This window comes from Salvelinus fontinalis, chromosome 29, assembly GCF_029448725.1.
Source record: "Salvelinus fontinalis isolate EN_2023a chromosome 29, ASM2944872v1, whole genome shotgun sequence".
Lineage (NCBI taxonomy): Eukaryota > Metazoa > Chordata > Actinopteri > Salmoniformes > Salmonidae > Salvelinus > Salvelinus fontinalis.
The window spans coordinates 1,015,890-1,304,247 of NC_074693.1; the positions used below are offsets into that span (position 1 = coordinate 1,015,890).

The 288,358-nt window shown below is 43.7% G+C and overlaps 4 protein-coding genes across 11 annotated transcripts in view; 1 reads left to right on the forward strand and 3 right to left on the reverse strand.

Moving 5' to 3' along the window:
- Nucleotides 1-5,077: 5,077 nt before the first annotated feature.
- On the reverse strand, nt 5,078-9,006 carry LOC129827314 (transforming growth factor beta activator LRRC32-like). The gene is made up of 2 exons (XM_055888046.1): nt 8,736-9,006; nt 5,078-8,308 (listed from the first exon to the last, which is right to left on the reverse strand). Exons 1-2 carry the CDS (start codon nt 8,859-8,861, stop codon nt 6,395-6,397), a joined length of 2,040 nt encoding a protein of 679 aa, XP_055744021.1. The 5' UTR covers nt 8,862-9,006; the 3' UTR covers nt 5,078-6,394.
- A 2,167-nt stretch (nt 9,007-11,173) lies between these two features.
- Nucleotides 11,174-30,357, reverse strand: LOC129827315 (tumor necrosis factor ligand superfamily member 13B-like). 2 transcript variants are annotated; one of them, XM_055888047.1, is made up of 6 exons: nt 30,115-30,357; nt 29,767-29,896; nt 29,115-29,174; nt 28,810-28,922; nt 12,783-12,918; nt 11,174-11,575 (listed from the first exon to the last, which is right to left on the reverse strand). In XM_055888047.1, exons 1-6 carry the CDS (start codon nt 30,295-30,297, stop codon nt 11,460-11,462), a joined length of 738 nt encoding a protein of 245 aa, XP_055744022.1. In that variant the 5' UTR covers nt 30,298-30,357; the 3' UTR covers nt 11,174-11,459. The 2 variants fall into 2 exon arrangements, with proteins under 2 accessions (XP_055744022.1, XP_055744023.1); XM_055888048.1 differs by having other exon boundaries at nt 11,175-11,575; nt 29,776-29,896; nt 30,115-30,355.
- Nucleotides 30,358-57,485: 27,128 nt separating this feature from the next.
- LOC129827316 (transcriptional regulator ATRX-like) lies at nt 57,486-175,097 on the forward strand. Of its 7 annotated transcripts, XM_055888052.1 has the most exons (34): nt 57,486-57,658; nt 67,489-67,541; nt 67,575-67,634; nt 67,863-68,010; nt 68,506-68,598; nt 69,480-69,589; nt 75,925-75,992; nt 76,302-76,802; nt 76,909-79,028; nt 80,620-80,683; nt 82,742-82,875; nt 83,008-83,184; nt 85,635-85,891; nt 86,030-86,215; nt 88,560-88,725; nt 97,575-97,684; nt 99,124-99,270; nt 99,434-99,611; nt 100,624-100,761; nt 103,685-103,860; nt 105,695-105,812; nt 109,505-109,635; nt 110,683-110,777; nt 112,061-112,197; nt 115,975-116,122; nt 118,369-118,469; nt 123,185-123,293; nt 128,009-128,186; nt 138,718-138,909; nt 158,259-158,408; nt 161,174-161,293; nt 167,709-167,804; nt 170,904-171,032; nt 171,200-175,097. In XM_055888052.1, the coding sequence occupies exons 1-34, from the start codon at nt 57,643-57,645 to the stop codon at nt 171,428-171,430; spliced, it is 6,837 nt and encodes a 2,278-aa protein (XP_055744027.1). In that variant the 5' UTR covers nt 57,486-57,642; the 3' UTR covers nt 171,431-175,097. The 7 variants fall into 7 exon arrangements, with proteins under 7 accessions (XP_055744027.1, XP_055744025.1, XP_055744024.1 ...); XM_055888050.1 differs by having other exon boundaries at nt 57,486-57,662; nt 67,489-67,634; XM_055888049.1 differs by having other exon boundaries at nt 67,489-67,634.
- A 23,003-nt stretch (nt 175,098-198,100) lies between these two features.
- The window catches only part of LOC129827232 (fibroblast growth factor 16), a 136,579-nt gene continuing 46,321 nt past the window's right edge, over nt 198,101-288,358 (reverse strand). Inside the window, exon 3 of the mRNA XM_055887970.1 lies at nt 198,101-198,376. Within this exon, the coding sequence (XP_055743945.1) occupies nt 198,131-198,376 (246 nt within the window). The 3' untranslated portion in view covers nt 198,101-198,130. The remainder of the gene's footprint in view (nt 198,377-288,358) is intronic.

The window sequence follows — 288,358 nt, forward strand, 5'->3', positions numbered from 1 at the left end:
CTAATGGTGTTATAACATGGAGTCAACCTAATAGTCTAATGGTGTTATAACCTGGAGTCAACCTAATAGTCTAATGGTGTTATAACCTGGAGTCAACCTAATAGTCTAATGGTGTTATAACCTGGACTAAACCTAATAGTCTAATGGTGTTATAACCTGGAGTCAACCTAATAGTCTAATGGTGTTATAACCTGGAGTCAACCTAATAGTCTAATGGTGTTATAACCTGGAGTCAACCTAATAGTCTAATGGTGTTATAACCTGGAGTCAACCTAATAGTCTAATGCATTGATGTTATAACCTGGAGTCAACCTAATAGTCTAATTGTGTTATAACCTGGAGTCAACCTAATAGTCTAATGGTGTTTTAACCTGGAGTCAACCTAATAGTCTAATGGTGTTATAACCTGGAGTCAACCTAATAGTCTAATGGTGTTATAACATGGAGTCAACCTAATAGTCTAATGGTGTTATAACCTGGAGTCAACCTAATAGTCTAATGGTGTTATAACCTGGAGTCAACCTAATAGTCTAATGGTGTTATAACCTGGAGTCAACCTAATAGTCTAATGGTGTTATAACCTGGAGTCAACCTAATAGTCTAATGGTGTTATAACCTGGAGTCAACCTAATAGTCTAATGGTGTTATAACCTGGAGTAAACCTAATAGTCTAATGGTGTTATAACCTGGAGTCAACCTAATAGTCTAATGGTGTTATAACCTGGAGTAAACCTAATAGTCTAATGGTGTTATAACCTGGAGTCAACCTAATAGTCTAATGCATTGATGTTATAACCTGGAGTCAACCTAATAGTCTAATGAATTGATGTTATAACCTGGAGTCAACCTAATAGTCTAATGCAGTGATGTTATAACCTGGAGTCAACCTAATAGTCTAATGCATTGATGTTATAACCTGGAGTCAACCTAATAGTCTAATGCAGTGATGTTATAACCTGGAGTCAACCTAATAGTTTAATGGTGTTATAACCTGGAGTAAACCTAATAGTCTAATGGTGTTATAACCTGGAGTCAACCTAATAGTCTAATGGTGTTAGAACCTGGAGTCAACCTAATAGTCTAATGGTGTTATAACCTGGAGTCAACCTAATAGTCTAATGGTGTTATAACCTGGAGTCAACCTAATAGTCTAATGGTGTTATAACCTGGAGTCAACCTAATAGTCTAATGGTGTTATAACCTGGAGTCAACCTAATAGTCTAGTGGTGTTATAACCTGGAGTCAACCTAATAGTCTAATGCATTGATGTTATAACCTGGAGTTAACCTAATAGTCTAATGGTGTTATAACCTGGAGTCAACCTAATAGTCTAATGCATTGATGTTATAACCTGGAGTTAACCTAATAGTCAAATGGTGTTATAACCTGGAGTCAACCTAATAGTCTAGTGGTGTTATAACCTGGAGTCAACCTAATAGTCTAATGGTGTTATAACCTGTAGTCAACCTAATAGTCTAATGGTGTTATAACCTGGAGTCAACCTAATAGTCTAATGGTGTTATAACCTGGAGTCAACCTAATAGTCTAATGGTGTTATAACCTGGAGTCAACCTAATAGTCTAATGGTGTTATAACCTGGAGTCAAGCTAATAGTCTAGTGGTGTTATAACCTGGACTAAACCTAATAGTCTAATGGTGTTATAACCTGGAGTCAACCTAATAGTCTAGTGGTGTTATAACCTGGAGTCAACCTAATAGTCTAATGGTGTTATAACCTGGAGTCAACCTAATAGTCTAATGATGTTATAACCTGGAGTTAACCTAATAGTCTAATGGTGTTATAACCTGGAGTCAACCTAATAGTCTAATGGTGTTATAACCTGGAGTCAACCTAATAGTCTAATGGTGTTATAACCTGGAGTCAACCTAATAGTCTAATGGTGTTATAACCTGGAGTCAACCTAATAGTCTAATGGTGTTATAACCTGGAGTCAACCTAATAGTCTAATGGTGTTATAACCTGGACTAAACCTAATAGTCTAATGGTGTTATAACCTGGAGTCAACCTAATAGTCTAATGGTGTTATAACCTGGAGTCAACCTAATAGTCTAATGGTGTTATAACCTGGAGTCAACCTAATAGTCTAATGGTGTTATAACCTGGAGTCAACCTAATAGTCTAATGGTGTTATAACCTGGAGTCAACCTAATAGTCTAATGGTGTTATAACCTGGAGTCAACCTAATAGTCTAATGGTGTTATAACCTGGAGTCAACCTAATAGTCTAATGGTGTTATAACCTGGAGTCAACCTAATAGTCTAATGGTGTTATAACATGGAGTCAACCTAATAGTCTAATGGTGTTATAACCTGGAGTCAACCTAATAGTCTAATGGTGTTATAACCTGGAGTCAACCTAATAGTCTAATGGTGTTATAACCTGGAGTCAACCTAATAGTCTAATGGTGTTATAACCTGGAGTCAACCTAATAGTCTAATGGTGTTATAACCTGGAGTCAACCTAATAGTCTAATGCATTGATGTTATAACCTGGAGTCAACCTAATAGTCTAATGCAGTGATGTTATAACCTGGAGTCAACCTAATAGTCTAATGCATTGATGTTATAACCTGGAGTCAACCTAATAGTCTAATGCAGTGATGTTATAACCTGGAGTCAACCTAATAGTTTAATGGTGTTATAACCTGGAGTAAACCTAATAGTCTAATGGTGTTATAACCTGGAGTCAACCTAATAGTCTAATGGTGTTATAACCTGGAGTCAACCTAATAGTCTAATGGTGTTATAACCTGGAGTCAACCTAATAGTCTAGTGGTGTTATAACCTGGAGTCAACCTAATAGTCTAATGCATTGATGTTATAACCTGGAGTTAACCTAATAGTCTAATGGTGTTATAACCTGGAGTCAACCTAATAGTCTAATGCATTGATGTTATAACCTGGAGTTAACCTAATAGTCAAATGGTGTTATAACCTGGAGTCAACCTAATAGTCTAGTGGTGTTATAACCTGGAGTCAACCTAATAGTCTAATGGTGTTATAACCTGTAGTCAACCTAATAGTCTAATGGTGTTATAACCTGGAGTCAACCTAATAGTCTAATGGTGTTATAACCTGGAGTCAACCTAATAGTCTAATGGTGTTATAACCTGGAGTCAACCTAATAGTCTAATGGTGTTATAACCTGGAGTCAACCTAATAGTCTAGTGGTGTTATAACCTGGACTAAACCTAATAGTCTAATGGTGTTATAACCTGGAGTCAACCTAATAGTCTAATGGTGTTATAACCTGGAGTCAACCTAATAGTCTAGTGGTGTTATAACCTGGAGTCAACCTAATAGTCTAATGGTGTTATAACCTGGAGTCAACCTAATAGTCTAATGATGTTATAACCTGGAGTTAACCTAATAGTCTAATGGTGTTATAACCTGGAGTCAACCTAATAGTCTAATGGTGTTATAACCTGGAGTCAACCTAATAGTCTAATGGTGTTATAACCTGGAGTCAACCTAATAGTCTAATGGTGTTATAACCTGGAGTCAACCTAATAGTCTAATGGTGTTATAACCTGGAGTCAACCTAATAGTCTAATGGTGTTATAACCTGGAGTCAACCAAATAGTCTAATGGTGTTATAACCTGGAGTCAACCAAATAGTCTAATGGTGTTATAACCTGGAGTCAACCTAATAGTCTAATGAATTGGTGTTATAACCTGGGGTCAACCTAATAGTCTAATGGTATTATAACCTGGAGTCAACCTAATAGTCTAATGGTGTTATAACCTGGAGTCAACCTAATAGTCTAATGGTGTTATAACCTGGAGTCAACCTAATAGTCTAATGGTGTTATAACCTGGAGTCAACCTAATAGTCTAATGGTGTTATAACCTGGAGTCAACCTAATAGTCTAATGGTGTTATAACATGGAGTCAACCTAATAGTCTAATGGTGTTATAACCTGGTGTCAACCTAATAGTCTAATGGTGTTATAACCTGGAGTCAACCTAATAGTCTAATGGTGTTATAACCTGGAGTCAACCTAATAGTCTAATGGTGTTATAACCTGGAGTCAACCTAATAGTCTAATGGTGTTATAACCTGGAGTCAACCTAATAGTCTAATGGTGTTATAACCTGGAGTCAACCTAATAGTCTAATGGTGTTATAACCTGGAGTCAACCTAATAGTCTAATGGTGTTATAACCTGGAGTCAACCTAATAGTCTAATGGTGTTATAACCTGGAGTAAACCTAATAGTCTAATGGTGTTATAACCTGGAGTCAACCTAATAGTCTAATGCATTGATGTTATAACCTGGAGTCAACCTAATAGTCTAATGGTGTTATAACCTGGAGTCAACCTAATAGTCTAATGGTGTTATAACCTGGAGTCAACCTAATAGTCTAATGGTGTTATAACCTGGAGTCAACCTAATAGTCTAATGGTGTTATAACCTGGAGTCAACCTAATAGTCTAATGGTGTTATAACATGGAGTCAACCTAATAGTCTAATGGTGTTATAACCTGGTGTCAACCTAATAGTCTAATGGTGTTATAACCTGGAGTCAACCTAATAGTCTAATGGTGTTATAACCTGGAGTCAACCTAATAGTCTAATGGTGTTATAACCTGGAGTCAACCTAATAGTCTAATGGTGTTATAACCTGGAGTCAACCTAATAGTCTAATGGTGTTATAACCTGGAGTCAACCTAATAGTCTAATGGTGTTATAACCTGGAGTCAACCTAATAGTCTAATGGTGTTATAACCTGGAGTCAACCTAATAGTCTAATGGTGTTATAACCTGGAGTAAACCTAATAGTCTAATGGTGTTATAACCTGGAGTCAACCTAATAGTCTAATGCATTGATGTTATAACCTGGAGTCAACCTAATAGTCTAATGGTGTTATAACCTGGAGTCAACCTAATAGTCTAATGGTGTTATAACCTGGAGTCAACCTAATAGTCTAATGGTGTTATAACCTGGAGTCAACCTAATAGTCTAATGGTGTTATAACCTGGAGTCAACCTAATAGTCTAATGGTGTTATAACCTGGAGTCAACCTAATAGTCTAATGGTGTAATAACCTGGAGTCAACCTAATAGTCTAATGGTGTTATAACCTGGAGTCAACCTAATAGTCTAATGGTGTTATAACCTGGACTAAACCTAATAGCTGAATAGCTGCTAATAACTTCCAACAACAAAACAGCTGTGTTCGAATACTCATCCAAGCGCACTAGCCATACTATTTGTGAGGTAATTTGAGTATGTAGTATGCTGATTGGTCATAGTATACAAGCAGTGGACACTATTTCCGTGCTTTTAGGTGCCATAATGTAATTCTTCAGAAAATGGGAGTGGAAAATATGCAGCTGATGTCATAAGAGAGCGGAAATGTTGAGCAATTTAATAAAGTAATGACTTTTCAAATAAATTACGTTACATGTTATTTTGACTGTCAATTTGTTAAATTTAGAACAGACAATCTGACAACACAATGGCATACCAGAGTGAATTTACGAACACACCCAGGGTGTGCCAGAGCGCAGAATAACTGATCAACGTCGGCAAAAAAAGCATAATTAAATTGTTGCGGTCCGAACAGTTACAGTCACCGACGCTCTGGATAACATGAAAACAGCTCTGCTAGGGGGAGTAAAATGGTCAGAGTGAGGTGCTCTCTCATTTGTTTCTGGAAGTCGCTAGCCAACGTTAACCAGCAAGTCTACTCCTCGGACAGAGCGTCCAGTGTGCGCTCTGAATTTACGCCTAGAGCGCACTCTCCGGTAGTCCCTCTCCGGTAGTCCCTCTCCGGTACTCTTCGGTAGTCACTCTCCGGTAGTCCCTCTCCGGTACTCTCCGGTAGTCACTCTCCGGTAGTCCCTCTCCAGTAGTCCCTCTCCGGTACTCTTCGGTAGTCCCTCTCCGGTACTCTTCGGTAGTCACTCTCCGGTAGTCCCTCTCCGGTAGTCACTCTCCGGTACACTTCGGTAGTCCCTCTCCGGTAGTCCCTCTCCGGTACTCTTCGGTAGTCACTCTCCGGTAGTCCCTCTCCGGTAGTCACTCTCCGGTACTCTTCGGTAGTCCCTCTCCGGTAGGTCGAACTAGTAATATGTTACCGTAGCAAGAGGTTGCATAGCAACAGCATCACCTTCCGGTAGACAGGCGATGCGCTACTACGCTCGGTATACTAAAATAAACTAATAGTATGTAGTATATACTCATTAAGTATGTAGTATACATTATACTAAAATGAACTAATAGTATATATTATATACTCATTAAGTATGTAGTATACAGTATACTAAAATGAAGTAATAGTATGTAGTATACACTCATTAAGTATGTAGTATACAGTATGTTAGTGTGGGTATTGGAACACAGATCTTGGTTTTAAATGCACAATCATTACACAATGAATGACCCCGTGTTGCAACAAACCTTCTTCACAAATACAACTAATGTTATCAATACTGTCGACACAAACAAAATGATGATTATTATTTGCCCAAGGTTTGGTTCTGTTATCTTTGGGCTAAGTTCCAATGAACAGTGCAGTGAATGGTTAGGCAGAAGGCCAGTCAACAGAGTACCATTGACACTGAGGCACACAGCACGGTCAAGGTCCGGTATCTTCACTTTCTCTCTGTTTAGGGCTTTGAGCCATTTGGTGTCACAGCAGTTGAACGAGTTGCCACTGACATACAACACATCAAGATATAGAGACAAACGATCAACCAAAGATTCGTTCATAGACGTTAGGACGTTATTTCTCAGGTCAAGTTGGGTCAAAGGAGAACAGCTGATGATGCTCGGGAGGACGTCCACGTTGTTGTTGGACATGTTGAGTTGTCTCAACGCTTTCAGACAAGGCAGAGACAAGGCAGAGGTTGTCATGTTGTTCCCACTGATGCTCAGAGACTGGAGACTACTCTGCAACCCTTCGAGAGCGCCATTATCCAAGATTATATCTACATTGCTGGCCAGGTTGAGAGAAACCAAAGGGGTTCTTTCAAATGTGTTCTGATGGAGTGTTTTGATGCCGTTGTCTTGGAGATCTAGACTTCTCAGAGTTTTGATATTCCAGAAGGAAACACAGGAGGACATGCTATTAAGACTAACTCTCGTTGTCTCAGATGGTCCCAGTTGGTCCTTCGGATCACACGGCCTCACAGAGTTCTCCTTCAGGTTTAACGTCTCTATGTTTGGTAGGGCTTCCAGGAAGTAGGTGGAGAGTTGTCGAAGACCGTTGTTCTGCAGGTCCAAGTAGCGTAGGGACGGAAAGGTCAAGGAAGGTCGGTGGTAGCCTCCATCATGGCCGCTGCCGCCCTTCGTTGTGTTATAGCTGATGTCCTGTAGACAGTTCTTGCTGAGGTTCAGCGTCACCAAAGACGTCAGATGGCTCAGAGTCTCCACAGGTAAAGACCTGAAGTGGTTACTACTGAGGTCCATGTAAACTAACGGCATCAGTCTCCAGTTAGAGTATATGTTGCTGTTGGCTGCAGCATCATTTACCTCATCTTCACTTGTTAGTTCTCTGTACAGAGAGTCTGCCTCTGATATCAGGGTGTCTGTCTCTAAGGTCCCCACCATGTTGCTCTGTAGGTGGAGGTATCTCAACCGGTTGGTCTTGGGGACCATGGGGAAATAGAGGAGGTTGTTGAAGCTCAGATCTAAGATCTCCAGCTCGTATGGATGACCGTCCTCACGGGTGACAAAGAACTCTATGGAATTCCTGCTAAGATTCAAGAGTTTCACCTGATGGAGTTTAAAATCACAGATGTAGACTAGATTATTTCTGGCTAAATTTAAGATCTTGAGTTTCTTCAACAGTTCAAACGTTCCCTCCTCTATTGCCGTGATCAGATTGTTCTCGATGCGAACGCTCGTCACGCTCAGGCTCTCTGCAAACAGCTTGGGCGTGAGTCGCGTCAAACCGTTGCCCGTGAGATCTAGGCGTTCAAGAATTGATTTGTCACGAAGGTAAAGTTCCGCCGCGTCATCATCCAGACCGTTCATAGAGATATCCAACCTCCTCAGTCTGCGGAGAGACCCAAGAGCTCGGCTGTTACTGTCCACATTGTGGCTCAATGCATTCCTGGCCAAGTTCAGCTCTTGAAGCTGGGCCACATCTCTGAAAGCCCCTTCAGATATGATCTCTAGCTGGTTGTAGCTGAGGTCCAGACTCAGTAGGGATGGAAGACCCAGACTCTGGCTGTTTATATGTCTTATAACGTTGTTGGACAGATCCAGCTCCCTCAGCTTCACGTCCAGCCCCTCAGGAACAGACGAAAGGTTCCTGAACCGCCAGGAAGTCGTCTCCTTGAAACGAGAAAGATGAGAGAAACTACAACGCTTTTAACACCGTCTATAAAGGCTTTTGATGTACGAAATATAATGAAGCAGAAATGTACTATCCATCGTCAAAATAACAATGTCTGTTTGACACGCTATTTCAGCAAACCAAAAGCCTTCCCGTGACCAAAACCTGTCACTCAATAGTTGAATTCCATAGATGTAAAATCAGCCTAAGAAGCCATGACAGTACAGTGTTCCTGAGCTCTGTATTCAGATGTGTCAGAGGTGAGACCAACTGGGTTTAAACACTGGTCTCCCGCCACCAGAACATGTTATTCCTCTGAGTTAATCCCTTCACATTATCTCTAAAGCTAACACAAGTGTTCAGGTCTCAGGCAAGGTTACTCATCAGGTGAGAATGGTTAATTGAATCGGATTTTCTCCAGCCTACCTGTTGGTCATCATGTATCCTTCCAGTCACAGTGTTGAACTGTATGAGACTGTGAGACAGGGAGCAGTACAGCAGTAGGACTAGCAGTAGCACTAAGCTGAATGTTGTCTCTGTAGGTCTGATCATTCTCCTGTCTCTGTCCTGACGACACGACACTGGGCTACATCAGTCCTCAAACACCCCTCTCTGCCATTTATAGCTGACAGTCATTTAAAAAAAAGACGGAGACGAAAAAGTCTGTGGACACCAGATACGCTTTGTGAACCTTCTGTTTACTCAACCAACTCATTACTCATGACACGTTGTTACACCACAGAGATACATATCCACAAGTCTGGAGACGGACAGAAATTACACATCTTATTATTGACACGTTTGTTATTAGTTTATAAAAAATAAGCTCGTTATAGAATAGAAATATAAAAAATACAATAAAATGTGCTGTGGCATTCATAATAACCATAAAACATTTCATTACATTTACATTTACATTTAAGTCATTTAGCAGACGCTCTTATCCAGAGCGACTTACAAATTGGTGCATTCACCTTATGACATCCAGTGGAACAGCCACTTTACAATAGTGCATCAGATCTTTTAAGGGGGGGGGGGGCAGAAGGATTGCTTTATCCTAGGTATTCCTTGAAGAGGTGGGGTTTCAGGTGTCTCCGGAAGGTGGTGATTGACTCCGCTGTCCTGGCGTCGTGAGGGAGTTAGACACGTTTAGACACGTGACGTGTTTGATAATCACAATTATTGTGTCATTAGATTAGATATTATGTCAACCGGTCTGGAAAGTCTGTCCTCCTAGCCAGGTATATTTATCCTCTGTTTGTTCCTGCTATCGTGCTGGGAAAATAGAAACCTTTCCGAAATAGAAAGAGAGGAGTGGAAATAAACGAGAGGAGAGTGGGAGGAAGGAAATCCTGAAAGGCATCAACACACACATACAGAAATACTCTGTAATGACAGAACACACACACACACACACACACACACACACACACACACACAGAGAAAAAAAACCTGTTGATTGAGTAATGCATAGCACACAACCAACCAGGTGGATCAGGACTACCCAGAATACTTTATTACATTTGAACTATTGACACATACCGACACCAATCATTTAACGTAAGCTGGACATCACCCATACTCAGCACAACAGCATTCAAGGTCTATTTCATATTGTCAGATAATTCAGATTAAAATAGTTTAGAAAAATTATAGTTCTGCTCCCAGCCGTCTTCCACTCTCTGTGGATGAAACTCTCTGTGGATGAAACTCTCCGTGGATGAAGGACCTCATCCTGTAAGAGGAGGACATCCACTAGAGACCTCATCCTGTCAGAGGAGGACATCCACCAGAGACATCATCCTGTAAGAGGAGGACATCATCCTGTCAGAGGAGGACATCCACCAGAGACATCATCCTGGAAGAGGAGGACATCCACTAGAGACCTCATTCTGTAAGAGGAGGACATCCACCAGAGACATCATCCTGTCAGAGGAGGACATCCACTAGAGACCTCATCCTGTAAGGGGAGGACATCCACTAGAGACCTCATCCTGTAAGAGGAGGACATCCACTAGAGACATCATCCTGTAAGAGGAGGACATCATCCTGTAAGAGGAGGACATCATCCTGTCAGAGGAGGACATCATCCTGTCAGAGGAGGACATCATCCTGTCAGAGGAGGACATCATCCTGTAAGAGGAGGACATCCACTAGAGACCTCATTCTGTAAGAGGAGGACATCCACCAGAGACATCATCCTGTCAGAGGAGGACATCCACTAGAGACCTCATCCTGTAAGGGGAGGACATCCACTAGAGACCTCATCCTGTAAGAGGAGGACATCCACTAGAGACATCATCCTGTAAGAGGAGGACATCATCCTGTAAGAGGAGGACATCATCCTGTAAGAGGAGGACATCATCCTGTCAGAGGAGGACATCATCCTGTCAGAGGAGGACATCATCCTGTCAGAGGAGGACATCATCCTGTAAGAGGAGGACATCATCCTGTAAGAGGAGGACATCCACTAGAGACATCATCCTGTAAGAGGAGGACATCATCCTGTCAGAGGAGGACATCATCCTGTCAGAGGAGGACATCATCCTGTCAGAGGAGGACATCATCCTGTAAGAGGAGGACATCATCCTGTCAGAGGAGGACATCATCCTGTCAGAGGAGGACATCCACTAGAGACATCATCCTGTAGGAGGAGGACATCATCCTGTCAGGGGAGGACATCCACTAGAGACATCATCCTGTCAGAGGAGGACATCATCCTGTCAGAGGAGGACACCATCCTGTCAGAGGAGGACATCCACTAGAGACCTCATCCTGTCAGAGGAGGACATCATCCTGTCAGAGGAGGACATCCACTAGAGACCTCATCCTGTAAGAGGAGGACATCCACTAGAGACATCATCCTGTCAGAGGAGGACATCATCCTGTAAGAGGAGGACATCATCCTGTAAGAGGAGGACATCATCCTGTCAGAGGAGGACATCCACTAGAGACATCATCCTGTAAGAGGAGGACATCCACTAGAGACATCATCCTGTAAGAGGAGGACATCATCCTGTCAGAGGAGGACATCATCCTGTCAGAGGAGGACATCATCCTGTCAGAGGAGGACATCCACAAAAAAAAGCATAGTCCTGCTCATGGCATCAAGTCCCACACCTCCTGCTGGTGACTTCTGTCTCCTGGTAGTCAGTTCAGCCGTATGATGCCAAAGAAGGTTGAGTCTGCGTCCATGGAGACCTGGGCTTGGGGTCGATCTGGGATCACCAGCTCCAGCTCGTCTTCTCTCTCCAGCTTCACCATGCCTGAGACAGGACAGACAGTCATACACAAGAGGACCTCATAGAGACACTGTCCACAGAGTGGCATGGAAGTAGCTCTGCAGGGCAGCACAGCCCCAGAAGTGACTCTTCATACCAACTGTATTCAAGATGATGCTATGTGTTGTCTTAGGAATTCAACACTCTCTGTGTTGGTCTCACCAACCTCCATTGGCTCACCTCTGAGAAGCAGAGGTTACATCCTGTAAGTCTGATATCTGACTGGAAGTTAACTTTACAGTAATACTATTGGTCAACAACTCAGATGCTTAAATAAAGGGTCTAAGATTCATTGTTCTTTCTCTTATGTGTTCCTGACGTGCTGTGGGGAGATTCTCTCCCTCTCCACCCGATTACTGTAACTATAGTGTTCTATTACTGTAACTATAGTGTTCTATTACTGTAATTATAGTGTTCTGTTACCGTAGTCATAGTGTTCTATTACTGTAACTATAGTGTTCTATTACTGTAACTACAGTGTTATATTACTGTAACTACAGTGTTCTGTTACTGTAGATATAGTGTTATATTACTGTAACTATAGTGTTCTATTACTGTAACTATAGTGTTCTATTACTGTAACTACAGTGTTCTGTTACTGTAACTATAGTGTTCTAATACTGTAACTCAACTATAGTGTTATATTACTGTAACTATAGTGTTATTTTACTGTAACTGTAGTGTTCTATTACTGTAACTACAGTGTTCTATTACTGTAACTACAGTGTTCTATTACTGTAACTACAGTGTTCTGTTACTGTAACTACAGTGTTCTATTACTGTAACTACAGTGTTCTATTACTGTAACTACAGTGTTCTATTACTGTAACTATAGTGTTCTATTACTGTAACTATAGTGTTCTATTACTGTAACTATAGTGTTATATTACTGTAACTACAGTGTTCTATTACTGTAACTATAGTGTTCTATTACTGTAACTATAGTGTTCTATTACTGTAACTATAGTGTTCTATTACTGTAACTCCACCCTAGTCTCTTGCTTATTTTCTTTATGTAGTCAGATCAACATTTTAATATGCTAATTGCTTAGTCTCATTACGAGTCACGTGAGGTATTTATAGTATCATACATGATAAATATTACTGTCCACTACAACTCAACTCCCGTTTCCACAACGTTGATGGAAGTACCACCAAAGCCCGTATCCCACTAGTGTTGTGTTGGGTTCACCTCCAGTGTAGCAGGTATTGGCACAGTTGGTCTGGGGCATCTCCTGTAGACAGCGGAGCAGCTCTGTGGATCTCTGACCGGTTCTTCGACTACGCACTATGTGCCCCATGATGGTGCCTGGACTCTGGAACAACACCTGGGAAACAACAGGACGAACCACGGAGTCATCGTCAGGTAGGACACTGGATGACAGGCTTCCGACCCAGGTCTCCTGTGTCCCCACATTAGCCCGCTGAGCCAAACGCCTAGGGCCTCAAGCAAGGTTAGCATGGTGACCGAATCGTTCACAAACATTGGCACATTCTAAGATCCCATGACAGTATCGGTAATGTGTTTTCGGACCCTCCCTTGGTCGTATTCTCGTGGGGCAGAAATCTCAGAGATCAATTGGTCAACTCTGATTTAGCACCCCAAGATATCCCTGCACAACGTCTATTTGCGCCCCTAATGGATGGAAACTACAAGTGTACTGGCTGTACTCAATGCAATGGCACTTATAAATGCAGATCCTTCAAACACCCACAAACAGGGAAATCGATCCCAATCAAAGGTGTTATCACATGCTCCACTAAGGCAGTTATTTATCATATAACTTGTCCTTGTGGGAAAAATTATGTGGGTAAAACAAAGTGTGAATTAAAAGTACGTATCTCAGAGCATCGTAGCACCATTAGGTGCAGGAACTCGACTTACACAGTTGCGGCCCACTTTTTGGAATCAAACCACTCGATTCGTCCCTATGTTATATTGGCATCGAACACGTCACCCTCCCTAGGAGAGGGGGTGACCTCGACAATTAAAACGAGAGGCTTCCTGGATCTTTAATTTAAAGACCCTTTGCTCCCTTCGGTCTCAACGTAGACTTTGATCTGAAGCCATTCTTGTGATTATTGTGATTTTGCCATTGTAAAAATTTTTAGGCTTATGGAGCCTAATTGTATCTATGATCGTATGCTATCCATTTATGTTTTTTTGTATACTATTTTAATATATGGTAATTAACCAATGATATCAGGCCACATCCGGCCATGATTACAGACACCTGTGTGTGTCCTTTGACACGATATGAACGAGTGACCTCGCAGTGTTTGTCATTATACCCTGATGAAGACAGAAAAGTCTTCATCAGGGTATAAAAAAAGTTGGTTATTCAATTATTACATCGGAGTTCCTAGAGTGTGCAGATCTCCTTTAATTGTTCAAGTGTTCTACTCCGCTAGCCAGCACCTCACCTAAACAGGTGTTCTACTCCGCTAGCCAGCACCTCACCTAAACAGGTGTTCTACTCCGCTAGCCAGCACCTCTCCTAAACAGGTGTTCTACTCCGCTAGCCAGCACCTCTCCTAAACAGGTGTTCTACTCTGCTAGCCAGCACCTCTCCTAAACAGGTGTTCTACTCCGCTAGCCAGCACCTCTCCTAAACAGGTGTTCTACTCTGTTAGCCAGCACCTCTCCTAAACAGGTGTTCTACTCCGCTAGCCAGCACCTCTCCTAAACAGGTGTTCTACTCTGCTAGCCAGCACCTCTCCTAAACAGGTGTTCTACTCCGCTAGCCAGCACCTCTCCTAAACAGGTGTTCTACTCTGCTAGCCAGCACCTCTCCTAAACAGGTGTTCTACTCTGCTAGCCAGCACCTCTCCTAAACAGGTGTTCTACTCTGCTAGCCAGCACCTCTCCTAAACAGGTGTTCTACTCTGCTAGCCAGCACCTCTCCTAAACAGGTGTTCTACTCCGCTAGCCAGCACCTCTCCTAAACAGGTGTTCTACTCTGTTAGCCAGCACCTCACCTAAACAGGTGTTCTACTCTGCTAGCCAGCACCTCTCCTAAACAGGTGTTCTACTCCGCTAGCCAGCACCTCTCCTAAACAGGTGTTCTACTCTGTTAGCCAGCACCTCACCTAAACAGGTGTTCTACTCCTCTAGCCAGCACCTCACCTAAACAGGTGTTCTACTCTGTTAGCCAGCACCTCTCCTAAACAGGTGTTCTACTCCGCTAGCCAGCACCTCACCTAAACAGGTGTTCTACTCCGCTAGCCAGCACCTCTCCTAAACAGGTGTTCTACTCTGCTAGTCAGCACCTTTCCTAAACAGGTGTTCTACTCCGCTAGCCAGCACCTCTCCTAAACAGGTGTTCTACTCCGCTAGCCAGCACCTCTCCTAAACAGGTGTTCTACTCCGCTAGCCAGCACCTCTCCTAAACAGGTGTTCTACTCTGTTAGCCAGCACCTCTCCTAAACAGGTGTTCTACTCTGCTAGTCAGCACCTCTCCTAAACAGGTGTTCTACTCCGCTAGCCAGCACCTCACCTAAACAGGTGTTCTACTCTGCTAGCCAGCACCTCTCCTAAACAGGTGTTCTACTCTGCTAGCCAGCACCTCTCCTAAACAGGTGTTCTACTCTGCTAGCCAGCACCTCTCCTAAACAGGTGTTCTACTCTGTTAGCCAGCACCTCTCCTAAACAGGTGTTCTACTCCGCTAGCCAGCACCTCTCCTAAACAGGTGTTCTACTCTGCTAGCCAGCACCTCTCCTAAACAGGTGTTCTACTCTGCTAGCCAGCACCTCACCTAAACAGGTGTTCTACTCCGCTAGCCAGCACCTCTCCTAAACAGGTGTTCTACTCCGCTAGCCAGCACCTCTCCTAAACAGGTGTTCTACTCCGCTAGCCAGCACCTCACCTAAACAGGTGTTCTACTCCGCTAGCCAGCACCTCACCTAAACAGGTGTTCTACTCCGCTAGCCAGCACCTCTCCTAAACAGGTGTTCTACTCTGCTAGCCAGCACCTCTCCTAAACAGGTGTTCTACTCTGCTAGCCAGCACCTCTCCTAAACAGGTGTTCTACTCCGCTAGCCAGCACCTCTCCTAAACAGGTGTTCTACTCCGCTAGCCAGCACCTCACCTAAACAGGTGTTCTACTCCGCTAGCCAGCACCTCACCTAAACAGGTGTTCTACTCCGCTAGCCAGCACCTCACCTAAACAGGTGTTCTACTCCGCTAGCCAGCACCTCACCTAAACAGGTGTTCTACTCCGCTAGCCAGCACCTCTCCTAAACAGGTGTTCTACTCCGCTAGCCAGCACCTCACCTAAACAGGTGTTCTACTCCGCTAGCCAGCACCTCTCCTAAACAGGTGTTCTACTCTGCTAGCCAGCACCTCTCCTAAACAGGTGTTCTACTCTGCTAGCCAGCACCTCTCCTAAACAGGTGTTCTACTCCGCTAGCCAGCACCTCTCCTAAACAGGTGTTCTACTCCGCTAGCCAGCACCTCACCTAAACAGGTGTTCTACTCCGCTAGCCAGCACCTCTCCTAAACAGGTGTTCTACTCTGCTAGTCAGCACCTCTCCTAAACAGGTGTTCTACTCTGCTAGCCAGCACCTCTCCTAAACAGGTGTTCTACTCTGCTAGCCAGCACCTCTCCTAAACAGGTGTTCTACTCCGCTAGCCAGCACCTCTCCTAAACAGGTGTTCTACTCTGTTAGCCAGCACCTCTCCTAAACAGGTGTTCTAGTCCGCTAGCCAGCACCTCTCCTAAACAGGTGTTCTACTCTGTTAGCCAGCACCTCTCCTAAACAGGTGTTCTACTCCGCTAGCCAGCACCTCTCCTAAACAGGTGTTCTACTCTGCTAGCCAGCACCTCTCCTAAACAGGTGTTCTACTCTGCTAGCAAGCACCTCTCCTAAACATGTGTTCTACTCTGCTAGCCAGCACCTCTCCTAAACAGGTGTTCTACTCTGCTAGCCAGCACCTCTCCTAAACAGGTGTTCTACTCTGCTAGCCAGCACCTCTCCTAAACAGGTGTTCTACTCTGCTAGCCAGCACCTCTCCTAAACAGGTGTTCTACTCCGCTAGCCAGCACCTCTCCTAAACAGGTGTTCTACTCTGCTAGCCAGCACCTCTCCTAAACAGGTGTTCTACTCTGCTAGCCAGCACCTCACCTAAACAGGTGTTCTACTCCGCTAGCCAGCACCTCTCCTAAACAGGTGTTCTACTCTGCTAGCCAGCACCTCTCCTAAACAGGTGTTCTACTCCGCTAGCCAGCACCTCTCCTAAACAGGTGTTCTACTCTGTTAGCCAGCACCTCTCCTAAACAGGTGTTCTACTCTGCTAGCCAGCACCTCTCCTAAACAGGTGTTCTACTCTGCCAGCAACTCTCCTAAACAGGTGTTCTACTCTGCACCTCTCCTAAACAGGTGTTCTACTCTGCTAGCCAGCACCTCTCCTAAACAGGTGTTCTACTCTGCTAGCCAGCACCTCTCCTAAACAGGTGTTCTACTCTGCTAGCCAGCACCTCTCCTAAACAGGTGTTCTACTCAGCTAGCCAGCACCTCTCCTAAACAGGTGTTCTACTCTGCTAGCCAGCACCTCTCCTAAACAGGTGTTCTACTCTGTTAGCCAGCACCTCTCCTAAACAGGTGTTCTACTCTGCTAGCCAGCACCTCTCCTAAACAGGTGTTCTACTCTGCCAGCAACTCTCCTAAACAGGTGTTCTACTCTGCACCTCTCCTAAACAGGTGTTCTACTCCGTTAGCCAGCACCTCACCTAAACAGGTGTTCTACTCTGTTAGCCAGCACCTCTCCTAAACAGGTGTTCTACTCTGCTAGCCAGCACCTCACCTAAACAGGTGTTCTACTCTGTTAGCCAGCACCTCTCCTAAACAGGTGTTCTACTCTGCTAGCCAGCACCTCTCCTAAACAGGTGTTCTACTCTGCTAGCCAGCACCTCTCCTAAACAGGTGTTCTACTCTGCTAGCCAGCACCTCTCCTAAACAGGTGTTCTACTCTGTTAGCCAGCAGCTCTCCTAAACAAGTGTTCTACTCTGCTAGCCAGCACCTCTCCTAAACAGGTGTTCTACTCTGCTAGCCAGCACCTCTCCTAAACAGGTGTTCTACTCTGCCAGCAACTCTCCTAAACAGGTGTTCTACTCTGCACCTCTCCTAAACAGGTGTTCTACTCTGCTAGCCAGCACCTCTCCTAAACAGGTGTTCTACTCTGCTAGCCAGCACCTCTCCTAAACAGGTGTTCTACTCTGCTAGCCAGCACCTCTCCTAAACAGGTGTTCTACTCCGCTAGCCAGCACCTCTCCTAAACAGGTGTTCTACTCCGCTAGCCAGCACCTCTCCTAAACAGGTGTTCTACTCTGTTAGCCAGCACCTCTCCTAAACAGGTGTTTTACTCTGCTAGCCAGCACCTCACCTAAACAGGTGTTCTACTCTGTTAGCCAGCACCTCTCCTAAACAGGTGTTCTACTCTGCTAGCAAGCACCTCTCCTAAACAGGTGTTCTACTCTGCTAGCCAGCACCTCTCCTAAACAGGTGTTCTACTCTGCTAGCCAGCACCTCTCCTAAACAGGTGTTCTACTCTGTTAGCCAGCACCTCTCCTAAACAGGTGTTCTACTCTGTTAGCCAGCACCTCACCTAAACAGGTGTTCTACTCTGTTAGCCAGCACCTCTCCTAAACAGGTGTTCTACTCTGCTAGCCAGCACCTCACCTAAACAGGTGTTCTACTCTGTTAGCCAGCACCTCTCCTAAACAGGTGTTCTACTCTGCTAGCCAGCACCTCTCCTAAACAGGTGTTCTACTCTGCTAGCCAGCACCTCTCCTAAACAGGTGTTCTACTCTGCTAGCCAGCACCTCTCCTAAACAGGTGTTCTACTCTGTTAGCCAGCACCTCTCCTAAACAGTTGTTCTACTCTGCTAGCCAGCACCTCTCCTAAACAGGTGTTCTACTCTGCTAGCCAGCACCTCTCCTAAACAGGTGTTCTACTCCGCTAGCCAGCACCTCTCCTAAACAGGTGTTCTACTCCGCTAGCCGGCACCTCTCCTAAACAGGTGTTCTACTCCGCTAGCCAGCACCTCTCCTAAACAGGTGTTCTACTCTGCTAGCCAGCACCTCTCCTAAACAGGTGTTCTACTCTGCTAGCCAGCACCTCTCCTAAACAGGTGTTCTACTCCGCTAGCCAGCACCTCTCCTAAACAGGTGTTCTACTCTGCTAGCCAGCACCTCTCCTAAACAGGTGTTCTACTCTGCCAGCAACTCTCCTAAACAGGTGTTCTACTCTGCACCTCTCCTAAACAGGTGTTCTACTCCGTTAGCCAGCACCTCACCTAAACAGGTGTTCTACTCTGCTAGCCAGCACCTCACCTAAACAGGTGTTCTACTCCGCTAGCCAGCACCTCACCTAAACAGGTGTTCTACGCTGCTAGACAGCACCTCTCCTAACCAGGTATTCTACTCCGCTAGACAACACCTCTCCTAAACAGGTGTTCTACTCCGCTAACCAGCACCTCTCCTAAACAGGTGTTCTACACCGCTAGCCAGCACCTCTCCTAAACAGGTGTTCTACTCCGCTAGCCAGCACCTCTCCTAACCAGGTATTCTACTCCGCTAGACAGCACCTCTCCTAAACAGGTGTTCTACTCCGCTAACCAGCACCTCTCCTAAACAGGTGTTCTACTCCGCTAGCCAGCACCTCTCCTAAACAGGTGTTCTACTCCGTTAGCCAGCACCTCACCTAAACAGGTGTTCTACTCTGCTAGCCAGCACCTCACCTAAACAGGTGTTCTACTCCGCTAGCCAGCACCTCACCTAAACAGGTGTTCTACGCTGCTAGACAGCACCTCTCCTAACCAGGTATTCTACTCCGCTAGACAACACCTCTCCTAAACAGGTGTTCTACTCCGCTAACCAGCACCTCTCCTAAACAGGTGTTCTACACCGCTAGCCAGCACCTCTCCTAAACAGGTGTTCTACTCCGCTAGCCAGCACCTCTCCTAACCAGGTATTCTACTCCGCTAGACAGCACCTCTCCTAAACAGGTGTTCTACTCCGCTAACCAGCACCTCTCCTAAACAGGTGTTCTACTCCGCTAGCCAGCACCTCTCCTAAACAGGTGTTCTACTCCGCTAGCCAGCACCTCTCCTAAACAGGTGTTCTACTCCGTTAGCCAGCACCTCTCCTAAACAGGTGTTCTACTCCGCTAACCAGCACCTCTCCTAAACAGGTGTTCTACTCCGCTAGCCAGCACCTCTCCTAAACAGGTGTTCTACTCCGCTAGCCAGCACCTCTCCTAAACAGGTGTTCTACTCTGCTAGCCAGCACCTTTCCTAAACAGGTGTTCTACTCTGCTAGCCAGCACCTCTCCTAAACAGGTGTTCTACTCTGCTAGCCAGCACCTCTCCTAAACAGGTGTTCTACTCCGCTAGCCAGCACCTCTCCTAAACAGGTGTTCTACTCTGTTAGCCAGCACCTCTCCTAAACAGGTGTTCTACTCTGCTAGCCAGCACCTCTCCTAAACAGGTGTTCTACTCTGCACCTCTCCTAAACAGGTGTTCTACTCTGCTAGCCAGCACCTCTCCTAAACAGGTGTTCTACTCTGTTAGCCAGCACCTCTCCTAAACAGGTGTTCTACTCTGCTAGCCAGCACCTCTCCTAAACAGGTGTTCTACTCTGCCAGCAACTCTCCTAAACAGGTGTTCTACTCTGCACCTCTCCTAAACAGGTGTTCTACTCTGCTAGCCAGCACCTCTCCTAAACAGGTGTTCTACTCTGCTAGCCAGCACCTCTCCTAAACAGGTGTTCTACTCTGCTAGCCAGCACCTCTCCTAAACAGGTGTTCTACTCAGCTAGCCAGCACCTCTCCTAAACAGGTGTTCTACTCTGCTAGCCAGCACCTCTCCTAAACAGGTGTTCTACTCTGTTAGCCAGCACCTCTCCTAAACAGGTGTTCTACTCTGTTAGCCAGCACCTCTCCTAAACAGGTGTTCTACTCTGCTAGCCAGCACCTCACCTAAACAGGTGTTCTACTCTGTTAGCCAGCACCTCTCCTAAACAGGTGTTCTACTCTGCTAGCCAGCACCTCTCCTAAACAGGTGTTCTACTCTGCTAGCCAGCACCTCTCCTAAACAGGTGTTCTACTCTGCTAGCCAGCACCTCTCCTAAACAGGTGTTCTACTCTGTTAGCCAGCAGCTCTCCTAAACAAATGTTCTACTCTGCTAGCCAGCACCTCTCCTAAACAGGTGTTCTACTCTGCTAGCCAGCACCTCTCCTAAACAGGTGTTCTACTCTGCCAGCAACTCTCCTAAACAGGTGTTCTACTCTGCACCTCTCCTAAACAGGTGTTCTACTCTGCTAGCCAGCACCTCTCCTAAACAGGTGTTCTACTCTGCTAGCCAGCACCTCTCCTAAACAGGTGTTCTACTCTGCTAGCCAGCACCTCTCCTAAACAGGTGTTCTACTCCGCTAGCCAGCACCTCTCCTAAACAGGTGTTCTACTCCGCTAGCCAGCACCTCTCCTAAACAGGTGTTCTACTCTGTTAGCCAGCACCTCTCCTAAACAGGTGTTTTACTCTGCTAGCCAGCACCTCACCTAAACAGGTGTTCTACTCTGTTAGCCAGCACCTCTCCTAAACAGGTGTTCTACTCTGCTAGCAAGCACCTCTCCTAAACAGGTGTTCTACTCTGCTAGCCAGCACCTCTCCTAAACAGGTGTTCTACTCTGCTAGCCAGCACCTCTCCTAAACAGGTGTTCTACTCTGTTAGCCAGCACCTCTCCTAAACAGGTGTTCTACTCTGTTAGCCAGCACCTCACCTAAACAGGTGTTCTACTCTGTTAGCCAGCACCTCTCCTAAACAGGTGTTCTACTCTGCTAGCCAGCACCTCACCTAAACAGGTGTTCTACTCTGTTAGCCAGCACCTCTCCTAAACAGGTGTTCTACTCTGCTAGCCAGCACCTCTCCTAAACAGGTGTTCTACTCTGCTAGCCAGCACCTCTCCTAAACAGGTGTTCTACTCTGCTAGCCAGCACCTCTCCTAAACAGGTGTTCTACTCTGTTAGCCAGCACCTCTCCTAAACAGTTGTTCTACTCTGCTAGCCAGCACCTCTCCTAAACAGGTGTTCTACTCTGCTAGCCAGCACCTCTCCTAAACAGGTGTTCTACTCCGCTAGCCAGCACCTCTCCTAAACAGGTGTTCTACTCCGCTAGCCGGCACCTCTCCTAAACAGGTGTTCTACTCCGCTAGCCAGCACCTCTCCTAAACAGGTGTTCTACTCTGCTAGCCAGCACCTCTCCTAAACAGGTGTTCTACTCTGCTAGCCAGCACCTCTCCTAAACAGGTGTTCTACTCCGCTAGCCAGCAACTCTCCTAAACAGGTGTTCTACTCTGCTAGCCAGCACCTCTCCTAAACAGGTGTTCTACTCTGCCAGCAACTCTCCTAAACAGGTGTTCTACTCTGCACCTCTCCTAAACAGGTGTTCTACTCCGTTAGCCAGCACCTCACCTAAACAGGTGTTCTACTCTGCTAGCCAGCACCTCACCTAAACAGGTGTTCTACTCCGCTAGCCAGCACCTCACCTAAACAGGTGTTCTACGCTGCTAGACAGCACCTCTCCTAACCAGGTATTCTACTCCGCTAGACAACACCTCTCCTAAACAGGTGTTCTACTCCGCTAACCAGCACCTCTCCTAAACAGGTGTTCTACACCGCTAGCCAGCACCTCTCCTAAACAGGTGTTCTACTCCGCTAGCCAGCACCTCTCCTAACCAGGTATTCTACTCCGCTAGACAGCACCTCTCCTAAACAGGTGTTCTACTCCGCTAACCAGCACCTCTCCTAAACAGGTGTTCTACTCCGCTAGCCAGCACCTCTCCTAAACAGGTGTTCTACTCCGTTAGCCAGCACCTCACCTAAACAGGTGTTCTACTCTGCTAGCCAGCACCTCACCTAAACAGGTGTTCTACTCCGCTAGCCAGCACCTCACCTAAACAGGTGTTCTACGCTGCTAGACAGCACCTCTCCTAACCAGGTATTCTACTCCGCTAGACAACACCTCTCCTAAACAGGTGTTCTACTCCGCTAGCCAGCACCTCTCCTAACCAGGTATTCTACTCCGCTAGACAGCACCTCTCCTAAACAGGTGTTCTACTCCGCTAACCAGCACCTCTCCTAAACAGGTGTTCTACTCCGCTAGCCAGCACCTCTCCTAAACAGGTGTTCTACTCCGTTAGCCAGCACCTCACCTAAACAGGTGTTCTACTCTGCTAGCCAGCACCTCACCTAAACAGGTGTTCTACTCCGCTAGCCAGCACCTCACCTAAACAGGTGTTCTACGCTGCTAGACAGCACCTCTCCTAACCAGGTATTCTACTCCGCTAGACAACACCTCTCCTAAACAGGTGTTCTACTCCGCTAACCAGCACCTCTCCTAAACAGGTGTTCTACACCGCTAGCCAGCACCTCTCCTAAACAGGTGTTCTACTCCGCTAGCCAGCACCTCTCCTAACCAGGTATTCTACTCCGCTAGACAGCACCTCTCCTAAACAGGTGTTCTACTCCGCTAACCAGCACCTCTCCTAAACAGGTGTTCTACTCCGCTAGCCAGCACCTCTCCTAAACAGGTGTTCTACTCCGCTAGCCAGCACCTCTCCTAAACAGGTGTTCTACTCCGTTAGCCAGCACCTCTCCTAAACAGGTGTTCTACTCCGCTAACCAGCACCTCTCCTAAACAGGTGTTCTACTCCGCTAGCCAGCACCTCTCCTAAACAGGTGTTCTACTCCGCTAGCCAGCACCTCTCCTAAACAGGTGTTCTACTCTGCTAGCCAGCACCTTTCCTAAACAGGTGTTCTACTCTGCTAGCCAGCACCTCTCCTAAACAGGTGTTCTACTCTGCTAGCCAGCACCTCTCCTAAACAGGTGTTCTACTCCGCTAGCCAGCACCTCTCCTAAACAGGTGTTCTACTCTGTTAGCCAGCACCTCTCCTAAACAGGTGTTCTACTCTGCTAGCCAGCACCTCTCCTAAACAGGTGTTCTACTCTGCACCTCTCCTAAACAGGTGTTCTACTCTGCTAGCCAGCACCTCTCCTAAACAGGTGTTCTACTCTGCTAGCCAGCACCTCTCCTAAACAGGTGTTCTACTCTGTTAGCCAGCACCTCTCCTAAACAGGTGTTCTACTCTGCTAGCCAGCACCTCTCCTAAACAGGTGTTCTACTCCGCTAGCCAGCACCTCTCCTAAACAGGTGTTCTACTCTGTTAGCCAGCACCTCTCCTAAACAGGTGTTCTACTCCGCTAGCCAGCACCTCTCCTAAACAGGTGTTCTACTCTGCTAGCCAGCACCTCTCCTAAACAGGTGTTCTACTCCGCTAACCAGCACCTCTCCTAAACAGGTGTTCTACTCCGCTAGCCAGCACCTCTCCTAAACAGGTGTTCTACTCCGCTAGCCAGCACCTCTCCTAAACAGGTGTTCTACTCCGTTAGCCAGCACCTCTCCTAAACAGGTGTTCTACTCCGCTAACCAGCACCTCTCCTAAACAGGTGTTCTACTCCGCTAGCCAGCACCTCTCCTAAACAGGTGTTCTACTCCGCTAGCCAGCACCTCTCCTAAACAGGTGTTCTACTCTGCTAGCCAGCACCTTTCCTAAACAGGTGTTCTACTCTGCTAGCCAGCACCTCTCCTAAACAGGTGTTCTACTCTGCTAGCCAGCACCTCTCCTAAACAGGTGTTCTACTCCGCTAGCCAGCACCTCTCCTAAACAGGTGTTCTACTCTGTTAGCCAGCACCTCTCCTAAACAGGTGTTCTACTCTGCTAGCCAGCACCTCTCCTAAACAGGTGTTCTACTCTGCACCTCTCCTAAACAGGTGTTCTACTCTGCTAGCCAGCACCTCTCCTAAACAGGTGTTCTACTCTGCTAGCCAGCACCTCTCCTAAACAGGTGTTCTACTCTGTTAGCCAGCACCTCTCCTAAACAGGTGTTCTACTCTGCTAGCCAGCACCTCTCCTAAACAGGTGTTCTACTCCGCTAGCCAGCACCTCTCCTAAACAGGTGTTCTACTCTGTTAGCCAGCACCTCTCCTAAACAGGTGTTCTACTCCGCTAGCCAGCACCTTTCCTAAACAGGTGTTCTACTCTGCTAGCCAGCACCTCTCCTAAACAGGTGTTCTACTCTGCTAGCCAGCACCTCTCCTAGACAGCTGTTCTACTCCGCTAGCCAGCACCTCTCCTAAACAGGTGTTCTACTCCGCTAGCCAGCACCTCACCTAAACAGGTGTTCTACTCTGCTAGTCAGCACCTCTCCTAAACAGGTGTTCTACTCTGTTAGCCAGCACCTCTCCTAAACAGGTGTTCTACTCTGCTAGTCAGCACCTCTCCTAAACAGGTGTTCTACTCCTCTAGCCAGCACCTCTCCTAAACAGGTGTTCTACTCTGCTAGCCAGCACCTCTCCTAAACAGGTGTTCTACTCTGCTAGCCAGCACCTCTCCTAAACAGGTGTTCTACTCTGCTAGCCAGCACCTCTCCTAAACAGGTGTTCTACTCTGCTAGCCAGCACCTCTCCTAAACATGTGTTCTACTCTGCTAGCCAGCACCTCTCCTAAACAGGTGTTCTACTCTGCTAGCCAGCACCTCTCCTAAACAGGTGTTCTACTCTGCTAGCCAGCACCTCTCCTAAACAGGTGTTCTACTCTGTTAGCCAGCACCTCTCCTAAACAGGTGTTCTACTCTGCTAGCCAGCACCTCTCCTAAACAGGTGTTCTACTCTGCTAGCCAGCACCTCACCTAAACAGGTGTTCTACTCCGCTAGCCAGCACCTCTCCTAAACAGGTGTTGTACTCTGCTAGCCAGCACCTCTCCTAAACAGGTGTTCTACTCTGCTAGCCAGCACCTCTCCTAAACAGGTGTTCTACTCTGCTAGCCAGCACCTCTCCTAAACAAGTGTTCTACTCTGCTAGCCAGCACCTCTCCTAAACAGGTGTTCTACTCCGCTAGCCAGCACCTCTCCTAAACAGGTGTTCTACTCTGCTAGCCAGCACCTCTCCTAAACAGGTGTTCTACTCTGTTAGCCAGCACCTCTCCTAAACATGTGTTCTACTCTGCTAGCCAGCACCTCTCCTAAACAGGTGTTCTACTCTGCTAGCCAGCACCTCTCCTAAACAGGTGTTCTACTCTGCTAGCCAGCACCTCTCCTAAACAGGTGTTCTACTCTGCTAGCCAGCAGCTCTCCTAAACAGGTGTTCTACTCTGCTAGCCAGCACCTCTCCTAAACAGGTGTTCTACTCTGCTAACCAGCACCTCTCCTAAACAGGTGTTCTACTCTGCTAGCCAGCACCTCTCCTAAACAGGTGTTCTACTCTGCTAACCAGCACCTCTCCTAAACAGGTGTTCTACTCTGCTAACCAGCACCTCTCCTAAACAGGTGTTCTACTCCGCTAGCCAGCACCTCACCTAAACAGGTGTTCTACTCTGCTAGCCAGCACCTCTCCTAAACAGGTGTTCTACTCTGCTAGCCAGCACCTCTCCTAAACAGGTGTTCTACTCTGCTAACCAGCACCTCTCCTAAACAGGTGTTCTACTCTGCTAGTCAGCACCTCTCCTAAACAGGTGTTCTACTCTGTTAGCCAGCACCTCTCCTAAACAGGTGTTCTACTCTGCTAGTCAGCACCTCTCCTAAACAGGTGTTCTACTCCTCTAGCCAGCACCTCTCCTAAACAGGTGTTCTACTCTGCTAGCCAGCACCTCTCCTAAACAGGTGTTCTACTCTGCTAACCAGCACCTCTCCTAAACAGGTGTTCTACTCTGCTAGCCAGCACCTCTCCTAAACAGGTGTTCTACTCTGCTAACCAGCACCTCTCCTAAACAGGTGTTCTACTCTGCTAGTCAGCACCTCTCCTAAACAGGTGTTCTACTCTGTTAGCCAGCACCTCTCCTAAACAGGTGTTCTACTCTGCTAGCCAGCACCTCTCCTAAACAGGTGTTCTACTCTGCTAGCCAGCACCTCTCCTAAACATGTGTTCTACTCTGCTAGCCAGCACCTCTCCTAAACAGGTGTTCTACTCTGCTAGCCAGCACCTCTCCTAAACAGGTGTTCTACTCTGCTAGTCAGCACCTCTCCTAAACAGGTGTTCTACTCTGTTAGCCAGCACCTCTCCTAAACAGGTGTTCTACTCTGCTAGTCAGCACCTCTCCTAAACAGGTGTTCTACTCCTCTAGCCAGCACCTCTCCTAAACAGGTGTTCTACTCTGTTAGCCAGCACCTCTCCTAAACAGGTGTTCTACTCTGCTAGCCAGCACCTCTCCTAAACAGGTGTTCTACTCTGCTAGCCAGCACCTCACCTAAACAGGTGTTCTACTCCGCTAGCCAGCACCTCTCCTAAACAGGTGTTCTACTCTGCTAGCCAGCACCTCTCCTAAACAGGTGTTCTACTCTGCTAGCCAGCACCTATCCTAAACAGGTGTTCTACTCTGCTAGCCAGCACCTCTCCTAAACAGGTGTTCTACTCTGCTAGCCAGCACCTCTCCTAAACAGGTGTTCTACTCCGCTAGCCAGCACCTCTCCTAAACAGGTGTTCTACTCTGCTAGCCAGCACCTCTCCTAAACAGGTGTTCTACTCTGTTAGCCAGCACCTCTCCTAAACATGTGTTCTACTCTGCTAGCCAGCACCTCTCCTAAACAGGTGTTCTACTCTGCTAGCCAGCACCTCTCCTAAACAGGTGTTCTACTCTGCTAGCTAGCACCTCTCCTAAACAGGTGTTCTACTCTGCTAGCCAGCACCTCTCCTAAACAGGTGTTCTACTCTGCTAGCCAGCACCTCTCCTAAACAGGTGTTCTACTCTGCTAGCCAGCACCTCTCCTAAACAGGTGTTCTACTCTGCTAACCAGCACCTCTCCTAAACAGGTGTTCTACTCTGCTAGCCAGCACCTCTCCTAAACAGGTGTTCTACTCTGCTAACCAGCACCTCTCCTAAACAGGTGTTCTACTCTGCTAACCAGCACCTCTCCTAAACAGGTGTTCTACTCCGCTAGCCAGCACCTCTCCTAAACAGGTGTTCTACTCTGCTAGCCAGCACCTCTCCTAAACAGGTGTTCTACTCTGCTAACCAGCACCTCTCCTAAACAGGTGTTCTACTCTGCTAGCCAGCACCTCTCCTAAACAGGTGTTCTACTCTGCTAACCAGCACCTCTCCTAAACAGGTGTTCTACTCTGCTAGTCAGCACCTCTCCTAAACAGGTGTTCTACTCTGCTAGTCAGCACCTCTCCTAAACAGGTGTTCTACTCTGCTAGTCAGCACCTCACCTAAACAGGTGTTCTACTCCGCTAGCCAGCACCTCTCCTAAACAGGTGTTCTACTCTGCTAGCCAGCACCTCTCCTAAACAGGTGTTCTACTCTGCTAGCCAGCACCTCTCCTAAACAGGTGTTCTACTCTGCTAGCCAGCACCTCTCCTAAACAGGTGTTCTACTCTGCTAGCCAGCACCTCTCCTAAACAGGTGTTCTACTCCGCTAGCCAGCACCTCTCCTAAACAGGTGTTCTACTCTGCTAGCCAGCACCTCTCCTAAACAGGTGTTCTACTCTGTTAGCCAGCACCTCTCCTAAACATGTGTTCTACTCTGCTAGCCAGCACCTCTCCTAAACAGGTGTTCTACTCTGCTAGCCAGCACCTCTCCTAAACAGGTGTTCTACTCTGCTAGCCAGCACCTCTCCTAAACAGGTGTTCTACTCTGCTAGCCAGCACCTCTCCTAAACAGGTGTTCTACTCTGCTAGCCAGCACCTCTCCTAAACAGGTGTTCTACTCTGCTAGCCAGCACCTCTCCTAAACAGGTGTTCTACTCTGCTAGCCAGCACCTCTCCTAAACAGGTGTTCTACTCTGCTAGCCAGCACCTCTCCTAAACAGGTGTTCTACTCTGCTAGCCAGCACCTCTCCTAAACAGGTGTTCTACTCTGCTAACCAGCACCTCTCCTAAACAGGTATTCTACTCTGCTAGCCAGCACCTCTCCTAAACAGGTGTTCTACTCTGCTAGCCAGCACCTCTCCTAAACAGGTGTTCTACTCTGCTAGCCAGCACCTCTCCTAAACAGGTGTGCGTTTTTATCACCTCTAGATTAGCATGGTGACCGAACCATCTCCCAAGCCCAGGGCCTCAAGCAAAGTTAGCATGGCGACCGAACCATCTCTCTTACATTTGCCGCATAAACCATGAAGTACATTGATATGCGAGACAAAGGGGTGGTATCTCTGACAGTATACCTGACCAAACACTATGAAGAGGCCTTCTTGTTGGATGATAATTCTGTCTCCCGTGGAAGAGATGGCCTCCCCTTGATGCAAGGCAACTGTCCAAGGAATCACCGTCACATTTCCTGGGGAAGAAAAATAACATAAATCGCACATAAAAGTCCCATCTGGGACATGAACCAACGACTAACAACCCAACACAATTAGCTGTTACACCAAGAGATCCTAACTCCTTTGTTCGTTGTTTTGTTAAGGTTGTTAGAACACGTTTTAAGCTTGTGATGGAGATTAAAAATGAAAATGAGTAAAGTATTTACCTCTGACAAATGGCTGTTCCTTTGTGTTGGCTGACAGCTGCAGAAACGACTGCTGTACGACTGACAGAAAAGGAAGTGAGTTACTTAAGGTGGCATAAAAACATCAACCGTTGTCACGATCGTTCTCCTCCTCTTCGTCTGAAGAGGAGAAGCATGGGTCGGACCAATACGCGTCAAGGTATGCAGTCATAATGAATTTATTTAAATGAAAGACGAACACTTAATACAAACTATACAAAATAACAAAACGACCGTGAAGCTACAAACGTTGTGCATAGACAGACAGGCTACAAACGTTCTGACATAGACAATTACCCACAATTAATGAGAGCCTATGGCTACCCTAAATAAGGCTCCCAATCAGAGACAACCGACATCAGCTGTCTCTAATTGGGAACTCATTCAGGTAACCATAGACTCTCCTAGATAACTAAACATACATAGACAACGCTAGACATCTACACTCAACACAAACCCATATACTACACCCCATAACCCCTTTACCATATAAACACCCAAAACTAACAAAACATAAACATTCCCCATGTCACACCCTGACCTAACTAAAATAATAAAGAAAACAAAGAATACTAAGGCCAGGGCGTGACAACCGTCCTCAAAGACATAAATGCTCAATGACACTAACTCATACCTACTGTACCTCCACTGCAGCCCGCCGACTCCGGTTTCATTCTCAGAGAGGACGCTGTTGACGAACACAGAGTCTGAGAGTCTTTCTCTGTCTGTCTCTGTGAATTTAGGGAAGTTGCTTGCTTTGATCTCTGACAGGAAACAGAAGGCAAATAGAAATATCTCCCTTTTATACATGTCATCCTCAGAACATAAGACAATGCATTAAACATGATGTTCCCTAGAGCTTTTAAACAACAGTGGAGTAAATTATCCCTACGTTATCCACACGTTAGTCTTGTGCAAGCTATCCTCAGAACATGAGACTGTGGAGTAACTGATACCTATAATAGAATTGAAAATCACATACCTCCCATGTTCTGGACATACCCGTTCTCATTCCATCTGTGGATTCGTTAGAATGTGGCTTTAGGTTTGAAATATCTCCTCTGAGTTTGCTGATGTCATCTTCGAGAACTGTTACTTTGTATACAAGGAAGAAGCTAAAAAACACAGTTAATGTTGATACTAATAGTAAAGCATGGTACAGCATGGTTAGACTTAGAGACGTGTCACACTGACAGGGTGTAGTCACACTTCATAATGGTCCACTTCCCAATGGAACTCTATTCACTCTTTAGCGCACTACTTTTGCTCAGGGCCTGTAGGCATTTGGGATGCACCCTAACATTTTCTTGACCCCGGACGCTTAGAGTGTGTTTCCGTTTTAGAATTAAAACATAAATGAGGAAGTCTTTTTAAGACAGCCAATGTTATTGTTTCTGTAGAATTGGCTCTGGTCAAAAGTAGTGAACTATAAAGTGGAAAGGGTGCATTAGGGAGGCACCCTGTATATCCTGTTTAGAGTGAGTTCAGATTAGGGCAGACAGCAGAGTGAGTTCAGATTAGGGCAGACAGCAGAGTGAGTTCAGATTAGGCCAGACAGCAGAGTGAGTTCAGATTAGGGCAGACAGCAGAGTGAGTTCAGATTAGGGCAGACAGCAGAGTGAGTTCAGATTAGGCCAGACATCAGAGTGAGATCAGATTAGGGCAGACGCAGAGTGAGTTCAGATTAGGGCAGACAGCAGAGTGAGTTCAGATTAGGACAGACAGCAGAGTGAGTTCAGATTAGGGCAGACAGCAGAGTGAGATCAGATTAGGGCAGACAGCAGAGTGAGATCAGATTAGGGCAGACAGCAAAGTGAGTTCAGATTAGGGCAGACAGCAGAGTGAGTTCAGATTAGGGCAGACAGCAGAGTGAGTTCAGATTAGGGCAGACAGCAGAGTGAGTTCAGATTAGGGCAGACAGCAGAGTGAGTTCAGATTAGGGCAGACAGCAGAGTGAGTTCAGATTAGGGCAGACAGCAGAGTGAGATCAGATTAGGGCAGACAGCAGAGTGAGATCAGATTAGGGCAGACAGCAGAGTGAGTATACAGTTGATTGTGAAACTCCCAGACTCACATTCAGAAAGTTTTCAGACCCATTCCGTTTTTCCACATTTTACAGCCTTATTCTAAAATGGATTCAATAACAAATAATCCTCATCAATCTACACACAACACCCCACAACGACAAAGAGAAAACAGGTTTTTAGAAATATAGAAATACCTTATTTACATAAGTATTCAGACCCTTTGCTAACTTTTATCAATCAATACCACAGGCTGGGAGAATTCAGACACCATACAAATGTTATAAAACAGATTTTATTTTATTTTATTTAACGTCATACATCACATTCTTTTCCAAAAGGATATCCCATGTTCTATACATATGTAGGGAGACATATAAACATATGAACTGAATTACTTCAATGTGTACTCGTTGATACGGTAACTAGGTGGTAACTAGGAACTACATCAGCATCATAACAGAATGATGGGACTTTGTTAGTCTGCTGCATGAGTGACATGGTGGCAGCTGTGTTCAAACACAGTATGTATAAAGACATTGTTAATACACACAGTATCTATAAAGACATTATTAATACACACAGTATGTATAAATACATTGTTAATACACACAGTATGTATAAATACATTGTTAATACACACAGTATGTATAAATACATTGTTAATACACACAGTATGTATAAATACATTGTTAATACACACAGTATATATAAATACATTGTTAATACACACAGTATGTATAAATACATTGTTAATACACACAGTATGTATAAATACATTGTTAATACACACAGTATATATAAATACATTGTTAATACACACAGTATGTATAAATACATTGTTAATACACACAGTATGTATAAATACATTGTTAATACACACAGTATGTATAAATACATTGTTAATACACACAGTATGTATACATACATTGTTAATACACACAGTATGTGTAAATACATTGTTAATACACACAGTATGTATAAATACATTGTTAATACACACAGTATGTATAAATACATTGTTAATACACACAGTATGTATAAATACATTGTTAATACACACAGTATGTATAAATACATTGTTAATACACACAGTATGTGTCAGCGCAGTATCCTTCCTGTTTATAAATACGTGTTTATCTTTCAGATTAGAGAACCAAGGCTACAGTGAATAAAAACTTTTGACTGGCTAGAAACAGAACTGTCTAAAATGGCCTCCTGTCTTCATCAGAGGGCTCAGGAAAGCATTATTAAACTAAACTGGCCTCCTGTCTTCATCAGGGGGCTCAGGAAAGCATTATCAAACTAAAATGGCCTCCTGTTTTCATCAGGGGGCTCAGGAAAGCATTATTAAACTAAAATGGCCTCCTGTCTTCATCAGGGGGCTCAGGAAAGCATTATTTTGGGAAAATTGAAAGTAATCAACTGGTTTCAGCACTATGATGATCTGAATCAGGTGTTTCATGGCAGAGCAGGGACAACGATCTGCTGTAGTACTGTAGTAGTATGATCTGCTGTAGTACTGTATTAGTACGATCTGCTGTAGTACTGTAGTAGTATGATCTGCTGTAGTACTGTAGTAGTATGATTTGCTGTAGTACTGTAGTAGTATGATCTGCTGTAGTACTGTAGTAGTATGATCTGCTGTAGTACTGTATTAGTACGATCTGCTGTAGTACTGTAGTAGTATGATCTGCTGTAGTACTGTAGTAGTATGATCTGCTGTAGTACTGTAGTAGTATGATCTGCTGTAGTACTGTAGTAGTATGATCTGCTGTAGTACTGTAGTAGTATGATCTGCTGTAGTACTGTAGTAGTATGATCTGCTGTAGTACTGTATTAGTACGATCTGCTGTAATAATGTAGTAGTATAATCTGCTGTAGTACTGTAGTAGTATGATCTGCTGTAATAATGTAGTAGTATGATCTGCTGTAGTACTGTAGTAGTGTGATCTGCTGTAGTACTGTAGTAGTATGATCTGCTGTAGTACTGTAGTAGTACGATCTGCTGTAGTACTGTAGTAGTATGATCTGCTGTTGTACTGTAGTAGTATGATCTGCTGTAGTACTGTAGTAGTATGATCTGCTGTAGTACTGTAGTAGTACGATCTGCTGTAGTACTGTAGTAGTACGATCTGCTGTAGTACTGTAGTAGTACGATCTGCTGTAGTACTGTATTAGTACGATCTGCTGTAGTACTGTATTAGTACGATCTGCTGTAGTACTGTAGTAGTACGATCTGCTGTAGTAGTATGATCTGCTGCATTACTGTAGTAGTCTGATCTGCTGTAGTACTGTAGTAGTCTGATCCGCTGTAGTACTGTAGTAGTATGATCTGCTGTAGTACTGTAGTAGTCTGATCTGCTGTAGTACTGTAGTAGTATGATCTGCTGTAGTACTGTAGTAGTATGATCTGCTGTAGTACTGTAGTAGTATGATCTGCTATAGTACTGTAGTAGTATGATCAGTAGAGAGTAGTTCAGTAGATAATAGTTCAGTAGATAATAGTTCAGTAGATAATAGTTCAGTAGATAATAGTTCAGTAGAGAATAGTTCAGTAGAGAATAGTTCAGTAGAGAATAGTTCAGTAGATAATAGTTCAGTAGAGAATAGTTCAGTAGAGAATAGTTCAGTAGAGAATAGTTCAGTAGAGAATAGTTCAGTAGAGTAGAGAATAGTTCAGTAGAGAATAGTTCAGTAGAGTAGAGAATAGTTCAGTAGAGAATAGTTCAGTAGAGAATAGTTCAGTAGAGAGTAGTTCAGTAGAGAATAGTACAGTAGAGTAGAGAGTAGTTCAGTAGAGAATAGTTCAGTACAGAATAGTTCAGTAGAGAATAGTTCAGTAGATAATAGTTCAGTAGAGAATAGTTCAGTAGAGAATAGTTCAGTAGAGAATAGTTCAGTAGAGAATAGTTCAGTAGAGTAGAGAATAGTTCAGTAGAGAATAGTTCAGTTCAGTAGAGAATAGTTCAGTTCAGTAGAGAATAGTTCAGTAGAGAATAGTTCAGTAGTTTAAAGTTCAACCAGCCTGATTCAAATGATCAACTCATCATCAAGCTTCAAGTGGTATTTATGTGTTCATTTGTGATCCTATCCTTGATATGATCCTGTTATTGTCACATGCACATGTGCGTGTGCACATGCATCTATCAAGCCAATGTTATCATGATTTGTTATCAGGGATATTATACTTTAGTAATCCACAATGACCTGGTGATGTAAAAGTCTAATAATGACATTGTCTTCCATATTCCTACAGATACCTTGTAACTGGAGATTCCTTCAAAACGATTGCCTACAGTTACCATGTAGGGCACTGCAAGGTTGGGTGACCAGGGTCATCTGGGACTGCCTCCTGGAGGAATTCAGGTGTGTGAAGGCTACCTGTGTCCTGCGTAACTTCATGAGGATGGACACGAGGACCAGGAGGGGATCTGCAGCTGGCCGCCGTGTCCCAGAGGAGGAGTCTGCTGCTCTGCAGGATGTTTCAAGGATGGGGTCCAACAACACAGCAAGAGAGGCAATCCGTGTGCAGGAGATCTTCACCTCCTACTTCTTCAAAGAGGGGGCTGTTCCCTGGCAACACCATAGACTACACTATGCACAACCAAAGGCTCTTTTAAGAGGGTGCTGTTCCCTGGCAACACCATAGACTACACTATGCTCAACCAAAGGCTCTTCAAAGAGGTTGCTGTTCCCTGGCAACACCATAGACTACACTATGCACAACCAAAGGCTCTTTTAAGAGGGTGCTGTTCCCTGGCAACACCATAGACTACACTATGCACAACCAAAGGCTCTTCAAAGAGGTTGCTGTTCCCTGGCAACACCATAGACTACACTATGCACAACCAAAGGCTCTTCAAAGAGGGTGCTGTTCCCTGGCAACACCATAGACTACACTATGCACAACCAAAGGCTCTTTTAAGAGGGTGCTGTTCCCTGGCAACACCATAGACTACACTATGCACAACCAAAGGCTCTTCAAAGAGGTTGCTGTTCCCTGGCAACACCATAGACTACACTATGCTCAACCAAAGGCTCTTTTAAGAGGGTGCTGTTCCCTGGCAACACCATAGACGACACACAACCAAAGTCTCTTTGGATAACTGCAGTTATTCAATTCAGTTTCTCTCCCTTTGATATCTACTTCTCAGGTGAGGGTGCGGTTTAGGTAAGGGTGTGATGACTGTACAAAAACAAAACAGGCTGTTTTAAATCACTAATATTGAAAACATGTAGAACAATTAGACACCCTATAACCCACACCTACACACTCATGTATCAATCTGATTGATGGATTGTGTTGTGCAGTAAGCAGGCTCAGGTGTATAACTGTGGCTCCTTCCACCTTCAAAGAATAGGCAAGAGGGCCAACCATGGAGAATAGTAAGACACTTCATTATTTCTATAACTACGCTGTATTGTTTGTCCCTGTGTGTCCATGTTTTTCAGCATAAAGTACTCTGCAGTCACTTAGTGTGGTGGACACCAGGTGAGGCCACACACAGATTTCAGTTGAACTCTCTTTAACTGCCTTATTTTCTCAATAACAGTCTCTCTCCTTCACTTCATCCCTCTCTCCTCTTCTCCCTAAATCCTCTAGGTTATATCAGCTGTGTCAGTGAACCCCTCCCGCATCTGAACTAGCTACATGGAGGGCACAGCATGATCAGACGTGAGAGGTCACTTGGTCAGGTCAACAGGAAGTATTATTAAAGAGATGCTTTACATTGAAATACAGACAGAGATGTAGTAGTCCCAGAGTTAATGACCCAAGGTCAGTTTTGCATTTCACCTCCTGATGATTATGATGACCGTGTTAGAATAATAAAAACAGGGCTTAAACATGCTCTCTCTATCCATCTGTCTCTCGTCTGCAGGTATGTTTTGATGTGAGAGAGGATGCCAACCCCCAGTTCCGTCATTGCCACCTCATCCGCTCTTAAGATAACATTCGAGCCGACTAGACACTATTATGTAATTGTGATGAACTGAGAGAATATTTGGGTAGCACTGTGATTCATTAATCATATGCTGTCTGCCTCTGTTCTTACCTATTTCCCTTTCTGTCTTCTACACCTCTCTTCATGTTTTTATATTGAACAACAGATGTGCATTGAAGTACAAATTGAACTTATTTATAATAATTATAATGTTTATAATATGTATTTATAACACTTGGATAATGAACTTCTTTCAATAAAGCGTTTCACATTCTCTACTGGTTGAAATTAAGTCTCATGTGATGAAATACTCCACCTATCCTGTGTTTATCAGATCAATGCAGATGAAGGCCATTAGATGTTGAGATGAACCGGTTTTAGAGTATTTACATAATGCATAGGAAGTGCAGTGTACTATTTTTCTGTATATATGAATTACAAATCAGCCTTTAAACTATTTAAATCCCGTTTCTAGCCTATTAGTTACAATGTGTAACCATTGATGTCCCAGGAGCAGGAGTGGTAAACACTGTTGAAGTGTATAATTGTGAAACAAGCAGACACATTATCATTTAAAGACTGGAGTTTGTTACTCCTGGTATTGGATATGACTGAACAATAATCTCACAGACATTCATACCTGAACTGTACCTTTATTTTCCAAGGTAGATCACATGATCAGTGAATATATTAAATGTACAGGCCACAATGCATGGTAATAACTACATGTATATACGACTTGCATCCTTGGCCCAGTTATATTATATTCTACTCAATCCATAGGCTTCATTAATGTCATTCAGACTGTTTTGAAGTTGATACAACTGGCTATGATAGCTGAGGTTCTGAACTAATATGTTTACCAAACGTTTGGGTCCATACACAGATCGGCTAGATAGCTAGCTACACATCCATAGGCATACAGGGATTTGTATCCTCCACTGCACAATAAGCAAGACCAAAGATAGTTACTTTATTTCAAAAGTTACGTTATTTCATCTATGCATTGCATGGCAAATATCAGCAAGACAAGCTTACAAAATTGTACATTCAATTAGCAGTAAATGCTTTAGCTAGCTACACATCCATAGACAGTTATATTTATTTATTTATTTAGCTAGCTCGATTCTTTACATCCACAAGATGACAGCCTGGTTTTCTGGTTGTTTCAGGAGTCCCTAAAACATTAAACAACCAGAATTACAATTTCATACTCATGTCACAACACCCATAAAGCTAGCCAGCTAGCTTGCAAAATAGCGATTTTTGTAAATGAACTTTATGATTTAAAAAAATACATTAACCCAACAAATTCCTGTCAACTGTACATGTTTTGCATGATTCATTATGACGTTATAATCACTTACATTTGCTTCCATCCTCGCATTTTTTGAAGAGAGGAAAGAGAGGAATTAGGCAAGGTTGTCCCATCTCTCCGTACCTGTTTTTATTAATCATCCAACTTCTTACAAATTCTTTAAATAATAGTCCTGTACAAGGTATTTCCATAGCTGGTAAAGAAATGATTATAAACCAGCTGGCTGACGATACTACACTTCTTCTGAAAGACGCAAACCAACTTCCCATATCGATCAATGTGAAACAATCCTGTTCCAAAGCCTCTGGTCTGTATCTAAACATTAATAAATGTGAACTCATAGCTGTCAAAGATTGTGTGACACATTCATATTAGTGAAAGAAGAACGTACATATTTAAGCATAACCATTACAAAGGATCAGAAGTCTAGAGGCTTACTACATTTTAACCCTCTTATTTAAAAAACCCAGAAGAGGCTAAATCAATGGCTGCAGAGGGACTTATCTTTAAAAAGAAGAGTCCTAATATCCAAGGCTGAAGGTATCTCTAGACTAACGTATGGCGCTCTATCTATATATCTTGACGGTAAAATAAGCAAGGAGATAGACCAGATGCTTTTCAACTTTCTGTGGAGAAACCGTACCCATTAGGAAAACTGTTGTAATGGACACTTATGAGAATGGTGGGCTGAATTTTCTGGACTTTACTACCTTAAATAATACTTTTAAGATCAATTGGATAAAACAATTCCTAAGAAGACCCACTTCTATCTGGGATTTTATTCCTCATCATGTCTTCTCTACTTTCGGTGGCCTTAACTTCATGTTGGTTTGCAATTATAATATTGACAAAGTTCCAGTGAAACTTTCTGCTTTTCATCGGCTGGTTTTCTTGTCATGGTCCTTAATTTATAAACATTATTTTTCTCCACACAGATATTATATATGGAATAATTGGGATATATTGTATAAAAATACTTTGTTTTTAGAATATTGGTTCTGAAATAATATCCTATTGGTGAGTCAACTGGTACATGCAGAGGGTCTTTTACTCAGTTATAAGGAATTCTTATCACTTTACAAGGTCCCTGTAAAGCCTAAAGATTTTGCAAGTGTCTTAGATGCCATTCCCTCAGGTGTTGCTTTATTATTCAGGAACGTGTCAAGACCCTCAGAGCCTACCTTCCGTTGACCCTGTTGACTCATCAGTAGGAATGATTTGTTTCTCTTTTGGTCCATTCAACAACAATAGAGCTGTTCAACAACAATAGACCTACGATAGAAATAAGCTGAAACCTTTATGTAATTAATTTCATTATTGTTTTGGCCAAATTTCATATTCACAATATTCACAAAACACCACATTCTTACCTTGCAAAAAAGAAATTGAACTGTATTTTAAGACAATTCAATTCTCTATCAAAAAAGCTGTTAGAATGAAAAGTGTCTGTATGTCCCTTACGGTCCTTGTGTAATGTGATATTGTACGCCCTAGCCCTGCCCCCAGCCCCGCCCCGTATACCCCCTAGCCCAATTGTCCTTTGTATATTATTATTATTATTATTATTTTTATTTTTTTTTGGGGGGGGGGGTGGATCAGCTTAATATTGCGGAAAGAATGTTGCTTCCAATGTAATTGTCTGCATCATTTCCAATCCCCCATATTTTTTGGAGTAAATATATATATCCATTCACGTATGCATACATATACACATATATACATACACATACCTATATAGACATACATACTTTTTTAAAAGAGTATACCTTTATTATTATTCCCCGCAACCCTACCACCGCTCCCCCAATTGGAGTAAACTGATAAACATTTCTGTTTTTACCTTCAATTTATATCTTATACACATTTTACAGACACAGTCTACTTTATAATAGTTCTTTCTTGTTTGTTCTTAGTCCTTCCTCTATTTTTGTTGTCCATCCAGTTTGATTTCCACTTGTAACTGTGCTATTTCACAATAGCTCCGCACCTATACACATTTCACAGATCCCGTATGCCCTACATTGTTTATCTTGTTATTAGTCCCACCCTTCAGCTCCACTCAACCTTTCCCATCTATCTTCCAACATCATCCATTTCGGATTTTTATTTGACATATATTTTTCAACTGTGCTGTGATGCTTCACAAAAGATTTGAATCTTCCTATTCTCATAGCTTCCACGGATTGTACATTAAAAATAAACATTTTTGCTAAAATAATTATTATATTATTGATTGATTGACTATGGCTTTTCAAATCCCCCAGTATTGCTATCTGTAGCGTTAGTTCTACGCAAATGTTGCAATTCTTCAACCATTCCTGGACCTGTGACCAAAAACGAGCTACATGCGGACAATACCAAAATAAATGGTCTAATGACTCTGCCTCCTCACAGCATAATCTACAGAGCTGAGAAGATTGTATCCCCCATATATATAACATTCTATTAGTTGCAAGAATTTTGTACAATAATTTTAATTGAAAAATTCGACGTTTTGAATCCGCCGTTGTTTTGCGTATCAATTCATAAACCATGTGCCATGGAATGGGTACATCGAAAATCTCTTCCCAACTATTTTGCAATTTATATGGCACAGCTGTAAGTTTTTTGGTCCTTAAATGAAATTGGTATATGTTTTTATTTATCACACTTTTCTTTAACCATTTATGTTCTTTAATACAGGGCCGACATACAAGTTCCTTACTTTTTTCCCCTTCTACTTGCCTCTTCCATTTTTGTGGTAATGCTGCAATTAATTGGTTGTAATTTTGGGTAGAGCAGACATTTCCATATGTCTGTGTTAGCTGCATGTGTGACATTACTCCACCAGTCCTATTTATGATATCATTCACAAAAATTATACCTTTTTTAAACATTTCTTCGATAAATACAGTTTTTTTATCAATTACTATATTTGAATTTAACCATAAGATTTGTTGTACTATTTGTTCCGTCCTTTCAGGTGGATTCAACTGAAATTGCAACCAACTTTCTAAGGCTTGTTTAAAAAATAAAGATATTTTGGAGATTATTTTCTTTTCAAGCAACCGAATGTGAGCAGGTGTAATCTGAATAAAGGGAAAAAGGCCCTTCTTGAACATAGGATTAGACATTCGTACCAATCTACTAGAGAACCAGTTTGGATTTAAGTATAACTTTTGTATGACTGATGCCTTTAGTGAGAGGTCTAATGCTTTAATATTTAATAATTTCTGCCCTCCGAATTCATATTCGTTATATAAATAGGCCCTTTTAATTTTATCTGGCTTGCCATTCCAAATAAAATTGAATATTTTTTGTTCATATAATTTAAAAAGCAGGTCAGTAGGTGTAGGCAAATAGGTAAACTGTGATATGATTAAAGAGTTAATCAGGGTGATTTTCCCACAAATAGACAGGTATTTTCCTTTCCATGGTAGCAAGATCTTATCTATTTTTGCTAACTTTCTATAAAAATTTATTGGAGTGAGATCATTTCTTTCTTTTGGGATTTGTATATCGAGTATGTCCACATCACCGTCAGACCATTTAATTGGTAAACTACATGGCAATGTAAAATGTGTATTTTTTAGTGATCCAATACGTAATATGGTACATTTATCATAATTTGGTTTTAATCCAGAGAGGATAGCAAATGTATCTAGATCCTCTAAGAGGCCGTGGAGAGATTCTAGTTGTGGTTTTAAAAGAAAACATGAATCATCAGCGTACAATGACACCTTAGTTTTTAGGCCCTGGATTTCTAATCCCTTAATATTAATGTTTGATCTAATTTTAACAGCTAACATTTCGATGGCAATAATAAATAGATATGCCGATGGTGGACAACCTTGTTTTACTCCTCTAGAGAGTTTAAAACTTTCTGAGATGTAGCCATTATTTACTATTTTACACCTAGGGTTACTATACATAATTTTTACCCATTTTATAAGAGATTCCCCAAAATTGAAATATTCTAGGCATTTATATATAAACTCCAGTCGTACTTTATCAAAAGCCTTTTCAAAATCAGCTATGAAAACCAGGCCTGGTGTCCCCGATATTTCATAGTGTTCTATTGTTTCCAGTACTTGCCTTATATTATCTCCAATGTATCGTCCATGTAAAAAACCTGTCTGATTAGGATGAATAATATCTGACAAAACTTTTTTTATTCTATGCGCCAAGCATTTTGCTAGGATTTTTGCATCACAACACTGAAGTGTAAGAGGTCTCCAATTTTTTAAATGGACTGGATCTTTATATATACCACTTGGGTCCTGTTTCAGTAATAATGATATCACACCTTCTTGTTGCGTGTCTGATAATCTATTATTTATATAGGAGTGGTTAAAACAAGCTAATAATGGTTCTTTGAGTATATCAAAAAAATGTTTGTATACTTCCACTGGTATGCCATCCAGTCCTGGAGTTTTCCCATCCTTAAAGGCCCCAATTGCATCAAGTAGTTCCTCCTCTGTAATTAGGCCTTCACATGAGTCTTTCTGTACAGATGTTAATTTTACATTATTATTAGGGAAAAAATCCATACAATTAGTTTCAGTTAGTGGAGCTGGAGGAGCCTGAAACGAAAATATATTCTTAAAGTACTTTACTTCCTCTTTCAAAATATCATTTGGTGAATCATGCGTGACTCCATCATTTGTAACAAGTTTTAATACGTTTTTTTTTGTAGCATTTCTATATTGAAGATTGAAAAAGAATTTGGTGCATTTTTCCCCATATTCCATCCAGTTCGCTTTATTTTTGTAATATATTACACTGGATCTTTCTTGAATAAGTTCCTCCATTTCTTTTTGTTTTTCCTCTAACTTATTCTGTGCCTCTATGGTTCCGTTTTTATTGTTATCTAACTGTACTGTTAGTCCTTCAATTTCCTTTGTTAATATGGACTCTTTTGATCGAAATTGCTTTGTTTTATAGATGAGTACTGAATTGCATGGCCTCTAAAGGCACACTTAAAAGTGTCCCATACAATATGGGGATCTGCTGTACCTATGTTATGTCTAAAAAAGTCAGTTATAAATTCTTCTGTCCTAGTTCTAAACAATTTATCATCTAGTAGGCTTTGATTAAATTTCCAATATCCTCGCCCACGTGGAAATTCTGTAAGAGTAATATATATGCCAATTACGTGATGGTCCGACCGCATTCTGTCCCCTATCAAACACTTTTTAACTTTTGGTGCCAGAGAGAATGATATAAGAAAGTAGTCAAGGCGACTAGCTTGATTAAGCCTCCGCCATGTATATCTCACTAGGTCAGGGTATTTAAGTCTCCATATATCCACTAATTCCAATATATCCATGACATTCCTGATTTCCTTTAGTGCCTGAGGGTGATAGTTTGTAGTGTGATTTCCTTTCCGGTCCATAGAGGTATTTAAGACCGTATTAAAATCTCCCACTATAATAATAGAGTCTAGTGTTGCTTGTAGAGTTGATACATTCTTATATATATTGTCAAAGAAGCTTGGATCATCATTATTCGGACCGTATAGGTTAATAAGCCATATATGTTTATTGTCCAATAACATATTTAAAATAATCCATCTACCTTGAGGATCTGTTTGGACAAGTTGCACATTTGGATCAAAGTTATTATTAATTAAAACCATCACCCCTTTTGAATTTCTTTGCCCATGGGAGAAATATATTTTGCCCCCCCAGTTCTTTTTCCACAAAACTTCATCTAAAACTGTTGAATGGGTTTCCTGTAAACAGTAGATATTATAATCCTTCTCTTTTAGCCAGGTAAATACTGATCGTCTTTTCTTATTATCTGCTAAGCCATTACAATTGTAACTGGCTATACTTATTTCACCACTTACCATAATGAGACACACCTTTCAATTATTTTTATCAAAATATATGTTTGTAAGCGTCCTATTAAAAAGTAACATAATGATTGAGTCTCTATATAGTTGTACCATGACATTTGCATCTCCACTAAGCAAACCTCCAATTGGTCCCCACTATTCCACCCGCCAAAAGCCCCCATCTCGAGTTGGGTTGTCATCCCAATGCCCGGCAGACCACCCCCGACCCCCCGCATCGCACAGCCCCGGACCGACTGGGATCCATTCTTCGAAAAGTGCACACAGCACCATCCACCGAACCGAAGCAGATCCATTGCCAAATGCATTTCCATCGCCCTCACCTCTATTTTTATTACATATTGCTGTGAATCATCCTCTATAGTCCCTAACATCTTTTACTTCTTCCTTTGCAACAGTTGTGGGATACACACATACACCCACACACATTCAGCCCTTACCCCCACACAACCATAAGCTCACCCTCTCAACAATTGCACCATCCCAGAGCCCAACTCAAGATGGGTCATGATTTACAAATGTACTTGCAGTTGCAGCTGCATGAGAAGGCCTGCAAGACCGCGCAAAAAATTAGCATAAATGTAGAGATTTATTTACCATTGTCACATCCTAGATGATGGAGGTCAAATGTACACCTTCTTCCTGAAACACCCACAATACGGTCATCCGTTTTGACCATGTTCGCAAGCATCTCCATGCAGTCCGATTGGTTTCGTGCCACCAGGGCCACAATAATATACCCCCTCTCTGAATGTCCGAGTGTGACCCCGTCCCCATGGGTTACTGCAGCTAGTGTTGCCAGCACTGACACTGCCTGGGTGGGGGCACCCCACCGGAATCCCCACCGGCTAGGTACAAGGTCGTCAAGGTTCTCATTAGCAGCTTTGAGAATTTCCTTGTTTATTATGCTCTCCCTTTAGGGGGCTTTGGCTTTGCAGGACCAACCCTGCCAAGCAGGCTCAGAATCTTGAGAGGGCAGTGCTGCTCATGGTCCCTGTCCTCATTTTGGCTGCATACAGACCGTTTACAGCATGCACATAAAACAGTTAGGGACTTCTCCTTAGTATCTGGGCCATTCATGTGGGTGTCTAGGGTATAGGGCCATGGACCGTACCATTAAAATAGGATAATAAATAATTAGATATAATTTATTTTAAAAATGTAGTTCCCCATGATAGGACAATAAATAAATAAGACGTGTAATTCATTATAAAAGTATATCCATAATCTGAACAACATTGAAAGCCCTCTCATACCCGGCCCACAGCAATACACTGTCTCTGGGATATGCAACTATTTCATTACTCACTCACTCAACTTTCCAAACATAACAAATAAAAATAAACACACACCACACCATCCACAAATACTGTGCCTTCTGATTACTTAGTTTTTTATCTTCACTTTGTAGAATTAGTGCTTGTGTTCAATTATATGTGAAGATTTATAGAAAAGCTATATTTTGTATTGTATTGTTACAATCAGTAACCGGGCTTGAATTGTGTTTATTTTCCTCATCTATGAGAACTTTGTAATTTTTAAAATAACCATGGAGTAATCTTTGTGTCTCTGAACAACTGGTTATCAATATATAGTTTATCAACGACGAGAGCTACTCGTTTCGCTTTTAATCTGTTTTCTTTGAAAATTGGATACAGAACTTTGCGCCGTTCTGCAATTTCTTTCGGAAACTGATCATTCATGCCAATTTTGGTCTCAGCAAGTCTTTTACCTAGGCTTTTAACCATTATTTTATTTTTAAATGAAGCAAATTTGGCAACGATTGGGCGTTCGTACCTCTGCCCTCTCTGTCCGAGGCGGTGTACACTTTCAAGTTGGATCTTATCGATAACTTCGGAGGTATCTGAAGCGCTGCAAAAAGGAACTCTCTAACTACAGATTCAGGAACCTCTCCTTCTTTCTCCTGGATACCTGTAAGTACCAAATTCTCTCTCATGGATCTAGTTTGTATGTCCAGTAAGCATTCCTTCAGAACATTGTTCTCCTTTTTAAATTCATTCATTTCGGTTTCAATCTTATTGACCGTCCCTTTTAGCGCGTGTGTTTCCTTCTCCAAAGTCGCAGCTTTTTCATCACTCATCTCTAGGCTTGCCTTCAACTCTTTTATATCTTTACTAACTAATTCAAGTATACCCAGTTTGTCATTTATTGATTTTAACAGATCGGTTTCGACCTTTACCATTGCCGGTGGTGAGAATATTAGATCATCAGTGTCGGTTGAGGAGTCACGTTTTTGTTTTTGATTCGGTTCCCCTGTCTTATTCTCCGTCATGTTTGGGTGTTGCTTGTTTTCGTAATATTTGTCGATAAATGTCTCTAGTCTTAGGATTTGTTTTGTGTTATTATCCAGATTGAAGGTTATCACCCACCAGATTATTTAGTGCTAATATTTTAGTCTAATTTAGCAGATATTTCGAATATTATGTTTTATCTTGAGGTGCTCTACATAACTTCGTTCAGTCCGCCATTACCTTTACGTTACCTTTACGTCCGCCGTCTACGTCCTACCTGCGCCTATGTCCTTTGTATATTATTTATATATACTTGTTTTCTCACATGTACTTCCTGTATTGAGTTGTTGTTAATAAAAATACATTTTAAAAAGGATTTGCGTCAGCCATCTTCGCTGACGAAAGTCTAACAGTCACTAGCATCAGCCTCTGCAGCAGCAGCTTCCCCCAGGTCCTTGTGCCGGCCAAGTAAAACATTTAAGATGTGACAGAACGGTTGAAAGGAAAAAATTTAAAAAATTCAATTTAAATAAATTAAATTTAAAAAAATTAAATATTTTTTTTTTTAAATCGCAGAAAATATATTGACTGATATATTGATTTAAGTAGGGGGGGCAAATAGGCCTAGCGACGTCCCTGCTAACAACGATACTACAATCTCAGGTCAGTGCAAACTTCACGCATGTCTGAGTTCTGACGACCACGCCTCCGGAGTATATGATTGGTTCCCGCTTACTTTACAGCTGTGACTCCGCCCACATTGTGCATGAAGAAAGCTGCCACCAGCCCGAGACAGACGCTGATCTGTGATCAGTTTGGCATTTTTCCCACCAAGGGTTAATGTTTGGCGTTGTTGAGAGTGAACTGATCCTAGAAAGGCAAACACTAAAGTTAAAGGAACATGTATGGCTCTAGTATCTACAGAACATTAGCGACATCTGCTGGACAATGGGCTTTCCTGCAACTACATTTACATTACATTTAAGTCATTTAGCAGACGCTCTTATCCAGAGCGACTTACAAATTGGTGCATTCACCTTATGACATCCAGTGGAACAACCACTTTACAATAGTGCATCTAAATCTTTTAAGGGGGGGGGGGGGCAGAAGGATTGCTTTATCCTATCCTAGGTATTCCTTAAAGAGGTGGGGTTTCAGGTGTCTCCGGAAGGTGGTGATTGACTCCGCTGACCTGGCGTCGTGAGGGAGTTTGTTCCACCATTGGGGTGCCAGAGCAGCGAACAGTTTTGACTGGGCTGAGCGGGAACTGTACTTCCTCAGTGGTAGGGAGGCGAGCAGGCCTCCTACAACTAATGCCATGTGCATTGTTTGTGCATTATTTTCATACAGGAAGCTCTATCTGATCATTCCAAAATACTTCACTTCCCTCTTCTGTAAATAATATAACTCTGTATAGCCCTGACCGTACTCAACATGGGTGACCAACTATTCATTTTTAGTTATCCAGTTAGGATCAACCTGGTCATAGGCATTTAGCCTAGCGGTTAGACTAGAGTGTTGGGCTAGTAACAGAAAAGTCACTCGTTTGAATCCCCGAGCCGACAAGGTGAAAATTCAGCCGATGTGCCCATGAGCAAAGCACTTAACCCAAACTGCTACAAGATGGCCGTTGATAATGGCAGGCCCTGGCTGTGATTTCTAAATCAAATCTAACTTTATTGGTCACATACACAGATTTGCAGATTAAATGCTTGTTTCTAACCCCAACAGCGCAGTAATAATACCTTGCAATACACACATAATTGGAAAAGTTAAAAGAAAGAAAATTGTCAGAGTCCGGAATATGAATATAGAGATATACACTGCTCAAAAAAATAAAGGGAACACTTAAACAACACAATGTAACTCCAAGTCAATCACACTTCTGTGAAATCAAACTGTCCACTTAGGAAGCAAAACTGATTGACAATAAATTTCACATGCTGTTGTGCAAATGGAATAGACAAAAGGTGGAAATTATAGGCAATTAGCAAGACACCCCCAATAAAGGAGTGATTCTGCAGGTGGTGACCACAGACCACATCTCATTCCTATGCTTCCTGGCTGATGTTTTGGTCACTTTTGAATGCTGGCGGTGCTTTCACTCTAGTGGTAGCATGAGACGGAGTCTACAACCCACACAAGTGGCTCAGGTAGTGCAGCTCATCCAGGATGGCACATCAATGCGAGCTGTGGCAAAAAGGTTTGCTGTGTCTGTCAGCGTAGTGTCCAGAGCATGGAGGTGCTACCAGGAGACAGGCCAGTACATCAGGAGACGTGGAGGAGGCCGTAGGAGGGCAACAACCCAGCAGCAGGACCGCTACCTCCGCCTTTGAGCAGGAGGAGCACTGCCAGAGCCCTGCAAAATGACCTCCAGCAGACCACAAATGTCAATCAGTGTTGCTTCCTAAGTGGACAGTTTGATTTCACAGAAGTGTGATTGACTTGGAGTTACATTGTGTTGTTTAAGTGTTCCCTTTATTTTTTTGAGCAATGTATATACACAGTTGAAGTCGGAAGTTTACATACACCTTAGCCAAATCGATTTTTTTTTTTTTTTACAATTCCTGACACGTCCGGTGAACCCTGACCTGTACACCGGACGTGCTACCTGGCCCAGACCTGCTGTTTTCAACTCTCTAGAGACAGCAGGAGTGGTATAGGTGCTGTCCTGTTCATCCTCGACAACTACTGTGATTATTATTATTTGACCCTGCTGGTCATTTATGAACATCTTGGCCATGTTCTGTTATAATCTCCGGCACAGCCAGAAGAGGACTGGCCACCCCTCATAGCCTGGTTCCTCTCTAGGTTTCTTCCTAGGTTTTGGCCTTTCTAGGGAGTTTTTCCTAGCCATCGTGCTTCTACACCTGCATTGCTTGTTGTTTGGGGTTTTAGGCTGGGTTTCTGTACAGCATTTTGAGATATCAGTTGATCTAAGAGCTTTATGAAAAAATAACATTTGATTTTGATTTGATCCTAGTAAAAGTTCCCTGTCTTCGGTCAGTTAGGATCACCACTTTATTTTAATAATGTGAAATGTCAGAATAATAGTATAGAGAATGATTTGTTTCAGCTTTTATTTCTTTCATCACATTCCCAGTGGGTCAGAAGTGTACATAAACTTGTAGCGGTATTTATTAGAGAGGGGTAAAGAAAGATTTTGTTCGGGTGCCAGGCAGGTATTAACCATGCCGAAAGGAAAAGAGTAGAATAGAGAGAGTACCACTACCAGACCCACACACATCAGCAGAAGAGACTGTCTAGAGTGTAGCCTGTTGACCAGACAGCCAGTGGAGAGAATACACACATCAGCAGAAGAGACTGCCTAGAGTGTAGCCTGTTTACCAGATAGCCAGTGGAGAGAAGAGAATATAAAACCCTATAAAACCCACATCACAGCGCAGGGGTAACCCCACCAAGAAAACCTCATACAATAATAATGGCAGAGCAATTGAACAGCAACTTCATACAAGAAAGAACCCAGTCATCAACAGAGGATTTGCAGTCATCTGTATTCTCTTCCAGTGGAGGAGTGCAGAGGGTATGAATGTGGTAATCTGTATTCTCTTCCAGTGGAGGAGTGCAGAGGGTATGAATGTGGTAATCTGTATTCTCTTCCAGTGGAGGAGTGCAGAGGGTATGAGTGTGGGGGGTGTTCATAGACACAACGGCCTTAAAAATGTCCACAATCTTCTCGGCCACATGTCTTTAGTACACCCCACCTCAATACAGTTCAAATAACAATACACAACTTTAACGCAACCTCCCTTTTAACTAAAATGTCCACCCAAATACTTCTGGCAGGGCAATAATAGTCCAGCTCCAATGAACTTCAAATGGGAAGTGCATTAGGAAAATAGAGTCTGTTGCAGGGTAAATTGTATATAGATATATATAGATTCTCTTTTTTTTCTACCATGTTATTGACTTGTTTATTGTTTACTCCATGTGTAACTCTGTGTTGTTGTCTGTTCACACTGCTATGCTTTATCTTGGCCAGGTCGCAGTTGCAAATGAGAACTTGTTCTCAACTAGCCTACCTGGTTAAATAAAGGTGAAATAAAAAAATAAAAAATAAAAAAAAACACTGGAACGATGGAGGGAAGAGTAAAAGAGAAAGGGAACCAGAGAGATCTTAGCTGTGGTCTTCAGGCGTGCCGGTGTACTGTCTAACTGTCCAATGGTTTGTTGGTTTGTGGGTTAAAGCTTCGCACCACTGTTGCTCCTAATCCCTGGATCCATAACCGTCGCGGTCCCAAACGAAAACAACCGCGACGTAGAGCGATCACACCGATGATTGAGTTAAATACTTTATACCTACATACGCTGAAAACAAACAAAACTTCTGCAGCATCGCACACACAATCAAACTGTCGCGCCACCCAAGAGCTCCTCCCCAAAGAGCTGAACGAGCTGTCTTTATTTCCTCCTTTCTACTGCTCATGCGCTCTTAAAGTGGCAGCGTACGGTGAAGGCTCCGTGCAGGATTTCGCCATACACTCAATTAGTATTTGGTACCACTGCCTTTAAATTGTTCAACTTGGGTAGAACGTTTTGGGTAGCCTTCCACAAGCTTCCTTCAGTAAATTGGGTGAATTTTGGCCCATTCCTCCTGACAGAGCTGGTGTAACTGAGTCAGGTTTGTAGGCCTCCTTGCTCGCACACACTTCTTCAGTTCTGCCCACAAATTTTCTATAGGATTGAGGGCTTTGTGATGGCCACTCCAATACCTTTACTTTGTTGTCCTTAAGCCATTTTGCCACAACTTTGGAAGTATGCTTGGGGTCATTGTCCATTTAGAAAACCCATTTACAACCAAGCTTTAACTTCCTGACGGATGTCTTGAGATGTTGCTTCAATATATACACATAATTTTCCTGACTCATGATGCCATCTATTTTGCGAAGTGCACCAGTCCCTCCTGCAGCAAAGCACCCCCACAACATGATGCTGCCACCCCCGTGATTCACGGTTGGGATGGTGTTCTTCGGCTTGCAAGCCTCCCCCTTTTCCCTCCAAACATAACCATGGTCATTATGGCCAAACAGTTACATTTTTGTTTCATCAGACCAGATGACATTTATTCTAAAAAAGTGCGTCTTTGTCCCCATGTGCATTGCAAACCGTAGTCTGGCTTTTTTATGGCGGTTTTTCCTTGTTGAGCAGCCTTTCAGGTTATGTCGATATAGGACTCGTTCTTACTGTGGATAAAAATACGTTTGTACCTGTTTCCTCCAGCATCTTCACAAGGTCCTTTGCTGCTGTTCTGGGATTGATTTGCACTTTTTGCACCAAAGTACATTCATCTCTAGGAGACAGAATGCGTCTCCTTCCTGAGCGGTATGACGGCTGCGTGGTCCCATGGTGTTTATACTGCATACTATTGTTTGTACAGGTGAACGTGGTACCTTCAGGCGTTTGGAAATTGCTCCCAAGGATGAACCAGACTTGTGGAGGTCTACAATTATTTTTCTGAGGTCTTGGCTGATTTCTTTAGATTTTCCCCTGATGTAATGCAAAGAGGCACTGAGTTGGAAGGTAGGTCTTGAAATACATCCACAGGTACACCTCCAATTGACTCAAATGATTTCAATTAGCCTATCAGAAGCTTCTAAAGCCATGAAATTTTTGGAATTTTCCAAGCTGTTTAAAGGCACAGTCAACTTAGTGTATGTAAACTTCTGACCCACTGAAATTGTGATACAGTGAATTATAAGTGAAATAATCTGTCTGTAAACAATTGTTGGAAAAATGACGTGTCATCCACAAAGTAGATGTCCTAACCGACTTGCCAAAACTATAGTTTGTTTACAAGAGATTTGTGGAGTGGTTGAAAAACAAGTTTTATTGACTCCAACCTAAGTGTATGTAAACTTCCGACTTCAACTGTATATATATATATATATAGTGCATATGGAAAAGTATTCAGACCCCTTGGCGTTTTCCCACATTTTATTACAGACTTTTTCTAAAGACGAAAAGAATTCCATAACAGAGTACAATTACATAACAATAACGAGGTTACCGAGTCAGTGTGCACAAACAGGTAAGTAGTCAAGGTAATTTGTACATGTACAAGTACATGTAGGCCTAGGGGGGACAGCTTGATGATAAGGCAGAGAGGGGGATAGCTTGATAAGGCATAGGCCTGGGGGACAGCTTGATGATAAGGCAGAGAGGGGGATAGCTTGATAAGGCATAGGCCTGGGGGACAGCTTGATGATAAGGCAGAGAGGGGGATAGCTTGATAAGGCATAGGCCTAGGGAGGGACAGCTTGATGATAAGGCATAGGCCTAGGGGGCGACAGCTTGATGATATATGCACAAACAGCGAGTAGCAGAAGTGTAAACACAAAGGGGGGGGGGGGGGGGGGGTCAATGTAAATGGTCCTGGTGTTCATTTGATTAATTGTTCAGCAGTCTTATGGCTTGGTGGTAGAAGCTGTTAAGGAGCCTTTTGGACCTAGACTTGGTGCTCCTGTACAGCTTGCTGTGTGGTAGCAGATAGAACAGTCTATGACTTCGGTGACTGGAGTCTTTGAAAATTTTTGGGGCCTTCCTTTGACACCACCTGGTACAGATGTCCTGGATGGCAGTACTGGGCCGTACGCACTACCCTCTGTAGTGCCTTGCGGTCGGAGGCCGAGCAGTTGCCATACCCGCCAGTGACGCAACCAGTCAGGATGCTCTTGATGGTGCAGCTGTAGAACCTTTTGAGGATCTGGGGATCCACGCCAAATCTTTTCAGTCTCCTAAGGGGAAATAGGTTTTGTCGTGCCCTCTTCACGACTGTCTTCGTGTGCTTGAACCATGTTAGTTTGTTGGTGATGTGGACACCAAGGAACTTGAAGCTCTCAACCTGCTCCACTACAGCCCCGTCGATGAGAATGGATCTGTCCTCCTTTTCCTGTAGTCCACAACCATCTCCTGGTTGTCTTGATCACGTTGAGGGAGAGGTTGTTGTCCTGGCACCACAAGACCAGGTCTCTGACCTTCTCCCTATAGGCTGTCTCGTCGTTGTTGGTGATCAGGCCTACCACTGTTGTGTCATCGGCAAACTTGACGATGGTGTTGGAATTGTGCCTGGCCATGCAGTCATGAGTGAACAGGGAGTACAGGAGGGGACTGAGCACACACCCCTGATGGGCCCCCTGTGTTGAAGATCAGTGTGGCAGATGTGTTGTTGCCTACTCTTACCACCTGGGGGCGGCCCATCAGGAAGTCCAGGATCCAATTGCAGAGGGAGGTGTTTAGTCCCCGGATCCTTAGCTTAGTGATGAGCTTTGAGGGCACTATAGCGTTGAAAGCAGAGCTGTAGTCAATGAATAGCATTCTCACATAGGTGTTATTTTAGTCCAGGTGGGAAAGGGCAGTGTGGAGTGGGATTGAGATTGCATCATCTGGGGATCTGTTGGGGCAAAAAGCTAATTGGAGTGGTTCTGGTGTTTCTGGGATAATGGTGTTAATGTGAGCCATTACAAACCTTTCAAAGCATTTCATGGCTATGAATGTGAGTGCTATGGGTCTGTAGTCATTTAGGCAGGTTGCCTTAGTGTTCTTGGGCAAAGGGACTATGGTGGTCTGCTTGAAACATGTTGGTATTACAGACTCAATCAGGGACATGTTGACAATGTCAGTGAAGACATCTGCCAGTTGGTCAGCACATGCCCGGTGGACGTGACTATGACTAACAGTGACTATGTTCAGGGCAGGGTACTGGTCCGAGGCCAGCTGTTTCTCAGTCTCTCGGTCCCAGCTTTGATGCACTATGTTCAGGGCAGGGTATTGGGCCGAGGCCAGCTGTTTCTCAGTCTCTCGGTCCCAGCTTTGATGCACTATGTTCAGGGCAGGGTACTGGGCCGACGCTCGAGTGGCTGAGGTCCTTGATGATCTTCTTACCCCGTGGCTCGAGTGGCTGAGGTCCTTGATGATCTTCTTACCCCGTGGCTCGAGTGGCTGAGGTCCTTGATGATCTTCTTGCCCCGTGGCTCGAGTGGCTGAGGTCCTTCATGATCTTCTTGCCCTGTGGCTCGAGTGGCTGAGGTCCTTGATGATCTTCTTACCCCGTGGCTCGAGTGGCTGAGGTCCTTGGTGATCTTCTTACCCCGTGGCTCGAGTGGCTGAGGTCCTTGGTGATCTTCTTACCCCGTGGCTCGAGTGGCTGAGGTCCTTGATGATCTTCTTACCCCGTGGCTCGAGTGGCTGAGGTCCTTGGTGATCTTCTTACCCCGTGGCTCGAGTGGCTGAGGTCCTTGGTGATCTTCTTACCCCGTGGCTCGAGTGGCTGAGGTCCTTGATGTACTTCTTACCCCGTGGCTCGAGTGGCTGAGGTCCTTGATGATCTTCTTACCCCGTGGCTCGAGTGGCTGAGGTCCTTGATGATCTTCTTACCCCGTGGCTCGAGTGGCTGAGGTCCTTGATGATCTTCTTACCCCGTGGCTCGAGTGGCTGAGGTCCTTGATGATCTTCTTACCCCGTGGCTCGAGTGGCTGAGGTCCTTGATGATTTTCTTGCCCCGTGGCTCGAGTGGCTGAGGTCCTTCATGATCTTCTTGCCCTGTGGCTCGAGTGGCTGAGGTCCTTGATGATCTTCTTACCCCGTGGCTCGAGTGGCTGAGGTCCTTGATGATCTTCTTACCCCGTGGCTCGAGTGGCTGAGGTCCTTGATGATCTTCTTACCCCGTGGCTCGAGTGGCTGAGGTCCTTGATGATCTTCTTACCCTGTGGCTCGAGTGGCTGAGGTCCTTGATGATCTTCTTACCCCGTGGCTCGAGTGGCTGAGGTCTTTGATGATCTTCTTACCCCGTGGCTCGAGTTGCTGAGGTCCTTGATGATCTTCTTACCCCGTGGCTCGAGTGGCTGAGGTCCTTGGTGATCTTCTTACCCCGTGGCTCGAGTGGCTGAGGTCCTTGATGATCTTCTTACCCCGTGGCTCGAGTGGCTGAGGTCCTTGGTGATCTTCTTACCCCGTGGCTCGAGTGGCTGAGGTCCTTGATGTACTTCTTACCCCGTGGCTCGAGTGGCTGAGGTCCTTCATGATCTTCTTACCCCGTGGCTCGAGTGGCTGAGGTCCTTGATGATCTTCTTACCCCGTGGCTCGAGTGGCTGAGGTCCTTGATGATTTTCTTGCCCCGTGGCTCGAGTGGCTGAGGTCCTTCATGATCTTCTTGCCCTGTGGCTCGAGTGGCTGAGGTCCTTGATGATCTTCTTACCCCGTGGCTCGAGTGGCTGAGGTCCTTGGTGATCTTCTTACCCCGTGGCTCGAGTGGCTGAGGTCCTTGGTGATCTTCTTACCCCGTGGCTCGAGTGGCTGAGGTCCTTGATGATCTTCTTACCCCGTGGCTCGAGTGGCTGAGGTCCTTGATGATCTTCTTACCCCGTGGCTCGAGTGGCTGAGGTCCTTGATGATCTTCTTACCCCGTGGCTCGAGTGGCTGAGGTCCTTGATGATCTTCTTACCCCGTGGTTCGAGTGGCTGAGGTCCTTGATGATCTTCTTACCCTGTGGCTCGAGTGGCTGAGGTCCTTGATGATCTTCTTACCCCGTGGCTCGAGTGGCTGAGGTCCTTGATGATCTTCTTACCCCGTGGCTCGAGTTGCTGAGGTCCTTGATGATCTTCTTACCCCGTGGCTCGAGTGGCTGAGGTCCTTGGTGATCTTCTTACCCCGTGGCTCGAGTTGCTGAGGTCCTTGATGATCTTCTTACCCCGTGGCTCGAGTGGCTGAGGTCCTTGGTGATCTTCTTACCCCGTGGCTCGAGTGGCTGAGGTCCTTGGTGATTTTCTTGACCCAGATGATGCATTGGGTTGACCGGAACACCCTCTGGAGAGCCCTGAGGTTGTTCTCAATGGTGCATCTGCTATACGTCCGTGAGGGACTTAGGAGCCTCCACGGGTGTCTTATGGGAGAGTTGGGGGGGGGGGGGGAAACAAATTTCCAATTCACACATGATTATAATACCCACGGGTACATGTGTGAAATAGGACAAATATAAGCATCCATCTAATTATTATTGGGGAAAAAACTAAAGGCTGATCTGGGAGAACCATGAGGAACACTAGTAGAGAGATATAGGGGCCAGTGGATAGGATTCAGCCACCACAGGTCTGTCCGGCAAGAACAAGTCCAAGATATCTTCAGACAGGTTTATTAAAGATAAAGGTTCACCACAGCACACTCCTCTGTAAGAGAAGAAAAGAATCACCATTACATGTGGGAGAGAACCAGGCCCTCAAACTATTCATTATGACAGGTGTTAATGCAACAGGGCTGTAATAACTGAGGACAGCAGGACGGCTCTGATTGGGCACTGGGAAGACGATGGATGATTTCCACTGAGCTGGTACAGCGTTCTCCCTCAGTGAGCGACAGCTCACAGAACACACCCACAGGATTATTCAGAACATTGTTGTTGATGTTATCTGGGCCAATGACTTTGTTGACTGATATTAGTTTTAATAGCCTGTCAACATCTGCTTCCTCGATAACCAAATCAGCTTCACCTTGTGATAAAGATAACAGTTCACACAACTCCTTACTAAAGATAACAGTTCACGCAACTCCTTACTAAAGATAACAGTTCACACAACTCCTTACTAAAGATAACAGTTCACACAACTCCTTACTAAAGATAACAGTTCACACAACTCCTTACTAAAGTCCAGGCTCTGATTTTTATATATTTGTTATTCCCCTCTATCTGGTTTAATGTTTATAAACATTGTTGGTACGTTTTACCCCTTTTTCTCCCCAATTTCGTGATATCCAATTGGTAGTTACAGTCCCATCGCGGCAACTCCTGTACAAACTCGGGAGAGGCAAAGGTCGAGAGCTATGCGTCCTCCGAAACACGATCCCGCCAAGCCGCACTGCTTCTTGACACACTGCTCGCTTAACCCGGAAGCCAGCCGCACCAAACACCGTACAGCTGGCAACCGAAGTCAGCGTGCATGAGCCCGGTCCGCCACAAGGAGTCGCTAGAGAGCGATGGGACAAGGACATCCCAACCGGCCAGACCCTCCCATAACCCGGACGACGCTGGGCCATTTGGCGCTGCTTCATGGATCTCCCAGTTGCGGCCGGCTGCGACACAGCCTGTGATTGAACCCGGTCTGTAGGTACGCCTCTAGCTCTGCAATGCAGTGCCTTAGACCACTGCACTACTCTGGAGGCCAGAATCTCAAATCTGCAATAAAAATAGTTCAGACTCTGCAAACTCAATGCATTTTATTTTGAATGGACATTGAGCTCAGTGTTGTTGGTTGCTAATCCAGAGTAGGTTTTTAGGCTTTCCAAGCATCCCTCATAATAGTGTGTCCTGGTTTTATAACATACTTTTAGTAGGACTACCTGAGGGGACAGGCCAGGCTCTGAGTGGGGAATACGTAGGCCTACCTGAGGGGACAGGATAGGCTCTGAGTGGGGAATACGTAGGCCTACCTGGGTGGACAGGCCAGGCTCTGAGTGGGGAATACGTAGGCCTACCTGAGGGGACAGGCCAGGCTCTGAGTGGGGAATACGTAGACCTACCTGAGGGGACAGGCCAGGCTCTGAGTGGGGAATACGTAGGCCTACCTGAGGGGACAGGCCAGAATCTGAGTGGGGAATACGTAGGCCTACCTGAGGGAACATGCCAGGCTCTGAGTGGGGAATATGTTTGGCAGCGCAATAGACTAAAGTTAAGAGTCTAGCACAATAAAGTTTGGAAAGCAAGACAGAACAGAATGCAACCTGCCTCTATGGAAGGCTCAGATTATCAGAGAAAATATTGGCACTTCCATGTGTCATTTCCATTGTAGAATGTGAATGAATCAAAAATAAAAACCAGAGCAAAGAGGTGGAACACAAAAACACTAAATTCTAAACCTATGGGAATGCTCAAAACGATTTGGCCAATCAGAAAGCCATAATTCCCTGACTCAACAACCAATAGGATAACAGATAGGATTTGGGCTAGATGCGCCATTTTAGTGCGTCTCGAGCCATCCGGTAAAATGGCGCCTTTGCTTTGTCTCCACTGAAAGGGTTGCTTCAATATTCTAACATTTTTCTAAAATAGAAATTACTGAGAATTATCAGTTTTGCATCTCCGGGACGACGTCCCAAGAACTACACGTGTCTCAGTCATTCGAGAAATGACAAAAGAGTACAGTAGGTATTAACTTTTCCTCAAAGCAGTGCCTAACGTTAGCAGCTTTGCAGTGATGCTCTGGGCTAGGCTAGTTAGCTAGCTATGTACCGGTGTTACGCAGCGGAGCCGGAACAGTTTCCCATGGTACCAACGTAGCTAGCTACAGTATGAAAAAGGCTACTGCTGTTATAATGGGGGATTTATAACCTAGCTAGCTAACTTAACCACTATTACTAAGTGAGTCTTTTTGAAATGGTAAACGTTGTAGCACAAATCATTTCAGCGTGTGCGGTCGAATTCCACCTGTGTTTTGCCCGGGAATGTATAAACTAGCTGCAGCTACCTAGCATGCTAACTAATGTGAGATCTGACATTTATTCTGGCGAGGGGGATAAACTGATGCATGCATTACGTTGCATGCCTCTGAATGCACTGGACCATGCATGAAACGGTATTACAGGGTTGCCCGGAAATCTGATGTCTGAAATATTGACATACTGCAGTGATGTGAGATTTTTGTATATACAGTTTGATCACACTGTTTTCTATTGTGTTATTGACTTGTATGCTTGTTTATTCCATGTGTAACAATGTTGTTGTTTGTGTCGCACTGCTTAGTTTTATCTTGGCCAGGTCGCAGTTGTAAATGAGAATTTGTTCTCAACTAGCCTACCTGGTTAAATAAAGGTGTTCTCAACTAGCCTACCTGGTTAAATAAAGGTGTTGTCAACTAGCCTACCTGGTTAAATAAAGGTGTTCTCAACTAGCCTACCTGGTTAAATAAAGGTGTTGTCAACTAGCCTACCTGGTTAAATAAAGGTGTTCTCAACTAGCCTACCTGGTTAAATAAAGGTGTAATAAATCATGTTTGTTGACGTCGACTAACCTGTACCCCGCACATTGACTCGATACCGGTACACCTTGTATATCACCGCGTTCTTGTTGTTTTATTGTTTAACTTTTTGGGGTGGTTTATTTAGTAAATATGTTCTTAAGTCTTATTTTCTTAAAATGGCATTGTTGGTTAAGGGTTCGTAAGTAAGCATTTCGCGGTAAGGGTCTAAACCGTTGTAATTCGGTGCATGTGACAAATAAAATGTGGTTTTGATAGCTGTCAGGCTGACTTAGTGCACAGACAACCCGTTAGTTAGTTCGCCTTTGATGGGATGAGGCCCTGTTTTTGTATTACGTTTTTTTCCAGCTCGCCTGATTTCTGTGTACTCTGTGCATGTCAGAAAACATCCATTGTAGCAGACACGGTCCATGTTAGTTAGTTTATTCGCGCCAGACAGGAAACCGATGCATTCTGGGGATGCTCAACAGAATCACATCGCGCCTATGATGACGCAGAATGTCAATAAACATGGCTAGATAATGGCTGGAGTTAAACCTTTAGGTAGCTCACACACGGGGCTTTTTTCTTTACGACGAGCTGTTGTAACTGCATTTTTAGCTCAAATAGTGACCTGACATTAGCTGGCTTTAGTAATAATACGAATAGTTAAAAAAATCACGTAGGCTACTGTTCATCAGTCACTTTATTGTTCTGTTTTGGGATCCTGAGTGGTGCAGCGGTCTAACATGCGCTTCCGCATGAGACATCGTCCGCATGTTGATGTTGTCCCCCCACACCAGAGGGGATCAGGACATGCAGGTTGAAATATCAAAACTAACTCTGAACCAAACATAATAATTTGGGGACAGGTCGAAAAGCATTAAACATTTATGGAAATCTAGCTAGCTTGCTGTTGCTAGCTAATTTGTCCAGGGATATAAACATTGGGTTGTTATTTTACCTGAAATGCACAAGGTCCTCTACTCTGACAATGAATCCTCACATAAAAGGGTAAACCAATTTCATTTCTAGTCATCTCTCCTCCATCAGGGTTCTTCTTTGAACTTTTATATGGTGGTTGGCAACCAACTGTAAGGTGCTTTACCACTACCAGCTGGACTGGAGTGTGGACCTCAGTTCATCTTTCAATGCTCCCAAAAACCAATGAGGTGATGGGAGAGGTGGGATTTGCAGCACGTCATGCTTCACAAACAGAACTTGGTTCTATTTCAGCGCCTAACCAGGAGTAGTGTGGGTGCAATGATTGAATAACATGTAAATATATTTTGCACTACTCGCGTCGCATGGTCAGCATATAAGGCACTGCAGTGCAGCGCTAGAGGCGTCACTACAGACCCATGTTCGATCCCGGGCTGTGATCAGGAGTCCCATAGGGCGGCGCACAATTAGCACAGTGTCGTCCGGCCGTCATTGAAAATAAGAATTTGTTCTTAACTGACTTGTCTAGTTAAAGGTACAATATATAAATCTCAATTACCTGATACTCATTGACTCAGTACTGGTACTCTGTGTATTTGGTCAGGTTACTTATTGACTCAGTACTGGTACTCTGTGTATATAGTCAGGTTACTCATTGACTCAGTACTGGTACTCTGTGTATATAGTCAGGTTACTCATTGACTCAGTACTGGTACTCTGTGTATATAGTCAGGTTACTTATTGACTCAGTACTGGTACTCTGTGTATATAGTCAGGTTACTCATTGACTCAGTACTGGTACTCTGTGTATTTAGTCAGGTTACTCATTGACTCAGTACTGGTACTCTGTGTATATAGTCAGGTTACTCATTGACTCAGTACTGGTACTCTGTGTATTTAGTCTAGTTACTCATTGACTCAGTACTGGTACTCTGTGTATATAGTCAGGTTACTCATTGACTCAGTACTGGTACTCTGTGTATATAGTCAGGTTACTCATTGACTCAGTACTGGTACTCTGTGTATATAGTCTAGTTACTCATTGACTCAGTACTGGTACTCTGTGTATTTAGTCAGGTTACTCATTGACTCAGTACTGGTACTCTGTGTATATAGTCAGGTTACTCATTGACTCAGTACTGGTACTCTGTGTATATAGTCTAGTTACTCATTGACTCAGTACTGGTACTCTGTGTATTTAGTCAGGTTACTCATTGACTCAGTACTGGTACTCTGTGTAATAAGTCAGGTTACTCATTGACTCAGTACTGGTACTCTGTGTATTTAGTCTAGTTACTCATTGACTCAGTACTGGTACTCTGTGTATATAGCCAGGTTACTCATTGACTCAGTACTGGTACTCTGTGTATATATCCAGTTTACTCATTGACTCAGTACTGGTACTCTGTGTATATATCCAGGTTACTCATTGACTCAGTACTGGTACTCTGTGTATATAGTCAGGTTACTCATTGACTCAGTACTGTTACTCTGTGTATATAGTCAGGTTACTCATTGACTCAGTACTGGTACTCTGTGTATATAGTCAGGTTACTCATTGACTCAGTACTGGTACTCTGTGTATATAGTCAGGTTACTCATTGACTCAGTACTGGTACTCTGTGTATATAGTCAGGTTACTCATTGACTCAGTACTGGTACTCTGTGTATTTAGTCAGGTTACTCATTGACTCAGTACTGGTACAATGTGTATATAGCCAGGTTACTCATTGACTCAGTACTGGTACTCTGTGTATATAGTTAGGTTACTCATTGACTCAGTACTGGTACTCTGTGTATATAGTCAGGTTACTCATTGACTCAGTACTGGTACTCTGTGTATTTAGTCAGGTTACTCATTGACTCAGTACTGGTACTCTGTGTATATAGTCAGGTTACTCATTGACTCAGTACTGGTACTCTGTGTATATAGTCAGGTTACTCATTGACTCAGTACTGGTACTCTGTGTATATAGCCAGGTTACTCATTGACTCAGTACTGGTACTCTGTGTATATAGTCAGGTTACTCATTGACTCAGTACTGGTACTCTGTGTATATAGTCAGGTTACTCATTGACTCAGTACTGGTACTCTGTGTATATAGTCAGGTTACTTATTGACTCAGTACTGGTACTCTGTGTATATAGTCAGGTTACTCATTGACTCAGTACTGGTACTCTGTGTATTTAGTCAGGTTACTCATTGACTCAGTACTGGTACTCTGTGTATATAGTCAGGTTACTCATTGACTCAGTACTGGTACTCTGTGTATTTAGTCTAGTTACTCATTGACTCAGTACTGGTACTCTGTGTATATAGTCAGGTTACTCATTGACTCAGTACTGGTACTCTGTGTATATAGTCAGGTTACTCATTGACTCAGTACTGGTACTCTGTGTATATAGTCTAGTTACTCATTGACTCAGTACTGGTACTCTGTGTATTTAGTCAGGTTACTCATTGACTCAGTACTGGTACTCTGTGTATATAGTCAGGTTACTCATTGACTCAGTACTGGTACTCTGTGTATATAGTCTAGTTACTCATTGACTCAGTACTGGTACTCTGTGTATTTAGTCAGGTTACTCATTGACTCAGTACTGGTACTCTGTGTAATAAGTCAGGTTACTCATTGACTCAGTACTGGTACTCTGTGTATTTAGTCTAGTTACTCATTGACTCAGTACTGGTACTCTGTGTATATAGCCAGGTTACTCATTGACTCAGTACTGGTACTCTGTGTATATATCCAGTTTACTCATTGACTCAGTACTGGTACTCTGTGTATATATCCAGGTTACTCATTGACTCAGTACTGGTACTCTGTGTATATAGTCAGGTTACTCATTGACTCAGTACTGTTACTCTGTGTATATAGTCAGGTTACTCATTGACTCAGTACTGGTACTCTGTGTATATAGTCAGGTTACTCATTGACTCAGTACTGGTACTCTGTGTATATAGTCAGGTTACTCATTGACTCAGTACTGGTACTCTGTGTATATAGTCAGGTTACTCATTGACTCAGTACTGGTACTCTGTGTATTTAGTCAGGTTACTCATTGACTCAGTACTGGTACAATGTGTATATAGCCAGGTTACTCATTGACTCAGTACTGGTACTCTGTGTATATAGTCAGGTTACTCATTGACTCAGTACTGGTACTCTGTGTATATAGTCAGGTTACTCATTGACTCAGTACTGGTACTCTGTGTATTTAGTCAGGTTACTCATTGACTCAGTACTGGTACTCTGTGTATATAGTCAGGTTACTCATTGACTCAGTACTGGTACTCTGTGTATATAGTCAGGTTACTCATTGACTCAGTACTGGTATTCTGTGTATATAGCCAGGTTACTCATTGACTCAGTACTGGTACTCTGTGTATATAGTCAGGTTACTCATTGACTCAGTACTGGTACTCTGTGTATATAGTCAGGTTACTCATTGACTCAGTACTGGTACTCTGTGTATATAGTCAGGTTACTCATTGACTCAGTACTGGTACTCTGTGTATATATCCAGGTTACTCATTGACTCAGTACTGGTACTCTGTGTATATAGTCAGGTTACTCATTGACTCAGTACTGGTACTCTGTGTATATAGTCAGGTTACTCATTGACTCAGTACTGGTACTCTGTGTATATAGTCAGGTTACTCATTGACTCAGTACTGGTACTCTGTGTATATAGTCAGGTTACTCATTGACTCAGTACTGGTACTCTGTGTATATAGTCAGGTTACTCATTGACTCAGTACTGGTACTCTGTGTATATAGTCAGGTTACTCATTGACTCAGTACTGGTACTCTGTGTATATAGTCAGGTTACTCATTGACTCAGTACTGGTACTCTGTGTATATAGTCAGGTTACTCATTGACTCAGTACTGGTACTCTGTGTATTTGGTCAGGTTACTCATTGACTCAGTACTGGTACTCTGTGTATTTGGTCAGGTTACTCATTGACTCAGTACTGGTACTCTGTGTATTTGGTCAGGTTACTCATTGACTCAGTACTGGTACTCTGTGTATATAGTCAGGTTACTCATTGACTCAGTACTGGTACTCTGTGTATATAGTCAGGTTACTCATTGACTCAGTACTGGTACTCTGTGTATTTAGTCAGGTTACTCATTGACTCAGTACTGGTACTCTGTGTATATAGTCTAGTTACTCATTGACTCAGTACTGGTACTCTGTGTATATAGTCAGGTTACTCATTGACTCAGTACTGGTACTCTGTGTATATAGTCTAGTTACTCATTGACTCAGTACTGGTACTCTGTGTATATAGTCAGGTTACTCATTGACTCAGTACTGGTACTCTGTGTATATAGTCAGGTTACTCATTGACTCAGTACTGGTACTCTGTGTATATAGTCAGGTTACTCATTGACTCAGTACTGGTACTCTGTGTATATATCCAGGTTACTCATTGACTCAGTACTGGTACTCTGTGTATATAGTCAGGTTACTCATTGACTCAGTACTGGTACTCTGTGTATATAGTCAGGTTACTCATTGACTCAGTACTGGTACTCTGTGTATATAGTCAGGTTACTCATTGACTCAGTACTGGTACTCTGTGTATATAGTCAGGTTACTCATTGACTCAGTACTGGTACTCTGTGTATATAGTCAGGTTACTCATTGACTCAGTACTGGTACTCTGTATATATAGTCAGGTTACTCATTGACTCAGTACTGGTACTCTGTGTATATAGTCAGGTTACTCATTGACTCAGTACTGGTACTCTGTGTATATAGTCTAGTTACTCATTGACTCAGTACTGGTACTCTGTGTATATAGTCAGGTTACTCATTGACTCAGTACTGGTACTCTGTGTATATAGTCTAGTTACTCATTGACTCAGTACTGGTACTCTGTGTATATAGTCTAGTTACTCATTGACTGAGTACTGGTACTCTGTGTATTTGGTCAGGTTACTCATTGACTCAGTACTGGTACTCTGTGTATATAGTCAGGTTACTCATTGACTCAGTACTGGTACTCTAGTTTCTAGCCAGGTTACTCATTGACGTGTTTTACTTTTCTATTATTTCTCTATTTTCTTTCTCTCTGTATTGTTGGGAACGACCGTCAGTCAGCATTTCACTGGTAGTCTACACCTGTTGTTTACCAAGCATATCACTGTTAGTCTACACCTGTTGTTTACCAAGCATTTCACTGTTAGTCTACACCTGTTGTTTACCAAGCATTTCACTGTTAGTCTACACCTGTTGTTTACCAAGCATTTCACTGTTAGTCTACACCTGTTGTTTACCAAGCATTTCACTGGTAGTCTACACCTGTTGTTCATGAAGCATTTCACTGTTAGTCTACACCTGTTGTTTATGAAGCATTTCACTGGTAGTCTACACCTGTTGTTCATGAAGCATTTCACTGTTAGTCTACACCTGTTGTTTATGAAGCATTTCACTGTTAGTCTACACCTGTTGTTTATGAAGCATTTCACTGTTAGTCTACACCTGTTGTTTATGAAGCATTTCACTGTTAGTCTACACCTGTTGTTTATGAAGCATTTCACTGTTAGTCTACACCTGTTGTTTATGAAGCATTTCACTGTTAGTCTACACCTGTTGTTTATGAAGCATTTCACTGTTAGTCTACACCTGTTGTTCTAGTGACAAATAACATTTGATTTGAACTATCTAGTTACTGGCTATTGTTGCTAACTTCGCATGTTCATAAAAACAATGGCGGAATGCCGATTTTTATTTCTATGTTGTTTTTTACAGTGGGCCTGGCTAATCTGGCTTATTTAGGTCCAATTTTAATAGAGCCAAAGTTCCACTCAAACTCCCATTGGTGCTGCCGGGCTGCTTGTTGAGTACAGTACTGAATACAGTTACAGTAGTTATAGTTTAGATTCTAGCCTTGCTGTTAGTGAACTTTAGTTTCTAACAGCTAACATTATATCTAGTGTTGCATCTGAATTCGCACCCTATTCCCTAAATAGTGCACTACATTTTGCCAGGGCCCTATGGCACCCTATTCCCTAAATAGTGCACTACATTTGGCCAGGGCCCTATGGCACCCTATTCCCTAAATAGTGCACTACATTTGGTCCAGGGCCCTATGGCACCCTATTCCCTAAATAGTGCACTACATTTGGCCAGGGCCCTATGGCACCCTATTCCCTAAATAGTGCACTACATTTGGCCAGGGCCCTATGGCACCCTATTCCCTAAATAGTGCACTACATTTGGCCAGGGCCCTATGGCACCCTATTCCCTAAATAGTGCACTACATTTTTTTTTAACTAGGCAAGTCAGTTAAGAACAAATTCTTATTTTCAATGACGGCCTAGGAACAGTGGGTTAACTGCCTGTTCAGGGGCAGAACGACAGATTTGTACCTTGTCAGCTCGGGGATTTGAACTTGCAACCTTCCGGTTACTAGTCCAACGCTCTAACCACTAGGCTACGCTGCCGCCCCATTTGGCCAGGGCCCATAGAGAACAGGGTGCCATTTGGTACAAAGCCCTTGATCTCTATGAACCCCCCCCCCCCCCCACAACATTCCGCTGAAAAGGCAGCGCGGGAAATCCCCAAATATTTTTTTGAAATATGTAACTTTCACACATTAACAAGTCCAATACAGCAAATGAAAGATAAACATCTTGTTAATCTACCCATCGTGTCCGATTTAAAAAAAATAAAAAAATAAATGCTTTACAGCGAAAACACAACATATGATTATGTTAGATCACCACCAAGTTCAAAAAACACAGCCATTTTCCCAGCCAAAGATAGGAGTCACAAAAACAGAAATAGAGATAAAATTAATCACTAACCATTGATCTTCATCAGATGACACTCATAGGACATCATGTTACACAATACATGTATTTTTTGTTCGATAATGTGCATATTTATATCCAAAAATCTTAGTTTACATTGGCGCCGTGTTCAGAAATACCTCCAAAATATCTGGAGAAATTGCAGAGAGCCACGTGAAATAACGGGAATACTCATCATACACTTTGATGAAAGATACATGTTTTACACAGAATTAAAGATACACTTGTTCTTAATGCAACCGCTGTGTCAGATTTAAAAAAAACTTTACGGAAAAAACACACCATGCAATAATCTGAGACGACGCTCAGATAGAAACAACATTTCTCCACCATGTTGGAGTCGACAGAAATACGAAATTACATCATAAATATTCCCTTACCTTTGATAATCTTAATCAGAATGCATTCCCAGGAATCCTAGTTCGACAATAAATTGTTGTTTTGTTCGATAATGTCAATTATTTATGTCCAAATAGCTACTTTTGCTAGCGCGTTTAGTACACATAACCAAACGCTCGTGCAAGTCACGCATAACGTCGGAAAACTTCAAAAAGTTATACCACAGGTCGAATAAACTTGTCAAACTAAGCAGATAATCAATCTTCAGGATGTTGTTATCATATATATCCAATAACGTTCCAACCGGAGTCTGTAAAAGTAATGGAACGCAAGGCAATATCATGAGGAATGCGCGTGACCAGGAACTGGCAATCTGCCAGACCACTGACTGAAACACCTCCCATCCGGTCCCACATCACAGTATAAACTTCGTTCAATGTTCTACAGACTGTTGACATCTAGTGGAAGGCGTAGGAAGTGCAAACAAATGCATATCTTACTGGGATTTGAATAGGCGATGAATAGAAAAACAACCAGCCTCAGAATTTCCACTTCCTGTTTGGAAGTTTGCCTGCCATATGAGTTCTGTTATACTCACAGACATAATTCTAACAGTTTTAGAAACTTCAGAGTGTTTTCTATCCAATAGTAATAATAATATGCATATATTAGCATCTGGGACAGAGTAGGAGGCAGTTCACTCTGGGCACGCTATTCATCCAAAGTGAAAATGCTGCCCCCTATCCCTAAAAAGTTAAGATCAGGCTGTTTTGCTTCTGATTTAACTTTTACTTACAAAAAGGAAAGAGCCTATAACCTGATGGTAATTTAGTCCGCTCTTCACCCCCCCCCCGTCCTTTTTAATTGTATAATTTCCGACCTAATAGTGGGATTTCTTGTTGTTGGCAGGTAAAATGAGTAAGGCCTCAACTGAATCTACAGACCAGATGATGGAGGAGGAAGTAGATCAACATCCGATTACAGACCAGATGGAGGAGGAGGAGGAGGAAGTAGATCAACATCCGATTACAGACCAGATGATGGAGGAGGAGGAAGTAGGTCAACATCAGATTGTCTGTCTATTTACCTGCTCACTTTTTCAAATGTATCCACCTGAGAACAAACCATTAATGTCTTACCAGAGCTGGTTAAAAGTAGTGCACTAGATAGGGTGCCATTTGGTACATAGCCGGCCTGTAGCTTCTGTAGCAGATAACAGGACGATCACTCAGGGTCTATTCTGAGGTTTTTCATTAGACTCATGTTGACTGTTTACTCCTCAGCCTGGGAGCTCAGCAGAGACTGAGAGACCCTCCTCTTCTCACACCAAGAGGAAGCCTGCTGTCGCAGCCAAGCACACTGGAGGGAATAAGTCTGACGCCTCGGACCAGAGTGGACAGGAAGATGGGGACTCTGACAACCCCTCAGATGGTAAGGTCTACCACGACCCGGGGACAGCATGTGTTTTAATGCCTCTTCATATCATTGTGGAGCCAGAAGGTGCATTTACACACTTTGTGGATAATGTTTTTGCTGGTCTATTCTGAGTTGATGTTCAAGGTTTATGTGGTGGTGAAAAAAGTAGTGCACTATATAGGGAATAGGGTGCCATAGGGCCCTGGTCAAAAGTAGTGCACTATATAGGGAATAGGGCCCTGGTTTAAAGTAGTGCACTATATAGGGTGCCATTGGGCCCTGGTCAAAAGTAGTGCACTATATAGGGTGCCATTGGGCCCTGGTCAAAAGTAGTGCACTATATAGGGTGCCATTGGGCCCTGGTCAAAAGTAGTGCACTACATGGGGAATAGGGCTCTGGTCTAAAGTAGTGCACTATCTAGGGAATAGGGCCCTGGTCTAAAGTAGTGCACTATGTAGGGAATAGGGTTCCATTTGGGATGAACATTAAGTGCTTGTCCTCTACTTCAGGCATGTTGGTGGTACGGCCTCCTGCTGGGACTGACAACAAGGAGAGCAGAGGAGCCATGAAGCTCCGAGTGGACCTCTCAAGGAGAAAGACAGGTTCGTCTCTCACACACAGGCCATGTCTAAAATCCCAATTACCTACTTTGTACTTAAATGGAATTTTTTAAAAGCATACTCAATTTATACATTTTACATACTATAAAACTTGTTTAGCATACCCAAAATACCTACTATTTGGAACGCAATTACAAGTACTCAGATATGGCCCACACAGACACAAGCCCAGGGTGGGGACCCCCTCCAGGGGGGGCCCCTCAGTCAAAAACACAGGTTGGTCTCCTCACTGTGTATATCACACTACTACTAACCAGTGGATGATAAACACCTGGTCAAAAGTAGTGCACTATGTAGGGAATAGGGCCCTGGTCAAAAGTAGTGCACTATATAGGGAACAGGGTGCCATAGGGCCCTGGTCTAAAGTAGTGCACTATATAGGGAATAGGGTGCCATAGGGCCCTGGTCAAAAGTAGTGCACTATATAGGGAACAGGGTGCCATAGGGCCCTGGTCTAAAGTAGTGCACTATATAGGGTGCCATAGGCCCTGGTCTAAAGTAGTGCACTATATAGGGAACAGGGTGCCATAGGGCCCTGGTCTAAAGTAGTGCACTATATAGGGTGCCATAGGCCCTGGTCTTAAGTAGTGCACTATATAGGGAACAGGGTGCCATAGGGCCCTGGTCTAAAGTAGTGCACTATATAGGGAACAGGGTGCCATAGTCAGATAAACACATGCAAACTGTTTCATCTGTCTGAATGCTCCCATCGTTTTCTTAAACAGGTTTTTGACAAGGAATGGGTCTTCCTACAGCCTAATATCCAGAACTGTTACCAGTTTAATGAAATCAATCAGTTTGGGATTGATATTGGATGTAAACGAAACATGTTTGTGTCCCGGTCTTCCTCTGTGTTTATCCAGATACCACTCTGCAGGAGAGAATAGACTGCACCGCCTGTGGACAGCAGGTTAACCACTTCCAGCGCCACTCAGTGTTTGAGCACCCCATGCTCCATGTGCTCCTCTGCAAGGTAGATACACCTGCAACACCTTCACCTGCCCCCTCTGTCTGCCCCCTGTCTCTGCCTGTCTGTCTTTCTCTCTGTTTGAGCACCCCATGCTCCATGTGCTCCTCTGCAAGGTAGATACACCTTCACCTGCCCCCTCTGTCTGCCCCCTGTCTCTGTCTGTCTGTCTTTCTCTCTCTGTTTGAGCACCCCATGCTCCATGTGCTCCTCTGCAAGGTAGATACACCTTCACCTGCCCCCTCTGTCTGCCCCCTGTCTCTGTCTGTCTGTCTTTCTCTCTCTGTTTGAGCACCCCATGCTCCATGTGCTCCTCTGCAAGGTAGATACACCTGCAACACCCTGTCTGTCTGTCTTTCATCTGTCTCTCCTATCGGGCTAGACATCTTTCCATCTGTCTGTCTGTCTCTCTATCAAAATTCTGTCTATCTGTCTGTGTCTGTCTTTCACACATATCCTTTCCTCTCTTTTAGTCTGATTGTGGGATGATTGTCTCTGCCTGTCTTTCTCTCTGTCTGCCTGTCTTTCTCTCTGTCTGCCTGTCTTTCTCTCTGTCTGCCTGTCTTTCTCTCTGTCTGCCTGTCTTTCTCTCTGTCTGAGCACCACCATGCTCCTTTAGGGTTGGGCCATATATACACTGCTCAAAAAAATAAAGGGAACACTTAAACAACACAATGTAATTCCAAGTCAATCACACTTCTGTGAAATCAAACTGTCCACTTAGGAAGCAACACTGATTGACAATAAATTTCACATGCTGTTGTGCAAATGGAATAGACAAAAGGTGGAAATTATAGGCAATTAGCAAGACACCCCCAATAAAGGAGTGGTTCTGCAGGTGGTGACCACAGACCACATCTCATTCCTATGCTTCCTGGCTGATGTTTTGGTCACTTTTGAATGCTCGCGGTGCTTTCACTCTAGTGGTAGCATGAGACGGAGTCTACAACCCACACAAGTGGCTCAGGTAGTGCAGTTCATCCAGGATGGCACATCAATGCGAGCTGTGGCAAGAAGGTTTGCTGTGTCTGTCAGCGTAGTGTCCAGAGCATGGAGGTGCTACCAGGAGACAGGCCAGTACATCAAGAGACGTGGAGGAGGCCGTAGGAGGGCAACAACCCAGCAGCAGGACCGCTAGCTCCGCCTTTGTGCAAGGAGGTGCACTGCCAGCGCCCTGCAAAATGACCTCCAGCAGGCCACAAATGTGCATGTGTCTGCTCAAGCGGTCAGAAACAGACTCCATGAGGGTGGTATGAGGGCCCGACGTCCACAGGTGGGGGTTGTGCTTACAGCCCAACACCGTGCAGGACGTTTGGCATTTTCCAGAGAACAACAAGATTGGCAAATTCGCCACTGGCGCCCTGTGCTCTTCACAGATGAAAGCAGGTTCACACTGAGCACATGAGCACATGTGACAGAGTCTGGAGACGCCGCGGAGAACGTTCTGCTGCCTGCAACATCCTCCAGCATGACCGGTTTGGCGGTGGGTCAGTCATGGTGTGGGGTGGCATTTCTTTGGGGGGCTGCACAGCCCTCCATGTGCTCGCCAGAGGTAGCCTGACTGCCATTAGGTACCGCGATGAGATCCTCAGACCCCTTGTGAGACCATATGCTGGTGCGGTTGGCCCTGGGTTCCTCCTAATGCAAGACAATGCTAGACCTCATGTGTCTGGAGTGTGTCAGCAGTTCCTGCAAGAGGAAGGCATTGATGCTATGGACTGGCCCGCCCGTTCCCCAGACCTGAATCCAATTGAGCACATCTGGGACATCATGTCTCGCTCCATCCAACAACGCCACGTTGCACCACAGACTGTCCAGGAGTTGGCGGATGCTTTAGTCCAGGTCTGGGAGGAGATCCCTCAGGAGACCATCCGCCACCTCATCAGGAGCATGCCCAGGCGTTGTAGGGAGGTCATACAGGCACGTGGAGGCCACACACTACTGAGCCTCATTTTGACTTGTTCTAAGGACATTACATCAAAGTTGGATCAGCCTGTAGTGTGGTTTTCCACTTTAATTTTGAGTGTGACTCCAAATCCAGACCTCCATGGGTTTATAAATTTGATTTCCATTGATAATTTTTGTGTGATTTTGTTGTCAGCACATTCAACTATGTAAAGAAAAAAGTATTTAATAAGAATATTTCATTCATTCAGATCTAGGATGTGTTATTTTAGTGTTCCCTTTATTTTTTTGAGCAGTGTACATATTCAGTGGGGAGAATTTGATACACTGCCGATTTTGCAGGTTTTCCTACTTACTAAGCATGTAGAGGTCTGTAATTTTAATCTTTATCATAGGTACACTTCAACTGTGAGAGACGGAATCTAAAACAAAAATCCAGAAAATCGCATTGTATGATTTTTAAGTAATTCATTTGCATTTTATTGCATGACATAGGTCTATAAATGGAAATATCACATTTACATAAGTATTCAGACCCTTTACTCAGTATATTGTTGAAGCGATTGCAGCCTTGAGTCTTCTTGGGTATGACGCTACAAGCAGCAACACTGTCCATAGAGGTAGACCTGTAGTAGTTTAGATCCACCTGTAACACTGTCCATAGAGGTAGACCTGTAGTAGTTTAGATCCACCTGCAACACTGTCCATAGAGGTAGACCTGTAGTAGTTTAGATCCACCTGTAACACTGTCCATAGAGGTAGACCTGTAGTAGTTTAGATCCACCTGTAACACTGTCCATAGAGGTAGACCTGTAGTAGTTTAGATCCACCTGCAACACTGTCCATAGAGGTAGACCTGTAGTAGTTTAGATCCACCTGCAACACTGTCCATAGAGGTAGACCTGTAGTAGTTTAGATCCACCTGTAACACTGTCCATAGAGGTAGACCTGTAGTAGTTTAGATCCACCTGTAACACTGTCCTGTAACACTGTCCATAGAGGTAGACCTGTAGTAGTTTAGAGATACCTGCAACACTGTCCATAGAGGTAGACCTGTAGTAGTTTAGATCCACCTGCAACACTGTCCATAGAGGTAGACCTGTAGTAGTTTAGATCCACCTGCAACACTGTCCATAGAGGTAGACCTGTAGTAGTTTAGATCCACCTGTAACACTGTCCATAGAGGTAGACCTGTAGTAGTTTAGATCCACCTGCAACACTGTCCATAGAGGTAGACCTGTAGTAGTTTAGATCTACCTGTAACACTGTCCATAGAGGTAGACCTGTAGTAGTTTAGATCCACCTGCAACACTGTCCATAGAGGTAGACCTGTAGTAGTTTAGATCCACCTGCAACACTGTCCATAGAGGTAGACCTGTAGTAGTTTAGATCCACCTGTAACACTGCCCATAGAGGTAGACCTGTAGTAGTTTAGATCCACCTGTAACACTGTCCATAGAGGTAGACCTGTAGTAGTTTAGATCCACCTGTAACACTGTCCATAGAGGTAGACCTGTAGTAGTTTAGATCCACCTGTAACACTGTCCATAGAGGTAGACCTGTAGTAGTTTAGATCCACCTGTAACACTGTCCATAGAGGTAGACCTGTAGTAGTTTAGATCCACCTGCAACACTGTCCATAGAGGTAGACCTGTAGTAGCTAAAAATGCCAACATCGGTATCTGACCGATGTCTAGTGAACACATCGGAATCTATGTCTAGTTTTAGCGCCGGCGTGCAAAACCGATGTCAAAGCTGACGTGCATACCTATATACGCGGGGGAGAGCTTTGTATGTGGAGTAAAGGTGGTCTAGAGTTTGTTTTCCTCTGTTTGATGGCCTTATACAGCTGGTTGAGTGCGGTCTTAGTGCCAGCATTTGTTTGTGGTGGTAAATAGACGGCTACGAAAAATATAAAATGAAAACTCTCTTGGTAGATAGTGTGGTCTACAGCTTATCATGAGGTAATCTAAAGCAATACCTCGAGACTTCTTTAATATTAGACAATGCGCACTAGAAGTTAGACAAATAGATCCATCCCTTCGAGGTGAATAATCACTGTTCTGATGTCCTGAAGATATTTTCGGTCATAAGAGACGGTAGCAGCAACATTATGTACAAAATAAGTTACAAACAATGCGAAAAACCAAACAAAATAGCACAGTTGGTTAGGAGTAGGGATGCACAATATATTGGTGAACATATCGGAATCTATGTGTAGTTTAACGCCCATGTGCAAAACCGATGTCAAAGCTGACGTGCATACCTATATAACGTAGGTACATGACGTAATGATGCCACGTAAAATGTTGCGCTACACGTGCCCACAATGTCTGACATGTGGATCGAGCCGTCAACATCTCGAGCAGTCATTTGAAAGAGTAACAACTCAAAGGTCGAAATCCATAACGCCAAGATAATGGAATTCATTGCCCTTGACAATCAACCCTTCTCTGTCGTGGGTGATGTTGGCTTTCGCCGACTGGTTGATCACCGGTACACACTAGTGCGCTATTTTTCAGATGTTTCCCTACCGCAGTTACACAGTAATAGCGTCACTGCTATTAGCTTCACGACATACTATGGAACGCCGTGTGGGTCTTTGCGTGTCAAAAAATATACAATAGCACTGTGTTAAAGCTGTACAACAAAAGTCTGCAAACAAACAAAACAGCTATGTGTTAATACAATACTGTTATTGTTAATAAAGCATCATTTGTTTGACCGCAACTTCTGGGGTAGCTAGCTAGCTTTAGCTTGGTACCTAGCTAGCACCAATACAACCAGCCTGAAAACAATGACCAGTAGAAACTGCAGTCATTTTCATTATTCTTAGCAATGATTTAGGAATCCTTGTGAGTATTGTTGTTCGCCTATTGAAAATGAACTTCAGTTTGTGAAAATATATCGCTAGCCAGCTACTTAACCCTGTTGCCCAAAGCTAGCTTCATCTGGCTAGTGAGGCTCGATCGGGCCGGCTTATGTGTTATGAAGCTAGCCACAATAAGGATTAGGCACAATAGTGGAATCTGTGGTTTGCCTTCAAAATAAAAGTATGTAATTAACAATGATGCAAATGAATACATATTGTAGAATTATGCCTTTTATTTTGAAGGCTAACCGCAAATTCCACTTGTGGCTACTCCTTATTTTGGCTAGCTTCACATAGATGGGTCCAACCACCATTAATCAAATAATAACTGCCGTATAAATTAGGGTTATTTTAGATGACGCCACCTAGCTATATAGTTAGCTAGCTATATAGTCACCTAGCTATATAGAAAACCACCATTAATCAAATAAGAACTGCCGTATACATTAGGGTTATTTTAGATGACGCCACCTAGCTATATAGTTAGCTAGCTATATAGTCACCTAGCTATATAGTCTGACCACCATTAATCAAATAAGAACTGCCGTATACATTAGGGTTATTTGAGATGATGACACCTAGCTATAAAGTTAGCTAGCTATACAGATAGCAAGGTAAATAGTCACCTAGCTATATAGTTAGCTAGCTATACAGATAGCAAGGTAAATAGTCACCTAGCTATATAGTTAGCAAGGTAAATAGTCACCTAGCTATATAGTCCGACCACCATTAATCACAATACATTTGGGTTATTTTAGATGACGCCTAGATTGTCGTGTTACTATGTTTTTGGGGGAGAACATTGTTTAGCTAGCTAGCTTTTTTTATGACCAGAACTGTAGGTACGCGAGACAACTTTACCAGCATCATAGCATACGTATCGATGAATCGTTGTGAGGCATGAAATATGAGTGATATTCAATGTGTAGTAACTACGTACATTTTTTAATGAACCGGTTCAATTATTATGTGACGTGGAGTCATATTCAGATCCTGATTCAGATCGGTCAACCAGCTTATTTAACACGTCAAATAGTGTATATTTTTTGACACGCAAAGACCCAAACGGAGTTCCATAGAGATCCTGGTTGAGAATGAAACGACCGAACAAATGAACAACGAGTAAGTAAGTGAAAGAAAAAGGTTTTGATTGTTTTACTGGTAATGGGGACATACGGAAATGCCAACAAAATAACTTTTTGGTCAGTGTGGTGTGTGTAACCTTTATTTAACTAGGCAAGTCAGTTAAGAACACATTATTATTTACAAAAACGGCCTACCCCGGACGACGCTGGGCCAATTGTGTGCCGCCCTATGGGACTCCCAATCACGTCCGGATGTGATACAGCCTGGATTCAAACCAGGGACTGTAGTGACGCCTCTTGCAGTGCCTTAGATCGCTGCGTCCAAACTATTTAACTGTACTAGAATGCTTAAAAGGCTAAAACTGTAAATATCGGTTATCGGTATCGTTTTATTTAGGCAAGGACAATATCGTTATCAGCCCAAAATGTAACATCTGTGCATCACTATGTTCCTCCCTGGTTGTCTTCTTCTCCTCTAGTCGTGCTATAAGTATTACACCAGCGATGACATCAATAAAGACGAGGACGGCATGGACGAACAGTGCAGGTAGGTCACCTCAAACGGTCTCCGTTGTTCTAGCTGCCATAAGGTCTCTGTTCTACTGCTTGAGTGTCGCCACCTCTTGTACAATATTGTCTCTCGATTACGAGTACCTACATTCGAAGAGTCCCGGCACCTATTTTAGTCCACACCAAGGGCTATGTCCCCACTGGTACCCTATCCCCTATATAGTGCACTACTTTTGTCATTTTTTTTAGAAGGATTCATTACTTCCCAACAACAGCTGCAAATCCCAATTTAAGATACGTCACGTTTTGAAGTTGACTTTCCTCGCTATCTTAACTCCGCCCCAAGGTGGTGTGCTGAAGGGGGCAACCTGATCTGCTGTGACTACTGCCACAACGCCTTCTGTAAGAAGTGTATCCTGCGTAACCTGGGGCGCAAGGAGCTGTCCATGATCACCGACGACGACAGTAAATGGTCCTGCTATATCTGCAGCCCTCAGCCCCTCTCAGACATCGCCTCCAACTGCTCCAACATCATGACCAAGCTGGAGAGCTTCTGGCGTACGGGACGCAAGAAAGAGAGGGAGGTGAAAGGGCACAGTAAGGGTAAAGGTCACCACCACCATGGTAAAGCTGTGGTGAACGGTAAGGAGCATTCAGACGGGTCAGGGACCCTCACCTTCTCCTATAAGACCCTGAAAGTCCCCAAGGAGCTTGTGAAGAGGACCAAGAAGCTGATTGAGACGACCACAGGGCTCAACAACACCTTCATCCATTTCATCCAGCAGGCTGAGGAGGAGCAGGGAGCAGGAGGAGGTGGCAGCGGGACCAGACACCTCAAGGCCTTCAGGTATCCTAACACATGTTAATATTATGACTGCTACAAAGTAAGTGAGGCAGCCCAATTCTGTTCTTCTGGCTAATCTATCCATTCATCCATCTATCTCTCTCTCTAGGTCTGTTCTGGCTGATCTGAAGAAGGCCCACGCTGCCCTAGAGGAGGACTTGGAGTCACAGTTCATTTCCCCGGACCAGGGGCTGCAGAACGGGGATGCTGTCTCCAACACCGACGGCCACGACCAGATTGACAACATGGTTGAGGATGGACAGGAGGCAGAAGAGGATAAAATGGCCGACACTGAAGATGGGAAGGAGCTAGAGGAGGATGGGGGCTTGTCAGAGGACGCAGAGATGGAGGGGAGCCCTACGCCTCAGGACCACTCGGACACAGAGACAGACAGCCAGGCCAAAGACCAGACAGCAGTGAAAGTGGAGGAGGAGGAGGAAGAAGAAGAAGAAGAGGAGGAGGATGGAGAGGAGGGTGACCGGGATAAAGACATTGCGTCCGTCGGGCCGTCCGTCCCTGACGAGCTCTTCCAAATGGTAGAGAGTCTGGCGGACTCCGCAGGGTTAACGCCCGGCAACGACGCCATGGAACCCACAGCTGCTAGCCAATCCGAGAGCCCCGCCGCCGGCTCAAACAGGAAGTCACTTGAAACCCATAAGGAGAAGGCCATGCCCAAGGTGAAGAACCTGATCGTGAAGCTGACGCCCGTTCCTGTGGTTACCACACGCACCTCCAGGTCTAAGAGCAAGGATAAGGATGGAGGGAAGGAGAGGAGTAAGGATGGAGGGAAGGAGAGGAGTAAGGATGGAGGGAAGGAGAGGAGTAAGGATGGAGGGAAGGAGAGGAGTAAGGATGGAGGGAAGGAGAAGAGTAAGGATGGAGGGAAGGAGAAGAGTAAGGATGGAGGGAAGGAGAAGAGTGAGGATGGAGGGAAGGAGAGGAGTGAGGATGGAGGGAAGGAGGAGAGTGAGGATGGAGGGAAGGAGGAGAGTGAGGATGGAGGGAAGGAGGAGAGTGAGGATGGAGGGAAGAAGGAGAGTGAGGATGGAGGGAAGGAGGAGAGTAAAGATGGAGGGAAGGAGAGGAGTAAGGATGGAGGGAAGGAGGGGGAGAGGATTAAGGATGGAGGGAAGGAGAGGGAGAGGAGTAAGGATGGAGGGAAAGTGAGGAGTAAGGATGGAGGGAAGGAGAGGAGTAAGGATGGAGGGAAGGAGAGGAGTAAGGATGGAGGGAAGGAGAGGAGTAAGGATGGAGGGAAGGAGAAGGAGAGTGGTGAGAAGGAGAGGAGTAAGGATGGAGGGAAGGAGGAGAGTGAGGTGGAGGAAGGTGCGGGCTCTGAGGAGGACAGCCGTCGCTCCAGCCGCACAAAGACCACACCTCTCAGGAAGTCACCGGACGGGAAGAACAAGATGGCCGAATCCTCTCAGGAGAACAGCAACTCAGAGGGCAAGAGTCCCAGCAGGCTGAAGAGTAGAACCAAAGGCAGCTCGGAGAAGGAACGTGAGGAGGAGGAGGAGGAGGAGGAGGAGGAGCAGAGCAATGCCTCCACCAAGGTGACCGCTGACCCTTCTAAACAAGAAGTGGACTCTGACTCTGACGAGGTTCCGGACATCCTGCTCCAGACTGCAGCGGTGGAACGCAGCTCGGACGAGGACGCGCAGCAGGACGCCGATGGTAACGAGGGCAACAGGAGCTTCAAAAGGTGCCAGTTCAAACTCAGCAAGAAAGACGGAGAGGAGGAGGAGAAGAATGACAAGGTGAAGACTGAGAAGAAGCTGGCGGCCAAACGCAAACTGAAAGTCGACGATTCAGACAACTCAGAGTCCGACTCAGACGAAGACGCGAAGAAGAAGAAGAAGTCCTCCACGGCTTCTGCCAAAAAGACATCCAAGAAGAAGAACTCGGACGGCTCCTCTAACTCCGACTCTGACCTGGAGAAGGAGATGAAGGGACTCAGCAAACTGGGGCCGGGGAAACAGAGGAGCAGCCGTGTGAAGAAAGAAAGAGAGGAGAAGGAGAAGAAGGGCGGGGATCGGAGGCGGTCGTACGAACTGAAACGCAAAGCCAGAGGTCGAGGAGCCAAGCAACAAGATTCATCGTCTGATGACGAGGAGGATGAGGAGGAGGGAGGAGGAGGGTCTGGAGAGGAGAGTGGAGACCAGCAGAAGATTAAACCCATCGTGGAGGAGACGGTGGTAGCAGGGAGGGGAACCTTCCGCCAGTCCTCAGGTCAGTAGAGGTGTCGTTTCTGAAAGCTGTATATTGGACTCTCCGTTTCTACAAGGCAGATGGTACACTGTGTTGTCAATACATCTTGACCTAAACTCCACTGAATTAACCCCTGACCTCTGCAGTTTTTTCTACAAGTACATAGAGTAGCCATCCAAATGGAAAAAGTAGCCAGCCAGGTGCCCCCGGGTCTGAGGCTGGACACCCAGGGTTGGCATTTTGGGCCAAAGGAACTCTAGAATGTACCAGATTCCTTCTGAAATAGACAGTGAAATTATTTTACACTTTTTCTTGTTTACCTCCCAGATTGGAAGAATGAGTTGTGGTTTTGTGTAGAACAGGGCTCTCCAACCTTGATTCCTGGAGAGATACCCTCCTGTAGGTCGTAACTCGAACCTCAGCTGTAACCGAACATGATTCAGTTTATCAACCAGCTAATTATTAGTCAGGTGCGCTAGATTAGGGTTTGAGTGTGAACCTACAGGCCTGTAGCTCTCCAGGAACAGAGATATAGAGCTCTGGTAAAGAAAGACTTTACAATTTCAATGACATTGTATTGTTGTTTTGAATACGATCTGGGCCGATATGAGCAGGATTATTTTCTAAATGAGACATTTCAACCTGTCTTCTCTTGAGTTTAGGTGTCTTTAAAGTTTTACTACAAGATATGAGCTAGCCCAATGATGTTTGTTCTTTAAATGATGTATTATATTAAAAATGAATTAAGTAGCCAGCTTCATTAAATTAAGGTTGCATTGAACAAATTACAAGGTTTTCAGTATTATCATTCTGATTTTACATATCCTAATTCATGTGAAATTATCATTAGTTAGAACCCTATAAAATTAGTTTTTTATTTTGTCTGATTCCATTTTCTTTCCCAAATTCCGTTTTCTATAGTTTTTCTGTTTTTTATATCGAAATCACACTTTTTAAAATACTTAAACAACTAATTGGATGTTCTAAGTCCACATCATTGCTCAAACCTCATCAGGAGACTTTGATATCTGGGAAAAACCTGATCCATTCAAATGTTTGGGTGTAGCGGCGCGCCCGGCGAGAGACTGTTTGGATAGGAGATCAACTTTATTCAGTTCTTCACCTTTTATAAAATAGTCAACACTTGCTGTTCAGTTGTCAAAGCACAGTAAATAGCCTGCCGTGACTCCGCGTGGCTCGCTATGTGAAACAGGCCAAAGAAAATACATGTGCCAGAAAACAATTAGGCCAAGTGGATTTTCACTCGTCATTACCATTTACGTTACATTCTAATTCACCAGCATGCTCTGTAAGGAAATTAAACTGCAACCACAGTGTGCAGAAATTGTACCGGGGGGCGGGACATATGGCAGAATGCGTTACCCTGTCATCTCTCGCTTTGTGACGGACAGGACTATCCTATCAATAGATGGCTAGTAGATGCATATTATTCATTATAGCAGGAGACGGTCCAACAGACTGGCAAACTAAGACTTTTAAATTAAAAGTATCCTAGTTTATCTGAAGTGTAAAATGTAGCTGATTAACTGACGTCCGTCTCTTATGGGAAAACACTGTCTCTAACCCCTGACCCTTCTCTGTGTGTCTGAAGGAGATGAAGGTAACCATGACGCCTCTCAGATGGCTGATGAGGAGGACGATGATCCAGAGAACAGGTATTAAAAAGTATTTTCATTCAAGACAAACCAAATATGTCCTGAACTGCGTGCTTCTCTACCAGCTGACAAACATCTTATTTCCTTTCCTTATTTCCTTTCCTTTTCTTATTTCCTTTCCTTATTTCCTTTCCTTTCCTTATTTCCTTGACTTACGGGATGGCTGCTGTTTTACAGGCTCCTAACCAGTTGTGTTATTTTGTACATAATGTTGCTGCTACTTTCTCTTATGATCGAAAAGAGCTTCTGGATATCAGAACAGCGATTACATTCCTCGACTGGACAAAGACTTTTTAATGAGTCCGACGCAAAGGATGTACTGCTTCTCCGAGAACAGGTCCAAATCCTCGTAATTCGTGTTAAGAGAAGATGGAGGTACAAGGGGTGGAGATCTGGGTGCCTTGTGAGAATTCGTCTGCGAGTGGGTAATCCGCCTCTACCATCTGTTCTATTGGCCAACGTGTAATCACTGGAGAATAAACTGGATGAGCTCCGTTCAAGACTATCCTAGTCGTGGCTCAACGACGAGATGGATAATATACAGTTGGCTGGGTTTTCCGTGCATCGGCAGGACAGAGAAGCTAAGTCCGGCAAGACGAGGGTGGTGTGTATTTGTCAACAGCTGGTGCGAGATGTCTAATATTAAAGAAGTCTCGAGGTATTGCTCGCCTGAGGTAGAGTACCTCATGATAAGCTGTAGACCACACTATCTACCAAGAGTTTTAATCTATATTTTTCGTAGCCGTTTATTTACCACCACAAACCGATGCTGGCACTAAGACTGCACTCAACCAGTTGTATAAGCAAACAAGAAAATGCTCTCCTGGTGGCTGGGTACTTTAAACTCTAGACCACCTTTACTCCACATACAAAGCTCTCCCCCGCCCTCCATTTGGCAAATATGACCATAATTCTATCCTCCTGATTCCTACTTACAAGCAAAAACTAAAGCAGGAAGTACCAGTGACTCGCTCAATACCGAAGTTGTCAGATGACGCGAATGCTATGCTACAACTGTTTTGCTAGCACAGACTGGAATATGTTCTGGGATTCCTCCAATGGCATTGATGAGTACACCAACTCAGTCATCGGCTTCATCAATAGGTGCATCGACGACGTCGTCCGCACAGTGACCGTACGTACATATCCCAACCAGAAGCCATGCATTACAGGCAACATCCGCACTGAGCTAAAGGCTAGAGCTTCCGCTTTCAAGGAGCAGAACTCTAACCCGGAAGTTTGTAACGAACCATCAAACAAGTAAAGCTTCAAGAGTCAATACAGGACTAAGATTGAATCCAACTATACCTGCTCTGATGCTCGTCGGATGTTGCAGGGCTTGCAAACAATTACAACTACAATGGGGATCCCAGCCACGATCTGCCCAGTGACACGAGCCTACCAGACGGGCTTAATGCCTTTTATGCTCGCTTCGAGGCAAGCAACACTGAAGCATGCATGAGAGCACCAGCTGTTCCGGATGACTGTGATCACGCTCTCCGTAGCCGATGTGAGCAAGACTTTTAAATGGGTCAACATTCACAAGGCCGCTGGGCCAGACGGATTTCCACAACGTGTACTCAGACGCGGACCAACTGGCAACTGTCTTCACTGACATTTTCAACTTCTCCCTGACCAAGTCTGTAATACCTACATGTTTCAAGCAGATCACCATAGTCCCTGTGCCCAAGAAAGCGAAGGTAACCTGCCTAAATGAGTACCGCCCCATCACACTCACGTCAGTAGCCATGAAGTGCTTTGAAAGGCTGTATCTACACTGCTGCTACACGCTGTTTATTATCTATGCATAGACACTTTACCCCCTACCTTCTGGTACAAATTACATCAACTAACCTGTACCCCTGCATATTGACTCGGTACCGGCACCCCCTGTATATAGCCTCGTTGTAATTGTTTTTTTGTGAATATTTTAACTCTATTTCTTGAATTGCATTGTTTAAGGGCTTGTAAGTAAGCATTTCACTAAGCTCTACTACACCTGTTGTATTCGGAGAATGTGACAAATAACATTGATTTAAATGTCTTCCTCCTTAATAGAATTGCCAAGAAGATGCTGCTGGCCCAGATCAAGGCTAACTACTCTTCAGGAGCGGAGGAGAGCTCTGACGAGGACGGAGACGGAGAAGAGAAGGAACAGAAGAAGGGGAAGGGAGGCGAGGAGGAGGAGGAGGGTGAGCTACATTCACTTCTAAATTTCATACTCGTTGATACAGTGATTCTGCAGTGCCTCTTTCCACCACTAATGGTTTATGTCACTAGACTAGATGTAGAAACCATAAATAACTGCTTGTTCCACTCAAAAGAAGAAGACGATGATGACGATGATGACGAAGGGGGCTCTGACGTGGATGTGAAGAAGAGTGTGGGGCGTCGCCACCGGCTGCTCCGCCACAAACTGACGCTGTGCGAAGTGGAGTCGGGAGAGAAGGAGAAACCAGCCAGCAAGGGGAAGAAGGAGACCAAGAGGACCAGACGGAAAGGTACGAGGGCTGTCTGGCTGTTTGGCACGGTCTGGCTGGCTGGCCTGGTCTCTCTAGCTGGCCCGGTCTGTCTCGTCCGGTGTATTAACCTGTCTAGGATGAGGGTGCCGCTAGCGGCACTCCCCCCCCACCCCCACTGAAAAACCAGTGCCGCGAAATTAAAAAAAAATATTTTTTTAAAATATTTAACTTTCACACATTAAAGTCCAATACAGCTAATGAAAGACACAGATCTTGTGAATCCAGCCAACATGTCCGATTTTTAAAATGTTTTACAGGGAAGACACAATATGTAAAGATGTACATCTATTACCTAAAAACACATTAGCATAATCCACCATCTTTTATTTGTCCACCAACACCAGTAGCTATCACCAATTCGGCTAAACTAAGATATTTATAGCCCCTAACCAAGAAAAAAACTCATCAGATGACAGTCTGATAACATATTTATGGTATGGGATAGGTTTTGTTAGAAAAAAGTGCATATTTCAGGTATATGGCATAGGTTACAATTGCACCCACCGTCACAAATGGACTAGAAAAACTACATTGAGCAACGTGTTTACCTACTTACTAATCATCAAACATTTCGTAAAAATACACAGCATACACTAATCGAAAGACACAGATCCTGTGAATACAGACAATATTTCAGATTTTCTAAGTGTCTTACAGCGAAAACACAATAAATCGTTATATTAGCATAGCACATAGCACATAGCAGCCCAGCATTGATTCTAGCCAAAGTGAGCGATAACGTCAACATCGCCAAAATATATGAATTTTTTCACTAACCTTCTCAGAATTCTTCCGATGACACTCCTGTAACATCATATTACACAATCCATATAGAGTTTGATCGAAAATGTTTATATTTAGCCACCAAAATCATGGTTAGACAATGTGAAATGTAGCCCAGCTGGTGAGAAAATGTCCGTGCGCCACTTAGACAGTGATCTACTCTTATACATAAATACTCATAAACGTGACTAAAAAATATAGGGTGGACAGGGATTGATAGACAATTTAATTCTTAATACAATCGCGGAATTACATTTTTTAAATTATCCTTACTTTTCAATACAGTTTGCGCCAAGCGAAGCTACGTCAAAAAACATGGCGTCCTAAGCCACTAACATTTTTCGACAGAAACACGATTTATCATAATAAAAATGTCCTACTTTGAGCTGTTCTTCCATCAGTATCTTGGGCAAAGGATCCTTTCTTGGGTCCAATCGTCTTTTGGTGGAAAGCTGTCCTCTTGCCATGTGGAAATGCCAACTGCGTTCGGGATGAACTGGAAGCGTGCCCAGCAATTCACAGCGTTTCAGAAATAAATGTCCCAAAATCGCACTAAACGGATATAAATTGCTATAAAACGCTTTAAATTAACTACCTTATGATGTTTTTAACTCCCATAACAAGTAGAAACATGACCCGAGTAATATTACTCCCTCCACTAATGCTTGGAACAGGTGCGGGTCGGTGTCCTCTAGGCGCATGACGCAGCAAGAAAAGAGTGACTAGCCTCAGGGTTTTTTAATTTGTAGTGCCTGTGAACGCGCAATCGACCCCATTCAAATCGTCATCACGTAAAGGCATCTAGGGGAAGACGTGAGCAGTGTCCGTATACTCATAGCAATAACAGTGCCCTTTTAACTGACTCCAGATCAGGGGCCAAAATTTCTGAAATCTGACTCCATGTCAGGGAAATTGCTGTAGAATGGGCTCTGTTCCACTTAGAGACAAAATTTCAACTCCTATAGAAACTATAGACTGTTTTCTATCCAATAATAATAATAATATGCATATTGTACGATCAAGGATTTTGTGGGAAGCCGTTTCAAAAATTACACGATTAGCATAAATAGTCACAACAGCGCCCCCATCCTCAACAGGTTAAAAAGGTAAATGATCCTAGAGCCAAAACAGAGACAGTCTTAGTTAAAGTGGTAAATGATCCTAGAGCCAACACAGAGACAGTCTTAGTTAAAAAGGTAAATGATCCTAGAGCCAACACAGAGACAGTCTTAGTTAAAGTGGTAAATGATCCTAGAGCCAACACAGAGACAGTCTTAGTTAAAGTGGTGAAACTTCAGAGTGTTTTCTATCCCATAATACTAATAATATGCATATATTAGCAACTATGACATAGGAGCAGGCCGTTTATTCAGGGCACCTCTGTGCACCTTTCAGCCAAGCTACTCAATACTGCCCCTTCAGCCATAAGAAGTTAACACCTATGGAACAGAATGAAAGTCCTACTCTGCAAACTGATGACTGTTTTCAATCAACTCTACCTCCCGCCTCTCTCTCTATCCCCCTCTTTCTCCCTCTCCTCTCTCTCATTCTTTCTCTTTCTCCCTCTCCTCTCTCATTCTTTCTCTCACTCCCCTTAACCTCTCCCTGTCTTCTCTTCTCCTCCCCTCTTCTCTCCCCCTCTCCAGTGGGTAGTGATGACTCAGCAGACTCAGACTTTAAGGAGGCAGCTAGCAGCAGTGAGTCAGGAGTTAGTGAGGAGATCAGTGAGAAGGAATCGTCGTCAGAGGAGGAGTCGGAGTCTGAGAAGGAAGGCGGTAGCCACAGGAGGACCACTCGCTCCTCCAAGAAGAAGAAGAAGAAGAAGAAGAAGGAGGAGAGGAGCTACGCCCAGAAGAAGAAACGGCGTCGCATCAAGGTCCAGGATTCTTCATCTGACGAGAAGGTATCGGGAAGGAGAGGATCTTCTCCTTACTCCTAAACAATTCTACATTTGTGAATATGGTCTGGAATTCATTGATTGGTCAGTTCCCTGGGGGTTGAAGTTGAAAGGTCAGAGGTTAACCCTCATTCTCTCCTCCAGAGCGGGTCAGGAGAGGACGGCTCGGGGAAGGAGGATGGAGACACTCCTAAAGGACAGAGGAAGAAGATCAGAAAAATCCTCAAGGACGACAAGCTGAGGATGGAAACGAGGGATGCCCTGAAGGAGGAGGAGGAGAGGAGGAGACGCATCTCTGAGAGGGAGCAGCTCAGGGAGAAACTCAGAGAGGTAAAAAGTCAACTGTGTGAGCTGTTGTCATGGCATCGAAATGAAGATAGACTCAGTCTATCATTGAGTCAACTACTCCTTCTGCCCGATGGTACGCTAAGGAGCCAGAGGGATGTGTGGTGCATTGTGGTTCAGATAAGAGCATGGTAGCAGCCATGTTTCCACAGTGAGTTTTAAATGTACTGAATGAACTCGTTGAATAGAGTGGAAGATGCTGAGCATTTCCTTAGTATGAAGGTTTGAATGCTTGTGGACTAGAAGTTCAGCTGCCCTGTTCTCCTAGTAACATAACCTGTCCCAACCGCCCTGTACTCCTAGGAACATAACCTGTCCCAACCAGCAGAACAGTCTCCCTGCTGCCCTGTACTCCTAGGAACATAACCTGTCCCAACCAGCAGAACAATACTCCTAGGAACATAACCTGTCCCAACCAGCAGAACAGTCTCCCAGCTGCCCTATACTCCTAGGAACATAACCTGTCCCAACCAGCTGCCCTATACTCCTAGGAACCTAACCTGTCCCAACCAGCAGAACAGTCTCCCAGCTGTCCTGTACTCCTAGGAACATAACCTGTCCCAACCAGCAGAACAGTCTCCCTCCTAGGAACACAACCTGTCCCAACCAGCAGAACAGTCTCCCAGCTGCCCTATACTCCTAGGAACATAACCTGTCCCAACCAGCAGAACAGTCTCCCAGCTGTCCTGTACTCCTAGGAACATAACCTGTCCCAAACAGCAGAACAGTCTCCCTCCTAGGAACACAACCTGTCCCAACCAGCAGAACAGTCTCCCAGCTGCCCTATACTCCTAGGAACATAACCTGTCCCAACCAGCAGAACTATACTCCTAGGAACATAACCTGTCCCAACCAGCAGAACTATACTCCTAGGAACATAACCTGTCCCAACCAGCAGAACTATACTCCTAGGAACATAACCTGTCCCAACCAGCAGAACTATACTCCTAGGAACATAACCTGTCCCAACCAGCAGAACAGTCTCCCAGCTGCCCTGTACTCCTAGGAACATAACCTGTCCCAACCAGCAGAACTATACTCCTAGGAATATAACCTGTCCCAACCAGCAGAACAGTCTCCCGGCTGCCCAAAACTCCTAGGAACATAACCTGTCCCAACCAGCAGAACAGTCTCCCAGCTGCCCTGTACTCCTAGGAACATAACCTGTCCCAACCAGCTGCCCTATACTCCTAGGAACATAACCTGTCCCAACCAGCAGAACAGTCTCCCAGCTGTCCTGTACTCCTAGGAACATAACCTGTCCCAACCAGCAGAACAGTCTCCCAGCTGTCCTGTACTCCTAGGAACATAACCTGTCCCAACCAGCAGAACAGTCTCCCAGCTGTCCTGTACTCCTAGGAACATAACCTGTCCCAACTAGCAGAACAGTCTCCCAGCTGCCCTATACTCCTAGGAACACAACCTGTCCCAACCAGCAGAACTATACTCCTAGGAATATAACCTGTCTCAACCAGCAGAACAGTCTCCCGGCTGCCCAAAACTCCTAGGAACATAACCTGTCCCAACCAGCAGAACAGTCTCCCAGCTGCCCTGTACTCCTAGGAACATAACCTGTCCCAACCAGCAGAACTATACTCCTAGGAACATAACCTGTCCCAACCAGCAGAACTATACTCCTAGGAACATAACCTGTCCCAACCAGCAGAACAGTCTCCCAGCTGCCCTGTACTCCTAGGAACATAACCTGTCCCAACCAGCAGAACAGTCTCCCTGCTGCCCTATACTCCTAGGAACATAACCTGTCCCAACCAGCAGAACTATACTCCTAGGAACATAACCTGTCCCAACCAGCAGAACTATACTCCTAGGAACATAACCTGTCCCAACCAGCAGAACAGTCTCCCAGCTGCCCTGTACTCCTAGGAACATAACCTGTCCCAACCAGCAGAACTATACTCCTAGGAATATAACCTGTCCCAACCAGCAGAACAGTCTCCCAGCTGCCCTGTACTCCTAGGAACATAACCTGTCCCAACCAGCAGAACAGTCTCCCTGCTGCCCTATACTCCTAGGAACATAACCTGTCCCAACCAGCAGAACTATACTCCTAGGAACATAACCTGTCCCAACCAGCAGAACAGTCTCCCAGCTGCCCTGTACTCCTAGGAACATAACCTGTCCCAACCAGCAGAACTATACTCCTAGGAACATAACCTGTCCCAACCAGCAGAACTATACTCCTAGGAACATAACCTGTCCCAACCAGCAGAACAGTCTCCCTGCTGCCCTATACTCCTAGGAACATAACCTGTCCCAACCAGCAGAATAAATGTATTTGTATGTACAGACTGTAATGCTTTTAGACTAGACTCTATATGTCCCTCCCGACCAGGTACTCGTGGTGGAGGAGGCGTCTGCCGTGGCTTGTCCAATCACAACCAAGCTGGTGCTGGATGTAGACGAGGAGACCAAGGAGCCCATGGTGCAGGTCCACCGCAATCTGGTCACTAAACTCAAACCACACCAGGTCGACGGTGAGAGACACATGTTGTTAGCAACAGTAGGAGCAGTAGTAACAGTAGTAGTAGCAGGAGTAGCATCAGTAGTAGTAACAGTAGTAGTAGTAACAGTAGCATCAGTAGTAGTAACAGTAGCATCAGTAGTATTAGCAGTAGTAGTATTAGCAGTAGTAGTATTAGCAGTAGTAGTAGTATTAGCAGTAGTAGTAGTATTAGCAGTAGTAGTAGTATTAGCAGTAGTAGTAGTATTAGCAGTAGTAGTAGTATTAGCAGTAGTAGTAGTATTAGCAGTAGTAGTAGTATTAGCAGTAGTAGTAGTATTAGCAGTAGTAGTAGTATTAGCAGTAGTAGTAGTAATAGCAGTAGTAGTAGTAACAGTAGTGGTAACAGTAGTGGTAACAGTAGCATCAGTAGTAGTAACAGTAGTAGTAGTAACAGTAGTAGTAGTAACAGTAGTAGTAGTAACAGTAGTAGTAGTAACAGTAGTAGTGGTAACAGTAGCATCAGTAGTAGTAACAGTAGTAGTAGTAGTAGTAACAGTAGTAGTGGTAACAGTAGCATTAGTAGTAGTAACAGCAGTAGTAGTAACAGTAGTAGCACTAGTAGTAGTAGTATAAGTAGCAGTAGTAATATTAGTAGCAGCAACAGTAGTAGTGGTAGTAGTAGTAGCATCAGTAGTAGCAGTAGTAACATTAGTAGGAGCAGCAGCAACAGTAGTAGTAGTAGCAGTAGTAACAGCAACAGTAGTAGCAGTAGTAGCAGCAACAGTAGTAGTAGTAGTAGCAACAGTAGTAGCAGTAGCAACAGTATTAGTAGTAGTGGTAGTAGTAGTAACAGTAGTAGTAGTAGCAACAGTAGTAGTAGTAGTAGTAGTAGTGGCAGTAGTAGTAGTAGTAGTAGTAGCAACAGTAGTAGTAGTAGTAGTAGCAATAGTAGTGGCAGTATTAGCAGCAGTAGTAGTAGTAGTAGTAGTGGTATTAGTAGTAGTAGCAACAGTAGTAGTAGTAGTAGCAACAGTAGTAGTAGTAGTAGCAACAGTAGTAGTAGTAGTAGTAGTAGTAGCAACAGTAGTAGTAGTAGTAGTTGTAACAGTAGTAACAGCAACAGTAGTAGCAGTAGTAGCAGCAACAGTAGTAGTAGTAGCAACAGTAGTAGCAGTAGCAACAGTATTAGTAGTAGTAGTAGTAGTAGTAACAGTAGTAGTAGTAGTAGTAGCAACAGTAGTAGTAGTAGTGGCAGTATTAGTGGCAGTAGTAGTAGTAGTGGCAGTATTAGTGGCAGTAGTAGTAGTAGTAGTAGTAGCAATAGTAGTGGCAGTATTAGCAGCAGTAGTAGTAGTAGTAGTAGTAGTAGTGGTATTAGTAGTAGTAGTAGTAGTAGCAACAGCAGCAGTAGTAGTAGTAGTAGCAACAGTAGTAGTAGTAGTAGCAACAGTAGTAGTAGTAGTAGCAACAGTAGTAGTAGTAGTAGCAACAGTAGTAGTAGTAGCAACAGTAGTAGTAGTAACAGTAGTAGTAACAGCAGCATCAGTAGCAGTAGCAACAGTAGTAGTAGTAGTAACAGCAACAGTAGTAGCAGTAGCAACAGTAGTTGTAGTAGTAGCAACAGTAGTAGTAGTAGTAGCAACAGTAGTAGTAGTAGTAGCAACAGTAGTAGTAGTAGTAGCAACAGTAGTAGTAGTAGTAGTAGCAACAGTAGTAGTAGTAACAGTAGTAGTAACAGCAGCATCAGTAGCAGTAGCAACAGTAGTAGTAGTAGTAACAGCAACAGTAGTAGCAGTAGCAACAGTAGTAGTAGTAGCAACAACAGTAGTAGTAGTAGTAGTAGCAACAGTAGTAGTAGCAACAGTAGTAGTAGTAGTAGCAACAGTAGTAGTAACAGCAGCATCAGTAGTAGTAACAGCAACAGTAGTAGCAGTAGCAGCAACAGTAGCAGTAGTAGTAGTAGTAACAGTAGTAGTAGTAGTAACAGTAGTAGTAGTAGTAACAGTAGTAGTAGTAGTAACAGCAGTAGTATTAGCAACAGTAGTAGTAGTAGTAGTAACAGTAACAGCAACAGTAGTAGTAGCAGTAGTAGCAGCAACAGTAGTAGTAGCAGCAACAGTAGTAGTAGCAGCAACAGTAGTAGTAGCAGCAACCGTAGTAGTAGCAGTAGTAGTAACAGTAGTAGTAACAGTAGTAGTAGTAGTAACAGCAGTAGTATTAGCAACAGTAGTAGTAGTAACAGTAACAGCAACAGTAGTAGTAGCAGTAGTAGCAGCAACAGTAGTAGTAGCAGCAACAGTAGTAGTAGCAGCAACAGTAGTAGTAGCAGCAACAGTAGTAGTAGCAGCAACCGTAGTAGTAGCAGTAGTAGCAGCAACAGTAGTAGTAGCAGTAGTAGCAGCAACAGTAGTAGCAGTAGTAGCAGCAACAGTAGTAGTAGCAGCAACAGTAGTAGTAGCAGTAGTAGCAGCAACAGTAGTAGTAGCAGCAACAGTAGTAGTAGCAGCAACAGTAGTAGTAGCAGTATTAGTAGTAGCAGCAACAGTAGCAGTAGTAGCAGCATTAGTAGTAGCAGCAACAGTAGCAGTAGTAGCAGCAACAGTAGTAGCAGTATTAGTAGTAGCAGTAGCAGCAACAGTAGTAGTAGCAGTAGTAGGAGCAACAGTAGTAGTAGCAGTAGTAGCAGCAACAGTAGTAGTAGTAGCAGTAGTAGCAGCAACAGTAGTAGCAGCAACAGTAGTAGCAGTCGCAGTAGTAGCAGCAACAGTAGTAGTAGTAGCAGTAGTAGCAGTATTAGTAGTAGCAGCAACAGTAGTAGCAGTAGCAGTAGTAGCAGCAACAGTAGTAGTAGTAGCAGTATTAGTAGTAGCAGCAACAGTAGTAGCAGTAGTAGCAGCAACAGTAGTAGTAGTAGCAGTATTAGTAGTAGCAGCAACAGTAGTAGTAGCAGCAACAGTAGCAGTAGTAGCAGTAGTAGCAGCAACAGTAGTAGTAGCAGCAACAGTAGTAGTAGCAGTAGTAGCAGTAGCAGTAGTAGTAGTAGCAACAGTAGTAGTAGTAGCAACAGTAGTAGTAGCAGCAACAGTAGTAGTAGCAGCAACAGTAGTAGTAGCAGCAACAGTAGTAGTAGCAGCAACAGTAGTAGTAGCAGCAACAGTAGTAGCAGCAACAGTAGTAGCAGTAGCAACAGTAGCAGTAGTAGGAGCAACAGTAGTAGTAGCAGTAGTAGCAGCAACAGTAGTAGCAGTAGCAGTAGTAGCAGCAACAGTAGTAGTAGCAGCAACAGTAGTAGTAGCAGCAACAGTAGTAGTAGCAGCAACAGTAGCAGTAGTAGGAGCAACAGTAGTAGTAGTAGTAGTAGCAGTAGTAGCAGCAACAGTAGTAGCAGTAGCAGTAGTAGTAGTAGCAGCAACAGTAGTAGTAGCAGCAACAGTAGTAGTAGCAGCAACAGTAGTAGTAGCAGCAACAGTAGTAGTAGCAGCAACAGCAGTAGTAGCAGCAACAGTAGTAGTAGCAGCAACAGTAGTAGTAGCAGCAACAGCAGTAGTAGCAGCAACAGTAGTAGTAGCAGCAACAGTAGTAGTAGCAGCAACAGTAGTAGTAGCAGCAACAGCAGTAGTAGCAGCAACAGTAGTAGCAGTAGCAGTAGTAGCAGCAACAGTAGTAGTAGCAGTAGTAGCAGCAACAGTAGCAGTAGTAGGAGTAGCAGTAGTAGCAGCAACAGTAGCAGTAGTAGGAGCAACAGTAGTAGTAGCAGTAGTAGCAGCAACAGTAGTAGTAGTAGCAGTAGTAGCAGCAACAGTAGTAGCAGTAGCAGTAGTAGCAGCAACAGTAGTAGTAGCAGCAACAGTAGTAGTAGCAGTAGTAGCAGCAACAGTAGTAGTAGCAGCAACAGTAGCAGTAGTAGGAGCAACAGTAGTAGTAGCAGTAGTAGTAGCAGCAGTAGTAGCAGCAACAGTAGTAGTAGCAGCAACAGTAGTAGTAGCAGCAGTAGTAGCAACAGTAGTAGTAGTAGCAACAGTAGTAGTAGTAGCAACAGTAGTAGTAGTAGCAACCGTAGTAGTAGCAACCGTAGTAGTAGCAGTAGTAGCAGCAACAGTAGTAGTAGCAGCAACAGTAGTAGTAGCAGCAACAGTAGTAGTAGCAGCAACAGTAGTAGTAGCAGTAGTAGCAGCAACAGTAGTAGTAGCAGCAACAGTAGTAGTAGCAGTAGTAGCAGCAACAGTAGTAGCAGTAGCAGTAGTAGCAGTAGCAGTAGTAGCAGTAGCAGTAGTAGCAGCAACAGTAGTAGCAGTAGCAGTAGTAGCAGTAGCAGTAGTAGCAGCAACAGTAGTAGTAGCAGCAACAGTAGTAGTAGCAGCAACCGTAGTAGTAGCAGTAGTAGCAGCAACAGTAGTAGTAGCAGCAACAGTAGTAGTAGCAGCAACAGTAGTAGTAGCAGTAGTAGCAGCAACAGTAGTAGCAGTAGCAGTAGTAGCAGTAGCAGTAGTAGCAGCAACAGTAGTAGCAGTAGCAGTAGTAGCAGCAACAGTAGTAGCAGTAGCAGTAGTAGCAGTAGCAGTAGTAGTAGTAGTAGCAGCAACAGTAGTAGTAGCAGCAACAGTAGTAGTAGTAGCAACAGTAGTAGTAGTAGCAACAGTAGTAGTAGTAGCAACAGTAGTAGTAGTAGTAACAGTAGTAGTAGTAGTAACAGTAGTAGTAGTAGTAACAGTAGTAGTAGCAGCAACAGTAGTAGTAGTAGCAACAGTAGTAGTAGTAGTAACAGTAGTAGCAGCAGTAGTAGTAGTAGCAACAGTAGTAGCAGTAGCAACAGTAGTAGTAGTAGTAGCAACAGTAGTAGTAGTAGTAACAGTAGTAGTAGTAGCAACAGCAGCAGTAGTAGTAACAGTAGTAGTAGTAGTAGTAGCAACAGCAGCAGTAGTAACAGCAGTAGTAGTAGTAGTAGTAGTAGTAGTAGTAGTAGCAACAGTAGTAGTAGTAGTAGCAACAGTAGTAGTAGTAGCAACAGCAGCAGTAGTAGTAGTAGTAGCAACAGTAGTAGTAGTAGCAACAGTAGTAGTAGTAGTAGTAGTAACAGTAGTAGTAGTAGCAACAGCAGCAGTAGTAGTAACAGTAGTAGTAGTAGTAGTAGTAGTAGTAGTAGTAGCAACAGTAGTAGTAGTAGCAACAGTAGTAGTAGTAGCAACAGTAGTAGTAGTAGCAACAGTAGTAGTAGTAGCAACAGTAGTAGTAGTAGTAGTAGCAACAGTAGTAGTAGTAGCAACAGTAGTAGTAGTAGTAGCAGCAACAGTAGTAGCAGCAACAGTAGTAGCAGTCGCAGTAGTAGCAGCAACAGTAGTAGTAGTAGCAGTAGTAGCAGTATTAGTAGTAGCAGCAACAGTAGTAGCAGTAGCAGTAGTAGCAGCAACAGTAGTAGTAGTAGCAGTATTAGTAGTAGCAGCAACAGTAGTAGCAGTAGTAGCAGCAACAGTAGTAGTAGTAGCAGTATTAGTAGTAGCAGCAACAGTAGTAGTAGCAGCAACAGTAGCAGTAGTAGCAGTAGTAGCAGCAACAGTAGTAGTAGCAGCAACAGTAGTAGTAGCAGTAGTAGCAGTAGCAGTAGTAGTAGTAGCAACAGTAGTAGTAGTAGCAACAGTAGTAGTAGCAGCAACAGTAGTAGTAGCAGCAACAGTAGTAGTAGCAGCAACAGTAGTAGTAGCAGCAACAGTAGTAGCAGCAACAGTAGTAGCAGTAGCAGTAGTAGGAGCAACAGTAGTAGTAGCAGTAGTAGCAGCAACAGTAGTAGCAGTAGCAGTAGTAGCAGCAACAGTAGTAGTAGCAGCAACAGTAGTAGTAGCAGCAACAGTAGTAGTAGCAGCAACAGTAGCAGTAGTAGGAGCAACAGTAGTAGTAGTAGTAGCAGTAGTAGCAGCAACAGTAGTAGCAGTAGCAGTAGTAGTAGCAGCAACAGTAGTAGTAGCAGCAACAGTAGTAGTAGCAGCAACAGTAGTAGTAGCAGCAACAGTAGTAGTAGCAGCAACAGCAGTAGTAGCAGCAACAGTAGTAGTAGCAGCAACAGTAGTAGTAGCAGCAACAGCAGTAGTAGCAGCAACAGTAGTAGTAGCAGCAACAGTAGTAGTAGCAGCAACAGTAGTAGTAGCAGCAACAGCAGTAGTAGCAGCAACAGTAGTAGCAGTAGCAGTAGTAGCAGCAACAGTAGTAGTAGCAGTAGTAGCAGCAACAGTAGCAGTAGTAGGAGTAGCAGTAGTAGCAGCAACAGTAGCAGTAGTAGGAGCAACAGTAGTAGTAGCAGTAGTAGCAGCAACAGTAGTAGTAGTAGCAGTAGTAGCAGCAACAGTAGTAGCAGTAGCAGTAGTAGCAGCAACAGTAGTAGTAGCAGCAACAGTAGTAGTAGCAGTAGTAGCAGCAACAGTAGTAGTAGCAGCAACAGTAGCAGTAGTAGGAGCAACAGTAGTAGTAGCAGTAGTAGTAGCAGCAGTAGTAGCAGCAACAGTAGTAGTAGCAGCAACAGTAGTAGTAGCAGCAACAGTAGTAGTAGCAGCAGTAGTAGCAACAGTAGTAGTAGTAGCAACAGTAGTAGTAGTAGCAACCGTAGTAGTAGCAACCGTAGTAGTAGCAGTAGTAGCAGCAACAGTAGTAGTAGCAGCAACAGTAGTAGTAGCAGCAACAGTAGTAGTAGCAGCAACAGTAGTAGTAGCAGTAGTAGCAGCAACAGTAGTAGTAGCAGCAACAGTAGTAGTAGCAGTAGTAGCAGCAACAGTAGTAGCAGTAGTAGCAGCAACAGTAGTAGCAGTAGCAGTAGTAGCAGTAGCAGTAGTAGCAGCAACAGTAGTAGCAGTAGCAGTAGTAGCAGTAGCAGTAGTAGCAGCAACAGTAGTAGTAGCAGCAACCGTAGTAGTAGCAGTAGTAGCAGCAACAGTAGTAGTAGCAGCAACAGTAGTAGTAGCAGCAACAGTAGTAGTAGCAGTAGTAGCAGCAACAGTAGTAGCAGTAGCAGTAGTAGCAGTAGCAGTAGTAGCAGCAACAGTAGTAGCAGTAGCAGTAGTAGCAGCAACAGTAGTAGCAGTAGCAGTAGTAGCAGTAGCAGTAGTAGTAGTAGTAGCAGCAACAGTAGTAGTAGCAGCAACAGTAGTAGTAGTAGCAACAGTAGTAGTAGTAGCAACAGTAGTAGTAGTAGCAACAGTAGTAGTAGTAGTAACAGTAGTAGTAGTAGTAACAGTAGTAGTAGTAGTAACAGTAGTAGTAGCAGCAACAGTAGTAGTAGTAGTAGCAACAGTAGTAGTAGTAGTAACAGTAGTAGCAGCAGTAGTAGTAGTAGCAACAGTAGTAGCAGTAGCAACAGTAGTAGTAGTAGCAACAGTAGTAGTAGTAGTAACAGTAGTAGTAGTAGCAACAGCAGCAGTAGTAGTAACAGTAGTAGTAGTAGTAGTAGCAACAGCAGCAGTAGTAACAGCAGTAGTAGTAGTAGTAGTAGTAGTAGCAACAGTAGTAGTAGTAGTAGCAACAGTAGTAGTAGTAGCAACAGCAGCAGTAGTAGTAGTAGTAGCAACAGTAGTAGTAGTAGCAACAGTAGTAGTAGTAGTAGTAGTAACAGTAGTAGTAGTAGCAACAGCAGCAGTAGTAGTAACAGTAGTAGTAGTAGTAGTAGTAGTAGTAGCAACAGTAGTAGTAGTAGCAACAGTAGTAGTAGTAGCAACAGTAGTAGTAGTAGCAACAGTAGTAGTAGTAGCAACAGTAGTAGTAGTAGCAACAGTAGTAGTAGTAGTAGTAGCAACAGTAGTAGTAGTAGTAGTAGCAACAGTAGTAGTAGTAGTAGTAGCAACAGTAGTAGCAGTATTAACAGTAGTAGTAGTAGCAACAGTAGTAGTAGTAGCAACAGTAGTAGTAGTAGCAACAGTAGTAGTAGTAGCAACAGTAGTAGTAGTAGTAGTAGCAACAGTAGTAGTAGTAGTAGTAGCAACAGTAGTAGTAGTAGTAGTAGCAACAGTAGTAGCAGTATTAACAGTAGTAGTAGTAGCAACAGTAGTAGTAGTAGCAACAGTAGTAGTAGTAGCAACAGTAGTAGTAGTAGTAGCAACAGTAGTAGTAGTAGTAGCAACAGCAGCAGCAGTAGTAGTAGTAGTAGTAGTAACAGTAGGAGTAGTAGTAGTAACAGTAGTAGTAGTAGGAGTAACAGTAGTAGTAGTAGTAGTAACAGTAGTAGTAGTAGGAGTAGTAACAGTAGTAGTAGTAGGAGTAGTAACAGCAGTAGTAGTAGGAGTAGTAACAGCAGTAGTAGTAGGAGTAGTAACAGCAGTAGTAGTAGGAGTAGTAACAGTAGTAGTAGTAACAGTAGGAGTAGTAACAGCAGTAGTAGTAGGAGTAGTAACAGCAGTAGTAGTAGGAGTAGTAACAGCAGTAGTAGTAGGAGTAGTAACAGCAGTAGTAGTAGCAACAGCAGTAGTAGTAGCAACAGCAGTAGTAGTAGTAGCAACAGTAGTAGTAGTAGTAGTAGTAGCAACAGTAGTAGTAGTAACGGTAGCAGTAGTAGTGATAGTAGCAGCAACAGTAGTAGTAGCAACAGTAGTAGTAGTAGTAGTAGCAACAGTAGTAGTAGTAGTAGTAGCAACAGTAGTAGTAGTAGTGGTAGCAACAGTAGTAGTAGTAGTAGCAACAGTAGTAGTAGTAGCAACAGTAGTAGTAGTACTTACAGTAGTATTAGTAGCAGCAGTATTAGCAGTAGTAGTAGTAGCAGCAGTAGTAGTAGTTGTAGTAGTAACAGGAGTAGTAACAGTAGTAGTAGTAGTAGTAGTAGATGCTTCATGAGTTCAGTGCTGCCAACAATGGCAGGATTTCTGTGGTCTGAGCTTTGGGTGATGAGTGAGATGTCTGTCTCTCTAGGGGTCCAGTTCATGTGGGACTGCTGTTGTGAGTCGGTGAAGAAAACCAGCAAGAACTCTGGTTCTGGATGTATCCTGGCTCACTGTATGGGCCTGGGAAAAACACTGCAGGTCTGTACCACTCATTCCTTTACCTATTTCTCTGGCTGGTGGACTGGTCTCTGGCTGGTGGACTGGTCTCTGGCTGGTGGACTGGTCTCTGGCTGGTGGACTGGTCTCTGGCTGGTGGACTGGTCTCTGGCTGGTGGACTGGTCTCTGGCTGGTGGACTGGTCTCTGGCTGGTGGACTGGTCTCTGGCTGGTGGACTGGTCTCTGGCTGGTGGACTGGTCTCTGGCTGGTGGACTGGTCTCTGGCTGGTGGACTGATCTCTGGCTGGTGGACTGGTCTCTGGCTGGTAGACTGGTCTCTGGCTGGTAGACTGGTCTCTGGCCGGTGGACTGCTGGGGTCTCTGGCCGGTGGACTGCTGGGGTCTCTGGCCGGTGGATTGCTGGGGTCTCTGGCCGGTGGATTGCTGGGGTCTCTGGCCGGTGGACTGCTGGGGTCTCTGGCCGGTGGACTGCTGGGGTCTCTGGCCGGTGGACTGGTCTCTGGCCGGTGGACTGGTCTCTGGCCGGTGGACTGGTCTCTGGCCGGTGGACTGGTCTCTGGCCGGTGGACTGGTCTCTGGCCGGTGGACTGGTCTCTGGCCGGTGGACTGGTCTCTGGCCGGTGGACTGGTCTCTGGCCGGTGGACTGGTCTCTGGCCGGTGGACTGGTCTCTGGCCGGTGGACTGGTCTCTGGCCGGTGGACTGCCGCGGTCTCTGGCCGGTGGACTGCCGGGGTCTCTGGCCGGTTGTCTTCCTATAGAGCGGGATGTTTCTGGGTTGTGGGAGGAGCATAATGTCTACCTCCACTCCTAACCATTTATCTCATCTGAACCTCTCATTACATACTTTGACCACTAGGTGGTAACCCTACTCCACACTACTGCTGTGTGACAAGTTAGACCTGTCTATATCTATACTGTATCTAACTCTGTTTCTATCACTAGGTGGTAACCCTACTCCACACTACTGCTGTGTGACAAGTTAGACCTGTTTATATCTATACTGTATCTAACTCTGTTTCTATCACTAGGTGGTAACCCTACTCCACACTACTGCTGTGTGACAAGTTAGACCTGTTTATATCTATACTGTATCTAACTCTGTTTCTATCACTAGGTGGTAACCCTACTCCACACTACTGCTGTGTGACAAGTTAGACCTGTTTATATCTATACTGTATCTAACTCTGTTTCTATCACTAGGTGGTAACCCTACTCCACACTACTGCTGTGTGACAAGTTAGACCTGTTTATATCTATACTGTATCTAACTCTGTTTCTATCACTAGGTGGTAACCCTACTCCACACTACTGCTGTGTGACAAGTTAGACCTGTTTATATCTATACTGTATCTAACTCTGTTTCTATCACTAGGTGGTAACCCTACTCCACACTACTGCTGTGTGACAAGTTAGACCTGTCTATATCTATACTGTATCTAACTCTGTTTCTATCACTAGGTGGTAACCCTACTCCACACACTACTGCTGTGTGAAAAGTTAGACTTTTCCACGGCTCTGATCGTTTGTCCTCTCAACACGGTTCTCAACTGGCTCAATGAGTTTGAGAAGTGGCAGTACGGCTTCAAGGATGAGGAGAGTTTAGAGGTACACACTTACTCTTATATACCTGTGTGTGTCTTTACGCTGTCTGTGTGTCTGAATGGTGTGTGTCTTTACGCTGTCTGTGTGTCTTTACGCTGTCTGTGTGTCTTTACGCTGTCTGTGTGTCTTTACGCTGTCTGTGTGTCTTTACGCTGTCTGTCACTAGGTGACGGAGCTGGCCACGGTGAAGCGACCTCAGGAGAGAGCAGCTGCTCTGCAGCAGTGGCAGGAGGATGGGGGGATCATGATCATTGGCTATGAGATGTACCGTAACCTCACACAGGGTAGAAACATCAAGAGCAAGAAACTCAAAGAGACCTTCCAGAAGACCCTGGTTGACCCAGGTAGGTAGAGGACACACACACAGTTTCTTTTAACTTCTCTGCGCTACGAATCCCGTTAGCGGGATCACTTTCCTAAACCGCTGAATTGCAGGGCGCCAAATTCAAAAATATTACTAAAAATATTTATAATCATGCAATCACAAGTGAAATATACCAAAACACTGCTTAGCTTGTTGTTAATCCACCTATCGTGTCAGATTTTGAAAATATGCTTTGCAGCGAAAGCGATCCAAGCTTTTGTGAGTCAATGCTAGAACAGTTAGCCTTATATTAGCTTGGTCAGAAAAGCAATAAAATGAATCGCTTACCTTTGATAATCTTCGGATGTTTGCACTCACGAGACTCCCAGTTACACAACAAATGTTATTTTTGTTCGATAAATATTACTTTTATAACAAAAAACGCCATGTGGGTTGCACATTATGTTCAGAAAACCAAAGCCTCGTTCCGCTCGAACAAATTCCAAAAAGTATCCGTAATGGTCGTAGAAACATGTCAAATGTTTTTTATAATCAATCCTCAGGTTGTTTTTAACAAACATAATCGATAATATTTCAACCGGAACCTATTCAATAAGAGAGAAAAAGAAAATGGAGAGCTACCTCTCTCGCGCGCAGGAACTATTCGGAGGACACTTGACTAGTTTTGAAAAATCTCACTCATTTTTCAAAATAAAAGCCTGAAACTATGTCTAAAGCCTGGTCACAGCCTGAGGAGGCCATTGGAAAGTGAATCTGGTTGATACCCCTTTAAATGGGAGAAAGACGGTCCAGGAAACACAGGTTTTCGCCTGCAGAATCAGTTTTGTTATACTCACTATTTTGACAGTTTTGGAAACTTTGGAGTGTTTTCTATCCTAATCTGTAAATTATATGCATATTCTACGATCTGGACCGGAGAAATAGTCCGTTTACCTTGGGAACGTTATTTAAAAAAAACAATAAAAATACAAATCTGACCCCCTAGCGTTAAGAGGTCAACTCTCTCTGCTCTGTGCTCCCTCCCTCCCCAGGCCCAGACTTTGTGATCTGTGATGAGGGCCACATCTTGAAGAACGAGGCGTCGGCCATCTCTAAAGCCATGAACTCCATCAAGACCCGACGGAGAGTGGTGCTCACCGGCACACCGCTGCAGAACAACCTCATAGAGTGTATGTCCGTTACTTCCTGTTATATCCAGACCGCTAGCCTACAGGGCATTGGGAAAGTATTCTGACCCCTGGACTCTTAACACATTACTTCCTGTTATATCCAGACCGCTAGCCTACAGGGCATTGGGAAAGTATTCTGACCCCTGCACTCTCTGTTATATCCAGACCGCTAGCCTACAGGGCATTGGGAAAGTATTCTGACCCCTGCACTCTTAACACATTTTGTTACGTTACAGCCTTACTCTAAAATGGATTCCCCCCTCATCAATCTACACATAATACCCATAATGACAATGCCAAAACAGGTTTAGAAATGTTAATTCATAAAAAATACACAACTGAAATCACATTTAGTATTCAAACTCTTTACTCTGTACTTTGTTGAAACACCTTTGGCAGCGATTAAAGCCTTGAGTCTTCTTGTGTATGACGTTACAAGCTTGGTACACCTGTATTTGGGGAGTTTCTCCCATTCTTCTCTGCAGATCCTCTGGTTGGTGGAGGGCCCAAGCCCTCCCAGGTCCACCCATTACTGTGCCACTGCCCAGCCAAGTGAAATCCATGGATTAGGGCCCAATTAATTTATTTAAATTGATGTTCTTTCTATGAACTGTATCTCAGTCAAATATTAGAAATTGTTGCATGTTGATTTTGTTCAATATAGTAAGTTATATGGACTCTTGTGTTAAATAGTAGGGGTTGACATAATTGTTTCCATGACTACCACTTCCTCTGTCCCCCATACATACAGTTGAAGTTGGAAGTTTACAAATACATTTAAACACATTTTTTCACAATTCCTGATATTGAATCCTAGTAAAAAGTTCCCTGTCTTAGGTCAGTTAGGATCACCACTTTATTTTAAGAATGTGAAATGTCAGAATAATAAGAGAATGATTTATTTCAGCTTTTATTTCTTTCATCACATTCCCAGTGGGTCAGAAGTTTACATATACTCAATTAGTATTTGGTAGTGTTGCCTTTAAATTGTTTAACTTGGGTCAAACGTTTTGGGTAGCCTTCCACAAGCTTCCCACAATAAGTTGGGTGAATTTTGGCCAATTCCCTCAGACAGAGCTGGTGTAACTGAGTCAGGTTTGTAGGCCTCCTTGCTTGCACACATTTTTCAGTTCTGCCCCCATAAATTTTCTAGAGGATTGAGGTCAGAGCTTTGTGATGGCCACTCCAATACCTTGACTTTGTTGTCCTTAAGCCGTTTTGACACAACTTTGGAAGTATGCTTGGGGTCATTGTCCATTTGGAAGACCCATTTGCGACCAAGCTTTAACTTCCTAACTGATGTCTTGAGATGTTGCTTCAATATATCCACATAATTGTCATTTTTCATGATGCCATCTATTTTGTGAAGTGCACCAGTCCCTCCTGCAGCAAAGCACCCCCACAACATGATGCTGCCACCCCCGTGCTTCACGGTTGGGATGGTGTTCTTCGGCTTGCAAGCTTCCCCCTTTTTCCTCCAAACATAACGATGGTCATTATGGGCAAACCTTTCAGTTTTTGTTACATCAGACCAGAGGACATTTCTCTAAAAAGTACGATCTTTGTCCCCATGTGCGTTGCAAACCGTAGTCTGGCTTTTTTATGGCGGTTTTGGAGCAGTGGCTTCTTCCTTGCTGAGCGGCCTTTCAGGTTATGTCGATATAGGACTCGTTTTGGATATAGATACTTTTGTACCTGTTTCCTCCAGCATCTTCACAAGGTCCTTTGCTGCTGTTCTGGGATTAATTTGCACTTTTCTCACCAAAGTACGTTCATCTCTAGGAGACAGAATGCGTCTCCTTCCTGAGCGGTATGACGGCTGCGTGGTCCCATGGTGTTTATACTTGCGTATTATTGTTTGTACAGATGAACATGGTACCTTCAGGCGTTTGGATATTGCTCCCAAGGATGAACCAGACTTGTGGAGGTCTACAATTTTTTTTCTGAGGTCTTGGCTGATTTCTTTTGATTTTCCCATGATGTAATGCAAAGTGGCACTGAGTTTGAAGGAAGGCCTTGAAATACATCCACAGGTACACCTCCAATTGACTCAAACGATGTCAATTAGCCCATCAGAAGCTTCTAAAGCCATGACATAATTTTCTGGAATTTTCCAAGCTGTTTAACGGCACAGTTAACTTAGTGTATATAAACTTCTGACCCACTAGAATTGTGATACAGTGAATTAAAAGTGAAATAATCTGTCTGTAAACAATTGTTGGAAAAATGACTTGTGTCATGCACAAAGTAGATGTCCTAACCGACTTGCCAAAACTATAGTTTGATAACAAGAAATTTGTGGAGTGGTTGAAAAATGAGTTTTAATGACTTCAACCTCAGTGTTTGTTAACTTCCGACTGTACATCTATAATTCACATAGAATCTTGAGTTCTAGATATGTCACTGAAAGCAAGTCTAAGCAGATCTGTTCTATGTGAGATAATTCTACGCCTTCGTTAAGTTTGATTTTTTTCTACCTTACATTTTTTTTGCACCAGCTTCAAACCGCTGAAAAATACAATATTTTACAACAGTTTAGATTGTACAGTGATTCTCTGCGCAATGACTTTTTGTGCCGAGAATTTTGAAAAGACGAATGGGACAATACAGTATTTTACAATCCAGGTGTACAAAGCTCTTATGAGAGTTAACCAAGACGACGCCCAGCTCGAATCGCTGCCAAATATGATTCTAACATGTATTGACTCGGGTGAAAACTTATATAATCAAGATATATTACGGTTTCATTTCTCATATTTTAAATTTTTATTTTAGGGATATAATTCTACATTGGCATTACCAAGATTGTTGACAAAAAAAGGACAATGGAATCAACTTTAATCCCCACTTCGTAACACAACAAAATTTGAAGACATCTGGGGGGGGGGTGTGAATACTTATGTTGTGTGTTTTCCCTGTCCAGACCACTGCATGGTGAACTTCATCAAGGAGAACCTGCTGGGGTCAGTGAAGGAGTTCAGGAACCGCTTCGTCAACCCCATCCAGAACGGGCAGGCAGCAGACTCCACGGACCAGGACGTACGGATCATGAAGAAGAGGGCTCACATCCTCTATGAGATGCTCAATGGATGTGTACAGGTAACACTGTGTGGTGTACGCCTCATGAAGGAGAGGGCTCACATCCTCTACAACATGGATGTGTAGCTGGCGGCCCACAGCCTCCCTTTTCTAGGCGGGTCCTGACCCCCAGAGGGCTCCCCATTTTTGATTTTGTTAGTCGCTCTCACGCTGATATCGTATTTACGTGACAAAATTGATTAGAATTACAGGAAATTGGCTATTAACCTCTACCGAGCACCTACCCCGGGTCCGGGAGCACCCCCCACCCCCCCCACACTGATTAGCATCGCTAGCATAGCGTCACAATTAAATAGTAGCATCTAAATATCATTAAATCACAAGTCCAAGACACCTAATGAAAGATACAGATCCTGTGAATAAAGCCACCATTTCAGATTTTTATAATGTTTTACAGGGAAGACACAATATGTAAATCTATTAGCTAAACACGTTAGCAAAAGACACAATTTTTTTACTCCAACAGTTTTTTCCTGCGTCAGTAGCTATCACTAATTCGACTAAATAAAAATATATATAGCCACTAACCAAGAAACAAGTTCATAAGATGACAGTCTGATAACATATTTATGGTATAGCATAGTTTTTTTTTTTTTAAATGTGAATTTTTCAGGTATAAATCACAGTTCTACATTGCAGCTGCAATCTGAAATAGTGCTGATGCAGCCAGAACAATTACAGAGACCAACGTCATATAACTAATTACTTGTCTTAAAACATTTCAGAAAAAATACACAGCGTACAGATATTGAAAGCCCAACATCTGGTGAATCCAAACAATATTTCTGATTTATTAAATGTTTTATAGCGAAAACAAAATGTAGCGCTAAATTAGCATAGCCACGCCAGCCAGAACCAGCTGGGCGCCCCCGACCAGTTCACATGCACGACAGATATATGAAATAACATCGTAAATTGGGTCTTACTATTGCTGATCTTTCATCAGAATGTTGATCAAGGTGTCCTTAGTCCTGATGAGTCGTTCAATCCATTCATAATGGCAACTTTCCCTCTTCATTTAGCATAGGTACTGGTCGACTGGCCAAAGTAAAAAAAGTCACAGAACGGAACACGGCAAAACTCCCGAAAAAATTCAAATAATCTGATTAAACTATATTGAAAAAACATCCATTAAGATGATATGGTCACATGTATCAAACAAACTTCGAGACGGAGATAGTTTTCATCCGTAACGGCAGCAAAACAGAAGACAATCACACCTACAAATCGCGCGATTCAGAGAACCGGAAGTTGTCGGTCACGCCAAAGAAATAGGTCTTATTTCACGGCAGTACAAGATAAACAAAAAATTTCTCCTCTGACGTCCTCTTGACACCCAGAGGAAGACGAATGAAGTGTGTTTCGGGTCATAGGTGGCGTGACCATATATAGGCAGAGCGTTGAAGCGAGCATACACATCTTGCATTCTTCTTCTTGGTCAGGGAAAGTGCTGTCAAATGACTTCTGTTTCACTTACAGACAAAATTGAAATGGTTTTAGAAACTATAGATTGTTTTCTATCCAATGGTATTAATTATATGCATATAGTAAGAGCAATAATTGAATAAGAGGCAGTTTAATCTGTAGAGGAAATTATGCTAATGCAAAAACAGCACCCCCTGTATTCTCAAGAAGTTAAACTGTCCCTCTCCACAGAGAAGCGACAATTGTGTTAACCTCTCTTTCTCTGCTTTCTCTCTGCTCTCTCTCTCTGCTCTCGCTCTTTCTCTGCTCTGCTCTCTCTCTCTCTCTGCTCTGCTCTCTCTCTCTCTGCTCTGCTCTGCTCTCTCTCTCTCTCTCTCTCTCTCTCTCTCTCTCTCTGCTCTCTCTCCAGAGAAGAGACTACTCTGCCCTGACCAAGTTCCTGCCTCCTAAACATGAGTACGTTGTGTCTGTCAGAGTCACGCCCATCCAGTGTACTCTATACCGACACTACCTGGAGCACCTAACAGGTACACACTAACCCCTACATTATCTAGTGTACACTACAGATCCTATCTGGAGCATTGTACTTCTGTGGGTTTTTAGAGAGAGAGGAGGAGGTTACCAGAGGCCTGGTCTCTAGTCTAAACCGTTAATTATGACCCATATTACCCAGAGGTCTCTAGTCTAAACAGTTCAATATGACCCATATTACCCAGAGGTCTGGTCTCTAGTCTAAACAGTTCATTATGACCCATATTACCCAGAGGTCTCTAGTCTAAACAGTTCAATATGACCCATATTACCCAGAGGTCTGGTCTCTAGTCTAAACAGTTCAATATGACCCATATTACCCAGAGGTCTCTAGTCTAAACAGTTCAATATGACCCATATTACCCAGAGGTCTGGTCTCTAGTCTAAACAGTTCAATATGACCCATATTACCAGAGGTCTCTAGTCTAAACAGTTCAATATGACCCATATTACCCAGAGGTCTGGTCTCTAGTCTAAACAGTTCATTATGACCCATATTACCCAGAGGTCTCTAGTCTAAACAGTTCAATATGACCCATATTACCCAGAGGTCTCTAGTCTAAACAGTTCAATATGACCCATATTACCCAGAGGTCTCTAGTCTAAACAGTTCAATATGACCCATATTACCCAGAGGTCTGGTCTAGTCTAAACAGTTCATTATGACCCATATTACCCAGAGGTCTGGTCTCTAGTCTAAACAGTTCATTATGACCCATATTACCAGAGGTCTCTAGTCTAAACAGTTCAATATGACCCATATTACCCAGAGGTCTCTAGTCTAAACAGTTCAATATGACCCATATTACCCAGAGGTCTCTAGTCTAAACAGTTCACTATGACCCATATTACCCAGAGGTCTGGTCTAGTCTAAACAGTTCAATATGACCCATATTACCCAGAGGTCTGGTCTCTAGTCTAAACAGTTCAATATGACCCATATTACCCAGAGGTCTCTAGTCTAAACGGTTCATTATGACCCATATCACCAGAGGTCTGGTCTCTAGTCTAAACAGTTCAATATGACCCATATTACCAGAGGTCTGGTCTCTAGTCTAAACAGTTCAATATGACCCATATTACCCAGAGGTCTCTAGTCTAAACAGTTCAATATGACCCATATTACCAGAGGTCTGGTCTCTAGTCTAAACAGTTCAATATGACCCATATTACCCAGAGGTCTCTAGTCTAAACAGTTCAATATGACCCATATTACCAGAGGTCTGGTCTCTAGTCTAAACAGTTCAATATGACCCATATTACCCAGAGGTCTCTAGTCTAAACGGTTCATTATGACCCATATTACCCAGAGGTCTCTAGTCTAAACGGTTCAATATGACCCATATTACCCAGAGGACTGGTCTAGTCTAAACAGTTCAATATGACCTATATTACCCAGAGATCTCTAGTCTAAACAGTTCAATATGACCCATATTACCCAGAGGACTGGTCTAGTCTAAACAGTTCAATATGACCCATATTACCCAGAGGTCTCTAGTCTAAACAGTTCAATATGACCCATATTACCAGAGGTCTGGTCTCTAGTCTAAACAGTTCAATATGACCCATATTACCCAGAGGTCTCTAGTCTAAACAGTTCAATATGACCCAGAGGTCTGGTCTCTAGTCTAAACAGTTCAATATGACCCATATTACCCAGAGGTCTGGTCTCTAGTCTAAACAGTTCAATATGACCCAGATTACCCAGAGGTCTGGTCTCTAGTCTAAACAGTTCAATATGACCCAGATTACCCAGAGGTCTCTAGTCTAAACAGTTCAATATGACCCAGAGGTCTGGTCTCTAGTCTAAACAGTTCAATATGACCCATATTACCAGAGGTCTGGTCTCTAGTCTAAACAGTTCAATATGACCCATATTACCCAGAGGTCTCTAGTCTAAACAGTTCAATATGACCCAGAGGTCTGGTCTCTAGTCTAAACAGTTCAATATGACCCATATTACCCAGAGGTCTGGTCTCTAGTCTAAACGGTTCAATATGACCCATATTACCCAGAGGTCTCTAGTCTAAACGGTTCAATATGACCCATATTACCCAGAGGTCTCTAGTCTAAACAGTTCAATATGACCCATATTACCCAGAGGTCTGGTCTCTAGTCTAAACAGTTCAATATGACCCATATTACCCAGAGGTCTCTAGTCTAAACAGTTCATTATGACCCATATTACCCAGAGGTCTGGTCTCTAGTCTAAACAGTTAATTATGACCCATATTACCCAGAGGTCTCTAGTCTAAACAGTTCAATATGACCCATATTACCCAGAGGTCTCTAGTCTAAACAGTTCATTATGACCCATATTACCCAGAGGTCTGGTCTCTAGTCTAAACAGTTCAATATGTTCCCAAAGCATGATGCTGCCACCACCATGCTTCACCGTAGGGATATGGTGCCAGGTTTCGTCCTGACGTGATGCTTGGCCTTCAGGCCAAAGAGCTCGATCTTCAACAGACCAGAGAATCCTCTTTTTCATGTTCTGAGAGTCCTTTCGGTGCCTTTTGAGGGCTGTCATGTGCCTTTTACTGAGCAGTGGCTTCCTCTGGCCAATCTACCATAAAGGCCTGATAGGTATTTCTGTTTGTTATTTGAAATTTGCGTATAATTTTAAACCTGTTTTTGTCACTAATGTAGATTGAGGAAAACATTTAATTTCATCCATTTTAGAGTAAGATGAACGTTTAACAAAATGTGTTACGAGTCCAGGTTTCTGAATGCACGGTATATTTTAGTTGTTGAGGTGTTACGTCTCTTACGTTGTTCTGGTGTTGATGTGAGGGAGTGGTACCTTATTCAGCTGTGGTGGGTTTGACACACGTTCTCCCCCTCCTCTCTTTCTCTCTCCTCTTTCTCCTCTCTCCTCTTTCTCCTCTTTCTCTCTCCTCTCTTTCTCTCTCCTCTTTCTCCTCTCTCTCTCTCTTTCTCTCTCTTTCTCTCTCCTCTTTCTCCTCTCTCCTCTTTCTCCTCTTTCTCTCTCCTCTCTTTCTCTCTCCTCTTTCTCCTCTCTCCTCTCTTTCTCCTCTTTCTCTCTCCTCTCTCTTTCTCTCTCCTCTTTCTGCTCTCTTTCTCCTCTTTCTCTCCTCTCTCCTCTCTTTCTCCTCTTTCTCTCTCCTCTCTCCTCTCTTTCTCTCTCCTCTCTCCTCTCTTTCTCTCTCCTCTTTCTCTCCTCTTTCTCTCCTCTTTCTCTCCTCTTTCTCCTCTCTTTCTCCTCTCTCTCTCCTCTTTCTCTCTCCTCTTTCTCTCTCCTCTCTCCTCTTTCTCTCCTCTTTCTCCTCTCTTTCTCCTCTCTCTCCTCTTTCTCCTCTCTCCTCTTTCTCTCTCCTCTCTCTTTCTCCTCTCTTTCTCCTCTCTCTCCTCTTTCTCTCTCCTCTTTCTCTCTCCTCTCCCCTCTCTCTCTCCTCTTTCTCTCTCCTCTCTCTTTCTCCTCTTTCTCTCTCTTTCTCCTCTCTCTTTCTCCTCTCTCTTTCTCCTCTCTTTCTCTCCTCTCTTTCTCTCTCCTCTTTCTCCTCTCTCTTTCTCCTCTCTTTCTCTCTCCTCTTTCTCTCTCCTTTCTCTCTCCTCTTTCTCCTCTCCTCTTTCTCCTCTCCTCTTTCTCCTCTCCTCTTTCTCCTCTTTCTCTCTCCTCTTTCTCCTCTCTTTCTCCTCTCTTTCTCTCTCCTCTCTCTCCTCTCAGGTGCGGGGAACGCGGTGGAGGGGGGTCGGGGTCGAGCCGGCACCAAACTCTTCCAGGACTTCCAGATGCTCAGCAGAATCTGGACCCATCCCTGGTGCCTGCAGCTGGACTACATCAGCAAGGAAAACAAGGTACAGACAGACGGACTCACACACTCTGAGGGGAACGAGACGGGTCTGCATCAGCTGCACCCCCACCAACACACACGCTTCACTGAACCCCAGGAGAACATGCTAACACACGCTTCACTAAACCCCAGGAGAACATGCTAACACACGCTTCACTGAACCCCAGGAGAACATGCTAACACACGCCTCACTGAACCCCAGGAGAACATGCTAACACACGCCTCACTGAACCCCAGGAGAACATGCTAACACACGCTTCACTGAACCCCAGGAGAACATGCTAACACACGCTTCACTGAACCCCAGGAGAACATGCTAACACATGCCTCGCTGAACCCCAGGAGAACATGCTAGCACACGCTTCACTGAACCCCAGGAGAACATGCTAACACACGCTTCACTGAACCCCAGGAGAACATGCTAGCACACGCTTCACTGAACCCCAGGAGAACATGCTAACACACGCTTCACTGAACCCCAGGAGAACATGCTAACACACGCTTCACTGAACCCCAGGAGAACATGCTAACACACGGGTCTTGGGGGGGGGGGGAGGCCTGACTGTGTCTTGGGGGGGGGGGGAGGCCTGACTGTGTCTTGGGAGGGGGGGGGGGGGGGGGGCCTGACTGTGTCTTGGGGGGGGGGAGGCCTGACTGTGTCTTGGGGGGGGAGGCCTGACTGTGTCTTGGGGGGGGGGGGGGCTGACTGTGTCTTGGGGAGGGGGGCCTGACTGTGTCTTGGGGGGGGGGGGAGGCCTGACTGTGTCTTGGGGGGGGGGGGAGGCCTGACTGTGTCTTGGGGGGGGGGGGCTGACTGTGTCTTGGGGGGGGGGGGGGGGGCTGACTGTGTCTTGGGGGGGGGGGGCTGACTGTGTCTTGGGGGGGGGCTGACTGTGTCTTGGGGGGGGGCTGACTGTGTCTTGGGGGGGGGGCTGACTGTGTCTTGGGGGGGGCTGACTGTGTCTTGGGGGGGGGGGGCCTGACTGTGTCTTGGGGGGGGGCTGACTGTGTCTAAGGGGGGGCTGACTGACTGGGTGTCTTTTGTTTTTAGGGGTACTTTGATGAGGACAGCATGGATGAGTTCATCGCTTCGGAGACCGAGGAATCTTCTTTAAGCATGACCTCTGAAGACGAGAAACAGAAAAAGTAACACCACATGATATTTACAGGGACACAAACTCGTCACTTTTCGCCATCGTGTTCATCCATAAAAAATAACGCAGTGTATCACCCATTGAGCTATAACAGAGGCCCAGGGTGTATCACCCATTGAGCTATAACAGAGGCCCAGAGTGTATCACCCATTGAGCTATAACAGAGGGCCCAGAGTGTATCACCCATAGAGCTATAACAGAGGCCCCCGGAGAGCGGGGCGGGCGGACGAGCCGGTGGAAGTTGAGTGTGTGTAGGCTGTGTGTAAAATGGTTTCATATAGGCCTGGTTTGTTTTCCTCGTACTGTCACAATGAAAATACAGATCACTATGCATTTACTGAGCGTACAAAACATTAAGAACGCCTGCTCTATCCGTTACAGACTGTTAAAGAAGGATTTTTAAGCTTGGAGACAATTGAGACATGGTTTGTGGTATGTGTATCATTCGGAGGGTGAATGGGCAACAAAATATTTAAGTGCCTTTGAACGGGGTGTGGTAGCAGGTGCCAGACGCACCGGTTTGTGTCAAGAACTGCAACGCTGCTGGGTTTTTCCACACTCAACAGTTTCCTGTGTGTATCAAGAACGGTCCACCACCCAAAAGGACATCCAGCCAACTTGACACAACTGTGGGAAGCATTGTAGTCAACATGGGCCAGCTTCCCTGTGGAACGCTTTCAACACCCTGTAGACGCCATGCCCCGACGAATTGAGTCTGTTCTGAGGGCAAAATGGCGTGCAACTCAATATTAGGAAGGTATTCTTAATGTTTTGTCCACTGTGTATATTCCTTATTACATTCATCCTGCCCAATCACAGGTAGGCATTTGGATATGAGCAAAGCATCCGTTTTCTGCAGTAGCCTTTTTGTCTTTTACTGTGAAGTGGGAAGTTGAGTGTGTTCGTATTGAGTAGAGGTGTGAAGATCAGGGCTTTGTGCAGCCCACGGGCAGAACCGACAGGAAACCGGGACATCTTGTGGGGGCGGGGCCAACTCCGTGGTATCACCATATTACTCTGTATCGTGATACTTGGTCTGACATCACTTTGTTGGTTGGAAAATAGGCACATTTTGTAGCAGTTTATTTTTGTATATTTTTTTGGCGTTTCTGTTCGACATTTGTCACCCTTTTTTAGGTCCCTCACCAGCTTCGCATCTTTGATTTAACGTTACGGTATCGATCATAATGTAGTATACGGCCTTTCACTGTTGACTGTCTTATCATACTGCAATATACAACCTGTCACTGCTCTGCCCCCCCCCCCCCCCTGTAGGAAGAAGAAGCGGGGGAAAGCCAGGAAGAAGGACAGCGACTCAGACAGTGATGCTCTGGAGGTAATAAAGGAATGGAACACCAGCTCCCGCGGAGGAGACCCTTCCAGCCGTAACCGGGCGGAGCCAGAGGAGGAAGGTATAGAAATACAATTATAGAGCCTGTAGATTGTTACCAGACTAAAAATGTACAGTTATAATGTTACGGTGTTATATATATATATATATTTATTTATTTTATATATATATATTTATTTATTTTATATATATATATATATATTTTTTTAAAGGTTAATTCAGATTAAATAACTAAAATAGTATAACTAAAATAGTAATTTAATAACTAATAATAGTAAAATAATAATAATAATAATAGTAAAATAGTAACTAAAATAGTAATAACTAAAATAGTAATTTAAATAAATATTCAGCTCTCTGAGTCAATATATGTCAGAAACACCTTTGATAGCGATTTCAGCTGGGAGTCGTCTTGGTTAACTCTCATAAGAGCATTACACCTGGATTGTACAATATTTTGTATTTGCCCATTTTTAGTCTTTTCAAAATTCTTCAAGCTCTGTCAAATTAGTTGTTGATCATTGCTAGGCAACCATTTTCAGGTCTTGCCATAGATTTTCAACTAGATGTAAGTAAAAACTGCCACTCAGGAACTGTCACTGTCTTCTTGGTAAGCAACTCCAGTGTAGAATTGGCCTGTCATGCTGAAAGGTGAATTCATCTCCCATGTGTCTGGTGGAAAGCAGACTGAAGCAGGTTTTCCTCTAGGTTTTTGGCTGTGCTTAGTTCCATCCCGTTTCCTTTTTGTCCTAAAAAAAAAACTCCCCGGTGTTTGCCACTTACAAGCATACCCATAACATGATGCAGCCACCACGCTTGAATACTTAGGTAAATGTGATATTTCATTTTTTTTTATATATAAATTTGCAAAAATGCATAAACTTGTTTTTTCTTTGTCATTATGGGATATTGTTTGTGTATTGATGAGGAAGAAAAACGATTTAATGCATTTTAGAAAAAGGCTGTAACCTTAAACGTGATGATCTGAATACTTTCTGAATATATCGATCGCATCTTTACTAATACTGTAGAACTTGGTTCTGAGGCTGTATCCGTTCCCATTGGATGCTGTGATCACAATATAGTGGCTATATCCAAGAAAGACAAAGTTCCAACAGCTGGAACTAAAATAGTGTATGAGATCATACAACAGATGATATTAAACATATATTTGTTGGTCTGATGCGATTTGATAAGGAACATCCAGACGCTGCACTTGATGAATTCATGAATTTGCATCCAATTAGTAATACACATTCACCTGTTAAGAAACTGACAGTTAGAACTGTTAACTGACTGATAGAACTGTTAACTGACTGGTAGAACTGTTAACTGACTGGCTGGTAGAACTGTTAACTGACTGATAGAACTGTTAACTGACTGGTAGAACTGTTAACTGACTGGTAGAACTGTTAACTGACTGGTAGAACTGTTAACTGACTGGTAGAACTGTTAACTGACTGGTAGAACTGTTAACTGACTGGTAGAACTGTTAACTGACTGGTAGAACTGTTAACTGACTGGTAGAACTGTTAACTGACTGGTAGAACTGTTAACTGACTGGTAGAACTGTTAACTGACTGGTAGAACTGTTAACTGACTGACTAGAACGGTTAACTGACTGACTAGAACTGTTAACTGACTGACTAGAACTGTTAACTGACTGACTAGAACTGTTAACTGACTGACTAGAACTGTTAACTGACTGACTAGAACTGTTAACTGACTGACTAGAACTGTTAACTGACTGGTAGAACTGTTAACTGACTGGTAGAACTGTTGAGGTTCCATGGATTGATGAGGAATTGAAAAACTGTATGGTTGAAAGAGATGGGGGCAAAATGAGTGGCTAATAAGTCTGGCTGCACATCTGACTGGCTGACTTACTGCATATGGATTAATTATGTAACTAAACTCAAGAAAAAGAAGAAGAAACTGTATTATGAAGCCAAGATAAATGATATTTAGAATGATGGGAAAAAGACTTTGGAGTACTTTAAATTAATTTATGGGCAGAAAGACAAATTACACTTCATCTTTCATCCAATCAGATGGCTTATTCATCACACAACCATTTGATGTTGCCAGTTATTTTAATGATTACTTCATTAGGCAGGGAAATGCCAACAACGAACAGTGAGGCATCGTATTCATTCATTTAAAAAAACTAATAATGAAAGAAAACCATTACAAGTTTGAATTTTGTAAAGTTAGTGTGGGAGAGGTGGAAAACTATTGTTACCGATCAATAATGACAAACCTCCTGGCATTGTCAATTTAGGAGTGGCTATAGTCAGCTACCATCCTCAGTAGCTTTCCATCTATCTGCCATATCTTTAATCTGAGCCTAGAGCAAAATCTTTGTCCTGGAGGGAAGCCAAGGTAATTCTTCTACCCGACCTGGCTTGCGTCCAGCTCGTAGCAAACTTTTGGACATTTTTTTTGACCAAATATAATGCTATTTCTCTAAACAATTTAACAGACTTTCAACGTTCTTATAGAGAAGGGCACTCTACATGTCCTGCACTGGCACAAATGACTGATGATTGGTTGAAAGGAATTGATAATAAGAAGATTGTGGGAGCGGTACTGTTAGATTTAAGTGCAGCCTTTGATATTATTGACCAGAACCTGTTGTTGAAAAAAAACGTATGCGTTATAGCCTTTCAACCTCTGACATATTGTGGATTCAGAGCGATCTATCTAATAGAACTGTGGGTTTTCTTTTAATGGAAGCTTCTCTAATGTCAAACGTTAAGTGTGGTGTACCACAGGGCAGCTCTCTAGGCCCTCTACTCTTTTCTATTTTAACAAATGACCTGCAACTGGCATTAAACACAATGTGTGTCCATGTATGCTGATGATTCAACCATATACACATCAGCAACCACAGCTAATGAAGTCACTGAAACCCTTAACAAAGAGTTGAGGTCTGTTTTGGAATGGGTGGCCAGTACTTAACTGGTCCTGAACATCTCTAAAACTAAGAGCATTGTATTTGGTACAAGTCATTCCCTATGTTCTAGACCTCAGTTGAATCTGGTAATGAATGGTGTGGCTGTTGAACAAGTTGAGACTAAATTACTTGGCGTAACCTTAGATTGTAAACTGTCATGGTCAAAACATGTAGATTCAATGGTTTGTAAAGATGGGGAAAGGTCTGTCTGTAATAAAGAGATGCTCTGCTTTCTTGACGCCACACTCTTCAAAGCATGTTTTGCAGGCTCTAGTTTTGTCTACTCTTGATTATTGTCCCGGTCGTGTGGTCCAGTGCTGCAAGGAAAGACCTCGTTAAGCTGCAGCTGGTCCCAGAACAGAGCGGCACGTCTTGCTCTTCATTGTAACTAGAAAGTTAATATAAAATACTATGCATGTCAGGGTCTTGGCTGAGAGTTGAAGAAAAGACTGACTGTGTCACTACTTGTTATAATAAACATGGTTGGAAATTCCAAATTGTTTTTATCGTAATCAGCTTACACACAGCACTGACACACACAGTTACCCCACCAGACGTGCCACCAGGGGTCTTTGCACAGTATTATACAGAGCCGTGATTGCATGGGACTCCCTTCCATCTTATATAGTGAACAGCAAACCTGGTTTCAAAAAAACAGATGAAGCAACACAACTCCTCTCTGTGATCTACTTGTTGTGTTTCTGTACATGTATGTGGAACTGATAGATGCACACACACACACATGTTAATGATTTAAAATGTATGTAAATTAAGTATTTTGTCAAATTTTTTCGATATGTGTCGGACCCTAGTAAGACTAACTGTCACTGATGGGGATCCTAATAAAAAATATATAAATTCTTACCCTCTGCCCCCCCCCAGTGCGTCCAGCCTCCAGCCCTGGCACCAGGAGTCCTGACTGGCACAAAGAGTTTGTTACGGAGGCCGACTCTGAGATCCTGGAGCATTCTGGGAAAATGGTGCTGCTGTTTGAGATCCTCCGCATGGCCGAGGAGGTGGAGGACAAAGTGTAAGTAACTATAATCTACATTTGAGGTGGAGGAAGAACCAGAAACCCACCAATTCAGACAAACAAAGAGATGACATGTTGCATTAAACTTCATTATTACATTGTTTTGTATTATTTTCACTGCATCAGGGATACGTACACAGATTTTTCGGCTTTACAGCCTTCAGTGTGTACAATTTTATTTAAATTCAAAACAATGTTTGTAAATAACAACCTATGAGCACCAGGTGCTAGTCTGTCACCAGCTTCATCAATAAGTTTATCGATGACGTCATCTCCACAGTGACTGTACGTACATATCCCAACCAGAAGCTATGGTTAACAGGCAACATCCTCACCGAGCTAAAGGCTAGAGCTGCGGTTTTCAAGGAGCAGGACACTAATCTGGACGCTTGTAAGAAATCCCGCTATGCCCTCAGACGAACCATCAAACGGGAAAAGCATCAATACAGGATTAAGATCGAATCCTACTACACCTGCTCTGATGCTCATCGGATGTGGCAGGGCTTGCAAACTATTACGGACTTCAAAGGGAAACTTGCCGTGAGCTGCCCAGTGACACGAGCCTACCAGATGCCCTTTTTTGCTCGCTTTGAGCAAAGCAATACAGAAGCATGCATGAGAGCACCAGCTGTTCCGAACGCCTGTGTGATCACGCTCTCCGTAGCCGATGTGAGCCAGACGTTTAAACAGGTCAACATTCACAAAGCCGTGGGGCCAGATGAAATACCAGGACGTGTACTCAGAGCATGTGTGGACCAACTGGAAAGTGTCTTCACTGACATTTTCAGCCTCTTACTGACTGAGTCTGTAATACTTAAGTTTCATAGACCACCATTGTCCCTGTGCCCAAGAATGCGAAGGTAACCTGCCTAAATGACTACTGCCCCGTAGCACTCACGTTGGTAACCATGAAGTGCTTTGAGAGGCTGGTAATGGCTCACATCAACATCATTATCCCAGAAACACTAGATCCACTCCATATTTGTATACCGCCCCAACAGATCCACAGATGATGCAATCTCTACTGCACTCCACACTGCCCTTTCCCACCTGGACAAAAGGAACACCTGTGTAAGAATGCTATTCATTGACTACAGCTCAACGTTCAACACCATAGTGCCCTCAAAACTCCTCACTAAGCTAAGGACCCTGGGACTAAACACCTCCCTCTGCAACTGGATCCTGGACTTCCTGACGGGCCGCCCCCAGGTGGTAAGGGTAGGCAACATTACGTCTGCCACGCTGATCCTCAACACTGGGACCCCCCAGGGGTTTGTACTCAGTCCCCTCCTGTACTCCCTGTTCACTCACGACTGCGTGGCTAGGCACGACTCCAACACCATTAAGTTTGCTGACGACACCGAGGTTAGGCCTGATCACGAACAACGATGAGACAGTATATAGGGAGGAGGTTGAGAGCTTCAAGTTCCTTGGTGTCCACATCACCAACAAACTAACATAGTCCAAGCACACCAAGACAGTCGTGAAGAGGGCACGACAAAACCTATTCCCCCTCAAGAGACTGAAAAGATTTGGCATGGGTCCCCACATCTTCAACAAGCTCGACAGCTGCACCATGAAGAGCATCCTGACCGGTTGCATCACCGCCTGGTATGGAAACTGCTCGGCCTCCAACCGCAAGGCACTACAGAGGGTAGTGTGTACAGCCCAGTACATCACTGGGGCCAAGCTTCCTGCCATCCAGGACCTCTATACCAGGCGGTGTCAAAGGAAGGCCCTAAAAATGGTCAAAGACTCCAGTCACCCTAGTCATAGACTGTTCTCTCTGCTACCACATGGCAAGCGGTACCGGAGCGCCAAGTCTAGGACCAAAAGGCTTCTTAACAGCTTCTACCCCCCAAGCCATAAGACTCCTGAACAATGAATTAAATTGCCACCCGGACTATATGCATTGAATGTGACAAATAAGATTTGATTTGCTTCTAATCTGCCAATCAGGAATGGGGTTTTTAGTCACAAAGAAATACTGAAGGAGAACTCTCAAGTCATCTGCTCCAGGTGTCCGCTCACCTAAATACGCCACATCAATTCATGAGAGCCCACCACAAAGGAGGATGTGGAGGACAAATTGTAAGGAGCCAAGCTCTGAGAACATGCTACACATTGAGACAAGAAGTGTTGAATTGGATCAATGCTAAGTGCTTGAATGAAACATGTTCTGTTAACATGACAGACTGTCCAGTGATGATGTGATGTTGACGTGTCTTCTATCCCCTCATCAGTCTGGTGTTCAGTCAGTCTCTGATCTCTCTGGACCTGATCGAAGATTTCCTGGAGCTGGCTGGCCGAGCCAAAGAGGAGGAGAAACCCTCTCCCTACAAAGGTACTGTACTACCCTACACCCTAACCCCTCTAACATAACCCCCTACCCCCTAGCAGAGAGGGACAACCCTCTCATTACAGAGGTAGTCCCTGGACACACTGTCCACTAACAACCCCTAGCCTAGTGTTACCCAACCTTGTCCGTTATGTACACCACCTGCTCATTGGACCATGACACAATAACATGCTGACCACATTGCTCGTGTCGGGTGTTATAAAATAAATGTACACATACATATTATTCCGTCACACTGATCTCCCACATCAATGACTGTCTGCGTAGCCAGTCTCTAAAATAGGACTTGGTTCTATTTGTGAAGCATGACGTGCTGCAAATCCCACCTCTCCCATCACCTCATTGGTTTTTGGGAGCATTGAAAGATGAACTGAGGTCCACACTCCAGTCCAGCTGGTAGTGGTAAAGCACCTTAAAGTTGGTTGCCAACCACCATATAAAAGTTCAAAGAAGAAGCCTGATGGAGGAGAGATGACTAGAAATTAACTTGGTTTACCCTTTTATGTGAGCATCAACATGCGGACGATGTCTCCTCCGGTACCAACACACCCCGGTCTCCTCCGGTACCAACACACCCCGGTCTCCCCCGGTACCGGAGTTGGTACCGGAGGAGACTGGGGTGGGGTCGTAATGAGAGAAAACAACACACTCTGAAGACATGCAACATGTGTACTGGTACATGCAACATGTGTACTGGTACATGCAACATGTGTACTGGTACATGCAACATGTGTACTGGTACATGCAACATGTGTACTGGTACATGCAACATGTGTACTGGTACATGCAACACACTCTGAAGACATGCAACATGTGTACTGGTACATGCAACATGTGTACTGGTACATGCAACATGTGTACTGGTACATGCAACATGTGTACTGGTACATGCAACATGTGTACTGGTACATGCAACATGTGTACTGGTACATGCAACATGTGTACTGGTACATGCAACATGTGTACTGGTACATGCAACATGTGTACTGGTACATGCAACACACTCTGAAGACATGCAACATGTGTACTGGTACATGCAACATGTGTACTGGTACATGCAACATGTGTACTGGTACATGCAACATGTGTACTGGTACATGCAACATGTGTACTGGTACATGCAACATGTGTACTGGTACATGCAACATGTGTACTGGTACATGCAACATGTGTACTGGTACATGCAACACAGTATTTCTCTCTGCCCTTCTCAACAAACACCCAGCCTCTGGCGTTAGGTCATCTTCTTAATTAAGCCTTGGCATCTGGTTTTGCTTACGTTTTGAAAGTGATTAGACCTTGACTCTTTAAAAAAAAAAGATATATTACACAAAAAAATTTTGCTTAAGGGTTAGCAATTTGTAATGAAAAGATCAGTGAAGTAATTGGAACCATACTGGATGTTAGTTGTGTAGCAGGAGGCATGTGCGTGTGTTTAGCAGGCTATATTAAAAGGCTGAACACTTGTGGCCTGAGAGCCCTCGTTTGGCCTGGCCTCCACTACCGCTGTTCTCTCAGTACTTTAGTTTACATCTCTCAAATCAATTTCAATTCAAGGCGCTTTATTGGCATGGGAAAACACATGTTAACATTTGCCAAAGCAAGTGAAGTAGATTAATAAACAAAAGTGAAATTAAACAAGAAAAATGAACAGTAAACACTACACTCACAAAAGTTTCAAAAGATTAAAGACATTTCAAATGTCATATTATGTCTATATACAGTGTTGTAACGATGTGCAAATAGTTAAAGTACAAAAGGGAATTTACAATGGTGTTTGTTCTTCATTGGTCACAAATCTTGCTTCTGTGAGTTGATCAACATTTAATTGGTTTTCTAATTCTTTGTGGATCTGTGTAATCAGAGAGAAATATGTGTCTCTAATATGGTCATACATTTGGCAGAAGGTTAGGAAGTGCAGCTCAGTTTCCACCTCATTTTGTGGGCAGTGTGCACATAGCCTGTCTTCCCTTGAGAGCCAGGTCTGCCTACGGCGGCCTTTCTCAATAGCAACACTATGCTCACAGTCTTCTCTCTCTCTCAGTACTTTTAACTTACATTTCTCCTCTCCGTTCTCCTCTCTTCCCTCTTCTCTCTCAGCACTTACATCTCCATATGGTGTCATGCTCAGTTTGATCTACTCCAGGAAGTGATGTTAGTGATTTTCTCAGTGAAAATTCTCTCATTGAGTACACTACATGACCAAAAGTATGTGGACTGCTCGTCCAACATCTCCTACACCTTTGCTGCTATAACAGCCTCCGCTCTTCTGGGAAGGCTTTCCACTAGATGTTGGAACATTGCTGTTATAACAGCCTCCACTCTTCTGGGAAGGCTTTCCACTAGATGTTGGAACATTGCTGCTATAACAGCCTCCACTCTTCTGGGATGGCTTTCCACTAGATGTTGGAACATTGCTGCTATAACAGCCTCCACTCTTCTGGGAAGGCTTTCCACTAGATGTTGGAACATTGCTGCTATAACAACCTCCACTCTTCTGGGAAGACTTTCCACTAGATGTTGTAACATTGCTGCTATAACAGCCTCCACTCTTCTGGGAAGGCTTTCCACTAGATGTTGGAACATTGCTGCTATAACAGCCTCCACTCTTCTGGGAAGGCTTTCCACTAGATGTTGGAACATTGCTGCTATAACAGCCTCCACTCTTCTGGGAAGGCTTTCCACTAGATGTTGGAACATTGCTGCTATAACAGCCTCTACTCTTCTGGGAAGGCTTTCCACTAGATGTTGGAACATTGCTGCTATAACAGCCTCCTCTCTTCTGGGAAGGCTTTCCACTAGATGTTGGAACATTGCTGCTGTAACAGCCTCCACTCTTCTGGGAAGGCTTTCCACTAGATGATGGAACATTGCTGCTATAACAGCCTCCTCTCTTCTGGGAAGGCTTTCCACTAGATGTTGGAACATTTCTGCAGGGGACTTGGTTCCATTCAGCCACGAGAGAATTAGTGAGGTCGGGCACCGACGTTAGTGAGTCCTGGCTCGCAGTCGGCGTTCCCATTCATCCCAAAAGTGTACGATGGGGTTAAGGTCAAGGCTCTGTCCATTTCTGTATGGACCTCGTTTTGTGCATGGGGGCATTATCATGCTGAAATAGGAAAGAGCCTTGGAAGCACAGAATAGTCTAGAATGTCATTGTATGCTGTAGCGTTAAGATTTCCCTTCACTGGAACTAAGGGGCCCGAACCATGAAACACAGCCCCAGACCATTATTCCTCCTCCACCAAACTTTACAGTTGGCAGTTGGGGCAGGTAGCGTTCTCCTGGCATCTGCCAAACCCAGGTTCGTCCGTCGGACAGCCAGATAGTGAAGCGCGATTCATCACTCGAGAGAACGCGTTTCCACTGCTCAAGAGTCCAATTGCGGCGAGCTTTACACCACTCCAGCTGACGCTTGGCATTGCGCATGGTGATCTTAGGCTTGTGTGTGGCTGCTCTGCCATGGAAACCCATTTAATGAAGCTTCCGACGAGCAGTTATTGTGCTGACGTTGCTTCCAAAGGCAGTTTGGAACTCGGTAGTGAGAGTTGCAACCGAGGACAGATGATTTTTACGCGCTTCAGCACTCGGCGGTCCCAACTGTGAGCTCGTGTGACCTACCACTCTGCGTCTGAGCCATTGATGATCCTAGAAGTTTTCACGTCACAGTAACCAGCCCTTACAGTTGACCGGGGCAGCTCTAGCAGGGAAGACATTTGACCCCTGACTTGTTGGAAAGGTGGCATCCCATTAGCCACTAAATGGCGCTCATGACATCAGCACATCTGATGTAATAGAAGTGTCTTATTTACAGGAAGATCACTAGTTTCCCTTCCGCGATAATGGGGATCCTGTTTACTACAAATAATGCCTGCAGTACCGTGGTTGTCCTTTGAACTTCGGGGCTTCAGTGAGGGAGCAGTCATTCTCCCCTGGCCATTTTGAGTGATTTGGTTTGGACCTGGGCCTGTCTAGGGATTGGTTTGGACCTGGGCCTGTCTAGGGATTGGTTTGGACCTAGGCCTGTCTAGGGATTGGTTTGGACCTGGGCCTGTCATGGGATTGGTTTGGACCTAGGCCTGTCTAGGGATTGGTTTGGAACTGGGCCTGTCTAGGGATTGGTTTGGAACTGGGCCTGTCTAGGGATTGGTTTGGAACTGGGCCTGTCTAGGGATTGGTTTGGACCTGGGCCTGTCTAGGGATTGGTTTGGACCTGGGCCTGTCTAGGGATTGGTTTGGACCTGGGCCTGTCTAGGGATTGGTTTGGACCTGGGCCTGTCTAGGGATTGGTTTGGACCTGGGCCTGTCTAGGGATTGGTTTGGACCTGGGCCTGTCTAGGGATTGGTTTGGACCTGGGCCTGTCTAGGGATTGGTTTGGACCTGGGCCTGCCTATTGGCTACCTAAACTGAAGCTGACAGGAGAATAAGGTCTCCCGAGTGGTGCAGTGGTACTAGAGACGTCACTACAGACACCCTGGTTCCAATCCAGGCTGTATCAACCGGCCGTGATTGGGAGTCCCATAGGGCGGTGCACAAATGGCTCAGCGTCGTCCGGCTTAGGGTTTGGCCGGTGTAGGTCGTCTTTTTTAAATAAGAGTTTGTTCTTAACTGACTTGCCTCGTAAGATTTAAGAATGCCAAAATGTATGATGACTACTTTTTGAAGACTGTCTAACTACACGATGTGTTTACCTGTGCAGGTGAAGGGAAGTGGTTCCGGAACATAGACTACTACCGTTTGGACGGCTCCACCAACGCCCTGAACCGGAAGAAGTGGGCCGAGGAGTTCAATGACTACAGCAACGTCCGGTAAACTACGCCCCGCTCTCCTCACCTCTGCTACGCCCCTCTCTCCACACCTCTGCTACGCCCAGCTCTCCACACCTCTGCTACGCCCCTCTCTCCTCACCTCTACTACGCCCCGCTCTCCTCACCTCTACTACGCCCCGCTCTCCACACATCTACTACGCCCCGCTCTCCACACCTCTGCTACGCCCCGCTCTCCACACATCTACTACGCCCCGCTCTCCACACATCTGCTACGCCCCGCTCTCCACACATCTACTACGCCCCGCTCTCCTCACTTCTGCTACGCCCCGCTCTCCACACCTCTGCTACGCCCCTCTCTCCACACCTCTGCTACGCCCCGCTCTCCACACCTCTGCTACGCCCCGCTCTCCACACCTCTACTACGCCCCGCTCTCCTCACTTCTGCTACGTCCCGCTCTCCACACCTCTACTACGCCCCGCTCTCCTCACTTCTGCTACGCCCCGCTCTCCACACCTCTACTACGCCCCGCTCTCCTCACTTCTGCTACGCCCCGCTCTCCACACCTCTGCTACGCCCCGCTCTCCACACCTCTGCTACGCCCCGCTCTCCACACCTCTGCTACGCCCCGCTCTCCACACCTCTGCTACGACCCGCTCTCCACACCTCTACTACGCCCCGCTCTCCACACCTCTCCTACGCCCCGCTCTCCACACCTCTCCTACGCCCCGCTCTCCACACCTCTGCTACGCCCCGCTCTCCACACCTCTGCTACGCCCCGCTCTCCACACCTCTGCTACGCCCCGCTCTCCACACCTCTGCTACGCCCCGCTCTCCACACCTCTGCTACGCCCCGCTCTCCACACCTCTGCTACGCCCCGCTCTCCACACCTCTGCTACGCCTCGCTCTCCACACCTCTGCTACGCCCCGCTCTCCACACCTCTGCTACGCCCCGCTCTCCTCACCTCTGCTACGCCCCGCTCTCCACACCTCTGCTACGCCCCGCTCTCCTCACCTCTGCTACGCCCCGCTCTCCTCACCTCTGCTACGCCCCGCTCTCCTCACCTCTGCTACGCCCCGCTCTCCACACCTCTGCTACGCCCCGCTCTCCACACCTCTGCTACGCCCCGCTCTCCTCACCTCTGCTACGCCCCGCTCTCCTCACCTCTGCTACGCCCCGCTCTCCTCACCTCTGGAACGCCCCGCTCTCCTCACCTCTGCTACGCCCCGCTCTCCTCACCTCTGCTACGCCCCGCTCTCCTCACCTCTGCTACGCCCCGCTCTCCACACCTCTGCTACGCCCCGCTCTCCACACCTCTGCTACGCCCCGCTCTCCTCACCTCTGCTACGTCCCGCTCTCCTCATCTCTGCTACGCCCCGCTCTCCACACCTCTGCTACGCCCCGCTCTCCTCATCTCTGCTACGCCCCGCTCTCCACACCTCTGCTACGCCCCGCTCTCCTCATCTCTGCTACGCCCCGCTCTCCACACCTCTGCTACGCCCCGCTCTCCACACCTCTGCTACGCCCCGCTCTCCACACCTCTGCTACGCCCCGCTCTCCTCACCTCTGCTACGCCCCGCTCTCCTCACCTCTGCTACGCCCCGCTCTCCACACCTCTGCTACGCCCCGCTCTCCTCACCTCTGCTACGCCCCGCTCTCCTCACCTCTGCTACGCCCCGCTCTCCACACCTCTGCTACGCCCCGCTCTCCACACCTCTGCTACGCTACGCCCCGCTCTCCTCACCTCTGCTACGCCCCGCTCTCCTCACCTCTGGAACGCCCCGCTCTCCTCACCTCTGGAACGCCCCGCTCTCCACACCTCTGCTACGCCCCGCTCTCCACACCTCTGCTACGCCCCGCTCTCCTCACCTCTGCTACGCCCCGCTCTCCACACCTCTGCTACGCCCCGCTCTCCACACCTCTGCTACGCCCCGCTCTCCACACCTCTGCTACGCCCCGCTCTCCTCACCTCTGCTACGCCCCGCTCTCCTCACCTCTGGAACGCCCCGCTCTCCTCACTTCTGCTACGCCCCGCTCTCCTCACTTCTGCTACGCCCCGCTCTCCTCACTTCTGCTACGCCCCGCTCTCCACACCTCTCCTACGCCCCGCTCTCCTCACCTCTGGAACGCCCCGCTCTCCTCACTTCTGCTACGCCCCGCTCTCCTCACTTCTGCTACGCCCCGCTCTCCTCACCTCTGCTACGCCCCGCTCTCCACACCTCTGCTACGCCCCGCTCTCCTCACCTCTGCTACGCCCCGCTCTCCACACCTCTGCTACGCCCCGCTCTCCTCACCTCTGCTACGCCCCGCTCTCCTCACCTCTGCTACGCCCCGCTCTCCTCACCTCTGCTACGCCCCGCTCTCCTCACCTCTGGAACGCCCCGCTCTCCTCACCTCTGCTACGCCCCGCTCTCCTCACCTCTGCTACGCCCCGCTCTCCTCACCTCTGCTACGCCCCGCTCTCCACACCTCTGCTACGCCCCGCTCTCCACACCTCTGCTACGCCCCGCTCTCCTCACCTCTGCTACGTCCCGCTCTCCTCATCTCTGCTACGCCCCGCTCTCCACACCTCTGCTACGCCCCGCTCTCCTCATCTCTGCTACGCCCCGCTCTCCACACCTCTGCTACGCCCCGCTCTCCACACCTCTGCTACGCCCCGCTCTCCACACCTCTGCTACGCCCCGCTCTCCTCACCTCTGCTACGCCCCGCTCTCCTCACCTCTGCTACGCCCCGCTCTCCACACCTCTGCTACGCCCCGCTCTCCTCACCTCTGCTACGCCCCGCTCTCCTCACCTCTGCTACGCCCCGCTCTCCACACCTCTGCTACGCCCCGCTCTCCACACCTCTGCTACGCTACGCCCCGCTCTCCTCACCTCTGCTACGCCCCGCTCTCCTCACCTCTGGAACGCCCCGCTCTCCTCACCTCTGGAACGCCCCGCTCTCCACACCTCTGCTACGCCCCGCTCTCCACACCTCTGCTACGCCCCGCTCTCCTCACCTCTGCTACGCCCCGCTCTCCACACCTCTGCTACGCCCCGCTCTCCACACCTCTGCTACGCCCCGCTCTCCACACCTCTGCTACGCCCCGCTCTCCTCACCTCTGCTACGCCCCGCTCTCCTCACCTCTGGAACGCCCCGCTCTCCTCACCTCTGCTACGCCCCGCTCTCCTCACTTCTGCTACGCCCCGCTCTCCTCACTTCTGCTACGCCCCGCTCTCCACACCTCTCCTACGCCCCGCTCTCCTCACCTCTGGAACGCCCCGCTCTCCTCACTTCTGCTACGCCCCGCTCTCCTCACTTCTGCTACGCCCCGCTCTCCTCACTTCTGCTACGCCCCGCTCTCCACACCTCTGCTACGCCCCGCTCTCCACACCTCTGCTACGCCCCGCTCTCCTCACTTCTGCTACGCCCCGCTCTCCTCACTTCTGCTACGCCCCGCTCTCCACACCTCTGCTACGCCCCGCTCTCCTCACTTCTGCTACGCCCCGCTCTCCACACCTCTGCTACGCCCCGCTCTCCACACCTCTGCTACGCCCCGCTCTCCACACCTCTGCTACGCCCCGCTCTCCTCACCTCTGCTACGCCCCGCTCTCCTCACCTCTGCTACGCCCCGCTCTCCTCACCTCTGGAACGCCCCGCTCTCCTCACCTCTGGAACGCCCCGCTCTCCTCACTTCTGCTACGCCCCGCTCTCCACACCTCTGCTACGCCCCGCTCTCCACACCTCTGCTACGCCCCGCTCTCCTCACCTCTGCTACGCCCCGCTCTCCACACCTCTGCTACGCCCCGCTCTCCTCACCTCTGGAACGCCCCGCTCTCCTCACTTCTGCTACGCCCCGCTCTCCTCACCTCTGCTACGCCCCGCTCTCCACACCTCTGCTACGCCCCGCTCTCCTCACCTCTGCTACGCCCCGCTCTCCTCACCTCTGCTACGCCCCGCTCTCCTCACCTCTGCTACGCCCCGCTCTCCTCACCTCTGCTACGCCCCGCTCTCCACACCTCTACTACGCCCCGCTCTCCACACCTCTACTACGCCCCGCTCTCCTCACCTCTACTACGCCCCGCTCTCCACACCTCTACTACGCCCCGCTCTCCTCACCTCTGCTACGCCCCGCTCTCCTCACCTCTGCTACGCCCCGCTCTCCTCACTTCTGCTACGCCCCGCTCTCCTCACCTCTGGAACGCCCCGCTCTCCTCACCTCTGGAACGCCCCGCTCTCCACTAAACTTTTACAGTCAAAGTAGTGTTTAATTGAAACCCCCCCCAGACCCTGATATCACGTCACTTTGGTAGTCCTGTACCTTGATATTGTGACATGTTCCATCGCCACTCTAACTCTCCCTCCAACTCTCCCTCCAACTCTCCCTCTAACTCTCCCTCCAACTCTCCCTCCAACTCTCCCTCCAACTCTCCCTCCAACTCTCCCTCCAACTCTCCCTCTAACTCTCCCTCTAACTCTCCCTCTAACTCTCCCTCTAACTCTCCCTCTAACTCTCCCTCTAACTCTCCCTCTAACTCTCCCTCTAACTCTCCCTCCAACTCTCCCTCCAACTCTCCCTCCAACTCTCCCTCCAACTCTCCCTCTAACTCTCCCTCCAACTCTCCCTCCAACTCTCCCTCCAACTCTCCCTCCAACTCTCCCTCCAACTCTCCCTCCAACTCTCCCTCCAACTCTCCCTCCAACTCTCCCTCCAACTCTCCCGCTACCTCTCCCTCTAACTCTCCCGCTACCTCTCCTCCCCCTCTCTTTGTAGAGGTCGGTTGTTCCTGATCTCGACCAGGGCTGGTTCTCTGGGCATCAACCTGATAGGAGCTAACCGGGTCATCATCTTTGACGCGTCCTGGAACCCGTCGTATGACATCCAGAGTATCTTCAGGCTCTACCGCTTCGGACAGCTCAAGACCTGCTACGTCTACCGATTCCTGGCCCAGGTAACCATCCCAGGTGATCAATACAGTCAGCCAGCCAGCCGGCCAGCCAGTCAGTCGGCCAGCCAGTCACGTCAGACAATATCCAGGACAACAAAGTAGGAACTCCATAGTATGAAAATGTGTATTGTAGCTGGACAGTTAGTGGCGTGTTTAACTGGACAGTTAGTGGCGTGTTTAGCTGGACAGTTAGTGGCGTGTTTAGCTGGACAGTTAGTGGCGTGTTTAACTGGACAGTTAGTGACGTGTTTAACTGGACAGTTAGTGACGTAGTGACGTGTTTAACTGGACAGTTAGTGACGTAGTGGCGTGTTTAACTGGACAGTTAGTGGCGTGTTTAGCTGGACAGTTAGTGGCGTGTTTAACTGGACAGTTAGTGGCGTGTTTAACTGGACAGTTAGTGGCGTGTTTAACTGGACAGTTAGTGGCGTAGTGACGTGTTTAACTGGACAGTTAGTGACGTGTTTAACTGGACAGTTAGTGACGTAGTGGCGTGTTTAACTGGACAGTTAGTGGCGTGTTTAACTGGACAGTTAGTGGCGTGTTTAACTGGACAGTTAGTGGCGTGTTTAACTGGACAGTTAGTGGCGTGTTTAACTGGACAGTTAGTGACGTGTTTAACTGGACAGTTAGTGGCGTGTTTAACTGGACAGTTAGTGGCGTGTTTAACTGGACAGTTAGTGGCGTAGTGGCGTGTTTAACTGGACAGTTAGTGGCGTGTTTAACTGGACAGTTAGTGGCGTGTTTAACTGGACAGTTAGTGACGTAGTGGCGTGTTTAACTGGACAGTTAGTGGCGTAGTGGCGTGTTTAACTGGACAGTTAGTGACGTAGTGGCGTGTTTAACTGGACAGTTAGTGGCGTGTTTAACTGGACAGTTAGTGGCGTGTTTAACTGGACAGTTAGTGGCGTAGTGACGTGTTTAACTGGACAGTTAGTGGCGTGTTTAACTGGACAGTTAGTGGCGTGTTTAACTGGACAGTTAGTGGCGTGTTTAACTGGACAGTTAGTGACGTAGTGACGTGTTTAACTGGACAGTTAGTGGCGTGTTTAACTGGACAGTTAGTGGCGTGTTTAACTGGACAGTTAGTGACGTGTTTAACTGGACAGTTAGTGACGTAGTGACGTGTTTAACTGGACAGTTAGTGGCGTGTGTAGCTGGACAGTTAGTGACGTAGTGACGTGTTTAACTGGACAGTTAGTGGCGTGTTTAACTGGACAGTTAGTGGCGTGTTTAACTGGACAGTTAGTGACGTGTTTAACTGGACAGTTAGTGACGTGTTTAACTGGACAGTTAGTGACGTAGTGACGTGTTTAACTGGACAGTTAGTGGCGTAGTGGCGTGTTTAACTGGACAGTTAGTGGCGTGTTTAACTGGACAGTTAGTGGCGTGTTTAACTGGACAGTTAGTGACGTGTTTAACTGGACAGTTAGTGACGTAGTGACGTGTTTAACTGGACAGTTAGTGGCGTAGTGGCGTGTTTAACTGGACAGTTAGTGGCGTGTTTAACTGGACAGTTAGTGGCGTGTTTAACTGGACAGTTAGTGGCGTAGTGACGTGTTTAACTGGACAGTTAGTGGCGTGTTTAACTGGACAGTTAGTGGCGTGTTTAACTGGACAGTTAGTGACGTGTTTAACTGGACAGTTAGTGACGTAGTGACGTGTTTAACTGGACAGTTAGTGGCGTGTTTAACTGGACAGTTAGTGACGTGTTTAACTGGACAGTTAGTGGCGTGTTTAACTGGACAGTTAGTGGCGTGTTTAGCTGGACAGTTAGTGGCGTAGTGGCGTGTTTAACTGGACAGTTAGTGGCGTGTTTAACTGGACAGTTAGTGGCGTGTTTAACTGGACAGTTAGTGGCGTGTTTAACTGGACAGTTAGTGGCGTGTTTAACTGGACAGTTAGTGACGTGTTTAACTGGACAGTTAGTGGCGTGTTTAACTGGACAGTTAGTGACGTGTTTAACTGGACAGTTAGTGGCGTAGTGACGTGTTTAACTGGACAGTTAGTGGCGTGTTTAACTGGACAGTTAGTGGCGTGTTTAACTGGACAGTTAGTGGCGTAGTGGCGTGTTTAACTGGACAGTTAGTGACGTGTTTAACTGGACAGTTAGTGGCGTAGTGACGTGTTTAACTGGACAGTTAGTGGCGTGTTTAACTGGACAGTTAGTGGCGTGTTTAACTGGACAGTTAGTGGCGTGTTTAACTGGACAGTTAGTGACGTAGTGACGTGTTTAACTGGACAGTTAGTGGCGTAGTGACGTGTTTAACTGGACAGTTAGTGACGTAGTGACGTGTTTAACTGGACAGTTAGTGGCGTGTTTAACTGGACAGTTAGTGACGTGTTTAACTGGACAGTTAGTGACGTGTTTAACTGGACAGTTAGTGACGTGTTTAACTGGACAGTTAGTGACGTAGTGACGTGTTTAACTGGACAGTTAGTGGCGTAGTGACGTGTTTAACTGGACAGTTAGTGGCGTGTTTAGCTGGACAGTTAGTGGCGTGTTTAACTGGACAGTTAGTGGCGTAGTGACGTGTTTAACTGGACAGTTAGTGACGTGTTTAACTGGACAGTTAGTGGCGTGTTTAACTGGACAGTTAGTGACGTGTTTAACTGGACAGTTAGTGGCGTGTTTAACTGGACAGTTAGTGGCGTGTTTAACTGGACAGTTAGTGACGTGTTTAACTGGACAGTTAGTGACGTGTTTAACTGGACAGTTAGTGGCGTGTTTAACTGGACAGTTAGTGGCGTGTTTAACTGGACAGTTAGTGACGTGTTTAACTGGACAGTTAGTGGCGTAGTGGCGTGTTTAACTGGACAGTTAGTGGCGTAGTGGCGTGTTTAACTGGACAGTTAGTGACGTAGTGGCGTGTTTAACTGGACAGTTAGTGACGTGTTTAACTGGACAGTTAGTGACGTGTTTAACTGGACAGTTAGTGACGTGTTTAACTGGACAGTTAGTGACGTGTTTAACTGGACAGTTAGTGGCGTGTTTAACTGGACAGTTAGTGACGTAGTGGCGTGTTTAACTGGACAGTTAGTGACGTGTTTAACTGGACAGTTAGTGACGTGTTTAACTGGACAGTTAGTGGCGTAGTGGCGTGTTTAACTGGACAGTTAGTGGCGTAGTGACGTGTTTAACTGGACAGTTAGTGGCGTGTTTAGCTGGACAGTTAGTGGCGTGTTTAACTGGACAGTTAGTGGCGTAGTGGCGTGTTTAACTGGACAGTTAGTGGCGTGTTTAACTGGACAGTTAGTGGCGTGTTTAACTGGACAGTTAGTGGCGTGTTTAACTGGACAGTTAGTGGCGTGTTTAGCTGGACAGTTAGTGGCGTGTTTAACTGGACAGTTAGTGACGTAGTGGCGTGTTTAACTGGACAGTTAGTGGCGTGTTTAACTGGACAGTTAGTGGCGTGTTTAACTGGACAGTTAGTGGCGTGTTTAACTGGACAGTTAGTGGCGTAGTGGCGTGTTTAACTGGACAGTTAGTGGCGTAGTGACGTGTTTAACTGGACAGTTAGTGGCGTGTTTAGCTGGACAGTTAGTGGCGTGTTTAACTGGACAGTTAGTGACGTAGTGGCGTGTTTAACTGGACAGTTAGTGGCGTGTTTAACTGGACAGTTAGTGACGTGTTTAACTGGACAGTTAGTGGCGTGTTTAACTGGACAGTTAGTGGCGTGTTTAACTGGACAGTTAGTGGCGTGTTTAACTGGACAGTTAGTGGCGTGTTTAGCTGGACAGTTAGTGGCGTGTTTAACTGGACAGTTAGTGGCGTGTTTAACTGGACAGTTAGTGGCGTGTTTAACTGGACAGTTAGTGGCGTGTTTAGCTGGACAGTTAGTGGCGTGTTTAACTGGACAGTTAGTGACGTAGTGGCGTGTTTAACTGGACAGTTAGTGACGTGTTTAACTGGACAGTTAGTGACATGTTTAGCTGGACAGTTAGTGACGTGTTTAACTGGACAGTTAGTGACGTGTTTAGCTGGACAGTTAGTGACGTAGTGGCGTGTTTAGCTGGACAGTTAGTGACGTAGTGGCGTGTTTAACTGGACAGTTAGTGGCGTGTTTAACTGGACAGTTAGTGACGTAGTGGCGTGTTTAACTGGACAGTTAGTGGCGTGTTTAACTGGACAGTTAGTGACGTGTTTAACTGGACAGTTAGTGACGTGTTTAACTGGACAGTTAGTGACGTAGTGACGTGTTTAACTGGACAGTTAGTGGCGTAGTGGCGTGTTTAACTGGACAGTTAGTGGCGTGTTTAACTGGACAGTTAGTGGCGTGTTTAACTGGACAGTTAGTGACGTGTTTAACTGGACAGTTAGTGACGTAGTGACGTGTTTAACTGGACAGTTAGTGGCGTAGTGGCGTGTTTAACTGGACAGTTAGTGGCGTGTTTAACTGGACAGTTAGTGGCGTGTTTAACTGGACAGTTAGTGGCGTAGTGACGTGTTTAACTGGACAGTTAGTGGCGTGTTTAACTGGACAGTTAGTGGCGTGTTTAACTGGACAGTTAGTGACGTGTTTAACTGGACAGTTAGTGACGTAGTGACGTGTTTAACTGGACAGTTAGTGGCGTGTTTAACTGGACAGTTAGTGACGTGTTTAACTGGACAGTTAGTGGCGTGTTTAACTGGACAGTTAGTGGCGTGTTTAGCTGGACAGTTAGTGGCGTAGTGGCGTGTTTAACTGGACAGTTAGTGGCGTGTTTAACTGGACAGTTAGTGGCGTGTTTAACTGGACAGTTAGTGGCGTGTTTAACTGGACAGTTAGTGGCGTGTTTAACTGGACAGTTAGTGACGTGTTTAACTGGACAGTTAGTGGCGTGTTTAACTGGACAGTTAGTGACGTGTTTAACTGGACAGTTAGTGGCGTAGTGACGTGTTTAACTGGACAGTTAGTGGCGTGTTTAACTGGACAGTTAGTGGCGTGTTTAACTGGACAGTTAGTGGCGTAGTGGCGTGTTTAACTGGACAGTTAGTGACGTGTTTAACTGGACAGTTAGTGGCGTAGTGACGTGTTTAACTGGACAGTTAGTGGCGTGTTTAACTGGACAGTTAGTGGCGTGTTTAACTGGACAGTTAGTGGCGTGTTTAACTGGACAGTTAGTGACGTAGTGACGTGTTTAACTGGACAGTTAGTGGCGTAGTGACGTGTTTAACTGGACAGTTAGTGACGTAGTGACGTGTTTAACTGGACAGTTAGTGGCGTGTTTAACTGGACAGTTAGTGACGTGTTTAACTGGACAGTTAGTGACGTGTTTAACTGGACAGTTAGTGACGTGTTTAACTGGACAGTTAGTGACGTAGTGACGTGTTTAACTGGACAGTTAGTGGCGTAGTGACGTGTTTAACTGGACAGTTAGTGGCGTGTTTAGCTGGACAGTTAGTGGCGTGTTTAACTGGACAGTTAGTGGCGTAGTGACGTGTTTAACTGGACAGTTAGTGACGTGTTTAACTGGACAGTTAGTGGCGTGTTTAACTGGACAGTTAGTGACGTGTTTAACTGGACAGTTAGTGGCGTGTTTAACTGGACAGTTAGTGGCGTGTTTAACTGGACAGTTAGTGACGTGTTTAACTGGACAGTTAGTGACGTGTTTAACTGGACAGTTAGTGGCGTGTTTAACTGGACAGTTAGTGGCGTGTTTAACTGGACAGTTAGTGACGTGTTTAACTGGACAGTTAGTGGCGTAGTGGCGTGTTTAACTGGACAGTTAGTGACGTAGTGGCGTGTTTAACTGGACAGTTAGTGACGTGTTTAACTGGACAGTTAGTGACGTGTTTAACTGGACAGTTAGTGACGTGTTTAACTGGACAGTTAGTGACGTGTTTAACTGGACAGTTAGTGACGTGTTTAACTGGACAGTTAGTGGCGTGTTTAACTGGACAGTTAGTGACGTAGTGGCGTGTTTAACTGGACAGTTAGTGACGTGTTTAACTGGACAGTTAGTGACGTGTTTAACTGGACAGTTAGTGGCGTAGTGGCGTGTTTAACTGGACAGTTAGTGGCGTAGTGACGTGTTTAACTGGACAGTTAGTGGCGTGTTTAGCTGGACAGTTAGTGGCGTGTTTAACTGGACAGTTAGTGGCGTAGTGGCGTGTTTAACTGGACAGTTAGTGGCGTGTTTAACTGGACAGTTAGTGGCGTGTTTAACTGGACAGTTAGTGGCGTGTTTAACTGGACAGTTAGTGGCGTGTTTAGCTGGACAGTTAGTGGCGTGTTTAACTGGACAGTTAGTGACGTAGTGGCGTGTTTAACTGGACAGTTAGTGGCGTGTTTAACTGGACAGTTAGTGGCGTGTTTAACTGGACAGTTAGTGGCGTGTTTAACTGGACAGTTAGTGGCGTAGTGGCGTGTTTAACTGGACAGTTAGTGGCGTAGTGACGTGTTTAACTGGACAGTTAGTGGCGTGTTTAGCTGGACAGTTAGTGGCGTGTTTAACTGGACAGTTAGTGACGTAGTGGCGTGTTTAACTGGACAGTTAGTGGCGTGTTTAACTGGACAGTTAGTGACGTGTTTAACTGGACAGTTAGTGGCGTGTTTAACTGGACAGTTAGTGGCGTGTTTAACTGGACAGTTAGTGGCGTGTTTAACTGGACAGTTAGTGGCGTGTTTAGCTGGACAGTTAGTGGCGTGTTTAACTGGACAGTTAGTGGCGTGTTTAACTGGACAGTTAGTGGCGTGTTTAACTGGACAGTTAGTGGCGTGTTTAGCTGGACAGTTAGTGGCGTGTTTAACTGGACAGTTAGTGACGTAGTGGCGTGTTTAACTGGACAGTTAGTGACGTGTTTAACTGGACAGTTAGTGACATGTTTAGCTGGACAGTTAGTGACGTGTTTAACTGGACAGTTAGTGACGTGTTTAGCTGGACAGTTAGTGACGTAGTGGCGTGTTTAGCTGGACAGTTAGTGACGTAGTGGCGTGTTTAACTGGACAGTTAGTGGCGTGTTTAACTGGACAGTTAGTGACGTAGTGGCGTGTTTAACTGGACAGTTAGTGGCGTGTTTAACTGGACAGTTAGTGACGTAGTGGCGTGTTTAACTGGACAGTTAGTGGCGTGTTTAGCTGGACAGTTAGTGGCGTGTTTAGCTGGACAGTTAGTGACGTAGTGACGTGTTTAGCTGGACAGTTAGTGGCGTGTTTAACTGGACAGTTAGTGGCGTGTTTAACTGGACAGTTAGTGGCGTAGTGGCGTGTTTAACTGGACAGTTAGTGGCGTGTTTAACTGGACAGTTAGTGACGTGTTTAACTGGACAGTTAGTGACGTGTTTAGCTGGACAGTTAGTGGCGTGTTTAACTGGACAGTTAGTGACGTGTTTAGCTGGACAGTTAGTGGCGTGTTTAACTGGACAGTTAGTGGCGTGTTTAACTGGACAGTTAGTGGCGTGTTTAACTGGACAGTTAGTGGCGTGTTTAACTGGACAGTTAGTGGCGTGTTTAACTGGACAGTTAGTGGCGTAGTGGCGTGTTTAGCTGGACAGTTAGTGGCGTGTTTAACTGGACAGTTAGTGGCGTGTTTAACTGGACAGTTAGTGGCGTGTTTAACTGGACAGTTAGTGGCGTGTTTAACTGGACAGTTAGTGACGTAGTGACGTGTTTAACTGGACAGTTAGTGGCGTAGTGACGTGTTTAACTGGACAGTTAGTGGCGTGTTTAACTGGACAGTTAGTGGCGTGTTTAACTGGACAGTTAGTGGCGTGTTTAACTGGACAGTTAGTGGCGTGTTTAACTGGACAGTTAGTGGCGTGTTTAACTGGACAGTTAGTGACGTAGTGACGTGTTTAACTGGACAGTTAGTGGCGTAGTGACGTGTTTAACTGGACAGTTAGTGGCGTGTTTAACTGGACAGTTAGTGGCGTAGTGGCGTGTTTAGCTGGACAGTTAGTGGCGTGTTTAACTGGACAGTTAGTGGCGTGTTTAACTGGACAGTTAGTGGCGTGTTTAACTGGACAGTTAGTGGCGTGTTTAACTGGACAGTTAGTGGCGTAGTGGCGTGTTTAGCTGGACAGTTAGTGGCGTGTGTAGCTGGACAGTTAGTGGCGTAGTGGCGTGTTTAACTGGACAGTTAGTGGCGTGTTTAACTGGACAGTTAGTGGCGTGTTTAACTGGACAGTTAGTGGCTTAGTGGCGTGTTTAACTGGACAGTTAGTGACGTGTTTAACTGGACAGTTAGTGGCGTGTTTAACTGGACAGTTAGTGGCGTGTTTAACTGGACAGTTAGTGGCGTGTTTAACTGGACAGTTAGTGGCGTGTTTAACTGGACAGTTAGTGGCGTAGTGACGTGTTTAACTGGACAGTTAGTGACGTAGTGGCGTGTTTAACTGGACAGTTAGTGGCGTGTTTAACTGGACAGTTAGTGACGTGTTTAACTGGACAGTTAGTGGCGTGTTTAACTGGACAGTTAGTGACGTAGTGGCGTGTTTAACTGGACAGTTAGTGACGTGTTTAACTGGACAGTTAGTGACGTAGTGGCGTGTTTAACTGGACAGTTAGTGGCGTGTTTAACTGGACAGTTAGTGGCGTGTTTAACTGGACAGTTAGTGGCGTAGTGGCGTGTTTAACTGGACAGTTAGTGACGTAGTGGCGTGTTTAACTGGACAGTTAGTGACGTAGTGGCGTGTTTAACTGGACAGTTAGTGGCGTGTTTAACTGGACAGTTAGTGGCGTGTTTAACTGGACAGTTAGTGGCGTGTTTAACTGGACAGTTAGTGGCGTGTTTAACTGGACAGTTAGTGGCGTGTTTAACTGGACAGTTAGTGGCGTGTTTAACTGGACAGTTAGTGGCGTGTTTAACTGGACAGTTAGTGACGTAGTGACGTGTTTAACTGGACAGTTAGTGGCGTAGTGACGTGTTTAACTGGACAGTTAGTGGCGTGTTTAACTGGACAGTTAGTGACGTGTTTAACTGGACAGTTAGTGGCGTGTTTAACTGGACAGTTAGTGACGTAGTGACGTGTTTAACTGGACAGTTAGTGGCGTAGTGACGTGTTTAACTGGACAGTTAGTGGCGTGTTTAACTGGACAGTTAGTGGCGTGTTTAACTGGACAGTTAGTGACGTGTTTAACTGGGCAGTTAGTGACGTAGTGACGTGTTTAACTGGACAGTTAGTGGCGTGTTTAACTGGACAGTTAGTGACGTGTTTAACTGGACAGTTAGTGGCGTGTTTAACTGGACAGTTAGTGACGTGTTTAACTGGACAGTTAGTGGCGTGTTTAACTGGACAGTTAGTGGCGTAGTGACGTGTTTAACTGGACAGTTAGTGGCGTGTTTAACTGGACAGTTAGTGGCGTGTTTAACTGGACAGTTAGTGACGTGTTTAACTGGACAGTTAGTGGCGTGTTTAACTGGACAGTTAGTGACGTGTTTAACTGGACTAGGGTACTATAGATATAAACCTGTCATCTTCTCCTCTCAGGGTACTATAGATATAAACCTGTCCTCTTCTCCTCTCAGGGTACTATAGATATAAACCTGTCCTCTTCCCCTCTCAGGGTACTATAGATATAAACCTGTCCTCTTCTCCTCTCAGGGTACTATAGATATAAACCTGTCCTCTTCTCCTCAGGGTACTATAGATATAAACCTGTCCTCTTCTCCTCTCAGGGTACTATAGATATAAACCTGTCCTCTTCTCCTCTCAGGGTACTATAGATATAAACCTGTCCTCTTCTCCTCTCAGGGTACTATAGATATAAACCTGTCCTCTTCTCCTCTCAGGGTACTATAGATATAAACCTGTCCTCTTCTCCTCAGGGTACTATAGATATTAACCTGTCATCTTCTCCTCTCAGGGTACTATAGATATAAACCTGTCCTCTTCTCCTCTCAGGGTACTATAGATATAAACCTGTCCTCTTCTCCTCTCAGGGTACTATAGATATAAACCTGTCCTCTTCTCCTCTCAGGGTACTATAGATATAAACCTGTCCTCTTCTCCTCTCAGGGTACTATAGATATAAATCTGTCCTCTCAGGGTACTATAGATATAAACCTGTCATCTTCTCCTCTCAGGGTACTATAGATATTAACCTGTCCTCTTCTCCTCTCAGGGTACTATAGATATAAACCTGTCCTCTTCTCCTCTCAGGGTACTATAGATATAAACCTGTCCTCTTCTCCTCTCAGGGTACTATAGATATAAACCTGTCCTCTTCTCCTCTCAGGGTACTATAGATATAAACCTGTCCTCTTCTCCTCAGGGTACTATAGATATAAACCTGTCCTCCTCTCCTCTCAGGGTACTATAGATATAAACCTGTCCTCTTCTCCTCTCAGGGTACTATAGATATAAACCTGTCCTCTTCTCCTCTCAGGGTACTATAGATATAAACCTGTCCTCTTCTCCTCTCAGGGTACTATAGATATAAACCTGTCCTCTTCTCCTCAGGGTACTATAGATATAAACCTGTCCTCCTCTCCTCTCAGGGTACTATAGATATAAACCTGTCCTCTTCTCCTCTCAGGGTACTATAGATATAAACCTGTCCTCTTCTCCTCTCAGGGTACTATAGATATAAACCTGTCCTCTTCTCCTCAGGGTACTATGGAAGAGAAGATCTATGACCGCCAGGTGGCTAAACAGTCTCTGTCCTTCCGAGTGGTGGATCAACAGCAGATCGAGAGACATTTCACCATGAATGAGCTGACCGAGCTCTACGCCTTTGAACCTGACCTTCTGGATGATCCCACTGGCAAGAAGAGCAAGAGGACCACTCCTATGCTGCCAAAGGTACCGAGGCTGGATGGGATGGCTGGATGGGATGGCTGGGGGGGGGGGGGGGGGGTATAATCTCTCTTGGACAGGCGTCGGTAACATAGATGTATGTAACTTCTGTCCCAGGACTATAAGATGTGACTAATAACGATGGGATGTGACTAATAACGAGGAACAATTGTCACTGGTTATTTGGACAAATCATGATTTTGTGTGTGTGCACGCTCTCAGAAATCGTATAGTGGAGGGAACATGCGGCCCCCTGCTCACTGAGCCCCTGCAGAGGAACCGGTCCAACCCTCGTTACTGTGTCTAAACCCTCTCATTATAGACACGTCGCAATATCCTTCACTGGAACAACGATGAACCACATAACCTTTAAATGCCAAGATGCTCTCTGTTAACCTGCTCCCTCCGTGCATATGAACGCTGGAATACATTAGTGTGTGTGTGTGTGTGTGTGTGTGTGTGTGTGTGTGTGTGTGTGTGTGTGTGTGTGTGTGTGTGCGTGTATAACAGGTTAGTGTGCTGCCTTTGAACTTTAGAGCTGTCATAAACCGTGTTGTTTACCCCTCCCTCGGTCTGTCCGGCCTGCGTCCACCCTCCAGCTCCCTCTCTCTCTCTCTCGTTCCATTGTTCCCTCCCATGGGTGCAGGTGCTGTGTGACAGGCTGGTTTGGCCCCTGTGGGCCCCCCCCCCCCCCCCATACCGTTTAATGATCTCAGCACAGCCTTTAGAGGGGCTATCTAACAACACAGCTGCACCATCATTACTCTGTTTACTGCCTTTTACCAAGTAGATGGATGAATCATTTGGAAGGAGAGGATAGATGGATGAATCATTTGGAAGGAGAGGATAGATGGATGAATCATTTGGAAGGAGAGGATAGATGGATGAATCAGTTGGAAAGAGAGGATAGATGGATGAATCATTTGGAAGGAGAGGATAGATGGATGAATCATTTGGAAGGAGAGGATAGATGGATGAATCATTTGGAAGGAGAGGATAGATGGATGAATCATTTGGAAGGAGAGGATAGATGGATGAATCATTTGGAAGGAGAGGATGGATGAATCAGTTGGAAGGAGAGATGGATGAATCAGTTGGAAAGAGAGGATGGATGAATCAGTTGGAAGGAGAGATGGATGAATCAGTTGGAAGGAGAGATGGATGAATCAGTTGGAAGGAGAGATGGATGAATCAGTTGGAAGGAGAGATGGATGAATCAGTTGGAAGGAGAGATGGATGAATCAGTTGGAAGGAGAGATGGATGAATCAGTTGGAAGGAGAGATGGATGAATCAGTTGGAAGGAGAGATGGATGAATCAGTTGGAAGGAGAGATGGATGAATCAGTTGGAAGGAGAGATGGATGAATCAGTTGGAAGGAGAGATGGATGAATCAGTTGGAAGGAGAGATGGATGAATCAGTTGGAAGGAGAGATGGATGAATCAGTTGGAAGGAGAGATGGATGAATCAGTTGGAAGGAGAGATGGATGAATCAGTTGGAAGGAGAGATGGATGAATCAGTTGGAAGGAGAGATGGATGAATCAGTTGGAGAGGAGAGATGGATGAATCAGTTGGAGAGGAGAGATGGATGAATCAGTTGGAGAGGAGAGATGGATGAATCAGTTGGAGAGGAGAGATGGATGAATCAGTTGGAGAGGAGAGATGGATGAATCAGTTGGAGAGGAGAGATGGATGAATCAGTTGGAGAGGAGAGATGGATGAATCAGTTGGAGAGGAGAGATGGATGAATCAGTTGGAGAGGAGAGATGGATGAATCAGTTGGAGAGGAGAGATGGATGAATCAGTTGGAGAGGAGAGATGGATGAATCAGTTGGAGAGGAGAGATGGATGAATCAGTTAGAGAGGAGAGGAGAGATGGATGAATCAGTTGGAGAGGAGAGATGGATGAATCAGTTGGAGAGGAGAGATGGATGAATCAGTTGGAGAGGAGAGATGGATGAATCAGTTAGAGTGGAGAGGAGAGATGGATGAATCAGTTGGAAGGAGAGATGGATGAATCAGTTGGAGAGGAGAGATGGATGAATCAGTTGGAAAGAGAGGATAGATGGATGAATCAGTTGGAAAGAGAGGATGGATGAATCAGTTGGAAGGAGAGATGGATGAATCAGTTGGAAAGAGAGGATGGATGAATCAGTTGGAAGGAGAGATGGATGAATCAGTTGGAAAGAGAGGATGGATGAATCAGTTGGAAGGAGAGATGGATGAATCAGTTGGAAGGAGAGATGGATGAATCAGTTGGAAAGAGAGGATGGATGAATCAGTTGGAAGGAGAGATGGATGAATCAGTTGGAAAGAGAGATGGATGAATCAGTTGGAAGGAGAGATGGATGAATCAGTTGGAAGGAGAGATGGATGAATCAGTTGGAAGGAGAGATGGATGAATCAGTTGGAAGGAGAGATGGATGAATCAGTTGGAAGGAGAGATGGATGAATCAGTTGGAGAGGAGAGATGGATGAATCAGTTAGAGAGGAGAGGAGAGATGGATGAATCAGTTGGAGAGGAGAGATGGATGAATCAGTTGGAGAGGAGAGATGGATGAATCAGTTAGAGTGGAGAGGAGAGATGGATGAATCAGTTGGAGAGATGGATGAATCAGTTGGAGAGGAGAGATGGATGAATCAGTTGGAGAGGAGAGATGGATGAATCAGTTGGAGAGGAGAGATGGATGAATCAGTTGGAGAGGAGAGATGGATGAATCAGTTGGAAGGAGAGATGGATGAATCAGTTGGAGAGGAGAGATGGATGAATCAGTTAGAGTGGAGAGGAGAGATGGATGAATCAGTTGGAAGGAGAGATGGATGAATCAGTTGGAAGGAGAGATGGATGAATCAGTTGGAAGGAGAGATGGATGAATCAGTTGGAAGGAGAGATGGATGAATCAGTTGGAAGGAGAGATGGATGAATCTGTTGGAAGGAGAGATGGATGAATCAGTTAGAGTGGAGAGGAGAGATGGATGAATCAGTTGGAAGGAGAGATGGATGAATCAGTTGGAGAGGAGAGATGGATGAATCAGTTGGAAGGAGAGATGGATGAATCAGTTGGAAGGAGAGATGGATGAATCAGTTGGAAGGAGAGATGGATGAATCAGTTGGAAGGAGAGATGGATGAATCAGTTGGAAGGAGAGATGGATGAATCAGTTGGAAGGAGAGATGGATGAATCAGTTGGAAGGAGAGATGGATGAATCAGTTGGAAGGAGAGATGGATGAATCAGTTGGAAGGAGAGATGGATGAATCAGTTGGAAGGAGAGATGGATGAATCAGTTGGAAGGAGAGATGGATGAATCAGTTGGAAGGAGAGATGGATGAATCAGTTGGAAGGAGAGATGGATGAATCAGTTGGAAGGAGAGATGGATGAATCAGTTGGAAGGAGAGATGGATGAATCAGTTGGAAGGAGAGATGGATGAATCAGTTGGAAGGAGAGATGGATGAATCAGTTGGAAGGAGAGATGGATGAATCAGTTGGAGAGGAGAGATGGATGAATCAGTTGGAGAGGAGAGATGGATGAATCAGTTGGAGAGGAGAGATGGATGAATCAGTTGGAGAGGAGAGATGGATGAATCAGTTGGAGAGGAGAGATGGATGAATCAGTTGGAGAGGAGAGATGGATGAATCAGTTGGAGAGGAGAGATGGATGAATCAGTTGGAGAGGAGAGATGGATGAATCAGTTGGAGAGGAGAGATGGATGAATCAGTTGGAGAGGAGAGATGGATGAATCAGTTGGAGAGGAGAGATGGATGAATCAGTTGGAGAGGAGAGATGGATGAATCAGTTAGAGAGGAGAGGAGAGATGGATGAATCAGTTGGAGAGGAGAGATGGATGAATCAGTTGGAGAGGAGAGATGGATGAATCAGTTAGAGTGGAGAGGAGAGATGGATGAATCAGTTGGAAGGAGAGATGGATGAATCAGTTGGAGAGGAGAGATGGATGAATCAGTTGGAAAGAGAGGATAGATGGATGAATCAGTTGGAAAGAGAGGATGGATGAATCAGTTGGAAGGAGAGATGGATGAATCAGTTGGAAAGAGAGATGGATGAATCAGTTGGAAGGAGAGATGGATGAATCAGTTGGAAGGAGAGATGGATGAATCAGTTGGAAGGAGATATGGATGAATCAGTTGGAAGGAGAGATGGATGAATCAGTTGGAGAGGAGAGATGGATGAATCAGTTAGAGAGGAGAGGAGAGATGGATGAATCAGTTGGAGAGGAGAGATGGATGAATCAGTTGGAGAGGAGAGATGGATGAATCAGTTAGAGTGGAGAGGAGAGATGGATGAATCAGTTGGAAGGAGAGATGGATGAATCAGTTGGAAGGAGAGATGGATGAATCAGTTGGAAAGAGAGGATAGATGGATGAATCAGTTGGAAGGAGAGATGGATGAATCAGTTGGAAGGAGAGATGGATGAATCAGTTGGAAGGAGAGATGGATGAATCAGTTGGAAGGAGAGATGGATGAATCCGTTGGAAGGAGAGATGGATGAATCAGTTAGAAGGAGAGAGGATGTGTCAGTTGGAGAGGAGAGAGGATAGATGGATGAATCATTTGGAAGGAGAGAGGATAGATGGATGAATCATTTGGAAGGAGAGAGGATAGATGGATGAATCAGTTGGAAGGAGAGAGGATAGATGGATGAATCAGTTGGAAGGAGAGAGGATAGCTGGATGAATCATTTGGAAGGAGAGAGGATAGATGGATGAATCAGTTGGAAGGAGAGAGGATAGCTGCATGAATCAGTTGGAAGGAGAGAGGATAGATGGATGAATCATTTGGAAGGAGAGAGGATAGATGGATGAATCATTTGGAAGGAGAGAGGATAGATGGATGAATCAGTTGGAAGGAGAGAGGATAGCTGGATGAATCAGTTGGAAGGAGAGGATAGATGGATGAATCATTTGGAAGGTGAGGATAGATGGATGAATCATTTGGAAGGAGAGGATAGATGGATGAATCATTTGGAAGGAGAGGATAGATGGATGAATCAGTTGGAAAGAGAGGATAGATGGATGAATCAGTTGGAAAGAGAGGAGAGATGGATGAATCAGTTGGAAAGAGAGGAGAGATGGATGAGTTGTTTGGGGAGGAGAGGGTGTGGGATGTGTATTGATGTTTAACTAGCCAACTAAACCCAGTGATGTTTATGTGACAGGGTTTACTGCCCTCTTAAAGATGTGTAGCTGACGGCCTCTTGAACCAGATGACCGGCCATGTTCTGGCCACAGACTAGTACAGCTGTTAGTTCTGCTGGGTTCTGGTACAGCTGTTAGTTCTGCCGGGTTCAGGTACAGCTGTTAGTTCTGCTGGGTTCAGGTTCAGCTGTTAGTTCTGCTGGGTTCAGGTACAGCTGTTAGTTCTGCTGGGTTCTGGTACAGCTGTTAGTTCTGCTGGGTTCAGGTACAGCTGTTAGTTCTGCTGGGTTCAGGTACAGCTGTTAGTTCTGCTGGGTTCAGCTGTTAGTTCTGCTGGGTTCTGGTACAGCTGTTAGTTCTGCTGGGTTCAGGTACAGCTGTTAGTTCTGCTGGGTTCAGGTACAGCTGTTAGTTCTGCTGGGTTCTGGTACAGCTGTTAGTTCTGCTGGGTTCAGGTACAGCTGTTAGTTCTGCTGGGTTCTGGTACAGCTGTTAGTTCTGCTGGGTTCGGGTACAGCTGTTAGTTCTGCTGGGTTCGGGTACAGCTGTTAGTTCTGCTGGGTTCGGGTACAGCTGTTAGTTCTGCTGGGTTCTGGTACAGCTGTTAGTTCTGCTGGGTTCGGGTACAGCTGTTAGTTCTGCTGTGTTCAGCTGTTAGTTCTGCTGGGTTCAGGTTCAGCTGTTAGTTCTGGCCACAGACTAGTACAGCTGTTAGTTCTGGCCACAGACTAGTACAGCTGTTAGTTCTGCCGGGTTCGGGTACAGCTGTTAGTTCTGCTGGGTTCAGCTGTTAGTTCTGCTGGGTACAGCTGTTAGTTCTGCTGGGTTCAGGTACAGCTGTTAGTTCTGCTGGGTTCAGGTTCAGCTGTTAGTTCTGCTGGGTTCAGGTTCAGCTGTTAGTTCTGCTGGGTTCAGGTTCAGCTGTTAGTTCTGCTGGGTTCAGGTTCAGCTGTTAGTTCTGCTGGGTTCGGGTACAGCTGTTAGTTCTGCTGGGTTCAGGTTCAGCTGTTAGTTCTGCCGGGTTCAGGTTCAGCTGTTAGTTCTGCCGGGTTCAGGTTCAGCTGTTAGTTCTGCCGGGTTCAGGTACAGCTGTTAGTTCTGCCGGGTTCAGGTACAGCTGTTAGTTCTGCTGGGTTCAGGTACAGCTGTTAGTTCTGCTGGGTTCAGGTACAGCTGTTAGTTCTGCTGGGTTCAGGTACAGCTGTTAGTTCTGCTGGGTTCAGGTACAGCTGTTAGTTCTGCTGGGTTCACGTACAGCTGTTAGTTCTGCTGGGTTCTGGTACAGCTGTTAGTTCTGCTGGGTTCGGGTTCAGCTGTTAGTTCTGCCGGGTTCAGGTTCAGCTGTTAGTTCTGCCGGGTTCAGGTTCAGCTGTTAGTTCTGCCGGGTTCAGGTTCAGCTGTTAGTTCTGCCGGGTTCAGGTTCAGCTGTTAGTTCTGCCGGGTTCAGGTTCAGCTGTTAGTTCTGCCGGGTTCAGGTTCAGCTGTTAGTTCTGCCGGGTTCAGGTACAGCTGTTAGTTCTGCCGGGTTCAGGTACAGCTGTTAGTTCTGCTGGGTTCAGCTGTTAGTTCTGCCTGGTTCAGGTACAGCTGTTAGTTCTGCTGGGTTCAGGTTCAGCTGTTAGTTCTGCCGGGTTCAGGTACAGCTGTTAGTTCTGCTGGGTTCACGTACAGCTGTTAGTTCTGCTGGGTTCAGGTTCAGCTGTTAGTTCTGCTGGGTTCAGGTACAGCTGTTAGTTCTGCTGGGTTCAGCTGTTAGTTCTGCTGGGTTCTGGTACAGCTGTTAGTTCTGCTGGGTTCAGGTACAGCTGTTAGTTCTGCTGGGTTCAGGTACAGCTGTTAGTTCTGCTGGGTTCAGGTACAGCTGTTAGTTCTGCTGGGTTCTGGTACAGCTGTTAGTTCTGCTGGGTTCAGGTACAGCTGTTAGTTCTGCTGGGTTCTGGTACAGCTGTTAGTTCTGCTGGGTTCGGGTACAGCTGTTAGTTCTGCTGGGTTCGGGTACAGCTGTTAGTTCTGCTGGGTTCGGGTACAGCTGTTAGTTCTGCTGGGTTCTGGTACAGCTGTTAGTTCTGCTGGGTTCGGGTACAGCTGTTAGTTCTGCTGGGTTCAGCTGTTAGTTCTGCTGGGTTCAGGTTCAGCTGTTAGTTCTGGCCACAGACTAGTACAGCTGTTAGTTCTGGCCACAGACTAGTACAGCTGTTAGTTCTGCCGGGTTCGGGTACAGCTGTTAGTTCTGCTGGGTTCAGCTGTTAGTTCTGCTGGGTACAGCTGTTAGTTCTGCTGGGTTCAGGTACAGCTGTTAGTTCTGCTGGGTTCAGGTTCAGCTGTTAGTTCTGCTGGGTTCAGGTTCAGCTGTTAGTTCTGCTGGGTTCAGGTTCAGCTGTTAGTTCTGCTGGGTTCAGGTTCAGCTGTTAGTTCTGCTGGGTTCGGGTACAGCTGTTAGTTCTGCTGGGTTCAGGTTCAGCTGTTAGTTCTGCCGGGTTCAGGTTCAGCTGTTAGTTCTGCCGGGTTCAGGTTCAGCTGTTAGTTCTGCCGGGTTCAGGTACAGCTGTTAGTTCTGCTGGGTTCAGGTACAGCTGTTAGTTCTGCTGGGTTCAGGTACAGCTGTTAGTTCTGCTGGGTTCAGGTACAGCTGTTAGTTCTGCTGGGTTCAGGTACAGCTGTTAGTTCTGCTGGGTTCAGGTACAGCTGTTAGTTCTGCTGGGTTCACGTACAGCTGTTAGTTCTGCTGGGTTCTGGTACAGCTGTTAGTTCTGCTGGGTTCGGGTTCAGCTGTTAGTTCTGCCGGGTTCAGGTTCAGCTGTTAGTTCTGCCGGGTTCAGGTTCAGCTGTTAGTTCTGCCGGGTTCAGGTTCAGCTGTTAGTTCTGCCGGGTTCAGGTTCAGCTGTTAGTTCTGCCGGGTTCAGGTTCAGCTGTTAGTTCTGCCGGGTTCAGGTACAGCTGTTAGTTCTGCCGGGTTCAGGTACAGCTGTTAGTTCTGCTGGGTTCAGCTGTTAGTTCTGCCTGGTTCAGGTACAGCTGTTAGTTCTGCTGGGTTCAGGTTCAGCTGTTAGTTCTGCCGGGTTCAGGTACAGCTGTTAGTTCTGCTGGGTTCACGTACAGCTGTTAGTTCTGCTGGGTTCAGGTTCAGCTGTTAGTTCTGCTGGGTTCAGGTACAGCTGTTAGTTCTGCTGGGTTCAGCTGTTAGTTCTGCTGGGTTCAGGTACAGCTGTTAGTTCTGCTGGGTTCAGGTTCAGCTGTTAGTTCTGCTGGGTTCAGGTACAGCTGTTAGTTCTGCTGGGTTCACGTTCTGCTGTTAGTTCTGCCGGGTTCAGGTACAGCTGTTAGTTCTGCTGGGTTCAGGTTCAGCTGTTAGTTCTGCTGGGTTCAGGTTCAGCTGTTAGTTCTGCTGGGTTCAGGTACAGCTGTTAGTTCTGCTGGGTTCTGGTACAGCTGTTAGTTCTGCTGGGTTCAGGTACAGCTGTTAGTTCTGCTGGGTTCTGGTACAGCTGTTAGTTCTGCTGGGTTCAGGTACAGCTGTTAGTTCTGCTGGGTTCGGGTACAGCTGTTAGTTCTGCTGGGTTCGGGTACAGCTGTTAGTTCTGCTGGGTTCGGGTACAGCTGTTAGTTCTGCTGGGTTCTGGTACAGCTGTTAGTTCTGCTGGGTTCGGGTACAGCTGTTAGTTCTGCTGGGTTCAGCTGTTAGTTCTGCTGGGTTCAGGTTCAGCTGTTAGTTCTGGCCACAGACTAGTACAGCTGTTAGTTCTGGCCACAGACTAGTACAGCTGTTAGTTCTGCCGGGTTCGGGTACAGCTGTTAGTTCTGCTGGGTTCAGCTGTTAGTTCTGCTGGGTACAGCTGTTAGTTCTGCTGGGTTCAGGTACAGCTGTTAGTTCTGCTGGGTTCAGGTTCAGCTGTTAGTTCTGCTGGGTTCAGGTTCAGCTGTTAGTTCTGCTGGGTTCAGGTTCAGCTGTTAGTTCTGCTGGGTTCAGGTTCAGCTGTTAGTTCTGCTGGGTTCGGGTACAGCTGTTAGTTCTGCTGGGTTCAGGTTCAGCTGTTAGTTCTGCCGGGTTCAGGTTCAGCTGTTAGTTCTGCCGGGTTCAGGTTCAGCTGTTAGTTCTGCCGGGTTCAGGTACAGCTGTTAGTTCTGCTGGGTTCAGGTACAGCTGTTAGTTCTGCTGGGTTCAGGTACAGCTGTTAGTTCTGCTGGGTTCAGGTACAGCTGTTAGTTCTGCTGGGTTCAGGTACAGCTGTTAGTTCTGCTGGGTTCACGTACAGCTGTTAGTTCTGCTGGGTTCTGGTACAGCTGTTAGTTCTGCTGGGTTCGGGTTCAGCTGTTAGTTCTGCCGGGTTCAGGTTCAGCTGTTAGTTCTGCCGGGTTCAGGTTCAGCTGTTAGTTCTGCCGGGTTCAGGTTCAGCTTTTAGTTCTGCTGGGTTCAGGTTCAGCTGTTAGTTCTGCCGGGTTCAGGTTCAGCTGTTAGTTCTGCCGGGTTCAGGTACAGCTGTTAGTTCTGCTGGGTTCAGGTACAGCTGTTAGTTCTGCTGGGTTCAGCTGTTAGTTCTGCCTGGTTCAGGTACAGCTGTTAGTTCTGCTGGGTTCAGGTTCAGCTGTTAGTTCTGCCGGGTTCAGGTACAGCTGTTAGTTCTGCTGGGTTCACGTACAGCTGTTAGTTCTGCTGGGTTCAGGTTCAGCTGTTAGTTCTGCTGGGTTCAGGTACAGCTGTTAGTTCTGCTGGGTTCAGCTGTTAGTTCTGCTGGGTTCAGGTACAGCTGTTAGTTCTGCTGGGTTCAGGTTCAGCTGTTAGTTCTGCTGGGTTCAGGTTCAGCTGTTAGTTCTGCTGGGTTCAGGTACAGCTGTTAGTTCTGCTGGGTTCACGTTCTGCTGTTAGTTCTGCCGGGTTCAGGTACAGCTGTTAGTTCTGCTGGGTTCAGGTTCAGCTGTTAGTTCTGCTGGGTTCAGGTACAGCTGTTAGTTCTGCTGGGTTCTGGTACAGCTGTTAGTTCTGCTGGGTTCAGGTACAGCTGTTAGTTCTGCTGGGTTCAGGTACAGCTGTTAGTTCTGCTGGGTTCAGCTGTTAGTTCTGCTGGGTTCTGGTACAGCTGTTAGTTCTGCTGGGTTCAGGTACAGCTGTTAGTTCTGCTGGGTTCAGGTACAGCTGTTAGTTCTGCTGGGTTCTGGTACAGCTGTTAGTTCTGCTGGGTTCAGGTACAGCTGTTAGTTCTGCCTGGTTCTGGTACAGCTGTTAGTTCTGCTGGGTTCAGGTACAGCTGTTAGTTCTGCTGGGTTCAGGTACAGCTGTTAGTTCTGCTGGGTTCGGGTACAGCTGTTAGTTCTGCTGGGTTCAGGTACAGCTGTTAGTTCTGCTGGGTTCGGGTACAGCTGTTAGTTCTGCTGGGTTCTGGTACAGCTGTTAGTTCTGCTGGGTTCTGGTACAGCTGTTAGTTCTGCTGGGTTCGGGTACAGCTGTTAGTTCTGCTGGGTTCAGCTGTTAGTTCTGCTGGGTTCAGGTTCAGCTGTTAGTTCTGGCCACAGACTAGTACAGCTGTTAGTTCTGGCCACAGACTAGTACAGCTGTTAGTTCTGCCGGGTTCGGGTACAGCTGTTAGTTCTGCTGGGTTCAGCTGTTAGTTCTGCTGGGTACAGCTGTTAGTTCTGCTGGGTTCAGGTACAGCTGTTAGTTCTGCTGGGTTCAGGTTCAGCTGTTAGTTCTGCTGGGTTCAGGTTCAGCTGTTAGTTCTGCTGGGTTCAGGTTCAGCTGTTAGTTCTGCTGGGTTCAGGTTCAGCTGTTAGTTCTGCTGGGTTCGGGTACAGCTGTTAGTTCTGCTGGGTTCAGGTTCAGCTGTTAGTTCTGCCGGGTTCAGGTTCAGCTGTTAGTTCTGCCGGGTTCAGGTTCAGCTGTTAGTTCTGCCGGGTTCAGGTACAGCTGTTAGTTCTGCTGGGTTCAGGTACAGCTGTTAGTTCTGCTGGGTTCAGGTACAGCTGTTAGTTCTGCTGGGTTCAGGTACAGCTGTTAGTTCTGCTGGGTTCAGCTGTTAGTTCTGCCTGGTTCAGGTACAGCTGTTAGTTCTGCTGGGTTCAGGTTCAGCTGTTAGTTCTGCCGGGTTCAGGTACAGCTGTTAGTTCTGCTGGGTTCACGTACAGCTGTTAGTTCTGCTGGGTTCAGGTTCAGCTGTTAGTTCTGCTGGGTTCAGGTACAGCTGTTAGTTCTGCTGGGTTCAGCTGTTAGTTCTGCTGGGTTCAGGTACAGCTGTTAGTTCTGCTGGGTTCAGGTTCAGCTGTTAGTTCTGCTGGGTTCAGGTTCAGCTGTTAGTTCTGCTGGGTTCAGGTACAGCTGTTAGTTCTGCTGGGTTCACGTTCTGCTGTTAGTTCTGCCGGGTTCAGGTACAGCTGTTAGTTCTGCTGGGTTCAGGTTCAGCTGTTAGTTCTGCTGGGTTCAGGTACAGCTGTTAGTTCTGCTGGGTTCTGGTACAGCTGTTAGTTCTGCTGGGTTCAGGTACAGCTGTTAGTTCTGCTGGGTTCAGGTACAGCTGTTAGTTCTGCTGGGTTCAGCTGTTAGTTCTGCTGGGTTCTGGTACAGCTGTTAGTTCTGCTGGGTTCAGGTACAGCTGTTAGTTCTGCTGGGTTCAGGTACAGCTGTTAGTTCTGCTGGGTTCTGGTACAGCTGTTAGTTCTGCTGGGTTCAGGTACAGCTGTTAGTTCTGCCTGGTTCTGGTACAGCTGTTAGTTCTGCTGGGTTCAGGTACAGCTGTTAGTTCTGCTGGGTTCAGGTACAGCTGTTAGTTCTGCTGGGTTCGGGTACAGCTGTTAGTTCTGCTGGGTTCAGGTACAGCTGTTAGTTCTGCTGGGTTCGGGTACAGCTGTTAGTTCTGCTGGGTTCTGGTACAGCTGTTAGTTCTGCTGGGTTCTGGTACAGCTGTTAGTTCTGCTGGGTTCGGGTACAGCTGTTAGTTCTGCTGGGTTCAGCTGTTAGTTCTGCTGGGTTCAGGTTCAGCTGTTAGTTCTGGCCACAGACTAGTACAGCTGTTAGTTCTGGCCACAGACTAGTACAGCTGTTAGTTCTGCCGGGTTCGGGTACAGCTGTTAGTTCTGCTGGGTTCAGCTGTTAGTTCTGCTGGGTACAGCTGTTAGTTCTGCTGGGTTCAGGTACAGCTGTTAGTTCTGCTGGGTTCAGGTTCAGCTGTTAGTTCTGCTGGGTTCAGGTTCAGCTGTTAGTTCTGCTGGGTTCAGGTTCAGCTGTTAGTTCTGCTGGGTTCAGGTTCAGCTGTTAGTTCTGCTGGGTTCGGGTACAGCTGTTAGTTCTGCTGGGTTCAGGTTCAGCTGTTAGTTCTGCCGGGTTCAGGTTCAGCTGTTAGTTCTGCCGGGTTCAGGTTCAGCTGTTAGTTCTGCCGGGTTCAGGTACAGCTGTTAGTTCTGCTGGGTTCAGGTACAGCTGTTAGTTCTGCTGGGTTCAGGTACAGCTGTTAGTTCTGCTGGGTTCAGGTACAGCTGTTAGTTCTGCTGGGTTCACGTACAGCTGTTAGTTCTGCTGGGTTCTGGTACAGCTGTTAGTTCTGCTGGGTTCGGGTTCAGCTGTTAGTTCTGCCTGGTTCAGGTACAGCTGTTAGTTCTGCTGGGTTCAGGTTCAGCTGTTAGTTCTGCCGGGTTCAGGTACAGCTGTTAGTTCTGCTGGGTTCACGTACAGCTGTTAGTTCTGCTGGGTTCAGGTTCAGCTGTTAGTTCTGCTGGGTTCAGGTACAGCTGTTAGTTCTGCTGGGTTCAGCTGTTAGTTCTGCTGGGTTCAGGTACAGCTGTTAGTTCTGCTGGGTTCAGGTTCAGCTGTTAGTTCTGCTGGGTTCAGGTTCAGCTGTTAGTTCTGCTGGGTTCAGGTACAGCTGTTAGTTCTGCTGGGTTCACGTTCTGCTGTTAGTTCTGCCGGGTTCAGGTACAGCTGTTAGTTCTGCTGGGTTCAGGTTCAGCTGTTAGTTCTGCTGGGTTCAGGTACAGCTGTTAGTTCTGCTGGGTTCTGGTACAGCTGTTAGTTCTGCTGGGTTCAGGTACAGCTGTTAGTTCTGCTGGGTTCAGGTACAGCTGTTAGTTCTGCTGGGTTCAGCTGTTAGTTCTGCTGGGTTCTGGTACAGCTGTTAGTTCTGCTGGGTTCAGGTACAGCTGTTAGTTCTGCTGGGTTCAGGTACAGCTGTTAGTTCTGCTGGGTTCTGGTACAGCTGTTAGTTCTGCTGGGTTCAGGTACAGCTGTTAGTTCTGCCTGGTTCTGGTACAGCTGTTAGTTCTGCTGGGTTCAGGTACAGCTGTTAGTTCTGCTGGGTTCAGGTACAGCTGTTAGTTCTGCTGGGTTCGGGTACAGCTGTTAGTTCTGCTGGGTTCAGGTACAGCTGTTAGTTCTGCTGGGTTCGGGTACAGCTGTTAGTTCTGCTGGGTTCTGGTACAGCTGTTAGTTCTGCTGGGTTCTGGTACAGCTGTTAGTTCTGCTGGGTTCGGGTACAGCTGTTAGTTCTGCTGGGTTCAGCTGTTAGTTCTGCTGGGTTCAGGTTCAGCTGTTAGTTCTGGCCACAGACTAGTACAGCTGTTAGTTCTGGCCACAGACTAGTACAGCTGTTAGTTCTGCCGGGTTCGGGTACAGCTGTTAGTTCTGCTGGGTTCAGCTGTTAGTTCTGCTGGGTACAGCTGTTAGTTCTGCTGGGTTCAGGTACAGCTGTTAGTTCTGCTGGGTTCAGGTTCAGCTGTTAGTTCTGCTGGGTTCAGGTTCAGCTGTTAGTTCTGCTGGGTTCAGGTTCAGCTGTTAGTTCTGCTGGGTTCAGGTTCAGCTGTTAGTTCTGCTGGGTTCGGGTACAGCTGTTAGTTCTGCTGGGTTCAGGTTCAGCTGTTAGTTCTGCCGGGTTCAGGTTCAGCTGTTAGTTCTGCCGGGTTCAGGTTCAGCTGTTAGTTCTGCCGGGTTCAGGTACAGCTGTTAGTTCTGCTGGGTTCAGGTACAGCTGTTAGTTCTGCTGGGTTCAGGTACAGCTGTTAGTTCTGCTGGGTTCAGGTACAGCTGTTAGTTCTGCTGGGTTCAGCTGTTAGTTCTGCCTGGTTCAGGTACAGCTGTTAGTTCTGCTGGGTTCAGGTTCAGCTGTTAGTTCTGCCGGGTTCAGGTACAGCTGTTAGTTCTGCTGGGTTCACGTACAGCTGTTAGTTCTGCTGGGTTCAGGTTCAGCTGTTAGTTCTGCTGGGTTCAGGTACAGCTGTTAGTTCTGCTGGGTTCAGCTGTTAGTTCTGCTGGGTTCTGGTACAGCTGTTAGTTCTGCTGGGTTCAGGTACAGCTGTTAGTTCTGCTGGGTTCAGGTACAGCTGTTAGTTCTGCTGGGTTCTGGTACAGCTGTTAGTTCTGCTGGGTTCAGGTACAGCTGTTAGTTCTGCCTGGTTCTGGTACAGCTGTTAGTTCTGCTGGGTTCAGGTACAGCTGTTAGTTCTGCTGGGTTCAGGTACAGCTGTTAGTTCTGCTGGGTTCGGGTACAGCTGTTAGTTCTGCTGGGTTCAGGTACAGCTGTTAGTTCTGCTGGGTTCGGGTACAGCTGTTAGTTCTGCTGGGTTCTGGTACAGCTGTTAGTTCTGCTGGGTTCTGGTACAGCTGTTAGTTCTGCTGGGTTCGGGTACAGCTGTTAGTTCTGCTGGGTTCAGCTGTTAGTTCTGCTGGGTTCAGGTTCAGCTGTTAGTTCTGGCCACAGACTAGTACAGCTGTTAGTTCTGGCCACAGACTAGTACAGCTGTTAGTTCTGCCGGGTTCGGGTACAGCTGTTAGTTCTGCTGGGTTCAGCTGTTAGTTCTGCTGGGTACAGCTGTTAGTTCTGCTGGGTTCAGGTACAGCTGTTAGTTCTGCTGGGTTCAGGTTCAGCTGTTAGTTCTGCTGGGTTCAGGTTCAGCTGTTAGTTCTGCTGGGTTCAGGTTCAGCTGTTAGTTCTGCTGGGTTCAGGTTCAGCTGTTAGTTCTGCTGGGTTCGGGTACAGCTGTTAGTTCTGCTGGGTTCAGGTTCAGCTGTTAGTTCTGCCGGGTTCAGGTTCAGCTGTTAGTTCTGCCGGGTTCAGGTTCAGCTGTTAGTTCTGCCGGGTTCAGGTACAGCTGTTAGTTCTGCTGGGTTCAGGTACAGCTGTTAGTTCTGCTGGGTTCAGGTACAGCTGTTAGTTCTGCTGGGTTCAGGTACAGCTGTTAGTTCTGCTGGGTTCACGTACAGCTGTTAGTTCTGCTGGGTTCTGGTACAGCTGTTAGTTCTGCTGGGTTCGGGTTCAGCTGTTAGTTCTGCCGGGTTCAGGTTCAGCTGTTAGTTCTGCCGGGTTCAGGTTCAGCTGTTAGTTCTGCCGGGTTCAGGTTCAGCTGTTAGTTCTGCTGGGTTCAGGTTCAGCTGTTAGTTCTGCCGGGTTCAGGTTCAGCTGTTAGTTCTGCCGGGTTCAGGTACAGCTGTTAGTTCTGCTGGGTTCAGGTACAGCTGTTAGTTCTGCTGGGTTCAGCTGTTAGTTCTGCCTGGTTCAGGTACAGCTGTTAGTTCTGCTGGGTTCAGGTTCAGCTGTTAGTTCTGCCGGGTTCAGGTACAGCTGTTAGTTCTGCTGGGTTCACGTACAGCTGTTAGTTCTGCTGGGTTCAGGTTCAGCTGTTAGTTCTGCTGGGTTCAGGTACAGCTGTTAGTTCTGCTGGGTTCAGCTGTTAGTTCTGCTGGGTTCAGGTACAGCTGTTAGTTCTGCTGGGTTCAGGTTCAGCTGTTAGTTCTGCTGGGTTCAGGTACAGCTGTTAGTTCTGCTGGGTTCACGTTCTGCTGTTAGTTCTGCCGGGTTCAGGTACAGCTGTTAGTTCTGCTGGGTTCAGGTTCAGCTGTTAGTTCTTCTGGGTTCGGGTTCAGCTGTTAGTTCTGCTGGGTACAGCTGTTAGTTCTGCTGGGTTCTGGTACAGCTGTTAGTTCTGCTGGGTACAGCTGTTAGTTCTGCTGGGTTCAGGTTCAGCTGTTAGTTCTGCTGGGTTCAGGTACAGCTGTTAGTTCTGCTGGGTACAGCTGTTAGTTCTGCTGGGTACAGCTGTTAGTTCTGCTGGGTACAGCTGTTAGTTCTGCTGGGTTCAGCTGTTAGTTCTGCTGGGTTCAGGTACAGCTGTTAGTTCTGCTGGGTTCAGCTGTTAGTTCTGCCGGGTTCAGGTACAGCTGTTAGTTCTGCTGGGTTCAGGTTCAGCTGTTAGTTCTGCTGGGTTCAGGTTCAGCTGTTAGTTCTGCCGGGTTCAGGTTCAGCTGTTAGTTCTGCTGGGTTCAGGTACAGCTGTTAGTTCTGCTGGGTTCTGGTACAGCTGTTTGTTCTGCTGGGTTCTGGTTCAGCTGTTAGTTCTGCCTGGTTCAGCTGTTAGTTCTGCTGTTAGTTCTGCTGTTAGTTCTGCCGGGTTCAGCTGTTAGTTCTGCTGGGTACAGCTGTTAGTTCTGCTGGGTTCAGGTACAGCTGTTAGTTCTGCTGGGTTCAGCTGTTAGTTCTGCTGGGTTCAGCTGTTAGTTCTGCCGGGTTCAGGTACAGCTGCAGTACTATGGAAGGCATTACCTCCTGCTGGAAGGATCCAGGGTTGAGTCAGATGAGTCTCCCAACCTGTCAGACTCGATGCTGCTGAAGACTAGACCCTGTTTCCACACAGAGAAGTGTCCTCTTTAGTACAGCTATCATCTCTGTGGTTTTGTAGTGAGGTGTCCAGGACAACACACAACCAGTGTTACAACAAATGAGCTACCTCTCTCCTCGCCCTCTCTCCTCGCCCTCTCTCCTCACCCTCTCTCTCACCCTCTCTCTCTCTCTCACCCTCTCTCCTCACCCTCTCTCCTCACCCTCTCCCCTCACCCTCTCTCCTCACCCTCTCTCCTCACCCTCTCTCTCACCCTCTCTCTCTCTCTCACCCTCTCTCTCTCACCCTCTCTCCTCACCCTCTCTCCTCACCCTCTCTCCTCACCCTCTCCCCTCACCCTCTCCCCTCACCCTCTCTCCTCACCCTCTCTCCTCACCCTCTCTCCTCACCCTCTCCCCTCACCCTCTCCCCTCACCCTCTCCCCTCACCCTCTCCCCTCACCCTCTCCCCTCACCCTCTCCCCTCACCCTCTCTCCTCACCCTCTCTCCTCACCCTCTCCCATCTCTCCTCACCCTCTCCCCTCACCCTCTCCCCTCACCCTCACCCTCTCCCCTCACCCTCACCCTCTCCCCTCACCCTCTCCCCTCACCCTCTCCCCTCACCCTCTCCCCTCACCCTCTCCCCTCACCCTCTCCCCTCACCCTCTCCCCTCACCCTCACCCTCTCCCCTCACCCTCTCCCCTCACCCTCACCCTCTCCCCTCGCCCTCTCTCCTCGCCCTCTCTCCTCCTCACTCCCTCTCTCCTCCTCTCTCCTGGAGCTGTACGGGACTGACGGGCCGGGCTCTACTGTCTGACTGGAGCTGTACGGGACTGACGGGCCGGGCTCTACTGTCTGACTGGGGCTGTACGGGACTGACGGGCCGGGCTCTACTGTCTGACTGACGGGCCGGGCTCTACTGTCTGACTGGGGCCGTACGGGACTGACGGGCCGGGCTCTACTGTCTGACTGGGGCCGTACGGGACTGACGGGCCGGGCTCTACTGTCTGACTGACGGGCCGGGCTCTACTGTCTGACTGACGGGCCGGGCTCTACTGTCTGACTGACGGGCCGGGCTCTACTGTCTGACTGACGGGCCGGGCTCTACTGTCTGACTGACGGGCCGGGCTCTACTGTCTGACTGACGGGCCGGGCTCTACTGTCTGACCGGGGCTGTACGGGACTGACGGGCCGGGCTCTACTGTCTGACCGGGGCTGTACGGGCCTGACGGGCCGGGCTCTACTGTCTGACCGGGGCTGTACGGGCCTGACGGGCCGGGCTCTACTGTCTGACCGGAGCTGTACGGGACTGACGGGCCGGGCTCTACTGTCTGACTGGGTGGGGGGGGGGTGGGGGGGATTTAAACCATGTCTGTGTGACTGGAGCTTGTCTGACTGGGGGGGGATTTAAAACATGTCTGTCTGACTGGAGCTTGTCGTTTTTACTCAGGTATTGTTTTCAATAACAGTGTTGCCACGGAAACCGAAGAGTCTCATGAACGCCCCTGAACATGTCCCCCCCCTCCAGCTGTCTGCGGTTCCACTCTGGAGAACACTCAGACCAGCTGTTGGATTTTATTTGTCATCTCTGATTAAATTAACAGATTTTATTTTTCCGACTTTTAGGGTTTTGATTGGTGTAAAAAAAAAAAAAAAAATAGAGCTGGGGCTGTGGGTTGTGGTTTCATGGTGTGTGTGTGTGTGTGTGTGTCCTAGCTGACTGCTCCATCTCTCCTGTAGGACCACAGCAATAAGGTTCAGATTGTGGGCGATCATGAACACGACTCCCTAACCTTAACCTAACCTTAACCTGACCTTAAGCTAACCTTAACCTAACCTTAACCTAACCTAACCTTAACCTGACCTTAACCTGACCTTAACCTAACCTTAACCTAACCTTAACCTTAACCTGACCTTAACCTGACCTTAACCTGACCTTAACCTAACCTTAACCTAACCCTGACCTGACCTTAACCTGACCTTAACCCTAACCTTAACCTGACCTTAACCTTAACCTAACCTTAACCTGACCCTAACCTGACCTTAACCTAACCTGACCCTGACCTTAACCTGACCTTAACGTGACCTTAACCTGACCTTAACCTGACCTTAACCTGACCTTAACCTGACCTTAACCTTAACCTAACCTTAACCTTAACCTGACCTTAACCTGACCTTAACCTGACCTTAACCTTAACCTGACCTTAACCTGACCTTAACCTGACCTTAACCTAACCTTAACCTGACCTTGACCTTAACCTGACCTTAACCTGACCTTAACCTGACCTTAACCTAACCTTAACCTGACCCTAACCTGACCTTAACCCTAACCTTAACCTTAACCTGACCTTAACCTGACCTTAACCTAACCTTAACCTGACCTTAACCTGACCTTAACCTAACCTTAACCTGACCCTGACCTTAACGTGACCTTAACCTGACCTTAACCTGACCTTAACCTGACCTTAACCTAACCTTAACCTGACCTTAACCTGACCTTAACCTAACCTTAACCTGACCTTAACCTGACCTTAACCTAACCTTAACCTGACCTTAACCTGACCTTAACCTAACCGTAACCTAACCTTAACCTGACCTTAACCTAACCGTGCTGTAACTTCTCTCCTGTAGGACCCCTTCCTAGCTGAGCTGCTCCACAGCAATAAGGAGCAGATTGTGGGCTATCATGAACACGACTCCCTGCTGGATCACAAGGAAGAGGAGGCTCTCAGCGAAGAGGACCGCAAAGCAGCCTGGGCCGAGTACGAGGCGGAGAAAAAGGTACACAGTCAGTCAGACCTTGAAGCTTTTGACCCCCACTGCGGTCCCGTCGATGTGGATAGGGGCGTGCTCCCACTGCGGTCCCGTCGATGTGGATAGGGGCGTGCTCCCTCTGCGGTCCCGTCGATGTGGATAGGGGCGTGCTCCCTCTGCGGTCCCGTCAATGTGGATAGGGGCGTGCTCCCTCTGCGGTCCCGTCGATGTGGATAGGGGCGTGCTCCCTCTGCGGTCCCGTCGATGTGGATAGGGGCGTGCTCCCTCTGCGGTCCCGTCGATGTGGATAGGGGCGTGCTCCCTCTGCGGTCCCGTCGATGTGGATAGGGGCGTGCTCCCTCTGCGGTCCCGTCGATGTGGATAGGGGCGTGCTCCCTCTGCGGTCCCGTCGATGTGGATAGGGGCGTGCTCCCTCTGCGGTCCCGTCGATGTGGATAGGGGCGTGCTCCCACTGCGGTCCCGTCGATGTGGATAGGGGCGTGCTCCCTCTGCGGTACCGTCGATGTGGATAGGGGCGTGCTCCCACTGCGGTCCCGTCGATGTGGATAGGGGCGTGCTCCCACTGCGGTCCCGTCGATGTGGATAGGGGCGTGCTCCCACTGCGGTCCCGTCGATGTGGATAGGGGCGTGCTCCCTCTGTGGTCCCGTCGATGTGGATAGGGGCGTGCTCCCACTGCGGTCCCGTCGATGTGGATAGGGGCGTGCTCCCTCTGCTGTCTCCTGAGTCCATGATCAGCTCCTTTTGTGTTGTTGACTTTGAAGGAGGAGGTTATTTTCCTGACACCACGCCAAGTTCCTCACCTCCTCCCTGTAGACTCTCGTCATTGTTGGTAATCAGGCCTACTACTGTTGTGTCGTCTGCAAACTTGATGATTGATTTGGAGGGGTCAGTGCCCACGCAATCATGGGTGAACAGGGAGTACAGGAGGGGGCTGAGCACGCAGGATCAGTGAAGTGGAGGTGTTGTTTCCTACCTTCACCACCTGGGGGGGGGGGGGCGGCCCGTCAGGAAGTCCAGGACCCAGTTGCACAGGGCGGGGTTGAGACCCAGGGCCTCCAGCTTGATGACGAGTTTGGAGGGTACTATGGTGTTAAATGCTGAGCTGTAGTCAATGAACAACATTCTCACATAGGTATTCCTCTTGTCCAGATGGGATAGGGCAGTGGGCAGTGTGGTGGTGATTGCATCGTCTGTGGACCTGTTGGGGCGGTATGCAAATTGGAGTGGGTCTAGGGTGACAGGTAAGGTGTCAGTCAGGTGATATGGTCCTTGACTAGTCTCTCAAAGCACTTCATGATGACAGAAGTGAGTTCTACGGGGCGATAGTCATTTAGTTCAGTTACCTTTGCTTTCTTGGGTACAGGAACAATGGTGGCCATCTTGAAGCATGTGGGGACAGCAGACTGGGATAAGGAGAGATTGAATATGTCTGTAAACACACCAGCCAGCTGGTCTGCGCATACTCTGAGGACACGGCTGGGAATGCCGTCTGGGCCTGCAGCCTTGCGAGGGTAAACGCGTTTAAATGTCTTACTCACGTCGGCCACGGAGGACCAGAGCCCACAGTCCCTGCCACAATACGTCTCGTGTCTGAGCTGTTGAATTGCGTCTCCGTTTTGTCTCTGTACTGATGTTTCTCCTGTTTGATTACGGAGAGAATAACTACACTGTGTTCAACAACCAGTCACCTGGTTAAACGCCGTGGTTCACACTTTCAGTTTTGTGTGAATTCTGCCATCTTTCCACAGTTTCTGGTTTGGGTTTTAATAGTCGCAGTGGAAACAACATCCCTTATACACTTCCTGATTTAACACGGTCACTCTGCAACTGTCTCTGTCCCAGGGTCGGTCTCTGTCCCAGGGTCGGTCTCTGTCCCAGGGTCGGTCTCTGTCCCAGGGTCTGTCTCTGTCGGTCTCTGTCCCAGGGTCTGTCTCTGTCGATCTCTGTCCCAGGGTCGGTCTCTGTCCCAGGGTCGGTCTCTGTCGGTCTCTGTCCCAGGGTCGGTCTCTGTCCCAGGGTCGGTCTCTGTCCCAGGGTCGGTCTCTGTCCCAGGGTCGGTCTCTGTCCCAGGGTCGGTCTCTGTCCCAGGGTCGGTCTCTGTCCCAGGGTCGGTCTCTGTCCCAGGGTCGGTCTCTGTCCCAGGGTCGGTCTCTGTCCCAGGGTCGGTCTCTGTCCCAGGGTCGGTCTCTGTCCCAGGGTCGGTCTCTGTCCCAGGGTCGGTCTCTGTCCCAGGGTCGGTCTCTGTCCCAGGGTCGGTCTCTGTCTCTGTCTGTCTCTGTCGGTCTCTGTCTCTGTCGGTCTCTGTCTCTGTCGGTCTCTGTCTCTGTCGGTCTCTGTCTCTGTCGGTCTCTGTCCCAGGGTCGGTCTCTGTCCCAGGGTCGGCCTCTGTCCCAGGGTCGGCCTCTGTCCCAGGGTCGGTCTCTGCATGTATCTATAACTCTCTCTGTCTCTGTCCCAGGGTCTGTCTCTGCATGTATCTATAACTCTCTCTGTCTCTGTCCCAGGGTCTGTCTCTGTCCCAGGGTCAGTCTCTGCATGTATCTATAACTCTCTCTGTCTCTGTCCCAGGGTCTGTCTCTGCATGTATCTATAACTCTCTCTGTCTCTGTCCCAGGGTCTGTCTCTGTCCCAGGGTCGGTCTCTGCATGTATCTATAACTCTCTCTGTCTCTGTCCCAGGGTCTGTCTCTGCATGTATCTATAACTCTCTCTGTCTCTGTCCCAGGGTCTGTCTCTGCATGTATCTATAACTCTCTCTGTCTCTGTCCCAGGGTCTGTCTATGCGTGTGAACCATGGAGCGTACGGAGGACAGATGGACATGGGAGGAGCTAACAGCTTCTTCCCCTTCAACGTTGCCGCACTGGCCTCTATGTCCAACCCCCAGCTAGAGGTACCTGTCACACATACACACACACTGCCCTGTCACACACGATATAGTTAACCCAGTCCTCTAAGTAGGGGTTCTATATAGTTAACCCAGTCCTCTAAGTAGTGGTTCTATATAGTTAACCCAGTCCTCTAAGTAGGGGTTCTATATAGTTAACCCAGTCCTCTAAGTAGGGGTTCTATATAGTTAACCCAGTCCTCTAAGTAGGGGTTCTATATAGTTAACCCAGTCCTCTAAGTAGTGGTTCTATATAGTTAACCCAGTCCTCTAAGTAGTGGTTCTATATAGTTAACCCAGTCCTCTAAGTAGGGGTTCTATATAGTTAACCCAGTCCTCTAAGTAGGGGTTCTATGTAGTTAACCCAGTCCTCTAAGTAGTGGTTCTATGTAGTTAACCCAGTCCTCTAAGTAGGGGTTCTATGTAGTTAACCCATCTATATAGTTAACCCAGTCCTCTAAGTAGTGGTTCTATATAGTTAACCCAGTCCTCTAAGTAGTGGTTCTATGTAGTTAACCCAGTCCTCTAAGTAGTGGTTCTATATAGTTAACCCAGTCCTCTAAGTAGTGGTTCTATATAGTTAACCCAGTCCTGTAAGTAGGGGTTCTATATAGTTAACCCATCTATATAGTTAACCCAGTCCTCTAAGTAGTGGTTCTATGTAGTTAACCCAGTCCTCTAAGTAGTGGTTCTATGTAGTTAGCCTAGTCCTCTAAGTAGGGGTTCTATGTAGTTAACCCAGTCCTCTAAGTAGGGGTTCTATATAGTTAACCCAGTCCTCTAAGTAGTGGTTCTATATAGTTAACCCAGTCCTCTAAGTAGTGGTTCTATATAGTTAACCCAGTCCTTTAAGTAGGGGTTCTATATAGTTAACCCAGTCCTCTAAGTAGTGGTTCTATATAGTTAACCCATCTATATAGTTAACCCAGTCCTCTAAGTAGGGGTTCTATGTAGTTAACCCAGTCCTCTAAGTAGTGGTTCTATATAGTTAACCCATCTATATAGTTAACCCAGTCCTCTAAGTAGGGGTTCTATGTAGTTAACCCAGTCCTCTAAGTAGGGGTTCTATGTAGTTAACCCAGTCCTCTAAGTAGTGGTTCTATATAGTTAACCCATCTATATAGTTAACCCAGTCCTCTAAGTAGGGGTTCTATGTAGTTAACCCAGTCCTCTAAGTAGTGGTTCTATATAGTTAACCCATCTATATAGTTAACCCAGTCCTCTAAGTAGGGGTTCTATGTAGTTAACCCAGTCCTCTAAGTAGTGGTTCTATATAGTTAACCCATCTATATAGTTAACCCAGTCCTCTAAGTAGGGGTTCTATGTAGTTAACCCAGTCCTCTAAGTAGGGGTTCTATGTAGTTAACCCAGTCCTCTAAGTAGTGGTTCTATATAGTTAACCCAGTCCTCTAAGTAGTGGTTCTATATAGTTAACCCAGTCCTCTAAGTAGTGGTTCTATATAGTTAACCCAGTCCTCTAAGTAGTGGTTCTATATAGTTAACCCAGTCCTCTAAGTAGTGGTTCTATATAGTTAACCCATCTATATAGTTAACCCAGTCCTCTAAGTAGTGGTTCTATGTAGTTAACCCAGTCCTCTAAGTAGTGGTTCTATATAGTTAACCCAGTCCTCTAAGTAGTGGTTCTATATAGTTAACCCAGTCCTCTAAGTAGTGGTTCTATATAGTTAACCCATCTATATAGTTAACCCAGTCCTCTAAGTAGTGGTTCTATGTAGTTAACCCAATCCTCTAAGTAGTGGTTCTATGTAGTTAACCCAGTCCTCTAAGTAGTGGTTCTATATAGTTAACCCAGTCCTCTAAGTAGTGGTTCTATATAGTTAACCCAGTCCTCTAAGTAGGGGTTCTATGTAGTTAACCCAGTCCTCTAAGTAGTGGTTCTATGTAGTTAACCCAGTCCTCTAAGTAGTGGTTCTATATAGTTAACCCAGTCCTCTAAGTAGTGGTTCTATATAGTTAACCCAGTCCTCTAAGTAGTGGTTCTATATAGTTAACCCAGTCCTTTAAGTAGGGGTTCTATATAGTTAACCCAGTCCTCTAAGTAGTGGTTCTATATAGTTAACCCAGTCCTCTAAGTAGTGGTTCTATGTAGTTAACCCAGTCCTCTAAGTAGTGGTTCTATATAGTTAACCCAGTCCTCTAAGTAGTGGTTCTATGTAGTTAACCCAGTCCTCTAAGTAGTGGTTCTATATAGTTAACCCAGTCCTCTAAGTAGTGGTTCTATATAGTTAACCCAGTCCTCTAAGTAGGGGTTCTATATAGTTAACCCATCTATATAGTTTACCCAGTCCTCTAAGTAGTGGTTCTATGTAGTTAACCCAGTCCTCTAAGTAGTGGTTCTATATAGTTAACCCAGTCCTCTAAGTAGTTAACCCAGTCCTCTAAGTAGGGGTTCTATATAGTTAACCCAGTCCTCTAAGTAGGGGTTCTATGTAGTTAACCCATCTATATAGTTAACCCAGTCCTCTAAGTAGGGGTTCTATGTAGTTAACCCAGTCCTCTAAGTAGGGGTTCTATGTAGTTAACCCAGTCCTCTAAGTAGGGGTTCTATGTAGTTAACCCATCTATATAGTTAACCCAGTCCTCTAAGTAGGGGTTCTATGTAGTTAACCCAGTCCTCTAAGTAGTGGTTCTATGTAGTTAACCCAGTCCTCTAAGTAGTGGTTCTATATAGTTAACCCAGTCCTGTAAGTAGGGGTTCTATATAGTTAACCCAGTCCTCTAAGTAGTGGTTCTATGTAGTTAACCCAGTCCTCTAAGTAGTGGTTCTATGTAGTTAACCCATCTATATAGTTTACCCAGTCCTCTAAGTAGTGGTTCTATGTAGTTAACCCAGTCCTCTAAGTAGTGGTTCTATGTAGTTAACCCAGTCCTCTAAGTAGGGGTTCTATGTAGTTAACCCAGTCCTCTAAGTAGGGGTTCTATATAGTTAACCCAGTCCTATAAGTAGTGGTTCTATATAGTTAACCCAGTCCTCTAAGTAGTGGTTCTATATAGTTAACCCAGTCCTCTAAGTAGTGGTTCTATATAGTTAACCCATCTATATAGTTAACCCAGTCCTCTAAGTAGGGGTTCTATGTAGTTAACCCAGTCCTCTAAGTAGTGGTTCTATATAGTTAACCCATCTATATAGTTAACCCAGTCCTCTAAGTAGGGGTTCTATGTAGTTAACCCAGTCCTCTAAGTAGGGGTTCTATGTAGTTAACCCAGTCCTCTAAGTAGGGGTTCTATGTAGTTAACCCAGTCCTCTAAGTAGTGGTTCTATATAGTTAACCCAGTCCTCTAAGTAGTGGTTCTATATAGTTAACCCAGTCCTCTAAGTAGGGGTTCTATATAGTTAACCCAGTCCTCTAAGTAGTGGTTCTATATAGTTAACCCAGTCCTCTAAGTAGTGGTTCTATGTAGTTAACCCAGTCCTCTAAGTAGTGGTTCTATGTAGTTAACCCAGTCCTCTAAGTAGTGGTTCTATGTAGTTAACCCATCTATATAGTTTACCCAGTCCTCTAAGTAGTGGTTCTATGTAGTTAACCCAGTCCTCTAAGTAGTGGTTCTATGTAGTTAACCCAGTCCTCTAAGTAGGGGTTCTATGTAGTTAACCCAGTCCTCTAAGTAGGGGTTCTATATAGTTAACCCAGTCCTCTAAGTAGTGGTTCTATATAGTTAACCCAGTCCTCTAAGTAGTGGTTCTATATAGTTAACCCATCTATATAGTTAACCCAGTCCTCTAAGTAGGGGTTCTATGTAGTTAACCCAGTCCTCTAAGTAGTGGTTCTATATAGTTAACCCATCTATATAGTTAACCCAGTCCTCTAAGTAGGGGTTCTATGTAGTTAACCCAGTCCTCTAAGTAGGGGTTCTATGTAGTTAACCCAGTCCTCTAAGTAGGGGTTCTATGTAGTTAACCCAGTCCTCTAAGTAGTGGTTCTATATAGTTAACCCAGTCCTCTAAGTAGTGGTTCTATATAGTTAACCCAGTCCTCTAAGTAGGGGTTCTATATAGTTAACCCAGTCCTCTAAGTAGTGGTTCTATATAGTTAACCCAGTCCTCTAAGTAGTGGTTCTATATAGTTAACCCAGTCCTCTAAGTAGTGGTTCTATATAGTTAACCCATCTATATAGTTAACCCAGTCCTCTAAGTAGTGGTTCTATGTAGTTAACCCAGTCCTCTAAGTAGTGGTTCTATATAGTTAACCCAGTCCTCTAAGTAGGGGTTCTATGTAGTTAACCCAGTCCTCTAAGTAGTGGTTCTATATAGTTAACCCAGTCCTCTAAGTAGTGGTTCTATGTAGTTAACCCAGTCCTCTAAGTAGTGGTTCTATGTAGTTAACCCAGTCCTCTAAGTAGTGGTTCTATATAGTTAACCCAGTCCTCTAAGTAGTGGTTCTATGTCGTTAACCCAGTCCTCTAAGTAGTGGTTCTATATAGTTAACCCAGTCCTGTAAGTAGGGGTTCTATATAGTTAACCCAGTCCTCTAAGTAGTGGTTCTATGTAGTTAACCCAGTCCTCTAAGTAGTGGTTCTATGTAGTTAACCCATCTATATAGTTAACCCAGTCCTCTAAGTAGGGGGTCTATGTAGTTAACCCAGTCCTCTAAGTAGTGGTTCTATATAGTTAACCCAGTCCTCTAAGTAGTGGTTCTATATAGTTAACCCAGTCCTCTAAGTAGTGGTTCTATGTAGTTAACCCAGTCCTCTAAGTAGTGGTTCTATGTAGTTAACCCAGTCCTCTAAGTAGTGGTTCTATGTAGTTAACCCATCTATATAGTTAACCCAGTCCTCTAAGTAGTGGTTCTATGTAGTTAACCCAGTCCTCTAAGTAGTGGTTCTATGTAGTTAACCCAGTCCTCTAAGTAGTGGTTCTATGTAGTTAACCCATCTATATAGTTAACCCAGTCCTCTAAGTAGGGGTTCTATGTAGTTAACCCAGTCCTCTAAGTAGGGGTTCTATATAGTTAACCCAGTCCTATAAGTAGTGGTTCTATATAGTTAACCCAGTCCTCTAAGTAGTGGTTCTATATAGTTAACCCAGTCCTCTAAGTAGTGGTTCTATATAGTTAACCCAGTCCTCTAAGTAGTGGTTCTATATAGTTAACCCAGTCCTTTAAGTAGGGGTTCTATATAGTTAACCCAGTCCTCTAAGTAGTAGTTCTATATAGTTAACCCAGTCCTCTAAGTAGTGGTTCTATGTAGTTAACCCAGTCCTCTAAGTAGTGGTTCTATATAGTTAACCCAGTCCTCTAAGTAGTGGTTCTATGTAGTTAACCCAGTCCTCTAAGTAGTGGTTCTATATAGTTAACCCAGTCCTCTAAGTAGTGGTTCTATATAGTTAACCCAGTCCTCTAAGTAGTGGTTCTATATAGTTAACCCAGTCCTCTAAGTAGGGGTTCTATATAGTTAACCCAGTCCTCTAAGTAGGGGTTCTATGTAGTTAACCCAGTCCTCTAAGTAGTGGTTCTATGTAGTTAACCCAGTCCTCTAAGTAGGGGTTCTATATAGTTAACCCATCTATATAGTTTACCCAGTCCTCTAAGTAGTGGTTCTATGTAGTTAACCCAGTCCTCTAAGTAGTGGTTCTATGTAGTTAACCCAGTCCTCTAAGTAGTGGTTCTATATAGTTAACCCAGTCCTCTAAGTAGGGGTTCTATATAGTTAACCCAGTCCTCTAAGTAGGGGTTCTATATAGTTAACCCATCTATATAGTTAACCCAGTCCTCTAAGTAGTGGTTCTATATAGTTAACCCATCTATATAGTTAACCCAGTCCTCTAAGTAGTGGTTCTATGTAGTTAACCCAGTCCTCTAAGTAGTGGTTCTATGTAGTTAACCCAGTCCTCTAAGTAGTGGTTCTATATAGTTAACCCAGTCCTCTAAGTAGTGGTTCTATATAGTTAACCCAGTCCTCTAAGTAGTGGTTCTATATAGTTAACCCATCTATATAGTTAACCCAGTCCTCTAAGTAGTGGTTCTATGTAGTTAACCCAGTCCTCTAAGTAGTGGTTCTATATAGTTAACCCAGTCCTCTAAGTAGTGGTTCTATATAGTTAACCCATCTATATAGTTAACCCAGTCCTCTAAGTAGTGGTTCTATGTAGTTAACCCAGTCCTCTAAGTAGTGGTTCTATATAGTTAACCCAGTCCTCTAAGTAGGGGTTCTATATAGTTAACCCAGTCCTCTAAGTAGGGGTTCTATATAGTTAACCCAGTCCTCTAAGTAGTGGTTCTATATAGTTAACCCAGTCCTCTAAGTAGGGGTTCTATGTATTTAGAGGGTTAAATAGGGCCGGACCACTGGAATGTGTGTTTTGATGTTTACATTGGATCTGGTTTTAATTGGGATTTCCCAGCATCCCTTGAGATAGGCTGGGGTGGTAATGTTACGTGTCCACCCTTTCCTATGTCTGTAGGAGTTGATCAACCAGGGCCGTCAAAAGGTGATGGAGGCCACCAACTCTCTCAAGTTCCTCCCCAGAGAAGCTCTAGAGGACACCATCGGGAGAGTGGTGAGTAGAGGGAGGGAGGGAGGGAGGGAGGGAGGGTGGTGAGTAGAGGGAGGGAGGGAGGGTGGTGAGTAGAGGGAGGGAGGGAGAGTGGTGAGTAGAGGGAGGGAGGGAGGGAGGGAGAGTGGTGAGTAGAGGGAGGGAGGGAGAGGGAGGGAGAGAGAGTGGTGAGTAGAGGAAGGGAGGGAGGGAGGGAGAGTGGTGAGTAGAGGGAGGGAGGGAGGGAGAGTGGTGAGTAGAGGGAGGGAGAGGGAGGGAGGGAGAGTGGTGAGTAGAGGGAGGGAGGGAGAGGGAGGGAGAGAGAGTGGTGAGTAGAGGGAGGGAGGGAGGGAGGGAGAGGGAGGGAGGGAGAGTGGTGAGTAGAGGGAGGGAGGGAGAGTGGTGAGTAGAGGGAGGGAGGGAGGGAGGGAGAGTGGTGAGTAGAGGGAGGGAGGGAGAGGGAGGGAGAGAGAGTGGTGAGTAGAGGAAGGGAGGGAGGGAGGGAGAGTGGTGAGTGGAGGGAGGGAGGGAGAGTGGTGAGTAGAGGGAGGGAGGGAGAGTGGTGAGTAGAGGGAGGGAGGGAGAGTGGTGAGTAGAGGGAGGGAGGGAGAGTGGTGAGTAGAGGGAGGGAGGGAGAGTGGTGAGTAGAGGGAGGGAGGGAGGGAGGGAGAGTGGTGAGTAGAGGGAGGGAGAGGGAGGGAGGGAGGGAGGGAGAGTGGTGAGTAGAGGGAGGGAGGGAGAGGGAGGGAGAGGGAGGGAGAGGGAGGGAGAGTGGTGAGTAGAGGGAGGGAGGGAGAGTGGTGAGTAGAGGGAGGGAGGGAGAGTGGTGAGTAGAGGGAGGGAGGGGGAGGGAGGGAGGGAGGGAGGGAGGGAGGGAGAGTGGTGAGTAGAGGGAGGGAGAGGGAGGGAGAGGGAGGGAGAGGGAGGGAGGGAGGGAGGGAGGGAGGGAGAGTGGTGAGTAGAGGGAGGGAGGGAGGGAGAGTGGTGAGTAGAGGGAGGGAGGGAGGGAGGGAGAGGGAGGGAGAGGGAGGGAGGGAGGGAGGGAGAGGGAGGGAGGGAGGGAGAGGGAGGGAGGGAGGGAGAGGGAGGGAGGGAGAGTGGAGGGAGGGAGGGAGAGTGGTGAGTAGAGGAAGGGAGGGAGAGTGGTGAGTAGAGGGAGGGAGGGAGAGGGAGGGAGTGGTGAGTAGAGGGAGGGAGAGGGAGTGGTGAGTAGAGGGAGGGAGGGAGAGTGGTGAGTAGAGGGAGGGAGGGAGAGTGGTGAGTAGAGGGAGGGAGAGTGGTGAGTAGAGGGAGGGAGGGAGGGAGGGAGGGAGAGTGGTGAGTAGAGGGAGGGAGGGAGGGAGAGTGGTGAGTAGAGGGAGGGAGGGAGGGAGAGTGGTGAGTAGAGGGAGGGAGGGAGGGAGGGAGAGTGGTGAGTAGAGGGAGGGAGGGAGAGTGGTGAGTAGAGGGAGGGAGGGAGGGAGGGAGGGAGGGAGAGTGGTGAGTAGAGGAAGGGAGGGAGAGTGGTGAGTAGAGGGAGGGAGGGAGAGGGAGAGGGAGGGAGAGGGAGGGAGGGAGAGTGGTGAGTAGAGGGAGGGAGGGAGAGTGGTGAGTAGAGGGAGGGAGGGAGAGTGGTGAGTAGAGGGAGGGAGGGAGAGTGGTGAGTGGAGGGAGGGAGGGAGAGTGGTGAGTAGAGGAAGGGAGGGAGAGTGGTGAGTAGAGGGAGGGAGGGAGAGAGAGGGAGGGAGAGGGAGGGAGGGAGAGTGGTGAGTAGAGGGAGGGAGGGAGAGTGGTGAGTAGAGGGAGGGAGGGAGGGAGAGTGGTGAGTGGAGGGAGGGAGGGAGGGAGAGGGAGGGAGGGAGAGTGGTGAGTGGAGGGAGGGAGGGAGAGTGGTGAGTAGAGGGAGGGAGGGAGAGGGAGGGAGAGGGAGGGAGGGAGGGAGGGAGGGAGAGGGAGGGAGGGAGGGAGGGAGGGAGGGAGAGGGAGGGAGGGAGAGTGGTGAGTAGAGGGAGGGAGGGAGAGTGGTGAGTAGAGGGAGGGAGGGAGAGAGAGTGGTGAGTAGAGGGAGGGAGGGAGAGGGAGTGGTGAGTAGAGGGAGGGAGGGAGAGGGAGGGAGGGAGGGAGAGTGGTGAGTAGAGGGAGGGAGGGAGAGTGGTGAGTAGAGGGAGAGAGGGAGGGAGAGTGGTGAGTAGAGGGAGAGAGGGAGAGAGAGTGGTGAGTAGAGGGAGGGAGGGAGAGAGAGTGGTGAGTAGAGGGAGGGAGGGAGAGAGAGTGGTGAGTAGAGGGAGGGAGGGAGAGGGAGTGGTGAGTAGAGGGAGGGAGGGAGAGGGAGGGAGGGAGGGAGAGTGGTGAGTAGAGGGAGGGAGGGAGAGTGGTGAGTAGAGGGAGAGAGGGAGGGAGGGAGAGTGGTGAGTAGAGGGAGGGAGGGAGAGGGAGTGGTGAGTAGAGGGAGGGAGGGAGAGAGAGTGGTGAGTAGAGGGAGGGAGGGAGAGAGAGTGGTGAGTAGAGGGAGGGAGGGAGAGGGAGTGGTGAGTAGAGGGAGGGAGGGAGAGGGAGGGAGGGAGGGAGAGTGGTGAGTAGAGGGAGAGAGGGAGGGAGGGAGAGTGGTGAGTAGAGGGAGGGAGGGAGGGAGAGTGGTGAGTAGAGGGAGGGAGGGAGAGGGAGGGAGGGAGGGAGAGTGGTGAGTAGAGGGAGGGAGGGAGAGGGAGGGAGGGAGGGAGAGTGGTGAGTAGAGGGAGAGAGGGAGGGAGGGAGAGTGGTGAGTAGAGGTAGAGAGGGAGGGAGGGAGAGTGGTGAGTAGAGGGAGAGAGGGAGAGTGGTGAGTAGAGGGAGAGAGGGAGGGAGGGAGAGTGGTGAGTAGAGGGAGGGAGGGAGGGAGGGAGGGAGGGAGAGTGGTGAGTAGAGGGAGAGAGGGAGGGAGAGTGGTGAGTAGAGGGAGGGAGGGAGAGTGGTGAGTAGAGGGAGGGAGGGAGGGAGGGAGGGATTGTCATATTTTGTATCGCTGCTGGAGTCCTACTCACTATCACTTCAGCTGTCTATTCTCCCCATAAGAACCTGTGTTGAAGACTTCAGGTGTGAAGATGTTTATTGGTTTGTTAGGACTGTGTGTTGTCCGTGCTGTGACCAGTCTCCTCTCTTCTCCAGTGGAGGGAGAACCCAGCCCTAACGGAGTCCCAGGTCCACGCCATGGCTCTGGGGAGACAGGCCAGTGTAGAGATGGAGCTCAAACATAGAGAAGCTGTCTACAGAGACGTCCTCAATAAGCAACAGACTGTAAGATCACAACTTGAAACCTTTTCTTTCCACCTGCCATCTTAATCTCTCCTGCTTCTTTTTCTAGTGTTCAGGCTAATCACCACCTAAGCCTCTCTACCCTCTCTACCCTCTCTGATGGAACTTCAGAAGTCCTAACCCCTCTCTCTCTCTCGTCCCCTCCACAGCTGATGATGTACGTTCAGAAGGTGATCACCAACAGGAAGGTGAGAGAGCAGCAGATCGCCATGGCCAACCAGGCCCAGCTGATGAGCCAGATGAACGGCATGCTGGGAGCTGGAGGGATGAGCCAGATGGAACTCTTGGGGTTGTACCAACAGCTGGGGGCTCTACAGGGTCATCCCACCCACCCCTCCATGGGCGGCAAGAACCCCGGCCCCTCCAAGGGCAACCTGTAAGGGGAGGTGGACCCAGGGCGTGCCCTATATAGTGCACTATCCCCTACATAGTGCACTATCCACTATCCATATTGGCTGAGTGCGCAACGTTAGACCAATGTAGCGAATATGGTTCCATTTGTGACCCGGACTGCCCCCTTCGATGTCTCAGTAGGCTGCTCCCTAATGCTGCTCCGTCTCCTACGTAGTGCACTAGATGGAGCCCGGAGCCCTAGGGTTTTTGGTTAGAAGTAGTGCGCTACGTAGGGGATATAGGGGTGTGATCTGGGAACGTAGCCGCTGCCTACTTACCACAACCCTTCTTCACTGGGGAGAGACGACACCAGAGAGAAGGGTCTCGGAGCCCCTCGCCCCTCTCTCCTGAAGGAGGAGAGCAGCGAATGAAATGACTTGTATATGAAAGGGTTTCAGCAATTTCATTTTAAATTCTGTATATACCGCCTTAATGTGTTATTCCATGTTTTCTTCTATAGTTCACGTGTATTTAAAGGAAAAAACGTAAAACATTGCGGTATTCTTTCCACTTGAAAGGAGGGTTTGTTTAAGTAATTGATTATTCTGTAAGTTGTGTTTTTTTTATACAGTTTTAATGAATGCTTATCTAAATAACCCCCAGAGGGTGACCGTAGTGCTGACTAACGGGTGACAGGACTATTTTAGGATATTAAACAGCTACAAGATTGGATCCCCCTATAGAACCCTCCCTCCACCAAGACTCGCGGGCTAGCAGACCACGCGGGCTAGCAGACCACGCGGGCTAGCAGACCCCGCGGGCTAGCAGACCCCGCGGGCTAGCAGACCCCGCGGGCTAGCAGACCCCGCGGGCTAGCAGACCCCGCGGGCTAGCAGACCCCGCGGGCTAGCAGACCCCGCGGGCTAGCAGACCCCGCGGGCTAGCAGACCCCGCGGGCTAGCAGACCCCGCGGGCTAGCAGACCCCGCGGGCTAGCAGACCCCGCGGGCTAGCCTTCCATTTCCTAAAGTGTTGTATAAATGAGATTTGAGAATGATTATCTATCTGCTTGTAGCTCTTAATATTTCCACTGTTTATCTCTGATCACGGTCATTATAATAGTAATATGGAATGCTCTTGTGTCGTTTAAAACACTGTCTCCCCTCGCTCGCCCCTCACTCACTTCCCCGGGACTCTCTCTCTCTTTGTAAAGCTCATGCTCTTGTTGTCCCGTTGTTGCCTCGCGTAGCTCCATATCCCAGGGTGCTCTTCATCGTTTTCTTTCTGTTTCGCTTGTTGCATCTTGATCCATCCCTGGTGAAGGACTGGGTAGAGGAAGGTTGGCGTGGTTCACCAAGCAAGGTCATGTCCAGCTCTTTTTTTTTTTTTCCATTATGGGTGGGCCCAGCGGGAATCAAACTCACCATCTTGACGTTGCAAGTGCCAGGATCAACTGAGCCACAAAGGACTGACGTTTGACACCGTGTAGCTTTTAAATCAGCACCCGAACCTTTCAAAATGTTTTGGACCTTCTAATTGAGATTCCAGTGAGCCATTCCTTATCCCAGACCTGGGTTAGCTTGGCTAGCGGCACCAGACCTGGGTTAGCTGGCTAGCGGCACCAGACCTGGGTTAGCTGGCTAGCGGCACCAGACCTGGGTTAGCTGGGCTAGCGGCACCAGACCTGGGTTAGCTGGCTAGCGGCACCAGACTTGGGTTAGCTGGCTAGCGGCACCAGACTTGGGTTAGCTGGGCTAGCGGCACCAGACCTGGGTTAGCTGGCTAGCGGCACCAGACCTGGGTTAGCTGGCTAGCGGCACCAGACCTGGGTTAGCTGGCTAGCGGCACCAGACCTGGGTTAGCTGGCTAGCGGCACCAGACCTGGGTTAGCTGGCTAGCGGCACCAGACCTGGGTTAGCTGGCTAGCGGCACCAGACCTGGGTTAGCTGGCTAGCGGCACCAGACCTGGGTTAGCTGGCTAGCGGCACCAGACCTGGGTTAGCTGGCTAGCGGCACCAGACCTGGGTTAGCTGGCTAGCGGCACCAGACCTGGGTTAGCTGGCTAGCGGCACCAGACCTGGGTTAGCTGGGCTAGCGGCACCAGACCTGGGTTAGCTGGCTGGGATTTACACACAGGCTACCTGTTCTCTACTATAGTCGACACACAGGCTACCTGTTCTCTACTATAGTCGACATCCAGGCTACCTGTTCTCTACTATAGTAGACACCCAGGCTACCTGTCCTCTACTATAGTAGACACCCAGGCTACCTGTCCTCTACTATAGTAGACACCCAGGCTACCTGTCCTCTACTATAGTAGACACCCAGGCTACCTGTCCTCTACTATAGTAGACACACAGGCTACCTGTCCTCTACTATAGTAGACACCCAGGCTACCTGTCCTCTACTATAGTAGACACCCAGGCTACCTGTTCTCTACTATAGTAGACACCCAGGCTACCTGTTCTCTACTATAGTAGACACCCAGGCTACCTGTTCTCTACTATAGTAGACACCCAGGCTACCTGTTCTCTACTATAGTAGACACCCAGGCTACCTGTTCTCTACTATAGTAGACACCCAGGCTACCTGTTCTCTACTATAGTAGACACCCAGGCTACCTGTTCTCTACTATAGTAGACACCCAGGCTACCTGTTCTCTACTATAGTAGACACCCAGGCTACCTGTTCTCTACTATAGTAGACACACAGGCTACCTGTTCTCTACTATAGTCGACACCCAGGCTACCTGTTCTCTACTATAGTCGACACCCAGGCTACCTGTCCTCTACTATAGTCGACACCCAGGCTACCTGTCCTCTACTATAGTAGACACCCAGGCTACCTGTCCTCTACTCTAGTCGACACCCAGGCTACCTGTCCTCTACTCTAGTCGACACCCAGGCTACCTGTCCTCTACTCTAGTCGACACCCAGGCTACCTGTCCTCTACTCTAGTCGACACCCAGGCTACCTGTCCTCTACTCTAGTAGACACCCAGGCTACCTGTCCTCTACTCTAGTAGACACCCAGGCTACCTGTCCTCTACTCTAGTAGACACCCAGGCTACCTGTCCTCTACTCTAGTAGACACCCAGGCTACCTGTCCTCTACTCTAGTAGACACCCAGGCTACCTGTCCTCTACTATAGTAGACACCCAGGCTACCTGTCCTCTACTATAGTAGACACCCAGGCTACCTGTCCTCTACTATAGTAGACACCCAGGCTACCTGTCCTCTACTATAGTAGACACCCAGGCTACCTGTCCTCTACTATAGTAGACACCCAGGCTACCTGTCCTCTACTATAGTAGACACCCAGGCTACCTGTCCTCTACTATAGTAGACACCCAGGCTACCTGTCCTCTACTATAGTAGACACCCAGGCTACCTGTTCTCTACTATAGTAGACACCCAGGCTACTTGTTACTCTCACTAAATAAAAGTCAGTGTTGTCGATGTTAAGAGGAGGAAGTGATGACTGTCTGACCCGATCGACCGGAGACGGAGTTCCCCCGTTTGCACAATAAGGTGTATTTCTGAAATGTAGCCTGTAGCCTGTCGCCCTCCCACTCTACTCCACCACGAATGTTCTTCTCATGTTTAGCAAATACCCCCAACTTGTTTTTGTTGCCATTCATTGATTAATCTGAACAGCTACTATCTTGAAAAGTATTTAAAATAACATTTAATAAAGTGACCAAAAGGGTGACCACCTCTTTTGTTTCTGTGGTTTTTCTTTCATTGACTGCACCGCAGAGAATACTGACTACACCGCAGGTAATACTGACTACACCGCAGGGAATACTGACTACACCGCAGGGAGTACTGACTACACCGCAGGGAGTACTGACTACACCGCAGGGAATAGTGACTACACCGCAGGGAATAGTGACTACACCGCAGGGAGTACTGACTACACCGCAGGGAATACTGACTACACCGCAGGGAGTACTGACTACACCGCAGGGAATACTGACTACACCGCAGGGAGTACTGACTACACCGCAGGTAATACTGACTACACCGCAGGGAATACTGACTACACCGCAGGGAGTACTGACTACACCGCAGGGAGTACTGACTACACCGCAGGGAATAGTGACTACACCGCAGGGAATAGTGACTACACCGCAGGGAGTACTGACTACACCGCAGGGAATACTGACTACACCGCAGGGAGTACTGACTACACCGCAGGGAATACTGACTACACCGCAGAGAATACTGACTACACCGCAGGTAATACTGACTACACCGCAGGGAATACTGACTACACCGCAGGGAGTACTGACTACACCGCAGGGAGTACTGACTACACCGCAGGGAATAGTGACTACACCGCAGGGAATAGTGACTACACCGCAGGGAGTACTGACTACACCGCAGGGAATAGTGACTACACCGCAGGGAATAGTGACTACACCGCAGAGAATACTGACTACACCGCAGGGAATACTGACTACACCGCAGGGAATACTGACTACACCGCAGGGAATACTGACTACACCGCAGGGAATACTGACTACACCACCGGGAATACTGACTACACCGCAGGGAATACTGACTACACCGCAGAGAATACTGACTACACCGCAGGGAATACTGACTACACCGCAGGGAATACTGACTACACCGCAGGGAATACTGACTACACCGCAGGGAATAGTGACTACACCGCAGAGAATACTGACTACACCGCAGGGAGTACTGACTACACCGCAGGGAATACTGACTACACCGCAGGGAGTACTGACTACACCGCAGGGAGTACTGACTACACCGCAGGGAATACTGACTACACCGCAGGGAATACTGACTACACCGCAGGGAATACTGACTGCACCGCAGGGAGTACTGACTGCACCGCAGGGAATACTGACTACACCGCAGGGAATACTGACTACACCGCAGGGAATACTGACTGCACCGCAGGGAATACTGACTGCACCGCAGGGAATAGTGACTACACCGCAGGGAATAGTGACTACACCGCAGGGAGTACTGACTACACCGCAGGGAATACTGACTACACCGCAGGGAATACTGACTGCACCGCAGGGAATACTGACTACACCGCAGGGAGTACTGACTACACCGCAGGGAATACTGACTACACCGCAGGGAATACTGACTACACCGCAGGGAATACTGACTACACCGCAGGGAGTACTGACTACACCGCAGGGAGTACTGACTACACCGCAGGGAATAGTGACTACACCGCAGGGAATAGTGACTACACCGCAGGGAGTACTGACTACACCGCAGGAAATAGTGACTACACCGCAGAGAATACTGACTACACCGCAGGGAATACTGACTGCACCGCAGGGAATACTGACTGCACCGCAGGGAATACTGACTGCACCGCAGGGAATACTGTCTGCACCGCAGGGAGTACTGACTACACCGCAGGGAGTACTGACTACACCGCAGGGAATACTGACTGCACCGCAGGGAATACTGACTACACCGCAGGGAGTACTGACTACACCGCAGGGAATACTGACTACACCGCAGGGAATACTGACTACACCGCAGGGAGTACTGACTACACCGCAGGGAATAGTGACTACACCGCAGGGAGTACTTACTACACCGCAGGGAATAGTGACTACACCGCAGGGAATAGTGACTACACCGCAGGGAGTACTGACTACACCGCAGGGAATAGTGACTACACCGCAGGGAATACTTACTACACCGCAGGGAGTACTGACTACACCGCAGGGAATAGTGACTACACCGCAGAGAATACTGACTACACCGCAGGGAGTACTGACTGCACCGCAGAGAATACTGACTACACCGCAGGGAATACTGACTACACCGCAGGGAATACTGACTACACCACAGGGAGTACTGACTACACCGCAGGGAGTACTGACTACACCGCAGGGAATAGTGACTACACCGCAGAGAATACTGACTACACCGCAGGGAATACTGACTGCACCGCAGGGAATACTGACTGCACCGCAGGGAATACTGACTGCACCGCAGGGAGTACTGACTACACCGCAGGGAATACTGACTACACCGCAGGGAGTACTGACTACACCGCAGGGAATACTGACTGCACCGCAGGGAATACTGACTACACCGCAGGGAGTACTGACTACACCGCAGGGAATACTGACTACACCGCAGGGAATACTGACTACACCGCAGGGAGTACTGACTACACCGCAGGGAATAGTGACTACACCGCAGGGAGTACTGACTACACCGCAGGGAATAGTGACTACACCGCAGGGAATAGTGACTACACCGCAGGGAGTACTGACTACACCGCAGGGAATACTGACTACACCGCAGGGAATACTGACTACACCGCAGGGAGTACTGACTACACCGCAGGGAATAGTGACTACACCGCAGGGAGTACTGACTACACCGCAGGGAATAGTGACTACACCGCAGGGAGTACTGACTACACCGCAGGGAATACTGACTACACCGCAGGGAATAGTGACTACACCGCAGGGAATACTTACTACACCGCAGGGAGTACTGACTACACCGCAGGGAATAGTGACTACACCGCAGAGAATACTGACTACACCGCAGGGAGTACTGACTGCACCGCAGAGAATACTGACTACACCGCAGGGAATACTGACTACACCGCAGGGAATACTGACTACACCACCGGGAGTACTGACTACACCGCAGGGAATACTGACTACACCACCGGGAATACTGACTACACCGCAGGGAATACTGACTACACCGCAGAGAATACTGACTACACCGCAGGGAATACTGACTACACCGCAGGGAATACTGACTACACCGCAGGGAATACTGACTACACCGCAGGGAATACTGACTACACCGCAGGGAATAGTGACTACACCGCAGGGAATAGTGACTACACCGCAGGGAATAGTGACTACACCGCAGGGAGTACTGACTACACCGCAGGGAATACTGACTACACCGCAGGGAATACTGACTACACCGCAGGGAATACTGACTACACCGCAGGGAGTACTGACTACACCGCAGGGAGTACTGACTACACCACCGGGAATACTGACTACACCACCGGGAATACTGACTACACCGCAGAGAATACTGACTACACACACTCACTAGACTATACACACACTATATACACACTCACTAGACTATATATACACTCACTAGACTATATATACACTTACTAAACTATACACACACTATATATACACTCACTAGACTATATACACACTCACTAGACTATACACACACTATATATACACTCACTAGACTATATTCACTCACTAGACTATATACACACTGACTAGACTATATATACACTCACTAGACTATATATACACTCACTAGACTATATACACTCACTAGACTATATACACTCACTAGACTATATACACACTCACTAGACTATATACACTCACTAGACTATATACACTCACTAGACTATATACACTCACTAGACTATATACACACTCACTAGACTATATACACTCACTAGACTATATACACTCACTAGACTATATACACACTCACTAGACTATATACACACTCACTAGACTATATACACTCACTAGACTTTATACACTCACTAGACTATATACACTCACTAGACTATATACACACTGACTAGACTATATATACACTCACTAGACTATATATACACTCACTAGACTATATACACACTCACTATATATACACTCACTAGACTATATATACACTCACTAGACTATATATACACTTACTAAACTATACACACACTATATATACACTCACTAGACTATATACACACTCACTAGACTATACACACACTATATATACACTCACTAGACTATATTCACTCACTAGACTATATACACACTGACTAGACTATATATACACACTCACTAGACTATACACACACTATATATACACTCACTAGACTATATTCACTCACTAGACTATATACACACTGACTAGACTATATACACACTGACTAGACTATATACACTCACTAGACTATATATACACTCACTAGACTATACACACACTATAGATACACACACTAGACTATATATACACTCACTAGACTATACACACACTATATATACACTCACTAGACTATATACACACTCACTAGACTATACACACACTATATATACACTCACTAGACTATATACACACTCACTAGACTATACACACACTATATACACACTCACTAGACTATATTCACTCACTAGACTATATTCACTCACTAGACTATATTCACTCACTAGACTATATTCACTCACTAGACTATATATGTAACGGATGTGAAATGGCTAGCTAGTTAGCGGGTACGCGCTAGTAGCATTTCAATCAGTTACGTCACTTGCTCTGAGACTTTAAGTAGGGTTGCCCCTTGCTCTGCAAGGGCCGTGGCTTTTGTGGAGCGATGGGTAACGATGCTTCGTGGGCGACTGTTGTTGATGTGTGCAGAAGGTCCCTGGTTCGCGCCCGTGTCGGCGCGAGGGGACGACGTAAAGTTATACTGTTACATTGATGCCGTTGACCCGGATCACTGGTTGCTGCGGAAAAGGAGGAGGTTGAAAGGGGGGTGAGTGTAACGGATGTGAAATGGCTAGCTAGTTAGCGGGTACGCGCTAGTAGCATTTCAATCAGTTACGTCACTTGCTCTGAGACTTTAAGTAGGGTTGCCCCTTGCTCTGCAAGGGCCGTGGCTTTTGTGGAGCGATGGGTAACGATGCTTCGTGGGCGACTGTTGTTGATGTGTGCAGAAGGTCCCTGGTTCGCGCCCGTGTCGGGGCGAGGGGACGACGTAAAGTTATACTGTTACATATACACACTGACTAGACTATATATACACTCACTAGACTATATTCACTCACTAGACTATATACACACTGACTAGACTATATACACACTGACTAGACTATATATACACTGACTAGACTATATACACACTGACTAGACTATATACACACTGACTAGACTATATACACTCACTAGACTATATACACACTCACTAGACTATATATACACTCACTAGACTATACACACACTATATATTCACTCACTAGACTATATATACACACTCACTAGACTATATTGGGGTCACTTAGAGGTAGTTGGGTGTGCTATTTACAGATGGGCTGTGAACAGGTGCAATGATCGGTAAGCTGCTCTGACAGCTAATGCTTAAAGTTAGCGAGGGAGATATAAGACTCCAGCTTCAGAGATTTTTGCAATTCGTTCTTGTCATTGGCAGCAGAGAACTGGACAGAAAGGCGACCAAAGGAGGAGTTGGCTTTGGGGATAACCATTGAAATATACCTGCTGGAGCGCGTGCTATGAGTGGGTGCTGCTATGGTGACCAATGAGCTGAGATAAGGTGGAGCTTTACCTAGCAAAGACTTATAGATGACCTGGAGCCAGTGGGTTTGGTGACGAATTTGAAGCGAGGCCCAGCCAACGAGAGCATACAGGTCGCAGTGGTGGGTAGTATTTGGTGACAAAACGGATGGGACTGTGATAGACTACATTCAATTTGCTGAGTAGAGTGTTGGAGGCTATTTTGTAAATGACATCGCTGATGTCAAGGATCGGTAGGAGGGTCAGTTTTACAAGGGTATGTTTGACAGTATGAGTGAAGGATGCTTTGTTATAAAATAGGAAGCCGATTCTAGATTTCATTTTGGATTGGACAACTAGGTATTTGTAGTTGTCCACATATTCTAAGTCAGAACCGTCCAGAGTAGTGATTCTAGACGGGCGGACGGGTGCGGGCAGTGAACGGTTAAAGAGCATGCATTTTGTTTTACTTGCATTCAAGAGCAGTGGGGGGCCACGAAAAGAGTGTTGTATGGCATTGAAGCTCGTCTGGGGGTTTGTTAACACAGTGTCCAAAGAAGGGCCAGAAGTATACAGAATGGTGTTTTCTGCGTAGAGGTGGATCAGAGAATCACCAGCAGCAAGTGTGACATCAATGATGAATACAGAGAAAAGAGTCGGCCCGAGAATTGAACCCTGTGGCACCCCCATAGAGACTGCCAGAGGTCCGGACAACAGGCCCTCCGATTTGACACACTGAGCTGTATCTGAGAAGTAGTTGGTGAACCAGGCGAGGCAGTCATTTGAGAAACCAAGGCTGTTGAGTCTGCCAATAAGAATGTGGTGATTGACAGAGTCGAAAGCCTTGGCCAGGTCGATGAAGACGGCTGCACAGTATTGTCTTTTATCGATGGCGGTTATGATATTGTTTAGGACCTTGAGCGTGGCTGAGGTGCACCCATGACCAGCTCGGAAACCAGATTGCATAGAGGAGAAGGTACGATGGGATTCAAAAGTTTGGGTCTATAGTGTCTCCCCCTTTTGAAGAGGGAGATGACTGCGGCAGCTTTTCAATCTTTAGGGATCTCAGACAATAAGAAAGAGAGATTGAACAGGCTAGTAATAGGGGTTGCAACAATTTCGGTGGATAATTTTTAGAAAGAGAGGGTCCAGATTGTCTAGCCCAGCTGATTTGTAGGGGTCCAGATTTTGCAGCTCTTTCAGAACATCAACTATCTGGATTTGGGTGAAGGAGAAGTGGGGGAGGCTTGGGCAAGTTGCTGTGGGGAGGTGCAGAGCTGTTGACCGGGGTAGGGTTAGCCAGGTGGAAAGCATGGCCAGCTGTAGAAAAAGCTTTTTGAAATTCTCGATTATCGTAGATTTATCGGTGGTGACAGTGTTTCCTAGCCTCAGTGCAGTGGGCAGCTGGGAAGAGGTGCTCTTATTCTCCATGGACTTTACAGTGCCCCAGAACATTTTGGAGTTTGTGCTACAGGATGCAAATTTCTGTTTGAAAAAGCTAGCCTTTGTTTTCCTAACTGCCTGTGTATCTTGGTTCCTAACTTCCCTGAAAAGTTGCATATCGTGGGGGCTATTCGATGCTAATGCAATAAGCCACAAGATGTTTTTGTGCTGGTCAACGGCAGTCAAGTCTGGAGTGAACCAAGGGCTATATCTGTTCTTAGTTCAATTTTTTTGAATGGGGCATGCTAATTTAAGATGGTGAGGAAAGCACTTTTAAAGAATAACCTGGCATCCTCTACTGACGGAATGAGATCAATATCCTTCCAGGATACCCGGGCCAGTTCGATTAGAAAGGCCTGCTCGCTGAAGTGTTTTAGGGAGCGTTTGCCTGTGATGAGGGGTGGTCGTTTGACCGTGGACTCATTACGGACGCAGGCAATGAGGCAGTGATCGCTGAGATCCTGGTTGAAGAGAGCAGAGGTGTATTTAGAGGGCAGGTTGGCCAGGATGATATCTATGAGGGTGTCCGTGTTTACGGATTTAGGGTTGTACCTGGTAGGTTCCTTGATCATTTGTGTGAGATTGAGGGCATCTGGCTTCGATTGTAGGACGGCCGGGGTGTTGAGCATATCCCAGTTTAGGTCACCTAACAGTACGAACTCTGAAGATAAATGGTGGGCAATTAATTCACATATGGTGTCCAGGGCACAGCTGGGGGCTCAGGGGGGGGTCTATAACAAGCATAAAACAGTGAGAGACTTATTTCTGGAAAGGTGGATTTTTAAAAGTAGAAGCTTAAACTGTTTTAGGGTACAGATAGTAAGACAGAACTCTGCAGGCTATCTCTGCAGTAGATTGCAACTCCACCCCCTTTGGCAGTTCTATCTTGGCGGAAAATGTTATAGTTAGGGGTGGAAATTTCAGAATTTTTGGTGGCCTTCCTAAGCCAGGATTCAGACATGGCTAGGACATCAGCGTTGGCGGAGTGTGCTAAGGCAGTGAATAGAACAAACTTAGGGAGGAGGCTTCTGATGTTAACATGCACAGAACTGGGGGCTACAGGGCCTGGGTTAACCTCTACATCACCAGAGGAACAGAGGAGGAGTAGGATGAGGGTACGGCTAAAGGCTAAAAGAACTGGTTGTCTAGTGTGTTGGGGATAGAGAATAAAAGCATCAGATTTCTGGGCGTGGTTTAATAGGTTCAGTGAATAATGTACAGACAATGGTATGGTAGGATGTGAGTACAGTGGAGGTAAAACATAGAGTGACAATGAGAGAGGTTTCGTCTCTGGAGGCACGAGTTAAGCCAGGTGAGTTCTCTGCATCTATGTGGGGTGGGACAAAAGAGCTATCCAAGGCATTTGGAGCGGGACTGAGGGCTGTTAGCATAGCTGAAAACTGTTGTTTTGATGAAAGAAGCAATAAAACTGGCCTCCTTTAGACTAGTTGAGTATCTGGAACATCATCATTTGTGGATTTGATTACAGGCTCAAAATGGCCAGAAACAAAGACCTTTCTTCTGAAAACCGTCAGTCTATTCTTGTTCTGAGAAATGAAGGCTACTCCATGCGAGAAATTGCCAAGAAACTGAAGATCTCGTACAATGCTATGTACTACTCCCTTCACAGAACAGCGCAAACTGGCTCTAACCAGAATAGAAAGAGGAGTGGGAGGCCCCGGTGCACAACTGAGCAAGAGGACAAGTACATTAGAGTGTCTAGTTTGAGAAACAGACACCTCACAAGTTCTCAACTGGCAGCTTCATTAAATAGTACCCTCAAAACACCAGTCTCAACGTCAACAGTGAAGAGGCGACTCCGGGATGCTGGCCTTCTAGGCAGAGTTGCAAAGAAAAAGCCATATCTCAGACTTGCCAATAAAAATAAAAGATTAAGATGGGCAAAAGAACACAGACACTGGACAGATTGATGAAGGCGTGATGTTCTAATGTACTTGTCATTCCATATTGTTATTCCATCTTGTTATTCCATCTTGTATCTTGTAGTTCTTGTTTCTTTTATGTAAGACCCTGATCTCCATTGGCCTCCCCTGAATAAATAAAAGTAAAAAATAAATTTTTAAAAAGCCTTCCTGGAATGTCAGATGGGTGGGGTTTGCCGTTTTGCACCTCACAGGAGTGGAGAGACACCTCACAGGAGTGGAGAGACACCTCACAGGAGTGGAGAGAGAAACCTCACAGGAGTAGAGACACACCTCACAGGAGTGGAGAGACACCTCACAGGAGTGGAGAGACACCTCACAGGAGTGGAGAGAGACACCTCACAGGAGTGGAGAGAGAAACCTCACAGGAGTGGAGAGAGTAACCTCACAGGAGTAGACACACACCTCACAGGAGTGGAGAGACACCTCACAGGAGTGGAGAGAGAAACCTCACAGGAGTGGAGAGAGACACCCCTCACAGGAGTGGAGAGAGACACCTCACAGGAGTAGAGACACACCTCAGACCATTATGGACAACCTGATCCTAGACCACCACTCCAGGGCTCTGAGACATGCAGGACCTGGTTAACATCCCATAAAGTACAAAGGAGTCTTTGAAGCGTCCTCTGAAGCCCCCTCCTGCTGTTCAAAGACCATCACCGGCATTTTCTACAAGAAATCTGACTCCAGAAATAAAAGCTTCTTCCAGGTGTGTGTGTGTGACACCTCCTCTTGTTGCCTGCTGCACTGCTGCTTGCATTCCACCTGGCGATCTGTTCACCATCTGCCCTGGTAGTATCCCCCTGTCTGGTACAGGTACCTCCCCCTCTCTGTTCTCCGTCTGCCCTGGCCGGTCTCCCCCTGTCTGGTACAGGTACCCCCACCACACTCCCCCCTCTCTGTTCTCCGTCTGCCCTGGCCTGTCTCCCCCTGTCTGGTACAGGTACCCCCACCACACTCCCCCCTCTCTGTTCTCCGTCTGCCCTGGCCGGTCTCCCCCTGTCTGGTACAGGTACCCCCACCACATTCGCCCCTCTCTGTTCACTGTCTGTCCTGGCCGGTCTCCCCCTGTCTGGTACAGGTACCCCCACCACACTCCCCCCTCTCTGTTCTCCGTCTGCCCTGGCCTGTCTCCCCCTGTCTGGTACAGGTACCCCCACCACACTCCCCCCTCTCTGTTCTCCGTCTGCCCTGGCCTCTCTCCCCCTGTCTGGTACAGGTACCTCCACCACACTCCCCCCTCTCTGTTCACCATCTGCCCTGTCTCCCCCTGTCTGGTACAGGTACCCCCACCACACTCCCCCCTCTCTCCCTGGCCTGTCTCCCTCTGTCTGGTACAGGTACCCCCACCACACTCCCCCTGTCTAGTACAGGTACCCCCACCACACTCGCCCCTCTCTGTTCACTGTCTGTCCTGGCCGGTCTCCCCCTGTCTGGTACAGGTACACCCACCACACTCCCCCCTCTCTCCCGAGCATTCGCTCCCCTCCAGCACTCAGACACTGTTGGGGTGAGTGACTCTGAACTTACAATGGCTAGCCCCAAGTCGTTATATATATTTTTTAATGATTGTGCATTTTGCTATTTGCTTCATGACTCCTATATACTTTGTTGACTACAAACTTTCTTTACAGACTATGTTTGTTCCCACACTCGGGACTCTGACTCTCTAATGGTTACACGGACTTTTGGCCTCCCATCCTATTCTAATCACCTCTCGCTGGCTTTGTTTTCATGTTACCTGTTGAAATTGCTGTACAATATGATCTGTTGCCATCTGGTGCACATTCCGATGTCATTAATCAGCACTGCAGAGCTCTCCCTGTCCTCTGCCGTTCCCTGATTGTATTACTGTTGATGATATCTGGAAATGGGTATGCACACCCTGGCCCATCTACTCTTGCTAGCCCCAATTTCTGTTTATCCTGTCATCAAAATTGTTGGAAAAACTTGTCAATAATCAACTGACTGGCTTTCTTGATGTCTATAGTATTCTCTCTGGTTTCTGCTCAGGTTATGGATGTGTCACTGCAACCTTAAAGGTCCTCAATGATGTCACCATTGACCTTGATTCTAAGCAATGTTGTGCTGCTATTTTTATTGACTTGGCCAAAGCTTTTGATACGGTAGACCATTCCATTCTTGTGGGCCGTTTAAGGAGTATTGATGTCTCTGAGGGGTCTTTGGCCTGGTTTGCTAACTACCTCTCTCACAGAGGTCAGTGTATAAAGTCAGAAAATCTCCTGTTTCAGCCACTGCCTGTCACCAAGGGAGTACCACAAGGCTCAATCCTAGGCCCCACGCTCTTCTCAATTTACATCAACAACATAGCTCAGGCAGTAGGAAGCACTCTCATCCATTTATATGCAGATGATACAGTCTTATACCCAGCTGCCCCTTCCCAGGATTTTGTGTTAACTGCTCTACAAATCTTTCTTAGCGTCCAACAAGCTTTCTCTGCCCTTAACCTTGTTCTGAACACCTCCAAAACAAAGGTCATGTGGTTTGGTAAGAAGAATGCCCCTCTCCCCACAGGTGTGATTACTACCTCTGAGGGTTTAGAGCTTGAGGTAGTCACCTCATACAAGTACTTGGGAATATGGCTAGACGGTACACTGTCCTTCTCTCAGCACATATCAAAGATGCAGGCTAAAGTTAAAACTAGACTTGGTTTCCTCTATCATAATTGCTCCTCTTTCACCCCAGCTGGCAAACCCTGATTCAGATGACCATCCTACCCATGCTAGGTTACGGAGATATCATTTATAGATCGGCAGGTCAGGGTGCTCTCGAGCGGCTAGATGTTCTTTACCATTCGGCCATCAGATTTGCCACCAATTCTCCTTTTTGGACACATCACTGCACTCTATACTCCTCTGTAAACTGGTCATCTCTGTATACCTGTCGCAAGACCCACTGGTTGATGCTTATTTATAAAACCCTCTGAGGCCTCACTCCCTCCTATCTGAGATATCTACTGCAGCCCTCATCCTCCACATACAACACCCGTTCTGCCAGCCACATTCTGTTAAGCCTCACTCCCCCCTATCTGAGATATCTACCGCAGCCCTCATCCTCCACATACAACACCCGTTCTGCCAGTCACATTCTGTTAAAGGTCCCCAAAGCACACACATCCCTGGGTCGCTCCTCTTTTCAGTTCTCTGCAGCTAGCGACTGGAACAAGCTGCAACAAACATCTCCATCTCTTCATTCAAAGACTCCATCATGGACACTCTTACTGACAGAGGTGGCTGCTTTGTGTGATGTATTGTTGTCTCTACTTGCTTGCCCTTTGTGCTGTTTTCTGTACCCAATAATGTTTGTACCATGTTTTGTGCTGCTACCATGTTGTTGACATGTTGTGTTGCTACCATGTTGTTGACATGTTGTGTTGCTACCATGTTGTTGTTATGTTGTGTTGCTACCATGTTGTTGTCATGTTGTGCTGCTACCATGTTGTTGTCATGTTGTGTTGCTACCATGTTGTTGACATGTTGTGTTGCTACCATGTTGTTGTCATGTTGTGTTGCTACCATGTTGTTGTCATGTTGTGTTGCTACCATGTTGTTGACATGTTGTGTTGCTACCATGTTGTTGTCATGTTGTGCTGCTACCATGTTGTTGTCATGTTGTGTTGCTACCATGTTGTTGACATGTTGTGTTGCTACCATGTTGTTGTCATGTTGTGTTGCTACCATGTTGTGGTGCTGCTACCATGTTGTTGACATGTTGTGCTGCTACCATGTTGTTGTCATGTTGTGCTGCTACCATGTTGTTGACATGTTGTTGTCATGTTGTGTTGTTGTCATGTTGTGTTGCTACCATGTTGTTGTCATGTTGTGTTGCTACCATGTTGTTGTCATGTTGTGTTGCTACCATGTTGTTGTCATGTTGTGCTGCTACCATGTTGTTGACATGTTGTGTTGCTACCATGTTGTTGACATGTTGTGTTGCTACCATGTTGTTGTCATGTTGTGTTGCTACCATGTCGTTGTCATGTTGTGTTGCTACCATGTTGTTGACATGTTGTGTTGCTACCATGTTGTTGACATGTTGTGTTGCTACCATGTTGTTGTCATGTTGTGTTGCTACCATGTTGTGTTGCTACCATGTTGTTGACATGCTGTGTTGCTACCATGTTGTTGTCATGTTGTGTTGCTACCATGTTGTTGACATGCTGTGTTGCTACCATGTTGTTGACATGCTGTGTTGCTACCATGTTGTTGTCATGTTGTGTTGCTACCATGTTGTTGTCATGTTGTGTTGCTACCATGTTGTTGTCATGTTGTGTTGCTACCATGTTGTTGTCATGTTGTGTTGCTACCATGTTGTTGTCATGTTGTGTTGCTACCATGTTGTTGACATGTTGTGTTGCTACCATGTTGTTGTCATGTTGTGCTGCTACCATGTTGTTGACATGTTGTGTTGCTACCATGTTGTTGACATGTTGTGTTGCTACCATGTTGTTGTCATGTTGTGTTGCTACCATGTTGTTGACATGTTGTGTTGCTACCATGTTGTTGTCATGTTGTGCTGCTACCATGTTGTTGTCATGTTGTGTTGCTACCATGTTGTTGTCATGATGTGTTGCTACCATGTTGTTGACATGTTGTGTTGCTACCATGTTGTTGTCATGTTGTGTTGCTACCATGTTGTTGTCATGTTGTGTTGCTACCATGTTGTTGACATGTTGTGTTGCTACCATGTTGTTGTCATGTTGTGTTGCTACCATGTTGTTGTCATGTTGTGCTGCTACCATGTTGTTGACATGTTGTGTTGCTACCATGTTGTTGTCATGTTGTGCTGCTACCATGTTGTTGTCATGTTGTGTTGCTACCATGTTGTTGACATGTTGTGTTGCTACCATGTTGTTGTCATGTTGTGCTGCTACCATGTTGTTGACATGTTGTGTTGCTACCATGTTGTTGACATGTTGTGTTGCTACCATGTTGTTGACATGTTGTGTTGCTACCATGTTGTTGTCATGTTGTGTTGCTACCATGTTGTTGACATGTTGTGTTGCTACCATGTTGTTGTCATGTTGTGCTGCTACCATGTTGTTGTCATGTTGTGTTGCTACCATGTTGTTGTCATGATGTGTTGCTACCATGTTGTTGACATGTTGTGTTGCTACCATGTTGTTGTCATGTTGTGCTGCTACCATGTTGTTGTCATGTTGTGTTGCTACCATGTTGTTGACATGTTGTGTTGCTACCATGTTGTTGTCATGTTGTGTTGCTACCATGTTGTTGTCATGTTGTGTTGCTACCATGTTGTTGACATGTTGTGTTGCTACCATGTTGTTGACATGTTGTGTTGCTACCATGTTGTTGTCATGTTGTGTTGCTACCATGTTGTTGACATGTTGTGTTGCTACCATGTTGTTGACATGTTGTGTTGCTACCATGTTGTTGTCATGTTGTGTTGCTACCATGTTGTTGTCATGTTGTGTTGCTACCATGTCGTTGACATGTTGTGTTGCTACCATGTTGTTGACATGTGTTGCTACCATGTTGTTGACATGTTGGGTTGCTACCATGTTGTTGTCATGTTGTGTTGCTACCATGTTGTTGACATGTTGTGTTGCTACCATGTTGTTGTCATGTTGTGTTGCTACCATGCTGTGTTGTCATGTGTTGCTGCTTTGCTATGTTGTTGTCTTAGGTCTCTCTCTATGTAGTGCCGTGCCTCTCTTGGTGTGATATGAACAAATAAGATATGCACAACAATGGAGGAAGTTATTTAAGAACTCATCGATAGACTCTCATGGAAATATCTGATTTAAATCAGGACAGAACATCTTTATCCAAGCTCTCACAGTGAACACTCAACAGCAGGACAAGTTTATTGCCAAATTCATTTAATAACAGTTTTCAGTAGAATCTACAGTTGTGATAACTTCAAGTTCATTACAAAATAGAGTCTTTGCAATAAATAAATAGAATATAGATTTATATTTATACTTTATATGTAATAAAATAAATATATAGTACATCTCATAAATAGGATCATTCATATGTCCATCTCAGCTGGTTGTATTTTAATAATGTTCCTTAGTACAGGCTGAACATTACAAGTCGCTCTGTCTCTCCCCATCTGCCTGTTCTACAGCTCTCCCCCTGTTCTACAGCTCTCCCTCTGTTCTACAGCTCTCCCTCTGTTCTATAGCTCTCCCTCTGTTCTACAGCTCTCCCTCTGTTCTACAGCTCTCCCTCTGTTCTACAGCTCTCCCTCTGTTCTACAGCTCTCCCTCTGTTCTACAGCTCTCCCTCTGTTCTACAGCTCTCCCTCTGTTCTACAGCTCTCCCTCTGTTCTATAGCTCTCCCTCTGTTCTACAGCTCTCCCTCTGTTCTACAGCTCTACCTCCGTTCTACAGCTCTCCCTCCGTTCTACAGCTCTCCCTCTGTTCTATAGCTCTCCCTCTGTTCTATAGCTCTCCCTCTGTTCTACAGCTCCCCCTCTGTTCTACAGCTCTCCCTCCGTTCTACAGCTCTCCCTCTGTTCTACAGCTCTCCCTCCGTTCTACAGCTCTCCCTCTGTTCTATAGCTCTCCCTCTGTTCTACAGCTCTCCCTCTGTTCTATAGCTCTCCCTCTGTTCTATAGCTCTCCCTCTGTTCTACAGCTCTCCCTCTGTTCTACAGCTCCCCCTCTGTTCTACAGCTCTCCCTCCGTTCTACAGCTCTCCCTCTATTCTACAGCTCCCCTCTATTCTAAAGATGTGAGGTTAGTAGTCTAGGTTAGTACTGTAGTCTAGTAGTGTAACCTCACTGTAGTCTGGTAGTGTAGTGTAACCTCACTGTAGTCTAGTAGTGTAACCTCACTGTAGTCTAGTAGTGTAACCTCACTGTATTCTGGTAGTGTAACCTCACTGTAATCTAGTAGTGTAACCTCACTGTAGTCTGGTAGTGTATCCTCACTGTAGTCTAGTAGTGTAACCTCACTGTAGTCTGGTAGTGTAACCTCACTGTAGTCTGGTAGTGTAACCTCACTGTAGTCTAGTAGTGTATCCTCACTGTAGTCTAGTAGTATAACCTCACTGTAGTCTGGTAGTGTAACCTCACTGTAGTCTGGTAGTGTAACCTCACTGTAGTCTAGTAGTGTAACCTCACTGTAGTCTAGTAGTGTAACCTCACTGTAGTCTAGTAGTGTAACCTCACTGTAGTCTAGTAGTGTAACCTCACTGTAGTCTAGTAGTGTAACCTCACTGTAGTCTAGTAGTGTAACCTCACTGTAGTCTGGTAGTGTAACCTCAATGTAGTCTAGTAGTGTAACCTCACTGTAGTCTGGTAGTGTAACCTCACTGTAGTCTGGTAGTGTAACCTCACTGTAGTCTGGTAGTGTAACCTCACTGTAGTCTGGTAGTGTAACCTCACTGTAGTCTAGTAGTGTAACCTCACTGTAGTCTGGTAGTGTAACCTCACTGTAGTCTGGTAGTGTAACCTCAATGTAGTCTAGTAGTGTAACCTCACTGTAGTCTGGTAGTGTAACCTCACTGTAGTCTGGTAGTGTAACCTCACTGTAGTCTGGTAGTGTAACCTCACTGTAGTCTGGTAGTGTAACCTCACTGTAGTCTGGTAGTTTAACCTCACTGTAGTCTAGTAGTGTAACCTCATTGTAGTCTAGTAATGTAATCTCAATGTAGTGTAACCTCACTGTAGTCTAGTAGTGTAACCTCACTGTAGTCTGGTAGTGTAACCTCACTGTAGTCTGGTAGTGTAATCTCACTGTAGTCTAGTAGTGTAACCTCACTGTAGTCTAGTAGTGTAACCTCACTGTAGTCTAGTAGTGTAACTTCACTGTAGTCTGGTAGTGTAACCTCACTGTAGTCTGGTAGTGTAACCTCACTGTAGTCTAGTAGTGTAACCTCACTGTAGTCTAGTAGTGTAACCTCACTGTAGTCTAGTAGTGTAACTTCACTGTAGTCTGGTAGTGTAACCTCACTGTAGTCTAGTAGTGTAACCTCACTGTAGTCTGGTAGTGTAACCTCACTGTAGTCTAGTAGTGTAACCTCACTGTAGTCTGGTAGTGTAGCTTCACTGTAGTCTGGTAGTGTAACCTCACTGTAGTCTAGTAGTGTAACCTCACTGTAGTCTGGTAGTATAACCTCACTGTAGTCTGGTAGTGTAGTGTAACCTCACTGTAGTCTAGTAGTGTAACCTCACTGTAGTCTGGTAGTGTAGTGTAACCTCACTGTAGTCTGGTAGTGTAGTGTAACCTCACTGTAGTCTAGTAGTGTAACCTCACTGTAGTCTGGTAGTGTAACCTCACTGTAGTCTGGTAGTGTAACCTCACTGTAGTCTGGTAGTGTAACCTCACTGTAGTCTGGTAGTGTAACCTCACTGTAGTCTGGTAGTGTAACCTCACTGTAGTCTGGTAGTGTAACCTCACTGTAGTCTGGTAGTGTAGTGTAACCTCACTGTAGTCTGGTAGTGTAACCTCACTGTAGTCTGGTAGTGTAGTGTAACCTCACTGTAGTCTAGTAGTGTAACCTCACTGTAGTCTAGTAGTGTAACCTCACTGTAGTCTAGTAGTGTAACTTCACTGTAGTCTGGTAGTGTAACCTCACTGTAGTCTAGTAGTGTAACCTCACTGTAGTCTGGTAGTGTAACCTCACTGTAGTCTAGTAGTGTAACCTCACTGTAGTCTAGTAGTGTAACTTCACTGTAGTCTGGTAATGTAACCTCACTGTAGTCTAGTAGTGTAACCTCACTGTAGTCTGGTAGTATAACCTCACTGTAGTCTGGTAGTGTAGTGTAACCTCACTGTAGTCTAGTAGTGTAACCTCACTGTAGTCTGGTAGTGTAGTGTAACCTCACTGTAGTCTAGTAGTGTAACCTCACTGTAGTCTGGTAGTGTAACCTCACTGTAGTCTGGTAGTGTAACCTCACTGTAGTCTGGTAGTGTAGTGTTATCTCACTGTAGTCTGGTAGTGTAACCTCACTGTATTCTGGTAGTGTAGTGTAACCTCACTGTAGTCTAGTAGTGTAACCTCACTGTAGTCTAGTAGTGTAACCTCACTGTAGTCTAGTAGTGTAACCTCACTGTAGTCTGGTAGTGTAACCTCGCTGTAGTCTGGTAGTGTAACCTCACTGTAGTCTAGTAGTGTAGTCTCACTGTAGTCTAGTAGTGTAACCTCACTGTAGTCTAGTAGTGTAACCTCACTGTAGTCTGGTAGTGTAACCTCACTGTAGTCTGGTAGTGTAATCTCACTGTAGTCTGGTAGTGTAACCTCACTGTAGTCTGGTAGTGTAATCTCACTGTAGTCTGGTAGTGTAACCTCACTGTAGTCTAGTAGTGTAACCTCGCTGTAGTCTGGTAGTGTAACCTCGCTGTAGTCTGGTAGTGTAACCTCACTGTAGTCTAGTAGTGTAGTCTCACTGTAGTCTAGTAGTGTAACCTCACTGTAGTCTAGTAGTGTAACCTCACTGTAGTCTGGTAGTGTAACCTCACTGTAGTCTAGTAGTGTAACCTCACTGTAGTCTGGTAGTGTAACCTCACTGTAGTCTGGTAGTGTAACCTCACTGTAGTGTGGTAGTGTAACCTCACTGTAGTCTAGTAGTGTAACCTCACTGTAGTCTGGTAGTGTAACCTCACTGTAGTCTAGTAGTGTAACCTCACTGTAGTCTGGTAGTGTAACCTCACTGTAGTCTGGTAGTGTAATCTCACTGTAGTCTAGTAGTGTAACCTCACTGTAGTCTAGTAGTGTAACCTCACTGTAGTCTAGTAGTGTAACTTCACTGTAGTCTGGTAGTGTAACCTCACTGTAGTCTAGTAGTGTAACCTCACTGTAGTCTGGTAGTGTAACCTCACTGTAGTCTAGTAGTGTAACCTCACTGTAGTCTAGTAGTGTAACTTCACTGTAGTCTGGTAGTGTAACCTCACTGTAGTCTAGTAGTGTAACCTCACTGTAGTCTGGTAGTATAACCTCACTGTAGTCTGGTAGTGTAGTGTAACCTCACTGTAGTCTAGTAGTGTAACCTCACTGTAGTCTGGTAGTGTAACCTCACTGTAGTCTGGTAGTGTAACCTCACTGTAGTCTGGTAGTGTAACCTCACTGTAGTCTGGTAGTGTAACCTCACTGTAGTCTGGTAGTGTAGTGTAACCTCACTGTAGTCTGGTAGTGTAACCTCACTGTAGTCTGGTAGTGTAGTGTAACCTCACTGTAGTCTAGTAGTGTAACCTCACTGTAGTCTAGTAGTGTAACCTCACTGTAGTCTAGTAGTGTAACTTCACTGTAGTCTGGTAGTGTAACCTCACTGTAGTCTAGTAGTGTAACCTCACTGTAGTCTGGTAGTGTAACCTCACTGTAGTCTAGTAGTGTAACCTCACTGTAGTCTAGTAGTGTAACTTCACTGTAGTCTGGTAATGTAACCTCACTGTAGTCTAGTAGTGTAACCTCACTGTAGTCTGGTAGTATAACCTCACTGTAGTCTGGTAGTGTAGTGTAACCTCACTGTAGTCTAGTAGTGTAACCTCACTGTAGTCTGGTAGTGTAGTGTAACCTCACTGTAGTCTAGTAGTGTAACCTCACTGTAGTCTGGTAGTGTAACCTCACTGTAGTCTGGTAGTGTAACCTCACTGTAGTCTGGTAGTGTAACCTCACTGTAGTCTGGTAGTGTAACCTCACTGTAGTCTGGTAGTGTAACCTCACTGTAGTCTGGTAGTGTAACCTCACTGTAGTCTAGTAGTGTAACCTCACTGTAGTCTAGTAGTGTAACCTCACTGTAGTCTGGTAGTGTAACCTCGCTGTAGTCTGGTAGTGTAACCTCACTGTAGTCTAGTAGTGTAGTCTCACTGTAGTCTAGTAGTGTAACCTCACTGTAGTCTAGTAGTGTAACCTCACTGTAGTCTGGTAGTGTAACCTCACTGTAGTCTAGTAGTGTAACCTCACTGTAGTCTGGTAGTGTAACCTCACTGTAGTCTGGTAGTGTAACCTCACTGTAGTCTAGTAGTGTAACCTCACTGTAGTCTAGTAGTGTAACCTCACTGTAGTCTGGTAGTGTAACCTCACTGTAGTCTAGTAGTGTAACCTCACTGTAGTCTGGTAGTGTAACCTCACTGTAGTCTGGTAGTGTAACCTCACTGTAGTCTGGTAGTGTAACCTCACTGTAGTCTACATATAGCATCTTCTAGTCTTTCTAGATGCCCCAACTTCTGCTACTATTATGAGTGTGAGGGTAATCTGTATCAGAGAGGAGAAGGCTGTTTGGTTGGTCTGCTAGGGGGACAGTCAATTTGACCCTGTAGAGGCAAATAGTAAGTGCTCTTTCATCTTCCTATGTCTTACATTGTCAGATTTTTTTCTCTTTGCCTGTTCCTAAAAGTTAGGAACTATCTTTAGTTTGTCTCAAGCCTATTCTTTTCATGATTTCTCATTCATTGTCTTCGGTATTTCATTGAAATGCAGTCTAGCTGCACCATCCTGTCCTTGACTGTCCCATTGTATTAATGTTTTACATTTATCACATAGGCAATACGTTTTACATGTATCTCAGCTTGTCACATCTCTTTACATTGATCATATAACTTATGTGCCAAGTTCTGCCAACCCTGTTTCACCTGGATACTCCCTCATGGCCAATCTGTCTCCATCACATATACATACTAGGTAGTAGTGTACTCTCTCTCTCTCTCTCCTTCTCAGCCCTGACATCACAATGACTAGTCAGAAGATGAGTTCTCTTTACACGTTGATTTAGAACACTCTGACATCACAATGACTAGTCAGAAGATGAGTTCTCTACACATTGCTTTAGAACACTCTGACATCACAATGACTAGTCAGAAGATGAGTTCTCTACACGTTGATTTAGAACACTCTGACATCACAATGACTAGTCAGAAGATGAGTTCTCTACACGTTGATTTAGAACACTCTGACATCACAATGACTAGTCAGAAGATGAGTTCTCTACACATTGCTTTAGAACACTCTGACATCACAATGACTAGTCAGAAGATGAGTTCTCTACACGTTGATTTAGAACACTCTGACATCACAATGACTAGTCAGAAGATGAGTTCTCTACACGTTGATTTAGAACACTCTGACATCACAATGACTAGTCAGAAGATGAGTTCTCTACACGTTGATTTAGAACACTCTGACATCACAATGACTAGTCAGAAGATGAGTTCTCTACACGTTGATTTAGAACACTCTGACATCACAATGACTAGTCAGAAGATGAGTTCTCTCTACACGTTGATTTAGAACACTCTGACATCACAATGACTAGTCAGAAGATGAGTTCTCTCTACACGTTGATTTAGAACACTCTGACATCACAATGACTAGTCAGAAGATGAGTTCTCTACACGTTGATTTAGAACACTCTGACATCACAATGACTAGTCAGAAGATGAGTTCTCTACACGTTGATTTAGAACACTCTGACATCACAATGACTAGTCAGAAGATGAGTTCTCTACACGTTGATTTAGAACACTCTGACATCACAATGACTAGTCAGAAGATGAGTTCTCTACACGTTGATTTAGAACACTGACATCACAATGACTAGTCAGAAGAGGAGTTCTCTACACGTTGATTTAGAACACTGACATCACAATGACTAGTCAGAAGATGAGTTCTCTACACGTTGATTTAGAACACTCTGACATCACAATGACTAGTCAGAAGATGAGTTCTCTACACGTTGATTTAGAACACTCTGACATCACAATGACTAGTCAGAAGATGAGTTCTCTACACGTTGATTTAGAACACTCTGACATCACAATGACTAGTCAGAAGATGAGTTCTCTACACATTGCTTTAGAACACTCTGACATCACAATGACTAGTCAGAAGATGAGTTCTCTACACGTTGATTTAGAACACCCTGACATCACAGTGACTAGTCAGAAGATGAGTTCTCTACACGTTGATTTAGAACACTCTGACATCACAATGACTAGTCAGAAGATGAGTTCTCTACACGTTGATTTAGAACACTGACATCACAATGACTAGTCAGAAGATGAGTTCTCTCTACACGTTGATTTAGAACACTCTGACATCACAATGACTAGTCAGAAGATGAGTTCTCTACACGTTGATTTAGAACACTCTGACATCACAATAACTAGTCAGAAGATGAGTTCTCTACACGTTGATTTAGAACACTCTGACATTCTCTCAACTTCCATTGGTCAATCCCTCCCTCGCTCCCTGGAGTTCTCTGGTTGCTGTGGTGAATGGCTTGGCTAGAGTAGTGTCCACTGGTCATCTCAGTTAGTCTGATCAACTTTCCATTACTTGTTCATGACTAGTCCTCAGACCCCCTACTCCAACTGATGAGGACTAACCCCAAACCCTTTTTATATTTGCAGTGAATGCTGGTTAAGTATCTTATTATGTATAAAAGTGGTTCTCATCAGGAAAAGTCTTTGTCTTCTTCAGGTGGTTAGTGGTTCAGGTGGTTTTAACCTGCGGTTATCCCAGGGTGGGTTAGGCAGTCATACAGGCCTGACGCCAGTCCAGTCTTTCTCCCTTCATCTCTCCCCCGTATCCGTTTAGTGAAGAGATTATCTCCTCCGCTCGACTCTGTGCTCTCCTCCAGTGTGAGGTCTTATGGGCCCAATGACACCTCCCTGTAGTAGGACCCCCCCCCCCCCCCCCTCTCTCCTCAGTGGCTAGAGAGAAGAGCATCTCCACTGCTCTGACCCCTCTGAGGTCAAACAGCCCTTTCAGAGAGTTAATGTCCAGCAACACAAGCTATGTTTATCTCTCTGGTCGTTGGTCCTCGGAGGAACGGGAGTTTTTTTGGGGGGGCTGGAAGGACAATACATAAACACTTTTGTAGGGGGTCGGGGCTGGAGACAGGGGAGCGAGGTCAGTGGGAGTACTGTCCTTAGTGCCAAACATCCACCTCCTCAGGGGAGCGAGGTCAGTGGGAGTACTGAGTCCTGTCCTTAGTGCCAAACATCCACATCCTCATCCCTTTCCTCCTCCTCATCCCTCTCTCCTCCCTTTCCTCCCCCTCATCCCTCTCTCCTCCCTTTCCTCCTCCTCCTCATCCCTCTCTCCCAGGCTCAACCCTGGTCACCTGTATTGGAACAGATCTCTGTAAGCCTGGGGGATCTTCTCTATCTCCACAGGCCGAGGCAGGAAGTGCGTTAGTTTCTGGTGTTTCTTAGTCCTCCCCCCCTCCCGTGGCGAGCCGTCCTTGTTGAGCGCTACGTAGTAGAAGCGCCCGGTGTCGGTGTGTTTGTAGAGCGTAGAGGCGTATGTGTTGTACCAATTCTCCTCAAACTGCTCTCTCAACACACACTCTGCTGTTAACTTCTTCTGCGGAAGAGAGGGAGAGATGGTTGAGTGTGGTGTCCATACAGCAGCTTAATTAGGATATATTTCATGGATTAGTTCATTTATATTTAATTCACATTTTGTCAACAGTTTGAGGAGCAAACTTCACAGCAACAAATTTACAACACAATAATCAACAACAAAGAAGGTAAGAAGGGGGACTAATGGAGAGAGAAGGTAAGAAGGGGGGACTAAGGGAGAGAGAAGGTAAGAAGGGGGGATTAAGGGAGAGAGAAGGTAAGAAGGGGGACTAAGGGAGAGAGAAGGTAAGAAGGGGGGATTAAGGGAGAGAGAAGGTAAGAAGGGGGGACTAAGGGAGAGAGAAGGTAAGAAGGGGGACTAAGGGAGAGAGAAGGTAAGAAGGGGGGATTAAGGGAGAGAGAAGGTAAGACGGGGGGACTAAGGGAGAGAGAAGGTAAGAAGGGGGACTAAGGGAGAGAGAAGGTAAGAAGGGGGACTAAGGGAGAGAGAATGTAAGAAGGGGGATTAAGAGAGAGAGAAGGTAAGAAGGGGGACTAAGGGAGAGAGAAGGTAAGAAGGGGGTACTAAGGGAGAGAGAAGGTAAGAAGGGGGGATTAAGGGAGAGAGAAGGTAAGAAGGGGGGATTAAGGGAGAGAGAAGGTAAGAAGGGGGGATTAAGGGAGAGAGAAGGTAAGAAGGGGGACTAAGGGAGAGAGAAGGTAAGAAGGGGGGACTAAGGGAGAGAGAAGGTAAGAATTCACAGGTCAATATAGTTTACCATTCGTCTATCCTGTCATCTATCCACTATTCACAGGTGAATACAGTCTACCATTCGTCTATCCTGTCATCTACTGAGCAGCCGGGCCCACCCACTGAGCAGCCGGGCCCACCCACTGAGCAGCCGGGCCCACCCACTGAGCAGCCGGGCCCACCCACTGAGGAGCCGGGCCCACCCACTGAGGAGCCGGGCCCACCCACTGAGGAGCCGGGCACACCCACTGAGGAACCAGGCCCACCCACTGAGGAGCCGGTTCCACCCACTGAGCAGCCGGGCCCACCCACTGAGCAGCCGGGCCCACCCACTGAGCAGCCGGGCCCACCCACTGAGCAGCCGGGCCCACCCACTGAGCAGCCGGGCCCACCCACTGAGCAGCCGGGCCCACCCACTGAGGAGCCGGGCCCACCCACTGAGGAGCCGGGCCCACCCACTGAGCAGCCGGGCCCACCCACTGAGGAACCGGGCCCACCCACTGAGGAACCGGGCCCACCCACTGAGGAACCGGGCCCACCCACTGAGGAACCAGGCCCACCCACTGAGGAACCAGGCCCAACCACTGAGGAACCAGGCCCAACCACTGAGGAACCAGGCCCAACCACTGAGGAACCAGGCCAACCCACTGAGGAACCAGGCCCAGCCACTGAGGAACCAGGCCCAGCCACTGAGGAACCAGGCCCAACCACTGAGGAACCAGGCCCACCCACTGAGGAACCAGGCCCAACCACTGAGGAGCCACAGTGAGGAACCAGGCCCACCCACTGAGGAACCAGGCCCACCCACTGAGCAGCAGGGCCCACCCACTGAGGAACCAGGCCCACCCACTGAGGAACCAGGCTCAACCACTGAGGAACCAGGCCCACCCACTGAGCAGCCGGGCCCAACCACTGAGGAGCCAGGCCCACCCACTGAGGAACCAGGCCCACCCACTGAGGAGCCAGGCCCACCCACTGAGGAGCCAGGCCCACCCACTGAGGAGCCAGGCCCACCCATTGAGGAGCCAGGCCCACCCACTGAGCAGCCAGGCCAACCCACTGAGCAGCCAGGCCAACCCACTGAGCAGCCAGGCCCACCCCCACAGCAGCCAGGCCAACCCACTGAGGAACCAGGCCAACCCACTGAGGAACCAGGCCCAACCACTGAGGAGCCACACTGAGGAGCCAGGCCCAACAAACCCCCCTCCACAGACGATCCCGCAGGTGAAGAAGCTGTGCTGTCCTTATCTGGACCTCCACCAGCCGAAGCTAAGTAGTAACATTGACATTATGCCTTCTAATTGCAGTCGCTGTACTCATAATATACAGGAGAACGATCGCCTTATGGTGAGGATAGCCGTGCTGCCAGCCCAGCTTCAGATGCCATCGTTAGGCAAGGGTAATTTAAGTGTAGGAAAGGATGAAACAGCTTCTGTGCCAACAGTAAGCTACAAAGATGTGTCGGCATCGAGTAATCGTCTCCGGCCTCCTCACTGTTAGGGGGAGTGATGAACTATACAGCAGTGTCTCAGAACTCAATCGCTGGTTGAAAACTGTTTCCTGCCCCTCCCAAAAGATAAGAAATTGTATATAATTGGCCCTATTTCTGGGACTCACCCGCAAACAGGACCAAGCCTGGCCTGCTGAGGAGTGACGGACTCCATCCTAGCTGGAGGGGTGCTCTCATCTTATCTACGAACCTAGACAGGGCTCTAACTCCTCTAGCTCCACAATGAGATAGGGTGCAGGCCAGGCAGCCAGCTGTTAGCCACCCTGCCATCTTAGTGGAGTCTGCCACTAGCACAGTCAGTGTAGTCAGCTCAGCTATCCCCATTGAGACCATGTCTGTGCCTCGATCTAGGTTTGGCAAAACTAAACATGGCGGTGTTCGCCTTAGCAATCTCACTAGGATAAAGACCTCCTCCATTCCTGCCATTATTGAAAGTGATCGTGATACCTCACATCTCAAAATAGGGCTACTTAATGTTAGATCCCTCACTTCCAAGGCAGTTATAGTCAATGAACTAATCACTGATCATAATCTTGATGTGATTGGCCTGACTGAAACGTGGCTCAAGCCTGAAGAATTTACTGTGTTAAATGAGGCCTCTCCTGGTTACACTAGTGACCATATGCATCCCACAAAGCGGAGGTGTTGCTAACATTTATGAAAGCAAATTTCAATACATTTTTTAAATGAAATCAGTCATGAAATCTATGCAGCCAACTCACTTTTTATAGCTACTGTTTACAGGCCTCCTGGGCCATATACAGCGTTCCTCACTGAGTTCCCTGAATTCCTATCGGACCTTGTAGTCATGGCAGATAATAATCCATTTTTTTGGTGACTTTAATATTCACATGGAAAAGTCCACAGACCCACTCCAAAAGGCTTTCGGAGACATCATCGACTCAGTGGGTTTTGTCCGGACCTACTCACTGCCACAAGTCATACTCTGGACCTGATCTAGTAACCTGATCTATTATCCTGATCTAGTAACCTGATCTAGTAACCTGATCTAGTAACCTGATCTATTATCCTGATCTAGTAACCTGATCTAGTAGCCTGATCTAGTAATCTGATCTAGTATCCTGATCTAGTAACCCGATCTAGAATCCTGATCTAGTAACCTGTTCTAGTAACCTGATCTAGTAAACTGATCTTGTAACCTGGTCTAAAATCTTGATCTAGTATCCTGATGTAGTAACCTGATCTAGAATCCTTATCTAGTAGCCTGACTAGTAACCTGATCTAAAATCTTGATCTAGTATCCTGATCTAGTAACCTGATCTAGTATCCTGATCTAGTAATCTGATCTAGTATCCTGATCTAGTATCCTGATCTAGTAACCTGATCTAGTATCTTGATCTAGTATCCTGGTCAAGTAACCTGATCTAGTATCCTGATCTAGTGACCTGATCTAGTAAACTGATCTAGTATCTTGATCTAGTAACCCGATGTAGTAACCTGATCTAGTAACCTGATCTAGTATCTTCACTAGTAACCTGATCTAGTAACCTGGTCTAGTATCCTGATCTAGTAACCTGGTCTAGTAACCTGATCTAGTATCTTGATCTACTATCCTGATCTAGTATCCTGATCTAGTAACCTGACTAGTAACCTGGTCTAGTATCCTGGTCTAGTAACCTGGTCTAGTAACCTGATCTAGGAACCTGATCTAGTAACATAGTCTAGTAACATAGTCTAGTAACCTGATCTAGTAACCTGATCTAGTAACCTGATCTAGTAGCCTGACTAGTAACCTGATCTAGTATCCTGATCTAGTAACCTGATCTAGTAACCTGATCTAGTAGCCTGGTCTAGTAACCTGATCTAGTATCTTCACAAGTAACCTGATATAGTAACCTGGTCAAGTAACCTGATCTAGTAAACTGATCTAGTATCTTTATCTACTAACCTAGTCGAGTATCCTGATCTAGTAGCCTGATCTAGTAGCCTGATCTAGTAACCTGGTCTAGTATCCTGATCTAGTAACCTGATCTAGTATGCTGATCTAGTAACCTGATCCAGTATCTTCACTAGTAACCTAATCTAGTAACCTGGTCTAGTAACCTGATCTAGTATCTTCACTAGTAACCTAATCTAGTAACCTAGTCTAGTATCCTGATCTAGTAACCTGATCTAGTATCCTGATCTAGTAGCCTGATCTAGTAACCTGGTCTAGTATCCTGATCTAGTAACCTGATCTAGTATCTTGATCTAGTAACCTATTCTAGTAATCTATTCTAGTAACTTGATCTAGTAACCTGGTCTAGTAACCTGATCTAGTAACCTGGTCTAGTAACCTGATCTAGGATCTTGATCTAGTAGCCTGACTAGTAACCTGGTCTAGTAACCGGATCTAGTATCCTGATCTAATAATCTGATCTAGTATCCTGATCTAGTATCCTGATCTAGTAATCTGATCTAGTATCTTCACTAGTAACCTAATCTAGTAACCTGGTCTAGTAACCTGATCTAGTATCCTGATCTAGTAACCTGATCTAGTATCCTGATCTAGTATCTTCACAAGTAACCAGATCTAGTATCCTGATCTAGTAATCTGATCTAGTATCTTCACTAGTAACCTGATCTAGTAATCTGATCTAGTATCCTGATCTAGTAATCTGATATAGTATCTTCACCTGTAACATGATCTAGTAACCTGATCTAGTAGCCTGATCTAGTAATCTGATCTAGTATCTTCACTAGTAACCTGATCTAGTATCCTGATCTAGTAATCTGATCTAGTATCTTCACTAGTAACCTGATCTAGTATTCTGATCTAGTAACCTGATCTAGTAATCTGATCTAGTATTCTGATCTAGTAACCTAGTCTAGTGACCTAGTCTAGTAACCTGATCTAGTATCCTGATCTAGTATCCTGATCTAGTATCCTGATCTAATAATCTGATCTAGTATCATGATCTAGTATCTTAACTAGTAACCTGATCTAGTAACATGATCTAGCATCCTGATCTAGTAGCCTGATCTAGTAACCTGGTCTAGTAACCTGATCTAGTATACTGATCTAGTAACCTGGTCTAGTAACCGGATCTAGTATCCTGATCTAATAATCTGATCTAGTATCCTGATCTAGTAATCTGATCTAGTATCCTGATCTAGTATTTTCACTAGCAACCTGATCTAGTATCTTAACTAGTAACCTGATCTAGTAGTCTGACTAGTATCCTGATCTAGTAATCTGATCTAGTATCCTGATCTAGTATCCTGATCTAGTAATCTGATCTAGTATATTCACTAGTAGCCTGACTAGTAACCTGATCTAGTAACCTGGTCTAGTAACCTGATCTAGTGTTCTGACTAGCAACCTGATCTAGTATTTTAACTAGTAACCTGATCTAGTAGTCTGACTAGTAACCTGGTCTAGTAACCTGATCTAGTATCCTGATCTAGTATCCTGATCTAGTAATCTGATCTAGTATCTTCACTAGTAACCTAATCTAGTAACCTGGTCTAGTAACCTGATCTAGTATCCTGATCTAGTAACCTGATCTAGTATCCTGATCTAGTATCTTCACAAGTAACCAGATCTAGTATCCTGATCTAGTATCCTGATCTAGTAATCTGATCTAGTATCTTCACTAGTAACCTGATCTAGTATCCTGATCTAGTAATCTGATCTAGTATCCTGATCTAGTAATCTGATATAGTATCTTCACCTGTAACCTGATCTAGTAACCTGATCTAGTAGCCTGATCTAGTAATCTGATCTAGTATCTTCACTAGTAACCTGATCTAGTATCCTGATCTAGTAATCTGATCTAGTATCTTCACTAGTAACCTGATCTAGTATTCTGATCTAGTAACCTGATCTAGTAATCTGATCTATTATTCTGATCTAGTAACCTAGTCTAGTGACCTAGTCTAGTAACCTGATCTAGTAACCTGATCTAGTATCCTGATCTAGTATCCTGATCTAGTATCCTGATCTAGTAACCTGATCTAGTATCCTGATCTAGTATCTTAACTAGTAACCTGATCTAGTAACCTGATCTAGCATCCTGATCTAGTAGCCTGATCAAGTAACATGATCTAACTATCTGATCTAGTATCCTGATCTAGTAATCTGATCTAGTATCCTGATCTAGTAATCTGATCTAGTATCATCACCTGTACCCTGATCTAGTAACCTGATCTAGTAATCTGATCTAGTATCTTCACTAGTAACCTGATCTAGTATCCTGATCTAGTAATCTGATCTAGTATCTTCACTAGTAACCTGATCTAGTATCCTGATCTAGTAACCTGATCTAGTAACCTAGTCTAGTAACCTGATCTAGTAACCTGATCTAGTGTCCTGATCTAGTAATCTGATCTAGTATCTTAACTAGTAACCTGATCTAGTAACCTGATCTAGTAACCTGATCTAGTATCCTGATCTAGTAAACTGATCTAGTAACCTGGTCTAGTAACCTGATCTTGTGGCCTGATCTAGTAATCTGATCTAGTATCTTCACTAGTAACCTGATCTAGTGTCCTGATCTAGTAATCTGATCTAGTATCTTCACTAGTAACCTGATCTAGTATCCTGATCTAGTAACCTGATCTAGTAACCTAGTCTAGTAACCTGATCTAGTAACCTGATCTAGTATCCTGATCTAGTAATCTGATCTAGTATCTTAACTAGTAACCTGATCTAGTAACCTGATCTAGTATCCTGATCTAGTAGCCTGATCAAGTAACATGATCTAACTATCTGATCTAGTAACCTGATCTAGTATCCTGATCTAGTATCTTGATCTAGTAATCTGATCTAGTAACCTGGTCTAGTAACCTGATCTTGTGGCCTGATCTAGTATCCTGATCTAGTAATCTGATCTAGTATCTTAACTAGTAACCTGATCTAGTATCCTGATCTAGTAATCTGATCTAGTATCTTCACTAGTAACCTGATCTAGTATCCTGATCTAGTAACCTGATCTAGTAACCTAGTCTAGTAACCTGATCTAGTAACCTGATCTAGTATCCTGATCTAGTAATCTGATCTAGTATCTTAACTAGTAACCTGATCTAGTAACCTGATCTAGTATCCTGATCTAGTAGCCTGATCAAGTAACATGATCTAACTATCTGATCTAGTAACCTGATCTAGTATCCTGATCTAGTATCTTGATCTAGTCACCTGATCTAGTAAACTGATCTAGTATCCTGGTCTAGTAACCTGATCTTGTGGCCTGATCTAGTAATCTGATCTAGTATCTTCACTAGTAACCTGATCTAGTATCCTGATCTAGTAATCTGATCTAGTATCTTCACTAGTAACCTGATCTAGTATCCTGATCTAGTAACCTGATCTAGTAACCTAGTCTAGTAACCTGATCTAGTAACCTGATCTAGTATCCTGATCTAGTAATCTGATCTAGTATCTTAACTAGTAACCTGATCTAGTAACCTGATCTAGTATCCTGATCTAGTAGCCTGATCAAGTAACATGATCTAACTATCTGATCTAGTAACCTGATCTAGTATCCTGATCTAGTATCTTGATCTAGTAACCTGATCTAGTAAACTGATCTAGTATCCTGGTCTAGTAACCTGATCTTGTGGCCTGATCTAGTAATCTGATCTAGTATCTTCACTAGTAACCTGATCTTGTGGCCTGATCTAGTAATCTGATCTAGTATCTTCACTAGTAACCTGATCTAGTATCCTGATCTAGTAATCTGATCTAGTATCCTGATCTAGTATCCTGATCTAGTAACCTGATCTAGTAGCCTGATCAAGTAACATGATCTAACTATCTGATCTAGTAACCTGATCTAGTATCCTGATCTAGTATCTTGATCTAGTAACCTGATCTAGTAAACTGATCTAGTATCCTGGTCTAGTAACCTGATCTTGTGGCCTGATCTAGTAATCTGATCTAGTATCTTCACTAGTAACCTGATCTTGTGGCCTGATCTAGTAATCTGATCTAGTATCTTCACTAGTAACCTGATCTAGTATCCTGATCTAGTATCCTGATCTAGTAACCTGATCTAGTAGCCTGACTAGTAACTTGGTCTAGTAACCTGATCTAGTTGCCTGATCTAGTAACCTAATCTAGTAACCTGATCGAGTAGCCTGATCTAGTAACCTGGTCTAGTAACCTGATCTAGTGGCATGATCTAGTAGCCTGACTTGTAACCTGGTCTAGTAACCTGATCTAGTGGCATGACTAGTAACCTGATCTAGTAGCCTGACTAATAACCTGGTCTAGTAACCTGATCTAGTAGCCTGGTCTAGTAACCTGATCTTGTGGCCTGATCTAGTAATCTGATCTAGTATCTTCACTAGTAATCTGATCTAGTGTCCTGATCTAGTAATCTGATCTAGTAATCTGATCTAGTATCCTGATCTATTATCCTGATCTAGTAACCTGATCTAGTAGCCTGACTAGTAACTTGGTCTAGTAACCTGATATAGTTGCCTGATCTAGTAACCTAATCTAGTAACCTGATCTAGTAACCTGGTCTAGTAACCTGATCTTGTGGCATGATCTAGTAGCCTGACTTGTAACCTGGTCTAGTAACATGATCTAGTAACCTGATCTAGTGGCTTGACTAGTAACCTGATCTAGTAGCCTGACTAATAACCTGGTCTAGTAACCTGATCTAGTAACCTAATCTAGTAACCTGATCTAGTAACCTGATCTAGTAAGCTGATCTAGTAAGCTGATCTAGAAACCTGATATAGTAACAAGATCTAGCTATCTGATCTAGTAACCTGATCTAGTAACCTGGTCTAGAAATCTGATCTAATTGCCTGATCTAGTAAACTGATCTAGTAACCTGATCTAGTATCTTGATCCAGTATCTTGATCTAGTAACCTGATCTAGTATCTTGATCTAGTAACCTGATCTAGTAACATGATCAAGTATCCTTGTCTAGTAACCTGATCTAGTAGCCTGATCTAGTAGCCTGATCTATTATCCTGATCTAGTAACCTGATCTAGTATCTTAACTAGTAACCTGATCTTGAATCCTGATCTAGTATCTTAACTAGTAACCTGATCTAGTATCCTGATCTAGTAATCTGATCTAGTAACCTGATCTAGTAACCTGATCTAGTATCCTGATCTAGTATCTTGATCTAGTAACATGATCTAACTATCTGATCTAGTAACCTGATCTAGTATCCTGATCTAGTATCTTGATATAGTAACCTGATCTAGTGACCTGATCTAGTAACCTGATCTAGTGGACTGACTAGTAACCTGATCTAGTAGCCTGACTAGTAACCTGGTCTAGTAACCTGATCTAGTAACCTGATCTAGTATCCTGATCTAGTAACTTGATCTAGTAACCTGATCTAGTAACCTGATCTAGTATCTTAACTAGTAACCTGATCTAGTAACCTGATCTAGTAACCTGATCTAGTATCCTGATCTAGTAATCTGATCTAGTATCCTGATCTAGTATCTTCACTAGTAGCCTGACTAGTAATCTGATCTAGTATCCTGATCTAGTAATCTGATCTAGTATCTTCACTAGTGACCTGATCTAGTATCCTGATCTAGTAAGCTGATCTAGTATCCTGATATAGTATCTTGATCTAGTATCCTGATCTAGTAACCTGATCTAGTAACCTAGTCTAGTAACCTGATCTAGTAACCTGATCTAGTATCCTGATCTAGTAATCTGATCTAGTATCTTAACTAGTAACCTGATCTAGTAACCTGATCTAGTATCCTGATCTAGTAGCCTGATCAAGTAACATGATCTAACTATCTGATCTAGTAACCTGATCTAGTATCCTGATCTAGTATCTTGATCTAGTAACCTGATCTAGTAAACTGATCTAGTATCCTGGTCTAGTAACCTGATCTTGTGGCCTGATCTAGTAATCTGATCTAGTATCTTCACTAGTAACCTAATCTAGTATCCTGATCTAGTAATCTGATCTAGTATCTTCACTAGTAACCTGATCTAGTATCCTGATCTAGTAACCTGATCTAGTAACCTAGTCTAGTAACCTGATCTAGTAACCTGATCTAGTATCCTGATCTAGTAATCTGATCTAGTATCTTAACTAGTAACCTGATCTAGTAACCTGATCTAGTATCCTGATCTAGTAGCCTGATCAAGTAACATGATCTAACTATCTGATCTAGTAACTTGATCTAGTATCCTGATCTAGTATCTTGATCTAGTAACCTGATCTAGTAAACTGATCTAGTATCCTGGTCTAGTAACCTGATCTTGTGGCCTGATCTAGTAATCTGATCTAGTATCTTCACTAGTAACCTGATCTTGTGGCCTGATCTAGTAATCTGATCTAGTATCTTCACTAGTAACCTGATCTAGTATCCTGATCTAGTAATCTGATCTAGTATCCTGATCTAGTATCCTGATCTAGTAACCTGATCTAGTAGCCTGATCAAGTAACATGATTTAACTATCTGATCTAGTAACCTGATCTAGTATCCTGATCTAGTATCTTGATCTAGTAACCTGATCTAGTAAACTGATCTAGTATCCTGGTCTAGTAACCTGATCTTGTGGCCTGATCTAGTAATCTGATCTAGTATCTTCACTAGTAACCTGATCTTGTGGCCTGATCTAGTAATCTGATCTAGTATCTTCACTATTAACCTGATCTAGTATCCTGATCTAGTAATCTGATCTAGTATCCTGATCTAGTATCCTGATCTAGTAACCTGATCTAGTAGCCTGACTAGTAACTTGGTCTAGTAACCTGATCTAGTTGCCTGATCTAGTAACCTAATCTAGTAACCTGATCGAGTAGCCTGATCTAGTAACCTGGTCTAGTAACCTGATCTAGTGGCATGATCTAGTAGCCTGACTTGTAACCTGGTCTAGTAACCTGATCTAGTGGCATGACTAGTAACCTGATCTAGTAGCCTGACTAATAACCTGGTCTAGTAACCTGATCTAGTAGCCTGGTCTAGTAACCTGATCTTGTGGCCTGATCTAGTAATCTGATCTAGTATCTTCACTAGTAACCTGATCTAGTGTCCTGATCTAGTAATCTGATCTAGTAATCTGATCTAGTATCCTGATCTAGTATCCTGATCTAGTAACCTGATCTAGTAGCCTGACTAGTAACTTGGTCTAGTAACCTGATATAGTTGCCTGATCTAGTAACCTAATCTAGTAACCTGATCTAGTAACCTGGTCTAGTAACCTGATCTAGTGGCATGATCTAGTAGCCTGACTTGTAACCTGGTCTAGTAACATGATCTAGTAACCTGATCTAGTGGCATGACTAGTAACCTGATCTAGTAGCCTGACTAATAACCTGGTCTAGTAACCTGATCTAGTAACCTAATCTAGTAACCTGATCTAGTAACCTGATCTAGTAAGCTGATCTAGTAAGCTGATCTAGTAACCTGATATAGTAACAAGATCTAGCTATCTGATCTAGTAACCTGATCTAGTAACCTGGTCTAGAAATCTGATCTAATTGCCTGATCTAGTAAACTGATCTAGTAACCTGATCTAGTATCTTGATCCAGTATCTTGATCTAGTAACCTGATCTAGTATCTTGATCTAGTAACCTGATCTAGTAACATGATCAAGTATCCTTGTCTAGTAACCTGATCTAGTAGCCTGATCTAGTAGCCTGATCTAGTATCCTGATCTAGTAACCTGATCTAGTATCTTAACTAGTAACCTGATCTTGAATCCTGATCTAGTATCTTAACTAGTAACCTGATCTAGTATCCTGATCTAGTAATCTGATCTAGTAACCTGATCTAGTAACCTGATCTAGTATCCTGATCTACTATCTTGATCTAGTAACATGATCTAACTATCTGATCTAGTAACCTGATCTAGTATCCTGATCTAGTATCTTGATATAGTAACCTGATCTAGTAACCTGATCTAGTAACCTGATCTAGTGGACTGACTAGTAACCTGATCTAGTAGCCTGACTAGTAACCTGGTCTAGTAACCTGATCTAGTAACCTGATCTAGTATCCTGATCTAGTAACTTGATCTAGTAACCTGATCTAGTAACCTGATCTAGTATCTTAACTAGTAACCTGATCTAGTAACCTGATCTAGTAACCTGATCTAGTATCCTGATCTAGTAATCTGATCTAGTATCCTGATCTAGTATCTTCACTAGTAGCCTGACTAGTAATCTGATCTAGTATCCTGATCTAGTAATCTGATCTAGTATCTTCACTAGTGACCTGATCTAGTATCCTGATCTAGTAAGCTGATCTAGTATCCTGATATAGTATCTTGATCTAGTAACCTGATCTAGTAGCCTGACTAGTAACTTGGTCTAGTAACCTGATCTAGTAACCTAATCTAGTAACCTGGTCTAGTAACCTGATCGAGTAGCCTGATCGAGTAGCCTGATCTAGTAACCTGGTCTAGTAACCTGATCCAGTAACCTGATCTAGTATCCTGATCTAGTATCTTCACTAGTAACCTGATCTAGTATCTTCACTAGTAACATGATCTAGTATCCTGATCTAGTAACCTGATCTAGTATCCTGATCTAGTATCCTGATCTAGTATCCTGATCTAGTATCCTGATCTACTAACTTGATCTAGTAACCTGATCTAGTATCCTGATCTAGTAACCTGATTTAGTATCCTGATCTAGTAACCTGATCTAGTAACCTGATCTAGTATCCTGATCTAGTATCTTCACTAGTAGCCTGACTAGTAATCTGATCTATTATCCTGATCTAGTAATCTGATCTAGTATCTTCACTAGTAACATGATCTAGTATCCTGATCTAGTAACCTGATCTAGTATCCTGATATAGTATCTTGATCTAGTAACCTGATCTAATTGCCTGATCTAGTAACCTAATCTAGTAACCTGATCGAGTAGCCTGATCTAGTAACCTGGTCTAGTAACCTGATCTAGTGGCATGATCTAGTAGCCTGACTAGTAACCTGATCTAGTAACCTGATCTAGTAACCTGATCTAGTGGCATGACTAGTAACCTGATCTAGTAGCCTGACTAATAACCTGGTCTAGTAACCTGATCTAGTAACCTAATCTGGTAACCTGATCTAGTAACCTGATCTAGTAAGCTGATCTAGTAAGCTGATCTAGTAACCTGATCTAGTAGCCTGATCTAGTAGCCTGATCTAGTATCCTGATCTACTAACCTGATCAAGTATCTTAACTAGTAACCTGATCTAGTATCCTGATCTAGTAATCTGATCTAGTAACCTGATCTAGTAATCTGATCTAGTATCCTGATCTAGTATCTTGATCTAGTAAACTGATCTAGTATCTTAACTAGTAACCTGATCTAGTATCCTGATCTGGGTAAGCTGGTCTAGTAACCTGGTCTAGTAACCTGATCTAGAAGCCTGACTAGTAACCTGATATAGTAACATGATCTAGATATCTGATCTAGTAACCTGATCTAGTAACCTGATCTAGTGGCCTGACTAGTAACCTGATCTAGTAGCCTGACTAGTAACCTGATCTAGTAACCTGATCTAGAAACCTAATCTAGTAACCTGGTCTCGTAACCTGATCTAGTAGCCTGATCTAGTAAACTGATCTAGTAACCTGATCTAGTATCTTGATCCAGTATCTTGATCTAGTAACCTGATCTAGTATCTTGATCTAGTAACCTGATCTAGTATCCTGACAAGTATCTTGATCTAGTATCCTGACAAGTATCCTGATCTAGTAACCTGATCTAGTAACCTGATCTAGTATCCTGATCTAGTAACCTGATCTAGTAACCTGATCTAGTAACCTGATCTAGTATCTTGATCTAGTATCCTGATCTAGTAACCTGATCTAGTATCTTGATCTAGTAACCTGATCTAGTATCCTGATCTAGTAACCTGATCAAGTATCCTGATCTAGTAACCTGATCAAGTATCCTGATCTAGTAACCTGATCCAGTATCCTGATCTAGTAACCTGATCTAGTAACCTTATCTAGAAGCCTGATCTAGTTGCCTGATCTAGTATCCTGATCTAGTAACCTGGTCTAGTAACCTGATCTAGTGGCATGATCTAGTAGCCTGACTTGTAACCTGGTCTAGTAACCTGATCTAGTGGCATGACTAGTAACCTGATCTAGTAGCCTGACTAATAACCTGGTCTAGTAACCTGATCTAGTAGCCTGGTCTAGTAACCTGATCTTGTGGCCTGATCTAGTAATCTGATCTAGTATCTTCACTAGTAACCTGATCTAGTGTCCTGATCTAGTAATCTGATCTAGTAATCTGATCTAGTATCCTGATCTAGTATCCTGATCTAGTAACCTGATCTAGTAGCCTGACTAGTAACTTGGTCTAGTAACCTGATATAGTTGCCTGATCTAGTAACCTAATCTAGTAACCTGATCTAGTAACCTGGTCTAGTAACCTGATCTAGTGGCATGATCTAGTAGCCTGACTTGTAACCTGGTCTAGTAACATGATCTAGTAACCTGATCTAGTGGCATGACTAGTAACCTGATCTAGTAGCCTGACTAATAACCTGGTCTAGTAACCTGATCTAGTAACCTAATCTAGTAACCTGATCTAGTAACCTGATCTAGTAAGCTGATCTAGTAAGCTGATCTAGTAACCTGATATAGTAACAAGATCTAGCTATCTGATCTAGTAACCTGATCTAGTAACCTGGTCTAGAAATCTGATCTAATTGCCTGATCTAGTAAACTGATCTAGTAACCTGATCTAGTATCTTGATCCAGTATCTTGATCTAGTAACCTGATCTAGTATCTTGATCTAGTAACCTGATCTAGTAACATGATCAAGTATCCTTGTCTAGTAACCTGATCTAGTAGCCTGATCTAGTAGCCTGATCTAGTATCCTGATCTAGTAACCTGATCTAGTATCTTAACTAGTAACCTGATCTTGAATCCTGATCTAGTATCTTAACTAGTAACCTGATCTAGTATCCTGATCTAGTAATCTGATCTAGTAACCTGATCTAGTAACCTGATCTAGTATCCTGATCTACTATCTTGATCTAGTAACATGATCTAACTATCTGATCTAGTAACCTGATCTAGTATCCTGATCTAGTATCTTGATATAGTAACCTGATCTAGTAACCTGATCTAGTAACCTGATCTAGTGGACTGACTAGTAACCTGATCTAGTAGCCTGACTAGTAACCTGGTCTAGTAACCTGATCTAGTAACCTGATCTAGTATCCTGATCTAGTAACTTGATCTAGTAACCTGATCTAGTAACCTGATCTAGTATCTTAACTAGTAACCTGATCTAGTAACCTGATCTAGTAACCTGATCTAGTATCCTGATCTAGTAATCTGATCTAGTATCCTGATCTAGTATCTTCACTAGTAGCCTGACTAGTAATCTGATCTAGTATCCTGATCTAGTAATCTGATCTAGTATCTTCACTAGTGACCTGATCTAGTATCCTGATCTAGTAAGCTGATCTAGTATCCTGATATAGTATCTTGATCTAGTAACCTGATCTAGTAGCCTGACTAGTAACTTGGTCTAGTAACCTGATCTAGTAACCTAATCTAGTAACCTGGTCTAGTAACCTGATCGAGTAGCCTGATCGAGTAGCCTGATCTAGTAACCTGGTCTAGTAACCTGATCCAGTAACCTGATCTAGTATCCTGATCTAGTATCTTCACTAGTAACCTGATCTAGTATCTTCACTAGTAACATGATCTAGTATCCTGATCTAGTAACCTGATCTAGTATCCTGATCTAGTATCCTGATCTAGTATCCTGATCTAGTATCCTGATCTACTAACTTGATCTAGTAACCTGATCTAGTATCCTGATCTAGTAACCTGATTTAGTATCCTGATCTAGTAACCTGATCTAGTAACCTGATCTAGTATCCTGATCTAGTATCTTCACTAGTAGCCTGACTAGTAATCTGATCTATTATCCTGATCTAGTAATCTGATCTAGTATCTTCACTAGTAACATGATCTAGTATCCTGATCTAGTAACCTGATCTAGTATCCTGATATAGTATCTTGATCTAGTAACCTGATCTAATTGCCTGATCTAGTAACCTAATCTAGTAACCTGATCGAGTAGCCTGATCTAGTAACCTGGTCTAGTAACCTGATCTAGTGGCATGATCTAGTAGCCTGACTAGTAACCTGATCTAGTAACCTGATCTAGTAACCTGATCTAGTGGCATGACTAGTAACCTGATCTAGTAGCCTGACTAATAACCTGGTCTAGTAACCTGATCTAGTAACCTAATCTGGTAACCTGATCTAGTAACCTGATCTAGTAAGCTGATCTAGTAAGCTGATCTAGTAACCTGATCTAGTAGCCTGATCTAGTAGCCTGATCTAGTATCCTGATCTACTAACCTGATCAAGTATCTTAACTAGTAACCTGATCTAGTATCCTGATCTAGTAATCTGATCTAGTAACCTGATCTAGTAATCTGATCTAGTATCCTGATCTAGTATCTTGATCTAGTAAACTGATCTAGTATCTTAACTAGTAACCTGATCTAGTATCCTGATCTGGGTAAGCTGGTCTAGTAACCTGGTCTAGTAACCTGATCTAGAAGCCTGACTAGTAACCTGATATAGTAACATGATCTAGATATCTGATCTAGTAACCTGATCTAGTAACCTGATCTAGTGGCCTGACTAGTAACCTGATCTAGTAGCCTGACTAGTAACCTGATCTAGTAACCTGATCTAGAAACCTAATCTAGTAACCTGGTCTCGTAACCTGATCTAGTAGCCTGATCTAGTAAACTGATCTAGTAACCTGATCTAGTATCTTGATCCAGTATCTTGATCTAGTAACCTGATCTAGTATCTTGATCTAGTAACCTGATCTAGTATCCTGACAAGTATCTTGATCTAGTATCCTGACAAGTATCCTGATCTAGTAACCTGATCTAGTAACCTGATCTAGTATCCTGATCTAGTAACCTGATCTAGTAACCTGATCTAGTAACCTGATCTAGTATCTTGATCTAGTATCCTGATCTAGTAACCTGATCTAGTATCTTGATCTAGTAACCTGATCTAGTATCCTGATCTAGTAACCTGATCAAGTATCCTGATCTAGTAACCTGATCAAGTATCCTGATCTAGTAACCTGATCCAGTATCCTGATCTAGTAACCTGATCTAGTAACCTTATCTAGAAGCCTGATCTAGTTGCCTGATCTAGTATCCTGATCTAGTAACCTGATCTAGTATCTTAACTAGTAACCTGACCTTGTATCCTGATCTAGTATCCTGATCCAGTAATCCGATCTAGTATCCTGAACTAGTAACCGATCTAGTATCCTGATCTAGTATCTTGATCTAGTATCTTGATCTAGTAACCTGATCTAGTTTCCTGATCTAGTAATTTGATGTAGTATCTTCACCAGTAGCCTGACTAGTAACACGATCTAGTAACCTGGTCTAGTATCCTGATCTAGTGGCCTGACTAGTAACCTGATCTAGTAGCCTGACTAGTAACCTGATCTAGTAACCTAATCTAGTAACCTAATCTAGTAACCTGGTCTAGTAACCTGATCTAGTAACCTGATCTAGTATCCTGATCTAGTATCTTCACAAGTAACCTGATCTAGTAACCTGATCTAGTATCCTGATCTACTATCCTGATCTAGTATCCTGATCTACTATCCTGATGTAGTATCCTGATCTACTATACTGATCTAGTATCCTGATCTAGTAATCTGATCTAGTATCTTGACTAGTAACCTGATCTCGTATCCTGATCTAGTATCCTGATCTAATATCCTGATCTAGTAATCTGATGTAGTATCTTCAGCTGTAAACTGATCTAGTAACCTGATCTAGTAGCCTGATCTAGTAATCTGATCTAGTATCCTGATCTAGTAATCTGATCTAGTATCTTCAATAGTAACCTGGTCTAGTATCCTGATCTAGTTACCTGATCTAGTAATCTGATCTAGTATCCTGATCTAGTAACCTGATCTAGTAACCTAGTCTAGTAACCTGATCTAGTAACCTGATCTAGTATCCTGATCTAGTATCCTGATCTAGTATCCTGATCTATTAATCTGATCTAGTATCCTGATCAAGTATCTTAACTAGTAACCTGATCTAGTATCCTGATCTAGTATCTTGATCTAGTGGCCTAGTCTAGCATCCTGATCTAGTATCCTGATCTAGTAACCTGATCTTGTAACATGATCTAGTAACCTGATCTAGTATCTTGATCTAGTATCTTGATCTAGTATCCTTTTCTAGTAACCTGATCTAGGCTCTTGATCTAGTATCTTGATCTAGCATCCTTTTCTAGTAACCTGATCTAGTATCTTGATCTAGTAACCTGATCTAGTATCCTGATCTAGTAATTTGATGTAGTATCTTCACCAGTAGCCTGACTAGTAACACGATCTAGTAACCTGGTCTAGTATCCTGATCTAGTGGCCTGACTAGTAACCTGATCTAGTAGCCTGACTAGTAACCTGGTCTAGTAACCTGATCTAGTAACATAATCTAGTAACCTAATCTAGTAACCTGGTCTAGTAACCTGATCTAGTAACCTGATCTAGTATCCTGATCTAGTATCTTCACAAGTAACCTGATCTAGTAACCTGATCTAGTATCCTGATCTACTATCCTGATCTAGTATCCTGATCTACTATCCTGATGTAGTATCCTGATCTACTATACTGATCTAGTATCCTGATCTAGTAATCTGATCTAGTATCTTGACTAGTAACCTGATCTCGTATCCTGATCTCGTATCCTGATCTAGTATCCTGATCTAGTAATCTGATGTAGTATCTTCAGCTGTAAACTGATCTAGTAACCTGATCTAGTAGCCTGATCTAGTAATCTGATCTAGTATCCTGATCTAGTAATCTGATCTAGTATCTTCAATAGTAACCTGGTCTAGTATCCTGATCTAGTTACCTGATCTAGTAATCTGATCTAGTATCCTGATCTAGTAACCTGATCTAGTAACCTAGTCTAGTAACCTGATCTAGTAACCTGATCTAGTATCCTGATCTAGTATCCTGATCTAGTATCCTGATCTATTAATCTGATCAAGTATCCTGATCAAGTATCTTAACTAGTAACCTGATCTAGTATCCTGATCTAGTATCTTGATCTAGTGGCCTAGTCTAGCATCCTGATCTAGTATCCTGATCTAGTAACCTGATCTTGTAACATGATCTAGTAACCTGATCTAGTATCTTGATCTAGTATCTTGATCTAGTATCCTTTTCTAGTAACCTGATCTAGGCTCTTGATCTAGTATCTTGATCTAGCATCCTTTTCTAGTAACCTGATCTAGTATCTTGATCTAGTAACCTGATATAGTACTCTGGTCTAGTATCCTGATCTAGTATCCTGGTCTAGTATCTTGACAAGTAACCTGGTCTAGTAACCTGGTCTAGTTACCTGATCTAGTTACCTGATCTAGTAACCTGATCTAGTAGCCTGATCTAGTAGCCTGGTCTAGTAACCTGGTCTAGTAACCTGATCTAGTATCCTGATCTAGTATCCTGATCTAGTATCCTGATCTATTAATCTGATCAAGTATCCTGATCAAGTATCTTAACTAGTAACCTGATCTAGTATCCTGATCTAGTATCTTGATCTAGTGGCCTAGTCTAGCATCCTGATCTAGTATCCTGATCTAGTAACCTGATCTTGTAACATGATCTAGTAACCTGATCTAGTATCTTGATCTAGTATCTTGATCTAGTATCCTTTTCTAGTAACCTGATCTAGGCTCTTGATCTAGTATCTTGATCTAGCATCCTTTTCTAGTAACCTGATCTAGTATCTTGATCTAGTAACCTGATATAGTACTCTGGTCTAGTATCCTGATCTAGTATCCTGGTCTAGTATCTTGACAAGTAACCTGGTCTAGTAACCTGGTCTAGTTACCTGATCTAGTTACCTGATCTAGTAACCTGATCTAGTAGCCTGATCTAGTAGCCTGGTCTAGTAACCTGGTCTAGTAACCTAGTCTAGTATCCTGATCTAGTATCCTGATCTAGTATCCTGATCTAGTAACCTGATCTAGTAACCTGATCTAGTAGCCTGATCTAGTAACCTGATCTAGTAACCTGATCTAGTAGCCTGATCTAGTAACCTGATCTAGTAGCATGATCTAGTAACCTGATCTAGTATCTTGTTCTAGTATCTTGTTCTAGTAACCTGATCTAGTATCCTGACAAGTAACCTGATCTAGTATCCTGATCTAGTAACCTGAACTAGTATCCTGATCTAGTATATTGATCTAGTACTCTGGTCTAGTAACCTGATCTATTAACCTGGTCTAGTAACCTGATCTAGTGGCCTGACTAGTAACCTGATCTAGTAGCATGACTAGTAACCTGGTCTAGTAACCTAATCTAGTAACCTGGTCTAGTAACCTGATCTAGTATCCTGATCTAGTAACCTGATCTAGTATCCTGATCTAGTATCTTCACAAGTAACCAGATCTAGTATCCTGATCTAGTATCCTGATCTAGTATCTTAACTAGTAACCGGATCTAGTAACCTGATCTAGTATCCTGATCTAGTAGCCTGATCTAGTAACCTGATATAGTAACATGATCTAACTATCTGATCTAGTAACCTGATCTAGTATCTTGATCTAGTATCTTGATCTAGAAACCTGATCTAGTAACCTGATCTAGTGGCCAGACTAGTAACCTGATCTAGTAGCCTGACTAGTAACATGGTCTAGTAACCTGATCTAGTAACCTGATCTAGTATCCTGATCTAGTAACCTGATCTAGTAACCTGATCTAGTAACCTGATCTAGTAACCTGATCTAGTATCTTAACTAGTAACTTGATCTAGTAACTTGATCTAGTAACCTGATCTAGTAACCTGATCTAGTAACCTGATCTAGTAACCTGATCTAGTATCTTCACTAGTAGCCTGACTAGTAATCTGATCTAGTATCCTGATCTAGTAATCTGATCTAGTATCTTCACTAGTAACCTGATCTAGTATCCTGATCTAGTAAGCTGATCTAGTATCCTGATATAGTATGTTGATCTAGTAACCTGATCTAGTTGCCTGATCTAGTAACCTAATCTAGTAACCTGATCGTGTAGCCTGATCTAGTAACCTGGTCTAGTAACCTGATCTAGTGGCATGATCTAGTAGACTGACTTGTAACCTGGTCTAGTAACCTGATCTAGTAACCTGATCTAGTGGCATGACTAGTAACCTGATCTAGTAGCCTGACTAATAACCTGGTCTAGTAACCTGATCTAGTAACCTAATCTAGTAACCTAATCTAGTAACCTGATCTAGTAACCTGATCTAGTAAGCTGATCTAGTAATCTGATATAGTCACATGATCTAGCTATCTGATCTAGTAACCTGATCTAGTAACCTGATCTAGTAACCTGGTCTAGTAACCTGATCTAGTAGCCTGATCTAGTAAACTGATCTAGTAACCTGATCTAGTATCTTGATCCAGTATCTTGATCTAGTAACCTGATCTAGTATCTTTATCTAGTAACCTGATCTAGTATCCTGACAAGTATCCTGATCTAGTAACCTGATCTAGTATCCTGATCCAGTAACCTGATCTAGTAACCTGATCTAGTAGCCTGATCTAGTAGCCTGATCTAGTAGCCTGATCTAGTATCCTGATCTACTAACCTGATCTAGTATCTTAACTAGTAACCTGATCTAGTATCCTGATCTAGTAATCTGATCTAGTAACCTGATCTAGTAATCTGATCTAGTATCCTGATCTAGTATCTTGATCTAGTAACCTAATCTAGTTTCCTGATCTAGTAATTTGATGTAGTATCTTCACCAGTAGCCTGACTAGTAACACGATCTAGTAACCTGGTCTAGTATCCTGATCTAGTGGCCTGACTAGTAACCTGATCTAGTAGCCTGACTAGTAACCTGATCTAGTAACCTAATCTAGTAACCTAATCTAGTAACCTGGTCTAGTAACCTGATCTAGTAACCTGATCTAGTATCCTGATCTAGTATCTTCACAAGTAACCTGATCTAGTAACCTGATCTAGTATCCTGATCTACTATCCTGATCTAGTATCCTGATCTACTATCCTGATGTAGTATCCTGATCTACTATACTGATCTAGTATCCTGATCTAGTAATCTGATCTAGTATCTTGACTAGTAACCTGATCTCGTATCCTGATCTAGTATCCTGATCTAATATCCTGATCTAGTAATCTGATGTAGTATCTTCAGCTGTAAACTGATCTAGTAACCTGATCTAGTAGCCTGATCTAGTAATCTGATCTAGTATCCTGATCTAGTAATCTGATCTAGTATCTTCAATAGTAACCTGGTCTAGTATCCTGATCTAGTTACCTGATCTAGTAATCTGATCTAGTATCCTGATCTAGTAACCTGATCTAGTAACCTAGTCTAGTAACCTGATCTAGTAACCTGATCTAGTATCCTGATCTAGTATCCTGATCTAGTATCCTGATCTATTAATCTGATCTAGTATCCTGATCAAGTATCTTAACTAGTAACCTGATCTAGTATCCTGATCTAGTATCTTGATCTAGTGGCCTAGTCTAGCATCCTGATCTAGTATCCTGATCTAGTAACCTGATCTTGTAACATGATCTAGTAACCTGATCTAGTATCTTGATCTAGTATCTTGATCTAGTATCCTTTTCTAGTAACCTGATCTAGGCTCTTGATCTAGTATCTTGATCTAGCATCCTTTTCTAGTAACCTGATCTAGTATCTTGATCTAGTAACCTGATATAGTACTCTGGTCTAGTATCCTGATCTAGTATCCTGGTCTAGTATCTTGACAAGTAACCTGGTCTAGTTACCTGGTCTAGTTACCTGATCTAGTAACCTGATCTAGTAGCCTGATCTAGTAGCCTGGTCTAGTAACCTGGTCTAGTAACCTAGTCTAGTATCCTGATCTAGTATCCTGATCTAGTATCCTGATCTAGTAACCTGATCTAGTAACCTGATCTAGTAGCCTGATCTAGTAACCTGATCTAGTAACCTGATCTAGTAGCCTGATCTAGTAACCTGATCTAGTAGCATGATCTAGTAACCTGATCTAGTATCTTGTTCTAGTATCTTGTTCTAGTAACCTGATCTAGTATCCTGACAAGTAACCTGATCTAGTATCCTGATCTAGTAACCTGAACTAGTATCCTGATCTAGTATATTGATCTAGTACTCTGGTCTAGTAACCTGATCTATTAACCTGGTCTAGTAACCTGATCTAGTGGCCTGACTATTAACCTGATCTAGTAGCATGACTAGTAACCTGGTCTAGTAACCTGGTCTAGTAACCTAATCTAGTAACCTGGTCTAGTAACCTGATCTAGTATCCTGATCTAGTAACCTGATCTAGTATCCTGATCTAGTATCTTCACAAGTAACCAGATCTAGTATCCTGATCTAGTATCCTGATCTAGTATCTTAACTAGTAACCGGATCTAGTAACCTGATCTAGTATCCTGATCTAGTAGCCTGATCTAGTAACCTGATATAGTAACATGATCTAACTATCTGATCTAGTAACCTGATCTAGTATCTTGATCTAGTATCTTGATCTAGAAACCTGATCTAGTAACCTGATCTAGTGGCCAGACTAGTAACCTGATCTAGTAGCCTGACTAGTAACATGGTCTAGTAACCTGATCTAGTAACCTGATCTAGTATCCTGATCTAGTAACCTGATCTAGTAACCTGATCTAGTAACCTGATCTAGTAACCTGATCTAGTATCTTAACTAGTAACTTGATCTAGTAACTTGATCTAGTAACCTGATCTAGTAACCTGATCTAGTAACCTGATCTAGTATCTTCACTAGTAGCCTGACTAGTAATCTGATCTAGTATCCTGATCTAGTAATCTGATCTAGTATCTTCACTAGTAACCTGATCTAGTATCCTGATCTAGTAAGCTGATCTAGTATCCTGATATAGTATGTTGATCTAGTAACCTGATCTAGTTGCCTGATCTAGTAAGCTGATCTAGTATCCTGATATAGTATGTTGATCTAGTAACCTGATCTAGTTGCCTGATCTAGTAACCTAATCTAGTAACCTGATCGAGTAACCTGATCTAGTAACCTGATCTAGTGGCATGACTAGTAACCTGATCTAGTAGCCTGACTAATAACCTGGTCTAGTAACCTGATCTAGTAACCTAATCTAGTAACCTAATCTAGTAACCTGATCTAGTAACCTGATCTAGTAAGCTGATCTAGTAAGCTGATCTAGTAATCTGATATTGTCACATGATCTGGCTATCTGATCCAGTAACCTGATCTAGTAACCTGATCTAGTAACCTGGTCTAGTAACCTGATCTAGTAGCCTGATCTAGTAAACTGATCTAGTAACCTGATCTAGTATCTTGATCCAGTATCTTGATCTAGTAACCTGATCTAGTATCTTTATCTAGTAACCTGATCTAGTATCCTGACAAGTATCCTGATCTAGTAACCTGATCTAGTATCCTGATCCAGTAACCTGATCTAGTAACCTGATCTAGTAGCCTGATCTAGTAGCCTGATCTAGTATCCTGATCTACTAACCTGATCTAGTATCTTAACTAGTAACCTGATCTAGTATCCTGATCTAGTAATCTGATCTAGTAACCTGATCTAGTAATCTGATCTAGTATCCTGATCTAGTATCTTGATCTAGTAAACTGATCTAGTATCTTAACTAGTAACCTGATCTAGTATCCTGATCTGGGTAAGCTGGTCTAGTAACCTGGTCTAGTAACCTGATCTAGAAGGCTGACTAGTAACCTGATATAGTAACATGATCTAGATATCTGATCTAGTAACCTGATCTAGTAACCTGATCTAGTGGCCTGACTAGTAACCTGATCTAGTAGCCTGACTAGTAACCTGATCTAGTAACCTGATCTAGAAACCTAATCTAGTAACCTGGTCTCGTAACCTGATCTAGTAGCCTGATCTAGCAAACTGATCTAGTAACCTGATCTAGTATCTTGATCCAGTATCTTGATCTAGTAACCTGATCTAGTATCTTGATCTAGTAACCTGATCTAGTATCCTGACAAGTATCTTGATCTAGTATCCTGACAAGTATCCTGATCTAGTAACCTGATCTAGTAACCTGATCTAGTATCCTGATCTAGTAACCTGATCTAGTAACCTGATCTAGTATCCTGATCTAGTAACCTGATCTAGTATCTTGATCTAGTATCCTGATCTAGTAACCTGATCTAGTATCTTGATCTAGTAACCTGATCTAGTAGCCTGATCTAGTAACCTGATCTAGTAACCTGATCTAGTATCTTAACTAGTAACTTGATCTAGTAACCTGATCTAGTAACCTGATCTAGTAACCTGATCTAATTACCTGATCTAGTATCTTCACTAGTAGCCTGACTAGTAATCTGATCTAGTATCCTGATCTAGTAATCTGATCTAGTATCTTCACTAGTAACCTGATCTAGTATCCTGATCTAGTAAGCTGATCTAGTATCCTGATATAGTATGTTGATCTAGTAACCTGATCTAGTTGCCTGATCTAGTAACCTAATCTAGTAACCTGATCGAGTAGCCTGATCTAGTAACCTGGTCTAGTAACCTGATCTAGTGGCATGATCTAGTAGACTGACTTGTAACCTGGTCTAGTAACCTGATCTAGTAACCTGATCTAGTGGCATGACTAGTAACCTGATCTAGTAGCCTGACTAATAACCTGGTCTAGTAACCTGATCTAGTAACCTAATCTAGTAACCTAATCTAGTAACCTGATCTAGTAACCTGATCTAGTAAACTGATCTAGTAAGCTGATCTAGTAATCTGATATAGTCACATGATCTAGCTATCTGATCTAGTAACCTGATCTAGTAACCTGATCTAGTAACCTGGTCTAGTAACCTGATCTAGTAGCCTGATCTAGTAAACTGATCTAGTAACCTGATCTAGTATCTTGATCCAGTATCTTGATCTAGTAACCTGATCTAGTATCTTTATCTAGTAACCTGATCTAGTATCCTGACAAGTATCCTGATCTAGTAACCTGATCTAGTATCCTGATCCAGTAACCTGATCTAGTAACCTGATCTAGTAGCCTGATCTAGTAGCCTGATCTAGTATCCTGATCTACTAACCTGATCTAGTATCTTAACTAGTAACCTGATCTAGTATCCTGATCTAGTAACCTGATCTAGTAATCTGATCTAGTAATCTGATCTAGTATCCTGATCTAGTATCTTGATCTAGTAAACTGATCTAGTATCTTAACTAGTAACCTGATCTAGTATCCTGATCTGGGTAAGCTGGTCTAGTAACCTGGTCTAGTAACCTGATCTAGAAGGCTGACTAGTAACCTGATATAGTAACATGATCTAGATATCTGATCTAGTAACCTGATCTAGTAACCTGATCTAGTGGCCTGACTAGTAACCTGATCTAGTAGCCTGACTAGTAACCTGATCTAGTAACCTTATCTAGAAACCTAATCTAGTAACCTGGTCTCGTAACCTGATCTAGTAGCCTGATCTAGCAAACTGATCTAGTAACCTGATCTAGTATCTTGATCCAGTATCTTGATCTAGTAACCTGATCTAGTATCTTGATCTAGTAACCTGATCTAGTATCCTGACAAGTATCTTGATCTAGTATCCTGACAAGTATCCTGATCTAGTAACCTGATCTAGTAACCTGATCTAGTATCCTGATCTAGTAACCTGATCTAGTAACCTGATCTAGTATCCTGATCTAGTAACCTGATCTAGTATCTTGATCTAGTATCCTGATCTAGTAACCTGATCTAGTATCTTGATCTAGTAACCTGATCTAGTATCCTGATCTAGTAACCTGATCAAGTATCCTGATCTAGTAACCTGATCCAGTATCCTGATCTAGTAACCTGATCTAGTAACCTTATCTAGAAGCCTGATCTAGTTGCCTGATCTAGTATCCTGATCTAGTAACCTGATCTAGTATCTTAACTAGTAACCTGACCTTGTATCCTGATCTAGTATCCTGATCTAGTATCCTGATCTAGTAATCCGATCTAGTATCCTGAACTAGTAACCGATCTAGTATCCTGATCTAGTATCTTGATCTAGTATCTTGATCTAGTAACCTGATCTAGTTTCCTGATCTAGTATCTTAACTAGTAACCTGATCTAGTAACCTGATCTAGTAAACTGATCTAGTAACCTGATCTAGTATCCTGATCTAGTAATTTGATGTAGTATCTTCACCAGTAGCCTGACTAGTAACACGATCTAGTAACCTGGTCTAGTATCCTGATCTAGTGGCCTGACTAGTAACCTAATCTAGTAACCTAATCTAGTAACCTGGTCTAGTAACCTGATCTAGTAACCTGATCTAGTATCTTCACAAGTAACCTGATCTAGTATCCTGATCTACTATCCTGATCTAGTATCCTGATCTACTATCCTGATCTAGTATCCTGATCTACTATACTGATCTAGTATCCTGATCTAGTAATCTGATCTAGTATCTTGACTAGTAACCTGATCTCGTATCCTGATCTAGTATCCTGATCTAATATCCTGATCTAGTAATCTGATGTAGTATCTTCAGCTGTAAACTGATCTAGTAACCTGATCTAGTAGCCTGATCTAGTAATCTGATCTAGTATCCTGATCTAGTAATCTGATCTAGTATCTTCAATAGTAACCTGGTCTAGTATCCTGATCTAGTTACCTGATCTAGTAATCTGATCTAGTATCCTGATCTAGTAACCTGATCTAGTAACCTAGTCTAGTAACCTGATCTAGTAACCTGATCTAGTATCCTGATCTAGTATCCTGATCTAGTATCCTGATCTATTAATCTGATCTAGTATCCTGATCAAGTATCTTAACTAGTAACCTGATCTAGTATCCTGATCTAGTATCCTGATCTAGTATCCTGATCTAGTATCTTGATCTAGTGGCCTAGTCTAGCATCCTGATCTAGTATCCTGATCTAGTAACCTGATCTTGTAACATGATCTAGTAACCTGATCTAGTATCTTGATCTAGTATCTTGATCTAGTATCCTTTTCTAGTAACCTGATCTAGGCTCTTGATCTAGTATCTTGATCTAGCATCCTTTTCTAGTAACCTGATCTAGTATCTTGATCTAGTAACCTGATATAGTACTCTGGTCTAGTATCCTGATCTAGTATCCTGGTCTAGTATCTTGACAAGTAACCTGGTCTAGTAACCTGGTCTAGTTACCTGATCTAGTTACCTGATCTAGTAACCTGATCTAGTAGCCTGATCTAGTAGCCTGGTCTAGTAACCTGGTCTAGTAACCTAGTCTAGTATCCTGATCTAGTATCCTGATCTAGTATCCTGATCTAGTAACCTGATCTAGTAACCTGATCTAGTAGCCTGATCTAGTAACCTGATCTAGTAACCTGATCTAGTAGCCTGATCTAGTAACCTGATCTAGTAGCATGATCTAGTAACCTGATCTAGTATCTTGTTCTAGTATCTTGTTCTAGTAACCTGATCTAGTATCCTGACAAGTAACCTGATCTAGTATCCTGATCTAGTAACCTGATCTAGTATCCTGATCTAGTATATTGATCTAGTACTCTGGTCTAGTAACCTGATCTATTAACCTGGTCTAGTAACCTGATCTAGTGGCCTGACTAGTAACCTGATCTAGTAGCATGACTAGTAACCTGGTCTAGTAACCTGGTCTAGTAACCTAATCTAGTAACCTGGTCTAGTAACCTGATCTAGTATCTTCACAAGTAACCAGATCTAGTATCCTGATCTAGTATCCTGATCTAGTATCTTAACTAGTAACCGGATCTAGTAACCTGATCTAGTATCCTGATCTAGTAGCCTGATCTAGTAACCTGATATAGTAACATGATCTAACTATCTGATCTAGTAACCTGATCTAGTATCTTGATCTAGTATCTTGATCTAGAAACCTGATCTAGTAACCTGATCTAGTGGCCAGACTAGTCTCCTGATCTAGTAGCCTGACTAGTAACATGGTCTAGTAACCTGATCTAGTAACCTGATCTAGTATCCTGATCTAGTAACCTGATCTAGTAACCTGATCTAGTAACCTGATCTAGTAACCTGATCTAGTATCTTAACTAGTAACCTGATCTAGTAACCTGATCTAGTAACCTGATCTAGTAACCTGATCTAGTAACCTGATCTAGTATCTTCACTAGTAGCCTGACTAGTAATCTGATCTAGTATCCTGATCTAGTAATCTGATCTAGTATCTTCACTAGTAACCTGATCTAGTATCCTGATCTAGTAAGCTGATCTAGTATCCTGATATAGTATGTTGATCTAGTAACCTGATCTAGTTGCCTGATCTAGTAACCTAATCTAGTAACCTGATCGAGTAGCCTGATCTAGTAACCTGGTCTAGTAACCTGATCTAGTAACCTAATCTAGTAACCTAATCTAGTAACCTGATCTAGTAACCTGATCTAGTATCTTGATCCAGTATCTTGATCTAGTAACCTGATCTAGTATCTTTATCTAGTAACCTGATCTAGTATCCTGACAAGTATCCTGATCTAGTAACCTGATCTAGTATCCTGATCCAGTAACCTGATCTAGTAACCTGATCTAGTAGCCTGATCTAGTAGCCTGATCTAGTATCCTGATCTACTAACCTGATCTAGTATCTTAACTAGTAACCTGATCTAGTATCCTGATCTAGTAATCTGATCTAGTAACCTGATCTAGTAGCCTGACTAATAACCTGATCTAGTAACCTGGTCTAGTAACCTGATCTAGTAGCCTGATCTAGTAAACTGATCTAGTAACCTGATCTAGTATCTTGATCCAGTATCTTGATCTAGTAACCTGATCTAGTATCTTTATCTAGTAACCTGATCTAGTATCCTGACAAGTATCCTGATCTAGTAACCTGATCTAGTATCCTGATCCAGTAACCTGATCTAGTAACCTGATCTAGTAGCCTGATCTAGTAGCCTGATCTAGTATCCTGATCTACTAACCTGATCTAGTATCTTAACTAGTAACCTGATCTAGTATCCTGATCTAGTAATCTGATCTAGTAACCTGATCTAGTAATCTGATCTAGTAATCTGATCTAGTATCCTGATCTAGTATCTTGATCTAGTAAACTGATCTAGTATCTTAACTAGTAACCTGATCTAGTATCCTGATCTGGGTAAGCTGGTCTAGTAACCTGGTCTAGTAACCTGATCTAGAAGGCTGACTAGTAACCTGATATAGTAACATGATCTAGATATCTGATCTAGTAACCTGATCTAGTAACCTGATCTAGTGGCCTGACTAGTAACCTGATCTAGTAGCCTGACTAGTAACCTGATCTAGTAACCTGATCTAGAAACCTAATCTAGTAACCTGGTCTCGTAACCTGATCTAGTAGCCTGATCTAGTAAACTGATCTAGTAACCTGATCTAGTATCTTGATCCAGTATCTTGATCTAGTAACCTGATCTAGTATCTTGATCTAGTAACCTGATCTAGTATCCTGACAAGTATCTTGATCTAGTATCCTGACAAGTATCCTGATCTAGTAACCTGATCTAGTATCCTGATCTAGTAACCTGATCTAGTAACCTGATCTAGTATCCTGATCTAGAAACCTAATCTAGTAACCTGGTCTCGTAACCTGATCTAGTAGCCTGATCTAGTATCTTGATCTAGTAACCTGATCTAGTATCCTGATCTAGTAACCTGATCAAGTATCCTGATCTAGTAACCTGATTCAGTATCCTGATCTAGTAACCTGATCTAGTAACCTTATCTAGAAGCCTGATCTAGTTGCCTGATCTAGTAACCTGATCTAGTATCTTGATCCAGTATCTTGATCTAGTAACCTGATCTAGTATCTTGATCTAGTAACCTGATCTAGTATCCTGACAAGTATCTTGATCTAGTATCCTGACAAGTATCCTGATCTAGTAACCTGATCTAGTAACCTGATCTAGTATCCTGATCTAGTAACCTGATCTAGTAACCTGATCTAGTAACCTGATCTAGTATCCTGATCTAGTAACCTGATCTAGTATCTTGATCTAGTATCCTGATCTAGTAACCTGATCTAGTATCTTGATCTAGTAACCTGATCTAGTATCCTGATCTAGTAACCTGATCAAGTATCCTGATCTAGTAACCTGATCCAGTATCCTGATCTAGTAACCTGATCTAGTAACCTTATCTAGAAGCCTGATCTAGTTGCCTGATCTAGTATCCTGATCTAGTAACCTGATCTAGTATCTTGACTAGTAACCTGATCTCGTATCCTGATCTAGTATCCTGATCTAATATCCTGATCTAGTAATCTGATGTAGTATCTTCAGCTGTAAACTGATCTAGTAACCTGATCTAGTAGCCTGATCTAGTAATCTGATCTAGTATCCTGATCTAGTAATCTGATCTAGTATCTTCAATAGTAACCTGGTCTAGTATCCTGATCTAGTTACCTGATCTAGTAATCTGATCTAGTATCCTGATCTAGTAACCTGATCTAGTAACCTAGTCTAGTAACCTGATCTAGTAACCTGATCTAGTATCCTGATCTAGTATCCTGATCTATTAATCTGATCTAGTATCCTGATCAAGTATCTTAACTAGTAACCTGATCTAGTATCCTGATCTAGTGGCCTAGTCTAGCATCCTGATCTAGTATCCTGATCTAGTAACCTGATCTTGTAACATGATCTAGTAACCTGATCTAGTATCTTGATCTAGTATCTTGATCTAGTATCCTTTTCTAGTAACCTGATCTAGGCTCTTGATCTAGTATCTTGATCTAGCATCCTTTTCTAGTAACCTGATCTAGTATCTTGATCTAGTATCTTGATCTAGAAACCTGATCTAGTAACCTGATCTAGTGGCCAGACTAGTAACCTGATCTAGTAGCCTGACTAGTAACATGGTCTAGTAACCTGATCTAGTAACCTGATCTAGTATCCTGATCTAGTAACCTGATCTAGTAACCTGATCTAGTAACCTGATCTAGTAACCTGATCTAGTATCTTAACTAGTAACTTGATCTAGTAACCTGATCTAGTAACCTGATCTAGTAACCTGATCTAGTAACCTGATCTAGTATCTTCACTAGTAGCCTGACTAGTAATCTGATCTAGTATCCTGATCTAGTAATCTGATCTAGTATCTTCACTAGTAACCTGATCTAGTATCCTGATCTAGTAAGCTGATCTAGTATCCTGATATAGTATGTTGATCTAGTAACCTGATCTAGTTGCCTGATCTAGTAACCTAATCTAGTAACCTGATCGAGTAGCCTGATCTAGTAACCTGATCTAGTGGCATGATCTAGTAGACTGACTTGTAACCTGGTCTAGTAACCTGATCTAGTAACCTGATCTAGTGGCATGACTACTAACCTGATCTAGTAGCCTGACTAATAACCTGGTCTAGTAACCTGATCTAGTAACCTAATCTAGTAACCTAATCTAGTAACCTGATCTAGTAACCTGATCTAGTAAGCTGATCTAGTAAGCTGATCTAGTAATCTGATATAGTCACATGATCTAGCTATCTGATCTAGTAACCTGATCTAGTAGCCTGATCTAGTAAACTGATCTAGTAACCTGATCTAGTATCTTGATCCAGTATCTTGATCTAGTAACCTGATCTAGTATCTTTATCTAGTAACCTGATCTAGTATCCTGACAAGTATCCTGATCTAGTAACCTGATCTAGTATCCTGATCCAGTAACCTGATCTAGTAACCTGATCTAGTAGCCTGATCTAGTTGCCTGATCTAGTATCCTGATCTACTAACCTGATCTAGTATCTTAACTAGTAACCTGATCTAGTATCCTGATCTAGTAATCTGAACTAGTAACCTGATCTAGTAATCTGATCTAGTAATCTGATCTAGTATCCTGATCTAGTATCTTGATCTAGTAAACTGATCTAGTATCTTAACTAGTAACCTGATCTAGTATCCTGATCTGGGTAAGCTGGTCTAGTAACCTGGTCTAGTAACCTGATCTAGAAGGCTGACTAGTAACCTGATATAGTAACATGATCTAGATATCTGATCTAGTAACCTGATCTAGTAACCTGATCTAGTGGCCTGACTAGTAACCTGATCTAGTAGCCTGACTAGTAACCTGATCTAATAACCTGATCTAGAAACCTAATCTAGTAACCTGGTCTCGTAACCTGATCTAGTAGCCTGATCTAGTAAACTGATCTAGTAACCTGATCTAGTATCTTGATCCAGTATCTTGATCTAGTAACCTGATCTAGTATCTTGATCTAGTAACCTGATCTAGTATCCTGACAAGTATCTTGATCTAGTATCCTGACAAGTATCCTGATCTAGTAACCTGATCTAGTAACCTGATCTAGTATCCTGATTTAGTAACCTGATCTAGTAACCTGATCTAGTATCCTGATCTAGTAACCTGATCTAGTATCTTGATCTAGTATCCTGATCTAGTAACCTGATCTAGTATCTTGATCTAGTAACCTGATCTAGTATCCTGATCTAGTAACCTGATCTAGTATCTTCACTAGTAGCCTGACTAGTAATCTGATCTAGTATCCTGATCTAGTAATCTGATCTAGTATCTTCACTAGTAACCTGATCTAGTATCCTGATCTAGTAAGCTGATCTAGTATCCTGATATAGTATGTTGATCTAGTAACCTGATCTAGTTGCCTGATCTAGTAACCTAATCTAGTAACCTGATCGAGTAGCCTGATCTAGTAACCTGGTCTAGTAACCTGATCTAGTGGCATGATCTAGTAGACTGACTTGTAACCTGGTCTAGTAACCTGATCTAGTAACCTGATCTAGTGGCATGACTACTAACCTGATCTAGTAGCCTGACTAATAACCTGGTCTAGTAACCTGATCTAGTAACCTAATCTAGTAACCTAATCTAGTAACCTGATCTAGTAACCTGATCTAGTAAGCTGATCTAGTAAGCTGATCTAGTAATCTGATATAGTCACATGATCTAGCTATCTGATCTAGTAACCTGATCTAGTAGCCTGATCTAGTAAACTGATCTAGTAACCTGATCTAGTATCTTGATCCAGTATCTTGATCTAGTAACCTGATCTAGTATCTTTATCTAGTAACCTGATCTAGTATCCTGACAAGTATCCTGATCTAGTAACCTGATCTAGTATCCTGATCCAGTAACCTGATCTAGTAACCTGATCTAGTAGCCTGATCTAGTTGCCTGATCTAGTATCCTGATCTACTAACCTGATCTAGTATCTTAACTAGTAACCTGATCTAGTATCCTGATCTAGTAATCTGAACTAGTAACCTGATCTAGTAATCTGATCTAGTAATCTGATCTAGTATCCTGATCTAGTATCTTGATCTAGTAAACTGATCTAGTATCTTAACTAGTAACCTGATCTAGTATCCTGATCTGGGTAAGCTGGTCTAGTAACCTGGTCTAGTAACCTGATCTAGAAGGCTGACTAGTAACCTGATATAGTAACATGATCTAGATATCTGATCTAGTAACCTGATCTAGTAACCTGATCTAGTGGCCTGACTAGTAACCTGATCTAGTAGCCTGACTAGTAACCTGATCTAATAACCTGATCTAGAAACCTAATCTAGTAACCTGGTCTCGTAACCTGATCTAGTAGCCTGATCTAGTAAACTGATCTAGTAACCTGATCTAGTATCTTGATCCAGTATCTTGATCTAGTAACCTGATCTAGTATCTTGATCTAGTAACCTGATCTAGTATCCTGACAAGTATCTTGATCTAGTATCCTGACAAGTATCCTGATCTAGTAACCTGATCTAGTAACCTGATCTAGTATCCTGATTTAGTAACCTGATCTAGTAACCTGATCTAGTATCCTGATCTAGTAACCTGATCTAGTATCTTGATCTAGTATCCTGATCTAGTAACCTGATCTAGTATCTTGATCTAGTAACCTGATCTAGTATCCTGATCTAGTAACCTGATCAAGTATCCTGATCTAGTAACCTGATCCATTAGCCTGATCTAGTAACCTGATCTAGTAACCTTATCTAGAAGCCTGATCTAGTTGCCTGATCTAGTATCCTGATCTAGTAACCTGATCTAGTATCTTAACTAGTAACCTGACCTTGTATCCTGATCTAGTATCCTGATCTAGTATCCTGATCTAGTATCTTGATCTAGTATCTTGATCTAGTAACCTGATCTAGTTTCCTGATCTAGTATCTTAACTAGTAACCTGATCTAGTAACCTGATCTAGTAAACTGATCTAGTAACCTGATCTAGTATCCTGATCTAGTAATTTGATGTAGTATCTTCACCAGTAGCCTGACTAGTAACACGATCTAGTAACCTGGTCTAGTATCCTGATCTAGTGGCCTGACTAGTAACCTGATCTAGTAGCCTGACTAGTAACCTGGTCTAGTAACCTGATCTAGTAACCTAATCTAGTAACCTAATCTAGTAACCTGGTCTAGTAACCTGATCTAGTAACCTGATCTAGTATCCTGATCTAGTATCTTCACAAGTAACCTGATCTAGTAACCTTATCTAGTATCCTGATCTACTATCCTGATCTAGTATCCTGATCTACTATCCTGATCTAGTATCCTGATCTACTATACTGATCTAGTATCCTGATCTAGTAATCTGATCTAGTATCTTGACTAGTAACCTGATCTCGTATCCTGATCTAGTATCCTGATCTAATATCCTGATCTAGTAATCTGATCTAGTATCTTCAGCTGTAAACTGATCTAGTAACCTGATCTAGTAGCCTGATCTAGTAATCTGATCTAGTATCCTGATCTAGTAATCTGATCTAGTATCTTCAATAGTAACCTGGTCTAGTATCCTGATCTAGTTACCTGATCTAGTAATCTGATCTAGTATCCTGATCTAGTAACCTGATCTAGTAACCTAGTCTAGTAACCTGATCTAGTAACCTGATCTAGTATCCTGATCTAGTATCCTGATCTAGTATCCTGATCTATTAATCTGATCTAGTATCCTGATCAAGTATCTTAACTAGTAACCTGATCTAGTATCCTGATCTAGTAACATGATCTAACTATCTGATCTAGTAACCTGATCTAGTATCCTGATCTAGTATCTTGATCTAGTAACCTGATCTAGTAAGCTGATCTAGTAACCTGGTCTAGTAACCTGATCTAGTGGTCTGATCTAGTATCCTGATCAAGTATCCTGATCTAGTATCTTCACTAGTAGCCTGATCTAGTAACCTGATCTAGTATCCTGATCTAGTAATCTGATTTAGTATCTACACTAGTAACCTGATCTAGTATCCTGATCTAGTAAGCTGATCTAGTATCCTGATATAGTATCTTGATCTTGTAACCTGATCTAGTTGCCTGATCTAGTAACCTAATCTAGTAACCTGATCGAGTAGGCTGATCTAGTAACCTGGTCTAGTAACCTGATCTAGTGGCATGATCTAGTAGCCTGACTTGTAACCTGGTCTAGTAACCTGATCTAGTAACCTGATCTAGTGGCATGACTAGTAACCTGATCCAGTAGCCTGACTAATAACCTGGTCTAGTAACCTGATCTAGTAGCCTGACTAATAACCTGGTCTAGTAACCTGATCTAGTAACCTGATCTAGTATCCTGATCTAGTAACATGATCTAGATATCTGATCTAGTAACCTGATCTAGTAACCTGATCTAGTGGCATGATCTAGTAGCCTGACTTGTAACCTGATCTAGTAACCTGATCTAGTAACTTGATCTAGTGGCATGATCTAGTAACCTGATCCAGTAGCCTGACTAATAACCTGGTCTAGTAACCTGATCTAGTAGCCTGATCTAGTATCCTGATCTAGTAACATGATCTAGATATCTGATCTAGTAACCTGATCTAGTAACCTGATCTAGTAACCTGATCTAGTAATCTGATCTAGTAACCTGATCTAGAAAGCTAATCTAGTAACCTGGTCTAGTAACCTGATCTAGTAGCCTGATCTAGTAAACTAATCTAGTAACCTGATCTAGTATCTTGATCCAGTATCTTGATCTAGTAACCTGATCTAGTATCTTGATCTAGTAACCTGATCTAGTATCCTGATCTAGTAACCTGATCTAGTAACCTTATCTAGAAGCCTGATCTAGTTGCCTGATCTAGTATCCTGATCTAGTAACCTGATCTAGTATCTTATCTAGTAACCTGACCTTGTATCCTGATCTAGTATCCTGATCTAGTATCCTGATCTAGTATTCCGATCTAGTATCCTGAACTAGTAACCGATCTAGTATCCTGATCTAGTATCTTGATCTAGTATCTTGATCTAGTAACCTGATCTAGTTTCCTGATCTAGTATCTTAACTAGTAACCTGATCTAGTAACCTGATCTAGTAAACTGATCTAGTAACCTGATCTAGTATCCTGATCTAGTAATTTGATGTAGTATCTTCACCAGTAGCCTGACTAGTAACACGATCTAGTAACCTGGTCTAGTATCCTGATCTAGTGGCCTGACTAGTAACCTAATCTAGTAAACTGATCTAGTAAGCTGATCTAGTAATCTGATATAGTCACATGATCTAGCTATCTGATCTAGTAACCTGATCTAGTAACCTGATCTAGTAACCTGGTCTAGTAACCTGATCTAGTAGCCTGATCTAGTAAACTGATCTAGTAACCTGATCTAGTATCTTGATCCAGTATCTTGATCTAGTAACCTGATCTAGTATCTTTATCTAGTAACCTGATCTAGTATCCTGACAAGTATCCTGATCTAGTAACCTGATCTAGTATCCTGATCCAGTAACCTGATCTAGTAACCTGATCTAGTAGCCTGATCTAGTAGCCTGATCTAGTATCCTGATCTACTAACCTGATCTAGTATCTTAACTAGTAACCTGATCTAGTATCCTGATCTAGTAACCTGATCTAGTAATCTGATCTAGTAATCTGATCTAGTATCCTGATCTAGTATCTTGATCTAGTAAACTGATCTAGTATCTTAACTAGTAACCTGATCTAGTATCCTGATCTGGGTAAGCTGGTCTAGTAACCTGGTCTAGTAACCTGATCTAGAAGGCTGACTAGTAACCTGATATAGTAACATGATCTAGATATCTGATCTAGTAACCTGATCTAGTAACCTGATCTAGTGGCCTGACTAGTAACCTGATCTAGTAGCCTGACTAGTAACCTGATCTAGTAACCTTATCTAGAAACCTAATCTAGTAACCTGGTCTCGTAACCTGATCTAGTAGCCTGATCTAGCAAACTGATCTAGTAACCTGATCTAGTATCTTGATCCAGTATCTTGATCTAGTAACCTGATCTAGTATCTTGATCTAGTAACCTGATCTAGTATCCTGACAAGTATCTTGATCTAGTATCCTGACAAGTATCCTGATCTAGTAACCTGATCTAGTAACCTGATCTAGTATCCTGATCTAGTAACCTGATCTAGTAACCTGATCTAGTATCCTGATCTAGTAACCTGATCTAGTATCTTGATCTAGTATCCTGATCTAGTAACCTGATCTAGTATCTTGATCTAGTAACCTGATCTAGTATCCTGATCTAGTAACCTGATCAAGTATCCTGATCTAGTAACCTGATCCAGTATCCTGATCTAGTAACCTGATCTAGTAACCTTATCTAGAAGCCTGATCTAGTTGCCTGATCTAGTATCCTGATCTAGTAACCTGATCTAGTATCTTAACTAGTAACCTGACCTTGTATCCTGATCTAGTATCCTGATCTAGTATCCTGATCTAGTAATCCGATCTAGTATCCTGAACTAGTAACCGATCTAGTATCCTGATCTAGTATCTTGATCTAGTATCTTGATCTAGTAACCTGATCTAGTTTCCTGATCTAGTATCTTAACTAGTAACCTGATCTAGTAACCTGATCTAGTAAACTGATCTAGTAACCTGATCTAGTATCCTGATCTAGTAATTTGATGTAGTATCTTCACCAGTAGCCTGACTAGTAACACGATCTAGTAACCTGGTCTAGTATCCTGATCTAGTGGCCTGACTAGTAACCTAATCTAGTAACCTAATCTAGTAACCTGGTCTAGTAACCTGATCTAGTAACCTGATCTAGTATCCTGATCTAGTATCTTCACAAGTAACCTGATCTAGTATCCTGATCTACTATCCTGATCTAGTATCCTGATCTACTATCCTGATCTAGTATCCTGATCTACTATACTGATCTAGTATCCTGATCTAGTAATCTGATCTAGTATCTTGACTAGTAACCTGATCTCGTATCCTGATCTAGTATCCTGATCTAATATCCTGATCTAGTAATCTGATGTAGTATCTTCAGCTGTAAACTGATCTAGTAACCTGATCTAGTAGCCTGATCGGGTAATCTGATCTAGTATCCTGATCTAGTAATCTGATCTAGTATCTTCAATAGTAACCTGGTCTAGTATCCTGATCTAGTTACCTGATCTAGTAATCTGATCTAGTATCCTGATCTAGTAACCTGATCTAGTAACCTAGTCTAGTAACCTGATCTAGTAACCTGATCTAGTATCCTGATCTAGTATCCTGATCTAGTATCCTGATCTATTAATCTGATCTAGTATCCTGATCAAGTATCTTAACTAGTAACCTGATCTAGTATCCTGATCTAGTATCCTGATCTAGTATCCTGATCTAGTATCTTGATCTAGTGGCCTAGTCTAGCATCCTGATCTAGTATCCTGATCTAGTAACCTGATCTTGTAACATGATCTAGTAACCTGATCTAGTATCTTGATCTAGTATCTTGATCTAGTATCCTTTTCTAGTAACCTGATCTAGGCTCTTGATCTAGTATCTTGATCTAGCATCCTTTTCTAGTAACCTGATCTAGTATCTTGATCTAGTAACCTGATATAGTACTCTGGTCTAGTATCCTGATCTAGTATCCTGGTCTAGTATCTTGACAAGTAACCTGGTCTAGTAACCTGGTCTAGTTACCTGATCTAGTTACCTGATCTAGTAACCTGATCTAGTAGCCTGATCTAGTAGCCTGATCTAGTAGCCTGGTCTAGTAACCTGGTCTAGTAACCTAGTCTAGTATCCTGATCTAGTATCCTGATCTAGTATCCTGATCTAGTAACCTGATCTAGTAACCTGATCTAGTAGCCTGATCTAGTAACCTGATCTAGTAACCTGATCTAGTAGCCTGATCTAGTAACCTGATCTAGTAGCATGATCTAGTAACCTGATCTAGTATCTTGTTCTAGTATCTTGTTCTAGTAACCTGATCTAGTATCCTGACAAGTAACCTGATCTAGTATCCTGATCTAGTAACCTGATCTAGTATCCTGATCTAGTATATTGATCTAGTACTCTGGTCTAGTAACCTGATCTATTAACCTGGTCTAGTAACCTGATCTAGTGGCCTGACTAGTAACCTGATCTAGTAGCATGACTAGTAACCTGGTCTAGTAACCTGGTCTAGTAACCTAATCTAGTAACCTGGTCTAGTAACCTGATCTAGTATCTTCACAAGTAACCAGATCTAGTATCCTGATCTAGTATCCTGATCTAGTATCTTAACTAGTAACCGGATCTAGTAACCTGATCTAGTATCCTGATCTAGTAGCCTGATCTAGTAACCTGATATAGTAACATGATCTAACTATCTGATCTAGTAACCTGATCTAGTATCTTGATCTAGTATCTTGATCTAGAAACCTGATCTAGTAACCTGATCTAGTGGCCAGACTAGTCTCCTGATCTAGTAGCCTGACTAGTAACATGGTCTAGTAACCTGATCTAGTAACCTGATCTAGTATCCTGATCTAGTAACCTGATCTAGTAACCTGATCTAGTAACCTGATCTAGTAACCTGATCTAGTATCTTAACTAGTAACCTGATCTAGTAACCTGATCTAGTAACCTGATCTAGTAACCTGATCTAGTAACCTGATCTAGTATCTTCACTAGTAGCCTGACTAGTAATCTGATCTAGTATCCTGATCTAGTAATCTGATCTAGTATCTTCACTAGTAACCTGATCTAGTATCCTGATCTAGTAAGCTGATCTAGTAATCTGATCTAGTATCCTGATCTAGTAACCTGATCTAGTTGCCTGATCTAGTAACCTAATCTAGTAACCTGATCTAGTATCCTGATCTAGTATCCTGATCTAGTATCCTGATCTATTAATCTGATCTAGTATCCTGATCAAGTATCTTAACTAGTAACCTGATCTAGTATCCTGATCTAGTATCCTGATCTAGTATCCTGATCTAGTATCTTGATCTAGTGGCCTAGTCTAGCATCCTGATCTAGTATCCTGATCTAGTAACCTGATCTTGTAACATGATCTAGTAACCTGATCTAGTATCTTGATCTAGTATCTTGATCTAGTATCCTTTTCTAGTAACCTGATCTAGGCTCTTGATCTAGTATCTTGATCTAGCATCCTTTTCTAGTAACCTGATCTAGTATCTTGATCTAGTAACCTGATATAGTACTCTGGTCTAGTATCCTGATCTAGTATCCTGGTCTAGTATCTTGACAAGTAACCTGGTCTAGTAACCTGGTCTAGTTACCTGATCTAGTTACCTGATCTAGTAACCTGATCTAGTAGCCTGATCTAGTAGCCTGGTCTAGTAACCTGGTCTAGTAACCTAGTCTAGTATCCTGATCTAGTATCCTGATCTAGTATCCTGATCTAGTAACCTGATCTAGTAACCTGATCTAGTAGCCTGATCTAGTAACCTGATCTAGTAACCTGATCTAGTAGCCTGATCTAGTAACCTGATCTAGTAGCATGATCTAGTAACCTGATCTAGTATCTTGTTCTAGTATCTTGTTCTAGTAACCTGATCTAGTATCCTGACAAGTAACCTGATCTAGTATCCTGATCTAGTAACCTGATCTAGTATCCTGATCTAGTATATTGATCTAGTACTCTGGTCTAGTAACCTGATCTATTAACCTGGTCTAGTAACCTGATCTAGTGGCCTGACTAGTAACCTGATCTAGTAGCATGACTAGTAACCTGGTCTAGTAACCTGGTCTAGTAACCTAATCTAGTAACCTGGTCTAGTAACCTGATCTAGTATCTTCACAAGTAACCAGATCTAGTATCCTGATCTAGTATCCTGATCTAGTATCTTAACTAGTAACCGGATCTAGTAACCTGATCTAGTATCCTGATCTAGTAGCCTGATCTAGTAACCTGATATAGTAACATGATCTAACTATCTGATCTAGTAACCTGATCTAGTATCTTGATCTAGTATCTTGATCTAGAAACCTGATCTAGTAACCTGATCTAGTGGCCAGACTAGTCTCCTGATCTAGTAGCCTGACTAGTAACATGGTCTAGTAACCTGATCTAGTAACCTGATCTAGTATCCTGATCTAGTAACCTGATCTAGTAACCTGATCTAGTAACCTGATCTAGTAACCTGATCTAGTATCTTAACTAGTAACCTGATCTAGTAACCTGATCTAGTAACCTGATCTAGTAACCTGATCTAGTAACCTGATCTAGTATCTTCACTAGTAGCCTGACTAGTAATCTGATCTAGTATCCTGATCTAGTAATCTGATCTAGTATCTTCACTAGTAACCTGATCTAGTATCCTGATCTAGTAAGCTGATCTAGTATCCTGATATAGTATGTTGATCTAGTAACCTGATCTAGTTGCCTGATCTAGTAACCTAATCTAGTAACCTGATCGAGTAGCCTGATCTAGTAACCTGGTCTAGTAACCTGATCTAGTAACCTAATCTAGTAACCTAATCTAGTAACCTGATCTAGTAACCTGATCTAGTATCTTGATCCAGTATCTTGATCTAGTAACCTGATCTAGTATCTTTATCTAGTAACCTGATCTAGTATCCTGACAAGTATCCTGATCTAGTAACCTGATCTAGTATCCTGATCCAGTAACCTGATCTAGTAACCTGATCTAGTAGCCTGATCTAGTAGCCTGATCTAGTATCCTGATCTACTAACCTGATCTAGTATCTTAACTAGTAACCTGATCTAGTATCCTGATCTAGTAATCTGATCTAGTAACCTGATCTAGTAGCCTGACTAATAACCTGATCTAGTAACCTGGTCTAGTAACCTGATCTAGTAGCCTGATCTAGTAAACTGATCTAGTAACCTGATCTAGTATCTTGATCCAGTATCTTGATCTAGTAACCTGATCTAGTATCTTTATCTAGTAACCTGATCTAGTATCCTGACAAGTATCCTGATCTAGTAACCTGATCTAGTATCCTGATCCAGTAACCTGATCTAGTAACCTGATCTAGTAGCCTGATCTAGTAGCCTGATCTAGTATCCTGATCTACTAACCTGATCTAGTATCTTAACTAGTAACCTGATCTAGTATCCTGATCTAGTAATCTGATCTAGTAACCTGATCTAGTAATCTGATCTAGTAATCTGATCTAGTATCCTGATCTAGTATCTTGATCTAGTAAACTGATCTAGTATCTTAACTAGTAACCTGATCTAGTATCCTGATCTGGGTAAGCTGGTCTAGTAACCTGGTCTAGTAACCTGATCTAGAAGGCTGACTAGTAACCTGATATAGTAACATGATCTAGATATCTGATCTAGTAACCTGATCTAGTAACCTGATCTAGTGGCCTGACTAGTAACCTGATCTAGTAGCCTGACTAGTAACCTGATCTAGTAACCTGATCTAGAAACCTAATCTAGTAACCTGGTCTCGTAACCTGATCTAGTAGCCTGATCTAGTAAACTGATCTAGTAACCTGATCTAGTATCTTGATCCAGTATCTTGATCTAGTAACCTGATCTAGTATCTTGATCTAGTAACCTGATCTAGTATCCTGACAAGTATCTTGATCTAGTATCCTGACAAGTATCCTGATCTAGTAACCTGATCTAGTATCCTGATCTAGTAACCTGATCTAGTAACCTGATCTAGTATCCTGATCTAGAAACCTAATCTAGTAACCTGGTCTCGTAACCTGATCTAGTAGCCTGATCTAGTATCTTGATCTAGTAACCTGATCTAGTATCCTGATCTAGTAACCTGATCAAGTATCCTGATCTAGTAACCTGATTCAGTATCCTGATCTAGTAACCTGATCTAGTAACCTTATCTAGAAGCCTGATCTAGTTGCCTGATCTAGTAACCTGATCTAGTATCTTGATCCAGTATCTTGATCTAGTAACCTGATCTAGTATCTTGATCTAGTAACCTGATCTAGTATCCTGACAAGTATCTTGATCTAGTATCCTGACAAGTATCCTGATCTAGTAACCTGATCTAGTAACCTGATCTAGTATCCTGATCTAGTAACCTGATCTAGTAACCTGATCTAGTAACCTGATCTAGTATCCTGATCTAGTAACCTGATCTAGTATCTTGATCTAGTATCCTGATCTAGTAACCTGATCTAGTATCTTGATCTAGTAACCTGATCTAGTATCCTGATCTAGTAACCTGATCAAGTATCCTGATCTAGTAACCTGATCCAGTATCCTGATCTAGTAACCTGATCTAGTAACCTTATCTAGAAGCCTGATCTAGTTGCCTGATCTAGTATCCTGATCTAGTAACCTGATCTAGTATCTTGACTAGTAACCTGATCTCGTATCCTGATCTAGTATCCTGATCTAATATCCTGATCTAGTAATCTGATGTAGTATCTTCAGCTGTAAACTGATCTAGTAACCTGATCTAGTAGCCTGATCTAGTAATCTGATCTAGTATCCTGATCTAGTAATCTGATCTAGTATCTTCAATAGTAACCTGGTCTAGTATCCTGATCTAGTTACCTGATCTAGTAATCTGATCTAGTATCCTGATCTAGTAACCTGATCTAGTAACCTAGTCTAGTAACCTGATCTAGTAACCTGATCTAGTATCCTGATCTAGTATCCTGATCTATTAATCTGATCTAGTATCCTGATCAAGTATCTTAACTAGTAACCTGATCTAGTATCCTGATCTAGTATCCTGATCTAGTATCCTGATCTAGTATCTTGATCTAGTGGCCTAGTCTAGCATCCTGATCTAGTATCCTGATCTAGTAACCTGATCTTGTAACATGATCTAGTAACCTGATCTAGTATCTTGATCTAGTATCTTGATCTAGTATCCTTTTCTAGTAACCTGATCTAGGCTCTTGATCTAGTATCTTGATCTAGCATCCTTTTCTAGTAACCTGATCTAGTATCTTGATCTAGTATCTTGATCTAGAAACCTGATCTAGTAACCTGATCTAGTGGCCAGACTAGTAACCTGATCTAGTAGCCTGACTAGTAACATGGTCTAGTAACCTGATCTAGTAACCTGATCTAGTATCCTGATCTAGTAACCTGATCTAGTAACCTGATCTAGTAACCTGATCTAGTAACCTGATCTAGTATCTTAACTAGTAACTTGATCTAGTAACCTGATCTAGTAACCTGATCTAGTAACCTGATCTAGTAACCTGATCTAGTATCTTCACTAGTAGCCTGACTAGTAATCTGATCTAGTATCCTGATCTAGTAATCTGATCTAGTATCTTCACTAGTAACCTGATCTAGTATCCTGATCTAGTAAGCTGATCTAGTATCCTGATATAGTATGTTGATCTAGTAACCTGATCTAGTTGCCTGATCTAGTAACCTAATCTAGTAACCTGATCGAGTAGCCTGATCTAGTAACCTGATCTAGTGGCATGATCTAGTAGACTGACTTGTAACCTGGTCTAGTAACCTGATCTAGTAACCTGATCTAGTGGCATGACTACTAACCTGATCTAGTAGCCTGACTAATAACCTGGTCTAGTAACCTGATCTAGTAACCTAATCTAGTAACCTAATCTAGTAACCTGATCTAGTAACCTGATCTAGTAAGCTGATCTAGTAAGCTGATCTAGTAATCTGATATAGTCACATGATCTAGCTATCTGATCTAGTAACCTGATCTAGTAGCCTGATCTAGTAAACTGATCTAGTAACCTGATCTAGTATCTTGATCCAGTATCTTGATCTAGTAACCTGATCTAGTATCTTTATCTAGTAACCTGATCTAGTATCCTGACAAGTATCCTGATCTAGTAACCTGATCTAGTATCCTGATCCAGTAACCTGATCTAGTAACCTGATCTAGTAGCCTGATCTAGTTGCCTGATCTAGTATCCTGATCTACTAACCTGATCTAGTATCTTAACTAGTAACCTGATCTAGTATCCTGATCTAGTAATCTGAACTAGTAACCTGATCTAGTAATCTGATCTAGTAATCTGATCTAGTATCCTGATCTAGTATCTTGATCTAGTAAACTGATCTAGTATCTTAACTAGTAACCTGATCTAGTATCCTGATCTGGGTAAGCTGGTCTAGTAACCTGGTCTAGTAACCTGATCTAGAAGGCTGACTAGTAACCTGATATAGTAACATGATCTAGATATCTGATCTAGTAACCTGATCTAGTAACCTGATCTAGTGGCCTGACTAGTAACCTGATCTAGTAGCCTGACTAGTAACCTGATCTAATAACCTGATCTAGAAACCTAATCTAGTAACCTGGTCTCGTAACCTGATCTAGTAGCCTGATCTAGTAAACTGATCTAGTAACCTGATCTAGTATCTTGATCCAGTATCTTGATCTAGTAACCTGATCTAGTATCTTGATCTAGTAACCTGATCTAGTATCCTGACAAGTATCTTGATCTAGTATCCTGACAAGTATCCTGATCTAGTAACCTGATCTAGTAACCTGATCTAGTATCCTGATTTAGTAACCTGATCTAGTAACCTGATCTAGTATCCTGATCTAGTAACCTGATCTAGTATCTTGATCTAGTATCCTGATCTAGTAACCTGATCTAGTATCTTGATCTAGTAACCTGATCTAGTATCCTGATCTAGTAACCTGATCTAGTATCTTCACTAGTAGCCTGACTAGTAATCTGATCTAGTATCCTGATCTAGTAATCTGATCTAGTATCTTCACTAGTAACCTGATCTAGTATCCTGATCTAGTAAGCTGATCTAGTATCCTGATATAGTATGTTGATCTAGTAACCTGATCTAGTTGCCTGATCTAGTAACCTAATCTAGTAACCTGATCGAGTAGCCTGATCTAGTAACCTGGTCTAGTAACCTGATCTAGTGGCATGATCTAGTAGACTGACTTGTAACCTGGTCTAGTAACCTGATCTAGTAACCTGATCTAGTGGCATGACTACTAACCTGATCTAGTAGCCTGACTAATAACCTGGTCTAGTAACCTGATCTAGTAACCTAATCTAGTAACCTAATCTAGTAACCTGATCTAGTAACCTGATCTAGTAAGCTGATCTAGTAAGCTGATCTAGTAATCTGATATAGTCACATGATCTAGCTATCTGATCTAGTAACCTGATCTAGTAGCCTGATCTAGTAAACTGATCTAGTAACCTGATCTAGTATCTTGATCCAGTATCTTGATCTAGTAACCTGATCTAGTATCTTTATCTAGTAACCTGATCTAGTATCCTGACAAGTATCCTGATCTAGTAACCTGATCTAGTATCCTGATCCAGTAACCTGATCTAGTAACCTGATCTAGTAGCCTGATCTAGTTGCCTGATCTAGTATCCTGATCTACTAACCTGATCTAGTATCTTAACTAGTAACCTGATCTAGTATCCTGATCTAGTAATCTGAACTAGTAACCTGATCTAGTAATCTGATCTAGTAATCTGATCTAGTATCCTGATCTAGTATCTTGATCTAGTAAACTGATCTAGTATCTTAACTAGTAACCTGATCTAGTATCCTGATCTGGGTAAGCTGGTCTAGTAACCTGGTCTAGTAACCTGATCTAGAAGGCTGACTAGTAACCTGATATAGTAACATGATCTAGATATCTGATCTAGTAACCTGATCTAGTAACCTGATCTAGTGGCCTGACTAGTAACCTGATCTAGTAGCCTGACTAGTAACCTGATCTAATAACCTGATCTAGAAACCTAATCTAGTAACCTGGTCTCGTAACCTGATCTAGTAGCCTGATCTAGTAAACTGATCTAGTAACCTGATCTAGTATCTTGATCCAGTATCTTGATCTAGTAACCTGATCTAGTATCTTGATCTAGTAACCTGATCTAGTATCCTGACAAGTATCTTGATCTAGTATCCTGACAAGTATCCTGATCTAGTAACCTGATCTAGTAACCTGATCTAGTATCCTGATTTAGTAACCTGATCTAGTAACCTGATCTAGTATCCTGATCTAGTAACCTGATCTAGTATCTTGATCTAGTATCCTGATCTAGTAACCTGATCTAGTATCTTGATCTAGTAACCTGATCTAGTATCCTGATCTAGTAACCTGATCAAGTATCCTGATCTAGTAACCTGATCCATTAGCCTGATCTAGTAACCTGATCTAGTAACCTTATCTAGAAGCCTGATCTAGTTGCCTGATCTAGTATCCTGATCTAGTAACCTGATCTAGTATCTTAACTAGTAACCTGACCTTGTATCCTGATCTAGTATCCTGATCTAGTATCCTGATCTAGTATCTTGATCTAGTATCTTGATCTAGTAACCTGATCTAGTTTCCTGATCTAGTATCTTAACTAGTAACCTGATCTAGTAACCTGATCTAGTAAACTGATCTAGTAACCTGATCTAGTATCCTGATCTAGTAATTTGATGTAGTATCTTCACCAGTAGCCTGACTAGTAACACGATCTAGTAACCTGGTCTAGTATCCTGATCTAGTGGCCTGACTAGTAACCTGATCTAGTAGCCTGACTAGTAACCTGGTCTAGTAACCTGATCTAGTAACCTAATCTAGTAACCTAATCTAGTAACCTGGTCTAGTAACCTGATCTAGTAACCTGATCTAGTATCCTGATCTAGTATCTTCACAAGTAACCTGATCTAGTAACCTTATCTAGTATCCTGATCTACTATCCTGATCTAGTATCCTGATCTACTATCCTGATCTAGTATCCTGATCTACTATACTGATCTAGTATCCTGATCTAGTAATCTGATCTAGTATCTTGACTAGTAACCTGATCTCGTATCCTGATCTAGTATCCTGATCTAATATCCTGATCTAGTAATCTGATCTAGTATCTTCAGCTGTAAACTGATCTAGTAACCTGATCTAGTAGCCTGATCTAGTAATCTGATCTAGTATCCTGATCTAGTAATCTGATCTAGTATCTTCAATAGTAACCTGGTCTAGTATCCTGATCTAGTTACCTGATCTAGTAATCTGATCTAGTATCCTGATCTAGTAACCTGATCTAGTAACCTAGTCTAGTAACCTGATCTAGTAACCTGATCTAGTATCCTGATCTAGTATCCTGATCTAGTATCCTGATCTATTAATCTGATCTAGTATCCTGATCAAGTATCTTAACTAGTAACCTGATCTAGTATCCTGATCTAGTAACATGATCTAACTATCTGATCTAGTAACCTGATCTAGTATCCTGATCTAGTATCTTGATCTAGTAACCTGATCTAGTAAGCTGATCTAGTAACCTGGTCTAGTAACCTGATCTAGTGGTCTGATCTAGTATCCTGATCAAGTATCCTGATCTAGTATCTTCACTAGTAGCCTGATCTAGTAACCTGATCTAGTATCCTGATCTAGTAATCTGATTTAGTATCTACACTAGTAACCTGATCTAGTATCCTGATCTAGTAAGCTGATCTAGTATCCTGATATAGTATCTTGATCTTGTAACCTGATCTAGTTGCCTGATCTAGTAACCTAATCTAGTAACCTGATCGAGTAGGCTGATCTAGTAACCTGGTCTAGTAACCTGATCTAGTGGCATGATCTAGTAGCCTGACTTGTAACCTGGTCTAGTAACCTGATCTAGTAACCTGATCTAGTGGCATGACTAGTAACCTGATCCAGTAGCCTGACTAATAACCTGGTCTAGTAACCTGATCTAGTAGCCTGACTAATAACCTGGTCTAGTAACCTGATCTAGTAACCTGATCTAGTATCCTGATCTAGTAACATGATCTAGATATCTGATCTAGTAACCTGATCTAGTAACCTGATCTAGTGGCATGATCTAGTAGCCTGACTTGTAACCTGATCTAGTAACCTGATCTAGTAACTTGATCTAGTGGCATGATCTAGTAACCTGATCCAGTAGCCTGACTAATAACCTGGTCTAGTAACCTGATCTAGTAGCCTGATCTAGTATCCTGATCTAGTAACATGATCTAGATATCTGATCTAGTAACCTGATCTAGTAACCTGATCTAGTAACCTGATCTAGTAATCTGATCTAGTAACCTGATCTAGAAAGCTAATCTAGTAACCTGGTCTAGTAACCTGATCTAGTAGCCTGATCTAGTAAACTAATCTAGTAACCTGATCTAGTATCTTGATCCAGTATCTTGATCTAGTAACCTGATCTAGTATCTTGATCTAGTAACCTGATCTAGTATCCTGATCTAGTAACCTGATCTAGTAACCTTATCTAGAAGCCTGATCTAGTTGCCTGATCTAGTATCCTGATCTAGTAACCTGATCTAGTATCTTATCTAGTAACCTGACCTTGTATCCTGATCTAGTATCCTGATCTAGTATCCTGATCTAGTATTCCGATCTAGTATCCTGAACTAGTAACCGATCTAGTATCCTGATCTAGTATCTTGATCTAGTATCTTGATCTAGTAAGCTGATCTAGTTTCCTGATCTAGTATCTTAACTAGTAACCTGATCTAGTAACCTGATCTAGTAAACTGATCTAGTAACCTGATCTAGTATCCTGATCTAGTAATTTGATGTAGTATCTTCACCAGTAGCCTGACTAGTAACACGATCTAGTAACCTGGTCTAGTATCCTGATCTAGTGGCCTGACTAGTAACCTGATCTAGTAGCCTGACTAGTAACCTGGTCTAGTAACCTGATCTAGTAACCTAATCTAGTAACCTAATCTAGTAACCTGGTCTAGTAACCTGATCTAGTAACCTGATCTAGTATCCTGATCTAGTATCTTCACAAGTAACCTGATCTAGTAACCTGATCTAGTATCCTGATCTACTATCCTGATCTAGTATCCTGATCTACTATCCTGATCTAGTATCCTGATCTACTATACTGATCTAGTATCCTGATCTAGTAATCTGATCTAGTATCTTGACTAGTAACCTGATCTCGTATCCTGATCTAGTATCCTGATCTAATATCCTGATCTAGCAATCTGATGTAGTATCTTCAGCTGTAACCTGATCTAGTAGCCTAATCTAGTAATCTGATCTAGTATCCTGATCTAGTAATCTGATCTAGTATCTTCAATAGTAACCTGGTCTAGTATCCTGATCTAGTTACCTGATCTAGTAATCTGATCTAGTATCCTGATCTAGTAACCTGATCTAGTAACCTAGTCTAGTAACCTGATCTAGTAACCTGATCTAGTATCCTGATCTAGTATCCTGATCTAGTATCCTGATCAATTAATCTGATCTAGTATCCTGATCAATTATCTTAACTAGTAACCTGATCTAGTATCCTGATCTAGTAACATGATCTAACTATCTGATCTAGTAACCTGATCTAGTATCCTGATCAAGTATCCTGATCTAGTATCTTCACTAGTAGCCTGATCTAGTAACCTGATCTAGTATCCTGATCTAGTAATCTGATTTAGTATCTACACTAGTAACCTGATCTAGTATCCTGATCTAGTAAGCTGATCTAGTATCCTGATATAGTATCTTGATCTTGTAACCTGATCTAGTTGCCTGATCTAGTAACCTAATCTAGTAACCTGATCGAGTAGGCTGATCTAGTAACCTGGTCTAGTAACCTGATCTAGTGGCATGATCTAGTAGCCTGACTTGTAACCTGGTCTAGTAACCTGATCTAGTAACCTGATCTAGTGGCATGACTAGTAACCTGATCCAGTAGCCTGACTAATAACCTGGTCTAGTAACCTGATCTAGTAGCCTGACTAATAACCTGGTCTAGTAACCTGATCTAGTAACCTGATCTATTATCCTGATCTAGTAACATGATCTAGATATCTGATCTAGTAACCTGATCTAGTAACCTGATCTAGTGGCATGATCTAGTAGCCTGACTTGTAACCTGATCTAGTAACCTGATCTAGTAACTTGATCTAGTGGCATGATCTAGTAACCTGATCCAGTAGCCTGACTAATAACCTGGTCTAGTAACCTGATCTAGTAGCCTGATCTAGTAGCCTGATCTAGTATCCTGATCTAGTAACATGATCTAGATATCTGATCTAGTAACCTGATCTAGTAACCTGATCTATTAACCTGATCTAGTAATCTGATCTAGTAACCTGATCTAGAAAGCTAATCTAGTAACCTGGTCTAGTAACCTGATCTAGTAGCCTGATCTAGTAAACTAATCTAGTAACCTGATCTAGTATCTTGATCCAGTATCTTGATCTAGTAACCTGATCTAGTATCTTGATCTAGTAACCTGATCTAGTATCCTGATCTAGTAACCTGATCTAGTAACCTTATCTAGAAGCCTGATCTAGTTGCCTGATCTAGTATCCTGATCTAGTAACCTGATCTAGTATCTTAACTAGTAACCTGACCTTGCATCCTGATCTAGTATCCTGATCTAGTATCCTGATCTAGTAATCCGATCTAGTATCCTGAACTAGTAACCGATCTAGTATCCTGATCTAGTATCTTGATCTAGTATCTTGATCTAGTAACCTGATCTAGTTTCCTGATCTAGTATCTTAACTAGTAACCTGATCTAGTAACCTGATCTAGTAAACTGATCTAGTATCCTGATCTAGTAATTTGATGTAGTATCTTCACCAGTAGCCTGACTAGTAACACGATCTAGTAACCTGGTCTAGTATCCTGATCTAGTGGCCTGACTAGTAACCTGATCTAGTAGCCTGACTAGTAACCTGGTCTAGTAACCTGATCTAGTAACCTAATCTAGTAACCTAATCTAGTAACCTGGTCTAGTAACCTGATCTAGTAACCTGATCTAGTATCCTGATCTAGTAATCTGATATAGTCACATGATCTAGCTATCTGATCTAGTAACCTGATCTAGTAGCCTGATCTAGTAAACTGATCTAGTAACCTGATCTAGTATCTTGATCCAGTATCTTGATCTAGTAACCTGATCTAGTATCTTTATCTAGTAACCTGATCTAGTATCCTGACAAGTATCCTGATCTAGTAACCTGATCTAGTATCCTGATCCAGTAACCTGATCTAGTAACCTGATCTAGTAGCCTGATCTAGTTGCCTGATCTAGTATCCTGATCTACTAACCTGATCTAGTATCTTAACTAGTAACCTGATCTAGTATCCTGATCTAGTAATCTGAACTAGTAACCTGATCTAGTAATCTGATCTAGTAATCTGATCTAGTATCCTGATCTAGTATCTTGATCTAGTAAACTGATCTAGTATCTTAACTAGTAACCTGATCTAGTATCCTGATCTGGGTAAGCTGGTCTAGTAACCTGGTCTAGTAACCTGATCTAGAAGGCTGACTAGTAACCTGATATAGTAACATGATCTAGATATCTGATCTAGTAACCTGATCTAGTAACCTGATCTAGTGGCCTGACTAATAACCTGATCTAGTAGCCTGACTAGTAACCTGATCTAATAACCTGATCTAGAAACCTAATCTAGTAACCTGGTCTCGTAACCTGATCTAGTAGCCTGATCTAGTAAACTGATCTAGTAACCTGATCTAGTATCTTGATCCAGTATCTTGATCTAGTAACCTGATCTAGTATCTTGATCTAGTAACCTGATCTAGTATCCTGACAAGTATCTTGATCTAGTATCCTGACAAGTATCCTGATCTAGTAACCTGATCTAGTAACCTGATCTAGTATCCTGATTTAGTAACCTGATCTAGTAACCTGATCTAGTATCCTGATCTAGTAACCTGATCTAGTATCTTGATCTAGTATCCTGATCTAGTAACCTGATCTAGTATCTTGATCTAGTAACCTGATCTAGTATCCTGATCTAGTAACCTGATCAAGTATCCTGATCTAGTAACCTGATCCAGTAGCCTGATCTAGTAACCTGATCTAGTAACCTTATCTAGAAGCCTGATCTAGTTGCCTGATCTAGTATCCTGATCTAGTAACCTGATCTAGTATCTTAACTAGTAACCTGACCTTGTATCCTGATCTAGTATCCTGATCTAGTATCCTGATCTAGTATCTTGATCTAGTATCTTGATCTAGTAACCTGATCTAGTTTCCTGATCTAGTATCTTAACTAGTAACCTGATCTAGTAACCTGATCTAGTAAACTGATCTAGTAACCTGATCTAGTATCCTGATCTAGTAATTTGATGTAGTATCTTCACCAGTAGCCTGACTAGTAACACGATCTAGTAACCTGGTCTAGTATCCTGATCTAGTGGCCTGACTAGTAACCTGATCTAGTAGCCTGACTAGTAACCTGGTCTAGTAACCTGATCTAGTAACCTAATCTAGTAACCTAATCTAGTAACCTGGTCTAGTAACCTGATCTAGTAACCTGATCTAGTATCCTGATCTAGTATCTTCACAAGTAACCTGATCTAGTAACCTTATCTAGTATCCTGATCTACTATCCTGATCTAGTATCCTGATCTACTATCCTGATCTAGTATCCTGATCTACTATACTGATCTAGTATCCTGATCTAGTAATCTGATCTAGTATCTTGACTAGTAACCTGATCTCGTATCCTGATCTAGTATCCTGATCTAATATCCTGATCTAGTAATCTGATCTAGTATCTTCAGCTGTAAACTGATCTAGTAACCTGATCTAGTAGCCTGATCTAGTAATCTGATCTAGTATCCTGATCTAGTAATCTGATCTAGTATCTTCAATAGTAACCTGGTCTAGTATCCTGATCTAGTTACCTGATCTAGTAACCTAGTCTAGTAACCTGATCTAGTAACCTGATCTAGTATCCTGATCTAGTATCCTGATCTAGTATCCTGATCTATTAATCTGATCTAGTATCCTGATCAAGTATCTTAACTAGTAACCTGATCTAGTATCCTGATCTAGTAACATGATCTAACTATCTGATCTAGTAACCTGATCTAGTATCCTGATCTAGTATCTTGATCTAGTAACCTGATCTAGTAAGCTGATCTAGTAACCTGGTCTAGTAACCTGATCTAGTGGTCTGATCTAGTATCCTAATCAAGTATCCTGATCTAGTATCTTCACTAGTAGCCTGATCTAGTAACCTGATCTAGTATCCTGATCTAGTAATCTGATTTAGTATCTACACTAGTAACCTGATCTAGTATCCTGATCTAGTAAGCTGATCTAGTATCCTGATATAGTATCTTGATCTTGTAACCTGATCTAGTTGCCTGATCTAGTAACCTAATCTAGTAACCTGATCGAGTAGGCTGATCTAGTAACCTGGTCTAGTAACCTGATCTAGTGGCATGATCTAGTAGCCTGACTTGTAACCTGGTCTAGTAACCTGATCTAGTAACCTGATCTAGTGGCATGACTAGTAACCTGATCCAGTAGCCTGACTAATAACCTGGTCTAGTAACCTGATCTAGTAGCCTGACTAATAACCTGGTCTAGTAACCTGATCTAGTAACCTGATCTAGTATCCTGATCTAGTAACATGATCTAGATATCTGATCTAGTAACCTGATCTAGTAACCTGATCTAGTGGCATGATCTAGTAGCCTGACTTGTAACCTGATCTAGTAACCTGATCTAGTAACTTGATCTAGTGGCATGATCTAGTAACCTGATCCAGTAGCCTGACTAATAACCTGGTCTAGTAACCTGATCTAGTAGCCTGATCTAGTATCCTGATATAGTAACATGATCTAGATATCTGATCTAGTAACCTGATCTAGTAACCTGATCTAGTAACCTGATCTAGTAATCTGATCTAGTAACCTGATCTAGAAAGCTAATCTAGTAACCTGGTCTAGTAACCTGATCTAGTAGCCTGATCTAGTAAACTAATCTAGTAACCTGATCTAGTATCTTGATCCAGTATCTTGATCTAGTAACCTGATCTAGTATCTTGATCTAGTAACCTGATCTAGTATCCTGATCTAGTAACCTGATCTAGTAACCTTATCTAGAAGCCTGATCTAGTTGCCTGATCTAGTATCCTGATCTAGTAACCTGATCTAGTATCTTATCTAGTAACCTGACCTTGTATCCTGATCTAGTATCCTGATCTAGTATCCTGATCTAGTATTCCGATCTAGTATCCTGAACTAGTAACCGATCTAGTATCCTGATCTAGTATCTTGATCTAGTATCTTGATCTAGTAACCTGATCTAGTTTCCTGATCTAGTATCTTAACTAGTAACCTGATCTAGTAACCTGATCTAGTAAACTGATCTAGTAACCTGATCTAGTATCCTGATCTAGTAATTTGATGTAGTATCTTCACCAGTAGCCTGACTAGTAACACGATCTAGTAACCTGGTCTAGTATCCTGATCTAGTGGCCTGACTAGTAACCTGATCTAGTAGCCTGACTAGTAACCTGGTCTAGTAACCTGATCTAGTAACCTAATCTAGTAACCTAATCTAGTAACCTGGTCTAGTAACCTGATCTAGTAACCTGATCTAGTATCCTGATCTAGTATCTTCACAAGTAACCTGATCTAGTAACCTGATCTAGTATCCTGATCTACTATCCTGATCTAGTATCCTGATCTACTATCCTGATCTAGTATCCTGATCTACTATACTGATCTAGTATCCTGATCTAGTAATCTGATCTAGTATCTTGACTAGTAACCTGATCTCGTATCCTGATCTAGTATCCTGATCTAATATCCTGATCTAGCAATCTGATGTAGTATCTTCAGCTGTAACCTGATCTAGTAGCCTAATCTAGTAATCTGATCTAGTATCCTGATCTAGTAATCTGATCTAGTATCTTCAATAGTAACCTGGTCTAGTATCCTGATCTAGTTACCTGATCTAGTAATCTGATCTAGTATCCTGATCTAGTAACCTGATCTAGTAACCTAGTCTAGTAACCTGATCTAGTAACCTGATCTAGTATCCTGATCTAGTATCCTGATCTAGTATCCTGATCAATTAATCTGATCTAGTATCCTGATCAAGTATCTTAACTAGTAACCTGATCTAGTATCCTGATCTAGTAACATGATCTAACTATCTGATCTAGTAACCTGATCTAGTATCCTGATCTAGTATCCTGATCTAGTATCTTGATCTAGTAACCTGATCTAGTAAGCTGATCTAGTAACCTGGTCTAGTAACCTGATCTAGTGGTCTGATCTAGTATCCTGATCAAGTATCCTGATCTAGTATCTTCACTAGTAGCCTGATCTAGTAACCTGATCTAGTATCCTGATCTAGTAATCTGATTTAGTATCTACACTAGTAACCTGATCTAGTATCCTGATCTAGTAAGCTGATCTAGTATCCTGATATAGTATCTTGATCTTGTAACCTGATCTAGTTGCCTGATCTAGTAACCTAATCTAGTAACCTGATCGAGTAGGCTGATCTAGTAACCTGGTCTAGTAACCTGATCTAGTGGCATGATCTAGTAGCCTGACTTGTAACCTGGTCTAGTAACCTGATCTAGTAACCTGATCTAGTGGCATGACTAGTAACCTGATCCAGTAGCCTGACTAATAACCTGGTCTAGTAACCTGATCTAGTAGCCTGACTAATAACCTGGTCTAGTAACCTGATCTAGTAACCTGATCTATTATCCTGATCTAGTAACATGATCTAGATATCTGATCTAGTAACCTGATCTAGTAACCTGATCTAGTGGCATGATCTAGTAGCCTGACTTGTAACCTGATCTAGTAACCTGATCTAGTAACTTGATCTAGAGGCATGATCTAGTAACCTGATCCAGTAGCCTGACTAATAACCTGGTCTAGTAACCTGATCTAGTAGCCTGATCTAGTAGCCTGATCTAGTATCCTGATCTAGTAACATGATCTAGATATCTGATCTAGTAACCTGATCTAGTAACCTGATCTATTAACCTGATCTAGTAATCTGATCTAGTAACCTGATCTAGAAAGCTAATCTAGTAACCTGGTCTAGTAACCTGATCTAGTAGCCTGATCTAGTAAACTAATCTAGTAACCTGATCTAGTATCCTGATCTAGTATCTTGATCTAGTAACCTGATCTAGTAAGCTGATCTAGTAACCTGGTCTAGTAACCTGATCTAGTGGTCTGATCTAGTATCCTAATCAAGTATCCTGATCTAGTATCTTCACTAGTAGCCTGATCTAGTAACCTGATCTAGTATCCTGATCTAGTAATCTGATTTAGTATCTACACTAGTAACCTGATCTAGTATCCTGATCTAGTAAGCTGATCTAGTATCCTGATATAGTATCTTGATCTTGTAACCTGATCTAGTTGCCTGATCTAGTAACCTAATCTAGTAACCTGATCGAGTAGGCTGATCTAGTAACCTGGTCTAGTAACCTGATCTAGTGGCATGATCTAGTAGCCTGACTTGTAACCTGGTCTAGTAACCTGATCTAGTAACCTGATCTAGTGGCATGACTAGTAACCTGATCCAGTAGCCTGACTAATAACCTGGTCTAGTAACCTGATCTAGTAGCCTGACTAATAACCTGGTCTAGTAACCTGATCTAGTAACCTGATCTAGTATCCTGATCTAGTAACATGATCTAGATATCTGATCTAGTAACCTGATCTAGTAACCTGATCTAGTGGCATGATCTAGTAGCCTGACTTGTAACCTGATCTAGTAACCTGATCTAGTAACTTGATCTAGTGGCATGATCTAGTAACCTGATCCAGTAGCCTGACTAATAACCTGGTCTAGTAACCTGATCTAGTAGCCTGATCTAGTATCCTGATATAGTAACATGATCTAGATATCTGATCTAGTAACCTGATCTAGTAACCTGATCTAGTAACCTGATCTAGTAATCTGATCTAGTAACCTGATCTAGAAAGCTAATCTAGTAACCTGGTCTAGTAACCTGATCTAGTAGCCTGATCTAGTAAACTAATCTAGTAACCTGATCTAGTATCTTGATCCAGTATCTTGATCTAGTAACCTGATCTAGTATCTTGATCTAGTAACCTGATCTAGTATCCTGATCTAGTAACCTGATCTAGTAACCTTATCTAGAAGCCTGATCTAGTTGCCTGATCTAGTATCCTGATCTAGTAACCTGATCTAGTATCTTATCTAGTAACCTGACCTTGTATCCTGATCTAGTATCCTGATCTAGTATCCTGATCTAGTATTCCGATCTAGTATCCTGAACTAGTAACCGATCTAGTATCCTGATCTAGTATCTTGATCTAGTATCTTGATCTAGTAACCTGATCTAGTTTCCTGATCTAGTATCTTAACTAGTAACCTGATCTAGTAACCTGATCTAGTAAACTGATCTAGTAACCTGATCTAGTATCCTGATCTAGTAATTTGATGTAGTATCTTCACCAGTAGCCTGACTAGTAACACGATCTAGTAACCTGGTCTAGTATCCTGATCTAGTGGCCTGACTAGTAACCTGATCTAGTAGCCTGACTAGTAACCTGGTCTAGTAACCTGATCTAGTAACCTAATCTAGTAACCTAATCTAGTAACCTGGTCTAGTAACCTGATCTAGTAACCTGATCTAGTATCCTGATCTAGTATCTTCACAAGTAACCTGATCTAGTAACCTGATCTAGTATCCTGATCTACTATCCTGATCTAGTATCCTGATCTACTATCCTGATCTAGTATCCTGATCTACTATACTGATCTAGTATCCTGATCTAGTAATCTGATCTAGTATCTTGACTAGTAACCTGATCTCGTATCCTGATCTAGTATCCTGATCTAATATCCTGATCTAGCAATCTGATGTAGTATCTTCAGCTGTAACCTGATCTAGTAGCCTAATCTAGTAATCTGATCTAGTATCCTGATCTAGTAATCTGATCTAGTATCTTCAATAGTAACCTGGTCTAGTATCCTGATCTAGTTACCTGATCTAGTAATCTGATCTAGTATCCTGATCTAGTAACCTGATCTAGTAACCTAGTCTAGTAACCTGATCTAGTAACCTGATCTAGTATCCTGATCTAGTATCCTGATCTAGTATCCTGATCAATTAATCTGATCTAGTATCCTGATCAAGTATCTTAACTAGTAACCTGATCTAGTATCCTGATCTAGTAACATGATCTAACTATCTGATCTAGTAACCTGATCTAGTATCCTGATCTAGTATCCTGATCTAGTATCTTGATCTAGTAACCTGATCTAGTAAGCTGATCTAGTAACCTGGTCTAGTAACCTGATCTAGTGGTCTGATCTAGTATCCTGATCAAGTATCCTGATCTAGTATCTTCACTAGTAGCCTGATCTAGTAACCTGATCTAGTATCCTGATCTAGTAATCTGATTTAGTATCTACACTAGTAACCTGATCTAGTATCCTGATCTAGTAAGCTGATCTAGTATCCTGATATAGTATCTTGATCTTGTAACCTGATCTAGTTGCCTGATCTAGTAACCTAATCTAGTAACCTGATCGAGTAGGCTGATCTAGTAACCTGGTCTAGTAACCTGATCTAGTGGCATGATCTAGTAGCCTGACTTGTAACCTGGTCTAGTAACCTGATCTAGTAACCTGATCTAGTGGCATGACTAGTAACCTGATCCAGTAGCCTGACTAATAACCTGGTCTAGTAACCTGATCTAGTAGCCTGACTAATAACCTGGTCTAGTAACCTGATCTAGTAACCTGATCTATTATCCTGATCTAGTAACATGATCTAGATATCTGATCTAGTAACCTGATCTAGTAACCTGATCTAGTGGCATGATCTAGTAGCCTGACTTGTAACCTGATCTAGTAACCTGATCTAGTAACTTGATCTAGAGGCATGATCTAGTAACCTGATCCAGTAGCCTGACTAATAACCTGGTCTAGTAACCTGATCTAGTAGCCTGATCTAGTAGCCTGATCTAGTATCCTGATCTAGTAACATGATCTAGATATCTGATCTAGTAACCTGATCTAGTAACCTGATCTATTAACCTGATCTAGTAATCTGATCTAGTAACCTGATCTAGAAAGCTAATCTAGTAACCTGGTCTAGTAACCTGATCTAGTAGCCTGATCTAGTAAACTAATCTAGTAACCTGATCTAGTATCTTGATCCAGTATCTTGATCTAGTAACCTGATCTAGTATCTTGATCTAGTAACCTGATCTAGTATCCTGATCTAGTAACCTGATCTAGTAACCTTATCTAGAAGCCTGATCTAGTTGCCTGATCTAGTATCCTGATCTAGTAACCTGATCTAGTATCTTAACTAGTAACCTGACCTTGCATCCTGATCTAGTATCCTGATCTAGTATCCTGATCTAGTAATCCGATCTAGTATCCTGAACTAGTAACCGATCTAGTATCCTGATCTAGTATCTTGATCTAGTATCTTGATCTAGTAACCTGATCTAGTTTCCTGATCTAGTATCTTAACTAGTAACCTGATCTAGTAAACTGATCTAGTAACCTGATCTAGTATCCTGATCTAGTAATTTGATGTAGTATCTTCACCAGTAGCCTGACTAGTAACACGATCTAGTAACCTGGTCTAGTATCCTGATCTAGTGGCCTGACTAGTAACCTGATCTAGTAGCCTGACTAGTAACCTGGTCTAGTAACCTGATCTAGTAACCTAATCTAGTAACCTAATCTAGTAACCTGATCTAGTAACCTGATCTAGTATCCTGATCTAGTATCTTCACAAGTAACCTGATCTAGTAACCTGATCTAGTATCCTGATCTACTATCCTGATCTAGTATCCTGATCTACTATCCTGATCTAGTATCCTGATCTACTATACTGATCTAGTATCCTGATCTAGTAATCTGATCTAGTATCTTGACTAGTAACCTGATCTCGTATCCTGATCTAGTATCCTGATCTAATATCCTGATCTAGTAATCTGATGTAGTATCTTCAGCTGTAACCTGATCTAGTAGCCTGATCTAGTAATCTGATCTAGTATCCTGATCTAGTAACCTGATCTAGTAACCTAGTCTAGTAACCTGATCTAGTAACCTGATCTAGTATCCTGATCTAGTATCCTGATCTAGTATCCTGATCAATTAATCTGATCTAGTATCCTGATCAAGTATCTTAACTAGTAACCTGATCTAGTATCCTGATCTAGTAACATGATCTAACTATCTGATCTAGTAACCTGATCTAGTATCCTGATCTAGTATCTTGATCTAGTAACCTGATCTAGTAAGCTGATCTAGTAACCTGGTCTAGTAACCTGATCTAGTGGTCTGATCTAGTATCCTGATCAAGTATCCTGATCTAGTATCTTCACTAGTAGCCTGATCTAGTAACCTGATCTAGTATCCTGATCTAGTAATCTGATTTAGTATCTACACTAGTAACCTGATCTAGTATCCTGATCTAGTAAGCTGATCTAGTATCCTGATATAGTATCTTGATCTTGTAACCTGATCTAGTTGCCTGATCTAGTAACCTAATCTAGTAACCTGATCGAGTAGGCTGATCTAGTAACCTGGTCTAGTAACCTGATCTAGTGGCATGATCTAGTAGCCTGACTTGTAACCTGGTCTAGTAACCTGATCTAGTAACCTGATCTAGTGGCATGACTAGTAACCTGATCCAGTAGCCTGACTAATAACCTGGTCTAGTAACCTGATCTAGTAGCCTGACTAATAACCTGGTCTAGTAACCTGATCTAGTAACCTGATCTAGTATCCTGATCTAGTAACATGATCTAGATATCTGATCTAGTAACCTGATCTAGTAACCTGATCTAGTAACCTGATCTAGTGGCATGATCTAGTAGCCTGACTTGTAACCTGATCTAGTAACCTGATCTAGTAACTTGATCTAGTGGCATGATCTAGTAACCTGATCCAGTAGCCTGACTAATAACCTGGTCTAGTAACCTGATCTAGTAGCCTGATCTAGTATCCTGATCTAGTAACATGATCTAGATATCTGATCTAGTAACCTGATCTAGTAACCTGATCTAGTAATCTGATCTAGTAACCTGATCTAGAAAGCTAATCTAGTAACCTGGTCTAGTAACCTGATCTAGTAGCCTGATCTAGTAAACTAATCTAGTAACCTGATCTAGTATCTTGATCCAGTATCTTGATCTAGTAACCTGATCTAGTATCTTGATCTAGTAACCTGATCTAGTATCCTGATCTAGTAACCTGATCTAGTAAGCTGATCTAGTAACCTGGTCTAGTAACCTGATCTAGTGGCCTGACTAGTTACCTGATCTAGTAGCCTGACTAGTAACCTGATCTAGTTACCTGATCTAGAAACCTAATCTAGTAACCTGGTCTAGTAACCTGATCTAGTAGCCTGATCTAGTAAACTAATCTAGTAACCTGATCTAGTATCTTGATCCAGTATCTTGATCTAGTAACCTGATCTAGTATCCTGATCTAGTAACCTGATCCAGTATCCTGATCCAGTAACCTGATCCAGTAACCTGATCTAGTATCTTAACTAGTAACCTGATCTAGTATCCTGATCTAGTAACCTGATCTAGTAACCTTATCTAGAAGCCTGATCTAGTTGCCTGATCTAGTATCCTGATCTAGTAACCTGATCTAGTATCTTAACTAGTAACCTGACCTTGTATCCTGATCCAGTATCCTGATCTAGTATCCTGATCTAGTAATCCGATCTAGTATCCTGAACTAGTAACCGATCTAGTATCCTGATCTAGTATCTTGATCTAGTATCTTGATCTAGTAACCTGATCTAGTTTCCTGATCTAGTATCTTAACTAGTAACCTGATCTAGTAACCTGATCTAGTAAACTGATCTAGTAACCTGATCTAGTATCCTGATCTAGTAATTTGATGTAGTATCTTCACCAGTAGCCTGACTAGTAACACGATCTAGTAACCTGGTCTAGTATCCTGATCTAGTGGCCTGACTAGTAACCTGATCTAGTAGCCTGACTAGTAACCTGGTCTAGTAACCTGATCTAGTAACCTAATCTAGTAACCTAATCTAGTAACCTGGTCTAGTAACCTGATCTAGTAACCTGATCTAGTATCCTGATCTAGTATCTTCACAAGTAACCTGATCTAGTAACCTGATCTAGTATCCTGATCTACTATCCTGATCTAGTATCCTGATCTACTATCCTGATCTAGTATCCTGATCTACTATACTGATCTAGTATCCTGATCTAGTAATCTGATCTAGTATCTTGACTAGTAACCTGATCTCGTATCCTGATCTAGTATCCTGATCTAATATCCTGATCTAGTAATCTGATGTAGTATCTTCAGCTGTAACCTGATCTAGTAGCCTGATCTAGTAATCTGATCTAGTATCCTGATCTAGTAATCTGATCTAGTATCTTCAATAGTAACCTGGTCTAGTATCCTGATCTAGTTACCTGATCTAGTAATCTGATCTAGTATCCTGATCTAGTAACCTGATCTAGTAACCTAGTCTAGTAACCTGATCTAGTAACCTGATCTAGTATCCTGATCTAGTATCCTGATCTAGTATCCTGATCAATTAATCTGATCTAGTATCCTGATCAAGTATCTTAACTAGTAACCTGATCTAGTATCCTGATCTAGTAACATGATCTAACTATCTGATCTAGTAACCTGATCTAGTATCCTGATCTAGTATCCTGATCTAGTATCTTGATCTAGTAACCTGATCTAGTAAGCTGATCTAGTAACCTGGTCTAGTAACCTGATCTAGTGGTCTGATCTAGTATCCTGATCAAGTATCCTGATCTAGTATCTTCACTAGTAGCCTGATCTAGTAACCTGATCTAGTATCCTGATCTAGTAATCTGATTTAGTATCTACACTAGTAACCTGATCTAGTATCCTGATCTAGTAAGCTGATCTAGTATCCTGATATAGTATCTTGATCTTGTAACCTGATCTAGTTGCCTGATCTAGTAACCTAATCTAGTAACCTGATCGAGTAGGCTGATCTAGTAACCTGGTCTAGTAACCTGATCTAAGTGGCATGATCTAGTAGCCTGACTTGTAACCTGGTCTAGTAACCTGATCTAGTAACCTGATCTAGTGGCATGACTAGTAACCTGATCCAGTAGCCTGACTAATAACCTGGTCTAGTAACCTGATCTAGTAGCCTGACTAATAACCTGGTCTAGTAACCTGATCTAGTAACCTGATCTATTATCCTGATCTAGTAACATGATCTAGATATCTGATCTAGTAACCTGATCTAGTAACCTGATCTAGTGGCATGATCTAGTAGCCTGACTTGTAACCTGATCTAGTAACCTGATCTAGTAACTTGATCTAGTGGCATGATCTAGTAACCTGATCCAGTAGCCTGACTAATAACCTGGTCTAGTAACCTGATCTAGTAGCCTGATCTAGTAGCCTGATCTAGTATCCTGATCTAGTAACATGATCTAGATATCTGATCTAGTAACCTGATCTAGTAACCTGATCTAGTAACCTGATCTAGTAATCTGATCTAGTAACCTGATCTAGAAAGCTAATCTAGTAACCTGGTCTAGTAACCTGATCTCGTATCCTGATCTAGTATCCTGATCTAATATCCTGATCTAGTAATCTGATGTAGTATCTTCAGCTGTAACCTGATCTAGTAGCCTGATCTAGTAATCTGATCTAGTATCCTGATCTAGTAATCTGATCTAGTATCTTCAATAGTAACCTGGTCTAGTATCCTGATCTAGTTACCTGATCTAGTAATCTGATCTAGTATCCTGATCTAGTAACCTGATCTAGTAACCTAGTCTAGTAACCTGATCTAGTAACCTGATCTAGTATCCTGATCTAGTATCCTGATCTAGTATCCTGATCAATTAATCTGATCTAGTATCCTGATCAAGTATCTTAACTAGTAACCTGATCTAGTATCCTGATCTAGTAACATGATCTAACTATCTGATCTAGTAACCTGATCTAGTATCCTGATCTAGTATCCTGATCTAGTATCTTGATCTAGTAACCTGATCTAGTAAGCTGATCTAGTAACCTGATCTAGTGGTCTGATCTAGTATCCTGATCAAGTATCCTGATCTAGTATCTTCACTAGTAGCCTGATCTAGTAACCTGATCTAGTATCCTGATCTAGTAATCTGATTTAGTATCTACACTAGTAACCTGATCTAGTATCCTGATCTAGTAAGCTGATCTAGTATCCTGATATAGTATCTTGATCTTGTAACCTGATCTAGTTGCCTGATCTAGTAACCTAATCTAGTAACCTGATCGAGTAGGCTGATCTAGTAACCTGGTCTAGTAACCTGATCTAGTGGCATGATCTAGTAGCCTGACTTGTAACCTGGTCTAGTAACCTGATCTAGTAACCTGATCTAGTGGCATGACTAGTAACCTGATCCAGTAGCCTGACTAATAACCTGGTCTAGTAACCTGATCTAGTAGCCTGACTAATAACCTGGTCTAGTAACCTGATCTAGTAACCTGATCTATTATCCTGATCTAGTAACATGATCTAGATATCTGATCTAGTAACCTGATCTAGTAACCTGATCTAGTGGCATGATCTAGTAGCCTGACTTGTAACCTGATCTAGTAACTTGATCTAGTGGCATGATCTAGTAACCTGATCCAGTAGCCTGACTAATAACCTGGTCTAGTAACCTGATCTAGTAGCCTGATCTAGTAGCCTGATCTAGTATCCTGATCTAGTAACATGATCTAGATATCTGATCTAGTAACCTGATCTAGTAACCTGATCTAGTAACCTGATCTAGTAATCTGATCTAGTAACCTGATCTAGAAAGCTAATCTAGTAACCTGATCTAGTAGCCTGATCTAGTAAACTAATCTAGAAACCTGATCTAGTATCTTGATCCAGTATCTTGATCTAGTAACCTGATCTAGTATCTTGATCTAGTAACCTGATCTAGTATCCTGATCTAGTAACCTGATCTAGTAACCTTATCTAGAAGCCTGATCTAGTTGCCTGATCTAGTATCCTGATCTAGTAACCTGATCTAGTATCTTAACTAGTAACCTGACCTTGTATCCTGATCTAGTATCCTGATCTAGTATCCTGATCTAGTAATCCGATCTAGTATCCTGAACTAGTAACCGATCTAGTATCCTGATCTAGTATCTTGATCTAGTATCTTGATCTAGTAACCTGATCTAGTTTCCTGATCTAGTATCTAAACTAGTAACCTGATCTAGTAACCTGATCTAGTAAACTGATCTAGTAACCTGATCTAGTATCCTGATCTAGTAATTTGATGTAGTATCTTCACCAGTAGCCTGACTAGTAACACGATCTAGTAACCTGGTCTAGTATCCTGATCTAGTGGCCTGACTAGTAACCTGATCTAGTAGCCTGACTAGTAACCTGGTCTAGTAACCTGATCTAGTAACCTAATCTAGTAACCTAATCTAGTAACCTGGTCTAGTAACCTGATCTAGTAACCTGATCTAGTATCCTGATCTAGTATCTTCACAAGTAACCTGATCTAGTAACCTGATCTAGTATCCTGATCTACTATCCTGATCTAGTATCCTGATCTACTATCCTGATCTAGTATCCTGATCTACTATACTGATCTAGTATCCTGATCTAGTAATCTGATCTAGTATCTTGACTAGTAACCTGATCTCGTATCCTGATCTAGTATCCTGATCTAATATCCTGATCTAGTAATCTGATGTAGTATCTTCAGCTGTAACCCGATCTAGTAGCCTGATCTAGTAATCTGATCTAGTATCCTGATCTAGTAACCTGATCTAGTAACCTAGTCTAGTAACCTGATCTAGTAACCTGATCTAGTATCCTGATCTAGTATCCTGATCTAGTATCCTGATCAATTAATCTGATCTAGTATCCTGATCAAGTTTCTTAACTAGTAACCTGATCTAGTATCCTGATCTAGTAACATGATCTAACTATCTGATCTAGTAACCTGATCTAGTATCCTGATCTAGTATCTTGATCTAGTAACCTGATCTAGTAAGCTGATCTAGTAACCTGGTCTAGTAACCTGATCTAGTGGTCTGATCTAGTATCCTGATCAAGTATCCTGATCTAGTATCTTCACTAGTAGCCTGATCTAGTAACCTGATCTAGTATCCTGATCTAGTAATCTGATTTAGTATCTACACTAGTAACCTGATCTAGTATCCTGATCTAGTAAGCTGATCTAGTATCCTGATATAGTATCTTGATCTTGTAACCTGATCTAGTTGCCTGATCTAGTAACCTAATCTAGTAACCTGATCGAGTAGGCTGATCTAGTAACCTGGTCTAGTAACCTGATCTAGTGGCATGATCTAGTAGCCTGACTTGTAACCTGGTCTAGTAACCTGATCTAGTAACCTGATCTAGTGCCATGACTAGTAACCTGATCCAGTAGCCTGACTAATAACCTGGTCTAGTAACCTGATCTAGTAACCTGATCTAGTGGCATGACTAGTAACCTGATCCAGTAGCCTGACTAATAACCTGGTCTAGTAACCTGATCTAGTAGCCTGACTAATAACCTGGTCTAGTAACCTGATCTAGTAACCTGATCTAGTATCCTGATCTAGTAACATGATCTAGATATCTGATCTAGTAACCTGATCTAGTATCCTGATCTAGTATCCTGATCAAGTAACCTGATCTAGTAAGCTGATCTAGTAACCTGGTCTAGTAACCTGATCTAGTAACCTGATCTAGTGGCCTGACTAGTAACCTGATCTAGTAGCCTGACTAGTAACCTGATCTAGTAACCTGATCTAGAAACCTAATCTAGTAACCTGGTCTCGTAACCTGATCTAGTATCCTGATCTAGTAACCTGATCTAGTGACCTGATCAAGTATCCTGATCTAGTAACCTGATCCAGTATCCTGATCCAGTAACGTGATCTAGTAGCCTGATCTATAGCCTGATCTAGTAGCCTGATCTAGTAGCCTGATCTAGTAGCCTGATGTAGTGTCCTGATCTAGTAACCTGATCTAGTATCTTAACTAGTAACCTAACCTTGTATCCTGATCTAGTATCTTAACTAGTAACCTGATCTAGTAACCTGATCTAGTAAACTGATCTAGTGATCCGATCTAGTATTCTGATCTAGTAATCCGATCTAGTATCCTGATCTAGTAACCGATCTAGTATCCTGATCTAGTATCTTGATCTAGTATCTTGATCTAGTAACCTGATCTAGTTTCCTGATCTAGTATCTTAACTAGTAACCTGATCTAGTAACCTGATCTAGTAACCTGATCTAGTAATTTGATCTAGTATCTTCACTAGTAGCCTGACTAGTAACACGCTCTAGTAACCTGGTCTAGTATTCTGATCTAGTGGCCTGACTAGTAACCTGATCTAGTAACCTGATCTAGTATCCTGATCTAGTATCTTCACAAGTAACCTGATCTAGTAACCTGATCTGGTATCCTGATCTACTATCCTGATCTACTATACTGATCTAGTATCCTGATCTAGTAATCTGATCTAGTAATCTGATCTAGTATCTTCACTAGTAACCTGATCTAGTAGCCTGATCTAGTAATCTGATCTAGTATCCTGATCTAGTAATTTGATCTAGCATCTTCACTAGTAGCCTGACTAGTAACACGCTCTAGTAACCTGGTCTAGTATCCTGATCTAGTGGCCTGACTAGTAACCTGATCTAGTAACCTGATCTAGTAACCTGATCTAGTATCCTGATCTAGTATCTTCACAAGTAACCTGATCTAGTAACCTGATCTGGTATCCTGATCTTCTATCCTGATCTACTATCCTGATCTACTATCATGATCTACTATACTGATCTAGTATCCTGATCTAGTAATCTGATCTAGTAATCTGATCTAGTATCTTCACTAGTAACCTGATCTAGTAGCCTGATCTAGTAATCTGATCTAGTATCCTGATCTAGTAATTTGATCTAGTATCTTCACTTGTAACCTGGTCTAGTATCCTGATCTAGTAACCTGATCTAGTAACCTGATCTAGTATCTTAACTAGTATCCTGATCTAGTATCCTGATCTAGTATTCTGATCTAGTATCTTAACTAGTAACCTGATCTAGTAACCTAATCTAGTAACCTGGTCTAGTAACCTGATCTAGTAACCTGATCTAGTATCCTGATCTAGTATCCTGATCTAGTAGCCTGATCTAGTAACCTGATCTAGTATCCTGATCTAGTATCCTGATCTAGTATCCTGATCTAGTATCTTCACAAGTAACCTGATCTAGTAACCTGATCTGGTATCCTGATCTACTATCCTGATCTACTATCCTGATCTACTATACTGATCTAGTATCCTGATCTAGTAATCTGATCTAGTAATCTGATCTAGTATCTTCACTAGTAACCTGATCTAGTAGCCTGATCTAGTAATCTGATCTAGTATCCTGATCTAGTAATCTGATCTAGTATCCTGATCTAGTAATCTCATCTAGTATCTTCACTAGTAACCTGGTCTAGTATCCTGATCTAGTAACCTGATCTAGTATTCTGATCTAGTATCTTAACTAGTAACCTGATCTAGTAACCTAGTCTAGTAGCCTGATCTAGTAACCGGATCTAGTATCCTGATCTAGTATCCTGATCTAGTATTCTGATCTAGTATCCTGATCTAGTAACCTGATCTAGTAACCTAGTCTAGTAGCCTGATCTAGTAACCTGATCTAGTATCCTGATCTAGTATCCTGATCTAGTATTCTGATCTAGTATCTTAACTAGTATCCTGATCTTGTATCCTGATCTAGTATCCTGATCTAGTAGCCTGATCTAGTAACATGATCTAACTATCTGATCTAGTAACCTGATCTAGTATCTTCACTAGTAATCTGATCTAGTATCTTCACTAGTATCCTGATCTAGTATCTTAACTAGTAACCCGATCTAGTATCCCGATCTAGTAGCCTGATCTAACTATCTGATCTAGTAACCTGATCTAGTATCCTGATCTAGTATCTTGATCTAGTAACCTGATCTAGTAACCTGATCTAGTAAGCTGATCTAGTAACCTGGTCTAGTAACCTGATCTAGTGGCCTGACTAGTAACCTGATCTAGTAACCTGATCTAGTGGCCTGACCTAGTAACCTGATCTAGTAACCTGGTCTAGTAACCTAGTCTAGTAGCCTGATCTAGTTACCTGATCTAGTATCCTGATCTAGTATTCTGATCTAGTATCTTAACTAGTATCCTGATCTTGTATCCTGATCTAGTATCCTGATCTAGTAGCCTGATCTAGTAACATGATCTAACTATCTGATCTAGTAACCTGATCTAGTATCTTCACTAGTAATCTGATCTAGTATCTTCACTAGTATCCTGATCTAGTATCTTAACTAGTAACCCGATCTAGTATCCCGATCTAGTAGCCTGATCTAACTATCTGATCTAGTAACCTGATCTAGTATCCTGATCTAGTATCTTGATCTAGTAACCTGATCTAGTAACCTGATCTAGTAAGCTGATCTAGTAACCTGGTCTAGTAACCTGATCTAGTGGCCTGACTAGTAACCTGATCTAGTAACCTGATCTAGTGGCCTGACCTAGTAACCTGATCTAGTAACCTGGTCTAGTAACCTGGTCTAGTGGCCTGACTAGTAACCTGATCTAGTAACCTGGTCTAGTAACCTGATCTAGTAACCTGGTCTAGTAAGCTGATCTAGTAACCTGGTCTAGTGGCCTGACTAGTAACCTGATCTAGTAACCTGGTCTAGTAACCTGATCTAGTAAGCTGATCTAGTAACCTGGTCTAGTAACCTGATCTAGTAGCCTGGCTAATAACCTGGTAGTAGTCTAGTAGACTGGTCTAGTAACATTTACATTTACATTTTTTTTAACATTTTAGTCATTTAGCAGACGCTCTTATCCAGAGCGACTTACAGTAGAGTGCATTCATTTTATTACATTTTACATACTGAGACAAGGATATCCCTACCGGCCAAACCCTCCCTAACCCGGACGACGCTATGCCAATTGTGCGTCGCCCCACGGACCTCCCGGTTGCGGCCGGCTGCGACAGAGCCTGGGCGCGAACCCAGCCCAGCCTGGGCGCGTACCCAGAGACTCTGGTGGCGCAGCTAGCACTGCGATGCAGTGCCCTAGACCACTGCGCCACCCGGGAGCGTAACCTGATCTAGTAACCTAATCTAGTAACCTGGTCTAGTAACCTGATCTAGTATCCTGATCTAGTAATCTGATCTAGTATCCTGATCTAGTATCTTCACAAGTAACCTGATCTAGTATCCTGATCTAGTAGCCTGGTCTAGTAACCTGGTCTAGTAACCTGGTCTAGTAACCTAGTCTATTATCCTGATCTAGTATCCTGATCTAGTATCCTGATCTAGTATCCTGATCTAGTAACCTGATCTAGTATCTTAATCTAGTATCCTGATCTAGTAGCCTAATCTAGTAACCTGATATAGTAACATGATCTAGATATCTGATCTAGTAACCTGATCTAGTATCCTGATCTAGTATCTTGATCTAGTAAGCTGGTCTAGTAACCTGGTCTAGTAACCTGATCTAGTGGCCTGACTAGTAACCTGATCTAGTAGGCTGACTAGTAACCTGATCTAGTAGCCTGATCTAGATATCTGATCTAGTAATCTGATCTAGTAACCTGATCTAGTATCCTGATCTAGTATCCTGATCTAGTAAGCTGATCTAGTAACCTGTTCTAGTAACCTGATCTAGTAACCTGATCTAGTGGCCTGACTAGTAACCTGATCTAGTAGCTTGACTAGTAACCTGATCTAGTATCCTGATCTAGTAACCTGATCTAGTAAGCTGATCTAGTAACCTGTTCTAGTAACCTGATCTAGTAACCTGATCTAGTGGCCTGACTAGTAACCTGATCTAGTAGCCTGACTAGTAACCTGATCTAGTAACCTGATCTAGAAACCTAATCTAGTAACCTGGTCTCGTAACCTGATCTAGTATCCTGATCTAGTATCCTGATCTAGTAACCTGATCAAGTATCCTGATCTAGTAACCTGATCCAGTATCCTGATCCAGTAACCTGATCTAGTAGCCTGATCTAGTAGCCTGATCTAGTAGCCTGATCTAGTGTCCTGATCTAGTAACCTGATCTAGTATCTTAACTAGTAACCTAACCTTGTATCCTGATCTAGTATCTTAACTAGTAACCTGATCTAGTATTCTGATCTAGTAATCCGATCTAGTATCCTGATCTAGTAACCGATCTAGTATCCTGATCTAGTTTCTTGATCTAGTATCTTGATCTAGTAACCTGATCTAGTTTCCTGATCTAGTATCTTAACTAGTAACCTGATCTAGTAACCTGATCTAGTAACCTGATCTAGTAATTTGATCTAGTATCTTCACTAGTAGCCTAAACTAGTAACACGCTCTAGTAACCTGGTCTAGTATCCTGATCTAGTGGCCTGACTAGTAACCTGATCTAGTAGCCTGATCTAGTAACCTAATCTAGTAACCTGGTCTAGTAACCTGGTCTAGTAACCTGATCTAGTAACCTGATCTAGTAACCTGATCTAGTATCCTGATCTAGTATCTTCACAAGTAACCTGATCTAGTAACCTGATCTGGTATCCTGATCTACTATCCTGATATACTATCCTGATCTACTATACTGATCTAGTATCCTGATCTAGTAATCTGATCTAGTAATCTGATCTAGTATCTTCACTAGTAACCTGATCTAGTAGCCTGATCTAGTAATCTGATCTAGTATCCTGATCTAGTAATCTGATCTAGTATCTTCACTAGTAACCTGATCTAGTAACCTGATCTAGTAATCTGATCTAGTATCCTGATCTAGTAACCTGATCTAGTAACCTAGTCTAGTAGCCTGATCTAGTAACCTGATCTAGTATCCTGATCTAGTATCCTGATCTAGTATTCTGATCTAGTATCTTAACTAGTAACCTGATCTAGTAACCTTATCTAGTAACCTGGTCTAGTATCCTGATCTAGTATCCTGATCTAGTATCCTGATCTAGTATCCTGATCTAGTATCCTGATCTAGTATTCTGATCTAGTATCTTAACTAGTAACCTGATCTAGTAACCTAATCTAGTAACCTGGTCTAGTAACCTGATCTAGTATCCTGATCTAGTATCCTGATCTAGTATCCTGATCTAGTATCTTCACAAGTAACCTGATCTAGTAACCTGATCTGGTATCCTGATCTACTATCCTGATCTACTATCCTGATCTACTATACTGATCTAGTATCCTGATCTAGTAATCTGATCTAGTATCTTCACTAGTAACCTGATCTAGTAGCCTGATCTAGTAACCTGGTCTAGTATCCTGATCTAGTAACCTGATCTAGTATTCTGATCTAGTATCTTAACTAGTAACCTGATCTAGTAACCTAGTCTAGTAGCCTGATCTAGTAACCTGATCTAGTATCCTGATCTAGTATCCTGATCTAGTATCCTGATCTAGTATTCTGATCTAGTATCCTGATCTAGTAACCTGATCTAGTAACCTAGTCTAGTAGCCTGATCTAGTAACCTGATCTAGTATCCTGATCTACTATCCTGATCTAGTATCCTGATCTAGTAATCTGATCTAGTATCTTCACTAGTAACCTGATCTAGTAACCTGATCTAGTAGCCTGATCTAGTAACCTGGTCTAGTAACCTGGTCTAGTAACCTAGTCTAGTATCCTGATCTAGTATCCTGATCTAGTATCCTGATCTAGTAACCTGATCTAGTAACCTGATCTAGTATCTTAATCTAGTATCCTGATCTAGTAGCCTAATCTAGTAACCTGATATAGTAACATGATCTAGATATCTGATCTAGTAACCTGATCTAGTATCCTGATCTAGTATCTTGATCTAGTAAGCTGGTCTAGTAACATGGTCTAGTAACCTGATCTAGTGGCCTGACTAGTAACCTGATCTAGTAGGCTGACTAGTAACCTGATCTAGTAGCCTGATCTAGATATCTGATCTAGTAACCTGATCTAGTAACCTGATCTAGTATCCTTATCTAGTATCCTGATCTAGTAACCTGATCTAGTAAGCTGATCTAGTAACCTGGTCTAGTAACCTGATCTAGTAACCTGATCTAGTGGCCTGACTAGTAACCTGATCTAGTAGCCTGACTAGTAACCTGATCTAGTAACCTGATCTAGTAACCTGACTAGTAACCTGATCTAGGATCCTGATCTAGTAACCTGATCTAGTAACCTGATCAAGTATCCTGATCTAGTAACCTGATCCAGTATCCTGATCCAGTATCCTGATCCAGTAACCTGATCTAGTAACCTGATCTAGTAGCCTGATCTAGTAGCCTGATCTAGTGTCCTGATCTAGTATCTTAACTAGTAACCTAACCTTGTATCCTGATCTAGTAATCCGATCTAGTATCCTGATCTAGTAACCGATCTAGTATCCTGATCTAGTTTCTTGATCTAGTATCTTGATCTAGTAACCTGATCTAGTTTCCTGATCTAGTATCTTAACTAGTAACCTGATCTAGTAACCTGATCTAGTAACCTGATCTAGTAATTTGATCTAGTATCTTCACTAGTAGCCTGACTAGTAACACGCTCTAGTAACCTGGTCTAGTATCCTGATCTAGTGGCCTGACTAGTAACCTGATCTAGTAGCCTGATCTAGTAACCTAATCTAGTAACCTGGTCTAGTAACCTGGTCTAGTAACCTGATCTAGTAACCTGATCTAGTAACCTGATCTAGTATCCTGATCTAGTATCTTCACAAGTAACCTGATCTAGTAGCCTGATCTGGTATCCTGATCTACTATCCTGATCTACTATCCTGATCTACTATACTTATCTAGTATCCTGATCTAGTAATCTGATCTAGTAATCTGATCTAGTATCTTCACTAGTAACCTGATCTAGTAGCCTGATCTAGTAATCTGATCTAGTATCCTGATCTAGTAATCTGATCTAGTATCTTCACTAGTAACCTGATCTAGTAACCTGATCTAGTATCCTGATCTAGTATCCTGATCTAGTATCTTCACAAGTAACCTGATCTAGTAACCTGATCTGGTATCCTGATCTACTATCCTGATCTACTATCCTGATCTACTATACTGATCTAGTATCCTGATCTAGTAATCTGATCTAGTATCTTCACTAGTAACCTGATCTAGTAGCCTGATCTAGTAATCTGATCTAGTATCCTGATCTAGTAATCTGATCTAGTATCTTCACTAGTAACCTGATCTAGTAGCCTGATCTAGTAACCTGGTCTAGTATCCTGATCTAGTAACCTGATCTAGTATTCTGATCTAGTATCTTAAATAGTAACCTGATCTAGTAACCTAGTCTAGTATTCTGATCTAGTATCCTGATCTAGTAACCTGATCTAGTAACCTAGTCTAGTAGCCTGATCTAGTAACCTGATCTAGTACATTTACATTTACATTTAAGTCATTTAGCTGACGCTCTTATCCAGAGCGACTTACAATTTGGAAAGTTCATACATATTCATCCTGGTCCCCCCGTGGGGAATGAACCCACAACCCTGGCGTTGCAAGCGCCATGCTCTACCAACTGAGCCACACGGGACTGATCTACTATCCTGATCTAGTATCCTGATCTAGTAATCTGATCTAGTATCTTCACTAGTAACCTGATCTAGTAACCTGATCTAGTAGCCTGATCTAGTAACCTGGTCTAGTAACCTGGTCTAGTAACCTAGTCTAGTATCCTGATCTAGTATTCTGATCTAGTATCTTAACTAGTAACCTGATCTAGTAACCTTATCTAGTAACCTGATCTAGTAACCTGATCTAGTAATCTGATCTAGTATCCTGATCTAGTAACCTGATCTAGTAACCTAGTCTAGTAGCCTGATCTAGTAACCTGATCTAGTATCCTGATCTAGTATCCTGATCTAGTATTCTGATCTAGTATCTTAACTAGTAACCTGATCTAGTAACCTTATCTAGTAACCTGGTCTAGTATCCTGATCTAGTATCCTGATCTAGTATCCTGATCTAGTATCCTGATCTAGTATCCTGATCTAGTATCCTGATCTAGTATTCTGATCTAGTATCTTAACTAGTAACCTGATCTAGTAACCTAATCTAGTAACCTGGTCTAGTAACCTGATCTAGTATCCTGATCTAGTATCCTGATCTAGTATCCTGATCTAGTATCTTCACAAGTAACCTGATCTAGTAACCTGATCTGGTATCCTGATCTACTATCCTGATCTACTATCCTGATCTACTATACTGATCTAGTATCCTGATCTAGTAATCTGATCTAGTATCTTCACTAGTAACCTGATCTAGTAGCCTGATCTAGTAACCTGGTCTAGTATCCTGATCTAGTAACCTGATCTAGTATTCTGATCTAGTATCTTAACTAGTAACCTGATCTAGTAACCTAGTCTAGTAGCCTGATCTAGTAACCTGATCTAGTATCCTGATCTAGTATCCTGATCTAGTATCCTGATCTAGTATTCTGATCTAGTATCCTGATCTAGTAACCTGATCTAGTAACCTAGTCTAGTAGCCTGATCTAGTAACCTGATCTAGTATCCTGATCTACTATCCTGATCTAGTATCCTGATCTAGTAATCTGATCTAGTATCTTCACTAGTAACCTGATCTAGTAACCTGATCTAGTAGCCTGATCTAGTAACCTGGTCTAGTAACCTGGTCTAGTAACCTAGTCTAGTATCCTGATCTAGTATCCTGATCTAGTATCCTGATCTAGTAACCTGATCTAGTAACCTGATCTAGTATCTTAATCTAGTATCCTGATCTAGTAGCCTGATCTAGTAACCTGATCTAGTATCCTGATCTAGATATCTGATCTAGTATCCTGATCTAGTATTCTGATCTAGTATCCTGATCTAGTAACCTGATCTAGTAACCTAGTCTAGTAGCCTGATCTAGTAACCTGATCTAGTATCCTGATCTACTATCCTGATCTAGTATCCTGATCTAGTAATCTGATCTAGTATCTTCACTAGTAACCTGATCTAGTAACCTGATCTAGTAGCCTGATCTAGTAACCTGGTCTAGTAACCTGGTCTAGTAACCTAGTCTAGTATCCTGATCTAGGATCCTGATCTAGTATCCTGATCTAGTAACCTGATCTAGTAACCTGATCTAGTATCTTAATCTAGTATCCTGATCTAGTAGCCTAATCTAGTAACCTGATATAGTAACATGATCTAGATATCTGATCTAGTAACCTGATCTAGTATCCTGATCTAGTATCTTGATCTAGTAAGCTGGTCTAGTAACCTGGTCTAGTAACCTGATCTAGTGGCCTGACTAGTAACCTGATCTAGTAGGCTGACTAGTAACCTGATCTAGTAGCCTGATCTAGAAACCTAATCTAGTAACCTGGTCTCGTAACCTGATCTAGTATCCTGATCTAGTAACCTGATCTAGTAACCTGATCTAGTAAGCTGATCTAGTAACCTGGTCTAGTAACCTGATCTAGTAACCTGATCTAGTGGCCTGACTAGTAACCTGATCTAGTAGCCTGACTAGTAACCTGATCTAGTAACCTGATCTAGAAACCTAATCTAGTAACCTGGTCTCGTAACCTGATCTAGTATCCTGATCTAGTAACCTGATCTAGTAACCTGATCAAGTATCCTGATCTAATAACCTGATCCAGTATCCTGATCCAGTAACCTGATCTAGTAGCCTGATCTAGTAGCCTGATCTAGTAGCCTGATCTAGTGTCCTGATCTAGTAACCTGATCTAGTATCTTAACTAGTAACCTAACCTTGTATCCTGATCTAGTATCTTAACTAGTAACCTGATCTAGTATTCTGATCTAGTAATCCGATCTAGTATCCTGATCTAGTAACCGATCTAGTATCCTGATCTAGTTTCTTGATCTAGTATCTTGATCTAGTAACCTGATCTAGTTTCCTGATCTAGTATCTTAACTAGTAACCTGATCTAGTAACCTGATCTAGTAATTTGATCTAGTATCTTCACTAGTAGCCTGACTAGTAACACGCTCTAGTAACCTGGTCTAGTATCCTGATCTAGTGGCCTGACTAGTAACCTGATCTAGTAGCCTGATCTAGTAACCTAATCTAGTAACCTGGTCTAGTAACCTGGTCTAGTATCCTGATCTAGTAACCTGATCTAGTATTCTGATCTAGTATCTTAAATAGTAACCTGATCTAGTAACCTAGTCTAGTAGCCTGATCTAGTAACCTGATCTAGTATCCTGATCTAGTATCCTGATCTAGTATCCTGATCTAGTATTCTGATCTAGTATCCTGATCTAGTAACCTGATCTAGTAACCTAGTCTAGTAGCCTGATCTAGTAACCTGATCTAGTATCCTGATCTACTATCCTGATCTAGTATCCTGATCTAGTAATCTGATCTAGTATCTTCACTAGTAACCTGATCTAGTAACCTGATCTAGTAGCCTGATCTAGTAACCTGGTCTAGTAACCTGGTCTAGTAACCTAGTCTAGTATCCTGATCTAATATTCTGATCTAGTATCTTAACTAGTAACCTGATCTAGTAACCGTATCTAGTAACCTGATCTAGTAACCTGATCTAGTAATCTGATCTAGTATCCTGATCTAGTAACCTGATCTAGTAACCTAGTCTAGTAGCCTGATCTAGTAACCTGATCTAGTATCCTGATCTAGTATCCTGATCTAGTATTCTGATCTAGTATCTTAACTAGTAACCTGATCTAGTAACCTTATCTAGTAACCTGGTCTAGTATCCTGATCTAGTATCCTGATCTAGTATCCTGATCTAGTATCCTGATCTAGTATCCTGATCTAGTATTCTGATCTAGTATCTTAACTAGTAACCTGATCTAGTAACCTAATCTAGTAACCTGGTCTAGTAACCTGATCTAGTATCCTGATCTAGTATCCTGATCTAGTATCCTGATCTAGTATCTTCACAAGTAACCTGATCTAGTAACCTGATCTGGTATCCTGATCTACTATCCTGATCTACTATCCTGATCTACTATACTGATCTAGTATCCTGATCTAGTAATCTGATCTAGTATCTTCACTAGTAACCTGATCTAGTAGCCTGATCTAGTAACCTGGTCTAGTATCCTGATCTAGTAACCTGATCTAGTATTCTGATCTAGTATCTTAACTAGTAACCTGATCTAGTAACCTAGTCTAGTAGCCTGATCTAGTAACCTGATCTAGTATCCTGATCTAGTATCCTGATCTAGTATCCTGATCTAGTATTCTGATCTAGTATCCTGATCTAGTAACCTGATCTAGTAACCTAGTCTAGTAGCCTGATCTAGTAACCTGATCTAGTATCCTGATCTACTATCCTGATCTAGTATCCTGATCTAGTAATCTGATCTAGTATCTTCACTAGTAACCTGATCTAGTAACCTGATCTAGTAGCCTGATCTAGTAACCTGGTCTAGTAACCTGGTCTAGTAACCTAGTCTAGTATCCTGATCTAGTATCCTGATCTAGTATCCTGATCTAGTAACCTGATCTAGTAACCTGATCTAGTATCTTAATCTAGTATCCTGATCTAGTAGCCTGATCTAGTAACCTGATCTAGTATCCTGATCTAGATATCTGATCTAGTATCCTGATCTAGTATTCTGATCTAGTATCCTGATCTAGTAACCTGATCTAGTAACCTAGTCTAGTAGCCTGATCTAGTAACCTGATCTAGTATCCTGATCTACTATCCTGATCTAGTATCCTGATCTAGTAATCTGATCTAGTATCTTCACTAGTAACCTGATCTAGTAACCTGATCTAGTAGCCTGATCTAGTAACCTGGTCTAGTAACCTGGTCTAGTAACCTAGTCTAGTATCCTGATCTAGGATCCTGATCTAGTATCCTGATCTAGTAACCTGATCTAGTAACCTGATCTAGTATCTTAATCTAGTATCCTGATCTAGTAGCCTAATCTAGTAACCTGATATAGTAACATGATCTAGATATCTGATCTAGTAACCTGATCTAGTATCCTGATCTAGTATCTTGATCTAGTAAGCTGGTCTAGTAACCTGGTCTAGTAACCTGATCTAGTGGCCTGACTAGTAACCTGATCTAGTAGGCTGACTAGTAACCTGATCTAGTAGCCTGATCTAGAAACCTAATCTAGTAACCTGGTCTCGTAACCTGATCTAGTATCCTGATCTAGTAACCTGATCTAGTAACCTGATCTAGTAAGCTGATCTAGTAACCTGGTCTAGTAACCTGATCTAGTAACCTGATCTAGTGGCCTGACTAGTAACCTGATCTAGTAGCCTGACTAGTAACCTGATCTAGTAACCTGATCTAGAAACCTAATCTAGTAACCTGGTCTCGTAACCTGATCTAGTATCCTGATCTAGTAACCTGATCTAGTAACCTGATCAAGTATCCTGATCTAATAACCTGATCCAGTATCCTGATCCAGTAACCTGATCTAGTAGCCTGATCTAGTAGCCTGATCTAGTAGCCTGATCTAGTGTCCTGATCTAGTAACCTGATCTAGTATCTTAACTAGTAACCTAACCTTGTATCCTGATCTAGTATCTTAACTAGTAACCTGATCTAGTATTCTGATCTAGTAATCCGATCTAGTATCCTGATCTAGTAACCGATCTAGTATCCTGATCTAGTTTCTTGATCTAGTATCTTGATCTAGTAACCTGATCTAGTTTCCTGATCTAGTATCTTAACTAGTAACCTGATCTAGTAACCTGATCTAGTAATTTGATCTAGTATCTTCACTAGTAGCCTGACTAGTAACACGCTCTAGTAACCTGGTCTAGTATCCTGATCTAGTGGCCTGACTAGTAACCTGATCTAGTAGCCTGATCTAGTAACCTAATCTAGTAACCTGGTCTAGTAACCTGGTCTAGTAACCTGATCTAGTAACCTGATCTAGTATCCTGATCTAGTATCTTCACAAGTAACCTGATCTAGTAACCTGATCTGGTATCCTGATCTACTATCCTGATCTACTATCCTGATCTACTATACTGATCTAGTATCCTGATCTAGTAATCTGATCTAGTAATCTGATCTAGTATCTTCACTAGTAACCTGATCTAGTAGCCTGATCTAGTAATCTGATCTAGTATCCTGATCTAGTAATCTGATCTAGTATCTTCACTAGTAACCTGATCTAGTAACCTGATCTAGTAATCTGATCTAGTATCCTGATCTAGTAACCTGATCTAGTAACCTAGTCTAGTAGCCTGATCTAGTAACCTGATCTAGTATCCTGATCTAGTATCCTGATCTAGTATCCTGATCTAGTATTCTGATCTAGTATCTTAACTAGTAACCTGATCTAGTAACCTAATCTAGTAACCTGGTCTAGTAACCTGATCTAGTATCCTGATCTAGTATCCTGATCTAGTATCCTGATCTAGTATCCTGATCTAGTATTCTGATCTAGTATCTTAACTAGTAACCTGATCTAGTAACCTAATCTAGTAACCTGGTCTAGTAACCTGATCTAGTAACCTGATCTAGTATCCTGATCTAGTATCCTGATCTAGTATCTTCACAAGTAACCTGATCTAGTAACCTGATCTGGTATCCTGATCTACTATCCTGATCTACTATCCTGATCTACTATACTGATCTAGTATCCTGATCTAGTAATCTGATCTAGTATCTTCACTAGTAACCTGATCTAGTAGCCTGATCTAGTAACCTGGTCTAGTATCCTGATCTAGTATTCTGATCTAGTATCTTAACTAGTAACCTGATCTAGTAACCTAGTCTAGTAGCCTGAACTAGTAACCTGATCTAGTATCCTGATCTAGTATCCTGATCTAGTAACCTGATCTAGTAACCTAGTCTAGTAGCCTGATCTAGTAACCTGATCTAGTATCCTGATCTAGTATCCTGATCTAGTATTCTGATCTAGTATCTTAACTAGTATCCTGATCTTGTATCCTGATCTAGTATCCTGATCTAGTAGCCTGATCTAGTAACATGATCTAACTATCTGATCTAGTAACCTGATCTAGTGGCCTGATCTAGTATCTTGATCTAGTAAGCTGGTCTAGTAACCTGGTCTAGTAACCTGATCTAGTGGCCTGACTAGTAACCTGATCTAGTAGGCTGACTAGTAACCTGATCTAGTAGCCTGATCTAGATATCTGATCTAGTAATCTGATCTAGTAAACTGATCTAGTATCCTTATCTAGTATCCTGATCTAGTAACCTGATCTAGTAAGCTGATCTAGTAACCTGTTCTAGTAACCTGTCCTGTAACCTGATCTAGTGGCCTGACTAGTAACCTGATCTAGTAGCCTGACTAGTAACCTGATCTAGTAACCTGATCTAGAAACCTAATCTAGTAACCTGGTCTCGTAACCTGATCTAGTATCCTGATCTAGTAACCTGATCTAGTAACCTGATCAAGTATCCTGATCTAGTAACCTGATTCAGTATCCTGATCCAGTAACCTGATCTAGTAGCCTGATCTAGTAGCCTGATCTAGTAGCCTGATCTAGTGTCCTGATCTAGTAACCTGATCTAGTATCTTAACTAGTAACCTAACCTTGTATCCTGATCTAGTATCTTAACTAGTAACCTGATCTAGTATTCTGATCTAGTAATCCGATCTAGTATCCTGATCTAGTAACCGATCTAGTATCCTGATCTAGTTTCTTGATCTAGTATCTTGATCTAGTAACCTGATCTAGTTTCCTGATCTAGTATCTTAACTAGTAACCTGATCTAGTATCCTGATCTAGTATCCTGATCTAGTATCCTGATCTAGTATCCTGATCTAGTATTCTGATCTAGTATCTTAACTAGTAACCTGATCTAGTAACCTAATCTAGTAACCTGGTCTAGTAACCTGATCTAGTATCCTGATCTAGTATCCTGATCTAGTATCTTCACAAGTAACCTGATCTAGTAACCTGATCTGGTATCCTGATCTACTATCCTGATCTACTATCCTGATCTACTATACTGATCTAGTATCCTGATCTAGTAATCTGATCTAGTATCTTCACTAGTAACCTGATCTAGTGGCCTGATCTAGTAACCTGGTCTAGTATCCTGATCTAGTAACCTGATCTAGTATTCTGATCTAGTATCTTAACTAGTAACCTGATCTAGTAACCTAGTCTAGTAGCCTGATCTAGTAACCTGATCTAGTATCCTGATCTAGTATCCTGATCTAGTATCCTGATCTAGTATTCTGATCTAGTATCCTGATCTAGTAACCTGATCTAGTAACCTAGTCTAGTAGCCTGATCTAGTAACCTGATCTAGTATCCTGATCTACTATCCTGATCTAGTATCCTGATCTAGTAATCTGATCTAGTATCTTCACTAGTAACCTGATCTAGTAACCTGATCTAGTAGCCTGATCTAGTAACCTGGTCTAGTAACCTGGTCTAGTAACCTAGTCTAGTATCCTGATCTAGTATCCTGATCTAGTATCCTGATCTAGTAACCTGATCTAGTAACCTGATCTAGTATCTTAATCTAGTATCCTGATCTAGTAGCCTAATCTAGTAACCTGATATAGTAACATGATCTAGATATCTGATCTAGTAACCTGATCTAGTATCCTGATCTAGTATCTTGATCTAGTAAGCTGGTCTAGTAACATGGTCTAGTAACCTGATCTAGTGGCCTGACTAGTAACCTGATCTAGTAGGCTGACTAGTAACCTGATCTAGTAGCCTGATCTAGATATCTGATCTAGTAACCTGATCTAGTAACCTGATCTAGTATCCTTATCTAGTATCCTGATCTAGTAACCTGATCTAGTAAGCTGATCTAGTAACCTGGTCTAGTAACCTGATCTAGTAACCTGATCTAGTGGCCTGACTAGTAACCTGATCTAGTAGCCTGACTAGTAACCCGATCTAGTAACCTGATCTAGAAACCTAATCTAGTAACCTGGTCTCGTAACCTCATCTAGTATCCTGATCTAGTAACCTGATCTAGTAACCTGATCAAGTATCCTGATCTAGTAACCTGATCCAGTATCCTGATCCAGTAACCTGATCTAGTCGCCTGATCTAGTAGCCTGATCTAGTAGCCTGATCTAGTGTCCTGATCTAGTAACCTGATCTAGTATCTTAACTAGTAACCTAACCTTGTATCCTGATCTAGTATCTTAACTAGTAACCTGATCTAGTATTCTGATCTAGTAATCCGATCTAGTATCCTGATCTAGTAACCGATCTAGTATCCTGATCTAGTTTCTTGATCTAGTATCTTGATCTAGTAACCTGATCTAGTTTCCTGATCTAGTATCTTAACTAGTAACCTGATCTAGTAACCTGATCTAGTAACCTGATCTAGTAATTTGATCTAGTATCTTCACTAGTAGCCTGACTAGTAACACGCTCTAGTAACCTGGTCTAGTATCCTGATCTAGTGGCCTGACTAGTAACCTGATCTAGTAGCCTGATCTAGTAACCTAATCTAGTAACCTGGTCTAGTAACTTGGTCTAGTAACCTGATCTAGTAACCTGATCTAGTAACCTGATCTAGTATCCTGATCTAGTATCTTCACAAGTAACCTGATCTAGTAACCTGATCTGGTATCCTGATCTACTATCCTGATCTACTATCCTGATCTACTATACTGATCTAGTATCCTGATCTAGTATCTTCACTAGTAACCTGATCTAGTAGCCTGATCTAGTAATCTGATCTAGTATCCTGATCTAGTAATCTGATCTAGTATCTTCACTAGTAACCTGATCTAGTAACCTGATCTAGTATCCTGATCTAGTATCCTGATCTAGTATCCTCATCTAGTATCTTCACAAGTAACCTGATCTAGTAACCTCATCTGGTATCCTGATCTACTATCCTGATCTACTATCCTGATCTACTATACTGATCTAGTATCCTGATCTAGTAATCTGATCTAGTATCTTCACTAGTAACCTGATCTAGTAGCCTGATCTAGTAACCTGGTCTAGTATCCTGATCTAGTAACCTGATCTAGTATTCTGATCTAGTATCTTAACTTGTAACCTGATCTAGTAACCTAGTCTAGTAGCCTGATCTAGTAACCTAATCTAGTATCCTGATCTAGTATCCTGATCTAGTATCCTGATCTAGTAACCTGATCTAGTAACCTAGTCTAGTAGCCTGATCTAGTAACCTGATCTAGTATCCTGATCTACTATCCTGATCTAGTATCCTGATCTAGTAATCTGATCTAGTATCTTCACTAGTAACCTGATCTAGTAACCTGATCTAGTAGCCTGATCTAGTAACCTGGTCTAGTAACCTGGTCTAGTAACCTAGTCTAGTATCCTGATCTAGTATCCTGATCTAGTATCCTGATCTAGTAACCTGATCTAGTAACCTGATCTAGAATCTTAATCTAGTATCCTGATCTAGTAGCCTAATCTAGTAACCTGATATAGTAACATGATCTAGATATCTGATCTAGTAACCTGATCTAGTATCCTGATCTAGTATCTTGATCTAGTAAGCTGGTCTAGTAACCTGGTCTAGTAACCTGATCTAGTAACCTGATCTAGTAGGCTGACTAGTAACCTGATCTAGTAGGCTGACTAGTAACCTGATCTAGTAACCTGATCTAGTAGCCTGGTCTAGTAACCTGATCTAGTGGCCTGACTAGTAACCTGATCTAGTAGGCTGACTAGTAACCTGATCTAGTAGCCTGATCTAGATATCTGATCTAGTAACCTGATCTAGTAACCTGATCTAGTATCCTTATCTAGTATCCTGATCTAGTAACCTGATCTAGTAAGCTGATCTAGTAACCTGGTCTAGTAACCTGATCTAGTAACCTGATCTAGTGGCCTGACTAGTAACCTGATCTAGTAGCCTGACTAGGAACCTGATCTAGTAACCTGATCTAGAAACCTAATCTAGTAACCTGGTCTCGTAACCTGATCTAGTATCCTGATCTAGTAACCTGATCTAGTAACCTGATCAAGTATCCTGATCTAGTAACCTGATCCAGTATCCTGATCCAGTAACCTGATCTAGTAGCCTGATCTAGTAGCCTGATCTAGTAGCCTGATCTAGTGTCCTGATCTAGTAACCTGATCTAGTATCTTAACTAGTAACCTAACCTTGTATCCTGATCTAGTATCTTAACTAGTAACCTGATCTAGTATTCTGATCTAGTAATCCGATCTAGTATCCTGATCTAGTAACCGATCTAGTATCCTGATCTAGTTTCCTGATCTAGTATCTTAACTAGTAACCTGATCTAGTAACCTGATCTAGTAACCTGATCTAGTAATTTGATCTAGTATCTTCACTAGTAGCCTGACTAGTAACACGCTCTAGTAACCTGGTCTAGTATCCTGATCTAGTGGCCTGACTAGTAACCTGATCTAGTAGCCTGATCTAGTAACCTAATCTAGTAACCTGGTCTAGTAACCTGGTCTAGTAACCTGATCTAGTAACCTGATCTAGTAACCTGATCTAGTATCCTGATCTAGTATCTTCACAAGTAACCTGATCTAGTAACCTGATCTGGTATCCTGATCTACTATCCTGATCTACTATCCTGATCTACTATACTGATCTAGTATCCTGATCTAGTAATCTGATCTAGTAATCTGATCTAGTATCTTCACTAGTAACCTGATCTAGTAGCCTGATCTAGTAATCTGATCTAGTATCCTGATCTAGTAATCTGATCTAGTATCTTCACTAGTAACCTGATCTAGTAACCTGATCTAGTAATCTGATCTAGTATCCTGATCTAGTAACCTGATCTAGTAACCTAGTCTAGTAGCCTGATCTAGTAACCTGATCTAGATATCTGATCTAGTAACCTGATCTAGTATCCTGATCTAGTATCTTGATCTAGTAAGCTGGTCTAGTAACCTGGTCTAGTAACCTGATCTAGTGGCCTGACTAGTAACCTGATCTAGTAGGCTGACTAGTAACCTGATCTAGTAGCCTGATCTAGATATCTGATCTAGTAACCTGATCTAGTAACCTGATCTAGTATCCTTATCTAGTATCCTGATCTAGTAACCTGATCTAGTAAGCTGATCTAGTAACCTGGTCTAGTAACCTGATCTAGTAACCTGATCTAGTGGCCTGACTAGTAACCTGATCTAGTAGCCTGACTAGTAACCTGATCTAGTAACCTGATCTAGAAACCTAATCTAGTAACCTGGTCTCGTAACCTGATCTAGTATCCTGATCTAGTAACCTGATCTAGTAACCTGATCAAGTATCCTGATCTAGTAACCTGATCCAGTATCCTGATCCAGTAACCTGATCTAGTAGCCTGATCTAGTATCCTGATCTAGTATCCTGATCTAGTAACCTGATCTAGTAACCTGATCTAGTATCTTAATCTAGTATCCTGATCTAGTAGCCTAATCTAGTAACCTGATATAGTAACATGATCTAGATATCTGATCTAGTAACCTGATCTAGTATCCTGATCTAGTATCTTGATCTAGTAAGCTGGTCTAGTAACCTGATCTAGTGGCCTGACTAGTAACCTGATCTAGTAGGCTGACTAGTAACCTGATCTAGTAGCCTGATCTAGATATCTGATCTAGTAACCTGATCTAGTAACCTGATCTAGTATCCTTATCTAGTATCCTGATCTAGTAACCTGATCTAGTAAGCTGATCTAGTAACCTGGTCTAGTAACCTGATCTAGTATCCTGATCTAGTATCCTGATCTAGTAACCTGATCTAGTAAGCTGATCTAGTAACCTGGTCTAGTAACCTGATCTAGTAACCTGATCTAGTAACCTGATCTAGTAGCCTGACTAGTAACCTGATCTAGTAACCTGATCTAGAAACCTAATCTAGTAACCTGGTCTCGTAACCTGATCTAGTATCCTGATCTAGTAACCTGATCTAGTAACCTGATCAAGTATCCTGATCTAGTAACCTGATCCAGTATCCTGATCCAGTAACCTGATCTAGTAGCCTGATCTAGTAGCCTGATCTAGTAGCCTGATCTAGTGTCCTGATCTAGTAACCTGATCTAGTATCTTAACTAGTAACCTAACCTTGTATCCTGATCTAGTATCTTAACTAGTAACCTGATCTAGTATTCTGATCTAGTAATCCGATCTAGTATCCTGATCTAGTAACCGATCTAGTATCCTGATCTAGTTTCTTGATCTAGTATCTTGATCTAGTAACCTGATCTAGTTTCCTGATCTAGTATCTTAACTAGTAACCTGATCTAGTAACCTGATCTAGTAACCTGATCTAGTAATTTGATCTAGTATCTTCACTAGTAGCCTGACTAGTAACACACTCTAGTAACCTGGTCTAGTATCCTGATCTAGTGGCCTGACTAGTAACCTGATCTAGTAGCCTGATCTAGTAACCTAATCTAGTAACCTGGTCTAGTAACCTGGTCTAGTAACCTGATCTAGTAACCTGATCTAGTAACCTGATCTAGTATCCTGATCTAGTATCTTCACAAGTAACCTGATCTAGTAACCTGATCTGGTATCCTGATCTACCGTCCTGATCTACTATCCTGATCTACTATACTGATCTAGTATCCTGATCTAGTAATCTGATCTAGTAATCTGATCTAGTATCTTCACTAGTAACCTGATCTAGTAGCCTGATCTAGTAATCTGATCTAGTATCCTGATCTAGTAATCTGATCTAGTATCTTCACTAGTAACCTGATCTAGTAACCTGATCTAGTAATCTGATCTAGTATCCTGATCTAGTAACCTGATCTAGTAACCTAGTCTAGTAGCCTGATCTAGTAACCTGATCTAGTATCCTGATCTAGTATCCTGATCTAGTATCCTGATCTAGTATTCTGATCTAGTATCTTAACTAGTAACCTGATCTAGTAACCTAATCTAGTAACCTGGTCTAGTAACCTGATCTAGTATCCTGATCTAGTATCCTGATCTAGTATCCTGATCTAGTATCCTGATCTAGTATTCTGATCAAGTATCTTAACTAGTAACCTGATCTAGTAACCTAATCTAGTAACCTGGTCTAGTAACCTGATCTAGTAACCTGATCTAGTATCTTGATCTAGTATCCTGATCTAGTATCCTGATCTAGTAT

Excerpts from the sequence above, each read along its gene's own strand:
- LOC129827314 (XM_055888046.1), bottom strand. The coding sequence starts at position 8,861 with ATGATCAGACCTACAGAGACAACATTCAGCTTAGTGCTACTGCTAGTC. Across the intron at positions 8,309-8,735 it reads GGATACATGATGACCAACAG|GAGACGACTTCCTGGCGGTT; the intron begins GTAGGCTGGAGA and ends TCTCGTTTCAAG.
- LOC129827315 (XM_055888047.1), bottom strand. The coding sequence starts at position 30,297 with ATGCTGTACCATGCTTTACTATTAGTATCAACATTAACTGTGTTTTTT. Across the intron at positions 29,897-30,114 it reads GTATGTCCAGAACATGGGAG|AGATCAAAGCAAGCAACTTC; the intron begins GTATGTGATTTT and ends GTTTCCTGTCAG. Across the intron at positions 12,919-28,809 it reads TCTTCATAGTGTTTGGTCAG|GTGTTGTTCCAGAGTCCAGG; the intron begins GTATACTGTCAG and ends GTTGTTTCCCAG.
- LOC129827316 (XM_055888049.1), top strand. Across the intron at positions 109,636-110,682 it reads ACATCAGCAAGGAAAACAAG|GGGTACTTTGATGAGGACAG; the intron begins GTACAGACAGAC and ends TTTTGTTTTTAG. Across the intron at positions 138,910-158,258 it reads CCACTCCTATGCTGCCAAAG|GACCCCTTCCTAGCTGAGCT; the intron begins GTACCGAGGCTG and ends TCTCTCCTGTAG.